The following is a 258,097-nucleotide window of genomic DNA, read 5'->3' as shown; positions in this document are numbered from 1 at the left end:
TTTCACATCCCAGTGCATCAAGGGAAGTGAAGGCAGGAACTGAAGCGGGAACCACAGAGGAATACTGCCTTCTTATGTAACTTAAGACAACCAACAACCTACACAGGGTTGACACGTTATTACCCCATCTTACCCCCAGAGGACTGGCCCACCTACATCAACCCTTAATCAAGAAAACACGCTCTAGACTTGCCTACAGGCAGTCTGAAAGAGGCATTTCCTCAGTTGATTTTCTTCTTCCCAGCTTGTGTCATTAACAAAATCAACCAGCACTTTCTGTGTCCTGTTTAGATAAATAAGTAGTTTTTGTTTTTTTGCTAAACTATTGAAAGGTAAGCTTCAGATAGAACATTATATTTCATCCCTAATATATTTGCATGAAGTTACCTTTAAAAAAGCTTTCCATATCACCACTTATCATCATATGAGAAAAGTAATAGAAATCTCCAGTATTTTTGAAAACATTTAATTTTTTCCATGTATATTTAAGTTATAATATTTTATCAAGGTCTGTCCATGACGTTAGGTTGTCCCTTTAGTGTCTTTCCAGTGCCTTAGCTCTTACTTCCCATAACACTGTTTCAATGACAAGAACATGGAAATACTTTTGAAGTGTGTCCTGCATTCTAGATTTGTATGCTTGATTTTGTATACTATATTGTCCCTCTAGTCCCAGTACTTACTGTGAATTGGCTCTAAAGACTTGATTAGACTCTGACAACACAGAAGTGTTTCATGGTTTATGCTGTGCTTTTAAATTATCAGAAGACACCATATCCAGTTACCCCACTATATGATAATAAGGTCCAGTTGCTTGGTTAAGAGAAATGGCTCAACAGCTTAAGAGCAACTACTCTTGCAGAGGACCTACGTTTGGTTCCCAGCACTCACGCTGGACAACTCAGAACCACCTGGAACTCCACCTGCAGGTAATGTGGTGCTCTCTTCCCGCTTCTGCAGGCACCTGGACTCAAGTGCACAGACACATGCACAGAAACATAATTTTAAATAAATTTTTAAAAGAAATTTGGTTCGCCAGGAACTCTAAAAACTGGTAGGGAGGCTCGGTGGTTTCACTGAGGTCCATGGTGAGACAAATTATTACCAGATGGAAGAGACTGGAGGACCTGAACGACTTAGACTGGCATGCAAATTGAGTTTGTAAAGGGCTAACTCAATAAAGAAAAAAGGGGGGGGGGACGAGAGAGGGGCAAGAGCAACAAACAGATCTCTCAGAGTTACTCAGAAATCCGGTAATTTCCTGAGAAAATGGTGGACTACAGAGTGCTTTTGCGGTAGCTGGGTAATAATAATGATAATAGTCTCCAAGTGAGAAACAGGAAAGGATGCAGAATATATGGAGCAGGAAAAGGCTTTAGATCAGCAGGTTGACTGCCACTGCATCTGAGTAGGTTTTTTTGTTAGGGGACAGGACCCAGAAGCTGCTACCCAAAAGGTAAACCATCTGAAGGCCAGGCAATCCTTCCTTCCTCACAAGCCCCAGGTCCTCAACCTTAGATCCACTTGTGGGTGTTAGTGGGCAGAAGAGAGATCCCATCTTGTCACGCTGTGTGGCTAAGAGGACAGTGGCAAAGCACACCTTAAAAGTATTGTATACAATGACCTGCCAGGGTGAGGAGCCTTTATCTGGCTGATCACAGCTCCTAGGTGCAGGAGGAGACCCAGATGGGCAGTTTTAAACTGTAGGAATCCAAAGGATGCAGACAGCAGAAAGCTGGCTCAGGCTAAGAGCAGAAGGAGCTCTCACTGTCCTTGGTATCACTGAGTAGATAAACTGCAATTACCATGAAAATTGACAATTCTGATCCTGAAGCCAGCAAGCAGTTGGGTCAAACCCTGGAGCCATCTATTCTGTCACTTGCTGCTATACAGCCTGAGAACCCTTGAAATTTCATGGCTATACATAACTTAAGACAGTTGAATAAAATTGCATATTTTGTACTAAGTTAAAATCAAAGAACACCAGAAACTCAGCCTTGAGGCCTTTGTACATTCTATACTTTGTGCCTAGTACACATTCTCCCAATAGTTGCTCACTCTTCTTTTCCTTCCCTCATGTCTGTTCTCAAGTGGCTTGTTATTGTTGAGGCCTTTGACCATCCTATATGAAATAGCAATATTGTATCATTACTACCTTGCTTCTGTGTCCTGGCTTACCATCTCCATAGTAACTATTTGACAGACTATGTATTTCCGTATTTTCTACCCCATTCCATACGATGCATGTTCTGAAAGTAACTGAATTTTCATTCCTGATATAGTCCCAATGACTAAAACATGATTTGGCATATAATAAGTGATGGATAAATGAGGCAAATACTGATTTTGTTTTGTTATTCTATACAAGGATTCCATTGGATTGCTGTCTGCAGCAACAGCCCAGAATGGATTTGGGACAGAGTTAAGTAGGACCAAGATACTGTTTCTCTTTCCTTGCCATTTTGAGTCTGTGTGCTTCCCACAACCAGAGTACATTCCTATCATTCCTGGGTAGTGTACTGCGAGGTATAGATTTCCTTAGCTGGGACCATCCCAACGCCTTATCTGAAGTTAGAGCCAAGCTCTAACTGTTATTAATCGTTGTTGTAAAATAAATGCACAAGATAAGAGATAAGCTTCCAAGGGAGAGAAAAGAAACCTGAGATTCCAAGAGGTTAATTTTCTTCAAAGTATTAAATACTTTTACCAAAAGCCTTTGCCTAGAATGCTATCTTCCTCCTGTCTTTACTCTTCCTACTCCAAAAATTGCTTCAAAGTGTTAAAATGAAGGTTAAATGGGCGTCAATAAACTGTAGATCTTAAGCTCCAACAGTAAACAGTATAGCTCAAAGTAAGAAAGACTGTCTCTCTTTGCTTATTTTTATCTAAATATGAAAATACAACTATTCTCTGGAAGCTTGAATATATGCTAAGTGTGAAAATAGAGAATACCTTGTATTATTAACAAGGTTTCTTGAAACTAATAAAAGCGAGATTTCAGTTCCTGAAACGGGCTACAGCTCTTGAATTACTCGGTTGTAAACATCTGGCAAAAGCACACCATGTAACTGTTATTGTAATATAGATCCTGAGACTGGATTTGTCTGGAGATATGTAGATAGAGGTCAGGTATTGTCTGCAGCTACCAGAAACAATAAAGTCTAATATGATAATTATCCTCAAAGTACTTTATAGTGATTTTCCAATTTATGAAATACTTTTTTGGAACATTGCTTTGGCCACATGTGACACATAATGATTTTAACGTGGATAGTTAGGGGATAAGCTATATTTATATGTTTCTCATAGTGACCATTATTGATGTATTTATGAATGAACATTTTAGGATTTATGCAGGTTTTCAATGCATCCTATTTTGCTAATGGGAAAAACATTGTGTGAGGTAGAGTAACTTTCTAAAGCCATTTGATGGAAACCGTGATTGGGGATGTGTTAGGATTTAGGCTGTGAAGAGACACTTTGACCACAGCAACACTTAGAAAGGAAAACATTTAATTGGGGTGACTCACAATTCAGAGGTTTAGTCCATTATCATGACAGGAAGCAAAACATGCAGGCCAACATGGTGCTGGAAAGGGAGCTCAGAGTTCTACATCTTTAAGACAACAGGAAGTGATCTATCTCACTGAATGGCTTAAGCGTATAAGAGACCTCAAAGCCCACTTCTACAATGACATGCTCCCTCCAACAAGGCCACACCTCCTAATAGTGTCATTCCCAATGAGCTCATGAGGGCCAAGGCCAATTACATTGAAACTAACTGGAGTTAAGGATAGAAAAAAGGGCCTATGGAATTTGTCTCTGCACCTACGGAAAGCCCCTGAGGCCAGGTAAGTGTCCATTCAGGGACACCCTAGAGAGGCCTCTCCCTGGCCCCCATAAGTTTGTAACCATATCCTAATTCAAAGTGCATTTAGTCCAACTCCAAAAGTCCCTACAGTCTTATCAGTCTCAACAATGTTTAAGAGTTCAAAGTATGTTCTGAGATTCTCGCACTCTCTTAACTGCAATCCCCTATAAACCAAAAAAAAAAAAAAATAGATCACATACTTGCAACATATAATGGCACAGGATATATATTACCATTCCAAAAGGGAGCATAGTGAGGAAATGCTGGACCAAAGCAAGACTGAAGCTGGATGAACTGCAAAGTCAGTATCTCCATGCCTGTCAAAACGCTCTTCAGATCTCCGTCTCCTTCCGTCTTTGTTGACAGCAGCACACTTCTTTCTCTTGGGCTGGTTCCACCGTCAGCAGCCCTGCTCAGCAGGTGTCCCACAGCTCTGGCACCTCCAGCATCTTGGGGTCTCCAAGGCAGTCCAGGCTTCAACTTCATAGCTTCACACAATGGCCTCTCTACTAGGCCTCCGTTCAGGGACACCCCTGACACATACCTAGGATGCAAATTCCATAACCCCTTTCTTCTACCTTTAACTCCAGAGCCACGTGGCCAAAGCTCCTGAGTTCTTCTGATTACTGGGGCTGTAACATAGCCTTTCATTCAAACATATCTTCACCAGCTTTCTGTTTCCCATGGTTTCCTTCACTGCCTAAGCTTGGCTATTTTGAAATTTGCTCTGTAGTCTGCCCCAGCCATACAATTGTCACCCACGTTCAGAGGGACTAGTTTGGACCTATGCTGTTTCTTTCCCTGTCTGGCTGGAGTTTGTGAGCTCCCATTAGCTCAGGTAGACTGTTTCAGTGGGTGAACCCATCATGGTCTTGACCTCTTTGCTCATATTCTCATCCTTCCCACTCTTCAGCTAGACTTTGGGAGCTCAGTCCAGTGCTCAAGTGTAGGTCTCTGCCTCTGTTTCCATCGGTTGCTAGATGAAGGTTCTATGGTGATATTTAAGATATTCATCAGTCTGACTACAGGACAAGGCCACTTCAGGCACCCTCTTCTCTATTGCTTAGTGTCTTAGCTGGGATCTTCCTTGTGGATTTCTGGGAATTTCTCTAGTGCCAGGTTTCTTGCTAGCCCCATAATGGCTCCCTCAATCAAAATATCTTTCCTTGCTCTCATCTCTGTCCTTCCTCCATCTCGACTATCCCATTCCCTCAAGTTCTCCTCCCCCTTCCCCTTCTCCCCTCACCTTCCCCTTCTGTCCTCCCTACTCCCCCTACCCTCATGCTCCCAATTTTGTCAAGCGATCTTATCTATTTCCCCTTTCCAGGTGGATCTATATTTTTTCCCTTAGGGTTCACCTTGTTATTTAGCTTCTCTAGGATCATGAACTATAGGCTCAATATCCGTTGCTTTACAGCTAGTATCCACTTATGAGTGCGTACATACCATGGCAGTGGCACCAGGATTTATCTGTACTGCTTGTACTGGCTTTTTTTGGACCTGTTCTTTTTGGATGGATACCTTGCTCAGCTAGAAATAGTAGGAATGGCCTTGCCCTCTCTAAGGAGTGGATGTGGGGGGGAGTAGGTGAAGGGAGTGGAACTAGGATTGGTATGTAAAACGAAAAAAGATTGTTTTTTTTAAAATAAAATAAATGAAAGAAAGAAATTTGCTCTGTAGAACAAGCTGGCCTCAAATTCAGCGCTACACCAGCCTCTGCCTTCTAAGTGCCGAGATTAAAGGTGTGCACCAGCACACCCAACTCTAAGCTTTTCTTTAATTCCTTTACACAGTTGGAGACTTAGCTAGGTGGGATCTTGAGGACCACTACCTTCATTCCAGTTCTTAATCTGTTTATCTCCTTGAAAACGGGATTAGCTCTATTCCACTTTCTGATGCTTCTTTTCTCCTTGCACTTTTTCCCTCGCGCAGCTCGCTCCTTTTCACTGATCTTCATAGGGTTTAATTCTAGTAACCACACAAGTAGTAGATTCTGTCAAGGGAACTGATCCAAAACTCTGAACTTTAGCCTCAGTTAAACTTTGTACAAGGACAAAAAGCAGCCACACTCTTCACTAAAATATCACAAGAATGATCTCTAGGCAACATACTAACATCCTTCTCTAAGACCTCTTGAGCCAGCCTCCCACTGGTGTGTCCCATTAAGCAATGCTTAATGTTGTGGGATATCAGTTTAAGATGTGTTATATTCTTTTATGCTGTGGAATATTTGTTTAATGATGCAAAGATGTGCTGCATACTCTTATGTTGCATTTGTTTAACTCTGTAAAACTGTGTTACTTTGCCTGCCTAAAACACCCGATTGGTCTAATAAAGAGCTGAGTGGCTAAGAGCTAGGCAGGAGAGAGAAATAGGCAGAGCTACCAGTCAGACAAAATAAATAGGAAGAGAAATCTAGGCTTGAGAGAAGAGAGAAGAGTGAGAAAATAAGGAGAGAGGATGCCAGGGGCCAGCCACCCAGCCAGCCACAAAGTAAGAAGGAAAGAAAGGTATATAGCATAGAGAAAAGTAAAAGCCCAGAAGCAAAAGGTAGATGGGATAATTTAAGTTAGGAAAAGCTGGCTAGAAATAAGCCAAGCTAAGGCCGGGTATTCATAAGTAAGAATAAGTCTCTGCGCATTGTGAGCTGGGGTGGTAAAAATTAATTAATCAACTAATAAACTACAGCATAAAACATTCCACTGCTCCCTCTAACCCAAACTCCCTAAGTTCACATTCCTTCAAACAAAAGCATGGCCAGGCCTTTTAGAGTAATTGCCCAGTTCCTGGTACCAACTTCTGTCTTAGTTGGGGTCTCTGTTGCTGTGAAGAGACACCATGACCACAGCAACTCTTATAAAGGAAAGCATTGAATTGGGGTGGCTCTCTTACAGCTCAGAAGTTTAGAGCATTATTGTTAGGCAGCATGCAGGCAAACATGGTGCTGGAGAAGGAGCTGAGAATTCTACATCTTTAGGCAACAGGAAGTGGACTGTCTCACTGGATGTGGCTTGAACATATATGAGACCTCAAAGCCTGCCCCAAAGTGGCACACTTCCTCTAACAAGACCACACCTCCTAATAGTGCTACTCCCAATGAGCTTATGGGGAACAATTACCTTCAAACTACCACACTGGGTCAGTGATTTTCCTTTGGCTAGTGGTAATTGCGAAACAGTACCTGCTGCTTAGTACTAGATAATACTAGAATCATATGAAATTGCCAACATATGACTAGTTTTGACATGTAATAACAGCAATCTTATGTGATTCAACTATTAAGAGAGTAGTTAGACCCATAGCATGGGTAAAGTCCGAGCAGAAATTTCGGCAAACACTTCCCTTGTACACTCTAAGCATGTACTCTACTACAAAGGCATAGTCCTTGACGCTTTTTTTAAGTGCTAAATAACAAAATTAAGAGCCTCAGATAAACTTCAGAGCTAGTGTCATTGCATAATAACAAAGTGATAATTTAATTTTGTCAGCCTCAATAATAAATAGATGCTTCATGGTGACATTTGACACAGTTACAGGTTACCTGTTGTCCAGTTAACTGAAGAACGAACAATATACCAGAGACCTGAGGTTTATAGACTTGATCCCTCTATCATCCTATTAATTCTACCATGCTCCTTGACCTACTCTACTCTTAAAAACACATGCCAGATGTGCACATAATGAAGTTTTTTTTTAATTCTAAATATGCTTTTTTATTATGTATTTGAATATATACATGTTATATACTTGTGACATCATACTGCAGAAAATACATGTTGCGAACTTCCATTCCTCTCCTCCCCCCAGTGCAGCTGCATCCGATACAAGGGTTCTACATAGATTGTTGAGTTGGATTATGACATATGGAGCTGCTATTTTGTACTCACTGCCGTTTTACTTTTCCTGTAATTAGTCACTGTCAGATTTATTTTATTTCCTTGGGTTTTTACATCCCTATTACCAGATGCCCTGCCCCAAAACTTCTCACCAGAATCCCTTACACTCTTCGGTTGCCATACCACCTTCCCCACAGCCTTTTTCCTCTGCTGTTTGTTTGTTGTGGCTCCCCGAGGTTGCTCCGGGGACAACCCAGGGTGCTCCAACAGTGCCTCCTATGGGTCACAGGTGTGTATTACATATCCAGCCACATGCACATCTCCGAGTCGGGCACAAGAGCACGGGTAGGCTTAGCACAGAGTCCAGCCGAGTAATCTTGGACTCTTGGAAGAAAGGTACTCAGCAATTGGAGTAGTCCACAAAGTCTAGGGTTGGGAAAGAGTGGATAACCGTCTGAGCTAGTTCCTGTTTACTTTGTTCCTGTGGGTTTATAATATGACTGTTAGTTCTTTATTATACATGGAAGGAACAGAGATGATATACCAGTTTGTAAACAACCGTCTTCAAATGGCTTTAAGTATGAAAACCATAGTTCTGGCTTCCTAAAAGACTTCTTTTCCGTGGGTAAGTGTAAAGGTTTTGAGAGTTTCCATAATGAGAAAACTCAGTTGTTCATAGTTCACATTGCTTCCTCAAGGAGTCAGACGTTGCCCATGAGAAAGGGGCAGGCCCATTTTTTTCAAGTCCAGTGTGATAGTCATTTGCATAATGGGATAACTCAGAGGACATGGCTTCTTTTTGTTTTGTCTTATCAAGACAGGGTCTCACTATGTAGCTCTGGCTGTTTTGGAACTCACTTTGTAGACCAGGTTGGCCTCAAACTCACAGAGATCTGCCTGCCTCTGCCTCCCTGCTGGGATGAAATCTCCTAAATGCAGGATTAAAGGCGCGTACCACTACACTTATGTGACCAAACTCAAAAGACTAAGATAGGACTTTAGACCAGGTGTTGTTGGTGCGTGCCTCTAATCCCAGCACTAGGGAGCCAGAGGCAGGCAGATCTCATTTTCAGTGAAACTTATACAAATCACATATTAATTAGAGCAATTGAATCTCTTCTAATAGTAAAACTTGGGCTGGCAAAATGGCCCAGTGGATGCCTACCACCAAACCTGAGTTTGTTTCCTAGGGACTTACTTGGTGGAAGGGGAAAACCAACTTCCACAGATTCTCTCCAGAAAGTCACTGGAGCATGACTGCACCACACACATACACACACGCGCGCACACACACACACACACACACACACACACACACACACACACACACGTTCTTCCCCCGAGGAAGATGTTCGGACCCAGCAACAGACACATGTAGATTTTTAAGTTCAGTCTTGCAGAAGTGTGAGTATATGTTCAGAATGATGGTTGAGTAGAACACAAGGAAGGCTGGCTTAGCCAGGGAGACAGGTCATACATACCATGCTCTCCGCCATTGCTTCCAAATTTGAGACACCACCTAAGTGCCCCAAATCCCTAGCCTCTGTTGCAGAGAACGCAGAATCCTAAATGAGTGGATTGCTAACATGGGCGTGGCTGTGCGTCTCAGCCCCATAGAGATTGGCTAAACCTGTCTCCTTGTTCCGCTGTGTGTAATAACCCCACCTTCCTGTTCACCTGTGCATAATAAGCACGTGGCTACTCCATTGGAGAGTCCCGTCCACCTGGATCCCAGCTTTTCTGTGTCTGTCTTGTCTTTCCTTGCCACCCAGGTCAGGTTTCCAGGACCTAGCTGCACAGAGCAAAGCCCTGTTTCTGGATGGATTCTGTAGGTTTTCCCATGAGTCAGCTTGCCCAGGAGATGCAGCGTGCTATTTGTCTTGCCTGCATCTTACGGGTAGTGCCAAGTGGCTGCTCTGCATTCACTACCCTGCAAACAGCGCTGTGCACATGACTGTACGCCAGTCAGTGCCTTCGAAGACATCGCTGACGCCTCTACTCTGAGAGCTGCCAAAGAATGGTGCTTTGAACTCTTCCTAAAAAGAAAAATGTCTCGCGCATTTATAATATTTTATCCAACTGAAGCATGCTTGTAAGCTGTAGATGGATGAGCTGCAAAGATGTGGGAATCAGATATTTTGGCCTGTGCTCTGTTCTTAATTATATCTTGGGAAAACAAGGTTGTCTCTTAACTCCTTGCGTGTTGACTGCTTGGGTGGGAGGTGATAGCCGTCTGTTAAGGTCACGAGAACCATCTGACTTTGTGCTCGTAACGACTACAATTAAGCATAATGAATAATTTATTTTAAATCACTTCCAGATGCTTGAAAACACTCTCCTTTTAAATAGAACTTCTCTTGTGCTTAAAGCTCATATTCCTAGCCCTGCCCATGCATCTGCCAGTGAATACAGACGTATGGTTGCTTCATCAGCAGGCAGAAAGGGACTCAAGGCCAGCGTCACCGTAGGACCGTGTTCTCTGGGACGCATTCATCCACATCACCCGTCCTGCCATTTGTATTTCAGTATCTAAGCCTATAAACACGGGTCTACGGAAAACAACAGCCTTCTGGGCACATGTGTTTGTCTTCTGGCACCTTGCCAGCACTTGAGTTTCATGGTCATCTTGGTGGGAAAGAGAAGGCCCTCCTCAACCTAGGAACCATGACCACAGGTCCCCAAATTGACTCTTTGGGGAACAGTGGTTGGTTAATGGACCAAGCACTCGGCTTAATAGCATGCAGTCAGAATCCAGAACATTTGAGTTTTTCAGCTTCTGTGTGCAAAATAGTGAAAGATGCCCTCTCCTTGGAATCCCGGGCTCTTGGGGTCCTTGACTGCAGCTGATGGCACGGGTATTGCCATATTCCATCCCTTCCATTCTGCACACCTTATAATTATGCCCTAGCTCATCTTCCAGTTTGCATACCCACGGGGATGTATTAATATGATCAATATTTGGAAGGCGCTTATTTTTTTCTGGTGATGCTGTAGGATAACAGAGTCCTGGGCTCAAGGTGTGTTCATGAGGCACAGAGTTCTGCCTTTTCCTGTCTTCTCTGCAGCGGTCTGGTTTGTTCTTCTGTAATAGCCTTTCGGTCCTTGAAATCTGGGGTTAGCAGGGTGAGGAGGCATGTCTTCTGGAACATATTTGCATACAGGTCACACCCCAGGAGAGATCTTAACCTGCGTCCATCTCGGAGAGGAGAAGCATGGAGACTCACTATGGCGACTGCCTGAAGCCCACATAATGAAGTTTTATCACATACCCCCATGTATCTAGATGGTGTGTATTATACATACAATAACCCTTCTTCCACCTTTATTTCTCCCCACACAATTTGAAATCTTTAGTAGTGATCACTAACTTACTTTCATGGCAACTTCTAATATTTTTTAAATTTACATTACATGAGAACAAACATGAAATATTATGTCTTTTTATATTTGGCTATTTCATGTGATAATATACAAGCTACTATCATTTGGCTACAAGTGATACTCTTCTTGTTATCTGGCTAAAACTTTTTTTTATTTCCTTTATTAAAAATTTCCGCCTCCTCCCCGCCTCCCATTTACCTCCCCCTCCTCCTTCCACTCCCCGTCCCTCTCCTGCCCGAAGATCAATAAGGGTTCCCTGGACAGTGAGGGCTGCTGAGAAACCAAGGACAATGGCGCTGGATTTGGCTAAAACTTTTTAAAAATTATTTTTATTGAGCTATATTTTTCTTCATTCCCGCACTTCCTCCCCTCTCCCCTTTTGTCCTTTCTTATTATCCTCGTGCTCCCAATTTACTCAGGAGATTTCGTCCTTTTCACTTTCCTATATAGACCCGTATGTGTCCATCTTAGGGTCCTCTTTGTTGTCTAGTTTCTCTGGGGTTGTGGACTGTAGGCTGGTTTTTCTTCACTTTATGTCTAAAAGCCACTTATGAGTGAATACATATTATGTTTGTCTTTCTGGGTCTGGGTTACCTCACTCAATATATTTTTTTTCTAGATCCATTCATTTGCCTGCAAATTTCAAGATGTCATTATTTTTTCTGCTGGGTAGTACTTCGTTGTGTAAATGTACCACATTTTCTTAATCTGTTCTTCAGTTGAGGGGCATTTAGGTTGTTTCCAGGTGCTTGCTTTTACAAATAATGCTGCTATGAACATAGTTGAGCACATCTGACTGAAAGTTATATATAAATATATATATATGACCCAATTGCTAGTCAATATTTTATATATAACTATATTATCATAATATAACTTATATTATAAGTTATATTTTATAATAATTGTATATAAAATATTGACTAGCAATTGGGTTCATTCTATACTTGGGCATTATGAATAATGCTGCAATATACATGGGCATAGAGTTTTATATAATGACTATATTTTCATATATATCTTCCCCAAATAGATAGAGCATAGATAGATACATAGATACATAGATAAGATAATATAGATGGATAGATAGATAGATGATAGATAGATAAATAGATAGATAGATAGATAGATAGATAGATAGATAGATAGATAGATAGATGGACACAGAGAGAGATTGAATAGCTTCAAATATATACGATGATCAAGGCAATTTATAAAAGGAAGAATTTAAATGGGGACTATCTTACAGTTACAGTTTTAGAGAATAGTCCGTGATCATCATGGCAACAGGCGGGCAGGCACCGTGCTGGAGCAGTAGCTGAGGGTTTACATATGAGGGGGAAAATTGAGGTAGAGAGAATGAGATGAAGCTTGGTGTGGGCTTTTGGAACTTTAAAACCCACCGCCAGTGACACACCTCTAATCCTGCTAAATACTCCACCAACTGGGAATAAAGTATTCGAACCTATGAACCTCTGGGGGCCATTCTCATTCCAACCACCACAGTAGCCATTAGCATTTCTTCCGTTGAGATGTGTCCATTCAAATCATTTGCTCTCTTTTTTATATTTTTATGCAACCTTTAGAGTAACCTGTGTTGAATCAGCCCCATTCTGTGGTTTGTCTCTTCGCTCTGTAGACTGTTTCCTTTGCTGGGTACAGCTCTTCATGCGAGGTAATTCCACTTGCCAGTTCTTTCTTTTGCTTGTACTTTGAAGATTCTAGTCATGTTATCATGGCCTATACCAATGTCTTGGAGTTTTCCCCATATCTTTTCCTTTAGTATTAATATTTTCAGGGTCTGGGGTCTTATGGTTAGATCTTTAATTCCTTTGAAGATGATTTTGCACAGAGAAGTAGGGGGTGAGTTGTCTGTCCTCTAGATTCGGATGTGCAGTCCCAACACCATTAACTGAAGAAACTGTCCTTTCTCTGGTGCATGTTTCTCACAACTTTGTTGAGAATAAGTTGAATACAGATGAGTTAACTCATTTGTGAAATCTCTCTTCTATTCCATTGGTCTAGTTTTACATCAATCTGTGCTATTTTAGTTACTATGGCTCTGGAGTATATTTTGAGATCAGCTATGTAGTACATATAGATCACTATATGTCAGCTATATAGTGATATCTTCAGCTTTGGTCATTGTTATTAGGATTATTTCAAGTGTTTAGGGTCTTTGAGTTTTTGAATTTTTGGATCTCCCCCAACCTCGAGTTTGGTGAAGAGTATCATTGGTATTTAATGGGAATTGCATTGGTCACTTTGGGTAGCATACACACTTTGACAATATTCTTTCAAACTGTGGACCCAGGAGGTCTCTGTATCCTTTAATCTGGATTTATCAGGGAACAATATTTTACTTTCTTAGTTCATTTCAGTTCTGGAGTTTTTCTTTTGGTGTGGGCTGGGGGAGCATTGTAAATAGGGTTGCTTTCACAATTTCTTTTGTAACAAATTGATGTATGTATAGGAAAACTCCTGTTTTTTATTCTGATTTTGCATTCTGTTTTTATATACCACTCACCTCCTCTGATTGTCTTTTCGGAGTCTTTAGAGTTTCCTATGGATAGAATCATGTCACATAAGAGCAGCAATAATTTGATTCCCTCTTATCCTATTTGCAGGACTTTGGTTTTTCCTCTTGCTGAAGTGCTATGGCTAAAACTTCGAGTACTTCAGTGTATAAGTTGTCCTGTTAACTTTTTATCAACTTGACAGAGCTTGAGTAATCTAGGAAGAAAGAACTCAATTGAGAAAATTTTTCCATCGATCGAACCTCAGACAAGTCCTTGATTAATGACTGATGTAGGAGGGCCCAGCCCACTGTGAACAGTACTACCCCTGGGTAGGTAATCGTGGTGTGTGTAAGAAAGCAGACTGAGCAAGTTATGGGGAAATAAGGTAGTAAGCAGTGTTTCCTTCGTGGCCTCTGCTTCAGTTCCTGCCTCCAGGTCCCTGCCCTGAGTTCCTGGACTGACCACCCTTCACGATGCACTACAACTGGAGGCTGAAATAAACCCTTTCCTCCCCAAGGCTGCTGGTTTGTTTCTTCAGAATGTTGATCACAGCAATAGAAAGCATACTAGGATAAGGATTAAAAATAGACACCATCATCTTTTCTTTCTTCTTTTTCCATTCTCTCTCTCCTCCCTCTCTCTTTACATCCTGACTGCAGTTTCCCTCCCTCCCTACCCTCCTCCTTGTCCCTCCTCCACCCTTCCCCTCTAATCTCACCACCCCAGTCCACACGATTTCAGAGCTGAGGACAGAACCCAGGGCCTTGAGCTTGCTAGACAAGCACTCTACCACCTAGCTAAATACCCAACCCCACCATTGGGCTTTTTTATTTGAAATCTTGTTTTTTAATGTAGGTACCCATTGCTATAAAGTACTTTCTTAGTAATGGTTTTGGTATGTCCTATTAAGTTTTGGTATGTTGAGTGGTCATGAATCTTTCTTTCACTGTAATTTTTGAGGGGTCTTGCTTAAGGTTTCTATTGCTGTTAAAAAAAAAAAAAAAAAAAAAAAAAAAAAAAAAACACCATGACCACAACAACTCTTATAAAGAAAAAGATTTAATTGGGGCTGGCTCACAGTTTCAGATGTTTAGTCCATTATTACCAGAGTGGGACACGGTACTATGCAGGCAGACATGGTGCTGGTGAAGAAGCTGTGTGTTCTACATCTTGATCTACAGGCAACAGGAAGTGAACTGTGTGTCACACTGAGCATGGTTTGAGCACAGGCGACCTCAAAGCTCACCCCCACAGTGACACACTTCCTTCAACAAAGCCACACCTTCTAATAGTGCCACTCCCTATGGGGGCCATTTTCTTTCAAACCACCAGCTTTGCTGGCTATGATAACTTTAGATAGCTGTTCCTTTCTTTGGGACTTGTAGCCTATCATCCTGTTGCCCTCTTGTCTGGTGGAAGTTTCTGCTGAAATATCAGCTAGCCTCTGTTGGAGTTGCCCTTAAGTGTGACCTGGGACTTTTCTCTTGCAGATTTTAAATGTCAACCTGTGATTTGACAAGTTTGATAACAGCGTACTGTGGAGAAGATCATTTCTGGCTGTTTGTTCCTGGGGTTACATTTACATAAGCCTCCTGATTTTGGGTGCCTGCGTCATTCTCAAGAATAGAGAATTTTCTGCTAATATTTCATTAAATATGGTTCCTGTTTAACTTTGTTTTGTTTCTTGAGACAGGTCTGTTATGTAAACCAGTCTGGCCTCAAACTCACGGTCTTCAGGTTTTCTAGTACAGGGATTACAGGTGTGTACACCACACCCACCATCATTTATAGGTTTCCTATGTGCTTAATCTCTTCTCTCAAGTATCCTGACAAAATAGGGGTTTAACGTTTAACCATGAGCCAAAGACCATGAATTCTCTCTTCATTCTTTGTTTGCACTTTTTTCTTCTTTTGAAGCAGGCTCTCACTATGGAGCCCGAGCTGATATGGAATCCACTTATGTAGACCATGCTGACCTCAAACTCAGAGCTCCATCTGTCTTTGGCTTGTGAGGGCTAGGATTAAAGCATGTGCCACTATGACCAGCTGTTTCTACTATTTTTAATTAGTTTTTCAAATGAGCAAACAAAGCATTGGTTTTCAATCTAGTATTTTTATATTTACCTTTTTTGTTTTGGCTGGTGGTGGATTTTGATGTTGTTGTTATTGTTGTTGTGTTTTGTTTTGTGTGAGACGGGGTCTCTCTATGTGCCCTTGACTGTCCTGAAACTATGTAGACCAGGCTGGCCTTGAACTCACAGAGATCCACCTGCCTCTGCTTCCCAAATATTGTAATTAAAGGCCTACATCATTTTGCCTGCCTTTAGTTTGTTCTTACCTATACTTTTATTATCTTTTTTTTCTGAATGGAATATTTAAAAACACCTGTTTTCCATGTAGATCTTTGGTTTGCTTCATTCAGTATTTTCTGAGGCTTTCAATTGAATCTTTCATTTGTCCAGTTGAGGTTTTTCCTTCCAAAGTTAATGTTTGGTTCTTTTACAAAATTTCTTTGCAGAATCTCTCATTCATATGCAATATGTTTTCCTAATTCCATCTAACCTTTTCTGAATAATCTTGGATCACACTTTTTATAAAGCATTCTCCTGAATTATCTGCCAGACCTTTCATCTATTTCAGTTTCTTTGGAATCTGTTACTAGAGAATTTTTTTCTAGAAAATCTTTACTATGTTTGGGTTTCTGCATTTAGATTTATACATCTCATGGTTCTTTTAGCTGCTTTGACAGTATAGCCATAGTACATGGCCGTCTCCTAAAGATATGGACATCAGTTTGTTTTAAACTGTTAGCTTTATTCCCAGTTGGACAGGCACCAAAGTATAGTCTCCTGTAATTTCTTTTTAAAAGGAGACTTATTTTAATACTTATATTTACTTTATATATATGAGCGTTCTGCCTACATTCATATATGCGCACCATGTGTATGCCTGGTGCCAGAGTAAATCATTTTGGTGTCGAATCCTCTGGAACTGAACTTGCAGGCTGCTGTGAGCCTCCTTTTGAGAGCCAGGAATGGACTCCAGCTCCCCTGCAAGAGCAACAAATGCTCTTAACTGCTGAGCCACCTCTCCAGCCTTCCATGTAGTTTCTCTAGGTGAGATTAGTGGATATGAACACAATGTATACTGTTTGGGCTCTGTGGTCCTCACAAACACACCAGCAGTCAGGGAGAGTGATGTGGGATAAACTCCTAAGGTGGAAGTACATCAGGTGGCAGTGGCATCCTTTGGCGTTGTTGATGTTGGCTGTATCGATGATAAGGGTCTTTGGCACTACCTGCTCCAAGTAGTGAGAGGCCTAAAGTACTTGTGGCGGTCACACCCAGTCCTGAGAGCAGTCCACAATCATAGAGGATCCAGGGCCGGAAGAGGTAAGTATTATAAAGCAGCAGGAATTGTACTGCTCTTTGCTGGCGATGTAGAAGTGTCAGGAGCTGTACCCTTGCCCCCACCCCTGCCATGCCATGAACTAGGATACGAACCATTGACTAGGACTTTTCTCCTTAAGAATCTTTGAGCTGGGAAGTAGTTCCAGAAAATGACGTTCCCTCTCCCAGCAAAGTTTGTCCTCAGGACTAGGGACATTATTAGGGGTTGGTTATGACTGGCATAGGATTGGGAGTGGAAATAAAGTAGGCTCAGGGATCTCTCTTGAAAAAAAAAAGGGAATGGATGGGACGGGATAATAAGTAGATTAGTGTGAGCTTACTCACACTAATAACAATAATGGGTAATAGTGGGAATATTTGAGAGCTATTATTAAAGACAATTTACATTGGTTTAGATTCTTGTATATTGATACAAATTCAAATTATATTTCTTATTTATTGGATATGCTCCTATTCCTGTTTACAATATTTGTGCACCTATGCACAAATATTTTGTCATACTGTATGCATGCATGTTTCTACCTCTGCTTAAGATATTTTTTGTATACTGATACAATTTTAGGATATGTTTATCATATTGCACTATACATTTCTACCTCAGATCAAGATACTTATATATTATTTACATTTTGATGTCATTGTCGTCATTTGCTGTACATTTGTTCAAACACTGTTTTTTAATATGAAGCCTTAGTCTTTAAGCTATATAGGTATTAAGAATTACAAGCCAATAGTCATCCATGTTTGTCATACTTATAGTTAGACTAATCAGGTATTCTAGATGCATAGAGACTGTATTCTGCAGTGTTAATTTTTAAACACTTCAAAGAACTGTAGAATATAGCATTTAAAGAACTTGGGGTTCTGTTCACGTGAGACACGATTGCTCCTCGCAGCACCAATCTATTCCCCGAGAAAATGTTGAACACTGAAGACACTCCACTTGGAGCTTGTTTTTTCCTTGGCAAAACTGGTCTTTGGGCAGAGAACTGCTCCTGCCTCAACTAGTGACAAAATTCATGGTGTCCAGACTGGACAAGCAGGATATAAGCAAAGAAGACTTCCAAACCTTCCCAAGACAGGGTAAGATTTTTTTTAAATTTTCCTCCCTCTAAAAATGGTCTGTCAGATACTCTAGGCTTTAGCCAAAGTTGATTGCCTCAACTTTGCAAATGAGACTTTGGGTGACTGCCCAGGTAGCCAGTTGTCTCTGTCATTTCTTGTACCTTTTGGAAGTTGCTTGATTGTACTTCCTACTTACTCAAGTAATATTATTTCCCTTCTCAGGTCTTGATGGGGTTGAAGACTAGATATTCACAGTTATGTCATGACTTTGCCAAGACATTTTTAATATAAGACTTAGACTACTCCTTAGGATAGGGTGTAACTATTGAAACATTCAGCATATATTTCTTCTCTTATGCTATTCGTGCTGGTTGTAATTCTAATTTTTATGTATGTTTTTGCCTCATCTTTTCCCTGAACAATACTTGATATTTGTTCTTATTGTATATAGTTTTGTATTAGACTTAGTACTCTCTTATTTAGACAAAAGGGGCAGGTGCTGTGGGAACCAATAGCCTTTAAGTTACTGGCCCGCTTTGGGTGTGGTCTCATTATTAAAAATGCAGACAAAAAGCGTGTGCATCTCTCTTGGCTGCTGGATTTGATTCCAGTTCCCAACACATGCAGAGGACTTCAGATTGCTACTATTTCTGTGCGTTTATCCCCTAATAAATAAGCCTTTGTTATGCTCAAAAAAGTATCAGTAACTAACATGGATGATTTTCTCATCCTGAATATGACAGAGTCATCTCATTTAGTGTTATAACCTAAGGGAGCTTTAAAGTTGATTTATTACAGGCTCTTTCATAGAGGAGAAAAACACACAAAACATTCAGTGACTCTTCACAGATCTTCAGCTAGAGAATCAACACTTCGAGAACCTGGAGCCCCACATGCACGCCACTTCCCCTGTTATACTGAAGGACACAGCTGTACTTGAAGCTGATTTGGTTTTAACATATTGACATGGCATATAACCCTCCAACTGGGGGCAACAGGAAATGTTTATTTATGCACAAGTACATGGGAAATCAATCTCCATTCAGCTTTTAAAAAAGTCGTTACAAATAAAAAATGTTGTTAAATACATTCATCCTTTATGCACAAAATACATTCTTTACACTTTTGCTCTCATTATGAATTACTTCTTAATAAGAAAAACTTAAACTACAACAGTCAGTAAGTTTGGCAATTTGATCATCTTTTTTCCAAGAAGGAAAATCCAAATGTTGAGATGGTTGATAAATAAGAAACCATACGTTTCAAATGCTCCTTCATTGATTGATCCTACAAGGTTTAACGAATGCCCTCTCCAATATGATTGGCAGCTGTCTTTAAAGGAAAGCTGAGCACTTTGAAATTCTTAGTGATGACAATGTAATTTCTACAAAGTCTGAAGGAGTCCTCATGAAATTGATAACCATGTCAAAATGACACCCTCACAGAAAGATTCTTACAAATATACCTGACAGCTAGGCATTACTCAGGGATCCAGTTGACCAATTTGACCAAGATCGTAGGTTTCATCCTCCAAGCAGGACTTTAAGAGGTTCTATTTAAATAAATACAAATGGCTTAATTTGTTAGTCCAATTATTTATGAGATCTGTAAGAAACAATATGACCATGTACAAAAATTACATAAATGTTTTAGCAGAATTACTTACACTAACCAGAAAGTAGAAACAATCTAAATGTCCAAAATGTGATTAATTCACAATTAAAATAATAAACACACACACACATACACAAACATATATACACATACACACAATGGAATACTACTTAGCCATAAAAAGAATATATTGACTTATGCTACGACACAGATGAGCCTTGAAAACCTTCACAGAAGCCAGGCACAAGAGGCCACACATTGTATGGTTACATTATATGCAAGGCAAATCCATAGAGAAGGAAAGCAGATGGATTGTTGCCAGATGTTGGGGGAGGAGGAGGTTTGGCTGCTATGGGATACAGAACCTTTTGGGAAAGATGTATTCTGAAGTTAGATAGTAGTGACAATGTACATATAGTAAGCACACTGAGAACACTGAATTTTATACTTCACTGTGTGTGAAGTGTGTGAATTTTTAATAGGTAGAATTAAACTTTAAAATGTTTTGTTGGGTTCTGGTTCCTCTTTGTCCCCTTTTTGAAACTGGATTGGATTTTTTTTTACATAAACCTTCTTACTACACAATGTATTTAACTAATTATACTTGGGTTACAAGTGGCTTATATTTCTAATGGCCTTTTTGTTAAGTAAAAATGATACATGGACACAAAATATATATTGTACTATTAATATCTGCTTATTGACATTTAAAACCAAGAACTATGCTTATGTAAAGTAGAGTATTAGGATTTATATAGTGATATATTTATATATATGGAGTTTACTGAGATCCTATGCATAAAACCAGTAACCATATATTAGGAATCAAGTTCATAAAATTCACTGGTTAACCTGTTTGCTGAAACTATATATGTAAAATATCTGCATTTTAATGAAGAGATAAGAAAATGGAGAAAAATGAAGGATTTTCTAAGCCTTTACAAAGCAGTTCCTGTAACTATTTTAACTAGCTGCTGAGATCCTCAGAATTAAATATTTTGTGTTTTATTTCGCCCCTATGCTAAAAGTCATGCAATAAAGTGTGTGTGCAATAATATACAGGGCATTCTTTTTTATCAAATTCTTGACTTAGCTCTTTATTGAAATTTGTAGCAGAATTTTTTTCTTTTCTGAAAATAGCGATTTTACTCATGCACTAGTAAGACAGTTTTGTGTGTGTTTCACACACCGTCCAGGGAGCTCTAACCATCTGGGGTGTCTAGACAGACACTCCGATGAGGAGAAGTTAGAGACCAGCATTCCAATCATTTGAAATGTTTTATATCAGGAACCTGAAACTCCCAAGCAGTCCTTAAAGGATAAAATTACTTTAAAAAATTCATTTAGTAAATCAACTGACATTCATTGTCAAGTAGTCTAAAAGGAAGTTCCACTAATATTCTGTTATTGTATAGAACTTGAGAATATTTATTCCTAATGATTACATTCCAGAAGCAGTACGCTTAGCAGCTGTTTTTCAGAGGGCTTTATCAAGTTTATTATTATTTGATCCAGGCATAACTGTGTAATCTTAAACAAAAGCTATGTGCCATTCACTACCTAGTGAATTATTCTAACCAAACAGATTCTTTTCTTTCTCTGTATAAGAATTTTTTTCTCTTTTGGGAGATTAGTACCCCAATTTTTATTTCAAAATGTAGCACACACATAGAAAGGGGAAGAAAAGCATTTTGGAGTATTGGTAACACATTCATCAAGTAACATCATATATATGGAATCAAATTCTAAAAGCAGATCATGTAACTGGGATTTATGATTCCTTTTTTTTTGGTTTTGTTTTGTCTTTCAAGACAGGGTTTCTCTGTGTAACAGCCCTAGCTGTCCTGGAACTAGTTCTGTAGACCATGCTGGCCTCAGACTCACAGAGATCCACCTGCCTCTGCCTGACAAGTGCTGGGATTAAAGGTGTACACCACCATCGCCCGGCTATGATTCCAGTTTTACCTACAGATGGGAAGAAGAGCCGCACAGCCAGAATTACTCTTCCTATTTGGTCATCCATTATACATTACTAGTAAAAGGAGAACGACATGGATAACTGAAGAGCCAAGCAACGACATAGTCATCTAAATCTGAAACGAGTAAGAAACTAAGAGTTGATCAACAACTACCTGGATGTTCACCAAGATGATGACAATAACCACCTTTAACATGCTTTTATGACTTAGTTTTCAAAAACAAACAACGGGGAATAATTGACAGCGAATGTGACCCCTTAAAGATAACAACCAAGCCAGTTTCTTCCTGCGGAGAATGAGCTCAAGAAGAGGTTTGCATTGCACTGTGAGGTATTTCAGTTCTAAGAGAGATTTCCTGATAATAAGGAATTTACAACCCTGGAATCAGCTGTTGAGACAGAGTGTCTCTCAAGATGTACGTAAAGAAACAAAGTGAATCAGAGATTTCCTTGTAGAAATGGGATTCCTTGTTAACAGACTGCCCCAAACCATTTCTTAAAATCTTGCAGATGGAGTCTCCCTTTGTGGCCTTAGCTCCCACCTCAGCTTCCCAAGTACCTGGGACTAAGGTCACATGTCACTGCCCCTACTTACAAAGTCTAATCTAGGTACAGAAAAGACAAAATAGAACAAAACCCCCAATATTTGAGTTCTTCCTATTTGCTGAGCAACGTATTTTTAATGTCCCTAATCTAATTTCAGCGTATTTCTAACAGGTCCGTCTCATAAACGAGAAAACCCTGTTCAAGCTTTGCCTAAAGCCTCCACTTACCTTTCTACTGCAGGGCTGCGCACAGCTAACTAGTGCTCCGCTTCTGTACCTCTCCCTACATCGCCCTCTAGAGTTGCTGCTGACCAGGAACTTTGTTGGAACACGCCTCAGCATCTGCCATTCTGCTTTAAACCGGTGGGAAAGGTTAAAAAAATAAATAAATAACTCGTACACCTGATGAAGCCAAAGAAGAACTGGCAGCCAGTCTTTACCTTCGGATTTCCTATACAAGGAGTCAGAGAAAGTCCCACCCCAACTCAAATGTTTCTCCCCGTACTGATTCACGCACAGTGGTTTCCTTTTGCAAAGACTAAGGAGGAGACACCTGTCAGACTGCAAAAGGGCGCAAGCTATTTTACAAACGGGGCTTTATACATTTTAATCAGCAAAAGGTGCTTTTAGTTAATTTTCCAGTTAAAGCCCGGTTTTGTTAGTTTGCACGTGAAGCAAACTTAGCCTTCACCTTTCAACCTCACTCTTCCCAGAATCAAGGAAACCTCTCAGATGTCACTGGAGACTTCCTCGAGCGGATCTGAGGGGTGGATTTCTACCCGTGGCCTCCTGTCCGCCTCATGGAGCACTGGTCTACTGGAGGACTCTGGGACGGAAGATCCTCCTCTGCCAGAACACGTACAAAAATCCCGAGGAGAACGCACTGTTTATTAAGCCAAACGAGAAGGATAATTCCCATGACTTCACGTTCCTCCGGCCTAAATGATGACACCGTGTCCATTTTGAACTTGGAAGCCACTTTGTTCCAACAGTCACTGATAAGGCATTTTTGGTTTAGGCCTTAATGGCAGATCAGTCTCTCGGCCTAAGGACATGCAGCCAACTTGTTCCCTAGAGGACAGTGCATTTGTGACAGAAAAAAAAAAAAAAATCTTTTGCTTTTTTTTTTTTAATGTTGGCCAACATATATTTAATTGAGCATGAAAAAAGTTACTAAAATTTAGGTATTTGAGCTAATAAAGCATCTGGGTCAATCCTCAGTCAACAATGTTGGTCATCTCCACATTTTCTTTACACACTCTGTATCTACCCTTTGCTTGACAGAAAGGCAGCCACCACCAGAGGGTTCCAATTTTTTTTTTTTGAGAAATTCTCCCTGATACAGAGCCCAGTCTGTAGCTCTCTGGCTTCTGTGTGGTGGACTTCACTCTACCTCTTTGAACTGCGAAGCTATAAATTTATTCCTCTCTCTATGCCACAGCCTATAAAAATCCTTCAAATAACGTCAATTACCTTAAATGTTAAATTCGTTTAAACAGCTATCCCTCCATTTGTTTTTAATTTCAAAGATCACCAAGCTAGCCGCGGTGGGTCTCATCTATACTCCCGGTGAGACTGAGGGAAGACAGTGAGTGCTAAGCCAGCCTTGAACTACATTGTGATTTCTATGCCAGCCTGATTTCTGGAGCTGTAGACTGAGATCTGGTCTTTAAAAAAAAAAAAAAAAAAAAAAAAAAAAAAAAAAAAAAAAAAAAAAGGCAAAAGGTAAAAAGCAGTGCCTCCCAGGAGTAATTAGAACACGAACATCCTGAGATTTGGGAAGGAGATAAAACGCCAGCTCCATTATTCAATATTAATGACTGATTGCCTGTGTGTACAGTAAGGAAAGGCAACTGTTCCTTCCAAATAGAGACAGACTCGTTCCACAGGAACAGAAAGTCCAGAGAAGAAAATATATCTTTGTTTACTGTTTAACGAAAACTGCTGTGTGGAATACGTTTGTTGGAAGGATGAGATGTGAAACATACCTATAAAGACCATGGTTTAAGGAAGAAAGTAAAGCACAACATTTAAAAATTCTTAAAAACAAAAACATAAAACATCCAAACCTACTTCTTCCAGAAGCTAACAGGAAAGTGATCCTTACATTTGTACAGCCACGCGATGCACAGCACCCTGTAGGATTAAGACTTAGAAATTTTCCCCATCTTTAAGGCCACTGGTACGATACATGGTGTGTGTGTGGGGGGGGGGGGGTTGTGGACAATATCAAACTGACTTACAACTGATATTTTTTTTTTCAAAATTAGTCTAACTGAAAGTGGATGCTGCGGATAGCTCCAAGAGTAGACTGGCAAACCCTTGATCTAACACTGGAAGCCACTAGGGTCCTGCCAAGGTGTATTTCATGAACAGAAGATAAAGATTCTGCTTCCTCCCTCCGTGAAGCCTCACTGTCTTGACACATACTAGTCTCAGCATCCTGCCTTGGTCAGTCGTTTCTTAGTAATTGCACAACCAGAACTTGGCATACTGTCGGCATGCTGATACATTTATTTCATTTTTAGTTATTGCCCTTATCACTTAGGGAAAGATGCTGACATCAAAAATCACTAGAATATGGGGAAGAAATGAAAGCCAGAAAAAGCTAATGATGTAAACTTAGACGTCTCCAAAAAGACAATTGGTGCTATATAATTAAATATTAATGCCATCCAACAGATCTAACAAAGAACACAAAGGAACACAGCTTTGAGTACGGGAGAGAGAAATCACTAAGCTCTTTGAGAATACGGTATATGCAAAGCCGAGCCAGAAAACTGGATGACGCCATACATCTTTTCTAAGCTTGGCTCTAGATCCTGGACATGTGTTTTCATTGAAAGCTACGAAATATTGCTGTGTATTTAGTAACTCCATTAAAAGAAGAAAAAAGATCATATCACAAACGGAAATAAGAGACGGTCTTGTTGGGATAAGCCAAACTACATGACAATAAGCCAAACCTTGTTTTTTTCCACTATTAAATAATTTTGTGTAAAAGGGGCTTATCCAAGCAGATATTGCCCTGCAAATAAGAGTTATTAGGCAAAATTATATTTATGTCCTGTCCTAGATTAAGATGATTCTTTTTCAATTCCCACTTTAAGGACCTTCATTTAAACAAACAACAACAACAACAAAAAACCCTTGGCAATGAATCATTTATTCAACTGGTATTTATTGCACCTATAATGTTCTCAAGGATTGTTCTCAAATTTGAGATACATCACTAGACGAATATCCAAAAGGCCTGACCTGAAATTCACAGAACTGTGGACCGTAAGGGCCCAGCTTTTCAGGTGTCCACACTAATGGGCCAAGGATTGAGGACTGTGATCTGCTGAAAGCCTGCTTAACCGGGAGGGTCAGAAGGGGGCGCTGTTAGTCTAAGGAATAAAGGAATGAGACTACCAGAACGCTCAAGCGTGACCCCAGAAGCTGTTCTCCGGAACTAAATTAGTCCACTCTAACAAAGCCCTTAAAGTTCACAAAGCATCGTTATTTTTAACACTGCTGTGAACCAAGGCTGAGCTATCACATGCTGAGGAGATCAGCGGTAAAGAAAAGTAAATCTAAATTTAGGGACATTCTCTCACAGAAGAAAGAAATAATTCTTCTGTAAGCTTGATTAGTTTATCTTTTGATGCCTTTGGTTGCTGGCTTCATGGAGAAGTAAAGGTAATTATAAATGATTTTGATTTTTCAGTTGAAGTGATTTTTTTCTCCCCTTCTTGTATCAAGGACAGGCAGTTAGAACTTTTTAGGAAGCTTTTCTCTTTCTTCTAGAATCAGGAAAAGCATAGTGAGCCAATCACGATACCAAGGACGGGAGGTAACACACACAGTTCCAGGTGAAGGAGACTGGACATGGTGGAGTCGCAAGAGAGACGCCAGAAACGTGTTACCGATATCCTCCTGCGCTGACTCACTGCTTTCTAAGTCAGCTTCCCAAGAGCGACGCCTCGGGTCCAAGACTGTCACCATCAACGCCAAGAGCGGAACTACACGTCATATCCTCCCTCAGTGATTCATCCCTCAGCTATGCTATACAGCAAGCCACAGAAACACCTGCCGGCACACAGATTTAATTACCGTCGCAATCCACATCAACTCGGAAGGTACAGAACCATGGCACTGGAGAAACAGGGCCTCATTCAGCGAGAGACCTGTCTTGAAGTTGGCTAAGTAAAGGCGTAGAGACCTCCACCTGAACTAGAGATCTGCAGTAACACGCTGCGTACCAGGATGGGAAGGAAGGCGAGGAGGAGGGAGGGGGAAAAGGAGAGTGATAAGTACAAAGGTCTATAAAATCCCAGGCCTTGGGCTCTCCAAGGATAGTTCCAGAAAGGATAAGGTGTGACTTGTTATCCAGGACTGTGCTCTGTCTGGAAGCCTGCTCTGCAGTCAGTCCATATTCCACAGTATTTTGGTCACGTCTGCTCTGTTTTCTCATGCTGCTCAGAATGTCTCATAACTCATCTTTTTTTTTATTACAATGTCAGCACCCGTTATGGTTTTCCCCATTTTTTTTTTCAGATTCTGTTTTCCTTTAAGGGCAGGAAAGGTGTGACAGAACAGAACAAAGTCAAGAAATTTCCAGGAGAATACGGAAAAAAAAAAAAGAGAGAGAGTCTCATGTCCAAACCCATCCTAGCAAACACGGTAATGAGGCTTTGAGAAAGACTGCTGATTCGTGGGTTTTCCCCGTTTTCTTTTTATTTGTAGGCAATACATCTAAGGGTATCGATATAGTAAAACGTTTGGTCTGTGAAATACCATAATGATTAGCACCAAAAGGAGTCATGGAGCTTGTATGTTATTAAACAATTTTTACTGTTGGTCATGAGAAGAAGTTTTCGTTTTTACATCCCAAAGGTTTTGAAAGTGCTTGTGGACAGAAGAAACAACACTTTTCAAAATCTCCATGGGGTTATCCGTAAGGACCACAGAGACAGTGCTTGGCCTTTCCAGTTTTGGTTTCCCTGGTAGATGAGAGAACCATGGGCACCAGATTACCACTGAAGTCTAAAGAACAGCCCCACGTGTACCCGCTGACACACAGGCGGGATTCCCACAGTACGTGATCCCCTACACTGTGCTCAGGAATGCATTTTTACTTGCTTTTTTAAAAAATAAAAGCAACATGCTCTGCAGATCATGGAGCGCTTAGTGCAATTTTCTCCTTGCTCCAATGCCAGACTGCAAAAGGCTGGGACCGTTATGTGTTCTGCTGACGCTGGCCTGCAGTCGAGGCCCTTGGCCTGCATGCTTTGTAAGCTCTGGAGCCTACAGGAGTCAGAAGGTCCAAGAGCAGGCGCCACAGTCATTGCCAGACTCCCTAGCAACATACGGCCCACCAAGGCAACTACTGATTCCCTTTGATTCTCTTTGCCTCAGCCTTTAGTTGAAATTACAACAAGTCAAATAGCTGATGCTTTTCCCCTCGCCGGGTAAGGGTGAAGATACATTGTTCACCAGTGTGTTCTGTCTCGCTTCACTGATAAGCCGGCATGCTAAGTCAAGGAAGAGTTTCTCCACGTTATCAGATTCCTTGGCTGAAGTCTCCAGGTAATACATGTCCTGAGCCTCTGAGAATTCCTCTGCCCTCTGCTGGGAGACCTCTCTCCTTTCAGCCAGGTCAATCTTGTTGCCTAGAACAATGGTAAATTAGAGAAAGAATCGTCACTGGACTGTGTAGGCGGAGAAGCATCATGATTCAATTCCAGACTTGAAGTCAATGGGCAGATTACACAGATGGGCAGGCAAAGAAAAGCAAATGTGTCCCTGATTGCAGGAATGTCCATTCCAACATACCAGTGCCATCTGTAAGGACGAAGACTGGAAACAACCTACATCACTTGTATGAAGTACAACGTATGCACACAAGTATTCAACCCAGTAAAGAAAAGAAGCCGAAGAGAAATATTCTATACAATGTCATGAATCAAGTATACAAGTAAAGAAAGCAAAGCAGAGGAAAAGCATCATCGGCAACTGCCTAAATGGTACGATTTAAAAATTCCAACTCTTTGCTTATTTTTTAAGAAAATAATAAACCAAGATTGTGATTTAAAAGACAATGGCTGAGCCGGTCGGTGGTGGCGCACGCCTTTAATCCCAGCACTCAGGAGGCAGAAGCAGACGGATCTCTGTGAGTTTGAGGCCAGCCTGGTCTACAAGAGCTAGTTCCAGGACAGGCTCCAAAGCCACAGAGAAACCCTGTCTCGAAAAACCAAAAAAAAAAAAAAAAAAAAAAAAAGACAATGGCTGCAGCCCGGGGTGGAGGGAGTGGCGCATGCCTTTAACCCCAGCACTCCAGAAACAGGCAGAAGAGGAGCTCTGTGAGTTCAAGACCAGCCTGGTCTACAAAGTGAGCTCCAAAACAGCCAAAGCTGTTACACAGAGAAACTCTGTCTTGAAAAACCAAAACAAAAAAGACAATGGTTGCCCAAAAAGAGAAAGGTAGAGAGCATGGGGCAGAAACCAGACCTCTCTGAACATGTTCTGCCTTACAGATTTGACTTTAGAAGCTTACATTTTACATAATTAAACAATAGAATTATGTAATTAGCACAAAATTAAAATTTTAAATCAATTTGTAAGTATTAAACATATTTGTCATATAGAGGCATAGGTATAAACAATTTCAAGTAAATTGAAAACATGATTTCACCCTGCATCCTTAGGTGTTTAAGGACAAAAAGGATTTGAAGAACAAAGTCTTGGGCTCATTCAGTCATCATCTTGTAAAGGCAGAGCTGGTATTGGGATGAGGAGGCTGTTGTATATGTATTAAGGGGTAAAACGAGTCATTAATTATGCTGATGTCACTTGGAACTGGTATTTTTGACATGAGAAAGATGAAATACGGGTACGAGATTAATGATGCTAAGTAAAAAATTTGCAGTTTTAAATTATAGATCTAAGTAGCTGTATGAATAATTCATGGTATATTTTATCTTTTAAAAGTTTCCTAGACCTTTTTCTAGGCAGGCTGTCATGAGTCAACTACGCTACCTGGTAACACTGCTTAAAAGAGCCAATTGATAAGTTCCTCTGTGCGTGGATTAAAAACACCTAATAGAATGCCATAACACTGGAGGTTCCTGACTGTTGATTTCCCACTGAAAAAAACTCCCATAAGTTATGTTCTTGGAGCTGTTCCTATGGGACACAGAGGCCAGTGCATCTCTTGTACTTGTGACAGATGGACTTTGTCTCCTCATTCCTGGGTTGTCCAGGTCTGCCAAGAGGACTGTGACACCTAATGCCAACCTGCCACTGGGTCAGGTGAACAGTCCTGGATCTCCCTAAGTGAACATGATTTCATATGTGGCTTAAGATTGTCCTGTGAGTCAGAACACAACTTGCTGAACCTAATAAGACAACACAGTTCACCATATCCATGCATACATGTCGCTTCCAATGCCAAGAAGTTTAGAAATGGTGACCTACAAGCAAGGAGACCCCACCACTGAGGCTGGGGCTTCTAATTATAAACTCTCCATTAGACAGACATACCACCTCTTAAAGACACGGTCACTTCTAGGTCTGGGGCATGAAATGATATGGGCTGAGAATTTGCCTTATGTCACATTAGAGAGCAGGGAAATTATCTCAGACTCCCGGAGTTACGTCAAAAGGATTTGGGAGCTTATCTGAAGAAGCTCCCGTGTCAATGAGGGAACAAAGGGAAGCTGGGTGGTAATTTTTTTACTTTTACACCAGCAGTATCCACCATCCGGTAACACTTTCACCTACACTGATAGGAAAATCAGCAATATTTTTGTTTGTTTTTCTAAATTATCACTATGGAATAGAACTTACTTCATGTCCTCCCCGGTTATACAACTGAATGATGATTATATCACTCGGGTAACCGTATAGCATGTTCTTGGAAGCTACCGGCACATAAGAGTTACACGAGCATACATTTTATGATGCACTCAAATAAATCCCCTTCCCGATTAGCCTTTACTTACCCACTAGCACAGTGATAACCTTATTGCTAGCATACTGTTCTATCTCTCGCAACCACTCAGGAAGGCAACGGAAGGATTCCTCACAGGTGATGTCATAGGTAAGGATCAAGGCATTGGCGCTTCGGTAATAACTTTGGGTAATTGAACGAAATCTCTCTTGACCTGCAGTGTCCCAGATCTGTAACTGAAGAGGCATAAGACAGGGATCAGCTTGGCAGAGCAGAAAGCCAAAGAGCTTTAGCATTGGGTTGCTATAGCGAGTTGTTATAGCTCAGAAATGGGAACATCACCCAAATAATTTCATCCTTGTATTCTGCCCTGAAAACATTTATTCTTTTTGCAGTGAAGTGTTTCTGGTCTGGGGAAAGGGCATATTCTCTTTCCTGTTTTTGTTTGTTTAATTTAATGTTGACAGAGGTTTTTGTCCCGCCCAATCCTGCAGTCATTCAGTCCCAAAGAAACACACAGAGGCCTACATTAATTATAAACTGATTGGCCTATTAGCTCAGGCTTTCTTATTAACTAATCCTTACATCTTACAGTAACCCATAATTCTTGTCTGTGTTAGCCACGTGACTTGGTACCTTTTATTAGCAAGGCATTCTCATCTTGCTTCCTCTGTGTTGGGGTGACAACTGCAGACTGAGCCTTTCCTCTTCCCAGAATTTTCCTATTCTGGTGGCCCTGCCTCTACTTCCTGCCTGGCTACTGGCCAATCAGCATTTTATTAAACCAGTACAACTGACAAACCTTTACAGGGTACATGACCATTGTCCCACAGCACACTTGTGTTATAATAAGGCATGATAAGTCATCTACTATTTCTAAACGTAGCAAACCGGTGGTTAATAAGAAAGGAAGGAAATATTTCCCAAATCTTTTCCCTCAACCTCCCCACATAGATCACACAACAAATGATTCCTGTTTTCCAGACACAGCTCTAGATATAGGGCAGAGTGTTTATGGAGATAAAATATCACCATCAGCTTCCCTCCTAACTAAAAATCCCACAGGTAAATTAACCTTTTTACTATTTCCTCAGGTAAGGCCTTCTGGAACCTTCTGCCACCATCACATCCCTTGCTTCATATCATTTTTTTCATAGCAACTGACGTATCTTCAACAAGTATTTGAAATAGTTTGTTTAATGCCTGTCTGGCCCACTTGATTTACAGCTTCATAATAGGAGGAGGCAGGACCTTTACTCATCAAATATAGTATGCCTAAGACAGAAGGCAGATGCTGACGTTCTGAACTGATGATCTCAGGTGTTCCTCATTTAAATGTACATCCGCATCCCTTGGTGTCCCCCTGGCCCCATAGCAATTTTGTCGAAGACACTGAGTAGTGACCTGTAGCCCCTGCCGCAAGCGAGTGCACACATTATCCTTCGACTGGAAGTTGCGACAGCTCTTTGATGATATAAACCAAAGTCTGTGTGTGCTAAATGCAAACGTACACATGACTGTTTGTGCTGGAACAAAAGCTATTTCTCTTCTCTGCCTCAGAGTAGGGTCATGGTCCCCTTCTACCAAGATGTGCCGTAGCATAGCAGACTATTGTTAAAGCCCGGTTCAGCCTCTAAAACACTTTTGACTGGATTTAGATACTGTAGATCATTAGAAAACACTGTGTTCATGACTGGAACATCTTGGAAACTGATTTAAGCATCATAATAGTTACCAAAATAGGGATTACATGGCCTTGCCAAGATACATGCCACCTTCCCATAGAAGACGGCCTGCGTCTCGCCTGACTGCTGATGATTAAGGATGTTTATCTTCCATCGTCTATCGCTCAAATTAGTTTCACCACATTTCTCTGTAACCCACTGTCTCTTTTCATCCTTTGCAGAGCACTGCATATAACATTGACTAAAACACAATCCCGAGATCACGGTCCACAAAGAACCCAAATCCACCACTGATTAGCAGCGTCCTCTCAAAGAGGAACCGGAGTGTCTCCAAATGTCGGTCTACCACCTGTCAGGGTGTCACCCACATGGCACTCACGGACTTCCTCGCCACGCTCACCTACACAGCGCAGGGCTACGACACTGCTCACCTGTTCTCCCACTGTACTGCTACCACCTGCCCATGACAGCAGCGTCCTGTCATGGGGTTGCTAGGCTGTCCTCTTAAGTAGATTATGTTCTTGGAGGATCAACGTTATCTCTTTGCCTTCACATCTTAGTTTCCTTCCTAACGTAGTACATCGTGGGCACAGTCGAATGATGGTTAACGAGATGAACACAGGATTGCAGAATCACAAAGGGGGAATCGCTTAGCTATTCTTTGACGATTAGTGGGGTTTGAAAGAGCTGAGACAAAATGTTATCGGAGCTGGATATCAGTAAGTCCCAAAAGTCAGTGATGCTTCTCCTACCACGCTGCTCTGCACAATGCATCTACTATAACACGAGATGGGCAGACAGATCCTCAAAAGAATTAACATTTATACCTACGTTCATGAATCTCCTATCTGTGTAAGGTTCAAGTTAAAACCACCTCTTATGTCAGGCGGTGGTGCTGCAGTGCAGGCCTTTAGTGCCAGCACTCGAGAGGCAGAGGCAGGTAACTCTCTGTGAACTCAAGGACAGCCTGTCCTATAGAGCTAGCCAGGGCTACACAAAGAATTCCTATCTTGGGGGTTGAGGGAGGCTGACCTCTTTTAATCAGTCTAAGGTCAAAAAGTAGACTGACCTTACATTTTTATTATTGCTCGTTAACTTGCGATAGGCTGAAAAAAATCAAAGGGTAAGATTGAATATCACCGTTCTACAGCTTTTTCCTTCCGCATAGTTTTTATATATATATATATATATATATATATATATATATATATATATATATCTTTTTCTACATGTTGGGTTACAAATAAATCACAGGCAGCTTGAACTGGATCGGCCAGCTCCCTTTTCCTATGAAATGCTGGAAGTCTAAAGAGGTCTTAATGGCAGCAACTGAGCTGTGAATATGAAGATGAGTAAGTTGAAAACCCCTGCTCTTGGGGAATCTGTGGTCTTGTGGTGGAATCCAATGCCAAAAAAATGGAACTTTAGCCATGTAATAAGCACTGAAAAATGAGGTCAGGGTTAGCAAAATGATTCAGTGGGGAAGGGCCAAGTCTGATGCCCACACTCCACACGGTAGAAAGAGAGAACCCTTACGAGTTGTTCTTTGGCCTTCACAAGCGACCTGTGCTCATGTACACACACATATACATACACACAGAGAAATAAAAATAAATATTTAAAAATTAAATTCATTGTTTCCAAAAACAGAATAAATTGAAACTAAGAAGTTTCAATAACTGAATGGCAGTAGTAAACATCAGCAAACTTACCTCCTTTTGTGTGTGTGCATGCGTACGTGTGTGTGTGTGTGTGTGTGTGTGTGTGTGCGCGTGCGTGTGTGGGCACATGTGCAAGTGAGTACAGGTGACTGTTAAGTGTCAGCTAGAAGAAAGTATCAGTCGTGGGTAGCCCTACATGCTGGAGACCAAACTCAGGTCATATACGAAAGCAGTATGCACTCAATCTCTAAGCCTGCTCTGGGACCTTCACTCCATCTTTCTTCCATCACCCCCTTTCCTTGCTGCAAGGTGAGAGCCTACTGCGCCTCCATTCCTCTCTTAGCTTGCAGGAGACCCCATGGAGCTAGAAGGGTGATAGCAAGCGTGGTTTAGAGCCTGCTTGTCTCCCATCCAGGCTACAGCCATGATTAAGTAAATTAATTAAGTAACCCCTGAAGCTTGTATAATAAGGACAATACCACCCACTTCCCAGAGATCATACTAAGAACTAAAGTGACAATGGCAACATATGTAAAGGCATCTGTCAGAGACGCAGACTCAGGATACATACTCAAAGCACATACTACCCCCTGTTTCTGGACAACTGTATTTCTTCTAAGTACCAAGCCATCTAGAAGCCACCAAGTGAAGACCGAGTAGAGGTCAAAAGTCCTCTCTTGAACCTCTAGAGATTGAAAGCAAAGACAGAGTGGGAGGAAAGATGACTTTCATAAGCAAGTCATGTGACTGAATCACCTACACTGCCTGCAAGGAAATGTGGGCATCAGGAGGCAAAGAGAAGAGAACAATATTGATCCAGCTTTGAAATCCAAAGAGAAATTCCTACTCGGTCTTCACATCACTTCTGACATGACAGGAAAACGTGCTTTCCCCACCACCTTCTCTGGATAAACACATCCTCCCTAAACTGCTTCAGGGTATTTTCTTTCTTTTCTTTTGAGACAGGTCCTCGGGTAACCTAGGCTTGCCTACATTAAGGATGACCTTGAATTTGCAGTCGCTGCACCCGACCCCCAGGTGGGCCACAGGTGCTGGTGGTTGGCTCCAGTACCCTGCCAGCTGAGCTCTGCCCCGTGGATCATTTGCAATGTGGGGTTGAATGAAGCTGTTTAATAAATGTTATGAAAACTGCCTGTGCTTCCTCCCCTAAACTCTCAGAGAACACACCAAAAGTTTATTAAAAATTTAGCTTCTTACCTTTACTTTCTCACCATTAATCTCCACTGTCTTAATCATAAAATCGACTCCAATTGTGGCCCCTTGACCTGGGGGGAAAAGACCCTGAGGAAGAAATAACGGCAGTCAGATTTAAGCACAGCTTCCAACTCAGTGGACTCTCCTCACCGCCCACCCGTCCTCCGACTGACGTGACTGGTATTAGAGTACTCTGCTTGGTGTCCTGTTTGGAGGGGAAGGGAGGAGGGGACAGGAGGATGCCGGGAGAAATGTTGGCAGGAGCAAACACAGAAAAGATGCCAAAGCAAGAGGCTGACGGCACAGAACACCTTGAAGGGGCAGTGAGCAGGGCTGGTCTTAACAAAGAAGACTCGCCACAAGGCTTAAGAGTGGGGAGGACTGCGTCACCAGAAGGACATCGGGACTGCACGGATGGGGAAAGTAAAGGTGAGCCTGGATAAAACAGAGGGAGCGTGGAGAGCTCTGCTAAAGAAGAAGAATGACAGAAAGGCACAAAGTTTCTGGGTTCTTCTGGGCCCTCAGGACAGTCACCATCCTGAGGTCCATTGGACCACCCACACAAGTACACACAATCCGGACAGACACACGCACACATTTATACACAGCCCTGATGGGCATGCACACAATTATGTAATTCACACAGACACACACAATTACACAGTTCAGACACACACACACACAAGTACACAGTTTAGATACACACACAAGTACAGAGTCCAGATAGACACACACACAAGTACACATAGCTCAGATGGATACACACACACAAGTACGCAGTCCAGACAGACATACACAATCACACCCAGTCCAGATAGACAGGCACAGAATTACACAATCCAGATGGACACACACACACAGTTACAGAGTCCCAATGAATGACTCTGAGAAATGAAGTCCTTATAAAGACAGCAGAGTAGAGGCAGAAGAGGCAGCAGGTGACCCCAGACAAACCACTCCCCCATCTAGACCTCAAACATCAATGTGTTTGAAGTTGCTGTAACCATGAAATAGGAGAAAACTACTTTACCTTAAACTGGAAACATAACACTTTCAAGAGAATAGGCACTTTAGCCAAACAGCACATACAATGCAGTTGACTTTTTCATATTTCCTGTAAGCTTAGGGAGATGGCTGGGGTAGCAAGGACTTCCACCAAGAAAAAAAGTCTTTACCTAGTCTCTTCCCTCTTCAGACTGCAGAATTCCAAGAATAAAGCAAAATGGACTTTATTAGCTCTTGCAGCTAAGACTGGGACATCTTTAATTAAATCCATTCCCTAACAAGAGAGTTCCTTAGTTAAGTTTGAACTCAGAACCCTGAGCTTCAAAGCAAAAGCAGAAGCGTCACTGCATGTCTGCAGGTGATGTAAACATAAACCTTCATAGATTTGTTGACAAATATCGCATCGATTTTCCTTTTTTGGCTTGGCTCAGACAGAAGGCTGCCAAGCTTCAGCTTTATGGCTCCAGCTCTTTGCAAATGCCAAATTAAATAAATAAATAGAACAAATCTTTCCCAAGGCCCCCACCCCACTGTGTTCCCCAAGCCTTCCTATGTAAAATCCAGCTGAATCCAATTCATTTTAACTGCTTACTAAATAATAAAAACACACATAATCCTTCCTGTCTGTGAAATATGAACTTTAGATAAAATGGAAGGGACAGAGAGAGGAAAAGTGGTCAGAAAAGAAAAATAAGAAAAGCCTGCTTGTTGGCAGAATTACTGATCAAAAATAAAAACACTGCCATTTTTATTTATTTATTTCTCTTTATGATTTTAAAGAGAGCGGTCCCAGAGGTTAGACAACTTGAAGATCACTGGTCCAAAAAGCAGGAGACCAGGGCCCAGGCTTTGCCCAGCTATACGTCTCATGATCATAAGCACGTCACTGGGTCCCTTTGCATCTGTAGGAGAGGGCTGAATAATTTCTAAGGGACCTTTCAGGAAAATGACACCATCAAGCAAACTCTAAAAAAAAAAACCCTAAGAAACAAACCTTTCGCTATGGAAAATCTGTGGGCGTGTCCTCCTTACAGAAGCAAGACAGACTGCTAAAGTTAGGTGGATGTAAAACCAGCTGGAGTTTCCAGTGTCTCTGCGTGACAGCTGTCTGAACTCCAGATGTTGCTTGGCTTTTGACTTTTGATTTCATCAGACCAAGACTTAATGAACACATGGGCTCCTGCCTGTGGTCACGCCACATGGGAAAAACCTTGACATTTCCAGCAGCCGTGAGCCCTGAAGCTGTTTGGGTTGCCCCATCTGTCACTCCAGTTTTCCACAGACAGACAGACGGCAGTGAAGGGGGCGGGGTGGGGGAAGGCCTGGTTAGTGAAGGCAGGCGCCTCAAGACTAGCACCTGGCCACTGCTCTTTCCACGAGGTCACCTTAAGCCCCAGAAGAGCTCAACTGGAGGTTCCCAAGGCCCCGTCACAAAAACATGCCATTTACATGATGATCCAGAAAGGGGCATCGTTTGGATTTTTCAGTGGGGAAGAAAATCAACTTCAGAATGATTTTTTTATACTAATTTCTATATAAAAACAAACTTGTAAACCTTGACCAGTGATTCTCAAGAGGCCAACCCTGGGGGGGGGGGGGGGGGACTCGCATTTGGGTCCTACGAGAGAGAATCAAATCAGAAGGCATATTCAGTTAGGTTCAGGTTCGTCTCTGCCCTCAGCTCATCCCTGCTTAAGAGACTTAAACAAGCGGGTCGTTTGGTTATAAACCCAAAGGGTTCACTGTGGTGTCTGCATGAGAATGGACACACGCAGGGGAGTTGAGGTTTAATCCCTATTGGCCTCGGTTTAATGTCCAGATTAATTTGTTTCCACCTTCAGATGATTATCAACTATAGACCTATTTCTCAAGCCAAGTCTATTTTTGATACCGCACACTGAAAACAAAACCACCTGTCCCTTTTGTATGAGGAAGCAAGATGAGGTGAGGGAGAAGCCCTCATCACCATGCTCTGTCGGCCGATTTAGAAAACCTTCGGCTACAAACTTGATGGAGCTTTCGAAGGTGCCGTGAGAACCTGCAGCCCAGAGGTCAGCACTGGGCCCAGTCACCCATCCAGAGAGGCTCACTGGGAGATAAGTGAGACCAACAAACCCAACCCCGGATTCCAGACTCCCTTACCTGAGTGAATCGTCGGACTAGGCACGTCTTCCCCACTCCGGCGTTGCCAATTAAAACAATCTTGAAGAGGAAATCATAATCTTCCATACTCATTTACACGGCTGCAAGCAAACACAGGAAACAGTGAGCAGGGCCCGGCAGACGTCCCTGGGAACTTGGGCTGCACCAGCCCCTGCTCCGCAGAAGCGAGCGCTCTGACTCATGTGAAGAGCAGCTGAAGGCTCCCCTCTGGTGACGCTGCCAGCGAAAGAGGAACATAGGTGTTTGGTCCCAGGCGGACTTCATTCTCCTGAGGTACCTCCAGCTGCAGGAGGCAGATGACACACATCGCCCTTCCACCTGGTAACCTTTAACCCTCCAAGCTGTCGGGTTATCGGTCTTCAAGCAATAAACAGTGTGTTTTCTTTTTGTGTGGAAAGCCAGGCTAGCCGGGAGGACAGACAAGCCGGGAGAGAGGAGAACCGTCCAGAGAGAGATTAAGACAGCTAGTAGTAGGCTGTGTATGAAGGAAATGAGAGCTGCCAGGAGAGCAAATGAAAGGGAGGAATTATAAAAGGCCCCTCACTCTCATGCAAGTCCTAGGTTCTTGGGGCTCAAACCCTTCCCCGGCTCTCCATTTCTGTCTCCTACCACCCACACCGGTGCTAAATGACCTCCAATGGCGCCTGTCTTCCAATTGCAACAAGCTGTGCTAAATCCTCTCCGCCTTCTGAATTTTTCTCCAAGATCCGAGTCCCCCAAAGCGCACACCTCTCGTTTTCTCTGAATCTCACCGGTCTCCCTCAACAGGCTGGTAAAAACGAAGTGAGGGCTGCTTACCATTCCTCCGTGCCAGAACTTCACTTACCATGCGTATTTATTTCGTCAAATGTCCGCCTTATCCTTGCGGGAAGAGACAATGCTTTTGGGCTCTATTTCCTAACCCTAGAACAGAGTCTCACTTAGTAAATGTCTACTCTGTAGACAGAAAGACTTATTAATGGGCATATCGCTTAGCTGCGGGCATCTTCTTCTCTGATTGTGCTAAGAATATTACCATTGTGTAACTTAGAGGATCACCAAGATTAAAAACAAGCAAACACAAAGCTAAAGTCTCGCAGACCTTGGTACCCACCAAGCCCCGTTCTTATGGAGCCAATCAATCTCAGAGTCTCCTGAGTTGTTTCGCTAGCACCTGGACACATCTGCCCCAAGGCCAACAAGAGAAGTGTAAATACCAACTAGGAAGTAGAGGAACAATCTCACACTCAGGAGGCCAGGCTAGAGGAGGTCTAAGTTTGAAGCCAAACTGGGCTATGTAAGGAGACTGGATCTCAAGCAACAAACAAACAAACAAGAGAGTCAAGGAATAACTCTAGCTAACTGCTGAGGATCATTGTGTCTTAGGCAGAACAGGACGAACTGTAGTGGTATTTCACTTGTATTTTAATAAATAAAACCTGCGTGAAAGCCATAAAAGCATAAAAGCCCCAGTGCGATTAAAGGCAGGCATCTCCCAGTTTCTATGGCAACTAGTGTGGCTCCTGGGATTAAAGGTGTGTGTTACCACTGCCCGGTCTGTAAGGCTGACCAGTGGGGCTGTTTTACTCTCTGAACTTCAGGCAAGCTTTACTTATTAAAATAAAGTTGAAACGCCACCACAACGAATAGTCTCTGGGGGGGAGAAGAGAAGGGCAGCGAATGGTGGAGAGAGGGGTTCTTAGCAGCTTGAGGGGAGGAAGCATCAGGCTTACTCGTACCAGGAGACCTAAATCTCAGCGACAAAGGATGGCAGGTGGATGAACCTGCCAAGTAGGGGGATTTGTATGTGGATTTCAACAGTCCTTGGAAGATGCCTGACAAACAACAGGCAGACAGACTCACAGGGTTCTGTCTCATATCCCTGGAACTGTGGAGGAAAGCCACGTCTCTGTGCAAGAATCCGAGCCCGGGAACAGTGACCCCACCGCCTATACGCCTTGCACTATACTTAACCTTGTTATCTATTTCCTCATTTTCAATAGTCCATGAGGCCGGGCGATGGTGGTGCATGCCTTTAATCCCAGCACTCGGGAGGCAGAGGCAGGCGGATCTCTGTGAGTTCGAGGCTAGCTTGGTCTACAAGAGCTAGTTCCAGGACAGGCTCCAAAGCTACAGAGAAACTCTGTCTCGAAAACACACACACACACACACACACACACACACACACACAAAAAGAAAAAAAAAAAAACCCAACATCAATAGTCCATGAGGCTGATGTCGATTAATGCTGAATGTAACTTGAGCAAGCTGAGGTTGAGAGATTAGCTCCAAATCCTAACAGCCAGATTTTAAACTCAAAAGACACTAGTAATCAAAGAAATTCTAACTGTAAAAAGCAAAGAGACCAGGGTTCAAATCCTGGCTGTTGAATTTTCTCAGTCTGTGCCTTTGGGCAAATGATTTGTCTTGTCCACTAACAAAATGGAGCTCATCACACCTATATCACTGAATTACGATGGCTGACAAGATCAGAAGTCTTGAGGACAGTATCCGGTCTTAGTAAAGCCCACTCCTTAAGATGGTTCACAAGTTTCCCACTGTCTACTTTCCGTCTCTGTGGCGAGAGTCACATCTCACCACCTCCTCACAGCCCTCACAAGGTGCACTGGTTTTCCCCAGCTCCCAAACACCACAGCTCGGCTTTGCGCCTCACCCCTTTCTGCAGAGAGACCTCCCCCGGCCCAGCTAGCTTTCACTTCTGCTTTAGAGCTCAGCTAAGCATCGCACGCTTTAGAGCGTTTCTCTGACCTGAAAGGAGGCCTGCCCCGCCCCCCATTTCCACTCCCACAATGCCTCCTTCCTCTTAGACCGCATCAGGCACCATGATTTCCTTAACCACGTGTATCTGTCCTCCACCGTCCCTCAGCATCACGGTGCGGCTTAAACACAAGAACTCACAACGCGTGCGCGCTGTGTCTGGCTGAACCACGGCCCTGAAATCAGCACCATCAGCACCATCTTCTCCATCATGGTCGTCATCATGTCACCATATTGATTACTGAACCTCACAACGGTCCTGCGAGGCACTGCTGACATTTTTAACTTGACAGTTAGAAGGTGTGGAGGCACAAGAAAAGTTAAGTAAGAAAAATATCATGACGTATCCCTAGATTTCGTTTTCTATTCAACTGAAACTTGATAATTATATTGTCAGGGCCTTAAAAATATTCCTTTATTGGGGTAGAGGATGGGAGGGAAGGAGGGAGGGGAAACTGGCTGAGATGTAAAATAAGTAAATAAATTTTAAAAAATATTCTTTTATCTCCAGCTGCTGTTCCTCGTGAGACCTGTGCTGATATGAATTTTTAAAGACAAATATAGTATTTCTTTATGAATACTCTTTTCTCTGAAAACATTTAAGAATGTCATTTTTCCCTTGATGGCCCGTAGTACAGCAATTTCATGTATTCTTAGTTTGGAAATATTGTAATAAAATAGGTTTCCAACTCATAAAAAGAAAGCACTGAGCTCCTACAGTTTATAACTGGAGGACCTGAGAGTCTAATTCCATCTCGGCTCCGTTGTCAACAGTGACTTTCACCAGGCTGGTGCACGGGAAGGGCTCCAGGGAGAAGTGACGGACTGAACAAAGCGGTGTGTGCCCTTTCGACGCGGGCCCTCCCTTTCCTATCCCCTCTCTTGTTTCAGGTTCAAACCTTTCCTTATCACATCATGCTACCTAAAGCAGACTCACGGCTAAGCTCTTGATAAATCCGTGGGAGAAGGTACGCCAGTTCAAAACCTGCTGTGAAGACTGAGAAGAAGGAACCGCATCGGTAATCCCAGAACGCGGGAGGTGAAGGCAGGAAGACTAGCAAACTCAAGGCCAACCTGGTCTACACTAGGAATCCCAGGCTAGCTAGCCAGAGCGACACACTCTGCTCGGAAACAGACTTGGAAAAGTGAAAAGAAACCTCAGTTCTGAGCACAAGAATCCGTGTGGACCAGGACTCGTGCCTTTCGTGAGTCAGACGCTGGAGTCGTGGGACTGGGCTGCAGCCTTTTCCTGTGCATAGACACCCTGACACACTTTTATTTCTAATATATGACAGATGTCAAAGAAACAAAACAAGAAACTGAGGGGGAAAAATGTCCAAAGGAAGGTTATCAATGCCCGAATTACACCTTTGATACGAAGGAAAGGGAGAGGACCAATTACAGCCAGCCTGGGTTCGCATGATTACCACCTGGACCAAATTACAAAACAAAAGATAAGATATTCTTTCTATAAGAAAGTAACTGTAACGCTTTGTTGAATATTTCTGTGTATCTGTCTTTGGGTCTAGAGAGTCTCACATGCGAACTACACATTCTTCCACTGAGCTACGCTCCAACCCTGAACGTTTTTTTAAAGGAACTCGGGGGCAAACATGGTTGGTCTCAGTACAGCCACAGGCTTTGCGTAGTTAAGCCAGGACTGTGCACTCCAGGTTACAGGCCGAGGTGACGGCTCCACTTCCAAGAACACATTACATCTCTAGGGAAGTCCTTCTGTTTGCGCCATAAAGTAACCAGCCCAGGGGTTGCCAGTCACTGTGATGAGGAGTATCCCAGGAGGGGGACCTCAGAAACTGATTAGTCCCACTCCAGAGTGACGGTAACAATCGTACTATGTCTGCAGAGCAAGTGTGTTGCAGGATGTGCTACCGACCTAGCATATTATACGAATTCCCATTCTGCTAACAACAGTAATAATAGCTGGCCCTTGAGGCTTCTTGTGCCCTGGGCCTTCTCCTCCATGTATTGACCCACAGGAGCCCCACGACAACGCTATGATGCAGGCACTCTGATCACCTAAGAGCCGCTGTGACTCACAACAGAGTACTGCCACCTCCAGTCTTGTGATTGACAGAGTGGCTGTCTGAAGTTCAGCTGAACGGTCGCTATGCCCTTTGAACACAGTGATCTAGAAAGTCCTTGCCGCTAAAGCATGAAACCAGGACTGATGGTCTGCACGCGGACTCCAGGACTTCCGCTGCTCTTCACCACGGTCCCCTCCCCCAGCACTTAGATCCCCTCAAATACCACTCCCGTAACTCATTTGCCATCCACCTGAATAACTAAGTACCAGGCACGGTGGGGGCGGGGGGTTGGGAATAAACAGGAACACCGAGATGAACAAGTAAAATCCCAAATACTGTGATTAGCACACTAGTTCTAAGCAAACGGGTACGCCTGTGGGATCCGAAAAGGACAAGAAAATAGAAGAAGAAAAAGAGGAAGGAACTGTTGAAAGGTATACAGGAAATGAAATTAAGTATGTTTTTAAAGGCTTTAAAAAAATCATCTAGAGTAACAGACTTGGCAACATGTGCCTTTTTAAAGCATACTTAGAACCCTATGTTCACCGTTATATCCATATAGTTTCCCCTGGCCCTTTAGGGCTCAGTACAACAGATAGGCTCAGAAGCCATGTCCCCTTCTCTCTGTTCTGAACCCCAGCTGTCCCCAGTACTACGGAGAGGACTTGACTTTGCTCAAAAACTGTGTTCTTAAGACTACCATGGTAGATCTATGTGACCCAGCACTTGAGGTGCTGAGGCAGGAGGTACACCCAGAGTTCCAGGCCAGCATAGGCTACACAGTGAGACTCTGTCTCCAAACAACTGGAAGAGGGAGAGGAAAGAATGGAGGGAGAGGGGTTAGGAAAAAGAGGGAAGGAGAGGAAGGGAAGAAGGCAAGAATGTGGGTCATACCTACTAGAAGCTAGCACTGGGGGGCGGGTATCAAGAGCCATCCTGGGCTCCATAGCTTAGGGGGTACCTTGAGCTTCAGAGTGAGCTTCTGTCTCGAAGAAAAGGAAAAGGAAGGGAAAAGAGGAAGAGGAAAGAAGAGAGGAAAGGAGGGAGGGAAAAAGAAAAAGGAAACTGTGTCTCAGGCTATTTTCTCTTCCCAGGGCCTCCCCTTAGTCTGTAAATGCAGCAGGCTGGTGAATAAGCACCAAATCCATTTCCAAAAAGCATGCCTCATCCAGGTAATGAAGTTGAGAGCCGTATAAAGTTTTCTAACCCAGAAAATTGAGATGATACTAAATTCCCTATCGTCGAGTTGCAGAGCAGTAAATAAAATATGGCCATGTGTCCCTTTGAATACATGATAATCAAATGTGTTTGTGTCAATTCTGATGAGTGCAGATACTACAGACACAAAGGGGAAGGAACTTATCTATAATCTCTTCTGGGCACAGCTCGTTTTCATTTTTATACACACTTTTCAAATCTTTTAACTTGCACAGCCTTATGTGTGTGTTTTATTGTCAAATTGTGGATTTTTTTAATTTTTTTAATTTTTTTAATGATTCATTTAATTTTATGTACATTGGTGCGAAGGTGTCAGATCTCGTGGAACTGCATTTTCAGACAGTTGTGAGCTGCCATGTGGGTTCTGGGAATTGAACCTGGGTCCTCTGGAAGAGCAGTCAGTGCTCTTAACCGCTGAGCCATCTCTCCAGCCCTCAAATTGTGGATTTAAAAACCAAGGGTTGCACAGCGTTACAGACGGGCTCTGGGGCTGCTGGTATTTTCTATCCGAACTCATGGTCTGCATGGAAATGGCCACCAGACACACTCCACACCGGCTCAGTGTCACGGCTACTCAGGACAAGAGACAAGTGTGTGCTAAGGTGGCCTCAGTGACACCATCAAGAAATATTCAGTGGTGTCACCCAACCCAGGAGCTTCAGATATTCTGACATAAATAAAAAAATAACAATAAACAACCAACACTCTTTAACCCTGGGAATTCTTTCCTCACATAAACCTGTAAATGTCTCCTGGCACTGTGGTACCATGAAGCATTAGGATGGTTGGTGTTGTTCTATAGAATTTGAAATCAGGACTTCCAGGTAGGATTGGCAGATAGGAGAAAAGAAAATGCAGCAGAGAGCCAGGATAGAACTTAAATTTCAATTTCAGATACTAATAAGTATGTTTTATTCACACACATAATCGTATGTACGCCTCCCAACAAATACTGTGTGAGACACACACAAAAACTTCCTTGTATGTGTGGTGACAGGAATGGGCCCAGCACATACCAACCTGAGCTACTTATGCATATGAGTAATGTTTCGAATATAAGTATGGCCCGGACGTTATATGGGACATACTTACACCAAAAATGTTGTTTATCTGAAACTCAAAAGTGACTGAGTATCCTTTATTTTACTACCCAAAAAAGTGTGAACAGTCAGGTCATGCTAGAAACAAGCCTGTAGGTACAACACTCCCACCCAGAAGCTGTGGAAGATAAGAACAGGGCATGACAGACAAGAAATCTCTGGCAGATCCAAAAGGACCAAATACTGAATAATGAAGGCAACCAATAGAATTTCAAACTAGTATTACTAGGTTGGAGTTCTTCAGGATCAGGATGAGATTCTAGCAGAGATCAAACTGGTTACCCAGCTTGGCAGGTAAGGCCACCTCTCCTCAACAGCCCCTGAGCTTGAGCAGTGAGGATGCTCCTCCAACCCCAGCCCTCCAGTGTCGGTCTGGTGAAGGCTGTGCAGGTTCATCACCCTGCTGCCCTTAGGGACAAGGGCGGACAGTGCTTCAACAACTCCCTCTTCTTTGCTGAACCTGCTACTGTGCCCAATGAGTATATATTAAACTGAAAGCTTTTGATCCATCTTTCCCTCCAACAAGGGTCTGTCCCAGGGAGCTCATTATTGCTTAATTACAAGGATGCGATTACTAACCATTACTAGAATCAGTGCTGCAATCTCGCTTGCTTTACATCGGATGCTAATTTCGTATTATTGCAAGTTAATGATTCTCCTCGGCCATCGATGTCACACGCCCACCTGGGCTGGGTTACTCCTCTTGCATCAGGATATAAACCCCAACATTTTGTTACGTAGCCCTTTACAGGGCTATAAATATCTTAACATGTGATCTAATAGGGCCCTCTGGCAACTTCATGATCTAGACTGCATCGTTCATCAGGTTAGGAAACGAGAGGTTAGATAATGGTGTGACTCACTTTGAGTCACACCAGTGAGTCAGTCACAAGGTAACTACTTCAGCCCTGGAGACCTTGTTTTGCCAAATACAATATGTTTTCTCGGGTTTCTGGGAATTTAGATCATGATCTTCAGGCACTGTGTCAGGAGCGGGGCTAAATTTTTCCACGCAGAACTCTATTTAATCTTTTCAGCAGCCCGTTAGATAGGTATCGCTATTCCCAATACGAACATAGGAAACTGAGGCTTCTAGAGGTTAATCTGTTAAAAAAAAAAATCAAAGAGCTGGGAGACGGCCCAGCGGTTAAGATTACTTTCTGCTCTTCAAGAGAACAAAGGTAGGTTCTCAGAATCTACCTGCTAGGGTGGCAGGTCAGGGGGAACCTGGACACAGAGACACAGAACACACACCTATAATTGCAGCTCCAGGGATCCAATGCCCATTTCCGGTCTCTGCAGGCACCTTCACACACACACACACACACACACACACACACACACACACACACACACACTTTTTAGCACCTTAAAATCATACAGTTAATGAGTAAAAGGGCACCTACATTCATTCAATCCAGATCTTAACCGTGCGCGGTGGTGCCCTTCTGGTTCCAGCACTCTAGAGGCTAGCCCAGGCAGACAGTTACAAGTCCAGGGCCAGGCTGGTTACATATTATATTTGTGACGGTGGTTATGTGAACAAACTAAAAGTCCATTTGCACAGAAATGGTTATACCGTGCACAGCAACCAGACATTAATGAACCACACAGCTTCACACAGCTTTCTGCAAAATTTATTAAATAAAGCAAAAGGAAGAAGGGGGAATAGTAATGAAAAGGGGGAAGGGGATATAGTTTTACATCTGTAAATGTCATAAAATATTTCTGGAATGGCACGAAACAAACTGGCAACGCAGTTGGCCCCGGAGAGGCTGTGAGAGTTAGCTTTCTCTAGACAAGAACATAACCGCCAACTCTCAAATTATATCCTCTTCTCTTCTATGAAGGCTCCAGAGACACATGGAAAGCGAGACAGCTTTTCTCATACATTGAGAGATGATCCTTTAAAGTATCTGCTTGGAGGCTGGAGCTTTAGCTCAGTTGGTGAAGTGCTTGCCTACATTCGGAAAGTCCTGGGTTCAATTCCTGGATAATCTTGGTTGTCAACCTGACTGCATGAAATCAACTAAAATACAAGGTGCTGGACACTCCTGTGAAGGATTTTCTTGAGGAGGTTATTAGAAGCAGGAAGACTCACGCTAATATCGACAGCACCTTCTGGTGGCAGCTGAGTTAAGAGGATATGAGAGAATCTTGCTTTGTGCCTGCTTACCCTCATTCTCACTGGCAAGTTCACCTATCCTGCCTGCAAGACACTTCACTGTTATTAGAACCTACTGCTTCAGACTCCAACATCACTGGAAATAAACAGTTCTCCAGGAATCTCCCAGGCCTTCAGTGCCAGACTGGTACTGCTGATACATCCAGCTAATGAATTAAGCAACTACCAGACTCTTGGGAGTCTACCAGTTCAGCCATTGTTGGACTATCTGGATCACATCCTGTCAGCCAATCTAATAAGTCCCTTTTTGATACATATTGATAAGGCTAGAGAGGTGTCTCAGTGGTTAAAAGCACTGAATGCTCTTCCAGAGGACCCTAGTTTAACTCCCAGCATCCACATGGTGTCTCACAACCATCCATAACTCCAGGAAAGCCAACACCATGTTTTAGCTTCCAAGAGCACTGGGCACACATATGTACTGCTCCTTTGCAGAACCTTGGCTAATATAGTCCCCAGAACTGCATAAAACTTGTAATCACAACACTTAAGAAGTGGAAGCAGGAGTATCAGAAGTTTAAGATCATGCTCAGCTGGGGAGAGAGTCAGTTGGAGACACATAACTTTCTCCAAAAGTGGGGCAGGAGTATCAAGGTGACTCAGCTTGTCACCACGTCAGACGTCTAGAGTTGACCCATGTGGTAAAAGGAGAAAACAAACCTACAAGCAGTCCTCTGGTATCCACAAGCATGCCACAGCATGCACACATATACAAACGCATGCCAACAATTTGAAAAACAACCTGAGAAATAGTTTGGTAAGAATACTTCTTGTACAAGCATGAGGACCCGAGTTCAAACACCAACATGTGTATAAAAAGGCAGACCTGCCACACGTGCCTGAAACCATGGCACTGTGGTGGGAGAGACAGGAGGCTTACTGGCCACCAGACTAGCTACCAGTACAGTGGGAGACTGTCTCGAAGGAAAGGGCTTGTGGCCCCATGTCTCTCTCTAACATCCACACATGCAAACATGGGCATGAGAACATGCACACCACAAACACACAACTCCTTTCTTTGTTTGTCCTGTGACCAGGCTGCACGGAGAAAATAGATGTCCACCTCACCTCTGGAGCTGCCCTTTCCAGCATGTGGGGCACATCACAGCTGTCTCTGATAAACCTTGCTGAAGGACAGCAGCCTCTAAAAGATTCAGGTGGTTTTATTTTTTTTTAGACTAACATCTCTCGAAAGCAAGCCTCTTGCTATCTGAAAGCCAAAGCCAGGATCAAACACGATTTTTGACACTAATACAAGCAAAGCTCTTACTCATTTGTATAGTTTAGGAATTAATCTGACTGCACTCAGCCAAGGCATCTTCACCAAGAAGCAGGAGAAACCAGTCATTTCTCTCCACTTTCTAAAGGCAGCACTGGGAAGCAAGGAGTGACTCTCCTCGGGCCAGGCGACACCTAAGGGATGTTACAATGGTCCCCTAACTCTAAACCGGAGCTGCTGCCCTACCAATAAAGTCTCCAAATATAAGTCCCTACCAGGCAAGGCCAGGGCAGCTGGCTACTGTGGATCCGTGCTTTGGATCTGAATTGGAATGAGTTCTAATGTAGACCTCAGAATACAGGGCTGGGGATGTAGCTCAGAAGACAGAGTGCTTACCTAACACATACCAAAGAAAACCTGGGTTCGATACCCAATATAGCACATTAAACCGGGGCATGGTGGTAATCACATCTGTAAACCCAGGACTTAAGAGATGAAGGCAGAAGAATCAGAAGTTCAAAAGCAATCTCTCATATATAGCAAGTTTGAGGTCGGCATAGCTTATATGGAGATCCTGTCTTTAAAAAAAGAAAAAAAAACCTAAAGCCTAATAAAAATGAAAATAAAGCAGGCCTAAGGTCTCCACAACCAATTTTCAAAAATCCAGACAAAATATCTTCTTCACATGCTGTATTTTATACTCTTATTTCTCAGAAACAGGAAGTAGATTTGAAATCAAACAGGCAAGAAAGGTAAAAATTACTCCACAAAATTGCATTTGATCAGCATTAAAGCCAGCAAACCTCTGACTGTCTCTAAGTGCGCCTTCCCCTGAGCTGTGATGGACTGGAGGGGCACCACACTGGGACTCCATTTTCCACCAAGAGGTGAAGCGGGAGCACTGGGCAGAGCCAGAGTCCTTGAGCCCCCAAGTGGCTAGCTCAGACAGAACTCTTTTGTTTGGTACCATCTGGGGGCAGGTGCTTGAGGAGGTTTTTCACACACCTGCAAATCCTGGCATTTTGTTTCCCGGGGAAGAGAGAGAAACAGCCCTCCTGTTCATTAATCCTCGCTGAGACGGGAGCTTCTGTCTGCAAAACATGTTTGCTGAACAGCTCTAAAAAAGGTCCTTCCAGCCCCAACTTGCTGCTTCCGGCATCTGCACAGGCAGGCTCCCTCCTGTCCTCCATTTTCAAACATAACACTATTACCAAAGTCTGGGGTTGGCCTGCAGGCCTCTGGTTTGTGCTCTCTAAAGCGAGGCCTGCGTCTAATCTTTTCCCTGAAGAAGCCTTCGTGGGCCCAGCTGGACAGGAAGGGCATCCTTATCTACCTCTTCAGTCTCCTACCTCACCCCCCATCTCCCACTGCCACACCCTCTCCTCCCACCCACATCCACCCCCACCTCTGCACAGCTAATGTACAGTGCAGCCGGTGGGTCAGCCTTAGGTCAGAGCTGGTCTCCAGAATGGGTTCTAGCACTTCCCTTGGTGTTCCTACATCCCAGAGGCCAGAGACCCACCAAAGACAGATGTGTCTCTTTCCTGCTGGAAGACTGCATGTCAGGCTGAGCCCTGCTCTCAGCTATTTAGATCCCCTTTCCACTGGATGCAGGAGCAGCATTAAAAAAGAAGCGCCTCCGATGCTCCGGGAGACAAACGGATGAGGGCAAACACGGGGATTCCAAGTCTGTCTCCCAATCACAACTATGTGCCCAGCGCCTCGATGCTTTTATACACTGGCCCATTCCATCTGTAGAACAGTCCTCTGGGGAAGGATTTAGTAAACACCGTCACTACCAATAAATTTAATAGCTGGAGCGATAAAGAAAATACAACGTATGCACAAGGCATAAGTTTTAGTCCACACCATGAAGAAGAATAAAAGTATGATATTTGCAGGAAAAATGAAGAGAACTGGGGGTGACCGGTCATGTTAGGCAAAAGAAGTCAGACAAATACTGCATGCTTCCTCTCATGCGCAGAACCTGCATTACACATGTATACACACGTATGTACACACATGTGACATGTGAGCATGAGGGGGGACTGTTTGGGATGCAGAAGATGGGAGGGGACAGAAGAAGATAACAGGAGTGAACATGATCCAATAAATGAAGTGTTCAATAAAATGTCATTGTCAAACCCACCACTTCATACAATAAACATATACTAACATTTTTTCTATTGTTTTATGTAAGAGAGAGAGAGAGAGAGAGAGAGAGAGAGAGAGAGAGAGAAAGAGCGCTTGCCCCAAGCCATATGTCACCTGCAGATTTTCTGTCAGAAATCTATCTTGAACACCCCCTCTGCTCCACCCTTGTCCCTCCTACACCATTGTGGCTCAGGCCTTCGATAGCTCGCCTGCAGCAGTCTACAATAGACTTCTAGCCCGGCTCTCTGCTGTCTGTCTACCAAGTATTTTTGCTTCAAGAACCTACTAATTTTCAACCTCACAGACAGGTTGAGTTTAAATTCCTTAGGTGAATATAAGGAGACTCTTAAGACTCACCCACACGTCCATCTCTCCAACCCCCACAGAACTCAAGCCACCATCACACAGGTTTATCTCGAAGACCTGCTGCCCTTTGCCATTCATCCTCGCATGCGTCTTTCCCCGGCTTAGCCCAACCTTCCTCTTGCTGAAGAGCTCCTTCATCTTCCCAGATGAAGCTCCCAAGTCCTGAGGATGCCACATCTCTTTCTCCCTCCCCTAGCCATTATAAGACAGAGCCCAGTCATCCAGCACACTGTAAATAGCATTCATTGTCCTTAAACTCCCAATTTCTCAAACTAGAATTCAGGGAGGGAAATAAGCTCAACTCGGAAGTACCTTTCCAGGAATTCTAGACTTCAAGACATCAGGTTAATCAAGAAGGCCAGGAAAGAGCTGCAGGACACAGTCACAGGTCTGTGTGAAAGACGGTGACAGATAAAGGTCACCAAGAGATGAAATCTGAGGAAAATCCCGAGTAAAACAAATAAATCAATTCTGGGAATCTTACCCCAGGAACAAGATGTCTAGGAACCAAAGGCAAAAGTTCAAACCTCATTTAAGATAAATAGATAAATAACTGACCACTGGCATTTAACCTAGAGATGACAAGGCTAACATCCAAGCATCAACAAATGAGAAACAAGGAAAAAGGCTCCCCCATACCACACTGTTGATATTCATCAAAGGCCTTAGCAAGGTCCCCGCTTCTCTGACCCTGCAATTCTGCTTCTAGGAATGTTCCCAGGGAATGATTCTAAGATATGCACAAGGAACCATTGCTAAGACAGTTCATTCCAGTATCCCTGGGCCTAGGTCCTTACGACGGAGGGGCGAATAAACTTATCTCCTACGTTACATAAGCAGGTACACTTTCAGAGAGCCCACGACAGGATGTGTGATGCTTAATACTGACAGGGCCTAGAAGCCAAGCCTCTGGCCAGGACTGGGAGGGAGTATCTAGAGTCCTTGATTGAGGTGGGAAGACCCACATCAACTACTTAACTAAACCAAAAAGAAAGCTGAGTTCTAGCACTCAGGGCCCCCTGCTTCCACTGCAGAGACGTGACTGTGGTCTCAAGTGCCTGTCGTTGCGACTCCCCCACTGTGATGGACTGTACCCTCAAACTGTGAGCCAAAACAGACCCTCTGTGAGCTTTACAACACTTCTGTCAAGTATTGCATCAGAACAAGAAGACAAGTAGCAATACGTTAAGAAATGCATCTTTGGGAAAAACCACATTTTTAAAACGTTTACCTCAGAGTGGAAGTAATAGGGAGCTAAGCAGACATTATCAGCTTGGAGGCCATTGAAGAGAGACTTCCCCTTCACTGTGGGCTTTGGACCCCTTCCCCACCTTCCCGGGTAACTCTAAAAAAGGAACTATCACATCTTTCCCAGCTTAAGATTTAAATTATGATACGAACGGGTAAAGGTTTCAGGGCTTTGGTAAAGTCCACTAAGGGAAAGTCCTGGTCAAAAGAACAGAATGTTAAGTTCTGCCCTGGCCCTTGATTTTAAAATGGGAGTCTGATCTGCTCTAGAGACGAAAACATTACATACTACTGTCTCCTCCCTTAAGAGTTAACCTAGCCAGGCTTGTCAATCGCCTGCTCAGGAAAGCACTCCCTCGGAAAGAGGAAAGCAGATTCATCTGAGGTCGAGCTTAGGAGAGGGGAGGAATAATTATCCTCCTAGTGAGGTAATGCACTTCTCCTGCCCACAGCACCGCCCTCTGAGCAGCCACTTGCAGTCTCCCTGGCAGCACTGTGTGAGCCTGTCTGCCTTCTGAGTTCTGACTTCTTTCTGTTCTTCCTGCTTCTTTTTCTTCTGGATACTGGCCAGAGCCTTTTGTGGTTTCCCTGACACTCTGGGCTTTTCCCGCTGTTTCTGAAGTCCCCTCCCTGATTCTGTCATGTAGCTGTTTACCACGACCTCCACAGCTGAACAACTACCATTCTCAAACCCAGACTCAAATTTCTCTCATCTTCTTCTCCATCTCCCTCCTCCTGGCGGCTGCCAAGATTGACAGTTTGCCTACCCTGATTTTTCCCTCTTTTCAAACTTTAATAAAATTGTTCTTGAGCTTTTCTTCAGTCATTTTTTTTTCCAAGACAAGGGTTCTCTATGTAGCCTTGGCTGTCCTAGAACTCGCTCTGTAGACCAGGCTGGTCTCAAACTCACAGAGATCTACCTGCCTCTGCCTCTCAAATGAATGCTGAGATTAAAGGTGTGCGCCATCACTGCCTGCCCTGAGTCCATTTCTAAACTGCTTCATTACCAATAAATATTAGGAAACCCAGAAGGGAACCCCGAATTTCCTGGTAACAGTAAGATTAGGAATAACTTACTTTTTTGTTTATGCATTTACATATTCCCCCTGTTTTCTTCAATAGATGATTCCTTGAATAAACAGGACTTATTTAGAAAGGGTGGGCTTTATCAAACTATCATGGGACTCAGTGGTGGTAAAAGAAATGCAGGTGGGTTCACAAGTACAAAGCTAGTGGCCATTCATTCATTCACATTCAGATGGCTCTCTAGGACACTAGCTGACCAAAGCCAGAGAAGGCAGGGGGGACCGCGCTGGGAGTTCACTTCAAGGGAAGAACTGAACAAATGGAAAATGTTAACAGAACAAAACAACGCTCTTTCAAGTAAAAAACTGGCAGCAACACACACGTCCACGGAGGGGGACTTCATACAGAACACACCATGCTACGCACGGAGCCATTAGCAATGCCAATTATGAAAACTACGCAGAAACATGAAACAATATGAGCACGGGGAAACAAACGCACAGAGCTGCATTGTCAGGGCCGCAGTTATGTATGTGAGCAAGGGCATTCTGAAACAAACAGCCTCTGTATTAGAATTAGGGGATTCCAGGCATGCTGTGGTTTAAACTTCATCCTTTTATAAACACCAACGCACGCGTTTCCAATGTTAAGAAACAGGAAAATAAATTGACAATAGGTGCACCATCACTGCCGGCATACAGCATGTCCCTCCGTCTCTTTTTTCCTCTCTGGTGGCAATCACCTTTAGTACCATCACTTGGGAGGCAAGGGCTGATGAAGTGCTTGCTCTGTGAGTTCGAGGCCAGCCTACTCTACACTAAGAGTTCCAGCCAGCCAGGGCTACTTAGTGAGGCTGTCTGGGAAATGAATAAATCACAGCAGGGAGCTGGAGAGAGCTCAGCAGTTAAAAGCACACTCTGCTCTTGCAGAGGGCCTGACTGGAACTTGACTTGGCTCCGATTACCCACATCAAGTGGCTGACAACTGCCTGTAACTCCGGCTCCCGGAGATATGACACCCTCTTCTGGCCTCCAAGGGCACACATATAGTGTACACATCCATACATATAAATAAAAATAAAAAATCTTTCAAAATACATATATATGAATCATCCGAAATAATGTCAATTTCTAAAAGATATTACATAAAATTATTTCGATTTTTAAAAAATAGGGAACTTAACACACGGTCCTAAATGAAAACATTCTGGTGATTTGTTTCAAGGTCTATAAAGAGACATCAGCTAATGTCCGTTTTTAAGCAAAGAACAGTAAGCATGCCATTGTGACAGAACAGAGAGATGGCTCAGTGTGTCTAGCACGGCAGACGACCCCTCGTCGATACTGGTAAAGTCAGAGCAAAGTAGTACTGGAACTAAAGGTGGAGTAGCTGGAGAGCAGAAGGCATTTTACAAGACTCCGAAAGCAGAAAGAGTGACATACTATGTTCAGATCAGAAAGGGCTCGGAGGGAACAGATCCAATCTGTTGTTTGTCCAGAGCATTTAACCTCCTGGATATGGCTCGGGCCCTTCTTCTGTTCTTCCCCTGCTCCGACCTTCGCCGAGGCCAAACTCCTGTGCAGGCAGCAGCTGCAGAGGCTTCTCCTCCCCTGCCTCCCCCACCTTTCCTCGGCATACAGTCCATGCTCTGCTCTGGGTCCTAGTGAGAGGGTGCTGGGTGCAGATGCCACAGAGCGGATCTATTTCTGCAGAAGTGTGAACCTTTTGTGCTTCCAAACAATGGGTGCCCACAAGGGAAACCTACCATTCATCAACGGTATATGCCTGTCTGCCTCTGACACTGCCCTCTGCTCCTAAGGAGGAAAGCTGTTCCGCTGGACTGGTTGAGATGTAGAACGCCACAAACAGAGCAGCGTCCCTTGTGGTCAAGAAAGCAAGGGACGTGGCATTGTTGCCTGTGACGCTGCCTGCCTTTAGAAATCAGCCCCTATGTGAGAAGCAATGTGACTCCACCACAACCTGCTAATGAACCAAGCCAATCCGTCACTACAACCTGCAAAACTTCCCCAGGGCTCCCTGCTGCCCTCACCAAGTCATCTGGACAGGGAGATGCAGAGCCCTGATTGAGAGAGAGGACATCAAATTCAAACTGCTTAAGTCATGAGCCCATCTCTGTCATGAGCTGGGTGGCCTTGGGCAAATTTCCTATCCTCTTGGTGTCTATTCTTCTATTATCCCCCCACTCCCGTGTGTGTGTGTGTGTGTGTGTGTGTGTGTACACTTTTGTGTGTACTTCTGTTTATATGCATGTGTGGGCGGGTGCACTCACCTATGCATGCATATGTGGAGGTCAGAGGTTGAGTTCTGATGTCTTCCTCTGTCGTTTCCCACCTTATTTTTTGGGACAAAGACTCTAACTATACCTGGAGCTTGGCATTTGTCCAGGCTCACTGGCCAACAGGGCCCCAAGAACTGCCTGTTTGCCTGCAACCCTACCCCAAGGATGGAGTTAAAGGAGCACACCATCATGCCTGGCCTTGATGGGGGACGTCCTTCTGTACACTGCGAATATGCATTGCTTTTACTGGTTGATGGGTAAAGCTGCTTTGGCCTACGGCAGGGCGGAATATAGCTAGAGGGAAAAAGAAGGCAGAGATGGGGAAAATGTTAGCCAGCTGCCGAGAATGCAAAACATGTAGAAAATGAAGTTATGCCACGGCCACATGGCAATACATAGATCAACAGAAATGGGTCCATTTAAATGTAAGAGCTAGCTAGCAGTAGGCCTGAGCCATCAGCCAAACAATTATAATTAATATTAAGCCTCAGAGTGGTTATTTGGGAACTGGCGGGTGGAAGAGAAACATCCAGTTGCACAACCTCTTCAGCTGGAGATTCAAACTTAGGCCCCCATTTTTGCACAACAAACACTTCATTCACGGAGCTGTCTCCCCACCCTGGTACCTGTGTTCCTTTATTTGCAAATAAGAATTATAATGACACCTACGTGTAACTATGCCTACCGAAGAGCCTGGCCTTCCAGAAATGTTCGGGAAATGTGCAGAGCTCTGCCGGTATTATTACTGTTAGGTGTCCTCGCATGTGCCAGAGTCCTAGCAGGGCATATGGGGACCAGCACTGCACAGCCCTCTTGTTCTGTTTCTTGCAATGTTAATGCCACAGCTGTGACTGGGATCACGCGTTGGAGGAAGCTCCTAGAGTGTGGGCCATGGTGAGCTCATCCTGCCACACATTTAGTCCTGGCGACATCTTTCGCTTGTTGAGTGCTAAGAAGACTCTCCGATGTCCCCTCCTCGTGAGAATCAGCCCCTCCCTCTTTTGTGCCTCCTCCAATATTCAACAGTAACATTTTTGTATGTTTCTTGGTTTACTACCTGCTCCCTCCACTAGGCCTTAGGACAGACGCCCCTATGAATTTCTAGTTGTCTCTTCATAACCTGGCACTCCAATAGACTCTAAGCAAATATCTATTCAAGTAGATAGAAAAGAAAAATAGGCCAGTACTCACAAAAGCCAAGGATGCTATTCAGAGAAAGTAAACACCAGAATGAGAATGTCAAACCCTCAAACACCTTGATCCAAACGCAAGTTAATTGGCCAAGAGCATATAACCAAAAAAGAAAGTACAAATTCCCTGGGAGAGAGCCACTTCTTGTTATGATGCAGTGTCTGTGTACCGGGGGAGGAGACAGAAGTGACAGAAACTGGCGCTAACTAGCTGCTGCCAACCACTTAGGGAACAGTGCTTTTTAAAACCTTTCTCCAGAAAAATAAAAACAAATAAATAACAACACCACACAATTTCTTCAAGGAAAAAAACAGTCTACAGCAACAATAAACACACATACACTCTCTGAGTACAATGGGAAGCCATCTGAGGCAATGGTTAAGATAACATGTGGCCGGTGGTGGTGGTGCACACCTTTAATCCCAGCAGCTGGGAGGCAGAGCAAGGCAGATCTTTGAGTTCAAGGCCAGCCTGCTCTACAAAGAGAGTTCTAGGATAACCAGGGCTACATAGAGAAACCCTGTTTCTGATGGGGGGCAGGGAAAAAGGAAGGAAGGAAGGAAGGAAGGGAGGGAGGGAGGAAGGAAGGAAGGAAGGAAGGAAGGAAGGAAGGAAGGAAGGAAGGAAGGAGATGACAGAGGGGTCTGGAGAGATAAGTAGCTAAGAGTACTTGCTGCTCTTGCAGAGGGCCCAGGTTCAGCTCACAGTACCTATATGACAGTTCACAAATGTCTGTAACTCCAGTTTCAAGGGATCCAATGCCCTCATCTGGCCTCTGCAGGCATCAGACACACACGTGGTCCACATACATACAAATACAGGTAAACACTCATACACATAGGGTAAAATTGCTTTTAAAAAACACAGGACATAAACTGATCAACATCAAAAAATTTATTATTTACTTATATGTGTTATGTGTACATGATTATGTACCTGCACGTATGTTTCTGCAAATGTGTGCACGTGCCTGCAGAACGCAGTAGACAACATCCAACTCCCTGTAACTGGAGTTACTGGTGGCTGTGAACCATTCAATGTGGGTGCTAGGAACAGAATTCCAGTCATCTGAAAGAGCAGCCATCTCTTGCTCGGAGAGATGCTGAGCCATCTCTCCAAAACCCCGATTAACACTTTAAAAAGATTTCCTGGGTCCCTAGAAGAGAGGGTGTTGTGGTAATATGTACAAGTACAAACAATAAGAAAAAAATTAAGGAAGCTACTCATATAGCCTAACAGAAAGATAATGTGGTCTGGAGGAGGGGAGGGGCTAAGCTGGCGGTTTTAAAGACAAGACGATAGGATTTGCTGGAAGACTGGGTGAGGATGGAAAAGAAAGAAAAACCTTGAAAAGTCAGGCCAGATATTTAGGCTTGAGCGTGTGGAAGGAGTTAAGTGCGGCCACTTACTGACTGATGGGGAGGCAAGTCTCAAGTTCCTGCTAGACTGTGCGGCAGGGTCATTAGCAAAGGGTACTCGTTTGTTATTTAGGGTTACTGGATTAGGAGGGGATAACCATGAAATGAGGAAGTAGAGAAGACGGGTTATTTCGGAACAGAAGAGGGTGGGGCGGGCTCAGGATGCACTCTGACAGATTCTCAGAGAGGCGGAATGGCGCTCAGAAAAGTAGAGTGCCAAAAGCCACGGTGACTGAGTCTTTTCAAACGCTGGGAAGAGCTCAATCAGTGAAATGCTTGCCGCGGAACAGCAGGGCCTGGCTCTGATTCTCAAGAAGCCAGACATGGCGACCACCCGTGCTTACAATCCTAGCACCGGAGAAGCAGAGAGAGGCAGATTCTCAGAGGCTGATGACCGGACCATCGACTTCGTGGGCTCCAAGCCAGTAAGAGACTCTCTCACAAACTAAGGAGAAGGGGCTGGAGAGATGGCTCAGCAGTTAAAGGTACTTGCTGTTCTTGCAGAGAGAGACCCAGCTTCGATTCCCAACACCCACATGAAGTCATGTAGGCAAACACACATACAAATAAGAAGATAAAAATAAGATGTGACTGAGGAAGACACAGATGTTGACCTCAGACCTTTAAAGACATGCATTCGTATCTACAGAGACACATGTGCACTCATCCACAAAAGGGGCACAAAAATCAATCAATCAATATGTTCTTGCATCCAAACATGCATACATACCTAAAAGAAGCAGCCTTAGATAAGACATGAATGCTACTGGGTAATAGAGACGAGGACGGCTCTGGAGGAAAAGTGGTAGGTGATTAGGACGAGGGCAATGAGTGACGCCAAACCTATGGGCAATTTAGAAGTCGATATTAGAAATGAGACAGAGAACGTTAAAGCTGTGGTAGGGCTAGCATATCAACATGTTTTTCATTAAGGAAGGAATTTACTTTGGAAGAGTTTAAGAGATAAAATTAGGCCCAGTGGTGATGGTGCATGCCTTTAATCCTAGAACTCAGGAGGCAGAGGCAGGGAGATAATCAAGTTCCAGGATAGCCAGGGGTACACACAGAAAAAACCCTGTGAGGGAAAAAAAAAAAAAAAAATATATATATATATATATATATATATATATATATATATATATAGAGAGAGAGAGAGAGAGAGAGAGAGAGAGAGAGAGAGAATCAGAAAAGTGGAAACATTCTTAGGGACTCCCAGGAATTGGCTTATTCCTAGCTGAGAAAAACAAGTGCGTAGTTACTTAGTACTGAGAATTCTCTGCATCAGAGTAGATTTAATGAGTGGAAAGGAGGGACCTGACATAGCTCTAAACAGTCAGTAATGTCCCCCAAGGTTAAAAATAAATGAAACTAAACCGGTCTGCAGAGGAGGCAGGTTTATCCTGACCCCCAGGGCATCCTCTTGAGACCACACCCTCACCATCATCTCCTGAGACCACACCCTCACCATCATCTCCTGAGGCCACACCCTCACCATCATCTCCTGAGGCCACACCCTCACCATCATCTCTACTACACACAGCGGGTTGGTTCTCTGGGAAGATGCCAAGCCCAGGCTCTGAAGAGAACCTCAACAAAGCTGAAAGAATCTTCAGCAAAGCTGAGCAGGCCAACGAAACACACAACCCCTTCTTGCATCTCTGCGAGCAAGCTCTGTTCTTCATTACAGACGGAACTTGCTTCCAGATGTCATTGATGCTTGCAATATAGTATGTCAGTGGCTTCACTAACTGGGGGACCCTCGGTGGTTGTTGCCTTTTTTATGTTCAGGGTACGGTTGTTAAGGCAATGGAAACACAGAAAAATTACGTTTCAGTGTCAGTGGGAAAGCCAAGGAATTAACTCTCCAGTGCTTAAGAAAGCATCAGGTTTACCTTCCACAAGACTAAGAAGGAAATTAAAGCACACAATAGCTGGGGATTGTTCTTTGCTAGTTTTCTTAGGTTACAAGTGGCTGCATGTCCTATGAAGTGGCTCTTTTCAGACATGACCAGCTTGTCACACGGTAGCACGATGCCACTCTGCTTAGCTGCACCATTCTATAGCTTACCATTGCCTGTTCCAGTCTATTCCTGATTTCAGGGCAATGAAAAGCCATCCCCCACAAAGTCCTCCTGGTCTCTCCTTCTCTGAAGTTTCATGAGACCGGGTTATATGAACCACACATCTATAGCTCTCGATCATATCAAATCTTAAAACTATTCTCTGATTCAAGCATCAGAGTGGGCAGAAGAGTGTTTTAGGAAATCTAAGACACGTATTACTGGCCACTGTTAACAGGAGCAGCGGCCTAGCAGTAGATCCAGATGGATTGGGTGGAATTGTAGCTCTGTCCCTCTTAGTAGCTGAAGAGTCCTGAGCCAGTCACTCTCCAAGGCTTGGCTCCTCCATCTAGAAAGTGGAAATAGTTACCTATCTCAAGGCCTGTTGTGAAAGTTCAATGGGATGCTGGTAAAACACCCACCATGGTACCTGGCGCATAGCAAGTGCTCCATAATCATTAACTCTCTTGGCCCCAGTGACTTGGTAAATGCCAGTTTTTCCTATAAGTTCAGGAAGGGCCGGGTGGTGGTGGCGCACGCCTTTAATCCCAGCACTTGGGAGGCAGAAGCAGGTGGATCTCTGTGAGTTCGAGGACAGCCTGATCTACAAGAGCTAGTTCCAGGACAGGCTCCAAAGCTACAAAGAAACCCTGTCTCAAAAAAACTGAAAAAAAAAAAAAAAAAAAGAAGTTCAGGAAGATGGCTCATACTCTTTGTATTGTATTAGGCTGTCCATAGTCCCAAGCACATAGCTCAACACATTTGTAGGAACTCAACTAAACATTTCTTAGTTTGATCTCAAATAAGAATGAGGGTTGTAGGGGCTGGAGAGATGGCTCAGCGGTTAGGAGCACTGACTGCTTTTCCCGAAGACCGGGGTTCAATTCCCAGCACCCACATGGCAGCTCACAACTATCTGAAGATCCAGTTCCAGAGGATCTGACACCTTCACACCAATGCATATAAAATAAAGTTAAATAAACCATAAAAATTAAAAAAAAGAACAAGGGTTGTAGATTTGCCTTATATCAAACCAGGTAATGCCGGTATCAGGTAAGACAATATAAAACAAACCTGCTACAGTCTTATCCAAGGACTCTGATTAAAAGTCTGCTTCACTAGCTTCCTGTATTGGGGGAGGAGGGGTATGCAACTTTAATCCTAGCACTGGGAAAGGCAGAGGCTTCTTCCAACCTGTAAACTTTCCAGCCCGTTCACAAGACCCTCTCAAGTTCTCCGGCCTTGCCTCTAACTCACACTTAATGGCCAGTGACCCAGAGGCGTCATGGTGATTCTCATTCTTAAGCTTAATTTTTCTTAAGCTTAATTTTCAGTCCCTTCAGTCACTGTACTCTTGGTCCTACTTGCTCAGCCACCGCTCCCTCCCTCCTTCCCTCCCTCCCTCCCTCCCTCCCTCCCTCCCTCCCTCCCTCCCACTTTCCATCCCCCACGCATACCTTAGCCTCTCCTAGCTGCTTCTCCCATAATGACCAACTACTCCTAGTATTTATTTATGTATGTACATATGTATTTATTTATGGGGCTTTCTATATCATAAAACTTAGCACTCCTCTGAGGAAAGTGTTAGTAGACAGATACATGCACACATAGACTCACAGATGACCTAATACTTTGACTGTGCCTGACACTCTATTTAATAGTCTGTGAAATGGTAAAAACACAATCTACTTGAAGATTGGGATTAAGCTGACACACTCAGGGTTTACACAGACCTCGAACATGTTCAGTTTATATTCTCTCAGTATCTCCTGTTGAGGATTAGTCTCCTACATTGATCCCACATCCTCACTGGGATCTGCCTGCTGCCTATCTATCTGCCCCAGAAATGAGGGTCTTGAGCTCCCAAGCTCCCTTGGGCTCTACTCCAAGATCATCCCTCTCAGCGTCCTCTGGGCTTTGGCTCTCAGCAGCATCCAGTGCAGTGGGAGGATGGTGATGCAACATGACTCAGGGATACATGACTTCCCAGAAAGGTGGGGGGGAGACGAGACCACTAGGCAACCAAGGCAGTGCAATTCAAAGAGCAAAGGGCTAGACATCTCTGGGGTGCCAGTGGCATTGAACTGAACCACAAAGAACTGACTGGAGTAGAGAAGCTGTTTTCCCGGTTGTGCTCCTCCAGAGCCGCAAAGTAAAGCCAGCTGTCTACTATTCTCCCTCCAGGAAGTCTGAGTAAGGAACACCTTGTGACTGTTTAACCCAGCACCCCAAGTTTGCTCCACTAGTACGTCGCTGTACCTCTCCTCCTGAGAGTTATTTCTAACATCTGTGGGAACATACATTATGAAACAACACGCTGCTATCATTTCATGACGACGTGTTCTCATTTTGAACAGGGCCTCACACAGATAATACCCTAACATCCAACTTTTTTCAAGAATGTGTTTGGCAATTTCCAGAAGTCTTCTGATGTTTCTCCAAAGGGAAAAAGCAGAGGAACACGTCACATGTCTATCTGTCAATGCAGAATGGATTACGTCCTTCTCCAGTGGAAAGCAGAGTACAGAGCCTAGCCTTTCTACCCAGAAAAAAGACAGTGCCTGTCTGAGTCAGTTCAGCATGTCCCGCTAAGATGTTTACATGCATGAAGCCTTCCCTCCGCCTTCTTTTCCAACTTGCTGACTGGGTTAAATAAAATAAGACGTGAACACAGAGGATGGCATTTTATAACAAGCCCAACAAGGCACACTGTGCTGTTTAACATCTACCACACCGGAGCACCTTTAGAAGATAGTAAGAGAAAGGCTCATTGTACACTGGCCTGTCCCACCCCTGGGAGCACAATGCTGAGTTCTCCAGTCTGTGAGTTAAGAAATGTGTACAGAGGATGAAGCACCGTAATCACAATGCAGAGAAGAATAGAACCAAGCCCTGCTCCGCAGGCCAACGGAGCAGATAGGCAGGCAAGCAAGCTACTGTGCAGCAAGCAAAGTGTAGGCAGCTGGTTTTAAAAACGGGAGGTGAGCAGAAAAGGCCAAAGAGGCAAAAAAAAAAAAAAAAAAAAAAAAAAATTAGGGACTCAGGGACTCCTCATCTGTGCCTCAGAAGAGAGGTATGTGAAGCTAAGACTCCCCAGTGACCTGAAAATACTTGAAAGCATCCCAGACAAATAAATGCATAGATAGATAGACCGACAGACAGACAGACAGACAGATAAAAATAGGGTTGGAGCCGGGCGGTGGTGGCGCACGCCTTTAATCCCAGCATTCGGGAGGCAGAGGCAGACGGATCTCTGTGAGTTCGAGGCCAGCCTGGTCTACAAGAGCTAGTTCCAGGACAGGCTCCAAAGCCACAGAGAAACCCTGTCTCGAAAAACCAATTAAAAAAAGGGTTGGAGAGTCAAATAGTCTATGTTGAGGCAAGACTGAAAAAGTAACAGAACTGCATCTAACTTTACATATTCCCAAAACTGTATAAAAACCCAGGAAAGTATTCTCATTCTCCCCTCCACTAACAAACCTTGCACGCACAGACCCAGAGGACAGAAGAGAACAGGGTCAAAGCCGGGAAGGCTGGGAGGAGATGAACAAGGAGCGCTGAGCAGAGAAATCTGAATCGCGGGACATCTGCAGAGAAAGCCAAGCTCAGCTGTTTTAAGGCCAGAATCCTCTGGAAGGACAGGACACAGGCCCTTCTTCTCCTAGACAGGGGACAGGATGCCAAGAGAAGGACACAAGGGAACGCTGCTCAAGGCTTCCATCTCCAGCTTCCTCCTCACTGACCAAACGCTGTAGTCCTAGTCACTCGGTAGCATCTGTACAAAGGTCTAGCATTTGCTCCAAGTGACTCTGGGGAAGAGGAGTCAAGGCTAGAGAGGCAACAAAAATGCCCATAACTGACGGTGGGAGCGCCCAAGCAAAGAGAACACGGTGCCAGCTCTCTACTGCTACTCGTCAGGATTTCCCACGGTGGGAAGGCAGTCATGTCTCAGCCTGGAAGTACCCAGAGAGGCGGGGTAGGAAACACAACACTGTGGCTACTGAAGATGGAATGCACAAGCTCTCCTACTCTTCCTCTTGTGCACGAGCACACTGCCAGGTAGAATCTCAGTCTGCAAAGAGAGTGGCAGCAGCCACGGAAAATCTGAAGACACTGGCATCAGGGGGTCCTCACATAAAACCCACAGCAATCTCTCTATAGTTAGACCCTGAGCTAGTAATTTGTACCCGACATTAAGACTTTCCTGGCCACATTTTTAAATAGCTTTATTGAGACAGAATTCATGTACCACACAATTGATCCTCCGAAGCATACAATTCAACATTTTAAAAGTATATTACAGTCAATCTTAGGACACTTTCCTCTCTCTCAAAGAAACTCATAGACATCTGTAGCCACTTTGCATTCCCCATTCTCCATCCTGGCAGTTACTAATCTATTTTCATTCTCATCAGTTTGTCTAGTCCACATATTCTGTAGAAATGAAATCATATTCTATGTGGTCTTTACTTTGTTCACTTACTATAATGTCAAGATCTTGACAGGCTTTCTGCCAACCCCTTTTCCCACCCTGTTAACAGAGGTTTCAGACAGAAAATGCCTGGTCCCACAGCCATTCAGTCTCAAAGAAACACACAGAGGCTTACATTAATTATAAACTAACTGGTTGGCCTTTTAGCTCAGGCTTCTTATTAACTCTTATATCTTACATTAAACCACAGTTTTTGTCTGTGTTAGTTATGTGGCTTGGTACCTTTTATCAGTGAGGCATTCTCATCTTGCTTCCTCCGCGTCTGAGTGACAACTGCAGACTCAGCCTTTTCTCTTCCCAGAATTCTCCTGTTTTGGTCACTCCACCTATACTTCCTCCCCGGCTACTGGCCAATCAGCATTTTATTAAACCAATGCAATTGGCAAATCTTTACAGGGTACAAGACCATTGTCCCACAGCACTATCCCACCACACACAGTTATTAATCCAGAGCAACACAGCTAAGGAATCAGATTCAGAGTGACAACCTGAGAAAAGTAACCTGAAAAAAAAAATCTATAGATAGATACTACATGGAAAGCAAGGAAGAATACCACTAATGTCCTTATTAAAATAATTGAACAAAATGGCTTAGAGATGGCTGGAGGGATGGCTTAGGAGTTAAGAGTGCTTGCTGCTCTTGCAGAGGACCTGGGTTTGGTTCCCAGTACCCATACAGTGGCTCACAATCATGCACAACTTTAGTTCTGAGGGATCTAACGCCCTCTTGTGGCCTCTGTTGGCACCAACCACACACAGGTGCACATACATACATGCAGGCAAACACTCATACACATTAAAAGCTTAAAAACCCTGTATCCATAAAACAAAAACAGGACAGCTTAAAAAAAAAACTGAGGGCAAAGAGAGTTCATAGAAATTGACAACATAGTAGCAGAATTTTCCAAAACTTAATAAAAGTACTAAAAGATAAACATGAGAAAATCCACAAAGCAAACATCAAAAGCTACAGCTGTGGAAGACAGAAGAGGGGAGTTATGAACACTCTGGCAGACTGGTATAACGGGCATACAGTTGAATAAAATAAACTCTCAAGAAAGAGAGAAGAGGAAAATGAAAGAAACATCATAACAATGTCATTCAATAAAATGGCAAAGAACTAGAGGATTCAGATTGCCACGTTGAAATGTTTCAGCTCACCAACCGCTGTGACGACTTTAGGAAATTTCAGAAAACGTCAGACAAAGCAAGGATCCCTTCCGTCAGCTGTCATCCGGGGGGAAAAAGCAAACAAGCTCTCTACAAAGAATGAGAAATCAGAACCTTCACGCTATTTTCTCCGTAGCAGCAAGAAGACCAAGCAGTACCTTTAAAAGGCAAAGAAAAATGACTTCCAACACACACTGCAACATCTAGGTGTAATGGCTCATCCTCAGTGTCAGTGTGGCTGGCTTTCGAATCACCATGGAAACACACCCCTGGGATGTCTATAAGGGTATTTCCAGAAAGGTTGAACTGAAGATGGAAGACCCACCCTGAATGTGGGCACCACCATCAACTGAGCTGTGATTCCAGGCTGACTACAAAGAAAGCTGGCTGGGCATTTGTTTCCCTCTGCTATCTGACCGCTGGCTCCATGCCTTCCCCCATAATGAGAAATTGTACCCTCACATCGTAAGCCACAATAAATCCTCTCTATCTTAGGTAGCCTTTGTTGGGCTTGTCCCCACAGCGGCTAGAGAAGCAGCTAACGCACAAGGCAAAGCGTAGGTCCAGCCTAGGAGCAGAGCACAAGCAAGGTCAAGCACACAGAACTGTAGACGGTCCCATTCCATTCGCTCCTTGAAAGACGCCCCAAGGAGGTCCTCCACCAAGTGACATACAAGTTTCAGCACGGGAGGGCCACAGGATGACTACCACACACAGACGTCATCCAGATGGGAAAACATTCATGGTCCAGACATGTTGAAGACGTCATGACCAACTACTCCACTACCCGTAAGTATTTTTTGTGTCATGGTTCTGTTTTATATGGATGATTATTAAATTTCAAACACAAAAGGAGGTCCCTCCTATTCCCATTATCCAGATTCAACAACCGCCAAGAATTCGGCACACTGACTACATCTATCACATTTATTTTTGTTTAACCTTTCTTTAATCCCACCACACAGCACTTCATCTTTATGTATTTCAAAGTCCATTTTACATCCCCTCTCCTTCAAAATATTATATCACTCCTAAAGCTATCAGTAACTCATTCATATTCATCGCCTAACAATCCTTGATAAAATTTCCCCAACATCTTTTAAAAATAATTAAAAATGCCTTTCTACATGTTGTGAGGTGGAACTGTGTCCCACCTCCCAAAACTCATACTGAAGGAGTAACCAAATCCTAAACCCTCAGAATATAACTATAATTGGGTCAGAGATTTTTGTTTGTTTGTTTGTTCGTTTTTCAAGACACAGTTTCTCTGTGTCCTGGCTGTTCTGGAACTCACTGTATAGACCAGGCTGGCTCAAGCTCACAGAGATCCGCCTGTCTCGGCCTCCCGAGTGCTGGGATTAAAGGCTTGTGCCACCACCTAGCTTGTTCTACCATACCCAGCGGGGTCACGGATTTTAAAGAAGTAATAGTTAAAGTGGCCCCAATCTGATTGGTATCGGTACAAAAGAGGTGGCTAGGACACAGAAACAGGTATTTGCAGAAGGATAGGGCAAGGAGAAAGGTTTCTGAGGAAGTTAACCTACCAGCGCCTTCACCTTGGTCACCCTACTGTCAGAACTGAGGGGAAAGCCACCCGAGCCTGTGGTATTTTGTGTGACAGTCCCGGCAAATGAATACATAGTCTATTCCAAACCAAAGCAAGATTCCCATCTTCCGTCAGTTACATTTCTTCTTTTAGATGGGGCCTCACTAGGCCACCATTGAATTCCTCAGCTCAAGTAATCTTTCTGCCTCAGCCTCCCAAGTACCTGGAGTTACAGATGGGAACTACTGGGTCCAGCCCTGGCTATAATTCCTAAGTCACTGCTGTCTATTTATTAATGATGTTATTAACTTGTCTCAGAAGTCCATAGGATGTCCTACAAGACATCCAGTAGAATGTCCTACAATAGAACGTCCTACAAGACACCCAGCAGAAGGTCATCTATTCTGAACTTACGTCTTTGCTTGCTTAGTGTATCATGCAACCTGTCATCTTTCCCCTGTTTCCAGTAAATCTAAGCCCCAGTGCTTGGCTGGCTTTAGGAGTCAACTGTTAGGTCAGGACAGTCCCTAGGCGCTCCTGCATAGTTTTCTTAACCTAACAAAGACTGCACAGGGGAACCTGGTCCGGTTGCTCTCTGCTCTTTACCCTACTTCCTAGGAGCTGGAGGAAGGCCAGGGAGACTGGAAAAAACAGAACCAGCCCCTCTGTGGTGACATGATCACCCTCTGATACCCAACAGCAGAGAACCTTATATCTGTCTCACAGGCTCTCAGTGCCTCCCCCTTTCTTCCTCCTAGGAACCTTTTGTAACCCTGGGCGAGATAAAAGACAGACTGACCCAGGGTTTACATCCACTAGGTCTGTGCTTGCTTCTGTTTCAAAAAAAAAAAAAAAAAAAAAAAAAAAACCAAAACCTCAGGGCTGGAGAGATGGCTCAGCGATTAAGAGCACTGGCGGTTCTTCCGGAGGATCTGGGTTCAATTCCCAGCACCCACATGGCAGCTCGCAACTGCCTGTAACTCCAGCTCCAGAGGATCTGTCACCTTCGCACAGACACATGCAGACAAAATACCAATGCACATAAAGTAAAAATAAATAAATCATTAATACAACAGCATAGATTTAAGCAATACAAAAATGACTAGTTAGAGCACAAAATGATCTGGTTAAAGCACAAAGATAAGTAAGGGAACGATGAACACAAAAGTCAGCAGAATCACTGGAGTTTTCTTTGGGGGGTGAACAGCTGTTTCTAGGGAATCAACAACTTCAATTTAATTAACTGTATGAAGGCTGTGTCATTTTAATCTTAGAGCTTAAAGCACTCCTTAGTTTGTGCCACGTTTCAGGTTAATTTGTTTTGTCCGCGAGCAGTCAGTCCGCTGCAGCTAGGACACGGGGTTTCCAGACAGAGTTACAATGAGAAAGGCTAGAAATGGAGTTTACGCGAAGGCGGATGAGCACCTCAGGGATGCTCTTTGGGGGGGTTCACGGGGGGGGGGGGATTTATTCCCAAAATCAGCTAGGATGGCTTTCTCACAATCTATCCATCAAGAATGATTAAAGAAAAATCTTTCCTTCTGCTAAGATACCTAGGGATGAAATATCTGACATCTTAAGCGTCTCCCTGGGAAACCCAATAATACAGCTTGATATATTTTCCCCATAAGAAGACTTCCAGCTTGCCCCAGGGAATTCGTTTGCCTCAGATTCGTAAATGACATAAAGCTGGAAGGGAGGCAGAACAAATGCGTCAGATGACAGAACCGGGATACAGCTCGGGGAGTGGAGTGACAGGTCAAATCTAGCCCAATTATAACAACATCTACCGTTTGCTGAGAATATAGGATTTGCCAAGAGCTTTATATAATTCGTCCCTTTTAATCCTCAGAAGCACACTGCAAAGTCCAGGCCGGGATTGTAACTGGTACAAGGTCACAGCGCAAGTTAACCACAGAATTGCAAGTCACCCGGCTTCTCGGGGTTCAGGTTTTACTCTCAAGTGAGATTCCCTCAGCAACCAGAAACTACTATTTTAAAAAGACTGTCACCCTCAAAAGAATGGGCGCCAAGCTGGCCCAGACCCCATCGGGCACACAAAGGTACTGGCACCTTCAAAGAGTGAGCAGGTCAAGCTGATTCTGTTAATGGGACCTCCATTTGCCCTCAAGAGCTGGCTGTAAGCCACCCTTCCCCATGTCTGCCTTCTTGTGCCTATTTGGAATTCGGCAGATTCAAGCTTGGCAGTTTACTGGTCCTCCTAAACAATGAACCCTGAGCAAAACACTTCAGCCAGGCTGTTTTCCACCTTCTACTGTCTCTCCTCCTGGGGCCACTGGTATTTGACGGGTGTGGAGCTAAGAGAACAGCACATGCAGCCACAGCCCAGCCATAGCCAGTGGAGCAATCTCGAAAGACAGCCCAAGAATTTTAATGAAAACCAGAAAACCCCTGGCTGCCAAGCAGGACTGCAGTCCAAGCCCAAACGCCCCTCCCTCTGCAGCTAAGAATCCCTGAGCCAGCTTCCTCCCCAAGTGGAGAGAGAGAGAGAAAAAAAAAATCCATCCTGCATTCAGTACTGTCCTTCACAGCAGCTGCTTGCTGGGGTTATTTAGGTTAGAGAAGGGCGCACGCTGAAGGAAACAGGACCCAGGGCCCTGAGACGCACAGGGTGTGGCTGCAGCAGGTCTGTGTGCCAACAGATTATAAAACACTCGTTTGTTTTTTTTTTTAAAGGGCTCCTCTTTCCTTCTGCCAAAGCTGCCTGCCTACCCACAGCTGCATACAGAGCTAGTAGAGAATCTTAACAAGCTTAAAGGGAAGGGACCGGATTTTCATCAACTTGAAAACCAGAGGGGAAAGAAACGCGCTTCCGGAGCACGTAGGGTTGTCAGGGGCGCCGATCACCGCTTTGTGTTCTCTAGGAGGCGGGAACTGTAAATTGCATGTGATGGAAAGGAAGTGGCTGGGTAACTTCTTCAAGGTACCAGGTAGGGACCACGATTGAAGTTCAGTACGAGTAAAACGCACCACAAATACAAACTACAGGGCTTGCTATGCAGCTTGCTTAGTAGACTGTTTGCCTTGGATGCATTAAATCCTGGGGAGGAGCCTTAATACAACATAAACCAGGCATGGTGGCACATGCCTGTAATCCTGTCACTTGGGTAGAGGCCAGCCTACATAAGGAGGTGGGGGGAGGAAGGGAGGGAGGGAGGGAGGGAGAATACAAATTAAAGCCTGGCGTGCTGGTTCACACCTGTAATGCCAACGCTGGAAAGCTGAGGTAGGAAGACTGCTGTGACCTTGAGACCAGCCTGAATCCCAGACCTGGCAGAGCTACAGGGTGAGCCCCTGTCTCAAAACAAAACCATAGTGTATGTGAAGCCATGGGTTTGATCCTCAGCAGTGAGAAGAATCGAACTCAACACCCTGAGCCGCCTCCTAATAGACAGTAGGGGTGGGGAATGTTCACGAGCTGCACACTGGCTATGTGCATGGCACTGAGCTACCACGTAATCCTCGGAACAATTAGAAGAGATCGAAGTCCCTTCTATCCCTCATTTTACCATGAAGAGACTAAGGCTTTGATGTTAACTGGCACCAGGATTTTAACCCTAGGCTATCTAGTTCCCATCTTAAATACTCTAGCAGCCTACAGAAGGAAAGAGCTTGGGCCAGCATGCCAAGCAAGCAAGTCTCACAGAGACTGCTCCTTCCCGATAGTAAATCCATATTCTAGGCTTGCCTTTAGTACTCGCTGGTACCCTTTAGCCGAATCACAGAGCAACTGGCTCTGGAACGGCTGATCACTAAACCCCTACCTTCTCAAGTACACAGGCTCTGCTGACTGCGTGTGCAGAAGAGGAGGCTGGCACCATTAGTCAAAGACCCCCATGCATGAGAAACAGACAGCTCCCTCCTGCACACTGCTCCACCGACCCACACAACCTTACAGCAGCCTCTACCCAACCACACACAGGCTCATTTTGTATTCTTACCAGGAGACCATGTGCCTCTACCTAGAGCAATGTGATTTCCCAAGAGAAAGGACTGTCTAGACAGCGCATCCCAATCCATCTTGATGCGTCGCCCAGTTTGCTCACACAGATCTCAGGGTCTGTGTTCCGCACTCCAGCCAAAGCTCTGTACTTGACAGTTCTGGGTGGTCACACCAAGCATCACCTAGTCCGTCAGTTCTGAACTAGAACTGTCTTCCAAGCCAGGCAAACGTCTCTTGAGGAGGGGTATCACGGGAATACGACAAACTCGCTTACAGGCGATGCACACACAGGCACACCACACACGGTTCCATAAAGCAGGCTGACACTTGAAAGAACTCTTCAAAGAACAGAGAATAAGGCTTCATGATGGCTTTGAGGTAGAGTAAGCACACCTATGCCAAGCAGCTGGTGTCTTAACCTTGTGAATATTCTGTGAGACGGACGGGATTGCTATTAGGCAGAGGCAGCAACTGAAGCCCAGAGAGGTAATATACCTTACCTAAAGCCACCCAGAAAGACTTAAAGCTCAAATCTGATTTTTAGTTTTAGTTTGTTTGTTTCATTGGGTTTTGTTACTGTTGTTTGGCTCAGTTTTTTGTTTGTTTGTTTTTTGTTTTTATTTGGTTTGGTTTTGCTTTACTTTGGTTTAGTTTTTTTGTTGTTGTTGTTTTTTGTTTTGTTTTGTTTTTGTGACAGGATCTTGTGAAGTCTATGCTGTCCTAGAACTTATTACGTAACCAAGACCAGACCTGAACTCCTGATCATCCTGACTTTACCTCCCCAAAGTTGGGATTATAGGAATGCCACACCTCCACCCTACCCCTCCACACCCTCACCCACACTCAGTTGTCTTCTATGATTCGAGCTGGCCTTGAACTGGAATTACTGGCATGCACTACCACACCTAGCTTTGTGTGTGATGAGGAGTCAACCACTTAGGTGGAGGTGGACAGAGGGCTAGGAAATGCATGGACTAAGAGGCTGAGGACTGCTGGGGACCCGGAAGAGGCTGAGCACAGAGAAGGTCGACGGGTCAGAGGAGGCGGGGCATATTAACATGACAAGTAGTTTGTGTTCTACTGGCGACAGGAAATAAAAGACAAGCTTCCTGGGGGAAATGACGTGGCTTGATTCCTGCTCTGAAGAGACAATGCTGAGCTGAGGCGCTCAGTTAGTAAAACACTTGCTTTGCAAGCGTGAGAACCTGAATTTGATCCCTAGAATCCGGGGGGGGGGGGGGGGACACCCTGATGATCGCGTCATTATAAAATCATTATTCTGTATGCTGACTTTAAAAATAAATTGAAAGACTATCAGGGCAGGGGAACTGGCTCAGCAGGTAAAGGCATTTGCCACTAAGCCTGACAACCTGTGTTCTATCCCCAGAGAGCACGGACTTGACCTCCAAACCCATCCAAACATACACACACACACACACACACACAAAATGTAATGAAAAAAGTAAAATATTTATTTTAAAAGAATATTAAAATGAGAACAATAAAATGCAAAATAACAATTCTGGCTACTGTATGAAGGAGAGACTATATAAAATAGGCAAGCGTTGGAATGAGGGGAGAAGGGAGTAGGGGATTTGGGCCACGGTGATGGTAGTAGAGATGGATTTTATATTTGCAGATCGGCGGGACTGAAAACACTGCCGGTAGATCGTATGAGAACAGTGATGGATACAAACTCATAGGTCGAGCTTGAACAACTGGGTAAATTTGGTGACATCCCTGTCACAGGACAAATGCAGGTGAGCCGCTGGGCATGGTGGTACATACCTTAAATCCCAATACTCTAGAGGCTGAGGCAGACAGATCTCTACAAGTTCGAAGCCAGTCTGTGCTACATAGAGAGTTCCAGGCCAGGCCAAGGCTACACACTGAGGCCCTGTCTCAAAAAACAAACGCACACAAAGCAGAGGTATGGAGAGGGCTCAATGGATAACATATTTGCCACATAAGTATGAAAACCTTAGTTCAGATTTCCAGAACCCATGTAAAGTCAGACACAGTACCATACACCTGTAATCCCAGGGTTCCTGTGGTGGGATGGAAAGTGGAGACAGGAGAATGCCAAGAAGCTCGTGGGCCACTGGGGGGGGGGGGGGGGGAGGGGGAGACAGACAGACAGACAGACAGACAGACAGACAGAGAGATTTAAAAAGAGAATCAGCTAGATGAACCCTCACCTGGATGCTTAGAGAGAAGGAGTTAAGAATTTAGGTCAAATCAATCCCAACCTCAGATTTCTGAAGTTTTAAGATAACATTAGTCTAGCTTTTACACCTGGAGATTCCCCCTAACAGTTTCGTGTTACATCTTGCTTCTCGGAGGACATGTGAGGCTATTAGCTAGTTTCCATCATTACAGAAAGAACCTGGTCATGTCTACATGTCATTAAGGCTGGTGAAAAGTTCTCTGCTTCAGGCAGAGGCACAGTTAGGGAGCTGGACGGCTCTCTAGCCTCTGGCTAGTCACTAAGACTCATTTCTAGCTCCATTTTTCTCCTTGAAATTTGGAGAAGATGGGGCTGGGGAGATGGCTCAGAGGGTAAGAGCACTGGCTGTTCTTCCAGAGGTCCCGAGTTCAATTCCCAGCAACCACATGGTGGCTCACAACCATCTGTAATGAGATCTGGTGCCCCCTCTGGTGTGCAGACAGATCACTGTATGCATAACAAATAAATCTTTATTTTTTTATTTTTTTTTTTTTTTTTATTTTTCGAGACAGGGTTTCTCTGTGGCTTTGGAGCCTGTCCTGAAACTAGCTCTTGTAGACCAGGCTGGCCTCGAACTCACAGAGATCCACCTGCCTCTGCCTCCCGAGTGCTGGGATTAAAGGCGTGCACCACCACCACCCGGCTACAAATAAATCTAGAATGAGAGAGAGAGAGAGAGAGAGAGAGAGAGGGAGGGAGGGAGGGAGGGAGGGAGGGAGGGAGGGAGGGAGGGAGGGAGGGAAGGAGGAAGGGAGGGAGGGAAGAAGAAAAGAAGGTTGGAAGGTTGGAGAAGAGCTGGGCATGGTACCTCACACCTGTAATCCCTGTATTTGGGAGGCTGGCGGTCAGAGGAGTGTTACGAGGACCACACCAGCCTGAGCTACAGGCAAAGACCCTAAACGAAATCAGCAGTGGAGAGAACACAGTTCGGGATGCTAGATCAAAGCTTGGTTCTGATACATTCTAGTGAGAACCATGGCAGCTAACACCTGTCATATGGACACCATGCTCATGCTAGATGCGTGCTGTATGAACGGTAACTAAATTCTTTCCGTCACCAAAGAGTATCCACTGTTGTAATCCCTGTTTTAAAAGTAATGAGTTGAGAGGCCACATAACTAGTGATTGTGCAAATCATGAAAAAAGCCAATTTTAAAATGTCAACAGAGCCTGAAAAGATAACAAAAAGCTCTATGTAGATAATTGGCGGTGGGGGAAAGCAACCAACTACTGAATTCAATATCTCAATTCACTGGCTAAACATTTAGTTAATATTTCTTGAACACACAAGTCAATAGTTGACTGAATGATTCTCAACAAATAAATTGAATTCCTGTCAGGCCGAGCATCAAGAAACTAGCATTAAAGAGGATTCGTGGCCCAGTGAGATGGCTTAAGGAATAAATTCACCTGCCTCACAAGCTTGGCGACCTTGGTTTCATCCCCAGAACTGACTCCTGAAAGTTGTCAACATGTGCACCATGACACACACAAGCCCCCGTGTATAGCGCGTTTCAAAAAGTTTTTAAATAAGGTTTTTGTGTGTGCTGGGGATTATCTACCACTAAAAGGGGGGGGGGAGGATATGTCACATATATATGAGAGCCTCTGGAGGCCAGAAGAGGGTGTCAGATTCCTTGAAGCTGAAGGTATAGATTATGAGGTATAGGTTGTTTGTGAGCTACATCATCTGGGTGCTGGCAATCAAACTCTGACCAAGGTCCTCAAAAAGAACAACAAGTATTCTTAACATCTCTCCTGCCACTCAACACAAAGTTTTAATAGGCCTGCAAAATGGTTCAGCAGGCAAAGGTGCTTGCTGGTGTGGTAAGTCCTTCCGTATATGTGTTGATTTTATTGGTTAATGAATAAATAAACTGTCGTAGGTCTGCACAGGACAGAATAGAGGTAGGCAGGGAAAACTAAAATGAACGCTGGGAGAAAGGAGGCAGAGTCAAGGGATGCCACGTAGCCGCCAGAGGGGAAAGACATGAGCTGCCAGGTGGAACCTTGGCAAAATATAAAATAATGGAAATGGGGGTTAATTCTAGATGTAAGAGCTAGCCAATAAGAAGCTAGAGCTAACAGGCCAAGCGGTGATTTAATTAGTACAGTTTCTATGTGGTTATTTCGGGAGTCTGGGTAGCCAGGAAACAAACAAGAGGCTTCTTATTACAGCTTGCCACAAGCCTGACAGCCTGGTTTTGATCCCAGAACCCTTATGGTGAAAGGAAGAGATTCAACACCCATAACTTGTCCTCTGTGCACCCTGGCATACACATGTGCACATACACTCATACATACATGGAATCAATAAATGTAAAAAAGATTATTTAAAAATTTTAAGAAATACTCACCAGGTATCTGCTGTGTTTTTCAGGATTTGAAAGAATAATTCAAGGACGGGAGATGTAGCTAAGTTGGTAAAGTGTGTGTGTGGCTTGCAAGAAGCCCTGGGTTCAATCTCGAGGATTTTTTTAAACTGGGCATTGTGGTGCACACTGTAATCCCAGCGCTGGGCAGGTTGAGACAGGAGGATCTAGAGTTCCTGGTAATCCTGAGCTACACCGCAAATTGGAGGTTAACTTGTGTATATCAGGCCATCTCTTGTGTTAAATAAATAACTCAAAAAAAAAAAAAACTATATATTCCTTCAGTCAGGCAACAGTCTTCTAGGTCATCATTAAACTAAGCTAGACTTGCTAGATGCAAATCTATGTTCACGTAATTGGAAGAACATTAACCCTAAATGCTCAAACATATCTGCCTTAGAGTTACTATTGCTGTGATGAAACACCTCGACTAAAAGCAACTTGGCAAGGAAAGGGTTACACTGCCATATAACAGTCCATCATCAAAAGCAATGAGGGCAGGAACCTGGAGGCAGGAGCTGATGCAAAGGCCATAGACAAGTGCTGCTTATTGGCTTGCTCCTCATGGCTTGCTCAGCCTACTTTCTTATAGGACACAGGACCACCAGTTCAAGGGTGGCCCCACCCACAGTGGGCTGGGCCCTCCCCCATCAATTGCTAGTTAAGAAAACGCCCTATAGGCTTGCCTACAGTTTGAGCTTATGAAGGAATTTCCTCAAATGGGGTTCCCTCCTCTCAGGTGACTCTACCCTATGTCAAGTTGACATAAAATTAGCCAGTACAATCTACAGGACGTGGTACCCCATGACTGCAAAACCTGGTAGACTCCCACTTCAGCCAAATGACACTTAGGATCATCGATAGTCTAGACAAATTACTACCACAAGCTTTGCCTTGTGATGCCATGGCAAGAGCAGCTATTCAGAACACCCGCCCAAAGTGTTTCGTCTGCCAATAATCATAAAGAAATCATTACGCATATTCTGACTGTGATGCAACAGGGTTGAAAACTTAAAAACTCCACATACCAAAACAAACGTCCTTTTTGATAGTTACAGATTTAAAGACATTCAAGAAACATAACAATTAAACTTAGTGCAATTCTAGTTACACACTAGCCATCAAAATCGAGGCCAACTAAGAACAACCCAACCCTACAGGATCCAACAGCTGACTACAGACCCATGAGGGACCCTAGCCTATCAAGAGATCCTCCTCTACTTTAGAAGAGTCAGCCAACTAACCCCTCTGACTATGATTGTAATAAATAGCTGTTTCACCCAAATGTAAAACAAACAAACTTTTGAATGCAAGCAAGCCCCATGAGTTTCTCCTATGAGTTGCCGTGGGCATGGTGTCTCTTCACAGCAATAGAACACTGACTAAGAAAGACAGTCAGATTTCTCGAAGACTGTAGCCACTGGTAAGACAACCATGTTCCAAGAGTATTTGGGTAGCACAAATCAGTCTGGTTGAAGCTTTTTCAAAGGACACATGAAGTCGAGTGTGTGGGGAAGTAGGAATGGGTCTAGGAAGAGCTGGAGGATGAAGAGGAACAAAAGACATTGGAAGAAATTCTCAAAGCACTAATAAAATATTGTAACTATATGTTACCATTGTCAGGTGAGTAACCCATTCCAATTACATAAGAAGTGGGAGGAAAAAGAAAGACACTGCAGGACCCTGTGCATTTAATGAGCTGGCTGCAATTATCTGTCAGAACTAAAGAAATTATGCTGTCAGAGTATTTGTTTTAGGCATTAGTTGGCATGGGGAAAAAAATCCATATCTGAATTTTCTTGCAGAATTCCTTAGTTCTCTGGCACACAGACCCCAGGATGCCTCAGAATAGTCTGAAACCACAGCTTGAAAATGACTATGCAAAAGGTAAATCCTCCACCACATGCAGAGAGAACTTCGGCTGCCCACACAAACTTCATCGGGTTCAGAGGCACCAGCCGGGCTGTCGTGCCTTCAGGGAACTTTTGATGCTCAATAGAGTTCTACGGCTCACACTCGCTTTTCTAAGCATTCAGAGGGCACAGGGCACAGTGGTGCAGGCCTGTCATCCGAGCGGGACGCCTGCAAGTTTAAAACCAGTCTAGTCTATGGAGTGAGATCTCATCAAAATAAATAAATATCAGACACACAGTAAAGACAACGGCAGAGCTTTCCAGGCCCGTGTCTACACGCTAACCCTTTTTGTCTTCATGAAAAGATTAGTCAGCAGAAGACTTGGACATGGGTCTGGCATAGCCACTGAGTTCCTATTTCCTTGTCATCAGGAGTATCAATCATTGGAAGAAATATAAACGTGTTGGCCCGCTTATATACATACAGCTACTAAGTAAGCTCTTACATGTGAAGGGCAGTAGGTGACATGGTCTCTGCCCACAGGGGGGTACAAAGCAACAGAAACAGAAACAGAAACAGAGCGCATACAAGTACTTAGCGAAACTGGAGTAAATTTTAGTTTCTAAGCCCAGGCGTCACTTGGACCTGAGCCCGAATCCCGACTCTACCACAAACCAGGTGCATTATCTTTGGCAATTTTGACTTAATCTCTTCCGGTTTAACTTCCTCAATCCAGGAATGGAAAACCACACCAATCACATTGAGATAATGCTGGAATTATTTAAATAGATAATGTGTATCACTCTGCAAGCCACAGTGAACGTTAGATAAATCTTGGCTATGGTTATCAATTATACATGATTCTCACCCTGGAGCTCTACACACCATGCCTAAGCCTCACGCTCTTCATCTGTCACATGAATGGTGGTCGCTTAGTGATCCTAAGATTCCATCCATGTCTACGATATCCGCAGACCCCGCAGTCTCGCTCGCGTGGCTTCAGATATCTCCACGTCACTGCTCAAATAAGCTGGGACTAAAAAACCACCGTCAAGCCACAGTTCTCCAGCAACGGCCTTGATCTCTTTTCATTTTGATTCCTTTAACCTCATTATGTACACGTGCTTGTAGGAGACGTCTCGTCAAAGAAAGGAACAAGCAGCTGCTGGAGAAGCTAAGAGCCTGTCCCATTCCTTTGGGTTGAGGAGTGACCTCTCCAACTTAAGTGTGGGGAGGAAAGAGTCACCACTGACCCACAGCTGAGATTTTCTTGTACTTAATTTTGCATCCTCGATCCTAAACAGAGTACCCGGACATGGGGTACACACACAATAATATACCAGCTAAGAGTCACAGTCTCTCTGGCTATATTTGCAAAGTAACTCAGCACAGGCTTCCTTTACAGTAAATCCACAATCCCACTCTGTTAGGAACTAGCTCTGTGACCTTGGGGAAGGAATGGAGGCAGGGACATTCTTCTCACTCTTTGGTAAAATAGAGAGAGAGAGAGAGAGAGAGAGAGAGAGAGAGAGAGAGAGAGAGAGAGAGAGAGAGAGAGAGAGAGAGAGAGAGAGAGAGAGAGAGAGAAATCTATTTGATCAGGGCTCAAACTACAGCTTGTGGGTGGGCCATAAATCTCAGCCTCCACACCTAGCTTGGAATGACATTTTACATTTGCAAAAAATTATAAAGACACCATAGACTTTGGGCCACCATATGTGCCCCCCCCCCCCCGTGCCCATTATATTTACTTTCTGGCCTTTTACAGAAAAAGCTTGCTAAGCCCTGGATTCAATCATCTGAGTCCCCTTAAAACCCTGACATATCAGCACGGTGAATTCTACCATGTTTCCTTACACACAGTCTGATTCTGACCTTCCACACAGACTGTTGCCAAGTCAGAATGATACTGGAGACACAACAGAAGTCCAGCTGCTATTTGTTTAATTAGCTAACCGGTCCCTGAGGCAACAACCCCAAGAATTAAATCCCCCTCAAGACAGTAAGGTGGGTTAATGTGAACCAAAAGATTCCCGATAAAAGCCTGCAGGGACGCCAAATGAGAGGGACAAACCCACAGAGCCACTGACGTCACAGAAAACAAAGGCAATGGGAGGACCCAGAGTTCAGACAACCAGGATCAAGGCTCAACCTTGTTCCATCAAATAAGAAACATACACAGGCATCCAGGAACAGCCTGCTTCAGGCAAATAACAAAGCTTGCAGGAACACCGATCATGTGAACAAACCATCCTAGCAGGCACGGAACAGAGGGAATAAATCCTATCTACAACAAAGCACACAAAATAATGGAGCCTACAACACTGCTTCCATCTCCCCCGCCCCCATTGTTGTTAAGAATATATAATGCCAAAGCAAAGAATTCAGCCATTTACGTCAGGGCAGCAAGCCAAGGAAAGCCTAGGATATATGATCCCATTAACACTAATGGAAGTGTGAGCAAGGTAAAAGAGGAAATAAAGCTCCCTGCCCCGACTCGAACTGCATGCCGTTTTCCAGAATAAACAGCCGGCAATTATTCTTTTAATGTGCTGCTCTGCACACTGATAAATTACCGCACAGCATAAAATTTTGCTGATTTCAAAAAGCGGCTTATTCTCCTTCTCCTCCTCTGTTTGTAGACTTATAAGTTCTGAAGAAGGTGAGGGGTGCTCCTCCCACCTCCCCCAATCAAGCTTCTCGTTCTCCAAGTACATTACACTACCACCACTATCAAACTGCTTTCTAGTAATCACGGAGTTGGTGATTAGAACACCCTCCTCCATTTCCGCTTTCCTCTACAGAAGCTCCATGTGTGGCTCAGCGGTTCAAATCCCTAACTGCTCTTGCAAAGGACCAGGGGTTCAATTCTCAACTCTAACATGGTGGTTCACAACCACCCGTAACTCCCGTTCTAGGGGATCCAAGGCCTTCTTCTGGCTTCTGCAAGCATAGGCATGCATGTAGTATACACACACACACACACACACACACACACACACACACACACACACACACAATTAAAGTATTCTTTAAAAAGAAACTCCTTGAGGGGCTCCTGTCCCAGAGGAGCAGAGAAGTCTCATCTCCCTCTAGGGCCCCTGTGCCCAAAGACAAAGCAGATCCATATGCCTTAACCCTGCCCCCTCTCTTCTAATCACCATGGCTGCCAAGTATCCTATTCTGGACATTGCTGGGTGAAATTTTTAAAAACAAATTCCTGGCTATCTCAGTGATCCTGTTCAGTCTCTTCCTAAGCCAGAAGAGAGATAGTTGAAATTTACTTTTTGTTTCTGACTCATGAGGTAAGCATGTTCTAATAGCCAGAACACAAAGGTCGGACACTGGCCCTCTCTGGGGACTTCCTTCTGACCCTCCATCAAACATCTTTATCTCCCAAAATTTTATTTTTATTTTCTTTGTGGTTTTTGTCAAATGGGTCCAACCTCAGCTGACATCCTTGCTTAGGGAATGAGGATCCCACACTCTGAGCCCTGGAGTTCCTGGCTTTGTGAGGAGCTGTTGCTGATCCCTGATCTCATTCCAAATACCGTCACTATGAAGGGCATTCCCTACGGCCGCGACACAGCACAGGTGAGTTCTGCACATGGCCCTTCCTGGATGCTCACTCATCCCTTCTGCCTGCTGGAGCATGTGATGTATAGAACTCACTGGGGCCAGAAAAAAAAAAAACAGTTAAAAAACAATCTTGTATGTGTATGTTTATGTCCATGCATGTGTGTACATGAAAATATGTACATGTTTGTGGACATGTGTGCCAGAGGCTGTTGGGAGCTGTGAACCCCCCAGATCCTGAATTTCTGCTAAACAACTTGTAATGCTTGCAGCTGCTCTGAGCACGAGGCCCTCAGGCGTTCCTGATGGCAGGAGAGTGGTTTCTGGTGGGTTTGGCTGGGGCGTAGCTATCAGTTAAGGATCCCTATATAAGCTGCCCCTGGACACAATAAAGGGGGCATTCCTGTTTCAAGGATGACCCGTGTCTCTGTCTGTGTGTCTTTGTGTGTTTCAATCTCCAGCCCCTTGCCCGGTTCACGAACAGTATAGTATCACATAGAGCACAGACGGGCGTGGTGTGCTACAAGAGGCTATTGAGTGTGCATTCTTTAACTGTTTTCCATCTTATTGTTTGAGAAAGTTTGTGCTCGGTAGTCTTATGTCGACTTGAAACAAGTGAAAGTCGTCTGAGAAGAGAGACTCCCAATAATGGAAACGCCTTCATAAGATCCATAAGGAAAGCCTGTATAGGATTTTCTTAATTAGTGATTGATATAGAAGGGCCCAGCCCATTGTGGGTGGTGCTATCCCTTAACTGGAGGTTCTGGGTTTTGTAAGAAACCAGGTTGAGCTGGGGGTTCAAACCTTTAACCCCAGCACTTGGGAGGCAGAGGCGGGTGGATCTCTGAATTCGAGGCCAGAGTGAGTTCCAGGGCAGCCATGACTACACAGAGAAACCCCTGTCTCAAAATGAATGAATGAATGAGTGAATGAATATAAAAAAATTAAAGAAAGCAGCAGGCTGAGCAAGGCAGAAGGAGCAAGACAAAAAAAACAGCACTCCTCCATGGTCTCTGCATCAGCTCCTGACTCCTGTTCTTGCCCTGTTTGAGTTCCATCCCAGCTTCCTTCATGGTGGACTAAAATGTGGAAACATAAGTCAAATCAACATTTTCTCCCAACCTGCTTTTTGTCATCACAGCAATAGAAACTCTAACTAGGAGACCAAACTTGGATCACACCAATTAAGCTAGACTGGCAGGCCATGAAGACCCAGGGATCCTCTTGCTTCTGTCTCCCCGGTACTCAGATAACCTACACACAGCCAAGTCTGCCTTCTTACGTGGGTACTGCGGATACGGATTCAGGGGCTTATGCCTGTTTGGCAAACACTTAACCTTCTAAGTCATCTCCTCAGACCCACAAAATCCTTTCAACGGAATTAAATGTTCTTTTTCTATTAAAATGCAGACTGCCTCCACAATAAGATAAATCTGATTCTTTGCTAACTTTATCTCTATAAAAGAGTCACTAATATTTGTACAAAGAAAGGAGACATGTGTGCCTCTTGAACATGGACATCAATAGGAAGTTTGAGGGGATTCAAACAGGCTTTGGAGAACACTGCAACCTCCTTAGCAGTATCTCTGGAAATAATTTCATAGTAACACTCAGAGCAGGCTTCCTCATCTCATCTTCATGAGGCACAATCATGCTAACAGTAAACATCATGCAACCATGCTCCCTCTTCCATCCCTAACTGGCCCGTCCCTGCTTGGAAGGCTCTGACTCTCTGTAGACAAACAGTAGGAACTATCACCTTCTTCAGCTCATTTCTTTACGGAATGGTCCCCGCACATGCAACCTGATTACCCCATGACTGTCCCTGGGGGATAAGGACCCATCTTATTCCTTCTGGAGTCCTTAATGACCAACAGACAGCCTGACACATGGCTGGAGCTTCGAATAGTCAGGTGAAAGTGGGGGAGAGGAGATTAGTGAATGTTACAACTTTGAATGAATGAATGAATGAATGAAATTTATGCCTTGGCAATGCTGAAGCATGCATGGGCAGCCCGTATATGGCGGTTCTGTTGAACTTGTCCATATCAGGTTTCATGGTCTAAGTTGATGAGGACGACTGACCAGGTCCCTTACTCAAGAGGGCACCAGATCTCGTTACAGATGGTTGTGAGCCACCATGCAGTTGCTGGAAATTGAACTCACAGCCTTTGGAAGAGCACACAGTGCTCTTAGCCACGAAGCCATCTCTCCAGCTCTATAGTTTAGATGCTGTCACTCTAAAGTCCACATATTAGATCCTTAGTCCCAAGCTAAGAGGGGACCACACAGCCAGATGCAAATTTCTGTGAGTTCAAGCCCAGCCTGGTCTGCATAGTGACTTCCAGGACAGCCAGAGCTACATCGTGAGACCCTGTCATGAAAAAAACAAAAACAAAAAAGCTTGACCCTGATGCCAGTGTCTCCTTTGCCCTCTGCTCACCATGTGCTGCCTTCCTGCTCTCTCACGACTGTCATCGGCCCTGGGACCCTAGGAAGAGCCCAGGCCCTACTTTAGGGCTTTCACTCTCTAGACACCAAACCACATGAAGCTTTTCCTTTATCATTCACCCAGCACACCAAGTTTTTGTTAACCAGGAACAAACAAACAAGAAACTAACACTGTCAGGCTAAGAAGAGGAGAAACACCGGGACGGGAGAGATGACTCAGTGGTTAAAAGCACTGGCTGTTCTTCCAGATGACTCGGGAAGGGATTTCTTGCACTCAGTGCCTCACAACTTTGTGTAACTCCAGTTCCAGAGGACCTGACACCGCCTTCCAGCCTCCACAGCCTCCATCCCATATGATGCGTGCACACAAACATGCAGGCCAAACACCCACGCACATAACATTTTTTTTAAAAAAGTTTATTTGAAAGATGAGAACGAGTAGGAGTGGGGCTAGGCAGCTGGACGGTAATAGACTGTTCCTGATGCACAAACGCTGTGTGCAGGCAGATGAATGGGAAAACATGAAATGAGCAGTGGTACCAAGGGCCGAGAGTATAGAGCTCTGTTGTAGGGTAAATGCCATCTTCTACCACCTTCTTACATTACGACAACTTGGAAATGATACATTCCACAACCGATGGCATCTTCACTTGGTGCCACCCTGCATTCAAACCTGCTTTTGTCTTTCTTTCTCAGGTAAATATAAAACAGGAGTGCATGTCAGAAGCCATGATGTCCACAGACTCGGTGAAAGTAAACTCCCTTGGCGCGGCTTCGGTAAGGGAGGTTGGAAAGGTGACTGAAACGTTGCACTGATTTTTTTTTTTTTTTTCATGAGAGTAGATGTACAGGGAGAAGCCAGACCTCATTCATAGTTTGCTTACTTGATCTTTTCTCATGATGATTCTCTCTAAGAGCAAAGTGGGGCTCCCGCCCGATAAATGGATGCTAAATTGCTTTGTCTTTCTGGGGGCCAAGAATTGGCCAATCGATGATCACATGATCCAAACTAGACCAATCATTACTCTTTGAGATATTCTACCAGATATTCACAATCAGAGTATAGATCAGTTCTTTTCTCATAACAGTAAGATTTAAAGGAACTGGGAAGGCAACTTAAATTGCACCCAATTTTCTCCAGGTCCAAACATAAAGAAGGGAAATCAGTGACGGTGACTCCTGCCACACAAGAGAGAAACAAAGGCAAGGGACAGAATCTTGACAATTTGGAGAGCCCAGTGTAGCTTAGGGGCACAACCAACTAATTTTTTTCCCTTCCTAGACAAAGAAAACATGTGTTTGAGCATTCTTTACTGTCCACTGGGACCACATACTGATTACAGTTGATGAAAACACAAGAATGATAGCTCTCCCACCCCATGGCTCATTTCCACAAGGGATCGTCCCAAATCTGCATTCAAAGTAAAAAAAAAAAAAAAAACTCAGAATTTGGAGAGGACACAAGAAAGAAGGAGCTGGCCTACTGGAACTTCTAAGACAGACTAATCAGAACAACTGGGTTGACCTAGTTAGGATGAACCACTAAATTTGAAGGCCGTCCAGCAGCTGACTGCTCTAATACCTCCTGGTCTCAGCTGATGTCTGACAGTTATGTAATGCCTCAGTGTTCCTCCTAAAGGTTCCCTCTTTGCTCAAGTGAGAGTTGGGTTTCTTTTGCTTACAACTTAAGAGTTCTAACAGTCGGGAAGAATATAGAGCAACCATCTGAAATGCCAGGAAGATAGAAATATATGACAACCCCCAGGTATCTAGGTAACATCTAAACATTTCATCAGAACAAAGATTTCCCCAGAATGTTCTCAAATGCTTAAAAGGGCTCAAAATCACTTCTTCACTTATGATGTAACTTTTCCCAGTAAAAACAATCATGAAACAGCAGCTGATTTCTGCACACATCATAAGAAAGGCATTAAATAGGTTAAGTATTTGGAGTGACATTTCCAACAAACTGAAAACAAGATACAAAGACCCTTTTTCCTACTTCCTAAGGCTAATAGATTTAAGATCACACACCATAGCAAACTGTTCTTTTCTTTATCCTCTTCATCCTAGAAATGCATATGAAGTTGTAACAGCCCTGACCTGGGATTTCCCTATTGCTATGCCCTCAAAAACTACCATCTAGAATTCTAGCAAGCATGGCAACACTCACTAACCATATGTGACTTCTACTGCTGTTCCAGAACTTACTAGGAGAGAGAGCAAGACACAACTCCAAGAATTTGACTCATGAGGCTGGGATAAACAATATAGTTTGGATGAGTCTAGGAGCCCAAGCAGTGCTTGCAAAGATGAGTATTCAAGAGTCACCAAAGCATTTATAAACCAGTAAATGAGAAGGTGACAAATATGCAGGACAGAGATGCTAGAAAGCCACCGTTGGCCAACGACAGTTGTCAGGACTTGGGCCAGTGATGATGAAATTAAGTATGATGCTATGCAGGGTCCAGAACTGTCTCTCAAGGGGACAAATTCGGTCTGCAACAACAAGCATGGTAACAGTGTAATGCATTCTTTAGGCTTGTTATTAAGCCCTTTAATACTACACGGTGATTTTTTTTTTTTTGACTTCTAGAACAACCAGATGAGGCTGGGGCTGTCATCAGCCCTCATTTACAGCTTGGAAAACTGGTGCCGACAGGTTGATGACCAAAGCCCTAGAGTTTGTGACTTAAGCCAAGTCTTGGCTCCAACCTCCTGAACTTTGATCCTCTCTCCAGCTCACTGCAGCCCACACGATAGAATACTAGGGCATGGGAAATCCTAAAGGAGAGACTTTCCAACATGCCATCCATCATTAACATGCTAGCAGTTGGCTTTCCTGTTTCATAAAGCTACATGTCAGAACATTCTTTTCTTTTCTTTTCCTTTCCTTTCATTTCCTTTCTCTCTCTCTTTCTTTCTTTCTTTCTTTCTTTCTTTCTTTCTTTCTTTCTTTCTTTCTTTCTTTCTTTCTTTCTTTCTTTCTTTCTTTCTTTGAGACAAAGTTTCTCTGTAGCTTTGGTGCCTGTCCCGGAACTAGCTCTTGTTGCCCAGGCTGGCCTCGAACTCACAAAGATCTGCCTGCCTCTGCCTCCCGAGTGCTGCACCACCACAACCCAGCCTGTCAGAACTTTCTAGAGGGTTTAAGAGGTCTACGATAGATGTGTGACTTGCCTCCAAAACCAGCTGGGAAAACATTCTCTGATTAGACACCAAGCCCACCCAAGATTTTGAAAGGGAAGAATCAAAGGATTGAAAGAATCAAGACTTCCATGTAGTCCATCCAGAATCTTGATCAGTCTCTGAGGACAAGGATACAGGGTATCTTAAGAACTAAAAGATAAAATCTGGAGAGTACATGGAAATTACCCTGATTTAGAGAAAGAGTTAGGATCAAATCGTTACATCTACCTGACCTTCAGTGAGCATTATTTCAGATGACTTTTATGAGCCAATTCTAAGACACTAATTCTCAAATACTAATTAGGAAAGACAAAAAAAGAGAATGATTTAGAAGAAGAATTTACCTCAGTGATCAACCACCTCGGAAGATAGCACAGGACAGTGGAGGCACAATCCCTTCCCTTCACTGACTTAGAAAACTGCAAGAGTTGAGACCACGTGACTATCATTGCTCTCCTAAGCTCTGTGGGTAAAAGGGGGCTCATGTGTCAGCACACTTCCTTGAGAAACATAACGTTTAAGACCCTGAAGAACCACAGAGTGGAAGACAAAGTCTGGCAATTCAGCCTCGAACTGCTGCACAGTCTCTTGGTAGCTGTGGCCTTGATCAAGCCATAACCTCTGTGAAACTCAGTTTCTCCATCTGTAAAGTGAAAGGATCAACACCTACCTTACAGGACTATGGGGAAAAGAAAATAAAGCTGTGAATATGAAGGAAGAGTATAACACGGGGGCTGGAGAGCTGGCTCAGCTGGTAAGAGCACTTGCTGCTCTTGCCGAGGACCCAGCTTCAGTTCCTAGCACCCACATCAAGCAGCTCAAAACTATTTTTAACTCAAGTCCCAAGGGATCCAATACTCTCTTCTGGCCTTTATTGGCTCCAGTACAAATTTACTTACACAAACTTATACACACACACACATAAAATAAATAGGGCCATAGAGATGACTCAGTGATTAAGAGCACTTGCTGCTCTTTCAGAGGACCTGAGGTTTGGTTCCCAGCATCCACATGAGAGCTTACAACTGTCTGGTTACTCCGATCCAGGGAATCTAGCACCCTCTTCTGGCCTCCATGAGCACAAGACACACATGTAACATGCATTCAGGCAAAGCACTCATACACATAAAATAAAAATAAACTTTGGCGCTGAAGAGATGGCTCAGCAGATAAGAGCACTGGCTGCTCTTGCAGAGGTTCTGAGTTCAATTCCCAGCAACCCCATGGGGGTTCATAACCATCTACAGTGAGATCTGATGCCCTCTTCTGGCATAAAATCATACATGCAGATAGAGCACTCATAAACATAATAAATAAATAAACCTGTAAAAATAGTAATAAACCTCTTTAAAAAATAAGTAAGTAACTCTTTTAAAAAAAAATAGTACAACACAGTACCTGGCTTAGAAGTTAACTAATAAATGTTAGCTATCGACTATACCCCCAGCCACCAATATTCAGTCATTCTTAGAGCTTTACCAGTCCACAGTATGAGAGGCTTGTTCATTCACCCAGTGTCTTGGCCATCTCATTAACTTGTATGGAACACAACCACCTGTGACTTTAGCTGTCAACATCTCAAACAACTCTGGGCCCTTGGGCCTCTTACCCTTCTGCTCCATGCTTCCCAATTCCTTTTAAAACAGTTTAACCACCAGGTCGCTCTTCAGTCACGTAGTCCTTCTCCAATGCAAGAGGAACACTTTGTGTGTGTCTGTGTGGGCTGTGATACATGTGTACTTGTGTCTCTATGTCAATGCATACACATTTGCTTAGGGGAAGATGGCGGCTGCCCACACACACATCACCCTCCTGGTCTGTGGGGTTATTTCTTCGAAACATCCTCCTATCCAAAAATGGCTCTAGTGTCCCTCCTGTGTTCCCAGGTCCTGCATATGCACCATTGTTGGCACTTTGACCAAACTGTACGATGTGTCTCTTTTGCTAGCCTAAAACTGCCTTCCAGTAAAAGTTCTGCCAAATCTCCACTGTTAATATCTATAGTAGCTGGTAGGATAGTTGATATTAGTGTTTGCTTAAGGAATTGGTGCTGGGGTACAAACATAGCATCCTTCACCATCCATCAGTGATACCAAGAGGAACTATAAACACTCTGGTCTAATACAGATCATCTGCTCACTGATGTGGGACCCAAGTCTCAAAGATGTCAATGAACTCATCCAAGGTACCCTCAAAAGTATCAAGAAGATGACAGGTGATGGCAGTGACCTACTGTTGTGACTGAGTTCAAAGTCAACCATCACCTCACATTTAGCTCAGAGAGGGGCCGTGTGGTTTACAGGATCCATGGGCTCCAGGTATCATTTCATTTCTGCCATCGACCAGTCATATGATTTCCAGCAGGTTCCTTCATCTGAGTCATAACTTCTGCATCGTTATCTGGGCTATTAATAACTCACAAGTTGTTGGGGTTATTAAATCTGCCAACATACATAGAATGCCTAGCAAAGCACAGCACTATGTTCTAAACAAGCGTTGACTGAATAAATCATGAGTCCCTGCTCAGCACAACACAACTTCACAAGCCTAGTTCAGGCTTTGCTTTTAAGTCTCTGCCAACATGGCAGGTGGCGGGTTACCTGTAATTATAGAGTCATATTAACTGGAGACTGGGTCCTTGGTAGAATTAGATCTTAAAGCTGCTCTTTAACTTCACCTCTTGCAACCCTACTCATGGTTCCCTTCATCCGAGCTGCCCTCCCCACTGTCCTCACGTCACACAAAAATTACCCATCCTCTATTGCCTAGCCAGACTTACCCTGCCATAGAGTATAATGGCTTGAATGAGAAATGTCCCCCAGAGGCTCAGATATTTGACCACATGGTCCTCAGATGGAGGTATTGTTTGGGAACGTTTAGGGGGTACAGCCTTGCAGAAGGAACAACATCACGGGGGGAGGGGGGGCCTTGAGAGTTTAAAACCTCACTCCTCTTCTAGTTCACTCTCTGCTTCCAGCTGGTAGTAAGGAATGTGTGCTTCCAGCTTTTGGTTCCGGCTTCCTACTGATATCTTGTCCCTGCCATTGGGACTCTAACCTTCTGGCACTGTAAGCCAAATGAAACTCTTTCTTCTGTAAGCTGCCTTGGTTATGGTGTCCTGGCACAGAAGCAGAAAAATAACTAATACATAAGGAGTAGGGAGGCATCTCCAATGCATGCGACCTCATCAGTCCCTCCTTGTCTCAAGGGTCACTCTCCACTAAAGTAAAGAGTCCTCCAGTCTGAACCTCTATGCCCCCTCCAAAATTCACATGGAAACTGCAGGGTAAATACAGACAGTGTTAAGAGTCTTAATGACTGATTAGACCATGCGTCCTGTGCTCTCATAAATGCATTACTGACCTAGAAAAGTACTTACACAGTCTGGAGAGACAGCGCGGTAATTAGGAGCTCTTAACTGCTCTTGCTGGGGACCTGAATTCGGTCTCCAGCACCTATGCCAGGCAGCTCACTATCTCCTGTGACTTCAGCTCTAGGGGATCTGACACTGTCTTCTGGCATCTTTGAAATACTGAACTGACACATAGATGCACAACAGGCAAACATGCGTACACACGTGTGTGTGCACACACACAACTTAAAAAATGACAAGTAAATTCTTTTAGAGCACCCAAAGAGCAAGTTCACCCTCCTGGCATATGACGACACAGAAATATGTATCATCTGGGGGACAGAAGAAGCAGACGTCTGCCAGCACCCTACCTTGCTCCCAACCTGAAGCACCCTTAGAAATAAACTTGTATTGGCAGGGTGTGGTGACACACATGTGTAATCCCAGTACTTGGAGGCTGAGAGGGAAGGAATGCCACAACTTCGTGAGCAATTTGGGCGTTCTAGGCCAGCCTGAGCAAGACCCTGTCCCAAAAAGCAAATAATAATGATAACATTTTTTTCTTAGACAGGGTTTTGGCATCTCCTCCTGGCTGTCCTGGAACTTTTCTATAATTTAGGCTGGCCTCCAATTTAGAGATCCACCTGCCTCTGCCTCCCAAGTGCTGGGATTAAAGACATGCACCAACAGTGCCCAGCAATAGTATTATTTTTTTAAAGGAAATTCCTAGTCTCAGTCAATTCGCTACAGCAGGTCAAATTTACTAAGACAAGGAGTGTTATCTGTTACTTTTTAATCATAGTAAGATACATTCAATCTCAATGTATCATATTAACAACAATCAATTATTTGACTAGCACAAGGTAGGTCTAGGATTAGAAATCCTAGCTCTCGGACATAAAGCTCATTCTTAAGATCTTTGTTATAGTTAAATGATATCATTTATGTAGTTGGTACAGTGCTTAGACTATCATAAAAATTTCAAATGTGTTCAATATTATAAAGTTATAATAAAAATGGCTTATTGCACATTCAACCATTTCTTAGCCATAATTATAAAAGCCCCCCAAAAAGCAGACAAACTTCTTATAGGTAACATTCCAAACAGAATTAAGTGCAACAGAAATAACACTGGATCCAGATTGACGCCACTGAATGTGGAATCTTCAGCCACACCGTTGCAGCTCCAGCCAAGATCAGTAAATGCAGAAGCAAAGGGATTTCTGAGTTCAAAAACAAACAAACAAACAAAAGAAAAATTTTTTGAGACAGAATTTCTCTGTGTTGTCCTGGAACTAGCTCTTGTAGACCAGGCTGGTCTCGAACTCACACAGATCCTCCTGCCTCTGCCTCCCGAGTGCTGGGATTAAAGGTGTGTACCACCACCATCCGACGAGTAGCCAGTACTCCTAACTTTGGAGTCATCTCTCCATCCCCTTCATAAATATCTTAATCAGGATTATTTGAGGGTCTTTGTTTTTGTTTGGGTGCATGAACCAAATCTGTTTTAAATTTATTATGTGTGTTTATTAAATATAATTGTTTGTCTGTATGGTGTGTGTGTCTGTGTGCGTGCGCGCACGTGCCTTACATACATATATGCCATGGTGCACATTTAGAGATTAGAGGGCAATTTGTGGGAGTAGATTCTCTTCTACCACATAGGTCCCGGGGATGAGTGGCTGATCAGCAGCACGTACACTTACCCTCTGAGTCATTTCACCAAAATGTAATCATTCATATATTGAGACTTGAAGAAGAAAGACGAAAATGAAACAATTATTTCAGATAGACATATTTCTTTCAGGCTTTCTCGAAAGCTTTGTTCCCTACCCCACACACAATTCCTCTAGGAAAGAGGAATTTCTTCTGAGCTTTACTACCTGAATTTTCTGGACTAGTGGCATTCTTCCCAAAGTTAACTCTTAGAAAGCAAAATTATTGAATCTTGACCAGAAAACCTTATTCAGCTCTCTTTAGCCTGCCAAAACAATTAAAATTTGGCATAGCTAATTAAAATTGCTCTCTAAGACATAATCAGAAACCCATGTGTGGCTGGGAAAGAGAAAAGGAAGGGAGAAGATTCGGAAATGCTAGGGCTGGCCCCAAAGCGGCCCAAATGGCGAAGGGGACATTACCCACAACTCTCCTGGGACAACCAGAGTTCCACATAAACGAACACTAGTCTAGGACGACTTCTGCTTACAGTGGCCACTAATGTGACTTGGTGTGTGTGCTTTCCTAAGACTTCAAGTCCATGGATTTATTAAATAAGGGCGGATTTCTGTCAGACCGTGAGTCCAAATTTATTTATTTATTTTTAATGAGTGAGTGAATGGATTTTATTTTGACACTGAATCTCACTATATAGCCCTAGGTAGCCTGGACCTTGATATGTAGACCAGACTGGCCTCAAATTCAGAGCCCAGGCGGCCTCTGCCTCCCGAGTGCTAGGATTAAAGGTGTGTATCACTATTCTTGACCTGAGTGCCAACTTTGGTTCAAAACAATACTGTTACCATATACCATAGGTAAACTTTTTTAAAGATTTATTTTTTAATTGTGTGTGTGTGTGTGTGTGTGTGTGTGTGTGTGTGTGTGAAGAATGCACATGCATGCAGAGGTCAGAGGCATTAGAGCCTCTTGGAGCCAGAGTTACTGTTGTCTATCACATGTCCTGGGACCAAACATGGATCCTTCTCTCTTAACTGCTGACCCATCATCCCTCTGGTCCCAAACTCAGGTTCACTTCCATTTGACTCCCAAATCAAGTCAAGTCTAAGAGCTACCACCAGCCTTGCTCACTGGAGGAGATGCCCAAACCTACCTGGTCCCAGGCGCCATCCTGAGACTTGAGCCCGGTTTAGTCCTTGCAACCACAGTAAGCTCTAAGGAGTTATGGCATATCCCCTCCCTCCAATTTTATCCTTTTATCGCAAATTAATTACAATCTTACCAAAAAACTTAAAGTCAGCTTCTAAGAATTTATACATAGCCTTCACCAAAATTACTCAAATACTAATAAATGTTTTACCACCTTTTCCTTATCATTCTCTCTGCTATAGATACCACTTTATCTCTAGATGTGCAGTATTTCATATTCCCGTGGTATAATTATCAAAATCAGGAAATTAATATTGACCCTAAATCTAATCCAGTGCTATTTGTATAGTGATTTTACTCACTGTACAAATAGCACTCATTACTCATTATGGCGATATGAATTATATCAATAGACAAAAGAGAAAATTTTTCTTTGATGCAAGAACTAATCCAGGACCATGTGTGGATTTGGTTTCTATCTGTCCCTCGGTATCTTTTAATGTAGATGCATCCCTGCCTTCCACGCTCCGCCTCATTCTGTGAGGCGCGCCTTTCACTGAACCCGAAGCCTATTTGATAATAAAGACTGCTGCATCACGGATGCAGGCTGTGACCTATGAACTCCGAAAATGCTATGGCAATGAAACAGTTGTTCATACAAGACCACACATGGTATAATTCCATGCATATTAAATGACTGAAATAGGCAAACTTATAGAGACAGAAAGTAGAATAGAGGTTGCCTTAAGCTGGGCAGGCAGGGTGTGAAAAACAGCAAGTGACTGCTAAGAGGCATGAAGCATCTTTTGGAGGCGACTAAAAAAAAAATCCTAAAGTTGACTGTGGTAAAGATGAAACAACTTGATCAACATACTAAGAAACATTAAGTTGTAATGGTAAATGGACAATGTATTTGCTATATGTGAACGACATATCGATAGAGCTACTTTTAAAATCAATACGGTATACCTGGTATGGTAGCACCAGCCTGTAAAATCCCAGCTCTCAAAACACTAGGCAGAAGAACCGCTTTAAGTTTGAGGCCACCCTGGGCTACAGAATGAGTTCCAGGCCAGCCTGGACTACAGAGTAAGACCCTGTCACAAACAAACGTAGTACATGTATATCAAGAAATCTCAAAAATAAACCAGGGTGGTGGCCACGCCTTTAATCCCAGCACTTGGGGTGGGGGGAGCAGAGGCAGGCAAATCTCTGTAAAATCTAGACCAGCCTGGTCTATAGAGCAAGTTCCAAGCCAGCAAGAGCTATGTAGAGAACCTGTCTTATAAAGAGTTTGCGTGTGTGTGTGTGTGCGTGCACGCGCGCGCACACTCCCACACACAGAGAAATCTCAGTACACATGTATACACGTGCATTATCCAGAATCTATTCCCTACTTTCTATCAGTAACCATAGTATTTTTCATAGTCTTCCAGAGTTTCTTTGTGCAAATTCAAAATATCCTTATACCTCACAAAATATATTTCACACTTCCTCCTGCCACTTACTATATATTCCTGGAGAACACCCTAACTCTCCTTTGTTAGCTTTTCCCTTGTGTAAACATGTCCAGTCCCCTGCTGTTGCACACTTCCCAGCATTTTCTGCCACCGAGATGCTGCAATGATTGCACTCTATTCTTTCCGTTGGTTTCAACACGCGACATTCTCATCCTAGCCAGGACGGGTGGAGTGCTAGGAACCACGGTGGAGTCAGAAGAGTTTACAACCCGACTCTCCTGGTAACTGGCTCTGACCAGGATCACACAGCGAGTTGCTTGTGGCTTCTCAGACTTAGTTTCCCTGCTTTTACGAGAACCTTGCCTACTTTACCACAAGCTTTCAGGAATAAATAAGATAGGCTCTCACAAGTTACGTCTGAGACAATTTCAGTATCAGAAAGCACAGGACTGGGGAAGGAGACTGATAATGGATTATAATACATTGGAGGGAAAGAAGCTGAGTATGAGTGGTGGTTTTTCTTTTGAAATGGCAGGGAGGGGGCTGCAAGCTAACTGAACATATGATAAATATGGAATGAGGGAATTCAGAAAATATTAGATGAAAGTTATTGAGAAACAGGATATCCACACACCCGCAAGATATCCACCACCTACAGGTCACCTAAATATGATGTCCTTTCAGTGAGAAGGCCTGACCTTTCCTCAACCACAGGCTCAAACCTCGCATTACCAGTGATCTGGACAAACTGACCTGCACGTCCCCAAGATGCAAGGGGGGTGGGAATGCAGTGTCACCGATGGAAAATTCCAACCACAAATCCTTAGCCCGAGTTTAATAATGAAAAACATGATCAGGAGATCCCAATGCCAGCCAACAGAATAACAAACTTAAGACTTTCAAAGATAACACCAGGACAAGAAGACATATTATGCTACACTAAAAATAAACAGCCAAAGGACAGGATTATCTTGTATGAATCATACCTGATTCAATTTCGGCTCAAACTTTTTTTTTTTTTTTTTTAAGAAAAAGACTTTTATTGGGAATGGCTCTGTTGATAAAGCAGCTGCTGCGCAAGCGTGAGGACACGAGTTCAAATCCCCAGCACCCACGTGTTGAAAAGCTGGGCTTCGCCAGGTGTAGCGGTGCACGCCTTTAATCCTAGCTGTTGGTTGGCAGAAGCAGGTGGATCTCTGAGTTTGAGGCCAGCCTGATCAACAGAGCAAATTCCAGGACAGCCAAGGCCACACAAAGAAACCCTGTCTCGATAAATAGATAAGTAGATAGACTAAATAAATAAATGAAAAGAGAAAAGGTGGGTCAGAGACTCATGCAGGAATCCTAGCACCAATGAGGGAGAAAAAGGATCCCTGGACCTCATGGGCCAGACAGTCTGGATAAGCTACACATTTATTAAAAGACCGACTCTCAAAAAATGAAGAGGGGAGAGAAGATTAAGACATCAGACATTAACCTCCAGCCTCCACACACAAACACACACATGCAAACACATACTTCACATGGACATATACAAGAAGTTAATAAGCGTCACTAGAATGGCAGAGGAAATTGGAAAAGCAGTGTTACAGTGTAACAGTCTATAGCAATCTGGAAGAAAGTTCTTGAAGATTACATGCTTAAATGCTTCAGACAAACCTTTCAGATAGCAACAGATCTCAAACAGATGTTTGTTTAGTTTTTGGCTTGGGTTTTTTTGGTGGTGTTCTTGCTGTTTGTTTTTGTTTTGTTTTGTTTTGTTTTTAAAGACAGGGTCTTACAAGGTAGCTCTGCCTGTCCTGGAACTCACTATGTAGACCAGGCTGGCCTCGAACTCAGAGAGATGCACCTACCTCTGCCTCCCAAATGCTGGGATTGGTAGCCTTTAAGTGTAGGTGGGGCACACCTTTAATCTCAGCACTCTTGAGGCAGCAGTGTCTCTGTGAGTTCAAGGCCAGCCTGGTCTACAGAAGGAGACTGTCTCTCAAAGAAAAAAAAAGCAAAACCAAAAGAAAAGGTATGGGAATATTTATAGATAAAGCAAATGAATTCTAATAAAAAGAGTACAGAAGACTATAACATTTTAAAAATAACTTGGAAAGGAAGAATCAAATAAAACATATCAACCTCCTGTCATCCGGCTAATGTTACCACAGTGTGACCCTTCTACGTCTGCAGGGCACGTGAACACAGTCACCAGGAAGGCCTGCCTTCGGGAAGCCTAGACTTCCAGTCAGAAATCCAGGCAAACAGGAAGCACCTGAGGAAGCAGGAGACTTCGGGCTCCAGAACACCTACAGAGAACCTGCATCATCCTCATCTTCTTAGCTAGGTTAGTTCCAAACAGCAGAGCAGCTTACTCCTCCCTTGGACGCCCTCCAGCTCACTGTCCTTATTCAATCTACATTTGCTCTGGAAAAAAAAAAGTTACTTAACCTCACAGGCATGCGTTCCCTTATTTACATACAAAAAACGGAGCTAAAATCTGCTCCATATGGGCCATTGAGATGGATCAGGAGAAAGTACTTGCTAACTTGAGTGAGTATGATCCCCAAGTCACACACACACAAATACACACACACACACATACAAAAAAAAAAAAAATCAAACAATCAATCAAATAACATAATTTAAACTTCTTTTTTTTTTTTTTTTTTTTAGACAGGATTTCTCTGTGTAGCCCTGGCTGTCCTAGAACTCACTCTATAGACCAGGCTGGCTTTGAACTCACAAGAGATCTACTTGCCTCTGTCTCCCAAGAGCTGGGATTAAAGGCGTGCACCACCACACCCGGGAAAGTTTATAAACATCTTTAATCTGCACAGGATTGAAAGAATGGAATAGAACAGCGTGCGGAATGCGCCGTCGTAGTGCAGCTCCTTTCACAGACCTGAGTCTCACAGAGCAGAGTGCGGCGGGAGAAAAGCTCCACCTGTGTTTCCCTGTCAGAACACCCAGCACAGGACCTTGTATTTAACTTATGCACATTAAGGTCTGGGTTGACAGGGGGGAAAAAAAGAGTATGAGAACAAGAAAAACCTTCTGCCCAAAAACGTCCTCAGAGTCACAGCAAAGGTCAATACGAACCAGCTTAGCGGTGCCAGCACCTCACAGTCAGCGCATATTTATGTACTTGCGTGCATGCAAATTAGGCAGAGCTATTTTACACACAGGTCCTTGGAGATTTCTGCTGCTGTGAAACATTGACCAAGGGCAGTGGTGACGCTCGCTTTTAATCCCAGCACTCGGGAGGCAGAGGCAGGCGGAGGATCTCTGTGAGTTCGAGGCCAGCCTGGTCTACAGATCCAGTTCCAGGACAGCCAAGGTGAAACTCTGTCTTGGGGAAGAAAAAGTTATCATGAACACCATTTGTATAAGGCTTAGTACTAGAAACTTAAAATATATTCTCTGGGCCAGAGAGCTGGCCCAGTGGTCAAGAGTATTGTTATTCTCACAGAAGATCCAGGTTAAGTTCCTGGAATCTACATGGTGGTTCATAACCATCTGTAACTTGTTACAGGAGATCGGATGTTCTCTGCCGGACTCTGAGGGCACTACACACACACACACACACACACACACACACACACACACACACTTATACACATAAAATAAAATAAATCAATAAAACACTCTCATTTAACTCTCATAACAATCTTCAAAGAGGTGAAGATATCATAAAAGAAAACACACACAATAAGAGAACATGCAGAGATGTACATATGAACTCACATGAACACACACACTGACATGTGACCTCACAAGTCCTGTCTTCCTGATGACCTCCAAGGGACCCTGGTGTTATAAGCTTACTCCCCAGCACTGAAAAAAATTATCCCAAGGAACTTTCTGATAGAATAATCTTGAGGAAGCCTCTAGTTTTCAAAGCCTTTAGTTTCAAAGATTTCCATGGGAAAGAACCCGAAAACAAGTCACCTGTGGGTCACATAAAAATCCCTCTTCACAGCTCAGTGGCGGTGGCACATGCCTTTAATCCCAGCACTTGGGAGGCAGAGACAAGCAGATCTCAGTGAGTTCGAAACCAGCCTGGTCTACAAGAACTAGCTCCAGAACAGGCTCCAAAGCTACAGAGAAAACCTGTCTCAAAACCAAGTTTTAAAAAAAAAAAATCCGTCTTCATTTGGCAATGTTCATTTGGAGAGCAGTCACATTTCTACCACCGCCAAGAAGATACAGAAATTATTTCCTAGGTAATTATAACATTGTGGTGTTTATTTGTCTTTTCCCCTCCTGTGCAATAAAAGGGGGGAGATACATTACAGAATTTTTCATGCAGTTAAATACAGAAAAATATTGTCAATAGTTCACTCAATTGTATTCATTTTGTGCATATGTAACTTTGCTTATCTGTAAAATTCAAAAGCCCATTGATTTAGGGACTCTTATGGCCATTAGAATGATTTTTGAGAAACTAACTTGAATTTGGGAAGCTGAGTCCTGAAAGAAACCAAAACTGAAATACTTTTGAATTTCCCTAAAACTTAGTCACGAAACATCTTAAGGGCTATATAGGTCTCAGAAAATGGTCTGCTAACAGCATTTTATTTGACATTTCATTATTACATCTTTCAATATGCTGAAATCTTTCTTTATTTAGAAAGCATCCTTAGAGACCTAGTTTGGTCCGTTGCAGAGCCCCTACTTTGTGCAAGACCTGGGAACCTACTCCCTAGAGCTGTTCCTTGTCTTCATCTCTAGAGCCAAAGGCTGTGGGCCACACTGTTATTTCCCCACTGTCCAAGAATGAATGCCTCCTGGTGGTGGTGCGGGGGTGGGAGGACTGTGCTGTCCTAGCAGGACTATACAGCCCTACAGATGTCCCTGTGTCTTTTCCTCTTTTTTTGTTTTGTTTTGTTTTCGAGACAGGGTTACTCTGTAGCTTTGGAACCTGTCCTGGAACTAGTTCTTGTAGACCAGGCTGGCCTCAAACTCACAGAGATCCACCTGCCTCTGCCTCCCGAGTACAGGGATTAAAGGTGTGCACCACCACTGCCCGGCAAGAAATTTTGTGAAAGCAAATATCCTCTCATTTGATGATGCATTCCTAGCACGGTGGATATACATCTGAACATCAGTATCCTGTAGTGAGATAAACCCATTTTATAAATGAGAAAACAAAACCTCAAAAGTGAAGATGCCTTTCCCAACATCATACATTAATAAATAAGTAGTATGCCAGCCTAGCCTCATCAGAGCTCTCTTCCCTACTAGACTACCGTGCCATACCCCTCCACAAATGAGAGGAGGACTAAAACAAAGATCTTAGATGTGTCCCAGGAACCTGAACTTCAACAAAACCCGCAGCCCCCCCCCCCCCGACCTTCTTGAACAAACACACCCATACAGCTGTCTCTTTCTCTGTAAAAGTCATCTGGGTTGCTTAAAAAGGAAAAACGCAAGCCATGTTCTACTTTTTCTTCCTGTTTCTTCCTGACATCTAGTCAATCAGCTCATTTATGCGATTATAATGTTCAAACGTCTGTGTCTCTCCAGTCTCCACCAGGAGTCAAGCATCAGCATCCATCGCCAAGACTTCAGAGGTACCAGCTACTCACTCTCCAGATTCAAACTGGCCAAGCTTTCCTCCAATTTCTTCTCTGTCTTTTAAAAATGTCCAATAAATAAATAAATTAAAATGTCCATCATTCATTATTAATGTGTGTGTGCACGCAGCCTCGAGCATCTTCCCACACATCAGCACACGTGAACAACAGAGGACATATTTCAGGAGTCAGTCATCTCTTTCCTCCATGGGTTCAAGGGAATAACTCAGGTCCTCAGGCATATATGGCAAGTGCTTTTTGCCCACGGAGCCATCCTCCTAACCCTATGATGTATTAAATATAATTCTATACATGGTATTCATCTAGCTAATCCTAAATTACCATTACCCTGAGGATGAAGACCAAAATCACCTTGTCATTCAAAACAGCCCAGGCTCCAGCCTCTCCCATCTCTTCCAGCTCCTTCATTCTATACCCCTCCGCATCCACCCCCCTTTCTTACTCTTCTCTTTGTATGTTGAATGTGCTGTTCCTCTGCCAAAAACCCTATTTGCTCTACTCTAAGCAACTCCCATTGCTACCCCAAATTACTTCCTGACCACTCAGGTCCCCTTTTAAATGCCACTTCCTACAGGAAACTAGCCCTGGTTGTTCCAGAAAAGCAACAATCATATTGGGTACTCCCATTCCATCTTCAATTCAGTCACCAGGAAGACTAGTACATCTCTCTTGGAACAGTTCAGGTCAGGGATAACATGTCTCTTCACTGATGGACCACGGTGCTTATCACACAATACCTGCTCATTTGATCTTTGCTGTCAGAGTAAGTTCCGGGCTTTATCGTGGACAGTTTTAACAACAGGCCAAGCAAAGCAAGAAGCAAGTGCTGGTGTCCCTTTGCAGATCTACATCCTGAGGCAGAAAGAAATTTCCAGCTCTTGAAAGTCATAGGACAGCAGGGATAGAGCCAAATCAAATCCTCCATTCATCTCCTGTCTGGCCCCTACGTCACTAAAAACCCCCAGTGAGTGAGGGGGCGTGGCAGGAGAAGGGAATTAGTAATGCAAGGTGGCACAAAAGAAGTCCCATCCACCTGTCACAAAGGCTGACTTCAAATGGACGTGGGACTTCGCACGCCTGAAGAAACGCCACCGTTAAGAAAAGAGACACAGCTGCCACCACACCCAGCTCCCGGGTAGAGCAGCAGGAAACAACAAACTTCTTTCCTCCACAAAGAAGACAAAATGGCAGGAACTGCAACTACCTTCGGAAACCCAAATGCAGGTTTGCTACGCACACTGTCACTAGCAGCGTGCTAAGGGACAGGCTCTTTCCCCACTGTTCACTGGAACAGGGATAAGAAACAAAAAGGCTACATGAATCAGAAACTACTTAAGACTACTTCCTTTGGGCATTATGTATGAATTATCTGTGTAAAGCCTTAAAAGAAATTGTTAAGCCATGGGCACTTCTTAGCAGGTGCCACGGAAAGGGGAGATACAAGAGCTCCACAGCTGCCTTCCATTGTCCATGTGCTCCTGGGCTCGGGTTATGTCCGTCAGGAAAACCCCAACCCCAGCCCGGGATCAGGCTCATCGCTGCCATCCTTCCAAGCAAAGACTCCAAGAAAAAGAAGCATCAGGACCTCTTCAAAGAGGACTCTGAATAGCAAGACACAGAGCCTATATCCTCTGACTCCAGGGTTCCTTGGGGGTGGTGTGAAGGTATGGGGAGTGGAAAGAGAGTTAGAAAAAAGAGATGTGATACTCTCCTGGCCCAGGGGAGATCCTGAAACAGAAAGGGAAAACCAGCATGTATTGCAAACAGACTAGGAAAGAAATGGAATTTGAAGAGATGTGAGCGGGGTAGGGAGAGAAAGAAAGGTGCAGAAGGGAAGGGCAGGATGTCACCACAAAGATGTAGGAAGAGGCAACAGACTGGTGATCTTTTCCCAAATCCAAAAGCTGCCTTCAGAAACCCAAATTCGATGCATGCCAATAAACCACTCTACTTAGAAAGCCCGTACAATGGACGGTCCTTCACATTCAGTAACACGCAGCATTTTACAAGTCACCCAGCTGCAACTTTGGAGACCTGAGCATCTAAATTAAAAACGAATAAAAGTGGTTCAAAGAAGCTAAAGGAAATGACCCCCCCACACACCCCACCCCAAAGCCTGACTCAGCTATGGAAAGCTTTAGCGTTTTTTTGGAGTTAAGCAAATACTCTGGCTTTTCTCCTTCTTTTGACATTCCTAAAGGGGGTGTGGTTGACCCTAAGCCCATTCATTTCCAAGGTTGTATATCTCTCAGCCAAGACTGGCCCCATCTGTTCTGGTGCCAGCCAGCTGTTTATCTCAAAGGAACATATTTATTGCAGTGTTCAAGCCTGTAACTCTTAGAAGAGAAGAGGAGAGCCAGCATCATACAAACCAGGATGTTGCCTGCCTTATTAAATGTGTCAGTTCGCTGAAAAACAAAATTCAAACAAAAAGCACACTTGCATGGTCCCTGGTTGCCCTGGTCAGGCTCACTGTTCTTGGATACCTTTCAAGGATGACCAGTAAAGGGTGACAGTACGTCTAACTTTTCCTTTCCCTAAAGTGTTAAAAAGGGGGGGGGGGAAGTACCCAGGTTCCCCAATCAGTTCCGTCTACAAACCGTTAAGTGTGAGTGTCGACTGAGCCTCAGAAATCGGCAGCTCGCTACAGTACCATCGTTAGTGACTAGAGTCTATTGCGATGTAATTTAAAACACTCACACAAGCACAAATCTACCAGCTCCAGTTCCAAACAATCATAAATCCCGCAGTCGAGAAAACGGGAGGAAAAAAATTAACAAAAATGCTGCTTCTGGCAGCCTGAGAAAAACCTTCCCTAGACACGTGAAATATTTCTGACTGGCACGGAGTGCACCATTAGAGGACACTGTCACCTCAAATCAGCAGGAAAAAAGCGAGACAAACGACACAGACATGCAAACATAAAATAAAGCCCGACGAAACTTAAGCGACTCAAGAGAAGCGTGCTCATCTTTTAAAAAAGTGTGTGCTAGTCCAAGACACACAAATGTCCTAAAGAAGTATGACCACCTTAAATCACTGTCTCCATTTCTCCCCACACATCACCCTTTCCCACTCAGACCTCAGCACTGGGGCCGGGGAATGACAGGACTGCAGTCCACCACCTTTGCACTCCTCATGTTTTCCAAGCGCACTTCCCAACATCCTTGCCAGCCCAGCCCCCTCTCCCAGCCTCAAAAAGGTTAAAGGGAGGCGAGGAAATTGGCAGGCACCAGTCCTCTGGCGGGGGCAGGTTGCTGGAGTTGTTCTTTGCAGTGACCCAAATTGCACAGAGCGATTTAGCTCTTCGCAGCGTCAGTGAGAACCTCCCGAATCCATACCCCCATTCCCGGCCCCGTCTTCCAAAAGAAAGCCTGGAGCACTAAGCGGGAGGAATAACTTGGGAGAACGATTTGAATAAATCACTTCAACTCACCTGGTTTGGGATTTTTCTCCCCACCCCAGGCATAAACAGAATTGATACGCGACTGAGTCACGCACGTAAGGGAAGGTGCTGCGGTGTCCTAAGTCCAAGGACTGGAGTCAGTCCCTGCCCTGGTCCTGCTGCTACTCAGGGCTCAGCTGGAGCGAGCGGCAATAGCGAGCCTAGCAGCAGCAGCAGCAGCAGCAGCAGCAGCAGCAGCAGCAGCAGCAGCAGCAGGGGGGTGGGAGGTGGATAGACCGTAGCACAATGAATGCAGTGGGGTTTTGCAATGACATCATCCCTCTGTCCGAGCGGCCCCAATAGCCATGCTCCAGAGCTGTGCATTCTGGGACCTGTAGTCCTCTGAAGTCAGTGACGGACACAGAGGCTACAACCGGAACTACAATGCCCAGGATGCCTCGGTCGGAGCGCCCTGAGAGAGAGAGAATGAGAGAGAGCGGACCGGCCGCCATGTTGAAGCTCGGGAGATGCTGAGGGCCGAGGCTTTGGGGCTCGTGGAGCTGAGAGGCGGCGTGGTGAGAACGGGGAGGCCGAGGACGTGGGGGTTGATAGCCTAGAGCGCTGGCTGGGGCTGGACGGAGACTCCGCTGGGGATGGGCAGGGCCGTCGGACCGGAGATGGCCTCGCGAGTCGGCGTGAGCCTCCCCGAGCCGGGCTTGCACAGGGCCTCACGCCTTTCCCTCGGCTTTCTTACCGGGGGACCCAGGGAGCCGCTTCACTTCCGGGCGTGGAGGACCCCTTAGACCTCGTAGCGGGACGATCTGGGCAGAAGGGGTCCACGTTGTGCTACGGGGACGGGACGGCGGGCCTCGCGCCTCTGAGACGAGACGCCCTCTTGCACCCGACGAGTGGAGCTAAGCCTAGGTCGATTCTTTTTTTCTTTTTTTCTTTTTTTTGTCGTCTTGCCTTTTTCCCCCCCTCATTCCTCCATGCCCTCTTCCTCAGATGTGTTCCCCCCCACCCACCCAAACACACACCGAATCGTCATCCCGTAATGATTTTCAAAGGGCTTTAGAGAAATCGTTGGCAGACAACCGAGCGGGAAGGATCTTATCTTTGGCCCTAAAGAGAAGAAAGACAAGGAGCTACCAAAAGAAGTTATCGTCTAATCTATCTTAACCCCCTTCGCCCCCCGCGAAAGTGCAAGACATTGAAAAAGTGCTGCAAGTGAGCAATCTTCCTCAGGACTAATGCTGACTGAACTATGCCAGAATAGTTGGGATATTCGGTGTTGGTAACCATGGGTCACTAACTTGTCCTTTCTTCTTTTTTTTTTTTTTTTTTTTTTAGCTTATAGTAACAAAATTATGCAAAATAATGTATTTCGTTGTGACATACTCATGCAGATAACGTTAGTTAACGCATTAACCATCCCCTTCCCTTAGCAACTTGGTACCCACCGTGCATTCAGTCTTAGCCACTTGATACCCGCCGTGCATTCAGTGTCTTCTCTGGTGTATTCTGAAGATTACTTCAAGAACTTTTGAGGCCTTTTGCACAGGCTCCCAAATTATCTCTTTTCCCAGTTGCATAACTAAAGCAGTCCTGTGTGCTTGTTTTTCAGATTCTGAAGTTGACTGTGGAAAGATGGCAAAGTTTACTTCGTATATTCAGAGAGTCTCTGAAAGGTTAAAAATGCAGATAAACATAATTTGTGTTGCTTTTTCTCCCTCTTTTGCATTTACTTTGAAAACCGAGTTTTGTGCAGGAGATGTTAACACAGTGATGAGAATTCACCTAGCATACTCAAGGCCCTGGATTGGATCCCCAGCCCTGGTTTGTTTATATCAGTGAAAATACACAGTGTCCCTCTGTAAGAAGTTAATAAAGTTCAACTGATCGATAGATCTTCCTTTCAAAAAACCAAGCAGACTGATTTTTTTAAATTGACAAAACACAATAGGAGTCAAAGGCATCTGCAGATGGTGGCCGTTAAAAACGGCTTGCAAGGATCCAGCTTATGTTCTGTTGTGAGAAGAAGCCAGGGGAGTGGCAAAAGCCTCAAATACTGCTGTTCTGCCTGTAATGATGGTAAGTACTAGAAAGGAAACGGTGTTTACGATTTTTTCTGTTCCTATATTCAACTGTAGGGTTTAGGCAAATGAATCTTCGTTTTAAAAGGCATTTATATGAGCAGTATAATCTTAGTTTGGGTTACTGTCGAAGACTGATGTAGTGAAAGAAAAATAACAGATTGTTTGGAAATACTGTGAAAATGGGACCAATATAATGTAGTGGATTCTATAATTTGTCATGTGATTGTTTTAGCCTTATATATAATGGATATTTAACCATAAGCGTGTGGGAAAAAAATAATGGTGTATTTTAGAAAGGCTCTACAAGTTAAGTCTTAACGGTCATGGGGGGAAAACATTCTACATTCTTTAGAAACTTAAGGAAAACATTTTACCAGGGGAAGAAAATCTCTCAGATCTCCTCTTTGATTAAGGTAAACATTTGCCACAGTGTATATCTCCATAAGTGGACACGGATGGGCACACCATTTGGATTTAGTTACCATGGGCTTGAATTTTTTTGTTTGTTTGCTTGTTTGGAAAAATCTTTTAGTTCATTTCAGATAATAAGAAAGCTTAAATTTGCCAGGCGGTGGTGGCCCACGCCTTTAATCCCAACACTTGGGAGGCAGGGGTAGGAGTATCTCTGAGTTTGAGGCCAGCCTGATCTATAAGAGCTAGTTCCAGGACAGGCTCCAAGGCTATAGAGAAACCCTGTGGGGGGTGGAGGGAGGAAAACTTAAATTTTTCATTCTTTAGACATTCTTACTTTGCATTGACAACCATTAGGAAACAAGTCTCAGGTTAGTAGTACCATAGCTGTTGTGTTTATAACTGATTGACATAGGTTTTGCTGCTGGTTTTCCATTTGGCTTAAGGTAAATGCAAAAAATGTCTCAGGCTCAAAATTTAAAGTCTAGCTGGGCAGTGATGGTGTATGCCTCTGATCCCAACATTACAGAGGCAGAGGCAGGTGGTGAGTTCAAGGCCAGCCTGGTCTACTGAGTGAGTTCCAGGACGGCCAGGGCTACACAAGGCCTACCTTGTCTCTAAAAAAAAAAGTATAACTGACATCAAGTTAATTTTAATTAATGACTGCCTGTCTTATCTTATTTCTCAGATTTTAACAGGTTTGGACAATTGGAGGGGCACTATAGGACATGTGTTTGCAAAACTATATGCTGAAAAACTGTGTTGATGAACATAGCCATTTCAGGAAATTTAGGTATGCAGAGATGTTCAGCTGTAACCAGTTATGTAAGTAGGTATGTGTTCATAGGTCTTCATTTGAGTTGCTCTCTGTGTGAACTTGCTGTAAAGAGGAATCCTCTAAATTGTATCTCTTTTATAAACAGCTTTATTGAAATGAAATTCACATACACAGTTCACCTATTTAAAGGGTGTAGTCCATTGGGTTTTAGTTTGCTCAGAGTTCCAACCATCAACACACTTATACAAGAAAACTGTACAAACCATGCACTTATGAGGAAATCGGTGTGGAAGGATTTGGGCTATACAAAACTTACTATTGTAAGTAAAGTTGGCATACAGAACTTAAATTACAGTTGCACTACTGTAAGTAAATAGCATGTTCCTTGTGTGTACCAAGTGGGCTTTACTAGACTTGTGGAGTGCAATGCTGTCGCAGTTGTGAGTCGTTAAGTGATGCACTGACTACACTGATGCTGCTTTTCCTGTGTGCTTATCACACTGGGCATTACTTGAGTCCCATGTGTAGTGTTGAGCTTTGGGCAGGCCTGCTTTTCATCCCGCCCGGCTCTTGGCCGCCTGACTAGCTTAAAACCTGCAATAACAACACACAAATTGTATTCTTTTAAACACTGTCTGGCCCATTAGTTTCAGCCTCTTACTCACATCTTGACTAACCCATATCTAATAATCTATGTAACACCACGAGTGGTGTCTTACCGGGAAATATTCAGCACGTCTGACCTGGCGGCTGGCTTCATCGCATCTGTCTCCCTGAGGAGAGGCACGGCGGTCTACTAACTTAGAAGAGGCGTGGCATCTGACTGAGCCATCTACCTCACTTCCTTCTTCCTGTTCTGTCTACTCCACCTATCTAAATCTTTCCCTATCAAAATGCCATGAGGCTTCCATTTTCAGTGTCCATGTTTGTGTTACCTGTTTTGTTTTTTGATTTTTGTTGTTTGTTTTTTGTGGGTTTTTTGTTTGTTTTTGTTTTTGCTTTTCAAGACATGGCCTGACAGCTCTGGCTGTCCTAGAACTTGCTTTGTAGACCAGGCTGGCCTCGAACTCACAGACATCTACCTGCCTCTGCTTCCTGAGTGCTGGAATTAAAGGCATGTGCCACCACCGCCCAGCACTTGTGTGTCTTTCTAAAATTCTGCTTTCTTTGTATCTGTTTCTTGCTGCTTTTGTGATAATTTCTAAGCATTTTTATTTTCAGGTGGCATTGTTTCCCCATGAAGGCTTACTGAATTTTGTTATTTTTCATATAAACTGAATTAACAGTGTAGTGAAAAGTCATCAAATTTTAGGGTTTAAGGAATGAAATGTGGAGTAGAAAAAAGTAGGTGCCAAATAAAGATAAGAGGTTTGAATCTGAAAAAAAAATAATGGTAGGGACAGGCAGAATTAAAAGGGTTTCTTTAAGATGTTAGAAGCAACAACTGTATTTTTAAAAGGTTTATACGTATGTGTGTTTTGCCTTCCTGTATGTGCTTAGTATCCATGGAGGTCAGAAGAAGGCGTCAGATTCCCCTTGGAACTAGAGTTATAGGTGGTTTTGAGCCACCATGTGAGTGGTTGGGAACTGAAACTGATCCTCTGCAAAAGCAGCAAGTGCTCTTAACTACTGAGCTTTATCTCACAGCTTATTTAACCCCCGTCTTAGAAGCCAAAGTCCCCTCCTAATCGTTGCACAGTGGCCACTTCCTGAAGGAATTTGAGGACATTTAACTTCCACTCTTCTGAGAGACCCAGCCAAGAAGACAAAGGAGAGGATATCTGAAATACTTTTGCAATAATTTTCCTGGTAATACTCGACGTTTGCTATGGTACCTCATGGCACTAGCCTCTAATCCCAGCAACTTGGAGGTAGAAACAGGGAAATTAACTTGGACCCCAGCCTGAACTGAATAGGGAATTCCAAGCCACCTTGAGTTACATGGTGAATCGCTGTCAAATCACAGAAAAGATTTTCATTGAATTCTTTTTCTTTTCATAATTGCCATTTTCAGGTCTTGACTGCTTATGTAATTATTGTGCACGGGGGGGATGGGTGTTTTGTTTTTCCAAACAGGGTTTCTCTGTGTAGCTTTGGGGCTTGTCCTGGAACTAGCTCTTATAGGCCAGGCTGACCTTGAACTCATATAGAGATCTGCCTGTCTCTGCCTCCCAAGTGCTGGGATTACAGGTATGTGCCACCACTGCCTGGCAACTTTTGTGCATTTTTTAATGATGCTACACAAAAACAAAACAAGATGCAAGCAGTGACCGTGAACCTTACTATTGAGTACTTTCATCCTAAAGGATAGTGTTTGCTCTTCACGGGTGTATCATTAATGTACACCGGCCCCAACTGGGATCCCTAAAACCACTATTGAAGAAAGCACTACATGCATGGTGAATGGGACTGTTCTCTGCCTGCCTGTCAATGTCTTTTAGCAACAGGAGAAATCCATGATTGGATACTTGACGTAGGAAATGTGTGACTGTGCAGATACGAAAGATACAAAAGGAGAAGAAAAACTGACAGGCAGCATAGGCCTCTGTAGATGTCTTAAATCCAAGTTTCACATTGCCTGTTACATTGCTTAGCCTTTTTTTCCCTAGAAATTTAACTGAAAGGATAAATGAAAACCAAGAAAAAATACTAATTAAGTTTTATATAATGAAAAACTTTTAAAAGCATCAAAGGAGGTTATTCACTACAAAGTCCTAACACAGTAGTCCATCCACTATGTCAAAATGTAGGTCCATTTGTCCTCAGGAGTTCTGTACCTTCTAGTCTGGGTGTAAGTTGTGTTGTTTCTGAGGAAAGACAATATGGCTGCAGGTTAAATTGCTGTGCTGTAAAATAACACATTTTGAACTACAGAAAAGTTGCAAAGTCATCTAGGATGACTCTCCAAATCTGAATTTTATATTCAGACTACTATCTGTTCCTGGCAGTTTTAAGACTGAATCTACCAATCTAATACTTCAGCTATTGGGAGTGAGGAAGACATTAATAAATGTGACTTGCTTTGAATCTGGAAACCTATGTTCAGAGAACCACTTGATAGCCCACCACCACCTCTTTCATTTTTCACAGACCTGAATCTCTGTGTAGCTCTGGTTGTCCTGGAGCAGTCTATGTAAACTAGGCTGGCCCCAAACTCACAGAGATCGATCTTAGCACCATTTTTTTCTCCTAAGCTAACTATTGTAACTAATTCAGACCTGTGCACTGGTCTAGAATACATTTCAAATAACTTAAGTAAAAATAAGTTCTTTTGACTGGGTGGGTGGCAAACACCAGAGGCAGGTGGATATCTGGGAGTTTGAGGACAGCCTGGTCTACAGAGTTCCAGAACAGGCTCCAAAGCTACGGAAAAACCCTGTCTTGAAAAACTTAAACACACATACACTGAGAAAATTGTTTTAATATTTTGAGGCATGGTCTTTCTACACCTCTGACTGTTCTGGAACTTATCAAACTCAGAGATCTTGTCTCTGCTTCCCTAGTGCTAGAGCTAAGGGCATGTACCACCAAGCCTAGACCTCCTGGTGGCTGTATAGTTGAGGGAAGTAAATTTTTAGAGGATACTTAAGAGCTATGACAGGATTGGCTTAAAATACATTTGACAGATGGGAAACACTGGAGATATTAAAATATATGCTCTTTGAGGTCAAACAACAGTTTGTCAGATCATTTCTACTGCTGTACATCATGGCGGGTAAGCCTATGAGCACCATTTGTCAGCAGAAAGCGGCTTTTGTCATTTGGTGGAATTTTACTATAGACAAATCCTAATTCCATACGGTGTTGGTTTATTCATGCTGGGCTTTGAGTTGTACAAAAATTATATGCCTACTTCATTGAATTTTCTACTGGGGAATATAGTCCAACCACATAGGCAAGTATAGCTTAGATTCGAAGAGTATATAATTTTAGGAAATTATAAATTATGTTTAATTCTTGTATTACTAAAACAGGTTGTGTTGAGTAAGAAGCAGCCCTGTAATATTATTAATACTTAAAAGTATCAGTTTTTGGTGGACAAGGTTGAACCATTTGTAAATTTTGGAATGTAACAATTGATTACTGAGCCCAAGGACGTGGAGGTAAAAGGGTAACCTATGTCCCTTTAAGTCATGAGATAGCCTGTTTCTGTGTCGTGGATCCCCTTTTAAATCTGCAGACAATAGATCTCTTCAAAACCAAAACCTTTTAAATGCATAAAGTACAGTGCATTGAATTAGGAAGAAAGTAATTAAAAATCTTCAGATTTTAATTTTTACAGAGACACGTTTTATCAACTCCATGATACTTAGCAATGATTCAACCAATGTCCAGCAGACATATTTCAGGCCTTAGGCAGTATTATAAGAAAGTATTATTTTAATTGGAATAGTCATGATACTGCTAGTACTGTAATTTGCTTTCATTAAGATTTTTTTATATAATAAAAAGTACAAATAAGGTTATAGTGGCTCATGCCTTTAATACCAGCAGTCAGGAGGCAGAGGCAGGAAAATATCCTAGAGGCCAGCCTAGTCTATAAAGTGAGTTCTAGGACAGCCAGGGCTGTTACACAGAGAGATCCTGTCTTGAAAAAAAAAAAAAAAAAGAATATACCAAACTATATATGTGAGAACTTAGTATGTTTTTTATTCTTTCCTACCAGATTGCATTCAGATTTTAATAGAAGTTACTAAAAGAAGTAACATATATGGCTGGAGAGATAGTTTAGTGGTTAAGCATTGACTGCTCTTCCAGAGGACCCGGGTTCAATTCCCAGCACCCATATGGCAGCTCACAGCTGTCTGTAATCCCAATTCCAGGGGCCTGACAGCCGTGGGGGGAAAAAAAGTAACTTATAACAAGTTTTTTGGTTTTTCGAGGCAGGGTTTCTCTGCAGCTTTGGAGCCTGTCCTGGAACTAGCTCTTGTAGACCAGGCTGGCCTCGAACTCACAGAGATCCGCCTGCCTCTGCCTCCCGAGTGCTGGGATTAAAGGCGTGTGCCACCACCGCCCGGCTCCTAATAGCTATTTTTATTACTGTTTCCAGGGCTGGAGTAGTAGGATAGACATGAGCCTGAGCTATATAGGCCTTATCTGAAATAGATTATAAGATCTCATCACTGAAAATTTGTGCCTTACCCCATATAATTCAGAATGGTGATAAAATTAATCAAGGGGGCTGGAGAGATGACTCAGAGAAAAACAATGACTGCTGATCCAGAGAACTCAAATTCACTTCCCTGTAACCACAGGGGCCTCGCTGTGGGCTGTTTGTCTTACTCTAGGGCATCTTGATTCCCTCTTTTGGACATAATGTACAGATACATATGCACATATTTAAAAAATCTTTTAAAAATGCATGAATTTAAGAAATCTTTGATGAAGCTTTGATGTTAGAATAATCCATTTGTTTCTTACAGATCAAGTGCAAGTGTCTGGAAAATGTATGCTTGGCTGTATCTAGTGCCCCTGGTACATGCATGCGAAGAGCTTAGTAACACAAGTGAATAGAAGAGCAATATTAGAGAATGTTAAATCCAAGAGCATTATGGAAACCATGCGTAGGATTAGTCTGCTCAGTAAGTAAGCACTGGAGTTGTTCCTAATGTATCCTAAGGTAACATTCTCGACAGAAATCAAGTACTGACATCATACATATTTATGTTACAGGAATTAACCATAGTTTTAAGTTTTAAGCTCACATCCAGGCCATCCAGGTGACTGAGCAGGTAAACCTAACCTGAGTTTGAACCCCAAAACCCAATGGGGAGCTCCTGAAATCTGCCCTCTGACCTTGTGTCTGCCAGCCTGAACTCTCGCACATACACATTATACACTTAACAATTTTTTTTAGAAGTCTACAGAGTTCCAGGACAGGCTCCAACGCTATCTAAAAAATGAAGCATAAAAGAACAGGTCTGCCTGGCCATAGAGGAAGTGAGACTACAGCTGGTTGGTTCAACCAAAGGTCCACTGCATAGGAACTCCTACTCAAGAGAAGCAAAAAGAAAATTACATTCTTGAGTTTTTCAACTCTGCACATATCACCAGTAACAGACCTGGTGAAAAAGTTCTGTTTAAAGCACACCACCTGTGCATGGTTTCAAAAACGTACCAGGCCTTGGGAAATTTGAGTTCAGAGCTGTTTTGTAGATGCCAAGCTCGTATCTCAGAAAAAAACATCCTGGTTGCTGGGATTAAAGGTATGTACTATTTCTAGCTTAGAACTGCATACATTTGTAAAAAGTTTAAATGCATTTAATTACTTTGCTGCAATAATTTTCTCTATTTTTGCCCTCACAGTGTAATCATCCTTCAGCTACAAGAAAAGTAGTTCCAAGATGTTGGAAATTTGTACTTATGAGTCACATCAACAGTTCTTAATTCCTCCACACAACTGTTTTCACATGCTTGTCCAGAAGGAAATGCAGTTTAGGCAGAAACATTCTTTAGACAAAGGAAATAATAATAATAATAAAGGCAAAGAATGATTCCCCACCCCTTGGTCCACATAGGGAGCCCTAGGCCAGTGTCAAATTGGTATTTGAAGAAGATAGAATATCATTCAACAAGAAAATTGAGCAACTGACAGTGAAACCTGACCCCGTCAGTACTGATATTACTTACTGTAAGTGATCCTTAGTAACAAGCACTGATTGCTGTGATGCCCAGTGCCGAGGTGGGTGGGCACATTATAATACATACATGGACACTTCCTTTCTGACCTCAAAGATCTTGAGTGCTGCATTGTTACTGATCCTAACTACGTACAACAAAGGACTTCTATTTCCCTTTCAGAACATATGGTACTAAAAATACAGAAGATGTGTTAACATTTTCAGAATAACTATTTTGACTTCTGGAGCCAAAGTCTTACATTGTAGTCCACGTTAGCCTCAAACTTGGTCATCCATTTGCATTTGCCTCCTGAGTGCTAGTATTTTTTTAAATAGTTTACTTTTCATGTGTTTGAAGGAGATTATATATATTATATATATAATATATATATAATGTCTTGATGCTGGAGGAGGCCAGAGTTCTCCCCAGAACTAAGTATCCAGCTTGTGTACTGAGACCCAAACTCCAGCCCTCTGCTAGAACAGCATCCACTCTTACCCACTGGACCATCTCACCATCTCCTAGAGATCTACTTTTATTTTTTACTTTTAGTTCATTCAGTCTACATGGTACTACTTCCTTTTTTTATTATTATTTATTCTTCAACCCACTCCACAGTCTTTGTTACAGGTCTCAATTTGTCCAGGTTATGATTTAGAATCCTCATGTTTCAGCCTTGCAGGAGATGGAATTACAGGCTGCCATACCGTTTTAAAAACACATAGGTGGCAGGTGTGGTGCGTGCCTTTATTCTAGCACCTGGGAGGAAGAAGCAGTGGATCTCTAAATTCAAGACCATCTTCCTCTATGTAGAGTCCCACAACAGCCAAAGCTGCATAGCCTTAACCAATTTTTTAAAAATCTAGGAACAAATTACTTTTACCTCTTTGCCAGGAAATTGTAGTCTGTTTCTTGGGAACTAATAGGAGTAGAAATAATACCTTGAAGGTGTATAAAACCCTCTACAAAAGCTGATTGCGATAGCAAAGCAGTTCGAATTTCTAGCCCCCTTTTTCACTGTAGCATGACTTGTTCACACATTGGCAAGCTGCATGTAGCAGCCAGATAGTGTTGGGACATGAATGTGCCCTTCTGCAAGGCAAGTACACACTTGTGTCATTGTTTAATGCTCATGTTCAATTACAGTACTGATAAGTTGCTTAGTTCTTTTAATATTAGGTTTATCACATTTTGTGCTAGAGCTTTTTGAGACCAGGAAATAAGTAGATTTCCATTCTTTGGGCTGGATGGGAGACTCAATCCCTGATTCCCAGTGTGACAACTAGCTTGCAACAAGGACAAGTAGAACAGCCCAATGTATTTAGGATTTATGAGGTACTGAGATCAATTAAGAGCATATGCTCTTGCAGAGATCCCAGTGCCTATATCCAGTGTCTCACAACTGTGTGTAATTACAGTTCCAGAAGACCTAACACCCTCTTGCTTCCATGGGCCTGTGCATGAATGTGATACGCATGCGCTCAGGTGTAAAAACTTTTTTAGGTGTTAAGTTTGTCATCTACTGAGTGCCATGACTCTAAAATTAATGCAGTAACAAGTATATCTTATTAAGATATGCCTGCAAAATATCTCTAGAACAAGTAAGTGGAAAGGAGTTCTGCCCTCAATTGGTATTTATGTTTTTAAAGCTGAATGCCTGTGTTCCCATTGCCCACAGAGGTCAGAAGAGGTTGGTAGATTCCCCGGAACTGGAGTTCTGAATGGTTGTAAGCACCCAGATGAGTACTGGGAACTGAGCCCAGGTCGTCTCTGAGAGTAGCATGTGCTCTTAACCTCCTGTCCCCCAATTTCAATTTTTTTTTTCTTCCAGTTTCTCTCTGTAGCCCTAGCTGTCCTGGAACTCTTTTTGTAGACCAGTCTGCCCTTGAACTCACAGAGATCTGCCTGCCTCTACCTCCTAAGTTCTGGGATTAAGAAAGTGTACCACCACCGCTTGCTAGTTTTAATTTTGTTTTTATGGTAGGGATTTTCTGTAGCTTTGGAGCCTGCCCTGGAACTAGCTCTTGTAGACCATTCTGGCCTCGAACTCATAGAGATCTGCCTGCTCCTGCCTCCCGAGTGCTGGGGTTAAAGGCATGCACCACCACCACCCAGCTCCGGCCTTAAAATTTTTTTAATGAGAGCTGGGGGAATAGTGTAATGATACTATGCATGTATGCAAGGCTCTACATTTGATCAGAAGGTTACATCCCTTGGCTGGCCTTTAACTCAAATCTGCCTGCTTCTGTTGAGTGCTGGAATTAAAGCATATGCCACCCAGTCTAATAAGGTTTGCCATTATAGCCCAGCAATATGAAAGAATATTGAAGGATCTGCATTCCTTAATTCTAGCATTAAAGCTCAACTAATTGTGTAAGTAGTGGGTTCTATGATCAAATTCCACATAACCTTTCCCTCTGCCCTCTTGTCCACTTACATTTGGGAATTAATTGCATTGGGAACTTGGGACTGTAGCTGGTAGTTGGTTGTGTTTGCCTCATATGCACAAAGCCCTGTATTTTTTGTCTCACCACTGCAATAAATCATACATGTAACTCTAACAGGAGGTAAAGAAGTTCAAGGTCTTCCTGACCTATATAGTGAGCTCAGAAGCCAGCATGAAATCCTGGTTTGTTTGTTTTTTTTTTTTTTAAAGAAAAAAAAAAAAGCTTTGCAGTGGAATGTATCTGGAAACTAAACCATTTTACATTCCCTTCAGAGCTCAAAATATGTTTTTTGTGCTGAGCGGTTGTGTCGTATGCCTTTAATCCCAGCACTTGGGAGGCAGGGCAGGCGGATCTCTGGGAGTTCTAGGTCAGCCTGGTTTACAAGAGCTAGTTCGAGGATAGGCTCCAGAGCCACAGAGAACCCCTGTCTCAAAAAAACAAAAGTTTCTTCAGGAAATATTTCATTGGGTATCCACTAGGTGTCAGATAATACAAAGGTAGAGAGTCTGGAGACGCCAAGATAAACAGGTATCCGCTAAGAACCTAAGAGCCTCACAAAGATAAAAATAGATATGCAGGTCAAAAGAAAGTTGTATAAGTGCTATACTGTCAGAGGTAGAACTATTTTATGCTGTGATCAATATCAAACCAAATGCATGCTGGGCTAAGTTATATAAAAAGGCTTAAAGACAAGTCAGCCAGGTGCATCTCTTTTTTTTAGGTTTTGCTGCTAATTTATCCATTCCCTTGTTGATACCAACTTTAACCTTGAGTAGATTTTCTGCTTCCAGAGAAGTACAAAGGAAAATTTTCAAAGATATCTCCCCAGTAAGCTCCCATGAGTGATGAAATCTCTACCTCTGCAAAGTCTCACAGAGCAGAGCAATGCTGCACGGTGGCTGTGCCTGGACAAACTGAGGAGCACCGATGGACGATGGAGCTCCCTTTTCTGTTTTGTTTCGTTGACATAAGTTTCACCGTCCTGTTATATGGTTCTGTAAATTTTCACAACTTAGAGCACCACCACACCGAAGGTCTGGAGCAGCTTCATTACCCCCACAAAAGTCTCATGTGTCAGCCCATAATTTCTGTGGTTAAAATCACTTTTTCAAAAAGTCATATTTGAACATTCCATGTATGTTTATCCATTTTTATTTTTTTAACCTAGCATTTCATTACACCAGTTTCCTTCCCATCAACTATTAGATCAATGATCATATTGACTATTCCCACTGGTTGACAAAAGGCTCTTCCACTAATATCTCCCATGGCTCCCACTGCAACAATTTTTTTTTTTTGACAGATTTAGTTCATTTCAGCCTAAGAATCACCTCTTCTGCTTGACCACCCTGAAGCATATCTTCTAATTTTTTAACATCTGATTCTACTTTGTACCCAGCTTCTCTTTGCTATTCTGTGTTTCCCATAAGCTGCATTTTTAAGGACCTGCTTAAGAACATCAGGAATCTTGGTGTGTAATATTGTTAGCCTCTTGTGTAGAATATCCTACACAACAAATCCACTAGGACAGCAGTCTTCAGCAAACTCACCATGACAGTGTCCAGAGACCACAGAGCCTCAGCCCTCTGAGTATTTTGGAGTTAAAACAATAGCTTCTATGGGCATACAGGACACTGTCCTGTGTATGTATGTATGTATGTGTGTGTGTATACATACATATATATACACACACACAAATGAGCACACTGTATTATTCCTACTTATCAGCAACTTTATAATTTAAGCTTTGGGGAAACACAGGATTCAAGAGAGGCAAAAATATATGTGTTGGGTTAGAATCTGTAAGGTACAGAATGGCAGTCAAGGGATTTGGGAAGATGAGGCCTGGCCATAGGACAGTGTGCATAGAAATAAATACGTTTTTGCATTGTTTTGAGTAATATTAGATACCCAGATTCTCAGAGGAGGAACAAAAAGAGACGAGTCCTGAAGATTAGTGTCCAAATCTGTACAGACCCATGTTCCAGTAGTGACTCTGGCAGTAATTTCTTTTTTTGTGTTTGTTTGATTTTGAGACCATACTCCTCTTGTCTCGGTTTTCAAATGTCTTTAAAAGGATCAGTTTGGCCAGGCAGTGGTAGCGCACATCTTTAATCCCAACACTCAGGAGGCAGAGGCAGGCAGATCTCTGAGTTCGAGGCCAGCCTGCTCTAAAAGAGCTAGTTCCAGAACAGGCTCCGAAAGCCACAGAGAAACCCTGTTTCAAAAACAAAACAAAGCAAAACAAAAAGATTAGTTTGACTTAGCAGTAGTGGTGCATGACTCTAATCCCAGCATTTAGGAAGCAGAGGCAGTTGAATCTCTGTGAGTTTGAGGTCAGTCTGGTCTTCAGAGTGATTTCCAGGATAGCCAGGACTACCCAGAGGAACTATCTCAAAAACATAATGTTTGGTTTGTTTAGGTTTTGATACAAGGTCTTACTGATGTTGATTTCAAGATCATGATCCTTCTGCCTCTGTTTCCAAATGTGCTGTTATTGGCATATGCCACCAGGCCTGACTTGTTAGAAACATCTATATATAAGATCAAGGAAATTCTACCATAATCTCTTCAAATTGCATGTAGTTAGATCTTAACAACTGACTTAAGTTGAATTTAAGTAGGTGCAGTTCTCTGACCCCTCAGTCTCATTTCCAGAGTCTATGAATTCTGTGGGACCTACGGTTTGTCAGTGTTCCTCCTGTTTGAAGGCACTTTTTCTGATTTGATTTTTTTATTTTTTAGTCCTTATTTATTTAGTACTTTTTTGTATTAGAACATTGAGCTTTTAACCTACATTGTTTAAGGATTTTTATAGTTTGTCATAGTTTATGGGTGTACAAACATGGAGATTGCACCAAGCCTCCTCTCCCATCCTGAATAACATAGTCTGACAGTAAAGACTTATTTCAATGATTATTACAAGAAGCCCTTAAAGAAGGGAAGGAGATGAAAGAATGCATATGACATTAAGTTGGTATATGGAAATAACATTTGAGGTCTAACCATGTACCAAGTACTTCCTACATGGTGTGCTTGTATGTTATTGTTTGAGATACGCTCTCTTTATGTAACCCTGGCTGGCCTGGACTTGCTACATAGATCAGGCTGGCCTTGAATTTAAGGGATCAGCTTGCCTTTGCTGGAAGTAAAGGCCGTTATGCCTCAGCGTTTGTTGCATACTCTTTCTGTCATTGAGATAAACAGATTTAACAAAAGTAGCCTGCATTATATAGAAAACAAAATTTAAAACAAACATAAATCACTTGAATGTCTTTCCTGGTACTAAAATTTGAAACTAGACATTTTTGTTTTCACTTTGTATCGTTAGACAAAAACCTCACTCAGTTGGCCACAGGTCACAAGACTCCTGAGACAGACCTTGAACTTGTAGCCCTACTGCTTCAGACTCTTGAGAGGCTAAAATTGCTGACCTACGTCACCAGGTCCAGCTCAGTCACTAGAATTGTTCAGAATGTTTGTTTCTGTTGACCTACCCTTTAAGTGTGGTGCCTCTGCATGGTATTGGAAAAGTCAGGATTTTTCTAGGGTTCTGAGATAGTAGTACTTTTTTTAAAAAAAAATATTATGTATACAATATTCTGTCTGTGTGTATGCCTGCAGGCCAGAAGAGGACATCAGACCCCATTACAGATGGTTGTGAACCACCATGTGGTTGATGGGAAATGAACTCAGGACCTTTGGAAGAGCAGGCAATGCTCTTAACCACTGAGCCATCTCTCCAGTCCCAGTAGTACTTTTTATAGAAGTTTAAACATATGAAGTAATAGGGTTCACTACAATGTGTGTGTGATTGTTTTTTGTTCTAGTTTACCCCTGTCCCTCACTGCCCTTCAGGCTGGTTTCCTCCCTTCAAAAATATCTCCGCCTTCTGCTTTTATATCTCATACAGTCTATAGCACGCCACGATATTGTTACTCCCCCACTTAAGATCTGTGCACCCTCCATGGTCTCTTAAGCATTTCCTTTTGTTTAAGACATGATCTCATGTAGCCCAGGCTGGCCTCAAGCTCACTATGTAGCTGAGGTAGTTTTTGAACTCCTGATTCTTCTGCCCCTGCCTCACAAGTATTGATAGTACTCGTACCATGGCGACAGGCTGATTTTTTTTCTCCCAGTATTTTAAAATGTTATGTGTAAAAGTGTTTTGCCTTGGTGTATGGATGTATATTATATGCATGCCTGGTGCCCATGGAAGTCAGATGAGGACATCAGATCCTCTGGAATGAAGTTACAGATGGTTATTAGCCTCTCTGTGTTGGTGTTGTGAAACAACCAAAGTCCTCTGAAGAGAACAAGTGTTTTCAACTACTGGGCTACCTTCCTAACTCCTCAGGCTGTAGTTCTCAATGATCTGGGTGCATGAAGCTCTTAAGGATTTTATGAAAGTTTTTGATCCATCCAAGATGTTACTCCTGCCCTCATACATATATAGAAAGGGAATTGGCCAAGTCCCAGACACTGCATCTATGTACAAATGCTTGTAGCTCTTCTGGGATGCAGTAAGGTGCATGACTCAGGTTAAAACTCAGCCCTGGAAGTGTATGGGTATCCACATAGCCTGGAGGGAGTTCCATTCATCTGCATGATACTGTTAAATGCTGCCACACCTTAGTGGTACTCTGTGAACTTGAGAAGACTTACACCCAGGCATCCTGATGGTTCACTGAAAGGCATGCTGTGTTTTTCTCCTGTAAATAGAAAATTTATCCATTTTGTATTTAGATTCATGAATGTGTGCTATAACCAAATGGTATTACTTTCTTTTAACCTTTGCAGTACACGCTGTGCAGTCTTATAGATAAAGAAATGAGGATTGCCCACATAGACAGCATATTTTGGATTTTGTAATAAGTGGTTACTCTCGTTTACTACCACTCTCCCCTCTGAAATTCACTTGGAATCCTTTAGGTCAGCCCCTCTGAAATTTTCTTGGATAAACAATGATGACAAAAAAATTGTCTTGCATCATAGTGGATAACAGTGACATGCAGAACAAGTAGTCTCCTTGGAATACGGCATAGCCCACTAAGTGGTGGCATGGGTCAGTCTAGTTAAAGGAGAACAATGACACACATACGCCATGTCTTCTCATCCCTGTTTGATGATCCTCTTGTCAAGGAATCTTCAAGAAATACCTGCTGTCATTTAACCAGAGCAGCTGTCTTATCTGCTTACTGAAGCTCCAGAAGCATTCACCTTCTACCTGAGAGCAAGCCTGCCAGTCAAGTAGGTTTATGATGGAAGGAATGCAAAGTATTTACTGTGCTCAAAGTATAGAACAGGGAGTGATTCGTGTTCTGAGCACTTGATAATTTTCATATCAGCTCTTGGAGACGAACAATAGGCTTTCATTCACACTTACTAGGCTGCACAGTGTAGCTAACGTCTGAATGCTTACTGTGCATAGTGTCACTGTACCAAGGGGCCTTTCATTCATTTCCCATTTGTTTCTCTCATCTGATCTTTCTAAACAGCCCACAAGAGTCTTAATATTGTCACCCCAACTTGTTAATAAGAAAACTAAAATGTAAAGCTATTAGACAATTTACAAAACAGTATTGCAAAGCTGGGACTTTGACCCCTGACTGATTTTAATCCACTTCACCTTCCTCCTCAAAACCTCCGCCATTGCCATCAATCATTTGTAAGTGCGTCTGGCAATTTTGGTAGTCAGTTAGGGAAGCATCCAGGAGAATCACTGCTGTGAGACATGATGCCTTCTGTGTTGGGAGAACTCTTGTAAGATCAGGCTGGAAGGATATGACAGGCTGAGGGAGGCGGAGGTGGTGTAGTCAGACCTGTTTAGGAGCTGATTACATCTGAGCCTCTGGCCCTTTTTGCCTGCCAGCTGACTCAGAGCTGGCAGATGGGCCAGTGCCTGGGCAGATTGATTTCATAGCTGTATACTTCAAAGGATCTGACTCCTGGCACTCCTGTACACTGCTTTCCAAAGAGCACAGCCTTGTGGGGGAGGTAACGCTAGAGTCTCCTGGTACAAAAGCCCTAGGCACTGTTTGCTCAGAGTTCAAATGTATGTGGCTTATTTGGGGTTAGTCAATAAAAACTACAGAGCCAGCTCTAAACAGGCTGAATGCTGGTCACTTGAACCTTTAATGTGGTGCAGGCAACAAGTTTGTGAGTCCCAGAGTCAAAATGTCCTGGGTCCCAAGTGTCTTCAACATCCAATTATAGGTAAATTACTAGGACTCAGTTTTCTTCGGTGTGATATTTACATTTTTGTTTATTTATTTGGGCAGGATCTTGCTATACAGTTGGCTGGCATGAATGCACTATGTGGAACAAGCCGGCCTTAAAGTTGGAATGACCCTCCTGTGTCCGTGCTAAGATTATAGGCATGTACCACCTTGCCTGACTGAAATAGAATTTTTGTCAGTCCTTCATATGATTGTGGTGAGTATTAGAGAAAAATGAGTGGCAAGTACTTACTACAGTACCTGACATAGTAAACAGTCTTTATCAATGAGGAGTCATACTTGGCAGGAGAATCAGAGCTTAAACAGTAAGTCAGCATTCTTTTCCTCAACAAGCATCCAAAGAGGGTCTGGTGTTTCAGGTGAGAGAATGAAGAAAATAACCTCTATTGAACATGTAAAATGAACTACGTTTTCACGGTCTGTTATCTCATGTAGTGTTTGCAACAGCCCTATGAAGTGTTTTTCCACTTTGTAAGTGACATGGTAGCCGAAGAGAGGTTTCATAGCACAGCTAATGTCAGAGTCCGCACTATAGAACCTATGACCTAAGTAGGTTTCATCTCCACCGGATCATGCACATGCCCTTAGCAGGCAGCAGACACGGTCAAGTAGCTGCCTTGAGTCACTGCTTTATGCTGTGCTCTCGGCACAGAACGGAAAAAGGAAGCCCTAGGGTAGAGTGACACTAGCACAGGAACTAGTGTTCTCAGTAGGACGTTAGGTGGATTACTATACTGTTAAAAAATACAGCTGGGCGGTGGTGGAGCACACCTTTAATCCCAGCACATGGGAGGCAGAGGCAGGTGAATCTCTGGTTTGGTTTTTTGTTTGTTTGTTTGTTTGTTTTTGGTTGGGGGTGTTCCATTGCACATATGTGGTAACAGAAGACTACTTACAGGAATCAGTTCTGTATGTGTTCTACTATGTGGGGCCCAGTAATCAAACTTAGGTTGTCAGGCTTAGAGAAAGAACCTTTGCCTGCAGGACCTTCTCACTGGTCTGCCCACAGGGGTGTTTGCAGGGAGAAGTCAGGAAGATCTTCCCAGTTTTCCCTGGCACAGTGAAAGGAGAAGATCAGAGGGAGGCCTTTCTAGGCATTCTCACAGGGACACTTAGATCCAGCCTTATGATAACTGCAGCAAACTTTATAGTTCCCGACCAAGGAACTGTCTCCAAGGAGATCAGTTTATGGTGGAACTAATATATATATACATCATGAATCTGCATCAGAGTCATCTGTACTTCCTTGGGCTTAAAAACTAACCCTGATGTTGGTATAGCGACCGACTCTTATTGCATGGTTACTCGGTACCGAGTCCTACTGTGTTCACAGACTAGAATGCTCAGCTGGTGAATGGTAGAGTTTTATCTAAGTCAATAATTTCAAATTAATTTTAATATACACCCACAATGTGTGTAAGGTACACTTCAAGTTATAGACACTATTGTAGGTAATACGTTATGAAATGAAGGCAACCCTTTAAATGGGTAGAATGAAACTGAAATTATTTTATTTCAGGGAAAATGTCTGCTTACACTGGGCAAAGGGGAGAGCTTCGCTGGGAAAGTGCTTGCTCTGCAGCATGAGGACCCGAGTTTCAGTCACCAGAAACCATGGTAAAGAGTCAACACATCTGTAGGGAGCGGAGGCAGTCCTGAGTAAATGTGTATTGTTAACATAGGCCCCACCTTGTCAAGGATCCCATAGCCTCGGACTCAGGGAAATGGCAAAGCCTTCCTCTGCTCAATGTGTGCATGTTGATAGTGTGTGCAGAGAATGTTCACTATGGCTTTCTTGTCCCCACCCCAACTCTTGGATATTTACAGCCTGAGGACTGCTTCCCCACAGAGACGGCCCCACTGAAATTAGCTGAACTGGTCCCTTAATCCAGCTGTGTTCCGCAACCCTGCGTCCTTGTTCGTCTGCAGGCAGCAGCCCTTCCTCTCCACTCAGCTTCATCAGTGAAATCTCTCCATCCTAGAGCCCAGTCCACCTGATCCCAGCTTTTTGTTCATGTGTCCATCTGTCTGTCTCTTCATTTTCTCTCCCACTCCCAGTCAGATTGAATCCCTGGGAACTGTGCATAGATGTGACACACAGTGCAGGGGGAGACAGAGCTAGCCAGCCAGCTTTGTCTGTTGGTGAGCCCCAGGCCACTGAAAGATTCCCCAACAAAAAGGTGAATGGCACCTGCACCTGTGCTCAGATGCACCCTAGAGGGGAGGCTCACTGTTCAAGGCCAGCCTGGGATACATAAAACCAGATCACCCAGGACTACATAACTGTGTCAAAAGTGACAAATAGGAAAAACAATATGCCAGACAGTGGTGGCGCATGCTTTTAGTCCCAGCACTCGGGAGAGGCAGGTAGATCTGTGAGTTCAAAGCCAGCCTGGTTTACAGAGTGAGTTGTATACAGCCAGGGCTACACAGAGAAACCCTGTCTCAGAAAAACAAAACAAACAAACAAACAAAAAACCCACAAATGACAAATAGGGATGAAGTGATAGCTTAGTGGCTAAGAGTACTTGTTGCTCTTCTAAAGGATCTGCACCGGGTGCCTAGCTCCCACAATGAGCAGGTACTGTACTCTAGCTCCAGGAAATCTGATACCTTGTTCTGGCCTCTGGGCACACATACACATAGACACATACATATTTAAAAAAGAAGGGCTGAAGAGATGGCTCAGAGGTTAAGAGAACTGACTGCTGTTCCAGAGGTCCTGAGTTCAATTCCCAGCAACCACATGATGACACACACCCATCTATAATGCGATCTGGTGCCCAGAACACTATATACATAATAAATAAATTTAAAAAAGAATAAATTCTCAGTTCTGATATTTCTGGTTCTACATACCATCTTTATACAGTTTTTTGAGGAAAGCAATCATTCAAAAATGATTAATTTTATGAGATTTAATTTGTTAAAATCTAGTTGGTTTTTTTAAGTCTAAATCTCTTACAAGACTGAGATATATTATCAGATGCTAAAGATGAAAAAACTCCATTTATAATTTTTTACATCTCTTTATATGTCTCTCTGTCTCTTCGAGTGTGTGTGTGTGTGTATGTGTGTGTGTGTGTGTGTGTAGGTCATAGGACAACCTTCATGAGTTAGTTCTTTCTACCATGTGGGTTGCTCATATCACTAAGCTTCTAAACCTCCATTTATGTTGACATCAAATTTAAGGATCTAGGGAAGATTCTAGTAAGATGGTCAAACATATCTGTAATGAGGTAGGAGGCTAGAAAGTTCCAGGCCAGTCTGAGCGACTGTGCAAGACCATCTCAAAAAAGAAATCTTTTAAGCACACTGGTAATGTAGCTGGGTGGCAGAGTGCTTGCTTGGCATGCATAAGATTCTAGGCTCACCTGCCCAGCACAGCAGAAGAACGGACAAGCAAAGCTGCTACAGAGGATGCCAATCAATCCAAGGGAAGCTCATTACTTGTTGCTTAAATAACAGACATAAGTGGAAGTTACATTTTTTTTGAGACAGGGTTTCTCTGTGTAGCTTTGGAACCTGTCCTAGAACTGACTCTTGTGCCTCCCAAGTGCTGGGATTAAAGGTGTGCGCCACCTCTGCCCGGCTCTACAATTCTTACCATAACTCACTGGCTTGTCTTGTGCACTCCTCGTAGAGATCAGTGGTTTAAGCCTCAGGACCTGCAGCTATGCAGTAGGAATGATATCTTTCACAATGACAGGTCCAGATTCTTTTTATTGATGGCAAATGACAAGAGTGTAGTATGATTTATTAGGAAATCAAATGTGACTCTCCTTATAAAAGCAAAATCTGTTTTTTGTCAGGTACTTAAAAATATAGACCCTTAGACTTATGCCCATTCTGCTATTTACTAGCCATGCAAATTTGGGGAAATAACCTCTTGGAATGTGATTTTTGTGTCTGAAATGGAAATAATTGGTATTATAACTAGCTCACTGAGGGGCATAACATGATAAAAATTGAACCCTTGTTCCAAGTGCAAGGATGTTGAGTTAAACTCTTGAAAGTATCCATTTGATTTCCAATTTACTGCAGGTGCACATCACTCCCTCCCCCTTTCCCAGGTGTTGCTCCTGCCTCCTGTCTACCCTTTTCTCATAAGGAGTAGCTGCTTCCTGAAGTCTATCTTTTATAGATTAACTCTACACTAAAGTTAGCTAGAAATACATAAGCCCTCCCTTCCTGAGCATGCCCTAGTCTCAAGTTATAGGAGAAGGTCACACCTGGAAGGGCACTCACTAGAATCCCTAACCACAGCAAAAGCCAAACACAAGTCACTTTAATGAACAGAAACTTTGATCATTTACTTATGTCATCTTTAAATACAGTGGAGAGCCCCCTCTCTCCACCTTCTGTGAAGTAGATAAGAAGTCCACAGCCCAGAAGCAGCTCCTTTTTAAAACACTGGAGAACTAAGGCACCCACCTGTCTGGAACACACGTATCTCCCCTTGGAAAGTTGTCAAAGATTCTCCCTGGAGGCAAGGATGGTTGTTGGAAGGCAAGCGCCTGCCCTCTCTGCCTTGTAGCCTTTGTTGCTAATAAAGCCCGTTCTCTGCACTCGGCCTCTCCTCATTTGATAATACTGGGTGGCAGCCAACCAAACCTTCTGTGGTTATAATGCTAGTGCACAGAGGCTGAGTAGTTAGTCAAAGCATTTTCCCTTCCTCCTGACCACACAGAAGGGCTGCTTACCTGGCTTCTCCTGCAGGTAGGCCAGCAGCATTGCTGATTCTATCCCTTAGCGTGAAAGAAGACATGGTCAACAGAACTGGCCCATGCACGAACTGTTCTCTGTTCTCCGTGCTCACACTTCCTTCTATAATGGGACTCAGCAGAGCCCTTGGGTGTATGCCCTCTCCTCTGCTAACCTCCAGCCCAGCATGGACTTGGTGTGACTTTTTTTTTTCAGACAGTTACTCACTTTGTGACTCACCTGGACCCAGACTCAAATGTTCCTGTCTCCAGCTTCAAAATGTTGGGACTACAGGCATGTGCAGCTCACAGAAGTTAAAGCCTAGCACATACTAGGTGCTGGGCTGAAGGCTTTCTGTGTTTTATTCATTTAGTCTTCCAAGATGGGAGAAAAGTGCATTATTTCAGTTTCACAGGTAAATGAGGAGAGGTTTCGTTTGGTGGGATGTTTATTTTTTCAATTAACAAATTATAGACAAGGTCTTACTATGTAGAGCTACCTACCCTAGAACTTGAACTCATGGAAGTCTGTCTGTCTCTCCCTCCTGAATGAACGGTTGAGCTGACTTGTCCTGAAGCTACTTCCCATTTAAAATCGACACCGCCATGAACATTGCGGGCCTCCAGTGACATGAGTGACTCCAACCCCAGCCCTCGGCTAGTGACAGCTTGCTCTGCTCGTCATGTGCTTAGGGTCTGGGAATTTCGTGGATCTGCAGTTTGATTTCCGTCACTGCCTCAGGGCATGTGCTTGACTGTCCTCTCTCCAGACAAAGGCTTTTTCTCTGGCTCTTCTTGACCCCTCCATGTTGGAGTGGTGTTTGAGGTTCCGTTCCTGAGCAACTCAAAATTTTACTTAAATGTATTTTTTTTTCAGTCTGGCAGTCATGGCACACTTTTAATTCCAGCACTTGGGAGGCAGAGGCAAGCAGATCTCTGTGAGTTCAAGGCCAGCCTGCTCTACAGAGTGAGTTCCATTTAGGACAGCCAGAGCTACACAGAAACCCTGTCTCAAAAAAAAAAAATTTTTTTTTCAGTAAGGCTTTATCTGACTACCTTTTTCCCCCTAAATTTTAAATTGTGTGTGTGTGTGTGTGTGTTATGTTCATGTTTCTATGGATGCCTGAAGACCAGAAACATCAGATCTACTAGAGCTGGAGTTAAAAGCACCTGTGAGCCACAGTATGGGTGCTGGGAACTGTAGGTGGGTCCTCCGTAAAAACAGTACGTACTCTTAACTGCCCAGCCATCTCTTCAGCCCCTGACGACTCTTACACTACCCTAAGCTTCTTAATTCGTTTTCATTGTCTTTAACATTGTGATGGTTATTCTTGGTCGTCAACTTGACTACATCTGGAACTAACTAGAAACCAAGCAGCTGGATATACCTGTGAAGAGTTTTTCTTCATGGAGTCATTTGAAGTGGGGAGACCATACTAAATTCAGATCTTTTGAGTAAGAAGATCCACCTTAAATCTGGGCCATACCTTCTGATGTCAGCTTGTATAAAGAACATGGAAGAAGGAAGTTTTTGCTTTTGTCCTACTTGCTTTTGATGGCAAGTTAATTCCTTCACTGTTATTAGAGCCTGCTTCTTCAGAAAGACAAGTTGACCAGTTGAGACATCCAGCCTTGAGGACTGAACAACTACTGGATAGTGGTCTTGAACTTGTGACCTTCTGACTCCATGTCCTGAATGCTAGGGTTATGGGCATGCACCACTACACCCAAATTACCTCCTAAGTGAATCTTGAGATTTCCATGTGTGTCTACACGTCTGCTTCCCTTTCCTAATTGTCATTTTTCTGCACTGCCATTTGAATGGGTGTGCAGTAAAGCCTCCTTATGGTCTCAGTGTTTCCCAGAGGCCTCTGTTCATTGATCATTTAAATATCTTCCTTTGTAAGGTGCCTATCCCAGACTTTAGCCCTTTTGTAAAATGACATTTTTCTGCTTTCTCATTGGCTTGTTTCTGTTTTTCTTGTATCTGTAGGAGTCTTAGCAGACTCTGTGTGCTGCCTGTATATCTAATTCCACTCTCTGGGTTGCTTCCTCATTTTTACTGCTTTCTGTAGATGAGTAGAAGGTTTTTCTTTGTTTCTTGGGTGTGTGTGTGTGTGTGTGTGTGTGTGTGTGTGTGTGTGTGTGTGTAGTAAGATTCCCAAGTTTTTTCTAATGCTTTGCTTTTCTGGGTCAGGCTTAGGAACTTTTCACCTGCTTCACTGTGGATATTCACATCTGGAATATCTTAAAACATGTCTTTCCACCTTCCATAGTTACGAATATAATATACTGATAATTGAATTTTATTATTGTCTTTTTTAGCATGTGAAAATTAATATTCATATACCATTGATTGAGAACTTACTGTTCTAAAGCACCATGTTTGGTATAAATCAGAAGTTCAACACAGCAGCTCATCTCTGGGCACATTATTTTCTAGTCCATTGCCCTATTTGTTTTTTGCCCTGTGACCAGACTGCTTTAATCACTGTGTTTTATAGTGCTTTATAGTAAACCACAGGATCTGGTAGACCAGCCTGCTCCCTTCTTTCTCAAGTGTCCTCAGTACTCCTAGTCATCTCTGTAAGTTTAAACCCAGCTTATAAAGTCTCATACACAAAACAAAATTTTCTGATTTGGACTTGAATTACAATGAATTTACAGATAAGTTTGGGTGAACTGACAGCCCTAAGATAACTGAGTCTTCTGCTCAGAGATATGGTAGAGACCTTTCCTGTATTTAATTTTTATTAAATTTATCCCTCAAAAAGTGTTTATGCTAAACTTTTGGTGCTATCCTTCCGTTCATCCTCTTTTCATTCCTTCCTTCCTTTAAGACGGGGTTTCACTATGTAGCACCTGCTTTATTGTTCTGGAACTCAACAGGTAGACCAGGCTGCCCTTGATCTGACAGATGTCAGATAGCCTTTGCCTCTTGAGTACTGGGATTACAGGTGTGGGAGAGTTGGCCTCGATGGCCTAAGAGAGCTGGCTCTGCCCCTCCCCTGAGGTCATGATCCCAGTGGCTCAGACTGACCAGCTCAGCTCCCACCCAGACCCACACCCTGGGCCTTGGGTTGGCCCACTCTAAAACACTGCCCCACACACGACCTGCTTGAATGCGAGAAGGGACGGGTCCTGCAGAATAATAACCGCAGGATCTCTGTGGCTTGGGGCAACAACAGGATATCCGAAAGGAGTTTTGATGAGGGCCCAGTGATGATGGTGTACCAGAAACCAGAGGCCTTGAACCAGGCCAATGACTTATTGTAATGAACATTTTGTGGGTAGCACTGATTGGACAAAAGGAGTATACTTCATGACATACCACAGCACCCGTTGCCACTAGGATGAATGACAAGGTGTTGGAGAAATGGAGGATTGAGGTGGCTTTTTTGTGTGTTTGTTTGCTTACTTGCTTTGTTTTGTTTTTAATTTGGGGTGTCATACTGCAGGGGTGAGGGGCAGATATGAAGGGACTGGGAGGTGAGTGGAACTGGGGTGCGTGATGTGAAATTTCTAAAGAATCAATAAAGAAATTTTTTAAGTCATGTATTGTCACACAGGGTAGGACCTTTATCTCTAACTGTTGTTGGTATATGGAAGTACAAATGATTTTTATATTCATTCTTTTACCTACCAACCTCATTAATTAGAGACCTTGTGCTCCTAGGGACTTAGCCTAGGACCCTCACACATGCTAGGCAAGTATTCTACCCCAGAGATACTAACCTTAGCACCTCCTCCTCAAAAGGGAGAGGCTGCCTGCCCTGGAACTAGGGACTTAACCTAGGATTCTTACACATGCTAGGCATTCTACCTCAGAGATACCTAACCTTAGCATCCCCTCCTCCTTGAGAGGGAGAGGCTGCCTGCCCTGGAACTGACCTTGAACTCACAGAGATCCACCTGCCCCCGCCTTCCGAACGCTAGGAAGATATAGACCTTCATTCTATATCTGGCCTGATTCTTTTTGCTAACATTAAAAAACAAACAAGGTGTGAACCACCATGCCCAGTCCACTATCAAAATGTCTTAAGCTTACTTTTAAGCCCACTAACTGTGGATTCTTTTGTCTTTTCTGCCTTAAACTATATTATCTACAAATAACAACCCATTTCTTCCTCTTTTTCATTCTGAATGATAAAACTCCTACCTCTTTTGTTGATTTCTGAAGTGCTGGAGATCAAACCCAAAGTTCACTTGTGCTAGGCAAGTACTCTGCCCTGAACCAGATGTCCAACCCCTGCTTTTCTAGACAAGGTCTCACTACATGACTCACTTTGGTCTCCAACTAATAATCTGGTCCTCAATCTAGGATTGCAGACTTTCATTCTATATCTGGCCTGATTCTTTTTGCTAACATTAAAAAACAAACAAGCAAACAAAATGAAAAGATCTCTTCTTATCTGGAATTTATTTTTGGCACAGTATAAGGATGTCTTCAAACCAAACTTTTCTCCAGATAAATCTGATTTAGATGAAACCGTTACTTGTTTCCTAAGGTTGATTTTTTTTTATTTCGTGTGGGTCTGTGTGTGTGTGCATGTGAGTATATGGATGCATAAACACTTTGTTCATGTAGGTACTTTCAAAGTCTAGAAGATGGTGTTGGATCCTCTGGAACTGGACTTTGAGCCAGTTGTAAGCCACCTAACATGAGTGCTGGACCTAAAGCTGGGTCGTTTTTATTATTATTATTGATTTTTATTGAACTCTACATTTTTCTCTGCTTCTCTCCCTGCCTCTCCCCTCCCCTTCAACCCTCTCCCAAGGTCCCCATGCTCCCAATATACTCAGGAGATCCTGTCTTTTTCTATTTCCCATGTAGATTAGATCTATGTATGTCTCTCTTAGGGTCCTCATTGTTGTCTAGGTTCTCTGGGATTGTGATTTGTAGGCTGGTTTTCTTTGTAAAGCCAGGTCTTATGCAAGAGCAGCTAGTGATCTTAACTGACGAGCCATATTTCCAGCGCTGGATATTACAGTTACTGAACATTGTTAATAACAGTTATTTCTAGCTTCACTTTTGTTTACTGAATTTCAGACTCAATTGATCTAATTCTAAACTAAGATTCAGTTAGAATTGTTATCAGTAGAGATCTAACCTATTGATTCTATTTCTAAGGTCTCTGTGCTGAGACCTCCTACCCATGAGCAATGTCCATCTTCCCAACTGCTTTCATGTCTTTGTTTTTGTTTGTCGAGACAGGCTTTCTTCATGTAGCCCTGGCTGTCCTGGAACTCGCTCTGTAGACCAGGCTGGCCTCAAACTCGGGGATCTACCTACCTCTGACCCTCCTGTGCACCACTGCTCGGCTGTTTCAATCTTTTGTATTCCTTAATATTTTCAAATAATTCTTGTGCATTTCAGAATAATGTATTTGCATACAATTATCCATTTCTTGCTATTTTTTAACATTTTTGTTTCTTCATTTCTATATTCATTATTATTACTTATTTGCTAGAGGGTTGAACATTAACTTTTCTGTGAGTTGATTTTGGATCACAACCACCAAATCAATTCTCTTTTTGTCTGTGATAGATATTCTGTTAGTTCTCATATTGTTCCCCAGAAAGGCAATGATATCTGTAAACAAAATATGACTTGTATCTTCTTTCCTGGTGTGTGTGTGTGTGTGTGTGTGTGTGTGTGTGTGTACAGATGTGGGTGCATATGGATGTTGCAGGTTATTAATGGTTTTATTGTTGTTGTTTTGTTTTTTGAGACTGGGTTTCTTTGTGTAACAGCGATGGCTGTCCTGAAATTCATCTATAGACCAGGCTGGCCTCGAGCTCACAGAGATCTGCCTGCTTCTGCCTCTCAGTGCCGTGATTAAAGGTGTGCGCCACCATCGCCTGGCATCAGTGGGGTTCATGATAACTCTTCACCTTATATTTTTAAGTATATTTTCTCTTGAATCCAGAGCTCACCAATTTGGTCTAGCTAGCAAACTTGCCCTAGGGGCCCCCTATTTCTGTGCTGGAGTGCTATGATTCTAGGCAGGGTGCCACTCCTGTCTAAGATTTGTGTGGGTGCTGGGGATCTGAACTCCAGGGCTCACAATCGCTCAATAAGTGCTTTATCCATTGAGTCAGCTCCCTAGCCCTCCTTTTGTTCCTTTTGTTTCTTTCCACCAAGAAGCTTTAAGCAGGAGGGATAACTGAGCTAATTACACTATTAAACCACTACATTGACTGCAAAGTAGAATGAAGACACCTTTTAGAAGATCAGTCATAATCCAGTTCACTTCAAGATCCAGTTCACTTGGGCTAGGAGAATAGCAGCAGATGGGAGGAAAAGGGCAGACTGGAGCTATGTTCTGTGGGGGAATGTGGTAAGACATGATCAGATACTATGCTGAAGATTCGCAGATGTTTCAGGCAGGTCTCTCTATAATCATGTGTCTCCTCCAACTGTGTCTGTTCTCGGGTTTGCTCCAACCCTAGCCACTTCCAGTAGCAGAGAATGCCTGCCTCCCAGGAGAGCCTGTTTGATTTATCCAGCCCATTGCCAAAACCTTGCTCTTAGTCAGTAGCTGTGAGAGACCTTAAGAAAGAAATGTGGCTGACCAAGACGCACTCCCTTCTCTGGAGAAGCTGAGAGAAAGGGACAGCTATAGAGTCTCTTCCCGGAGACTCTGTCCTCTAGTCTTTGAGTTCTCTTACAGAGCAAGGCTGCTCTTCTCGGGTATTTGCAGATGTGAGCAGAGTCTTGGGGGCATCCCCTCTTCTGCTTTGCTCTTTGGATCTAGCAGCGAATTCTTTCTCTCCCTTAGCTAATCTGGCATAAAATTCTCTCTCTTTGTCTCCCTCCCTCGCTCCTGTTCTTGCCCCACTTCTCTTTTTAAACTCAAGGGCTCCTAGTAGTTCAAGCTCCTCTCAAACTCGTGTTCCTCCTGGCTTCACCTCCACAATGCCAGCATCACTACACTGGGCTCAGTTTCCTTCTTTATTAGGGTCCATATTTGACAAACGTGAAAAGTGTGTGTGTTTGTTGACAGAGTCTCGTTGTAGCCCAGGCTGGCCTCAAACTTGTTATGTAGCAAAGGCAGACTTTCAACTCCTGATCCAAATACTCAGTTTATGGTTGTGAGCTACTACACCCAGTTTATTTTTCTAAAGAGTTATTATGTCATTTCCACACTTTTACTTTGAAAGCCAACACCTGGGGAATACGTGCTTGTTTATTTATAGTTAGCTATTCTTGCTAATATTTACATTTGGCCCTAGTGATTTTTTTTTTAAAACTGTCTTCTTTAGGGATTTTGGTATATCAAGTGTCTAATTAGCTTTGGGAACAAAATACTAAGCAGCCATGCAACCAATTACCTTGCTGGGATCAGCAAACACTAAGTGGTTACAACGAAGGTATTTATTTAGTCACAGAAAATGCTAAGGGTGAAAAATAAGAACACATATGGAGAGAAACTGTCAAGTCGATGACTGTTAAGAGTGAAATATAAACAGACAGAATTTCCTCGAGACAGATGACGAGACAGAGTCACGCATACAACTGTAACATCAGTCGTGAATAATCAGGCTGCTTTCTTTCAACAGCCCAGGACTCTGTCAGTCATTTAATTATGTGTTCCCAGTCCCCATCCTATTTAACTGTCAATATGTTTAATGAAGATGCTAGATTCTCAGAGAGGCATTTTGGAGTAGCATTTGAATATATCTATTTTTACAGTGTCCAAAGTCTTAATGCAATTTGGCACATTTCCCCAAATGAGCTGCAGGTATCAACAGGAGAAAAGAGAAGAGCGTGGGGGTTGCTTTGTGTCCATAAAGAGAGTGACTCCAGTCAGTCCCGGATGGGGACAGCTGTGAGTTATACTGGGTCCTCCTGAGAGTGATCAGACTCACACTAACCTGACGACACAGGGAGGGGTCCCTGGTGCCCTGCATGTGCTGTGAGCCATTTGCTTCCAAAGCTGTGTGATGCAAGACAGTTTTTTTTCCTCCTTAAATGCCTTAAGCTCAGATAGCTTAAACCAGGGCAAAGAACATTCATTTTGCTGTCGCATAAGTCAAACTTTGAATTCTGATATGAATGATTCTGAGAAATCAATACTTTTCTTATTTTGTCATCTTCTTAATAGGTTTTTCCACATTAAAAATGGATTATAATGGTTTTCTAGTAAGACTGCTGTGAAATTAAGTACACTGTGCATGTATTTATATTTGTTCATTAGTTCAATGTCCACATATATATATATATGTAAATGTATATATAATTAACATAAAATCCTTCCTAATAGATGCTTAGTAGCATCAGATACCAAATTCCCTGCCTGCATAAGATGTCTTTCTCTTTTTCAATCTGACATTTATTGGGTCATTATCAAGTTAGTTCAGACTAGTCTTGAACTGGCCCCACATGTACTATTTTTCAAAGTAACAGAACAATGATTAGGCAGAATCTAGCAGATCTCCTTCATGGCATCTCAGTCTGGCATCTGAAAACAGTCCTACAGGATGACAGACTCCTGCAGAAGCAGAATGATGATGGATGAAATCAAGTACCTGGCCAAGATTTTTATATCACATCTTTAGAAGCCATAGAGAAATAAGCCCAAGCAGCTGGCCTTGAAAGTAATTTGGTAGTAAAGACGAGATGTGGTTTGGCAACAATAGAGCATTTGTCCAGCCTGTATGCTGTGAAACATACTTTGTGATCAGTGTTTCGTTGTGTTGGTGCCGTTTCCCCACCATCCAGAAAAAGTCTTTTTCTGTGGTTGTTAAGACAGGATTGGTGGCACACGCCTTTAATCCCCAGCACTCGGGAGGTGGAGGCAGGCGGATCTCTGTGAGTTCGAGGCCAGCCTGGTCTACAGAGTGAGTTCCAGGACACCCAGGGCTACACAGAGAAACCCTGTCTTAAAAACAAAATGAAACAAAAAGACAGGGTCTCCCTGCTGTCCCTGGGTGGAACTTGTTATCTAGACCAGGCTGGCCTGGAAATCATGGAGATCTGCCAGCCTCTGCCTCCTGAGTCCTGGGATTATAGGGCACACCACCATGCACAGCTTTCTTGCTTGCTTAAATCTCTAACTTTATTTATTTTATTTTACATATGTGTTTTACTTTTGTATATGTATGTGTACCATGTTCCCGGTGTGTGGCGAAGTCAGAAGAAGGCACAGGGTTCCCTGGAACTGTAGCTACCAATGGTTGTGAGTCGCTGTGTAGGTGCTAGTAACCAAACCTGAGGCCTCCGCAAGAGCTGCAAGTGTCCTTAACTGCTCGTCCAATCCCTCCAGCCTTCTATAGAACACTTCTTGAAGGTGGCCACTCTTCACCCTTCTGTCACCTTTCTTCATGACTGGCACATGGTAAATCCATGGGGAAAGTTTATTTTCACTAAAGAAAAGAACGTAGTGTGTTTTACAGCTGTTGAGTCATCTAAGTGAGCACATTAGCAAACTTTCCCCAGATTTCATGAAATGACTTCACTGGTAAAGGGCCCTGCTGCCAGTCCTAAGAATCTGAGTTTGATCCCCAGGAACGAGAGAACTGAGTCCAACCAGTTGACTTTTGACCTCCACTCGTAGGCCATGGCACACCTGTGCTGTCTCCTTCCCCAGACATGTAAATCAGCACAATTAATTAAAAAACTACTCGACATGATGAAATCTGATGGCCTTTCCCTCGTTCTCTTGTATCGAAGGGAACATTTAAATATGAAGACAGGTGACAGAGCACTAAGGTTGTAGGAAAACTGGCTAAGGAACTCACCCTTTGTTTAGGCCAGCCAGGAAGCAAAGTTGGTTGAGTATCCCGCAAAAGGGCAAGAGACTGGGTAGGAACAAGAAGACTGCCTGGAACTTACATTATTTTCTTTAAGAAATCATACATTTGAAATGTAAATGCTACAACTGCCATCTTTTCTAAGGCATAGACCATCTGATTATATGAAGCCAAGTAATTTTTTAATTTAAATTTTAATTAGCATAAAATAACAGGTTTCCTATGGCATTTTCATACATTCTCAGTTTTGTTGATTCTCCCACAACCTGTTCCTCTCCTGTTTCCCTGTACACCCATCCCCCATTCCATGTCTTTCCTTATACCCCTCTTCCCTAGTATTCTCTCTTATCCCACGTATTCCATTGCTCTCCCCACCTCTCTACCCTTAAAGCATCTTTCCCTCCTCTCCAGGTCCTCTTTCCACCTCCCTGACCTCTGCTCCCCCATAAAGAGTACATGAAAGTTGGGAGCTAGGATCTGCATATGAGAGAGAACACGCCAAGCAACCTAAGAAGCAAAAATCAGGGCGGCAGTGATTTCCATAGAATCAAGTTCAGTTTCTGGTGTTGTCTGTTTTACAGTGCACAAGAGAACAATCCCAAGCATTTTACAAACACCTGCTCCTGATACAGCTAGCACGGGCGAGTGTGGGACTGCTGTATAGCCCACCCAGCGAGCACAGGTGGGTGTGGAACTGACTGTACAGCCCACCCTGTGAAACTCTTCCTGCTTATTCCATTCGGATTGCTCAGAGTGGAAGTTGCTCAGCCTCCAACCTCTCAGCCATGTTGCTTCTGGAAGACTCCCACAATGCATCAGAAAAGCACCTGTCCCCAGGTTCTCGTGAGACATGTAAACATTGCACTCACAAACCCTCTAGCATTCCAGAAAACTGGAATTTAGCCCTCTCTAGAACAACCAGCAACTCCTAAGAGGCATTTGTTTGCTTAGTTTTTTTTCTTCCTTCCTTCCTTCCTTCCTTCCTTCCTTCCTTCCTTCCTTCCTTCCTTCTTCCCTCTTTCTTTCTTTCTTTCTTTCTTTCTTTCTTTCTTTCTTTCTTTCTTTCTTCCTCTCTTCCTTCCTTCCTTCCTTCCTTCCTTCCTTCCTTCCTTCCTTCCTTTCTTTCTTTTGTTCTTTTTTGGAGCCTGTCCTGGAACTAGTTAGCTCTTGTAGACCAGGCTGGCCTTGAACTCACAGAGATCTGCCTGCCTCTGCCGAGTGCTGGGATTAAAGGTGTGCTACCACTGCCCGGATAGTTTTTGGTTTTTTCTTGAATGAAGGCTGGTTTCCAACTCCTTATGTAATTAAGGATGACTTTGAATTTCTGGTTTTCTTGCCTCCACGTCCCGCCACATAGCCTTAAAAGGCATTTTAAAAATTATGTATTATTGGGTAATTTCATATATGAATACAATGTATTTAGATCCTATCCTCCCTGACTCTACCCTCTTCTGCCTTCTGTACCACATCCATCTTTCTCCCCACTTTGTGTCTTTATACTTTTTTTTAAAATCTCACTGAGTGCAATTAGTATCGCCTATATGTTCATTGGTGTGGGACATCCACCAATGAGCCACTTCTATGGGCCATATGCTGAACAAAACGAACTCTCTTTCCCTCAACAGTCACCTGTAAAATCTCCGCACTCTTAGACATGCGATCTCACGAGGCCCTTTCCTACACGAGTTGGAATATTGGCTGGCTTGACTGTTGGCAGGTCCTGGGAAGACAGCTCCAGCCGCTGTGAGTTCATAAGTGCACCTACGGTGCCGTATCCAAATAATGCGTCTTTTGACGTGGTCCCCTTTGACTCTGACTTCCTGTCTGTCCTCTTCTGCGTTATCCCCTGAGTCTTGGAGGGGGGTGTGTGATACAGGTATCACCTGTTCTCTGAACTTTAAAAGGTATTTTTTTGAAGCTAATAAGAGGTTTCCAAAAAAGCCCTTAAAACAATATTTAAGTCTCAATCTTTTGTACAGGTTGGCCTGGAACTCATTATAAGTCTCATGCTAGTCTCAAACTCAGGATCCTCCTGCCTCTGCCTCTAAGTTTTAGGATTAGAGTTGTGCATCATGACAGGTGGCTATTTTCTTGAATCTATTTTTTTAAAAAATCCACTGCTAGGCACACCTTCAATCCTAGCATTTAGGAGGCAGCCACAGGTAGATCCCTTTGAGGCTAGCCTGGACTACTTAGCAAGTTCCAGGAAGTTAGAGCTACTCAAGGAGACTTTGTCTCCAAAGAAAAGGAAAGATACCCAAGGTTGAAACAGCTCACTGGGTAAAGTTCTTGTCTAACATGCGCAAAGCACAAGCAAGCTTCCCTGCCTGGCGTGGTGCCACAAATCAGGCACAGTGATCATCACAGCATTCTGGAGGCGGAGGCAAGAGGATCAGAAGTTCAAGGTCATTCTCAGTCCACAATGGGTGTGCCGATAGCCTACTATACAAGAAACATTGTCTTTAAAAGAAAAGTGGGAGGAGGGAAGGAGGGAAGGAGGAAAGAAAAAGGGAAAGAGGAATCTATGAGTTTCCTTAATTTCTCCAAACACAAGAACAAGGGAAAGGCGAGGTCTGAGAACTGGGATGTAAACCCTGGACTCAGCTACTGACTTAGCATCATCCCTTCCTCAGCATCACTGAGCCGAGTGGAAAGACGCTACCTGAAAGCTGCAGATTGGAAAGCAGACAGACAGGAGCTTGAAACCAGGCTGTGCCAACAATACTGGTCATGTGACCTGGCGGAAATTGCTTAACTTCTTTAAGGCTCCTTGTCCTCATTTTGCAACGCTGTGGTGAGTATCTGAGAAGCAGCAGCTGTGGCAGCCACGTTCTGGGAGGCCAGCAGGCGCAAACGAATGCTGTCCATGCTGACTGCTCCACAGAGGGAGTTGACGGATATTCGCTCCTTTCCTCCCTCCACCCTCCTCACTTTCAGATCCAGCCAAAGTTTGCCTCCCTTTTCTCTCCCTCAGTGTTGTTCCCAAAGGTGACCAAGGTCTATTTTTAGCCATAAAAAATAAAAACAAAAATGAGTGAAAAGCCAAGAGGGAATATGCAGTGAAAAATGAATTGAAATTTCAATTTCCTTCAAGGGAAAGCTTAATTGTTCTGTTAGATCAAATGTCCCGTGTTGCTCAGTGAACAAAATTTCACGCTTTAACATTGGAAAGGGTTTACTTAAGAGTATTGTGAAATGGTCTTAAGACAAAGCAATAAAGGCCGAGAGAAATGGTGCAGTGGGTAAGGTTGCTTGCCACCAAACCTGTCAGCCTGAGTTTGGTCTTGGGAGTTCATATGGTAGAAGAGAATCAATTTTTGCAGGTTATCTTTTGATTTTTGTGTATGTGTGGAGAATGAATACATACAAATTTGTTTTTTTGTTGTTGTTGTTGTTTCTGTTTTTTTTTTTTTTTTTTTTTTTTTTTTTGTTGTTCAATGTAGTCCTGGCTGTCCTGGAACTCACTCTGTAGACCAGACTGGCCTCAGACTCAGAAATCTTCGTGCCTCATCCTCTCAAATGCTGGGATTAAAGGCTTGCTCCACCATGCCTGGCTACATAAATGTTTTTAAAATTTAAAAAGAAAAGCAGTTATTATCAAACTGCTTCTCTAAATATTTTTATATATTCTTTATGAAGACACTACAGATCAGTAGTTGAGCACGCAGATTTAACCCAGACCAACTAAGATTAAAGTCCAAACTGTCACTTCTTTTCGCTGTGGGCTTGAACAATTTGCTAATCAATCTATGCTGTAGCATACTCCTCCGTATCACGTTTTATAATCTCATAAGGCTGCTATTATTGCTATCAATTCACAGACAAGGAAAGAAGTCATAGATGACAAAGGTAAGACTATTTAACACATTCCCAGGAACATATTAAAAGATGAATATACTGAGCTTAAAGAAATTAGTAGCCCCCTGTTTGCAGAGCAAGAGTACTGACTGTCGCACAATGCAGTAGATATTTGTCAATCAAATGAGTAGAGATTACGAAGAACAGACAGAAATCCTGTTCTGGATCTTCCCAGTCAGAAGCAGAGGTAGTTCCCATGCCTACTTGGTCTCTCTAAATTCCTTGGTACTTTCTTCTTCATCTGAAAGCTTCAGGAAAGTCATTGCAGGGTCCGCCTTACTGAAAGGTGAGGAAAAAACAAAACCCTCTCCACATCGCTTAAGCTGTCCTCCCTGCAAATTTCAACATTCAAAAAACTAGGTCACATCTAGTTGGAAAATGGTGGTAGACTGTTTATGAAAAGTGTCAGTCACCGACACTGCTGGGGATGAGTGGTCTCACCGTGACATTAGAAGAGAACATGAAGTCGGAATGAATTAATAACTAAACTTGGGGAAATACCGTATTATCTTCTTTTTTTCTTTTGATTTATTTGTTTGTTTGTTTTGGTTTTTCGAGACATGGTTTCTCTGTAGCTTTGGAGCCTATCCTGGAACTAGCTCTTGTAGACCAGGATGGGCCTCGAACTATCTGCCTGCCTCTGCCTCCTCGAGTGCTGGGATTAAAGGTATGCGCCACCACTGCCCGGCTGAAAATATCATATTTTCAACAGTCATGTTTTTATCTTAAGCAGAAATGGGAACTTGAGTTTAAAAGTTAATTTTCAGAGTCTGGAGAGATGGCTCAGCAGTTAAGAGGTAGTTCTTTCAGAGGACTTGGGTTTGATTTTCAGCACCCACATGGTGGCTCACAACCATCTGTAACTTTAGTTCCAGGGGCTCTAACACCCTCATCTGGCCTCTGAGGGCACCAGACATAAAAATGGTACATAATCATACATACAAGCAAAACATTCATACACAGAATAATAAAGTATATATGTATCTTTTTTTGTAAAGGTTAATTTATATTGTTCGTGGTCAAGAAGTAAAATCAATCCCAAATGTCAGAGTTGTTTAGAGAGTCATAATACTGCTTCTCCCATTTAAAGCATTCAAATAATCAATGGGGAGAAAGGAGGAGAAACAGCAAAAACAAATTTTACTTGTAATATGCTATAATGGGCCAGGTGGTGATGGCACACCCTTTTAGTCCCAGCACTTAGGAGGCAGAGGCAGGTGTATCTCTGAGTTTAAGGCCAGCCTGCTCTACAGAGTGAATTCCAGGACTGCCAGGCTACACAGAGAAACCTTACATCAAGAAAACAAACAAGACGCCAGGCTGTGGTGGTGTACACCTTTAATCCCAGCACTCAGGTGGCCAAGCAGGAGGTTCTCTGTGAGTTTGAGGCCAGCGTGGTCTACAAGAGATAGTTCCAGGACAGGCTCCAAAACTACAGAGAAACCCTGTCTTGAAAAACAAACAAACAAGCTGGATGGTGGTGGCACACCTTTAATCCCAGCACTTGGGAGGCAGAGGCAGGCAGATCTCTGTGAGTTCGAGGCCAGCCTGGTCTACAAAAGCTAGTTCCAGGACAGGTTCCAATGCCACAGAGACAGCTTGTCTGGAAACCACACACACACACACACACACACCAAGATAAAAGAAAAGAAAAAAACAAACAAAAAGCAAAAAGAAAGAAAGAAGGAAAAAGAGAGAGAGAGAGAGAGAGAGAGAGAGAGAGAGAGAGAGAGAGAGAGAAAGAGAGGCTACAATGTAACTTAACACTTGTATGCCAGTAATGAATAAATTTATTTTAGGTGAGAGTATGCTTTGAATTCACTGTGACTCTTGCGACAAGAGCAAATCACCTGAAAAGAGGAAACTGAAGATTTAGGATTTGGTTTAGAGACAGATAATTCAAGGCTAGAATGCCAGCATTAAAACATATGTAATAGTTTATGTGTATGTGTGTTTTACTTGCACGTATATCTGTTCACCATGTGCATGCTTGGTGTGTGCATGCTTGGTGCCTGAAGAGGGCTTCAGATTTCCTAGAACTAGAATTACAGTCCGTGGTGAGGGGCCATATGGGTGCTGGGAATCCAACCTAGGTCTTCTGCAAGAACAGCCAATGTTCTTAACCAATGAGCTAACTCTTCAGCCTTGAGAATGCTAACACTCTAATCTCTTCCATTACTGGTATATGAGACTGAGCAGGTGACACACAAAACTGTGTATTGACACATACTCACATACCTATGGTTCTAGGGCTGATTAGATCATTGCTATAAATTACTTACCACAATGACGCATGTGTTCAGTGAATAATTTTTATGACCAGAAAAAGATGGCAGAACTTAGAGGCCACACCTCTTCACAATAGTTTCTTGAATCCAAGAGTTCCCAGATGATCCAATAAAAGCCAAATTTTATTGGTATGTTTTATTGTATGTTTACAACAAATTGTTTAAAAGGCAAATAGTATTGAATTGGAGAACGAATAATTTAGGATTAGGAAACATAGGCCCCAAGTCCTGGTCTGAACACTTTAATGTAATGTGAACTTGAACTAGTAGTGATTTATCATGTTTGAGATTGGGTTCCCTGTCTGAAAATAATTTCTGAGATTTTCTTTTAACAGTGCTTATGAATTATTGGCATGCTCTTAAAAACAATAGTGGGTCCCTTAGTTTCCGGCCTTGTAACAATCCTGCACTGGTAAAAGAGCTCTAAGGTGCCCGACTTCCCACCAGGTAGGTTGCAGAGGTCCCAACACCTCACCAGCACACACGCCGGATGCCCGCTGCTGTGCACTGGGAGGTTCTCTCCAGGGCCCACCAGCAGGAACCTTCTACCATCTTCCATCCTGATCCCCCATCTCACTTGTGCTCTCTTGACTGGCAGATTTCCCTCGAATACGGAGTTTAGGAACTTGAAGAAGAGAGGGCTAAAGAAAGCACGATCCTGCTCAGCATTTTGTTGTTGGAAGATACTGCGCTTCTACCTCACCTCACGCAGATAAGACTTGTTTTATGACAGCTGCAGACAGCAGCTCTGAGGTAGGTATCCAGAGAGAACTTTGGAGTGACTCGAAGCTTGGCCCAACCCCCTGGTATTTAATTAATGTGTGGTCTTCCATTAATTGCTACTTCCCTTGAACTATGGATGTTCCTTGAAGCGGAACAAAGTCATTTATACAGAAACGCCTTTTCTTTTACTTCTCCCTTTTCTTTTCCTCCCCCCCAAGCCTGAGTCCTTAATTTATTTCATTTTGTAATCTCAAGAGAAAAATGAATTAATATTGTGAGGGTGGAGGAAAAAAGGTGTTTGGTGAAAAGTGAAGTTTTGAAAACCTATAAAGATGGAAATGTAAACCCACAAGGAATGGGCAGTTCACATACCAATTCACAAAGCAACACGGGCTGCGCTCAAGTTGGCTTCCACCCTTGTTGGGCAGGCTGTATTTGGCATCACGTATGCTGTTGGTAGAAGCTTCATAATTATCCATAAGACATCATGTAAGAAGGCCATTTTACTTCCCCCATAGAAAGCTCTATATGGAAGAGAAATGACCTTCAGTATACTTTCAAGAATCTGCCAAGACCAGTCAGTAATGCCGCAATGCCCTGAGGTGCCCCACAGTGCTAAGCAGTCTGTGGTATTTGAGAGCCCTGGGTATCCTGTGATGACTTGCCTTTCTTTGAAACTCAGAGATGCAAACAGCCATGGGTCAGCTGAGGCTGGGTCTCTCTCCAGCCATTGCATTCCTAACTTGGAGTGATGACATCATTCTACAGGGTTTCCTTATTCCTCTTGTGATTTTTCTCTTGTACTTGAGGTTCCCATGGTCCAGTAAGTGACCAAAGAGTTGTAAGGAGATGTACAGGATTGTCATGCTATTGCTGCTGCTGGGAGGACCAGCTTATGGTGACAGCAGTAGCAATCACCTCTCCACACCCAGTAGGAATGCTCCATCAGGGCCTTCGTGGGCTGGGTGACATTCTGACTGTTCCAGAGGTTCACCTTGGATTTATCTTTGTAGCTGAGTGATGCCTGAAATACTGCTGTCTGGCTTTGAAGTCAAGGTTGCGCACGACTGCCTGTGGGCAGTCTCTCTGGGCTGTGTCTGGCAGACTGTGCTGTCTTGGACCACACTATAAACATGGTACAACAAACAGCTGCAGTGGCTGTGTGGTGTTGGTTTAGTTTTCAGGAGACTCTGGCTACTGGGCTCTAATTCCTCGGGTACACGCCACACCCCCACATACCCTAGGTCTAAACAGTCTAAAGTATTGAAGTAATATTTGCCAATACAACATTAGCCAATCCCAACCAAGAAATGAATGGTATCTGTGTCTGCACAGTGTCAGGGAGCCTGGAATTCCAGCCCGTGGTTCACCTGTGCATCATCTTCCCTGCTGTGAAAGGTGGCCTGCCTCGTCATGTGACTTTTCCTGGAGAGATGTTCATCCATTGAAAAGAGACCACAGGGTATTTCACCCAAGTCTCGCTTGGTGAACCCGTGAGTTTATGGGCTTCTTTACAGGGCCACGGCTGACTCACAGACAGCTACATCCCTGAAAAGCGTCTTCCGGGGATGGGTGATGAACACTCGAGTCTTGGAGCCTCCTCCCTAACTGGCAGACAGCTCAGCTGACCTGAGAGTCTGCACTGCCCAGTGATTGTTTACCACTAATATATAGCCTCAGGGGAGGGGCCTTGTGAGGCCTGTAACTCTCTGAGCTTCCTGAGTCTTCGAAGTTTGGGGAGTCCTGTGGGCCTCCTTTGTCCTTCCAGGAAGGAAGCTTTCAACCTGAAGGAAATCACTGCACAGTGGTGCTAACGTGTGCTCATGTGAGAGTTGACGCATCCACTCGGAGCCTCTTTTCAAAGTGCCTGCTTATCTCCCCAGCTGTGGACAACATCTGCAGATGCTCCTTCTGAGCTTCAGAGCCACACTTGCAGCTTTCATTTGGGTTCCATGGCCTGAGTCATGCTGCTCCCCCCAACCCAGAGGTCATCTAGTCCTCCTCTTCTTGTGATTTCCAACTTCGCCTTCTTCATGGGGGCACTTAGTACCAAGGCCTGAGTCCAGCACACAGTGGCTCCCATACCACGCTTAACAGCTGGCTTAGAGGAATTATGTTCAGACTCATTATAAGTTCCTGGTAGGGCATCCCCAAAGTATCTTGTTGGGGCCAGATGTTGTAACATTGACCATTGATCCTAGTGCCCCTGCAGATCTATGAGTTTGAGGCCAGCCTGGTCTACATATTGAGTACCAGGCCAACATGATGAGCCCCTGTCTGGAAAAACAAAACAAACAACCAAGTTGATTAATCCATTTATACTGTGTTTCTCATCTCTTCTTGCTTTATTGGTAGCTTCTCTTCTTTGGGAAGTTGACATTTCCTGCTGCTTTTCCCTTCCCAACTATTGGCAGTTTCTAGCACAAACTGCATTAGTCTGGGGAACTTCAGAAAACCTCCTCTATAAGGGCAAACTAATATTGAATATCAGAGAAACAACCCTTTGGTCCTATAGAACATTTTGGTCTTTTGGAGTTTTTGTGTTTGTTTGTGTTATGGTTTTGGTCCCTGTCCCTTCAAGAGACAAGCCACGCCCACTCCCTCCCCCATCCGCTGAGACAGGCTGATCTTCAGCTTCCGGCCTGAGCTCGCTCTCTTTTCCATCTTCCTCTCGGAGAGGCAGCTTCGCTTCTGCCTCTCTCCCCACTTCTCTGCTTCCCTCTTCCTCTCCCTCTCCCTCTCCCTCTCCCTCTCCCTCTCCCTCTCTCTCTCTCCTTTAATAAAGCTTTATGTCTGTTTTCTGTGTCTGTGCCGTTAACCCACTGCCGCACCGTCTGTTCACCCGCCGCCCTGGTCACATGTGTTCCGCGAGTCTCCGCGCAGCTACACCAGCCCACTGGGCTGGCAGCTACGCACAGCAGCTACTATCTTTTTAAGAACAAAAGTTTGTTTGTTTGGAGACAAAATATCGCTAGTGGCCCTGGTAGACCTGAAACTGATTCTATAGACCAGACTGGCGTTGACTTAACAGAGATCCTCTTCCCTCTGCCTTCTGAGTCCTAGGATTGTGAATCAATCCTAGGTGTGGGTTATACTGTGTTACTGAGACTAGAAAGACAGGAAGATGAAGGGGACGGGAGAAGAGAGAGGAGCCCCTCATCCTGGAGTCTAGGCTCTTAACAAGAATGACCAAGATGGAGAGATGATCCAGCAGTTAAGAGCACTTACTGCTCTTTACAGAGGACCTGAATTCAGTGCCAAGAACCACATCAGACAGCTCACAACCACCTGTAACTCCACCCTCACGGGATCTGACATCACGTGTAACATGTACACACACACATGTAGGTATACACACATATATACACACACAATAAATAATATTTATGTAAAAAGAATCCTAACATAATTAAGATTTTCTTTGAACTTTGCCTATACAGAAACAATATGACTTTTATGTAGAGCTGTTTCTAATAATAATTTAGAGTATCAACAGAGGCCTAATCATCCCTCTGATGCTTTTCCCAGTTGTAAATCTGTAATTTTCTAGGAATCTCAGAAGAAATACCATTTACAGTAAAAAAAAAAAAAATTTCACCCCCTTGTGAAGCCTTTGTGACACCATGTTTACCTCATCTGACTGAAATCCTGTCAGAGGCACTGCCACAGCCATCCCATAATCCATTGCTCCATAGCCATCCCATAATCCATTGCTTTTAAAGATGAGGAAAACAGCCAGGTGGTGGTGGCTCAGGCCTTTAATCCCAGCACTCAGGAGGCAGAGGCAGGAGGATCTCTGTGAGTTTCAAGGCCAGCCTGGTCTACAAAGAAAGTTCCAGGATAGACAGAGTCATTACACAAAGAAATCTTTCCTCAAAACAAAACAAAAAGATGGGGAAAGAGGAGAAGTGTTTCTTATCTTTCATATATAATTTGAAAGCCACTAAAATTTTATCTGTGGATAACGCTAAGATACTCAAGCATGACTGTCTTTGAGAAGCCCGCATCCTCTCTCTTTCTAATAATCTCCACGCTTAAATAGGTATTTCAAAATCTCTTTTCAGTAAACTTTAACTGTCCTCCACACTGGCTTACCCTGAAATCCTTCTCATGGCAGAGATGATCCTTGGTCTGGGGCTTCAGAGACGGCTCAGTGAGTAAGAGCTGGCACCGCCCTGGCAGGGAACCCAAGTTTAACACCCAGCACCCACATTGGGAAGCTCACAGTTGCTCCAGGGATCTGATGCTTCTGATCTCCTTGGGCACACAGACACGGGGACAGCTCACACGTGCACATGCTTGCGTGCACTTGCGTGTGCACACACGCACACACACAACTACTACTATTACTACTAATAATAATAGTAATAAATCTGAGAGAGGAGAGAGAGCGAGTGAGCATGTGAGCACGAATCTTGGTTTTCAGTAACTGAAGGTCACTGAATAACATTCCTTAGGCCACTACCAGCCGTTGCCCAGGGCAGCAGTTCCGCACCAAAGCTTTTTCATTGTTTATATGAAATTCAAATGCAGCTGAGCGTCTGTGTTTGTTTTGGCAACTCCAGTCACAGGGTCTCACCCTAAGTACTAACTTGGACACGGAGCTGAGAGGTCATCATTTACCAGAATTATGCCTTTTAAGGCTCTGTGTTCATTAATTGATTCATCCCCAAACATTCCTGAGGAGAAAGAAGTCTTTTCTCCCGTCTGACACAAGCTTTGGCTCGGAGTCCCATACTAGAGAAGAAGCACCACAGCCCCGGGGTTCCGGCTTGATGTTGAATGTCCTTCATCTGCCCAGGTGCAGGGCGTCGCTCTCTCCTCTTAACTCAGGGATAGACACCAGCGCATCAGACGCTATCCTAGGTTTCCTCATTCCTGTCATGTCCTTCTTAATATCAGTCTGTCCTTGGAAGGCCCCCCCCCCCCAGCTGCTACAGAAACAGAAACCTTACATTCTCTGCAAGCAGCCTCTTTCTTTGGTCTGCCTCTTAGTGCAGAAGGCTGTAAAGCCTGGATTTGTTCTTGTGGCAGTTCTTCCGTATTTTCCTTACAGGAACATCTCTTAGACCTGTCTCCTTCCATCCATTTCTCCAGCCAGCTGTGCCAATTAAATCTGTCATCATCTGGGGCCTGGATTGCAGCATCCTGGTTCCTTCAGGTCCTTGCATTTGTGCAATGCCTAGCAAACCTATCGTTATGCAGCGTTTTTTTCCCAACTGAGAATTTTCTGTGAACCAGTTGCAATGAAGCTGCATTTCCTGTAGGAGAAACCAATGCCAGCTCCACAGCCCCACTCTGAAGGCCCATCTTCTTTCTCCTGCCCGACTGCCTATCATAAACCTGTGTTCTCAAATTTCCATGGAAGTCTCTGAACCTCCTCGCTGCTTCTATCTGCATAGGCCTGTCATCACATCTGCCTTGAATACCCCAACCCCTTCCCTCTTCTGAGAACCCCCAGCGTTCCTCAAAATCCAGTCAGTAGATGAGGTATTCACCAATCTTGGGATGGAGCAGCTTTGTCCAAGGAAAGATCTCAAAAGAAAAACGAAGGAAAATTCCAGGACGTTGGCTTACGTAAGAGTGAAAAGCTTTGTATCAAACTACAATATAAACAAAACAAACGGATGAAGAAAAGTACAGCATGCAATAGGTAAAGTTAATATTCTTTTAAAAATGTATTATGTTTGCTTTGTGTGTGTGTGTGAGAGAGAGAGAGAGTATGTATGTATGTATGTGTGTGAGAGAGAGACAGAGAGACAGAGAGACTCTGTGTGTGTGTGTGTGTGTGTGTGTGTGTGTGTGTGTGTGTGTAGGTCAGAAGACAGCTGTCAGGGTGGCTGTCTCCTTTCACTGTGTACGTTCCAGGAATTGAACTCAAGTCCCCAAGTGTGGTTGCAAGCTTCCTTACCTGCTGAGCCATCTCTCTGGCACCAAACTTAAAATTCTTATTAATATAATTTGTAAATTAATTTAAAAAATCTCAAAAGAAAATGATGATCAGAGATATTTCTTAGAGGAGACCACACTCATGCTCTGGGCTGCATCTTTCTTTATCTTACTCCATATATGTAAAGTGTGTATTAAAGTATCTTGGATGGTGGCTAGAGAGAAGGCTCCGTGGCTAAGAACAATCACTGCTCATGCAGGGCATCCAGGTTTGGTGCCCAGACCCACACGAGACAACTCGGAGTCTCTGGTAACTCCAGTTCTAGGGTATCTGACACCCTCCGGCCTCTGTAGGCACCTATACAAACATGATGTGCATAAACTCATGCAGGAACACACACACGTACATAAAAATAATAAGAAAAATAAAGTAAGAATAAAATAATAAGAAACCCTTTGAAAAGTCCCAAGCATGTATCTTTAATAAAGCTTCAGTTCTGTTTCATACTGACTAGTCCTAAAATTTTCTGAAAGAAGGAGGGAGGGAGGTTGGTAGACATCACCCTGTGATACAAAGTAGAAAGGGCCTAGATCATAGCAAACACTAAAGCCTTCATAGTGGAGCAGTGTAAATTTAAACAATGCTTTTACCTTTCCTTTGAGTGAATGGGGATTCTCTAGAAGGAAGATGGTAGTATGAGCACAGGAGTTTTTAGGCATGGGCTTTAGCTTGTACTTCTTTTTTGTTTGTTTTTGTTTTTCGAGACAGGGTTTCCCTATGGTTTTGGAGCCTGTCTTGGAACTAGCTCTTGTAGACCAGGCTGATCTCAGACTCACAGAGATCCACCTGCGTCTGCCTCCCAAGTGCTAGGATTAAAGGCGTGCGCCACCACTGCCCAGCTAGCTTGTACTTCTTTAACTGTGGACTAGGAGATGGTTCAGTAGACAAAGCGCCTGCCCAGAAAATGTAAAGTCAGGTAGGCATCTGTAATCCCAGCAGAGACGGGATCCCCGGGCAAGCTGGCTGCAGGACTAGCTGAGCCGGGAGCTTCTGGTTCAGTGAGAGAGCTGGGCTCAGTAAGTAAAGTGGAGGGAGGATACCACAGTGTCAACTTCAGGCTTCCCCAAGCATGTGCACACATGAGCTGACATGCATGGGAACATGAAGGCACATATATGCACAGGGAAATTAAAACTAACAAAATAACATATGCTTATTTTATTTATTTATTTATTTATTTATTTTTGAGACAAGGTTTCTCTGTAGCTTTGGTGCCTGTCCTGGAACTAGCTTTCTTTTTTCTTTTTTTTTTTTTTTTTGAACTAGCTCTTGTAGACCAGGCTAGTTTCAAACTCACAGAGATCTGCTTGCCTCTGCCTCTGTAGTGCTGGGATTAAAAAGGCATGTGCCACAACCGCCCAACTCAAAATAACATATGCTTACAAGTCTTACTATTTTCCTGTAAGTTACCAATTTTCTATAATAAGTATGTACTCTTTTCTGGAATTGCAAGGATATGTACATACATTTTAAAATCATACAACAATGAATGGAAATGTGGAGGGAACAAAAATGCATTGTATTCATTTACCTAATTATATGAGCGTTTTGAGACAGAGCCTCACTATGTAGCTCGGGCTGGCCTGGAACTCACTATACACACTGGACCTTAGCCGCCTGAGTACTGGGACTGTATGTGCCACTGGGCCCAGCTGCAAAGTGAGTTTTATTATTCCGGTAGATCAGGCTTACGGCTCTCTAGCCGCCCCTAACTAAGCCATGATTAACTTCTCGAGTGTGGACTCCTCCCCTCAGGAAGTTAAGACTAAAAAAGGAAAAAAAAGCGTACAGTGCGCTGCTACAGTACTCGACACTTTGTAAACACTCAAAAGATGGCTTGTTGTTATTCTACTTTAGCCTCGGACGACATACGGCTTTGTTTTTCTGCCGTAGTAGGTAAAATTTCTGATAGACAGTTTGACTTTTACAAAATCTATGCATCAAATGTTCTTCACTCCTTCCTCCCCGTTCCTGCCGTTTCCCATCTGCCCGACCTACCTGTTTGCTCCTGAGTTTACCCTGTTTCTTATGGGCCAGCCATTCCTGCATACTCCAGATAGAAGGTTTCTCCAAATCCATCTTAGCAGCCTCCCTAAGGGTCACCAGCAGATGGTGCCTCCTGCCTTCTCACGCTTGCATCCTGCTGGCTCAGCATCAGGAATGGGCCTATCCTTGGGTCTAGCCTGTGCTCCTCCAGGCAGAGGCTCATTCTGTTTCTCAGATCGCTTCCTGCATGCCTGTACTCATCAGTTAGACTAAGTTTATGGTATTTTCTAGTCAGCAAATACCTTCTCTTCACTTCCTTCCCCTGCTCCCTCCTTTACCTTTCCATCCCTTTACCTCCCCCTGAAAAAGAGTTCTTTTTCTTTTTCTCTGATATAATTTGTGTTTGCTTGGAAAAAGTAGACTCAGTGGCTCTTGTATACATGATCCAAAGGCACAATACTGAATATACGTCCTTTATCATCATGGAAACATACACTGAACACGTTATGATAGCTAAGAGGATAATAAAACAATAGCATGATGTAACTGTGAAACTATCAGCCCTTCCCCCCCAGATCCCCATGGTTACTAAGATACAGTGTTAGGGCAGGTTTGAACTCTGTCTCTAACACTATGCAGCTTCAGTAATGTCCTTAGCTGGGCCTTAGCACCAATGTCTGCATTAAGATCACATCTGTATCACGTGGTGGCAATAAGATGCCTGTGGAGTCTATAGGATGTAGAATGGGTACATGGACGTTCTCTCACATAAAAGAAAGCATTATTTTCCCCTCTTCCTTTTCCAAGGTACGTATGCTTCTTAGAAGACTTATAATCCACTGTGCAAACCCCCACTATACTTATAAAACAGTAAAGAATAAAAATTTATCAAATGTGTAGCACTTTTTTTTTTCAAGACAAGGTATCTCTGTAGCTTTAGTGCCCGTCCTGGAACTACCTCTTGTAGACCAGGCTGGCCTTGAACTCACAGAGATCTGCCTGCCTCTGCCTTCCAAGTGCTGGGATTAAAGGCGTGCACCACCACTGCCCAGCTCATGTGTAGCACTTATATGGCATGTTCTGTGCTAGTAGAACTTATTGGAGATCATCTTATTTAACTTTTATGAGACACCACTGTGACCTCAACAATGTAGACTCTCACGGTTATCTAGACCCCAGGCTGTCTAGCACCAGCCTCTACGCTCACACCTCTGTATTGCGTTATTCTCGTTCATGCCTTTCGTAGAGTGGGAACTCAACTTCCAGTCACACCTTAGACTACAGAGCAACATCACACATTCCCTCCAAACTCCCTGTTCTGCTCTTCTGTAGGAGGAGGGGGCTGCTTGTTGGTTCTCAGCTGCTCAGTCGTGAAATAATCACACAGAAACTGTATTAATTAAATCACTGTTTGGCCCATTAGCTCTAGTTTTTTTATTGGCTAACTCTTACATCTTAATTTAACCCATTTCTATTAATCTGTGTATTGCCACGTGGCAGTGGCTCTCCAGCATGTTCCGGCATGTCTGACTCTGGCAGTGGCTCCATAGTCTCTGTCTCTCTCTCTCTGCCTTTCTTCTCCATTCAGTCTAGTTCCCGCCCCCCGCCGGCTGCGTACCTAAGTTCTGCCCTATCAACAGGCCAAGGCAGTTTCTCTATTCATTAATGGTAATCACAACACACAGAGGGGACTCCCGCATCACTCCTCCATCAGAACAGCTGGGTGCTTTCCACAGTCTGAACCCGGGGTCATCTAGTGTAAAAACAGACAGTGGAGAATTGAGGTGCTTCTTAGGGTGTCCCGAAGGCCAGTGACTAGAGTAATAAACACCTCAGGGTGTGACGGGAAAGACTTTCATAAGAAGCCTGTTCTACACTGCGCAGCTCACTTGTAGAGAACTTGTCAAGTCCATTAATATCTGTTTGTCATTGAATTTTTATTATGTACAGGCCTTGTGATATTATTCCCAGGCCTAATTTATGATAGAGCTTCTGGGACTCCTGAGCGCTCGATTTCCCAAGATTACACCGGAAGTGACTTAGGATTTGAGCTTTGGGATGTTCAGCCTTGACAGCGTTTCTATTGTCCTAGCCTAGCAGCGGCAGTTTCTGTGGGGCTGTGCTAGAAGCCTTCCCTTCGCCGCTGAGGACAAGCTCCTCACCTGAACTCATGGCTGCTGTGTGGACCAGGTGTGCCGTAAGGGATTCTGAACTATCTTTAGAAGCATGCAGGAGCTCTGTGTTCCTAATAATGAGGAACAACGAGTTGGGCAACCAGTTTCTCCTAGCACACTTAGAGGGTGTCCTCAGAACACCAGGCGAGGAGCTGGGACTCAAAGTCGAGCAAGCTAAGAGGCAGAGAACAGTTGGTTTTAGCCGGTCTTTGGCTCTAGCTGTCAAAATTCGTGATGTCCAAGATATTTCAAAACTTGTCATGCCCAGGGCTTTAGTTAACTTTCAGTTCCAGTTATTAAGATGAAGGGAGCATAGGCCAGAGAGTGAAGACAGATGAGAAGAGACGTCAGGATATTTCTTCTCTCCCTGCCTCTCCCTGTGGGGCTGCATCCTAATGGTCTATGCAGTTCTTCAACCCAAGTCAGAGTCAGAGTCCTAGTATTGCAGCCAGTCCCTCTCACCTTGATTCTGAACCCCTTAATCCCTGTGTTCCTCTAGACCTTAGCTTTTTGGCAACATGATGGCCACGAGTCTTAAGTTATTGCCCTGCACCTGTGTAAGACTAGCTCATTTGAGCCAGGTGGTGGCGGCCCACGCCTTTACTCCCAGCGAGCATTTGAGGGGCAGAGGCAGATGAATCTCTTGAGTTTACAGAGAGAATTCTAGATCAGCCAGGACTACACAGAGAAACCCCATCTTGACCGCCCTCCCCCCTAAGCGCCTGTGTAGACCCTTTCCTTTGTTTCCCATGGGACTTTCACTGTTACAGTTTCTAACAATCACTCTCCTTCCTTGAGAACAGTATGCTAATTATTCTCTGGGCTCCTTGCTGCCCACTTTGAAAAGAAACCAAGCAATCCTCCCCACACCTGACAAAAACCTTATTTCCACATCGCCTGATATGGAGGCACGGCCCAGACAACTAAAGCTAGTACTTGCTTTTTCTTCTATCTGCTTAGCTTCATTTAATTTAATTCTATGGAGACCAGGTTTCTCAGGGCAGGAAAACTGGTTTTAAACCTGTGGTCCCCCTGCTCCAGTCTCGAAGCGTTGGGGTTGCCAGCATGTTGCCATCATACCTGTGTCACCTTCTGAAGGGCCTCGATCTCCATCCAGTTATGTAGATGACAACTCCCTAGGAGCAGGAGGACGAAGGCCTCTGCCCAACAAGGGTGATGGAGAGGAAAGTTAGAAGGGGCTTGGGTCTAGACTTGCCACAGTTGCGTTAGAAGGGGCTTGGGTCAGGACTTGCCACAGTTGCCTCCTCAAGACTTCTCTTTTGTTTGGTTTTGTTTTTATTTTTTGAGACAGGGTTTCTCTGTGTAACAGCCCTGGCTGTCCTAGAACTCTCTTTGAAGACCAGGCAGCCCTGAACTCAGAGATCCACCTGCCTCTGCCTCCTGAGTTCTGGGATTAAAGTTGTGTGTAACCAAGTCCGGCTAAGACTTCTTTAACATGGAAAATACACTCTGTGCTATAAATTTCTCTGTTACAGTAGATTCTTCTCTTACTGATCCCAAATAAAGTATTTTCAGAATTGATTTTTTTTTTAATGTGGCACTAGGTATCGACTTACACAATTCTTATCACCCTCTAATGTTTATGGCCTATTTCCTTCTGCTAGGCTCCTTCAGGGCAGGGATTTGCTAGTTTTATTGTATCTCCATCCCCTGGAACAGAGGTCACCCCATATAATACAGCTCACTAATTCCTTGATAAATGAAGGGTTTCTGACCTCCACACTGTGCAAGTGGAATTTGATTACTGAAGGAGCTACCCCAGGAAGTATAATTCTCATGTTCATCGCTGTGTGCACTGATCACACTGAAGCTGTCTTGAGCGTCCCACTTCATGCCTCCGCATGAGCTCTCCGTTCCACGGAGCGTAGTTTTCTTAGGCTAGGGAGAAGGTTCGGTTGTCACAGGCTTGCTGGGGAAGCAGAGGACCTGAGCTCAGACTTCCTGAACCTACATTTCAGAAGTTGGGCTGCGGTGAATTTTGGTAATCCTAGTGATGATGAGATGTCTCGGAGCAGCAGGGGGTCCCTCCAGCTTGCTGGCCATGTAACGGCCTTTGCAAAATTGGGGAAGCTTTGAAAGTTTATGCTCGCTTGTCTGGACTCAGTCTGCCCTGTGATGCCGCTTCTAAAAGGGACCTGCCTATTAAAGTTGATACTTGTGACAAGGTCTTTTCTTATGCCCTGAAAAGTTAACACTAAGTTGCAATCCAAGTCTGAGGTTTTCCTAGACTAGAAACCTGGGCTAAATGGTAACAACATATAAAAATCTTGTTTAAACCTGATGGTGGTGGCGCATGCCTTTAATCCCAGCACTCAAGAGGCAGAGGTAGGCGGATCTCTGTGAGTTTGAAACCAGCCTGGGCTACAAGAGCTAGTTTTAGCCTTTCAAACTTGAGCCTTTAGTGTACGGGAGTGTGTGACAGTCAGTCACTTGGTTTTCCTCAGCTCCTTTACGTCTTGTGCTAATTTACTCCAGTAAACTAGAGAATGCAGCATCTCAGCTGATGAAGAGAGCCACAGTTTCGTGAGAAAGTTGGAGAAAGGAATCGGGGGAGACGGCAATGACTGGATGCTCAGCAGTCTGAGTGTTTTCTTGGGCCTTGCCTGAAGTTATACTTAGGATCAAACCTGGTGGTATGTCAAGTCAGCCCTAGAATGTGCTCAAGCAGGCCTGCTGAGGTGGCATTCAGTCTGGTTCTTCAGGGATGGCTACACATACAGTCCACACTGGTGTTGGGTAATGATAACAAATTTCCCATGGTTCTCCTGTGTTCCTTTTACTACTTCAGGTTTGTAATGTCTGTAACTGCCTTTCTTTAATTCCCTAGGTGCCTATCAGCTCCAGGTAGGGTTCTGGATGGCAAAGGCTTCCTTTCCAGCTCAAAGGTGCGCATATCAACACTGGGCTGAACAGCCAGCTCATTCAGACACTTCCTCCACACCTACTGCCTTCAGTCTTACTTCCTCATCTTCGCCTCTTCTATTGCAGTCACCCAGAAATGCTTTTCTCTTGTTAACCTTGAATCAGGTCTCAAAAGCCATCCCAATTTAGTTCAGCTTCCCATACAACTACGGGTATATAGTAGGGATTATGTTAGATTTGGGGACAGACGGGTTCATGGTATGCAAACACGGTTCCTCATTTTCTGGAGTTCACGATTTGGAGAGAAGGAAGGGAAGAGAATGAAACAGAATGTGATCAGACACACCACAGAGCATTGTGGGAAATCCTGACTGGGAACTTAAAGATAGTTTATACACTTACTCTGAAGATGCCTTGGATGATGCAGACCGACACTATGTATGTTTCCTAGGAACTCTTGTTACATACGGAGTTACAACATAGTTTTTTCATTTTTGTGGAACAAAATGTAAGTCTTTTTAAAAATTGTTTATTTTTATGTGCATTTTGTTTTGCCTGCAGGTGTGTTTGCGTAAGGGTGTTGGTTACTTTGGAATGGGAGTTGTGAGTTGCCATGTGGGTGCTGGGAACTGAACCCAGGTCCTCTGGAAGAACAGTGACTTTCTTAACTTCTGAACCATCTCTTCAGCCACCGACCCCCACCCCTCCCCCGGCAAATTTGAGTCTGAAAGGTTGAGAACCCCATTCTTTTATATCTCACGCCTAGAACAAAGCAATAGTGCTTGCTTGCATTGATGATTTGTTGATTTAGAGTAAAGCAGAGGACAGGAAGAGAGCTTCGATGAACCGAGGAATCAGGAGACATGCTTCTAATTTTAGCCATTTCATGGAACTTGTTAGTAGTTGAATTTGGCAAGGTGAATAACCTCTGTGAATCTCTGCTCTTAGAGAATAAGGAACTGGAGATGCAGTTCAGAGGCAGAGTGCCTGCCTAGCATCTCTAAAGATCCTGAGTTTGGACACACACACACACACACACACACACACACACACACACAATTCTCACATGTTGTTATAATTTAATTAGTAATTTTTAGGTATCTGGCTTGGAAGTAAAATTGCTGGAGAGAAGGCTCAGGGATTAAGAGCACGTACGGTCTTGAGGAAGCCCCACGTGGTGCTCACGACTCTCCATAATTCAGTTTCAGGTCATCCAATGCCCTTATCTGACCTCCACAAGCACGCAAAGGTTTATATACATACACACAGGTGAAACTCTCATACACGTTAAACAAAAATAAATAAATCTTTTAAAGTAAAATCCCTGTTTTCTTTTTCATTCCCTGTGTGTGTTTGTAAGTGTGTACCTCTCCCCTACCTTTGTGTACGTGTGTGTTCTCTTTTCTCTTAGAGCTCTGTCACCCTAGCAACCCATACTGTCCTGGAATCCAGTATTAAACTCAGGCTGGCCCTGAACTCAAGGACCTTCTGCTTCAGCCTCCCAAATGCCGAGATTAAATGCCTATGCTACCACAGGCTGGGTGAATTTAAATTTTTTTTAGACATGAAAAGGGATACTTTTAAAGCCAAGTATACACCTGTAATCCCAGAAGCCAGTGGACAAAGGCAGAAAATTCACTGCAAATTCAAGCCCAGCCTGGTCCACTAAAAGGACCAGGTTTGCTGACAAATGTTTTTACACTGTGCCACCTTAGTGACCCCTTAGGGACCTTTAATCAAAGCAAAACCCCAACAAGACAGAATAAAAAAGAGAACAACGCTTTGAGATATTAACTACTTATCTGGCTCAATAAGAGCTTAAACCTAGCTTTACCCACTACTAAACTCTTGTTCTCTTAAGTTACTAAAATGTGCTAGTGAACAAGCTGTCTAACGGTTGTTTGCCGCTGGAAACATGGCTCAAGTTCCATAAGAAAGAAAATAGGAAGTTGGGCTTGTGGGTGTTGATGAACTAAAGGGGGCCAATCACAAGTTTAAGGACTACTTGAGCTACAGAATGAGGCTGAGGGCTGCTCAGGCAATTTAGTGAGACTGTCTCAAAATAAAAATAAAAAATAAAAAAAAGGAATGGGAAAAGGCTGGGGATGTGTCTTAGTTGGGGTTGTTATTGCTGTGATGAAATACCATGACCAAAGGGAGGAAAGGGTCTGTTTGGCTTACACTTCTACATCATAATCCATCACTGAAGAGCATCAGGACAGGCACCCAAGCAGGGCCAGGACTTGGAGGCAGGCGCTCATGCTAAGGTCATGGAGAAGACTTGCTTACTGGCTTGTTCGCCATGGCTTGCTCAACCTGCTTTGTTATAGAACCCAAGACCACCAGCCCAAGGGTGGTCCCTCCCCTATCAATCACTAATTAAGCAAATTTCCTCCCTACAGGCTAACCTACAGCCCTATCTTTTGGAGGCAATTTTATTTTAGTTGACTTTCTCTCCTCTCCAATGACTCTACCTTAAGTTGTTAAGTTGACAGAAAACTAGCCAGCATAAGATGTGTGTGTGCACATGTGTGTGTGTACTGTTGAAGGAGGGCTGCTTGTTGGTTCCGGCCACCCGGCTAACTTAGATCCGAAATAATAACACAGAAACCATATTATTTAAATCACTGCTTGGCCCATTAGCTCTAGTTTCTTATTGGCTAACTCTTACGTATTAATTTAACCCATTTCTATGAATCTGTATATCTGAATTTTACCTGTGGCTTACCGGGTAAAATTCCCAGCGTTTGTCTCCGCAGCTCCATGGCTTCTCTCTAACTCTGCCCTTCTTTCTCCCAGCATTCAGCCTAGCTTTCCCTGCCTACCTAAGCTCTGCCTTGTTATAGGTACAAAGCAATTTTTTTATTCATTAATGGTAATCACAGCACACAGAGGGGACTCCCACACTAAGTGGCAGCATACTTGTCTAGCATGCACTAGACCTTAACACCAATTCCTAGCACTATAAAACAAATTTTTAAAAAGTAAATAAATAAGTAGGAACTGGAGAGATGGCTTAGCCATTTAGGAGTGCTGACTTCCCTTGCAGAGGACCCCAGTGAGTTTGGTACCCAGCACCCAAGTCAGGAAGCACAGGGCTGCCAGCAGCTACACTCCAGAGTGCTCAGCCACTTTCCCGAGGGCACCTGCACTCAACAGGCACATCCTTCATCCCAGACCTGGACATAACTGATGATGTGGGCGTTGGGACACCAATAAGGTGAAAGTAACTGTCGGGCAGCTGAACACCATGCCATGCATCCTGTTTTTTTTTTTTTTAATATATAGATTTATTTACGCATTATATATACAATGTTCTGTCTGCATGTATCCCTGCAGGCCAGAAGAGGACAGCACCAAACCTTATTACAGATGGTTGTGAGCCACCATGGGGTTGCTGAGAATTGAACGCAGGACCTCTGGAAGAGCTCTTAACCACTGAGCGCTTCAGCCCTGCACCTTGGGTTTTTGAGACAGGGTTTCTCTGTCAAACAGTTTTGGAACTCACTCTATAGAGCAGGCTGGCCTTGAACTCATAGAGATCCACCTGCCTCTGTGAGTTAGAGGCCAGCCTGGTCTACAGAGTAAGGTCCAGGAAAGCTAGAGCTGTTACCCAGACAAACCCTGTCTCGAAATAAAAAAATCCTTGTATATTAATTTAATTTCTAAATTAATATCTTTATATGTTCATTTAACTTCTATCTACTATAATTGATTTTGTTTTTCCAATTTTGGGTCACATTGCCTCCTTATGTCTTTTTTTCTTTCTTTTTCTTTTTGTTGTTGATTTGTTTTTTGTTTTTTGTTTTTTTTTGAGACAGGAACTCTCTGCAACTGCTCTGGCTGTCCTGGAATTTGCTTCGTAGACCAGACTGGCCTCAAACTCACAGAGATTCACCTGCCTCTGCCTCCTGAGTGCTGGGATTAAAGGTGTGCACCCCCCCATATGTCTCCTTTTTTAAGATTTTTTTTTTGTGTGTGTGTATCATGTGTCTATCTCTGTATGTATATGTGCACTGTGTGTTGGTCCTGGAGGAGGGCAGAAGAGGGTTTTGGATCCTCTCTAGCTGGAGTTATAGACAGTTGTAAGCTGCCTGACATGTGTCCTGGGAACCAAACTTGGGTCTTCCAGTTTAGCAGCAAGTGCTCTTAACTGCTGGGCCATCTCTCTAGTCTCTCATCATGTCTTTTAATATTGAATTGATGGCATCTAGACCTTTCTTAAACAGCCATTAAGACTGGCAACTTCCAGCCTCACATGGTCTGTCCAGTGACGGAACTTACCATTTAATTCAATTCGTGAACTTAAGTTGTCAAAGACAAGTGAATCTTAACGTTTGTTTCACCTGTGAACTCAAATGTTTTGAAGGATAGTTTCTGTGTTTAACAGGGGTCTCTTCTGTCATCATGTTGAGGGATAGGTACCTAAGATGCTGGCTTTGCCGAATCTTCAGTATTATGCTCTGCTAAGGCAAAAACACTACTGGTTGGGGCTGGAGCTGCGGCTCAGCTAGGAGAGCAATTGCTTAGCATTCATGAGGCCCTGAGTTCCATCCCCAGCACCCCAGAAAAACAGAACCAGCCCTGCAAGTGAATCTTTCCATCTCCCATGATGACTGGATGTGTGCTGGCAAGGCACCTTGTGCTGTCACACTCAACAGGCTGATGCAGCCTGGAGTCAGGGACAAGGCCTAGCTCACCCTGTCACCAACCCCTTGCTGCTGCTAGTGTCTTGTGCCTTTCTCCTTCAAATACTGCCTTAAAGGCCAAATATATACGTGTTTATCCAATATGAGGCTGATTTGTGACAATCTCTCTATTTTTACCAGTCCCAGGAGACCACAGCTAATTCTCACTCCCATCGCCTTCAGCTGAATGCTTTTGGGCAAGAGTTTATTTAGTGGGATACAAATACCCAGGAGCCTCACTGTGAGAACGTCTAGATCTGTGATAGATTAAATCACAAGTGCTTCATGAACGTTAGTGGAATTCTGTATTTTGTCCTTATCATATAATCGCCTAGTTACAGGATCCTTCTCCCCTCTTCCCAAATATTGACATGTTTGGCCTTGGAATACATGGGTCAAAGTGACACAAATGTCAGGGCAAGACCTGGAAGGCCATCGGACGTTTCCACTTCCTTTTTGAACTCCCCTGACTCTTCATGAGTAAAACAAGTCCCACATAGCCGCTGGTCCGAGGAGAATGAGGAAACGTCTGGAGTACACCTGAACCTAATCAGCAGCCTGGAGTCGAGCCCATCTGATTCTAGCCCAGCCCAGCAGAACCACTGCAACCCACAAACCCAGAGAAGAAGAAACGTTGGTTATAAAGCCCTGAGAGTTTGAAGTTTATTGATAAGCAGCAAAACCCGTGTCAAGCCCATGGCTACCATGAAACTTCCTTTAAAAAGCTTATGCTGACTTGGCTCTGTGGGTTCTGTAATTCTTCAGTGGACTGACTAGGTAGCTTGTCTCCCTTCTGCCTGGTTGAAGTGGACGCGTTCGAAGATTTACATTTGCTTAGCTCCACAATTACCATCGTTCCAATAAAAGGATCTAAAGTGGCACACACCTTTAATCCCTGTACAGGGGAGACTGAGGCAGGAAAATCTGACCTCAAGCCCAGCCTGGTCTACAGAGCTAATTCCAGGATAGCCAGGGCTTACAGAGAAACCCTGTCTCGAAAAACAAAACAAATACTTACGTCTTCTGTACTTAACCCTAAGACAGTTTAATAAGAATAAAAGATTTTCCTTTGTCTTACAATTTTCTGATTGTTAAAATTGCTTTTAAAATAGTGATTTTTATCTCAGTGTAGAAAGGACTTATGTAATTTTTTTATTGATATTTATTGAGCTCCCCTTCCTGCCTCTCCCCTCCCCCTTTAATCCTCCCCCAAGGTCCCCATGCTTGCAATTTACTCAGGAGATCTTGTCTTTTTCTTCTTTCTACTTCCCATGTAGATTAGATCTATGTAAGTCTCTCTTAGTGTCCGCATTGTTGCCTAAGTTCTCTGGGATTGTGGTTTGCAGGCTGGCTTTCTTTGCTTTAAGTTTAAAAACCACCTATGAGTGAGTACATGTTGTAGTGATGAGCTGTGGGTTGTGTCCCACCACCCAGCTCCCGCACGGCTAGCTTTACACGCGAAATAACAACACACAAACTGTATTCATTTAAACACTGCCTGGCCCATTAGTTTCAGCCTCTTACTCACATCTTGATTAACCCATATCTAATAATCTGTGTAGCACCACAAAGTGGTGCCTTACCGGGAAGATTCTACGTTGTCTGTTCTTATGCCAATACCAGGCTGTTTTCAGTATTGTGACGCTGTAGTAGAGTTTGAAGTCAGGGATTGTGATGCCTCCAGAAGTTCTTTTATTGTACAGGATTGTTTTGGCTATCCTGGGTTTTTATACTTTTCCATATGAAGTTGAGTACTGTTCTTTTTTTTAAAAATTGATATTTATTGAGGTCTACATTTTTCTCTGCTCCCCTCCCTGCCTCTCCCCCCCCTTAATTCTCTCCCAAGGTCCCCATGTTCCCAATTTAATCAGGAGATCTTGTCTTTTTCTGCTTTCTACTTCTCATGTAGAGTAAGTCTCGCTTAGTGTCCACATTGTTGTCTAAGTTGAGTACCGTTCTTTTGAGGTCTTTGAAGAATTTTTCTGGGATTTTGATGGGAATTGCATTGAATCTGTAGATTGCTTTTGGTAAGATTGCCATTTTTACTATGTTAATTCTGCCTACCCAAGAGCATGGATATTTTTCCACTTTCTGGTGTCTTCTTCAATTTCTTTCTTCAAAGATTTAACGTTCTTGTCATATAAGCTTTCCAATTGTTTGGTTGGAGTTACTTCGAGATATTTTATGCTATTTGTAGCTATTGTGAAGGGTGTTGATTCTCTGATTTCTTCCCCAGCCCTTTTATCGTCTGTGTATAGGAGGGCTACTATTTTTTTTTAGTTAATCTTGTATCCTGCTACAAGCTGAAAGTGTTTATGAGTTGTAGACATTCCTTGGTAGAATTTTTGGGATCACTTATGTAAACATCATTAGCAGACAGTGAGAGTTTGACTTCTTTTCCAATTTGTATCCCCTTGGTGGTCTTTTTGTGTCTTATTGCTCTAGCTAGGACCTCAAGAACTATATTGAACAGATATGGAGAGAGTGGACAACCTTGTCTTGTTCCTGATTTCAGTGGAATGAAGTTTCTCTCCATTTAGTTTGATGTTGGCTGTTGGCTTGTTGTATATTGCCTTAATTATGTTTAGACATGTTCCTTGTATCCCTGCTCTCTCCAAGACCTTTATCATGAAGGGATGTTGTATTTTGTCAAAAGCTTTTTCGTCATCTAATGAGATGATTATGTGGTTTTTATTTTTCAGCTTGTTTATATGGTGGATTACATTGACAGATTTTCATATGTTGAGCCATCCCTGCATCTGTGGGATTAAGCCGAGTTGATCATGGTGGATGATGGTTCTAATGTGTTCTTGGATTGGATTTGCCAGTATTTTATTTAGTACTTGTACATCAGTGTTCATGAGTGAGACTGGTCTGTAATTCTCTTTCTTAATAATGTCTTTCTGTGGTTTGTTTGGGTATCAGGGTAATTGTAGCCTCATAAAAAGGGTTTGGCAAGCCGGGCGGTGGTGGCACACGCCTTTAATCCCAGCACTCGGGAGGCAGAGGCAGGCGGATCTCTGTGAGTTCGAGACCAGCCTGGTCTACAAGAGCTAGTTCCAGGACAGGCTCCAAAGCTTCAGAGAAACCCTGTCTCGAAAAAAAAAAAAAAAGAGTTTGGCAATGTTCCTTCTGTTTCTATTGTGTGGAATAATTTGAGGAGTATTGGTATTAGTTCTTCTTTGAAAGTCTTGTAGAATTCTGAGCTGAAACCATCTATCTGGTCCTGGGCTTTTTTTGGTTGGGAGACTTTCGATGACTCCTATGTGACTATTTTTATTGAACAGCTGCCATATATATGGAAAGTGTGTGTGTGTGCGCGCACATGTAGGTGTGTATGTGTACATACAAGCACATGTGTTTATTCTGTCTTTAAAAACAAATTTAATTTTTGATCAGTTAATACTTCTATAATGTAGATCTTTCAAAGGCAAACAACAACATCAACAGCAACAAGGAAAAACAGGATTTTTTTCTCATGCCTGGTCTAGAGGTAATTGTTACTAGTTGTGCTTTTTTTTTAACTTTCTTAAAATATTTTTTGATTAATTTAATGTGTCTGGGTACTCTACCTGCATGTATGTTTGAGCACCATGTATGTACCTGGTATCCTCAGAGGTCAGGAGAGGATGCTGAATTTCCTGGGGCTGGAGTGAAAAAACTCGTGGCTGATAAGAATCAAATCCGGTCCCCTAGAAGAGCAGCCAGTGCTCTTTACAGCTGAGTCATTTCTCCAGTTCCTAGTGACTTTTTTTTGTTGGCTTGCTTGCTTTCTAAATATACTCTTACAATAATGTTACAACACATATTTATTAACCAGTTTTTGCATATTATTTTAATAATATTATATGGATATTTTAAAATATTATTATTTATATGTCCTTTCTTTTTTTTGTTGTTTTTTTGAGACAGGTTTTCTTTACATAGCTCTAGCTGTCTTGGAAGTCACTACATAGATTAGGCCGGCCTCATACTCACAGAGAGCCATGCTTCTTCTGCTCACTGAGGGCTGGAACTGTCCCACTGTGCCCAACTCCTCCCCTGATTTTTGTAAGTGTTCCTAGGACTGTATCCAACACATGGGGTGTATGCCCTTTCCCCCAGTTAGCAATAAGTCTTAGAAATTCTTCTAGAATAGCACACAAAGCACTTCTTTTTATTTTATGATTATTTTGTTTGTTTGTTTTCAAGACAGGGTTTCTCTCATATCCTTGACTGTTCTGGAACTCACTTTGTAGAGCAGGCTGGCCTTAAACTCAGAAATCTGCCCACGTCTGCCTCCTGAGTGCTGGGATTGAAGACATGCACCACCACTGGCTGGCCAAGAACTTCTTAAAGTTTAGGAAAAAAAAAGCCGGGCAGTGGTGGTGCACGCCTTTAATCCTAGCACTCAGGAGGCAGAGGCAGGCAGATCTCTGTGAGTTCGAAGCCAGCCTGGTCTACAGAGCTAGTTCCAGGACAGGCCCCAAAGCTACTGAGAAACCCTGTCTCGAAAAACCAAAAAAAAAAAATAATAAAATAAAATAAAAGTAAAATAAAAAACAGCAACAAGAACAACCACAACAAAAAACCCAAACCCATAGCATTTCAATGTACTAGTTCTCAGAATGACAGGAGACCTGTAAGTCAGAATTATTTTCACAAGAACTCTAAGTTATTTAACCTTTCTCTCCCCTTCACCACTGTGCACAGCTTGGTGTGTTAACTGCAGTACAGTAAAAGCAGAAGTGGCTCTGGGAACTCAGCTGGCTTTTATTAAGCTAGACATGGAAGAGATTTGCAAAAAAACAAAACTTGGGCAGCGGTGGTGTGCATGCCTAAGAGGCAGGCAGATCTCAGGTCCAGGATAACTAGTGCTGTGCTGAGAAACCCTGTCCTAGTAATCCGGGGCAAATAGGAAACAGACAAAACTACAAGATGTTTCTTATTGATTTTTCTTGATCTTTTTGTTTTGCTTTGGTTTTTTGGGACAGGGTCACCCTATGTATTCTAGGGGCTTGCCTCCAACTCAGAGTTCTGCCTGCTTGAGTCTCACAAGTGCTGGGCCAAGTACAGTTTTTAATATCAATATTTTTATATTAACATTCTAAATATTTATTACTTTTGTTTATTTTATTTTACATAAAGAGTGTTTTGCCAAAATTTATGTCCATGTACTTGCATGCCTGGTACCCATGGAGGTCAAAAGAGAGAGCTGGATCTCATGAAACTGGAGTTATGAATGTTTGTGAGCTACCTGTGGAGTTATGGTGCTGGGGACGAAATCCATGTCCTTTGTATGAGCGACAAGTGCTTTTAACTGCTGAGCCATCTCTCCAGCCCTATAGTTTTAAGTTAACAAACATTTTCTAATGTTTCATTTTCAAAATGGAGAGTACTAACAAAAGCAATCTATATAACCCAAAGCTATTTGGAGCTCTTAATAATGTTTAAGTGTAGGGCTGGAGAGATGGCTCAGAGGTTAAGAGCATTGCCTGCTCTTCCAAAGGTCCTGAGTTCAATTCCCAGCAACCACATGGTGGCTCACAACCATCTGTGATGAGGTCTGGTGCCCTCTTCTGGCCTGCAGGCATACAGACAGAATATTGTATACATAATAAATAAATAAATATTTAAAAAAAAATGTTTAAGTGTAACACTGTCCTGAAACCACAGGGCTCGACGGCTACTGTTCAGTTGCACACGTGTAGCATAACTTAAGTTGTCCTTTACCAGCTGATGGTTACCTGATTTCAACTTGCTTTTACTTTACATCATACCGAATGAATAGGCTTATGTGCATTTTATTTCCCATGTGTTTAATTAATCTTTTAAAAGCTTGAGGACCAATTTATTGAAGTGCGAGGGGAAAACTACCGAGATGGCAAGATGTAAATCCTGCAGCACCTAGGAGGAGGCGGGAGATGGACAGGAGAAGCAGCGTCACCTGTGAATTAGGGTCCGAGAAAGCAAGCAAAACCAGCCGTGGAAGTCTTCAAGCGGCTGAGGAAAAGTAGGGATAGAAAACAGAGAGAGCCCGCAGTGTCAGGAAAGCAAGCTCAGGGCTTCAACTGGTAGTCGAAGAAGAGGTGGAGCGGGAAAAATACATGTTAGCTTTTGGAGTTAAAACTGGAAAACCAGGCAAGCTTAGTAACATGCTAACAATGGCCACAGTCTGTGTTGCGTTGCTGGAAGTGGAGTTGTGGGTTCAAATACACCACTTCATCCCATCTTTGTAACACGTTATGAAAGTTATCATTTTCTTTTCACATACTAGAAAGCAAACCTGACAGAAGTCAAACCACGCTTAGTGATGAAGCTGGGAAGCTATGCCGTAGAAACTCTGTGCTTTGATGGACAGTTCTGAGCTAAGTATTCTCCATGCATTCATTTCATCAGTAGTTTAATTCACTTACCTAAGGGGCTTTATTTTTGCCTGGGTCTAGGTTATTTCTTGGGACGTCCAGGAAGGGGGCTAGTGAACTCAACCCCTCAAGCTAAGACTCGGTACTAGAAATAACAAGAGTGCTAACAAAGTTGTTTTATTCTGACTCATAATAATTTTAACCCTCCAAACAAATTGAGAAGTAAATTTTACTTTTTAAAATTGATGATGTGTATGGGTATTTTTCCTGCTCATATACACACGCCATGGCACGTTTGGTGCCCTCAGAGGTCAAAAGAGGACATCAGATCCCTCGGAACTGGAGTTGTACACTTGTATGTTGCCTGGTGGGTATAAGGTGTCTGGCAAGTGTTGGAAACTAAACTCTGATTCTCTGGAAGAGCAGCCAGGGCTCTTAACCACTGAGCCATCTCACCAGCCCCTGAATTTTAGAATCCACTAGACTTAAAACCCAGTCACAACATTTCTGGAATAAACTGTCAGAACTGTCGTGTAACAGTTTCCTGTGGGACGGAAACATTCCATCTTGCAGGGAAGCTCCTGAAGCAAAAAAGGTAAACAACTGAAAACAGCTTCAGGAAGTCCCTGAAACTGACCAGATCCACTAAATCCTTCCCTGACAGAGTAAATAAAATCTGCACAAATTCTCCCATGAGCCAGGTTGCGAAGAAGACCAACCACTTGGAAGAAGCAGAAACCAGCTGAGCTGTCTGGAGGAGGTTTATAACGACTGAGGCATCTGGAAACGACACTCTCCAACCTGTTGAGCTGTCTGCAGGCTGTGCACGGTGCTCCAGGTGCCCAGCTTTTGAGTTTCCCACCTACACATCCTAGGGTGGGTGTTTGGTAATGTAGCTGTCTTAGAATTATTTCTGCTCCTTTAAGTAACCACCAAAACTCACTGGTTCACCAAGTTGGACTTTGGTGGTATCTGTTCTTTGGTCTGTTGTGGGTTTCCTTACTGGGGTGAGTAGATTCGTGTACTGAGCCTCCCCAGGAAAAGTTCTGTCATACAACACTAATCAAATCATGTTGAAATATATTTGACAAAGAGATCAAAAGACAGCACAAACGACATTAACCATTTAAAGCCACATATAAATATGTTTTGATATGTCACCTGCCTCTGTCTCCTGGGTGCTGGGATTAAAAGCATACACCAACACTGCCCAGCCATATCGACCTTTTTGTTAACTCTTGAAGCTTACACTGAACTGCTGCTGCTTGTGATTTTTGCACACAAAAGAGATAACCCTAAGAATGTGTCAAAAATATAACCTGGACTTATTAAAGATGTAGCTTGGCAGTGCCATATTTGCTTAGCATGTTGGAAACCCTGGATTTGATGCCCAGCACTGGCGAGATTGAGAGAAGAATGTAGGAGCGGAGGAGGAAGGCAAGAGGGAAAGGGAATGGAGGAAGAGAGAGAATATATTTATCTTTTTCTTTTCGTTTTTCTTTCTTTTCTTTTTCTTTTTTTTGGTTTTTCAAGACAAGATTTCTCTGTGTAGTTGTCCTGGAACTAGCTCTTGTAGACCAGGCTGGCCTCAAACTCACAGAGATCTGCCTGCCTCTCCCTCCTTAGTGCTGGGATTAAAGGCGTGTGCCACCACCACCAGGCCTGGAATTATTTTTTATATTTATTATTATTTATTTATTTATTATGTATACAACATTCTCTCTGTGTGTGTATGCCCGCAGGCCAGAGAGGGGACCAGACCCCATTACAGATGGTTGTGAGCCACCATGTGGTTGCTGGGAATTGAACTCAGGACCTTTGGAAGACCAGGCAATGCTCTTAACCTCTGAGCCATCTCTCCAGCCCCCTGGAATTATTTTTAAAAATAAAATCCAAAGGTAGTGCAAAACATGGTGTCACATGCCTTTAATCTCAGCAGAGCATGCAAAGCTTTGTGAGTTGGAGTATAGCCTGGTCTACCTGGTCTACATAGAATGTTCTAGGTTAGCCCAGAATACAGTGAAACCCTGTCTCAAACAAACAAATCAAAATAAAACAAAATACACAAAACACTCCAAACTGTCAAAGGAAACCCCAGCTCCTCAATCTCCAAAATGCAGTGCAAATATCCAGAAATGGGCTCAATCTGGTCCAAAGAAGGATTTCTGGCGTTAGATAAAAGCCATCATCCCTTAGGAACTTGTGAAGCCAGTTCCTCTCTACCGAAAGGAGTTATTTCCCTTGTCACTGGCAGAAGGGACCGGTGGCTACCTGAGGCACCTATCAGCATATCAAAGTGCAGGCTAAGTACCTCAAGTACCTGCTACACATTTCAAAGTCTGCGCTAGCATCCTGCCCTTCTCCCCTCCTCCCAATACTCATTCTTGCTACTCTTGCCTTGTTTTCTCTCTTCTCCCTCTAGGCTCTGTCTGCTTCTGCTTCTCTCTGTTTTCTCTATGTCTATTCCCTACTCTTTCCTCTTTCTCGCAGATACTCCTGGCCATGTCTTGTCTGCTGGTCATTTTCCATCTTCTTTCTTTGGACTCTTTTACAATAAAAACATTTCCCTTACCATATCATAGGGTGGTCATGTCATCAGTTTATGCAGAAAGAACTCTGTGTGTGTGTGTGTGTGTGTGTGTGTGTGTGTGTGCGCGCGCGCGTGTGTGTGTGTGAGAGAGAGAGAGAGAGAGAGAGAGAGGAGAGAGAGAGAGAGAGAGAGAGAGAGAGAGAGAGAGAGAGAGAGAGAGAGAGAGAGAGAATTTTTCCACAGTGCCTCGTAGCCCACTAGGGTCCTGACAAAGTAAATTGTTTGCTTTGTGTATTTTTTTTTGTTTTGTTTTGTTTTTTTTTTCGAGACAGGGTTTCCCTGTAGTTTCTAGAGCCTGTCCTGGAACTAGCTCCTGTAGACCAGGCTGGCCTCGAACTCAGAGATCCGCCTGCCTCTGCCTCCCTAGTGCTGGGATTAAAGGCGTGTGCCACCACCGCCCGGCGCTTTGTGTATTTTGAAAAGATTAGAGAAACCTAAGATATTTTCCCATATTTCTCAGAATCTGTATTTGTTATTATTATTTTTGATTTTTCAAGACTGGGTTTCTCTGTGTAACCTTGACTGTCCTGGAACGATCTCTGTAGACCAGGCTGGCCTCGAATTCACAGACCCACCTGCCTCTGCCTCTCAAGAGCTGGCATTAAAGTGTGTGCTACTACCGCTCCGTCAGATACTGTATTTTTTGTTTTCTTCTTTTGTTGTTGTTTTGAGGCAGGGTCTCTGCATCAAATTAGTTGTCCTGGAATTTACACTATAGGCTAGTCTGACTTCAAACAACCATCAGACTGTTTCTACTTCCTGAGTGCGGGCATTAAACGTACGCTTGGTTTTTGAGGCTGGAACTTGGCTGGCCGCGAATTTATAGTGTTCCACTTTGCTCTGCCTCCTGAGTGCAGGGATTAAACGATCAAGCCACCAAGAAAGGCTCATGACACTGTATTCTAAGGCCATTTAGAAGTGCAGCCGATTAAGAGATGAGAGTTATTAGGCTCAGGGCTGGGTGTTGTTGCTATCCCTTCCAGAAACGTGAGCCGACTTCGTGAAAAGATTTCCAACTCCTTGGCGAGCGCGTTGCTCACACAGCACCTCTTAATCAAAGCATTTTCCTGGGAGACTCAACTCCTGCAAGGCTTCCTAGGTGTTTTTACGAGTGAAGCTGCGTGCAGGAGTTCCTCCCTCCGGTCTGGGTTCCGGGTAGGCCAGGCACCTCCTCCATCGCCTCGGAGCCGGAGGGACAGCTGGTCGGGCGAGCCCCGCCCAGGCTCCCGGGAGCTCCTGAGACTGGTGCGACGGACCGGCCGGGGACGGGAGGCCGGGGCTCCAGCAGCTCACTCCAGCCCCGCCCGGCGGCAGGATGACTGACGGGGCCGCCCAAGGGTGGGAGGAGTGCAGAGGCGGGACGGAAGGGGCCCGGTGGAGCTTGGAGCAACCGGTTGGGCCGGTCGTGGGGAAGAGCCGTCCTCTATTGGCTTGCCTGGGCGGGTTGTTATGGTAACACATGACCGAACAGTCGCTTACGAACTGGCCAATGACAGCCGGCCGTCCTCGGCGCCACGCCTCCGAGCGGGAGGGGCGGCGACAGCCCGGTCGGGGCCGAGGAAGAAGGAGGCTCCTAGACGTCCTGCGGAAGAGCCGGGGGCGGGGCCCGTGACGCGCGCGCGGGCCAGCCAATCGCGCCGGGTGTTCCCAACGGCCCCGCCCCTTGACCGCATCTTCTCCCCGCCCCTAGCTCATTTCGCACGACGCAGCGGTTGGGCCCCCAGACATTTTCGGAGCTGGAGCCGCCGCCGCCGCCGCCATCTTGTGTGCGTGGAGAAAGAAGCCCCGGCGGCGGCTGGACGCGGACGGAGGTTCCCCCCCCGTGAGGCGGCGGCGGCGTTTCTTCCCCGAGGTTCCCCCTGGGTCGTCCCCCATCCCCCCTCCCTCCGCGGTCAGCATGTGGTGAAGCCGCAGCCGCCCGCCGGAGACCCGGGGAGCGAGGCCGAGGCGTCGCAGGAGAGCGAGCGAGCGAGCGAGGAAGGAAGGAAGCCAGGCAGGGAGGCGGGGTGTCGAGCGGCTGCGGCGGCGGCGGACCTCGGAGGGGGGCCGCGGCGCAATGTCAGAGCCGACGCCGGCCGAGGCCGGGGCTGCGGGGGCCCGGGAGGACGCCTGTCGGGATTATCAGTCGTCGCTGGAAGACCTGACCTTCAATAGCAAACCGCACATCAATATGCTGACCATTCTAGCCGAGGAGAACCTGCCCTTCGCCAAGGAGATCGTCTCTCTCATCGAGGCCCAAACCGCCAAGGTTTTTATACACCCCGCAGCCTCCTATTCTTCTCATACTCCTTGATTTTTAGGGTCAGCCTCATCCCAGGTCTCGCTTCCATCCGAAGGGGACGGACGGACGGACGGAGTTTCCTCCTCTCCGACCTCCCCCCCCCACCCCACCCCACCCCCGGACTCGGCTCGGTCTTTGGCCCCGGGCTGGGGAGCGTGGGCCTCTTTTTTTCGGGGAGGGAGCGGGGAGGATGCAGGGTGGAGCCCCGTTTCCGCTCACCAACTCCCTATTTAGGCCACCTCGGAGGACGTCCCCACGCTCGCACGCTTCGGGGACAGCCCTTTCGGATGGGGGGGGGGAGACTTAGAGTCAGTTTTGTGGTCTTGGGAGCGTGAGAGTTAAAGCCAACCCTCTGAAGCCCCCGGGCAGGTGGGGAGGGGCCTCTCTCCCTCAGTGCCCTTTTCGGGAATTGTGCTCTGCGGGTTGGAAGGAGGTGAAGGGGGACCTGGGAGCGAGCTGTCTGGTGGGTTGGGTGTAGGGAATTGGCCCCGAGTGGAGCAGCGGCCTGTTAGCTCAACATGGCGCCTGCAAAGCACATGATGCGAAAGGGAAGAGCGGAGAATCCATTCCCTGCCAGCCAGGCAGCTGCTCACACCCGTCAGCCCCATTTTGGGGTGGGGGATGTTAGATCAAACTTTTATTCTCCTTTCGGAGGGTCTGATTCGCCCCAGTGGTAGGGAAATTGGGCCGAGGGTGGGGTTTGGGTGTGGGGGGAAAAATCTTATCCAACCTGTAGGTTGAGAATTGTCCCAGTGGGTAACAAATACTTGGAGTTTTTTGTTTTGTTTTGTTGTTTTTTAATTTCAGCCCCTCCTTGTTCTTCGCTCTTTTTCCTCCCTTCCCTGCTAGTGAAAGGCTTTCTTTTCTTCACCCCTGACCGAAGTGGTCTTTGGCCACCTTCTGTTGCCCTCTTGTCTTCTTCTGTGGATTCATGTGGGAGCGATGTCATTTAAGCAAAGTTACTGTTAAACTTAGTTATGAGTCTTAGCCACTTCCCAATTAATACGTTTTAAGTTACTTTTCAAACTTGTACTTAAGGTTTAGTTTTTTTTTCTAGTTGTTAGTAATTGCAGTTCTCAGGATGAGCCTCCTCTTAGCAGAGTGAACCCCTTTTAAAAGGCCACTTTAACAACAACCACCAATATACATTGTTTAGAGACGGTTTCTGTCTAGTGTAAAACTCAGTGGTCTGACTCTAATAAATGGTTTTGAAATGTGTGACTGGTATTATAAAATTTGTGAATAAAACATATAAAATATGTATTTGTCTTTTTTATTTACCTTTGTAAGGTGTAGAATCTGTTTCCAAGAATTTTTACTTACGTGGTTGTGTGTTTTAAACAAAAGTCTTTAAGTGACTTGGGTTCATTCTTTAGGTCCATCCACTCTTTTGGGTAAATCAGTTCACAAGATGCACGGTTTCACGTGGTCCTTTCATACCTTAATTTAAAGAGGGGGAAAAGAGGTTTTTGTTTTTTAAGGGCTCAGCAGGTTTATCATGCGCATTTTGACAGCTAAACAACTCTCCATTCACCTTTCCCCGCTGAGGCTGTGAAGCAGCTGCTCTTAAAGGGAGGGCTGTAAGAAGGATGCTCAGCTCTCTGTTGACAACCACACGTGTTGTCGGAGGAGACATAGCTTTGCCTTGTTGAAGACTTAAATACCTTTTTAAAGAGAACGGCACTTGGACTTCTGAGAACCAAAGTTTTCAAGCTATGTTTTGGGTATTGGTATTCACAGCACCTAATATTTAGCAGCTCAGATTGCCACTCAAAGGAGACAGCTTCCTTGCTGGTTTTTAATGGATCTACAAGACCTTGGAGAACTGAACTTTATGCAGAATATATTGACCACATAAAACTTGTATTTGTGTATTTGGTTACACAAAGTGGTGAAGATAGATGGAGTATTTGCTGGTAAAAGACAGATCAAAGTTTTGGGCACATGCTTCCTGGTTATTTTTGTAAAGCCAGACTAGAAGTCACTTTGGGGAAAGAACCTTAACCTGGGTTGGGGGTGAGGGGAGGGTTTGCTGTCATTTGGTAGCAACTGGCTTGGTTTTTGTATTTCTGGAAGTGTATGCTTGTGTCCTTATCCTTTAGCAATACTAAACTAATGGACTCACAGTTTCACTCTTCCCATAAGATAGCAGTAGCAAAGAAGAGTCTTACATAGAATGACTTACCTTGTACAACAAAACTCTAGCCTATGGACAGATTGTGGTGGTAAAAGAGCCCATTTATCTTCCTAAGGAACAATAATTACTTAAATGGTATAAAACAAGACGTGATAAGGTGAAGACACAACAATATAAAGCCTTTGACGAGTTGGTACTAGTTTGCCCACACACAGTGGCCATGTGACCCTTTTTAGTAGCACCTGAGTTTTTCATAGAGTTATCCAACATTTCTTTAGTCAACTTTGGTTGTAAAGGTGTTATCAGAAGCAAGAGAATTTCCACACACTTGTCAGGGCAGTTGGTTTTGTGAAGCATGGCATTGCATACCCCAGGAGTATGAGCCTGCTCTAGCTACAGGTAGCTGTGGGTAAGTGTCCAGTTAGGTTAATGTACACATGGGGTGGGTAGTTGGGAATTCACTTAATCAGTTTTGTTTTCTGAAGTCGTGGGTACTCGTGTAGAGTCAGTTAACAGCTTATGGCATGTCTTAGTGCTCCTCAACAAGTCTGAACCTGCTGATGCTTTCTGGAAGCTTGCTGTGCCTTCTAAAAGCCAGTGGTGGGTAGGCTCTGCAGTTCACCTGGGGCGACTTTGCCTTGGAAGGGCTGCTACCTTTATCAGCGGCAGCGCACTGGCTCGGCACAAACTTAGAATCCCTGGTTTGTGCATGTAAGAGGAGACATATTTCGGCGACAGTCCCATGCTGTGAAGAAAATCTTCAGGACATCCAGGTTTCCAGTCAAGTTGAACCTGACTCACATGACTCAGCGGCTCCTCTATCCAGTTTTCCTTGTATCAGTAACAGGCTTGCACGTCTGCGTGATCATGTGCAAGTTCTAAGTATCTTGCCATTGACTTCGTATGTGGAGTGTGTTTAATTTCATTCTTCATTTGGATTATAGGAAAGTAACCAATGATTTTCTAGGTAACAGAGCTTCAAAGACTTGAACGTATAAAATTACCCAGGGAAACCAGAGAGAGTACTTCGAGCCGAGGCACAACATAAGCACAGATCTCAAAGCTGACCCTTGGATTACAGAAACTATTTTCCCTCCCCTTTATTGTCACTTTGAACACAGGCCTTTAAAAGTACATGCACCTGAAATTAGGCTGAGTATTAAGTACTAGAGGTTACGGTTTTTCTTGATGACAGCTTTTTTTTTTTTTTAAGTGCACAACTTAAAACGTAAGAAGCAAGTACTTGATCGAACACTTAGTTAACATAATCAAAAGCATTTTGTAGCAACAAAGCTGGAGGTCTGTATTGTAGGTTTAAAAACACTTTTTAAACTAATTTCTTGGTGGCAATTCCCTATACTAAACTTCTCAGTTTCTTTTCATACTTTAGGCTCCTTCCTCAGAGAAGCTTCCTGTTATGTACCTTATGGATTCTATCGTGAAAAACGTTGGAAGAGAGTATCTCACTGCCTTTACTAAAAATCTAGTTGCAACATTTATTTGTGTGTTTGAAAAGGTACATATATATATATATATATATATATACACATATATATTTAGAAACATTGAATTTTTATGATGTGTACCAGATGAAATAAATACTTGTCTTGTGTTGGGTTTTCTTGGGTGGTGGAATGTTTCATTTTCCTGGACATTGATTGTCAAGTGCCTTTTCAAGGAAAGTGGCAAATGCTAGGTTTTTCTATTAGAGCCTTAAAACAGATGCTGCTTAATCACTCAAGATGCAAATATACTTTGATTAGCTTTTAGAATTGTGTATTTTTAAAATGTGAGTATGGGTCTCGTGAAGTTTGTAATGTGGGCAAAAAAGTTGCAGCTTGCAGAACATTGATTTAGGTTTTCTGTTGTTTAAATGACCGGTGCTGGGGAGCGGGAGGCATACCCTCCAGTGCCTCAGTCTATGCCTCCTACTGTTCATTCCCCCAAATGCCCTTTGGACATTGGTACATTGTTGAAGTGGAAAGTCACCAGGGATGTGTGCTTGGTGGACCAGTTCATTGCTTTAGGTTCTTATGGAAATACTTTTATTCCTGTCTGGTGCTTGGGAGAAATGCTTGTTAGTGGTCATACCTAGAAATTGTATATACCGTTGTGACCATGTAATTGGTAGTTTGGTTAAAGAGGAGGGGTTTTCTGAGTTAATTCTATCACACTGAGCAGAAGGGCCCTTGAGGTATTTAGGTTTGAAGATTCTTTCTGACAATTGCTTGTAGTTTATGTTATGTTTTATTAGACACAGTTCTTATTGGACATACTTTAGCAGCTGTCTGAATGCTAGAATTAGGCAGCAGTTTTTCTTTTAATAAAAAAGCCATATTAGGTCTTGGGATAGAAATACATAGAGAGGAATAGTTTGGAGAGCTGTATTTTGGATATTACTAAAAAATATCCCACTGTGCAGTAAGTAATTTAGAGCAACTTAACCTTGTTTCAGTTTTGGTATGTTCCAATTATTTGGGGGTTTGGTATCATTTTTACTGAATCTAATTTTAGTTTTATTACACTTAGTAAAAATTACCTTGTAAATACATTCTCTAAAGACATAAATATAGGTAAGAAGACTGAAATTAAAAACTTGCCTTATCAAGTCCTAGGCTTTTCTGTTTTCTAAAAATAATTTTATCCATTACAATATGAGTAGGTAAGTTATATAATGCCCATCCTTGGCTAGGGTTTTGTGAATTAAAATTGTGAGGGTGTTTTCTGTCCCAAAGTAGCATTTCAGAGATAATAGTCATGGTATGTTGTGTTAGATTGGGTAGATAATTTTATCTTTTCTGACTATGTTACTAGCAAGTAACTTTAAAACATTGGCCATCAGGTAAACTATTTTCTGGCTTTATGTTTTTATCCAGTGAGTTTATTAGAAATACTATATTAAGCCCTACTATGTGGAGACTGTTTTTAAAAGTGCAAAAAGTTACTTGGGTTTCTTGCTTGAAGTCTGTTAAATAAGTACTTTACTGATTTTTTTTTTTGAGGAGTAGCTTTATCAACTTTAATAATCAAATGTCCTTTAATAAGTCTGATATTCATGTACAAATGGATACTATGTGAATTGGCAGGTAGCTTTCTACTTAGTATATGTAACATTCTATAGTAACTTAACAAGCCAGAGAATTGTTCTGTTGTTCTAGGTGGATGAAAATACTAGAAAAAGTTTATTTAAATTACGTTCCACATGGGATGAAATATTCCCTTTGAAGAAACTTTACGCCTTGGATGTCAGAGTCAATTCATTAGATCCTGCTTGGCCTATTAAACCTCTGCCCCCTAATGTGAATACATCTAGCATCCATGTGAATCCAAAATTTTTAAATAAATCGGTAAGTCTATATGAATGGTTTATATGCTAATACAATTTGACTATCAAGCGCTAATAAATGTCTTACTATGTAACATTTGCCATTTTAAATGCCTAAGCATTTGTGTGTGTGTGTGTGTGTGTGTACTTTTTAAGTGTGATTGAAGATTTGTGACTTTGAATAATAGTAAGGTAAAGTTGATAATTTTTACTTGACCTTTGGCAGTTTTAGCTATGATATGTTTTGCTTAAAAAGTATTTTTTTGTTATAGCCTGAGGAGTCTTCAACACCTGGCCCAGTGGTCAGCTCCCCCAGTATCTCCACTCCTCCGATTGTACCTGAAATACAAAAGAATCTTACCCAAGAACAACTAATAAGGCAGCAGTTACTTGCAAAACAAAAACAGTTATTAGAACTTCAGCAGAAAAAGCTGGAGCTTGAGTTAGAACAAGCTAAGGCACAGCTGGTAAGTAGGGGAGATGTGATGTTTAACTCTTTAAACATTCTAATAGGGAAGTAGTTATTTTGTATATAAATTTTTATTGATGTTTTTTCCTACTTATTTTAAAATTTATATTAAGCCAAAATGTTATAATCCTACTATAAAACACTTGATTATGAACTGTATTTTGTTTCTCAGTATTTTCTACTAGATTGCTATCTTAGGATACTATATATATATATATATATATATATATATATATATATATATATATATATCTTAGCTGGTATTGGGATCCCCCTTGTCACAGCCAACCAGGTTTGATGGCACAAGTCTCTAATCTGCACTTGGGAACAAGAGGCAGGAGAATCAGAAGTTCAAGGTCATCCTTAGTCACACAGCAAGTTTGAGGCCAGCCAGGTAGCACGTTTCAAAACACTAGGGAAACAAACATTTATTCTTATTGAGGTATTACTGTAGTTTGTTTCCCATTGTCTTCATGGGGATTTAATATTTTAGTCCTAAGATAGTAAGTATATTGTAGTGAATGTCTTTAACATTCATGAACAAATCATGTTTCTAAAAGTCTACAAAAGCTACAAATATAGAGGCCCAAGAGTGTATGCATCTGTACTCATCAAAGACTGTACTTTTTACTTATCTAAGTTTGAGACTGAGGTATAGAAAGACAGAGTTTTTATAAGTTCAGTAATGTTTTGAGAAACGCTTTTATGACGAAGTTTAATTAGAATCACTGTCTTTTGTACAGAGCAGTTGGACTTTAGTCATGTAATTGTTTTTGAGCAACAGTATGGTTTAAAATATTGGATAGTTTGAAGAATTATTGTAGTAGAAATTATATTATATTCTAAAATACAGGGTAAAGACCTGGTAAGAAACAAGATCGTTTAGGTGCTTGTACTCTCTCTCCTTGTATTTATTTTACTTTAGAAGTGTAGAGTGTGCTTGGTGATGCATGCCTTTAGTTCTAGCATTGGGAGCTAGAGATAGGCAAGCGTCTGTGTGACAAGTCCTGTCTGGTCTGGGTTATATAGTTAAGACCCTTACCCTCTTTCTTTTCCCTCCCAAAAAAGTGTGTAATGTTAATGTGCTATCGAGCAAATAGATTTAGTGAAAATGTTCTAATTTTGACTATAGTCTATATAATGACAAGGGAATAAAATAGTGTTCATTGGTTATGGTATTAATATGAACATTTTGTATTTCAGGCAGTATCTCTAAGCGTTCAGCAAGAGACAGCCAACTTGGGTCCTGGATCAGGATCATCTAAGTTACATGTTTCACAGATTCCCACTATGACTGTTAAAACTCCCCATCAGGTTCCGGTGCAATCTGACAAGAGCCGGCCAGGTTCATCCTTACAAATTCAAGACTTGAAAGGAACTAACCGGGATCCTCGTCTTAACAGGATGAGCCAACATTCATCCCATGGCAAAGAGCAGAGTCATAGGAAAGAATTTGTAATGAACACATTAAATCAGTCCGATATTAAAACAAGTAAAACTATACCCTCTGAAAAACTAAATTCCTCCAAGCAAGAAAAAAGTAAATCAAGTGAAAGAATAACCAAGAAGGAACTTGACCAGTTAGATTCTAAATCTAAATCAAAATCTAAATCACCTTCACCTTTGAAAAACAAATTATCACACCCGAAAGACTTGAAAAATCAAGACTCTGAAAGTATGAGGTTGTCTGATATGAACAAGAGAGATCCACGATTAAAAAAGCATCTTCAGGATAAAACTGAAGGCAAAGATGAGGATGTAAAAGAAAAGAGAAAAACTACAGAAAAGAAGGATAAAGATGAGCACATGAAATCATCTGAACACAGACTGATGGGAAGTAGAAATAAAATCATAAATGGCATTGTCCAAAAACAGGACATGGTTACAGAAGAACTGGATAAACAGGGGACAAAACCAGGGCGATCAAGTACTCGAAAGAGATCCAGATCAAGGTCACCTAAGTCTCGGTCACCAATTATACATTCCCCAAAGAGAAGAGATAGACGGTCACCCAAACGAAGGCAAAGAAGTATGTCTCCAACTTTGGGCCCCAAAGCTGGAAAGATGCGTCAGTCAGGACTTAAACAGTCACACATGGAAGAGTTCCCACCGTCTTCCCGAGAAGAAAGAAATATCAAGAGAAGTGCTAAGCAGGATGCTCGAGATCCCAGGCGACTGAAAAAGATGGATGAGGAGCGGCCACAAGAAACGGCAAGTCAGCATTCTATGAAGTCAGGTGCTGAGCCAAAGGAGAATATCGAGAATTGGCAAAGCTCCAAGTCTGCCAAAAGATGGAAATCTGGTTGGGAAGAAAATAAAAGGTATGTTGCTGATGTTTTTGGTAAAGTACAAAATGTATGATTTTTATTTTGACGTTTTTACTTTATTAAGGTGGGGTTCTGACACTTTCATTCAGACTAGCCTGAACTCACTGAGTAGCATAGGCTGGCCTCCATCTAATGGCAGTTTTCCTACCTTCGCCTCCTGAATGCTGAGATTATAGGTAGGATCCATTATTCCTGGCTTTAGAATATGCATTTTAAAGGTAGTTTAATTTAAACAACAGAAGATATTAATTGAATGTTGTAATTGTTTTTCTCGTTGTGAAAAACAACCTAGTGGGTTTAGATCCTTATTTCATAGAGACATGAAAGGTTTGCTAATCTACTTGGTTGTATGTTTATATGTAAGAAGGTTACTTGGTTTTATTTTTGTTTTTAATTGATTTTTCATAGGGTCTAGCTATGTAGTCCCACTTGGCCTGGAACATGCTAGCCAGCCCACTCTGTCCTGAATTCATCATTTTACCCCACCAGCCTCTTTTCCTGTTTGACAGGGCTAGGGTGAAGGTGGGATGGGCATGGTGCTGCTATTGCTGCTGCCAGGGCTCAAACCTGGGACTCTGCACATACCAAACTGCCAGCCATTTCCCCAGAATCAATTCCTCAGCCTTTAAAAATCAGAATTCTTACTCTATTTGACTTTTTCAAATTTTTCAAAAAAATTTTATGTACCTATTATTTTCTTTTTTAAATCAGATCTTTAAAGCATCTTTAAGTACAGCCTGGGAGTTTTGTTTTAAAAAAAATGCTTTGAAGTAACACTGCTTTTGTGGTTTCAGCTTACAGCAGGGTGATGAACATAGTAAACCTCCTCATCTAAGGCATAGGGAGAGCTGGTCAAGCACTAAAGGAATCTTGTCACCTCGAACCCCCAAGCAGCAACATCGATTAAGTGTTGATGCCAATCTTCAGATTCCTAAAGAGTTAACCCTTGCAAGCAAAAGAGAATTACTTCAAAAGGTAGTGACTATGTTTAATCTCATCTAGTCATTATTTTCTTTTGCCCATGTTTTTGTATTTTTTATATTTAAAATATTTCATTTCATTTTATCATCCCTATGCAGACGAGTGAACGTTTAGCTTCTGGTGAAATTACACAGGATGAGTTCCTTGTTGTTGTACATCAAATTCGACAGCTATTTCAGTATCAAGAAGGTAAACATAGATGCAATGTACGGGATAGTCCTACAGAAGAAAATAAAGGTGGATTAAAAAAGAAACCTCTCTTATCTGATGCTGAATTAACCTACTATGAACATAAAGCAAAACTGAAAAGGACACAGGTTCAGCATTCATTTCCAAGACTTGATCTCTTAGATCCTGATCTTTTTGACTACCCTTTGACTGATGCCTTGTTGTCTGGAATAGAATGTGAGCCATCCAAAAGTAAACATGCAAGTAGGAATAGTGGAGCACAGTTTGACAGAAAAGAACAATTTAGTGAAAGAACAAGACGTCTTTCTCCTGTATCTGGGAGTCGTACTTATGCTGAGAATCTTTCACCCCATGAGGGCCGGAGAAGACATGACGAGCAAGTCTCTGCTAAAGGTAGAAAAAGTTAAATGAGATTATGCCTATTGAATCACACAGCAGTGAAGGGAAAATGAACAAGCTAAGTGGGGCTGAATCTTATCACTGTTTAGACTTCCTTGTGTGTGTGTGTGTGTGTATCTGTTTTGTTGCCTTTCCTTCACCCTCCCACAGAAAGGGAAGGGATCTTTTATATATATATTTAATTTGATTAAACCCTCACAAAACCCAAGCGAATATGTATTATCCTAATTTTACGAATAGGAAACAAAACTAGAGATGTTTTTCAAAGCCATATGACAAGTACCTTGACAGGATGGGAATTTTTTTTAACCCTAGGTATATCTGAATCAGAAGGGCATCTTCTTAACCCACTGTTGCTGTTCGTCTCTTCCCTACCCACTAATGTAGTGAGATAATACATCTTTGGATAAGTTTTTAGATGATTTAAAAAGGAGTAATTTGATGTAAATTCAATTGTAGTGAAAGTGTATATTTTTCATTTTAAAAGGTGTGCGAGAGGAGCAGAGATCTCCATTCAATGATCGTTTTCCACTTAAACGACCTAGATACGAAGATTCAGATAAACCATTTGTAGATGGCCCAACATCAAGATTTGCTGGCCTTGATACAAATCAGCGACTTACAGCTTTAGCTGAAGACCGGCCATTATTTGATGGACCTGGTAGGCCATCTGTGACGAGAGATGGCCCGAGCAAGATGATTTTTGAAGGACCTAATAAATTAAGCCCTAGAATTGATGGACCTCCTGCACCAGGTTCTCTTCGGTTTGATGGGTCACCAGGACAAATGGGGGGAGGAGGTCCTATGAGGTTTGAAGGACCACAAGGTCAGTTAGGAGGTGGGTGCCCTTTGAGATTTGAAGGTCCTCCAGGACCAGTAGGAACACCTCTGCGGTTTGAAGGGCCAATTGGTCAAGGAGGAGGAGGTGGCTTTCGATTTGATGGTTCACCTAGTCTGAGGTTTGAGGGATCTGCAGGTGGTTTGCGATTTGAAGGACCAGGAGGTCAGCCTGTGGGTGGTCTCAGGTTTGAAGGACATCGTGGTCAACCTGTAGGTGGTCTGAGGTTTGAGGGACCTCATGGACAGCCTGTGGGCAGTCTTAGATTTGAAAATCCTCGAGGTCAGCCTGTAGGTGGACTCAGATTTGAGGGCGGTCATGGTCCATCAGGGGCTGCAATTAGATTTGATGGGCCTCATGGTCAGCCAGGTGGTGGTATCAGATTTGAGGGCCCTTTGCTGCAGCAAGGAGTTGGAATGAGGTTTGAGGGTCCCCATGGTCAGTCTGTAGCTGGTCTGAGATTTGAAGGACATAATCAACTTAGTGGGAACCTTAGGTTTGAGGGACCACATGGTCAGCCGGGGGTTGGCATCAGGTTTGAAGGACCTTTAGTTCAACAAGGAGGTGGAATGAGGTTTGAGGGTCCTGTACCAGGAGGTGGCATGAGAATTGAAGGGCCTCTGGGTCAAGGTGGTCCTAGATTCGAAGGTTGTCACTCTTTAAGGTTTGATGGACAGCCAGGTCAGCCATCCCTCTTACCAAGATTTGATGGATTACATGGCCAACCAGGTCCTAGATTTGAAAGAACTGGTCAGCCAGGTCCACAGAGATTTGATGGGCCACCTGGACAGCAGGTTCAACCAAGGTTTGATGGTGTACCTCAAAGATTTGATGGGCCACAACACCAGCAAGCATCAAGATTTGATATCCCTCTTGGTCTGCAAGGCAACCGATTTGACAATCATCCTTCACAAAGGCTTGAATCGGTATCTTTCAATCAGACTGGCCCATATAATGATCCACCTGGCAATGCTTTTAATGTTCCATCTCAAGGATTACAGTTCCAAAGACATGAGCAAATATTTGATACACCTCAAGGACCAAATTTTAATGGACCTCATGGCCCTGGAAACCAGAATTTCCCAAATCCTCTTAACAGAGCTTCGGGACACTATTTTGAGGAAAAGAATCTTCAGAGTTCTCAGTTTGGAAACTTTGGAAATTTACCTACTCAGATGTCATCAGGAAATATCCAGGCATCTCAACAGGTAAGCTATTTTAGTTATTCTAAAATTATGTGGTGATTATATGTAGGTAAATAAATTTACTTTTGAGACAGTTAACATAGTTCAGGCTACTCAAATTTTCTGTGTAATCAAGGTTGAATTAACTTTTTTCTCTTTAGTTGTTTCTAGTTTTTGGGAAAAGCTTTAAGAGTGTAATATATGGTGTACATTCTTAATGTACTTCCAACAACATGTACATAGGGAAGTGGGATGAGAGGCTTTTGGGGGTTGACATTTGCCACTCTTCAAGACACTGGGCCGTTGCGGTCTTCCTCTTTCTATCTTCCTTTCCTCTCAGTGTACATGTACACTTTTTGTTTTAAAAAGATTTTAATTTATGTGTATGTATGTGTGTATGCTTGCAAATGTTGTGGCTGCCTGCAAAGGCTAGGCACAGAACGTTGGGGCACTGTGGGCTGCTGGGAACTGAACTCAGGTCCTCTGGAAAAGCAGAGCAGGAAGTACTTCAAACCACTAAATCATCTCTCCAGGCCTTATTTTATTTTATTTTTTGTGACAAGGTCTCATTTATCCTTGGCTGGTGTTGAGCTCTATAGCAGGAGGAGACTTTGAACTTGCTTCTCCTGTCTCCACTTGTGGGGTGCTGGGGTTATAGGCATGTTCATTGTTTTCAGTGCTGGGGATTCACACACAAGGGCTTCGTGTGTGATAGGCAAGTGCTCTACCTGCTACTGAACTATGTTTTACTTTTTTTAAAAAATGCTCTTTTACTTTGTGTGTTTGTGTGTCTCTTGGTTTGCATGTGACATGACAAACTTGTGGAAGTCAGAGGAAAAGTTATGGGACTCACTTCTCTCCTACCGCTGTGGGCACCAGGTCATCAGGCTTCCTGGCAAGCACCATTACCATTGAGCCGTCTTGCTAGCCTTATTGCACTTTTGTGGATTTATTTTTTTGTTTTTTAATGCTAATAATGTTTTATAGACCTCTGTTACCTTGAACAGCATATTGAACCCTGATATGCTTTTAAGAACCCAGTAGAGCGGATTTCCTTAGACTGTTTTTTGACTGAAATTTTCCTTAGTGTGAGATAAGAAATAAAGTTCTCCATACTTTTATTATTTTCTGTTTTCAGCACTCTCTTTAGCTAACTGTGGTTACATACAATGAGTGGCTTGACATTAATGTAAACAGAGCCAGCTTGTTGCTTGCCTTCTAAACGTATTGTCGCGGCAGTGTCTCCAGTCAGCCCCCCCCTTGACTGCAGTCTTCTTGCTGCTCTGTGCAGCCTTCTTCGTAGGTCAGCCTAGCTGGGGCTTACTGTGGAGTAGCTCAGCTTTGCCTTGAATTCTGTCTTTTTTTTTTTTTTCTTCCCTATTTTGAGACAGGTTTCTCTGTATAGTCCTGGCTCTTCTGGAATTTGCTCTGTAGAGCAGGCTGGCTCCCCAGTGCTGTAGATTCTGTAAATTAAGTGTGTGCCAGTAGCGCCTAGTACTGCCCAGCACACGCTTTGTTTTCGAGACCTGCAGCTCAACAAGACTGAGCTCATCTCAGATCCGCTCGTCTCTGCCTCCCAGGAGCTGGGAGTCAGGAGCCGCTACACCCGGCTTCTGCACACATTTAAAAAAATGTATTAGTCTTAAAGTAGTGGATTCATGGGATATTGTTAGTCTGTTGATTTCTGACTACTTATATTTGCTTGTTGAACTTATCCTTGGTTAAATTTACTTTTCCAGTCGCTGATACTTTACTAGGATAGATTCATTTTATAGTAATTGGATTACATTGAAAAAGATGGAAAATAAGAATTTTTAAAGAATATTCCAAATTTTATTGCAAGTCTTCTGTTCATTTCCAATAATTTGGTTAAAAACATTTGTCCTGCCTGTTAAATTTGTACTTAAAAGAAATACTATTATTACCAGATTTTGTATAATTGCATGTTGTTTAATCTTTTTTCTGTGACGTTACTTTGTGTGCGTGTGTGTTGTCTACACCATTGAGAAGTCACATGGATAGCGAACAAGATTTAGTAATGAATAGTTATTGATGTAACTAAATCGCAAACACCAAGTTTGTATGTTAGTACTTATTTCATAACTTGATTGCAGTCTTTATCTTTTACGGTTCTGAAGCTTGAACTGAGGGCTCTCAGCAGATGATGCACCACTAAGCCACATTAGCCCGCAGTCTTCCTTATTTTTGTTTTATTAGGTGGGTCTGTGCGGGTCCAGGCTGCCCCAGAACTCAAACTTGTATGGTCAAGACAGCAGACCTCTCAGTGCTGGGATTACTGCTTGGAGCTCCCATTTCCAGATGTTGTTTTTCTTTGTTTTTTGGTTTTGTTTGCTTGTTTATAATTCTTTTTGACTTTTGTAATCTACTTTGAACTCACTATAACCTTACCCAAAAATGATGGCAAAGCAGGATAACTTCAAGTTCATGTTGCTACATAAAAGTTTTTCTTTGCTTTTTTTCAAGAGTCTTGTTGGCATAGTTTAGGATGACTTTAAATTTTCAGTCCTCTTGCCTCAGCCCCCAGGTTGCTAGTAGTGGGATTATAGTTGTGTGCCATCATACCTGTTTGAAACACTTCGGACTGGAAAAAGGCCAAGGTTAGAAATTCTGTCTTCAACCTTGCTAACTAGCCCCTGTGATTGTGTATTCTATTTGTAAAATAAGGAAAAGCACCCTTAGGGTCAAGTGATTTGTGTGTGTATATATATATATATGTCAGTCACACAGCTGGTTTGTGGGTCTTAAATTTGCATGGTTTCTTTATACTTTTAAGGAAGTCTCTTTCCTGTCCCCCACAGGGTTTCTCCATGTAGCTCTGACTGTCCTGGAATTCTCTTGTAGACCAGGCTGGCATTGAACTCAAGAGCCCTTGCTCTACCTCCCGAGTGCTGGGGGGACCATGCACTTTTGGTTTTTTTCGAGACAGGGTTTCCCTGTAGTTTCTAGAGCCTGTTCTGGAACTAGCTCTTGTAGACCAGGCTGGCCTCGAACTCAGAGATCCGCCTGCCTCTGCCTCCTTAGTGCTGGGATTAAAGGCGTGCACCACCATCGCCCGGCTAACCATGCACTTTTAAAGGAAGTTTTAACCCATTCTCTGATCCTTGTGACTCTGAAACAGATAGGAAAAGGCATTCTAGTTTGTGGAAGTAAACCAGTTGTTACTCTAAATCTTTATTATTACAGACCTTGGACTTGAAGACATTTGTGAAAATTTGTATGTGATTAGAATGTTAAAATTGTACTTACAGAAAGAATGTTCTTTACATTAACATTTTTATCTTAAAGGTTCTGACTGGTGTTGCTCAGCCAGTAGCGTTTGGCCAAGGACAACAATTTTTACCAGTTCATCCACAGAATCCTGGAGCTTTTATTCAAAATCCTTCAGGTATGTCCTTCTGAATTGTGATATTTTCAAAAAACATAAAACTTTTGTTCAGTAGGTGTTGGTGTAGAAAATGGCATTTTTTAGAGATTGTGTTCAAGTTGTAGAAATCTAATCTGGCTGAAGAGTTTTTATCTTCCTTGTTTATATTGTTTGGCAGATGGTTATACAAACCTCATTTTATGGCTAGAGACGATTAGGCTGGCCATCAGGGAAGGAAACCTATTGGAGGTTGGAAGTGGCTCGAGGAATGATAATTTTGTTCTGATAAGTTGTTTATCATTTAGGAAACGATAAATTTTGTAGGTTTTTTTTGTTTTGTTTTGTTTTTCTTTTTCACTCAAGAGTTTATTAGAGGAGACACATGAACAGTCCTGGGGAAGTCAGTGTGCAGAAAAAGCTTTTTTGTTTTTCAAGATCAGGCTGGCCTTGAACTCATAGAGATCCGCCTGCCTCTGCCTCCCTAGTGCTGGGATTAAAGGCATGCGCCACTACTGCCCCATGATATTTGTAGCTTTGTTGAGTATATGTATGTGTTATGATCTAGTACTGGGGGATACTACCTCATAAAATGATTGATTTACAAGTTTTTAGTGGGTTTACAAATAGAAAAAAAACTAATTTCTCAGCCAGGTCCCCTGAGAGGCATTTTTGTTAACTTCAGAGTGAATTGTAACTAACATGGCTTTAAAATTAGTTTTACTTTGTGGTCAATGGTATATATATATATATATATATTATATATATATATATATGTCATGGTATATAATCCTGTTGTGATACTTGTTTTAATTTCTAAATTATAAGGCCTAGGGATATAATTTAGCTCAGTGTTAGAGCGTATCAGTTACCTAGCATGAATGAAGCACTGGGTTTAAGTCTGAACAAAACAAAACAAAACAAACATTTCTAAGCTTCTTCAAATATGTACTTATGGAGCCTGAATGTGGTTTTGGTGATATAGCTCACTTGTGTGGCATGTACAAAGCCAAGAGTTCCGTCGCAAGTGCCCCTATCACACACAAAAACATCCCAAACTAAAACCACAACTCCCCCAGAACAAATGGTACTTTTAACATAGTTATTATTACTGACTTCACAGATTTTTAAAGAATTTTTCATAACTTACAAACTAGGGAGGTTTTAATGAAACTACATTTTATGAAGTTCTTAAAATTGTGTCAGTTTGAATTTACTATATATTCTTTTAATTTCTAGATGGACAATTAAGATTAGCTAGATGGTGTCATTCCCCCCACCCCCCACTGTATAGTTGTGGTTGGGCCAGGCATAAACAAGTGTTCTCCCGATTGCTCAGGTTATTTTCATCTATAAAAAAGAGATAGTATCAGTATTTCTTGGAATTTTTTCTTAAAAGAAAATAAAATGAGATGTGCAAAAGTAATTTGTAACTTTTAAATGTCATATGAATATATTTTTCTTTAGAAACTAGTTTTTCTTGTTGAATAAAGTATTTGTGTGAGCCAGGCAGTGGTGGTGCAGCCTTTAATCTCAGCACTCAAGGGTGGAGGCAGGCAGATCTCTATGAGTTCAAGACCAGCCTGGTCTACAAGAGCTAGTTCCAGGACAGGCTCCAAAGCTACAGAGAAACCCTATCTTGAAAAACAAAACAAAACAAAAAAAAAAAAAGAATTTTTTTGTGGATAGAAATTTATTGTGGATAGAAAGATGGCTTAGAATTTACAAATGCATTCTGCCTTTGCGGAAGACCCAGGTTCAGTTCCCAGTACCCACAGTTAGGCAGCTCACAACCACATGTAGTGTAACTTCAGTTCAGCGATATCCCGTGCCTCTGGCCTCTGTGGACATTTGCACTCAGGTATACACACACACACACACACACACACACTAAAATTCATTAGGAAAAGTTCGTTATATTGAGGTTAATGACATGTAAAAACTTCGGATTTTCTCCTGGCTTTCAGAGTGTTGGGGTGTGCATACAGTCAAGGGAGGACAGTGCTGCAGAGGAAATGACGCTTTGTTCCCCTGGGTTGGGAACACTGAATGAGGCATTATGTGTATTCTTCTTAAGTTGTTCTTGTTCTTTCAAGAAGCGTGAACTACTATTAGGAAGCTGCCTTTCAGGTTCCTTTAATGTTCTTTAATTGAAAGAAAGAGTACCCTCTCCCTTTAGTTCTCCTCTACGTGTTCACGCAGACAGGCGTTGTGTGTGCTAGGAGGAAGTTAGGAAGCTTCATCCTTGAAAGAACTTTTAAGTGTGGCAGATCTGCTGTATCCCTCACCCCTTGCCCCCACCACCTTGAATACTGTATACTGTGCCAAATAGTACCTCACTGCCTTACAAATAGTATTTAAACTTCATATCAACCTTTGGCAGGAACTATTCTTTTATAAGCAGTAGAAATTTAGGCAGCAGTAAGCTCATGTCTCACCAATCCCTGGAGTTGGTATCAGAATGTTCTTTATCACTGCTGACCTCGGATACATCCGACCAAGTCCATAGCTAATTCTCTCTCAGACATATAAATAGCTCCTTCTAATGGAATCCAAATGTTGAACTAGTATGTAAATGCTATTGTAGTTGATTATTGAGATGGACTTATTCCTGCATTCACATATTTGAGTAGACAGCTAAATACATATATATTTATAAAAGCATTGTGACGGGCATATATAACGGTTAAGGGTAGACTATATGCATTATGGATATGGATACAAATTGATTCCGCCATTAAGTAGAATGTAGTAGATGGGTAACAGTGGTAAACACTAAACATTTATTTATATAATTTTATTTTGAACTAGGGTCTCACTATAGCCGTGGCTGGCCTCAAACTAACAGATCTGCCTGCCTCTGAGTGCTGGGATTAAGGGGTGTGCCAATATGCCTGATAAATCTAGGCTGTCGAGCATGCTAGGCTCTGCTGCTGAGCTGCTGTCCTGGTTTTACAGTTGAGTTAAAGGATTAGTTTTTAAAATAGTGTTAGCAAAATAATGGGGGTGATTTTAAGGAGGATATTGCTGTCTTATTCAAATAACAATAAAGCCTTGGTAAAGTTGACAGTACTTAGCAGTGGTTTGAATTCCTTTTCAAGTTCAATTTAACAACTATCCGAGGGGCAGGTGTTTTCTGGCTGTAGGTCTCACACTCTTACATCACCCACCCCTGTGGTTTGTCGTGCTTGGAAACAGTGCACTCAGCAGCACTGCTTTCTTTTTCAAGACAGGGTTTCTCTGTGGAACAGTCCTGGCTCTCCAGGAACTCCCTTTGTAGACCAGGCTGGCCTCAAACTCACTGACTTCTGCCTGCCTCTGCCTCCCAAAAGCTGGTGTAAAGAGGTGTTTCACTACTACTGAATCCTTGGAGAGTTACTTTCTTGAGGTGGTTAGATCAGGACTAGCAGATTCGAAAGGTGGAAGTTGGAGTTAGGCATGATGCTGCATGCATAGAAGGGATCATAAGGCTTATTGTCCTCTGTAGCCTGCTTTTATCTGGAGCAAAAGTAACTAGACAAGTAATTAAGTGACAAGCAATATCCTCTTTAATGTAAATACATATAAATATTAAATATGCATATGTGTAAAATGCATATTATATATATAAATACTGTTTTTAGTATTTATTTTAGAAGTTTTTCAAGTAATGATTTGTTAAAAAGAAAACTTGAGCTTTTCAAATAATTAAGCCCATCATTAAAAAGATGTATTATTGGTGAAATATCTTGAAGAAAGCTTCAACTTTGAAAAAATGCTTAATATGAATCTTTATGGTCTCTTTAAAATTAAAGGTCTGCCTAAGGCATATCCTGATAATCATCTCAGTCAGGTGGATGTAAATGAATTGTTTTCAAAACTACTAAAAACAGGAATTCTCAAATTGTCACAGCCTGATTCAGCCACAACACGTGAGTATGGTCGTATATTTCATATATAACAAGCTTAATTTAGAGATACATTACGGGATATAATAAGTTATGGTAAATTTCCATACTTGAAATTTTAGGCATGTGGTATTGTTTGAAAACCAAATGTAATTTGAGTTATTTTTAACTCAAATTTTAACGATTTCTAAAGATTGGACTGTCTTCATGGCCCATGGTTGCAAATATTATGTGTACTGGTCCATCTTTATTACCTTGGGGTTTGAAAATAATTTGAATGTTGAAGAAACAAAATTTTAAGAAATTTTATTAAGTACCTTGGCCAATAAGCTTCATATCAAATGCACTACTTAATATCAGATCGATTTTCCTGTATGTGCTTGTAGCCAGTGTTTGCTATAGAGAGCATGGAATGTAGCATTGAGAAACTTGTCTTCTCTACTGCAGAGGTAAATGAGGCTGCGGCTCAACCTCCTCCTGAAGAAGAGGAGGATCAGAATGAAGATCAGGATGTTCCAGATCTTACTAATTTCACAATTGAGGAATTGAAACAGTATGTGATGTTTTTAAATTTTTATTATAAATGTGCGTGTGTTTGTATAGATATATAATGTGTGTGTAAGAGTGGAGGTACATGCATGCCACGGTGTTTGTGCAGGTTAGAAGGTGGCTTTTTGGGAGTTGGTTCTCCCTTCCACTGTGAGTTCTGGGGATTGAACTCAAACCATCTATCTTGCATGGTAAGTACCTCTTTATCTGTGAGCTGTCACACCAGTTTTTTAATCTAGTACTAGAGTCAGTTATTTGAATAACAGTTGCTTGAATCCCACCTATTAAATATATCTGCTGCTCAAGTTTAAATGTTAGGCACTAATAATTATTTATGTATTTATGTTTTTTTTTTTTTTTGGTTTTTCGAGACAGGGTTTCTCTGTGGCTTTGGAGCCTGTCCTGGAACTAGCTCTTGTAGACCAGGCTGGTCTCGAACTCACAGAGATCCGCCTGCCTCTGCCTCCCGAGTGCTGGGATTAAAGGCGTGCGCCACCACCGCCCGGCTGTATTTATGTTTTTAATCTTTATTTTCTGTTATCATTTTTGTCTTTTTTGAGATTTCTCTTTAGCTTAAGATGGCCTTGAACTCTTGAGTGTTGGGATTATGAGAGCCATTATGCACTACTTTCAGATAGCAAGGAAACAAATGTAAATAAATAGGAATGTAAACATTGGGGACTGGAGAGATGATTCTCAGTGGTTTAGAGCATATACTCCTTTTCCAAAGTTCCTGAGTTGATGCCAAGCACCCACATCAGGTGGTTCATAACCTGCATCTCCATGGGATCTGATATCCATGGGCACCTGTACCATGCAAATATGTGCACATCCACAGACATACATACACATTAAAAACAATAACTCTTTAAAAATATTTTCTACTTTTTATGCATATATTATTACTTAGGATTTTACACTAGTATTTGAACTAGAGTGGAACATTTGAATTATTCGGAACATTGAAATTGTAGGGAACTGAAATTTCTTGCCATAACACTACTTGTCATGCCTTCTCTATAGTGATAGTGACTCCACGCTAAGCAGATGAATAGCTATTGCCTTATTAGTTAGCCTATAGGGCTATTCCATTTTTACCAAAATAAGGGGCCATGTTTATAAGAAAGTAGTCTCTGTGTTTCTTCACACTTACCCAGAGTTAACGTAAAAAGGGTCAGGGACACACTAATCTCCACTTAAGTCTTTCTGGTTTGATTCCTGTTAAGATATGGGAAACTTAAGTATTTGTTATTTATTTTTAAAACATTGTCATGTTTCAAAATTGAAAGACTTTCTTTTTCAAAATAGACGTTATGACAGTGTTATAAACCGGCTATACACTGGAATTCAGTGTTACTCTTGTGGAATGAGGTTTACGACGTCCCAGACAGATGTTTATGCAGATCACTTGGACTGGCATTATCGGCAAAATAGAACTGAGAAAGATGTTAGCAGAAAAGTCACTCACAGACGTTGGTACTACAGTTTAACAGTAAGTAACCCATGCTTGAGTTACCTAGATGTCAGCTATATGCTGAAGTAGATCAGTTTAAATAATTGCTGGAAGTTAATATAAATTTTGAGTAAAGTTTGATCCATAGAATATTTTTTTAAGATTATTACTTTGTGTATGAGCTTCTTGCCTGAATCTCCAGCTCCATTGGATCTGACACCTAGCTTCCTTGGGTACTGCACCCATGTGCACATACACATTATTAAAAACAACAAATCTTTAAAAATGTATTTTTCTAATTTTTCCTTGTTAAGCATACTATTATTACTGAAAACTTTGAACTGTTTCTTAAACTGGAGTGGGACATGTTTACATGGTGAGTACTACTGCATGTAGTGCTTGAGAAGGCCAAAGGAGGCTGTTAGAACCCATGGAACTGGAGTTAACAGATGAACATAAGCTACCATGTTGGTGCTGAGAACTGAATCCTAGTCCTGCAAGAGCAACAAATGCTCTGAGTCATACCTTATACATGAAGTTTATCTTCAGTACTGGTGCCTATAGAGTTAATAGGACATTAACATAAAAATCTCAGTCATATCCTCGTTTGGTGGCATATGGCTGTAATCTTAGTACTTGGAGGCTAAAGCAGGAGGAGAATTGCCAGTAGGTTATTGCTATATGGTTGAAGGCCAGTTTAGGCTATACATTAAGAGCCTGTCGCAAAAAAAAAAAAAGTTACAGAGCTTATAAAAAGCACATTAAAATAACATTAGAGCATACTGTATGAAAGTGTACCCTTAACTTTTAGATGGATTACAGTGGTGACAAAGTAGTAAAAGCTTGAACATTAATGAGCATAATCTTTTATATTAATTACTCTTCAGGACTGGATAGAATTTGAAGAAATAGCTGATCTGGAAGAACGTGCAAAAAGCCAGTTTTTTGAAAAGGTTCATGAAGAGGTTGTTCTTAAAACTCAGGAGGCAGCTAAAGAAAAGGAGTTCCAGAGTGTACCTGCTGGACCAGCTGGAGCAGTTGAGGTAATAGAACGAATAGAGTGGCATCTAATTCCCTGGCAGTGTTCCTCACTTCCTTTACACATTTATTTGCCCATGGGAGCACAGAGCTACCATGGTAGCACAGAGGATCAGGTGTTCAAGGCCAGGCCCAACATAAGGAATTGGATGCCAGTCTGGGCTACATGAAACATTGTTGTTAACAAATATAAATTCTTGTAAATATTTGTTTAAAACAGAAATTTAAAGAAAAAAAGACAGAAAACCAAAAACAGTCATGACTGTTTTATGACCAATTTGGATTAGATGCCATCGGTGACTAACAATGGTTAAGATGTTAGTAACCTTTTATGTGGAAGGTTTACAATCCACAAAACTCCATTAGTTATTGAACATAGCTTAAAATTCTCTTCTTTTAAATCTTACTGAACTTAAAAGGTTTGTTTTTATTTTAATGGACAAATGTACATTTCATTTTATATTTTATTTTAGAGTTGTGAAATTTGTCAAGAACAGTTTGAACAATACTGGGATGAAGAGGAGGAAGAATGGCACTTAAAAAATGCTATTAGAGTAGACGGAAAGGTAATTATTTTATACGGAAAGGTTAAGTTCATGTTTTGTTAGAGTAAACTCACCAGTTTGAAGATGATTCATAATCCTTTCTGGGATTTGGTCAGTAAAAAATGATACTGGACTTTAAAGTTAGAATGTTTCTTTTGGAGGTATCCTAGCCACCATATGCTTTTATGCTTAAGCCCTTATATAGCAGGCTGTTAATCTGATGCTAGACTTAGAAGTAGATCTCTGCCTAACTACACTGCATTTCACCATTAAAACCATTATTCTCTTGAATACAAGGCTAGGCATTTTAAGTGCACAAAGCCAAGTTTAAAGAGAAATAATTTTTCATACTCAAGTTAGATAAGTTTAAAAGTTTGTTTTTATCTTTTGACCAAATGATTTTTATCATTCAATTTAAAATTTAAAGGAAAAATCACTTGAGAATAATGTATTAGAATTGAACATGCATGTGAACAGCTGTTTTTATTTTTCCTTTAGATTTACCATCCATCGTGTTATGAAGATTATCAAAATGTAAGTTCTTTTTGGATACTGTATATATTTATTTACATTGAGAAATTTTAATATATATCTTTAAGAACAGGGGTGTTCATTAACTATTGGCATTAGGCAGGTTCTGATGTACATTGGTTTATCATTAATATAAATACAAATAATTAAAATTTGTTTATTTGAATCTTCATAATCTTTATTGGCTCATCAGAGAATTGTTGAACTAGAGAAGGATCACAATGGCAATGTTTCTAGGGCTCTGGGAAGAATTTCCTTTTTTTTTTTAATGTATTGTCTAGTCACTTAATAGAGGAATGATACTTCAAAATTTATTGAGTTGTTTACTGTTATGCTAGGTGTGGTGGCACATGTTTTTAATCCTAGTACTTGAGAGACAAGTAGGAGAATCTTTTGAATCTGAGGCCAGCCTGGTCTACATAATGAGTTCCATGATAGCCAGGACCATATAGACACCACCTCAAAATTTAAAAAACAAAATCTGTTGTGTCTACACATTCATGTATTTGGATGCTAGTTGCACATGATATGGAGGTCCGAGGACAGCCTTGGGCGTTAGGTGTCTGGCCTTCCTTGAGTCTTGTCTTTTTGTGATTATATCAGGCTAGCTGGTCTACAGGTTCCCGGAAATTCTCTTGTGTCTCCAATTTTTTTGTGTTGTGGAGATTTGAACTCAGGTCCTTACACTTGAAGCTCCAGTTATCTAAATGATGACATATAAAATTGTAAACATAGCAGTCTAGTAGCCTTAGAAATTGAAATTGTTACATTTGTAACTTTTCTAAACCAGTGGGGCTTGTTGCCTACTGATACTTGGTTTGATAGAGTAAAACATGCATTTAAATCACTAGAAGATCAGTGTTTCCTAGGGTATATTTTTGGTGTGGGGATTCTAAGAAATTCTCAAGAGTATTTAAAGTTCACGTAGAAACACAAAATCACCAAGTTCAGGGTTGTCAGAGCTCTGTAGCAGTTCAATACTGAATGAAGCCTGTCTAACCTCTTTTATTATTATGTTAATGTACTTTGTTGTTGAGTGCATACTGATCAGTGTTATTTGCTTGGGGGAAGCAAGCATTGTAGTTGGATGTGGTATGTTTCTTTGTCTGAATAAAACAATATGATTTGAACCTTCATTAGTACTTATAGGGATTTTCATTTTGTAGACATCTTCTTTTGATTGTACACCATCTCCCAGCAAGACACCAGTTGAAAACCCTTTGAACATTATGTTGAACATTGTCAAAAATGAATTACAAGAACCCTGTGAAAGCCCCAAAGTTAAGGAAGAGCAAATTGATGCCCCACCAGCTTGCTCAGAAGAAAGTGTAGCAACACCCACTGAAATTAAAACAGAAAATGATACAGTTGAGTCAGTTTAAATAAAATGAGAAAGGTATGGTTTTCTTTTTTTAACACAAGCTGCTGTTGGATGTAGAAGGTGAAGTTTTTATGTATATAGAGACATATCTATATAAATTGTCCAGCTGAGGCAGGGCCTTCAGCTGCCATTGGTTAATGAATACATTTTAGTATTTGCATTTCCTACTGCCTGCACAGTTTCAGGTGCTTGTTGTGTGAGTTCTGTAGATGAGTGCAAACTGAACAAAATGAAATTGTATGTGTAAAAATGTACGATTTTTCACTTGTGAACTGTAAATTATAAATAAAAAATATTTTTGCTATCCATGGAGTGTAATATTTATGCACACCATCAAATAAAGACAGTGTTTCTATACTTTTATTGGGTAAGAATGGAACTGAACAGCAACCTTAATGTGAGATTTTTTTTTTCTAGTAGCTTCCCAGGACTTGAAACAAAGTTCAAACTTAAGTTTTTCTCAAATAGAAAAGCCAGATTTAAAAAAAAAAAAAGGACATGTGTTTACATATAGTTATGTATCTCCAACTAGAATCATCCACCTATCCATTTTTGGAAAGTACGGAACGAAACAGTAATACTTACTCTTGAACTCGGACACTGATGCCATCAAGCAGTTAACATATATTCAAAGTACTAAAAGTGATTTTTTTTTCTTTAAAAAAATATTTTTCGGATTGTCAATTTAATGCAGATGAACATATTTCTATTTTAAGTTACAGGGATTCTGTGTAAGAATGTTCATATGAAAAACATGGTTAACTTTTTCCTTTGTTGGTTTTGATTGAATTAGATGGATACCATGAGATGTTAATATTCATACATGTAATAAACTGAATGATGAAGAATCTTCGTTTGTATTTCTTGACTTTAGAATGTGACCCTTTCATGTGTTTTAAAACATGAGTGCAGTGCCACCTATAAGCCACACTCCTAGATACAATGTTTTACCATTTCTAGAGGATAGGGACATAGGGGACTGGAGAGATGTTTCAGTGGTTTGAAAGCACTGGCTGTTCTTGCAGAGGATCTGGGTTCAGTTCCTAGTACCCACATGGCAGCTCACAACTGCCTGTGACTACCTTCAGGGGATCCTATACCCTCACACTGACAAGCGTGCAGGAAAGATAACAATGCACATGAAATAACGTCAATGTTTAAAAAATGAAGACTTGTTTTGTGGTCGGAATTGGCAGGCGTTCTTCATGTGATTTCTTTAGTTATAGCACCAAAGGCTACTCTAATTAATGAATACAATTTAGATACTCCAAAAGTACATTGTGAAACCTGATTCTGTCTTGCTTTATAACCAAAGTAGATAAAACCACCAAACATTATTAAGGAATAGAACAGTCTATATAAAGTAGCCTTAGAGGACAGCTAAGAATGGAATGCACATAAATAGGGCTATCGCTGAGGGTTCCATTGGAAAATTACTTTTTCTTTTTAAATCTGTTTACTTGGTGCCCAAGGAGGCTAGACAAGTGCAGTAAATCCCATGGAACTGGAGTTGCAGCCAGGTGTAAGCTGCTGTATGGGGATATTGGGACCCACACTGGGTTTTCTGCAAGAGCAGCCTGTGCTCTTAAACTTTTGCACACTCTGTTCAGCCCCTATTTTTTTTTTCAAAATCTTTCTTTGAAAAATACAGCTAAACCACAGTAATTCTTTTGAGACTAAAAGGGCACAAATGGTGCATTTTCATGAAGGCAGACAAAATATCCATATACATTTAAAGAACAAAAAAAGGCACAAAACCTCAAGTCTCCAATCAGCAAAATATAAATGCATTCTAGGACAGCACAAATGATGCTATACATGAACACTGCCATGAAAGAATTGTACTGTCCAATAATGAAGGCCATATTTCCTGCTGCACATCCTTTTTTCTTGTAAGGCCGCTGACAGCTACTACCAAATATTTATAAATAGGTAAGGAAATACTGGTAGGTGGGAAGATGAGAAAGAATTACCAAAATGGAAAGATGTTGGTAAGTTAATCTACAAAAAGTATGATTAAGACAGTACATGAGCCAGACATCATGTACACCCCTAATCCCAGTACTTGGAGGTGCCTGGAGGATCTCTATGAATGCAAGGTCAGCCTGGTCTACAAAACAACTTCAAGGCCAGTAGGGACCACACAGTGAGACAATAGTGTGTGGACATAATAGCTAACGTGGGTGCACAGGCACAGCTGGTGGTGCGGGCAGGCGGTAATACTAAAGTGCTGCCACTGGAATCAAACTGAGCGGACAAACGGGTTTAAAACAGAATGAATGGTCAGAGACATTACTGCTGAGATGACGAATGGTATTCATATGTTAAACTGGCCAAATGTGACATAGTGGGTCTTATTCAAGGCCACCTAATAAAAACCTCCAAGTTGACTCTTTAACAGCTATACAACCTAGGAATGACCAGAATTAAAACTTCAGCTCCCAAAGATGGAAAATGTCTACCCACAGCTTTGGAGGAAAAAAACTATCAACTACACTGTAAACAACCACAATAAAACTAAAGCTTCAGAAGACTTTCTGAATTAAAAGTTAAAGTTTTGGGGGCTAGAAATGGTTTAGCCTTTAAGAGCACTGGGTGGTCCTGCAGAGAACCTGGGTTCATATCCCAGCACCTCAAGGAGTGGATGATAACTTCTGTAACCCAGTTCTTGGGGATGAGAGTCTTCTGGCCTCTGCAGACAGCAGGCAGACATGTGCACAGCCGTAATGGAGGCACTCACATAAGACTCTTAAAAAGTTTAAATTTTTGAGTTTATCTTCTAAAAGTGAGATTTCAGGTTGATTTTACAATGTTAATTTTTCGGCTGGGCTGTGGTGGCACACACCTTTAATCCCAGCACTTGGGAGGCAGAGGCAGGTGAATCCCGGTGAGTTTTAGGCCAGCCTGGTCTACAAGAGCTAATTCCAGGACAGCTAGAACTGTTACACAGGGAAACCCTGTCTCGAAAAACAAAAAAAAAAATTACAATGTTAATTTTTCTATGTAAAAATTTTGAATTTTTGATGGAAACTACAAAGCAATCACTAAATAAATACACACATACATATATAGTGAATGGCTTAAAGAGAATTCTACTTAATTTCTCATTGAGTAGCTGACATTATAGCTGTATCAAAAAAGTTCATTAAGAAGCTAGTAAAAATTACTGAGGAAATTCTAAGGAGGCTTCTAAGTATGCCTGCAAAGAGATAAACTGACCAGGTGTGCTGTAATCCCAGTCCTAAAACAGAGTCGGTTCAAAAGTTAAAGGCCAGTCTAGACTACATAAACTCTATATCAGATAGGGGCTGAGACTATACAGTGGTACATTTTTTATATGTGTAAGGGCCTGTGAGCTACAAAGAGAGAAAATGGGCAGGGAGAGGAATAGAAAATTTGCAGACTATTGTCAAGAATAGCTTTAATTTGTGAACCAGTGAGATGATCTGCAGGTAAAGGTGTTGACTGCCAAGTCTTATGAGCTAGGTTTAATACTAAAAAAAAAACCATGTAATGGAAGGACTCCCACAAGTCCTCTGACTTCCACATGAGCACCGCATGTGCTCCACCCACAGAAATACGGCAAAATTAAGAAAAAAATGGTTTCAATTCGGATGATGTTATCAGTTCTCCAATTCAAAACAGGGTCAGTTCCTTGAGGTAGAATGTTAATTCAGCAAACAAAGAGTAAACCAAGAGCCCAAAATTATCCATGGTATGTCCAAGCCAAGGACATGGTAGAGGGCATTAGGGAGAGGTGTGTCTAAGGGGGGAGTGCATAGGCAGAACAGGCTGCGATGGCGTGGTCCTAGCTACTTGGGAGACTGAGACAAGAAAACCACCTGTGCCCAGGGAGTTTGGGCAAAATAGTGAAACTTCCTTAATTTTAAAATAAGTTTATGGAATGCATGAGGACAAAGGTATAGAGATGGTTGTCAAAACCAAACCGCCCTAAGCTGGCCCCACTCTGGACGAATGCCTAGGGCCGACTTATGGGACAGTCGCTTGTCTCATTACCCACCAGGCACAGTGACACAGACAAAAACCCCACACAAAGAAAAAGTTTTAAAGAGAGACCAATTAAAAACAAACCAGGTGTGAACACCTAACGGTTATTAACTAGAACTATAGTTTTCTATCTGAAAACAATTTCTATTCTCTGGAATGTTCATATGTCCATTCTAGTAGAAATTTGCCTTGCTTCAATTGAGAAACTGATTTTACTGTCAACTTACCTTGAAATCCTATGCAATCCGATTTTATATCTTGATGGTTTTATTAAAACTGCTGGTACCAATGACTATGTCAAAACCAGTGTGCTTTTCCTTGGCTTAATTGTAAACCATTACCTTTAAAACTATCTTCCACTTTATATGTAGTGTGTGTTTTTATTTGCTTATTTTTATCCTAAAGATTTGAATAACAAGTATAAAGATATTCCCTTCCATGCCTCCTTTTTGTGGTCTATAATTAATCACTTGTTATAGGTTCTTTCCAAACTTAAAATTCCCTTAAGAGTGAGATTATGTGCATTTTCTCTATTTGTTCTCCATTGCATCATAACATGAATTAATGCCTGTAGACTATATGTTGCCACTTTTTAAAAATATTTTCTATCCCTTAAAAAAAAGCATTTTTTGAGTGTGTTTTTACATCGTGAGCGAATGCGTGTGCACATGCCATAGCATGTGTGCAGAGGGCAGAGGACAACTTGCAGTAAATCACTTCCCTCCCACCATTCTGTGGGTTTGCAGGGCCCCAACACAGGTCATCAAGCACTTTTTACATGCTGAGTCATCTTCTTGTCTCTGTATACTGTCTTATAAATGTAGTAAAATGTACTTAGTCATTCTTTTATGGACGTTCTTTACTCTAACTGTAGTGTAACAGTGACTATAGTTATCTACCCGAGCAGTGTATTTTGGAGACTTTACACAGTCACTGCTTCATAGGTAAATTATCTTTAAATTTTTGATTATGGTTATATTGGCTTCATATCTGCCAAGGACAGATTACTCTGAGATATTCTTTTATGATTATATAGTTCTTGAGTCAAGTTTTAGATATTGGTATTTTCCTAAATTATCCAAGTCAATTCACCAAATTATTAGTATAGGTTATGTAAAATAATTCCTTTGATTTTTTTTAAAAATAGACCTCTATATCTATAACATGCTCCCCTCGTTTCCAAGACAGTTTTTTCTTCTTTTCTTTCTCAGATTTGCAGTGCCCATTGTGTAGGCTTATCTATTCTATACAGCACAGCCCAGAAATTCAGCCTTTGCTATTTGAAGTAGCTACAAACACTGTGTTAGAGTTAGTCATAGTAGGTTCCAAATCCCAACTCCTACTAATGTCATCCTGATCATGTGACCTGTTTCTTCATCTGTAAGAAATAAACATAGTACAGGTTAGGGTTAAAACCATTTGCAACTAAGTTCTCACAGATGCTGGTTTCTCAGTAAATACCTGTCCCACAAAAGGTCGCAACTGCCCCTGTTCTAAAAGGAAAAAGAAAAAAAAAATTAGACTGGAACGAATAATTCCATATCCCCTCATAACAGTGAAAAGAATCTGTTTGCAGCCATCAGTTCGCTCATCCCACAATCAGATCACCCCACACCTTCACCAACACACGAGCGACCGCGCAGCCCTTCTCTTGAAGTAAATGTTCTAGGTACTGTTGCAGATAGAACGCTTACCTTCTAGAAGGTTCACCTCCTTGAGAGGGTGAAAGCCAAATGTTGAGGTGATTACAATGGTATCATCTAAGAAAGGTTTCAAAAAATCAGGTTTTGAGAGGAACGTGCAAAAACAAACCAAGGATGTGGGTAGGAATCTTAATGCAGGTATTTACTGCTTACTGTGTATCCTCAAGCAATTAACTTTGATGCTTCTTAAAATAAGTAGAATGAAGAAAAAAAAAAACGGTCAGGGTTTAGTAACGGAACTATGAATACAAAGTTAGACTGGTCATAAAAAACTCGAGAAATGCCAGTTATTGCTATTTAAAAAGCTATGTCAACGAAAATCAATTTACCTCAAGAGAGAAGGTACGTGGTTAGCAATTTTCCAAACATGTTCAGGGAACGTAACCATGGAGAGGACAGAATAGTTTCTGGAGGGCAAACAACATCTTCAGAGACAGAGAAATGGAAAAGTTTGCTTAGAGGGCATTCCTCTGGACATGTGAACACAAAAATCGAACTGAGACGTGCAAGCAAGTTGGATGAAGCTTACAGTTTCTAGTGTCTCGCTGACATTCCTAAAGCTGAAGTGGAAGAATACACGTGGAGCAACGTTGTTGGAAAGGTTTGGATCACTTCAACATGTCACAGTGAAAAGAAACGTTGCATTTAAAGTAGAAGGACCGGAGACGTCTTTTGAGCCACGACTGCTATTTTTAGAACTTACCCGCTGTTTGGCTTGAGGAAACTACCGGCATCTTGAGTGTCGACCTGTAAACTGGGGATGACACCTAACGAGCGAACATCAAAGAGCCCGACACCAAGCACGCACTCAAAAATGGCCGGGGCTGCCCCTGCCATCGCCCCCTGTAGGGATTTTTCTCTTTTTGCGAAGCCAGAGGGTAAAAATGGGTTTTCCTGCAAACTGAAGTAGGACAGCCGGCTTGCCAAGGACGAGGAGGCCCCGCAGGCGCGGCACGCAGGTCGGCTACGCGAACCGCAGTCCTGAGACCTCCACGTGGGGGCGAGATCCACAACAGGGAATTCCAGAGCCAGGTCCCGAAAAGCTCTTGGGAGACAGAGCAAACCAAACCAAACCAAAGAAAACGAAAAAAAAAAACCACCGAAAACGACTCGGTACTAGCGTCCCACGGCTTCCCGCAGGCGAAGCCTCGGAAAAAAAAAAAAAAAAAAAAAGGTGAAAGGAAGGAAGCAGGAAGTGACGCCAGCATAAAGGATACGGAAGTGACCGCACGCCGGAAGTGTACTTGTTTCCAAGGCGACGGCTCGGCCAGCGCTCCCTCCGGGCTGCAGGAACGGAGACGCTGGCCAACGACTCCGAGCCGAGCGTTCCCGCGGACGGCGGCCGCCGCCACAGCCACCCGCGTCTCCCTGAGACCGAAGACAGCGGCCTCCGCGCCGCCCGCCGCGTGTGTGCGACCCGCGTCCCGCACGGCTCTGGGGAGAGGGTGGTGGAAGAGCAGGCAGCCTGTCGCCTCCACCCCAGAGAAGGAAGCCTCGAAGAAGGTGACCGACGCTCCAGGACCTCCTCGGGAAGAGTCGGCGAGGACGGCGGCTTTTCCCGCAGGGACTCGAGAAGAGTCGGTGAAGACCTAGGCCAGCCCCGCAGTGTGTCTCAGGAGAGAGCCCGGGGACACGATGGCCCCCGGCCGAGCAGCCCGTGGCTGGCCGTGAGAGGCGACTCGAGGGGAGCTGTCCGCGAAGACGCTTGGGTGGGCGTCCCCGAAGCCCAAGGGCCCCGAACCAGCGACTCGGGGGACCGAGGCAGTGACGACCGCAGCGGTTCAAGCGGAGGAGCAAGCGTCGATGGCAGCCACTGCCCCAGTAGTTCTTGGGGAGGCGTAAGTGATGACCCGGGCTACGAGGCCAGCGACTCCTCCAGGGTGAGCATCAGCGGAGACGCCAGCCGTCGCCTCAGTGGCTTCTGGGAGAGAGAAAGCGAAGAAGATTCCCGCTTCAGGGGCTCTTGGCAGAGAAGGGAGGAATCCAGTTGCTGCAGCAGCAGTGACCCATGCGTGGGAGCAAGTGAAGACCGACGCAGCAGCAGGGGCTTGGGCTCCACCCCTCCCCAGAGCCCAAATCCGAGGGCGAAGGACCGTACCATGCCTGGTGTGGCCAATTCAGGCCCCTCCAAGTCCTCTAGGGAGGCTGCAGACTCATGTGAGTCTTTTGTTGTCATCCCTTGCCTTGGCCACATCACTTTTCCTACTTGAGGTACATCAGCCTCAGCCCTTGCTGGCATGTTCACACATCCTTTCCCCTTTATTTTCACCGATTGCCTCTATTCCCTTATTTGAGCTTTCCTTATATCTATGTCACGTGTCTGATGGACATCTTACGCAGATCAAACATTTGTGAAATATTACGGATTTTTGTAAGTTCTTTTCTGTGGCATTTGATACTGTGGAGATGACAAATTAGATCTACCTAGTTTTCTAATTTTCATTCTGTTGGAACTTCCTTTATGGCTTTTTCTTTTCCCTCCTCCTTTTTGAGAGGATGGGTGTGGTGTGGCAAAGCTTTTCCTGGGGATACACAACACAACGTCTACTCACCCCAGACACGGCTCCCACAACAGACCCAAGTGCTGGATAACACCAAACTCCAGCTTTGTGAACCAAGGCGTTTTATTGGGGTTACGCACAGGAGTATGGGTGAGAAGTTACAGGAGCAGAAAGGACTCAGAGGCAGCTGCATCACAAAGGCTCAGCCCAGCATGGGTGACTGTTCAGAAAAGCTGTGAAACTTGGAGAGCCCTGCACAGCCTGCAGGCAGCTCAGTAGGTTAGAGCGTGTGGCTTCCCAGGGACTCTGGTCTGAACCTCTTCCAGGCTGCTAGTACCTGAGTCTTTGCAGGTTTTTCCTCATAGAGTCTTTTTGCAGCTCAGATTGTCTGAGAATCTTCTTTGTGGCTCAGGGAGAAGCCCAGTGAGTTTGGTCAGTTTTAGGGACATCCTAAAATGATAAAAAATTAAAGCTGTTATGAATTGTGTACCTTCCTGCTTCAGGAGCTTCCCGTAGGATAGACCCTTTCAGCCTCTCACTCCTTCCTCCGCTTCTTACATTCTTTCCGTACCCTCTTTCCCAGTGATCCCTGAACCTTGGAAGGGGTGACTGTTAGATATCTACCTCTGATTAAGAAAAAGGTTACTCTGCTAGAGTAACAGTTGCCTGTTCAGGAGCTTTACCAGTGGTTATGAGGTGAGGCTGACAACCACAGCGATCTCCGGGCACAAACAGATGTTTAGAGGACAGTTTGTCAGGCATATCACATCCATCTAGAAAAACCAAAGAAGTTGCTTCTCCTTTTGCCAAGCCACAGGTTAAGTCCTGTCTTACAGTACCAGACACGAACTTCCTCTTGGGGAGTAGGCCTTAAATCCAGCAGGAAGGCTCTTGGTTTTGCCCATGATAGCTCAGCCACTATTTCACAAGCAGGCACACCCTGTCTTGTGTATCAGTATTTTAACATCCAGGATTCCTAGCCAAGCAGGAAGGTGGGTAGCAGGTCTCTGTCAGCTGCCTGCCTGGCTGCCTCTGGCCCTCCGAAAGCCAGCATCAGGGTGGGAGTTTTCAGTTCAGCCCAAGTTTCATTTCTCCGCGTCCGAGAGTCAAAGCATGCACATACAATACCTTCAGCAACTGGGTCTTTTCGTCTAGTTCTGGCAAACAGCCAATAGCAGTAGCAATAACCTTTATGGTTTATGGGGCCTCAGGGGCTTCCCTGGGCAACAACTCACTAGGAAGTTCCCCACCCCGGGCACTGGAGATTTTATTTAACTTACTGCTTCTGGGAATGCCCTTTCTCATCCATGTAGGGTACACCTTTTGGATTTAAACTCTGCAGCTGTTGTGCTAACAACCCATTTTTCCTTTAAATTCACTCAGCCCCGGCAGTGTGGTAAGGTGGGTGGAAGTACCACTGTACCACCTCCAGTGGCTTTCTGTAAAACGTGCAGAGTCAGCACTATGTCTGTATAACAAAACCTTTCCAGGGGATGGACAGGACAAGGCAACCTCTGCCGCATACCAAAGATGACCTTGGTGAAGCGCTCAGATAGTCTGTTGTCTGTTCTCAGCAGGGGTCATGTGAGCCCAGAAATTCGCAACTAAGAAGATGTGTAAGTCAAACGAAAACAAGGTCCAATACAGCATGGGAAGACCCCATCACTTGTACTGTTTTTTTTTTTTTTTTTTTTTTTTTTTTTTTTTTTTTTTTTTTTTTTTTTGGTTTTTCGAGACAGGGTTTCTCTGTGGCTTTGGAGCCTGTCCTGGAACTAGCTCTTGTAGACCAGGCTGGCCTCGAACTCACAGAGATCCGCCTGCCTCTGCCTCCCGAGTGCTGGGATTAAAGGCGTGCGCCACCACCGCCCGGCCACTTGTACTGTTAAACGATGTTCAGTTAAACAAAGTTTAGCACAACAGCATGGATAGGGAGAGCTACCTCACATAACTCTATAATTCTCTGGGAGCAAGCTGGCTTTTGTACAGGCCACACTGGTCTCTTGAAATGGCTTGACTAATTCTCTAATGATTTTTGTAACTTTATCATGACCCCTGGGCAGTCCCCCTGGGTGTTTGGCCTCCACCACCCTCAAGAGTGGGCAAATTTCCATATTGCTGTCTTGCCCGACTACACATGACTGGCCTTCACTGTGTGCACTCTTAGGCAATACTCCCCCAGAGTGTTATACCCGGCAATGCATCCACCCCCAGAATGTTCTCTTGCAGTGGAGAAATACACACTGTATACTCATGGGAGGAATAACTCCCTGCCCAAGAACTAGCCCAGCCCCTTTTCTCTGTACTGTCTTACTGCCATACCCATCTACTGTGCCCAATCCCCCTTATGCTTTTGGAGATTGCCGTGAATTAAGGTAAACTGAACTCTAGTAGCCACCAAATCTCCCAAGTTATTTGAACTTTAGTGGGGGACCAATAGATCCATAGCTCTACACGAGGAATCTGGTCATTACACATGGTCCTCAGTTGTAGGTAGCCTTGCCCTCTCCATCAGAAGAGTGGCTTGGTGGGGGGGGGCTCACACTCTGAGACACCTTCTTTTTCATCGTGGGGACCTTCTGTACTTCCCTGTCTTTTGTTTTTAACCCTTTGGGGGACTGCTAGTCAGGCTTTGTTTAAGGCAGTGGTTCTCAACCGTCCTAATGTTGTGCCCCTTTAATACAGTTCCTCATGTTGTAGTGTAGTGGTCCACAACCATAAATTATTTGTTTCTACTTCATAAGCATAATTATAATGTAAACACCTGCGCTTTCCAATGGTCTTAGGCGATCCCTGTGAAAGGGGCGTTAGGCCTCTAAAGGGGTTGCGACCTGTAGGTTGAGAATCACTGCTGTAAGGCCTTTCAAAGATGCACGAGTATAGCAAGTTGACTTGTTATCAGTATTTTCCCTATGAACTCGACATCTGTCTTTGGGTGATTCAGACAGGACCTTGCCTGTTTATTCTTCTCACCTCCCCCCATAAGTGGTCTAGATCACCAGGTGCCAAAGCCTCTCCTTCAGAAAGATTCTGTCCCACTATGGGGCTCAGCAAAGGCACTGCGTTCCATTAGGATAAACAGTTCTGTCTGGCCTAGAACTGATGTCCACGTGTGGCTTCTCTCATTACTACTTTCCTCAGTATTGCCTGTCTGGACATTTCTGAGGACTTCAACTGGAGATAACCAAATGTTCCTAGTGGCTCTGATAAGCCAGTCTGTCAGGAATGGTTTCCCTTGTACAGTCTCAGGTTATGCAGCTTTTACCTTAGGAGGGTTAGGGAGTTATAGCCTTTAGTTTTTCTGCCTCCACAGCGGTCAGACTGATGGGTTCACTCCCATGTCCCACAGCCTCACAATTCAGGCTGCGACAGACTCTTTCATTGCTTGTTTAAGCGTCTTCCCCAATTCCAGTGTCTCAGGCACAGAATAATTCCCCCATTACCATAGGTTCTTGTACTGGGCCATTATTAATGCCCCTATCTTCATGCTAGACGATAGATTTTCCCTTTTATTCTGTTAGAAATGGAACCCGTGGATTATCTTCTATTGCTTTCACCATCTTTTCCTCACTCTTGTAATCTTCGCATGGGTTCCAAGTTCATGGAGCCCAAGAAGGGCCTTTGAGCGGAGATCTAACTTGTACTCTTTTCCTTCCGACTGCCAAGCCTGAAGAGGCAAGCCAGTACCTATCGCACCCTCATGTTTATTTCTTTTACATGCCAAATCAGAGCCTAACATGGAGGGTGCTAGCTGCAGCCCCCTTTCTTGTGGCAATCGCTCCTTCACACAAACAAGTCCCTGCTTGGCCACCACCTCACAGAGGCCAGGCAACCTCTGCTGCTGCTGCTTGCTGGCAATCTTGACCCTTGTGCTTGTGCGCTAATCTCAAACATTGCAAAATTCCCTCTAAACCTTTAACTATTTTTTTATAGCATCTCCACATCCCTCATCAAGCAGGTTTGCTGCGCCATAGCACATAGACAAAGGCTGCACCCTAGGATTTCTCCCACAGACACTCTGATAGCTCAGCCTAACTACATGCATCATTACCTATTGCTAGAACCATGTAGCTGCTCTCACAGCATAAAGACAGACTAATACACACATACAGGAAAGGACAACTGTTGGAATTTCCTCCAAGATGCTGTCCCGCCCAGGCTTCTCAACCTTAGTTGCATTCCTTGGTGCCCATAGCCAGGATCATGCACTCTCTCTTCTCCAACTCATCTTTGGTTCTCTTGCTGGTTTCAGGTGCTGGTTCTTTGCAACTTGGCTTTTTTTTTTGTTGTTGTTGGAGAGGGACTTCCCTTCATGGTGGGTTGTGACTGGGATGTGTAAACTGAAATAAATCCTTTCCTTCCCTGTTGCTTTTGCTTACGGTATTTCATCACAGTTATGGGAACCCTAACTATGATACTGAGCCTGGGCAAGTCATCAGAATTATCATTTAAGTATAAACTGGGCTCAATTCTATTTCTCTGTATATGCTAGCTTCTCTAGATTTAGCATGCCAGTTTTTCCTGCGATTTTAGTTGTCTGTTAGGACCAAGAAAGGCTAATCCCTCCCTCCCTCTCCACCTCCCCCCTCTTTCCCTCTCCCCCTCCCTCCCTTCCTCCCTCCCTTCCTCCCTCCTTTCGAGACAGAGTCTTACTATGTAGCCTTGCTGGTTTGGAACTCACTTTATAGACCAAACTGACCTCAAACTTATAGAGATCTGCCTGCCTGTCTCCCAAGTGTTGGGATTTAAGGTACTCACCACCATGGCTGTGTTTAATTTTTGATATAGCCAATTCCTTTGTTGGAAGGATGGTGGGTCAGTGGTCATGCTGTATATCTCAGAACTAGCATCTAAAGTCTAATTAAGATATACTTAGTTGGTTTCAATTTTTAGTTTATATAAACAGTGCTTAGTAAATGTTTCATATAAGTCTTATTCTTGAGATGTATACCAGGGTAACTGGGATTTCTCATGTTTCAAGGTTGTATGCTTATATTGGCTATTGTCTTTCCCTAGTCACAAAACTGTCTGTCTTATGTAGCTCCAACACATATGCGTATAAACTTTTTTTTTGTGTGAACATGGCTGTTTGTATGATTTGTTTTTTCTTTAGAGTTCTCTAGTTTAGATTAATCTAAATTTTGTAGTAAATTATTCAGAGCGCTAAAGTGATACGCTCTCCTTTGGTTCTTTGCTGGAGTCTTTTTTCGCAGTTCTGTAAGATATAAGAAGAAACATGATTCTCCCGTAGGTTCCAGGAGGAAGGTGCATTTTGGTAGCATACACGATGCGGTGCGGGCTGGGGATGTTAAGCAGCTTTCAGACATGGTGGAACGCGGCGCCAGCCTCAATGAAGCAGACGTTCTCCATCAGTTTACCCCTCTACACTGGGCAGCACATTCTGGGAGTTTGGAGGTAAGAAACTATACTTTTAAAGTAAAATAATTAACAACGATAGTTTTATAAGTTTAGTAGACAGGGATAAGACTTCATGCTTGACACTCAGTCTTCTTTTCAGTTCCATCTGTTACTTGAGTGCTTTTTAGGAGGGCTTCCTAACAAGTTATTCCAAAATGTAGTGTTGTAAAGTAGCTGTTTTTAATGCTCGTGAGTGAACTAAGAAGCTGAATGGCAGTGGCAGCTTGTCTTTGCTCCATGATGTCTGGGGTTTTTGTTAGAAGACTTGAAGACTGCACCGGGGGATGTAGCTCAATGGTAGAGTCCCTGTCCCATGTTCGTGAGACCTTGGGTTCAGTCTCCAGTACTCAACTAGTGTGCCGAGGCTAGACTCCCCTGATATCTAGTGGTCGATGCTAGATGTAAACTGAGTGCCTTATTTCCAAGTGGATGTTTTTCTGACTTCTCTCTGCTGGGGCTAGTTTGTGCTAGTTTCTTTACAATATGGTGGCTAGGTTCTAAAGCCAAGCAGAGAGGCTAACTTGTAGAGTGTGACAATGACCCCATGCTCATGTTTTGCATAAAAATAGAAGTCCCCAGGCTGGAGAGGTGGCTCAGAGGTTAAAAGCATTAGCTGCGCTTTCAGAGGTCCTGAGTTCAATTCCCAGCACCCACATTGTGGCTCACAACCATCTGTAATGAGATCTGATGCCCTCTTCTGTCCTGCAGACATATATGCAGGCAGAACACTGTATACGTAATAAATAAATAAATCTTTAAAAAAAATTAAAGTCCCAAAGAACACTTCTTAGGCATCATTCCGCTCCAGAAAGTTAAATATTGTACAGGTTTGACATTTATTAAACTCATTCATGTTTCAAGGAGTTATTGTACATCGTTATGCATTTGTTTTGGCCGCTGTACAGATAGCACATTCTGTGTGTATCATCCCTCCATTTTGCTCCAGCAGTCCCCTAACCATGTGCTTTCATATTCATACACGTGTCCCAGCTCCAGCAGCCCCTAACCATGTGCTTTCATATTCATACACGTGTCCCAGCTCCAGCAGTCCCTAACCATGTGCTTTCATATTCACACATGTGGTGTCCCAGCTCCAGCAGTCCCTAACCATGTGCTTTCATATTCACACATGTGTCCCAGCTCCAGCAGCCCCTAACCATGTGCTTTCATATTCATACACGTGTCCCAGCTCCAGCAGTCCCTAACCATGTGCTTTCATATTCATACACGTGTCCCAGCTCCAGCAGTCCCCTAACCATGTGCTTTCATATTCATACACGTGTCCCAGCTCCAGCAGTCCCCTAACCATGTGCTTTCATATTCACACATGTGTCCCAGCTCCAGCAGTCCCTAACCATGTGCTTTCATATTCATACACGTGTCCCAGCTCCAGCAGTCCCTAACCATGTGCTTTCATATTCATACACGTGTCCCAGCTCCAGCAGTCCCTAACCATGTGCTTTCATATTCACACATGTGGTGTTCCAGCTCATTTGTTTCAGTCCTTATGGTAATGGCTCACTTTCCATAATTCTTAGTTGGTTTCAAGTTTTAGTTTGTACAAACAATGCTTAGTGAATATCTTCTACAGGTCTTATTCTTGGGATCTATTCAGGGGCAGCTGGAGTTTCTCGTGTTTCAAGGTTGTATGTTCACTTAGCTCTAGTCTTTCACTGTCTGTAGGCTCTAGTAGGTCCAGCCACAAGTCTCTTTGCCTTATCTATCCCTAACACTCGCACACTTTTTATATAACACATATAGACTTTTTTCTTTTGAATATAGCAATTTGTATGGTCCGTTCTTTGTTTTAGACTGCTCTGCTTCATATAAACAAATCTGAATCAAATAACCTCTCTGTGTCAGAGTGGGCCTCGGCTGAAGTGGCCAGGAGTTTCCCCTTTGGTGTGTCAGTGGATCCCTCTCAGGGGAGAGACATGCACCTTGATTATTCTCTGTGAACCTGTAACTGTAGGGGTCGGTGGTCTCTGTTCTTCCCTTCTGCATCTCAGTTTGATCTGCAGTCTGGCAGACTTTTCATCTGTTTTGTGTTTGAGTTATAGACAGTTCATTAAAAGTAGAATTTTATTTCCCTTCCTTCCTTTAATTTAATTTAATCATCTTTAAAGTTTAAAAAATAGTTTATTTACTTATGTTTTAAACAGGGTCTCACTGTGTAGCCTTGGCTTGCCTGGAACTTCCTATATAGACCAAGCAAGTCTCAGTCTCACAAAGATCTATCTGCCCCTGCATCCTGAGGGGCAGGATTAAGGGGTTAAAGTCGTGATGTCAGATGCTGCGGAAGGTGCTCCCGCAGCACAATGGACTCGTACTTCAGCGGCTTGGCTGAAGAAGCGGAAGGTCCTCCTGCAGTAGTCAAACTGTTTTTGACGTTGAATTTCCTGGGTTGTTGGCTACTGAGGCTGGAAGTTTCCTCTACAATGTGCCTGAGCCTAGTGTTCACCTTGCTCCTCTCCTAATAAAATGTCCCTCTGGCTGGAAAATGCAGCTATATAACCAAGTAGATCTGTCCTATGAAGCTAGGGGTAGGGAAGTTTACACCCCCAGGCCACAATTAAAAGCCATGTCCTTTTACTGAGATCCAGCAATTTCTCTTTCTGTTTCCTTTAAAACTATTTGTATTTATCTGTATGTATGCACGTGTGTCTGGAGTTGCAGACTAGGCAGTTGTGAGCCACCCGGCATGGGTACTGAGAACTGAGCTCAGGTCCCCTGAAAGAGCAGCCACTGCGCTTGGGTGCTGAGCTGTCTCACCAGCAACTCCTTTAAACATTTTATTGTACTTTTTTTTCTTTAAAGAGATAGATTGTATCATAGCCCAAGTTTATTTAAATAAACATTTACAAAATGACATTTTTGTTGGTCATTAATTTTGGTGGTAGACAAATGATACCTAAATGATAATAAGTCTTTTAGCAAATTACAGGTTATGTGTGGTGTGGAAGTGAGTCACAGACTGTTAAGAAGAAAGATGTTTCTTAGACATAAAGGTGCAAAGGTCAGTCTTTAAAGATTACACACCAGATGCAGCACAGGCCGGCCTCCGGGTGCAGGAGGAAAGCGAGATTTTGGTTAGTTTAAAAACACTCAGGTTTCATTTCACTGGCTGCCCTTCCTTTTTAAAAGTCCCTATCATCTGTATTTTAGAGATACTATCATAGTAACAGTGTTTGTTTCCATACAGAAGTTTCTGGATCTATTTAAAGATTTGTAGTAGAAGTTAGGCATAGTGTTAAGGGCTAGCCTGTCCTCCCAGCTCCTCAGAGGAACGAGGCAGGAAATCATTTGAATCCAGGAGTTCAAGGCCATCTTGGACAACATTGCAAGATAACAACTCTAAAAAAAAAGATTTATTTTAATTAGGTGTGTGTGTGTGTGTGTGTGTGTGTGTGTGTGTGTGTATGCACGTGCGTGCAAGAGCATGTGAATGCAGGTGCTGTCTGAGTCCAGAAGAGAATGCTGGAGTCTCCTGGAGATGCAGATAGAGGTGCTTGTGAGCTACCTGACATTGGTGGTGGGAACTGAACTTCTGTCTCTAGGAAGAGCAACAAGTACTCTTAACTGCTTAGCCATTTCTAGCTCTAGAAAAGAACAGAAAAGATAATAGCAATGGCAGCCCAGCGTTCTTGAGGAAACTCGGCTCACAGATCGGTTTTTCTTGGCATGTACAATATTAGCCAAGTGGTATATTTATTGGGCTAGCATTTATTTCACTCACAGCAAGAACTGCCTATAATTTAGTACTAAGTGTACTTTGCAGACGAGGAATGTGGCTCCCATTTTGCAATAGTTTCTATTACTTTCTTGTACTCGATAGTGAAGCCAGATGTTGGTTGCTATGCACTGTGTTTGTACTTTTGATTCTCCTCCTCTGGCCTTTGACTCAACTATGATGTTTTTCATGCTCCAGTGGGAGTCTCACGATAACAGACTAACTCTAGAAATTATAAAAACACTAAAAGTGTCTACTGTACTACCCATTAATGCTATTATCCTCTTAGTGCCTTCACTGGCTACTCTGGCATGGCGCTGATACCACACAGGGAACTCCAAGAGGATGGACTCCGGCTCACATAGCTGCAATCCGGGGCCAGGATGCCTGTATGCAGGTAATAGTTTTGGTTACTGTTTTTTTTCTTTTTAATTGAGTGAGTTCGGTTACTTTAACACAGTTCTGTTGGAGTCTTGCCATTATTCTGTCTGATCCAATATATGCGGTTATATGCTGTAAAGAAGGAATGTCAGATACCAGATACATGTGGCTGGAGACTGTCTCATCTCTGAAGTAGTTGGGTTGTCTTGAGTGAGGGCACAGTCGTGCCCAGAGTGTTTTCTTTGTGGTTTGCATTGTGGTGCAGATGTCTGTATTGGACTCATATAAGTCTTTTCAAATCTTAACTCTCAAAGTGATGGGCATTACCTTGAGAAAGTAGGCAATAAAAGGAAAGAGAATATACAGTAGTAATTTTGGGGAAGTTGGGTCAAGTGAAGCCTTACCCATGTGTTCCTTCCAACAAGCATTAGCTCAAGCAACTTGTTGCACCTTGATTCTCTTTTCTGCCCCACAGTGGTCTCTTCCTTTTTAAAGTTTTATGCTGCATATTTTGGTGCTATGCTGTGTGCTTGCTCTTCATCAAGGTCTTCTTTGTGTGGATGATTATCTGTCCCTACAAATGTCCTGATTCCCTAAGGTTGATAAGTTTTATTATTATTGTTATGATCCTTAAAGCACAGTAAGTACTCAGCATATCATTTATGACTGTTATTGACTGGCTAGATTAGACAAGGTCATGAAGCTTATTCTTTTTAAAGCCCTAGATAGGTATTATGACTGAGTAATCCTTTGGTAAGGTACTAATGAAGACTGGCCAATGCTGAGTGAGAAATAACAATTAAAAACATTGACTAGGAGGGAGTGGGGTGTAGCTGCATGACACAGTGCAGGGTTAACATGGCCAAGGTTCTGTCTGGGTCCAGTCCCCAGTGCCAAGAAAGAAAAAGGTACAAGTTCATTTGTAAAAATAGATTTTAACTTGTGGAACTGTTGTAGGTTCAGCAACATTGAGCAGAAGGTATACAGATTTCAAATTGTTATATTGTTTTCCCAGGCAGTGAATCTCTGGTGGTACAGCATAATCACCTGACACCCATGGATTGTACTGGGGTTCACTCTTGGTATTGTACAGACTGCATTTGAGCAGGTGTATAACCACACAGTGCTTGTCTTGTTTGCTTATTTTAGTGATAATGTCTTTATGTATAAGACAGGCTAGGCTTGAACTTGTGATCCTCCTGCCTCAGCCTCCTAAATTCTAGGATTATAGGCCCTAGCATACCTGAATATTACTATTTTTTTATTCTTCTCTCATGTATTACATCCTGACTGCATTTCTCCTCCCTCCCTACCCCAGTCTCTCCTGCTACCCCCACTCCAGACCACCATCTATTCTCACTGTTAGGAGCCCCACAAGAACACGGAGCTGCTTAGCCATGCTGTATATGCAGAGGACCTAGGTCAGCCCGCTAAGGCTCCCCGATCTCTTCGAGCCCCCATGAGGGCTGGTCCCTTGATTCTGGATCACTAATTTTCTTTAGCGCTCACTACCTCCTTGTCTGAATGTTTGTTAGTCTCTCCCCCTCAAGGGTGCTACTGTTTGCAGTCCTGGCAATGCGAGTGAAGCTGGTAAACGTTCACGGTTAGATTTTCATGGGACGTAAGTTTTCACTTTTGTTAGCTGTTTACCTAATACCAAGGAGTGTATGATTGTTGCAGTACGGTAAGATATGCTTTAGCCTCATAGGGGGCTCTGCCTCCTGTCTTCCGAAGTGCTCTGGCTCCTCCTCTTCGCCGGCTTTTGTGTGGTCAGTATTCTGGATTTTGGCTGTTCTAATAGGGAGACAGTAGCATTTTACTATGTTTAAATTTGCATTTTTTCTGGTGGCCTTTGATATAGAGTGGCTTTTCATATGGTTATCTTCTCTGGTCAGTGTCTGCTCTGAGCATGCTTTGGAAATAGAGGAGACTGATCTCAGAGTCTGCTGCAGGTTAAGAAATTTACCACCCAGTTAGATCTACAGCTCTGACCAATGTTAACACTGAATTTTTTCTTATTGTTTAGGGAATGTATCATATTTTGCCTGTAGGTTATACATAGTAGTTTTGTCATAGGTTAATTAATTGCTTACCTTTACTCTGTATCGGAACTCATCATTTAACACGTGTACTCATGCACACTTATTCCCATTTATCTTTCTAGGCTCTTATAATCAATGGAGCCAACCTGGCCGTTCAAGATGATCGTGGATGCACCCCTATACACCTCGCTGCCTCTCACGGACACTCTTTTACTTTACAGATAATGCTGCGAAGTGGAGTGGTGAGGGCTCCTCTTACCTAGTGGTAGTGTGTGACCATGTAGTAGTCTAGAATTTGGTAGTCTGCTTGTCTCATCCTGACTCTTAAAATCCTTCCTGTGACTTGGGGGAGTATTTTTTTTCCTTTAGCTTTTCCATTTTTAAACATGGATGCAGTAGTTGAGACTTATCTCCCAAATGAACAGTGGTACAAACTGTTTCAGAGGGTTTGTATTTGGCTGCTGCTTCAGAGCTTAACTGGAAAGACTCTGAAGCTTTTAAACAAATCTTCACCAGGTAACTATGTCTTTATGAATTTGTGTATATCTATAAAATGCTTTAAAAAACCTCTTTATTTCGTATATCAGTTTAGGAAATGGTTTATTTTTCCAGGTTTTAATTTGCTTATTATCTGGTTATCATTTTAAAAAAATATTTTTAAACTATGTGTATGTGCATATGATTATAGGAGCCAGCAGAGGCCAGAGACCTCAGATTCTCACAGACATCTCCCCGCCTATACTTCCTGCCTGGCTACTGACCAGTCAGCATGTTATTAAACCAATACAGCTGACAAGTCTTTGCAGGGTACAAGACCATTGTCCCACAGCAAGGTCCTCTCTGTGTTTAACTGCTGAGCTACCCCTCCCATTCCATAATGTTTATTTTTGATCGTGTGCACTGGTTGTATAACGTTGTAGCGAGCAGAGCTCCTGCCTGTAATCTCAGCACTGGGGAGGCTGAGACAAGGCCATGCCTGGGCTACAGTGTGAACTGTTTCAGCATCCCCAAAGAGAGAGGTAGGGGAAGAAACACACTGTCGAGAAGGAAGACATTATAGTAAGAATCTTTTCTAGGAAATAGAAACATGAGGCATTTTTTCTTTTGGTTAATTCTTTATGTGCTCAGTGATGAGACAATCATTTAAAGCTGTCTGCGTCCTGATTTCGTAGAGTGGGACTGTGAGACGGCTCCTCTAGTTTCTTTGAAAGCATTGTTTCATGAGGTTGCAGTTTTCTTTCTAAAACGCTGTTTTATCACAGATCACTGAAGCCTTCATTGCTTCTGTGTTTAGCTTAGTGGGTGCAGCCAAGGTTTTGTTAGATTGAATCTTTGATGTGGGAGGGTCTTCTGTTTTGTGTTGATTACATTGGTTAATAAAGAAACTGCCTTGGCCATTGATAGGCCAGCCCTTAGATGGGTGGAGTAGACAAAACAGAATGCTGGGAGGAAGAGGGAAGTGAGGCCATCGCCATGCCTCTCCTCTCTGGACAATTGCCCTGCCTCTCCTCTCTGGGTCAGTCGCCATGGAGCCAGCCACCAGGTCAGATATGCTGATTCTTTCCTGGTAAAAATGGGTTAAGCAAGATGTGAGAGTTAGCCAGTAAGAGGTTAGAGCTAATGGGACTGGCAGTGTTTAAATGAATACAATTTGTGTGTTGTTATTTCAGGTGTAAAGCTAGTCGTGTGGGAGCCGGGCGGGATCCTGCCTGCAGCTCCTACTACAAATGTTTGCTGTCTAGTTTTAAGAATAGCTTCTAATTTTCAGTTGCAGAATCAAGCTTCTAGACTTACCACTTTTCTTACAAAATGGTAAGAAACTGAGCTCTTGCGAATTTCACCTTTAGGATCCCAGTGTGACTGACAAGAGAGAGTGGAGACCCGTGCATTATGCAGCTTTTCATGGGCGCCTGGGCTGTCTGCAGCTTCTGGTCAAATGGGGGTGTGGCATAGAAGATGTGGACTACAATGGGAACCTTCCAGGTATTGAGCTAAAGTGAACATTCTAGTCTTTCAGTGATAAAATGTTTAGTATATTTAAACGCTTGATCATATTTAAGAAATTTAAACTGTAGCTTCCTCACGAAGTTGATAGTGATCAACTGATACTCTTTACTGCCATGCCTGTTTTATGCACCCATCGTGAGATTTCTTTTCTAGAGCCATCCCAGCACCAGAGAAACTGGCTCCTCCTCCTCTGTTGCCTCTCTCTCCCTTCCTTCTCAGTATTCACGTGCGGTCCAGCAGAGGCCCTTATGCAAGTTAAGCAGTGCCTGGTCACTGGGCTATACCCCCAGGGTTTATGCTTTCAACAGTTTTACTATTTAGGTAGCATAGAGGGCACACATATGCATGAGCTGGTTTGTTACGTGCAGTTTCAGTTTAATTTGGAACAAACTGGCCAGTTGACGCATAGATTCTAGACACCCTTTCTTCTTTATGAGGTGGTATTGAAATTCAGAGGACAGAGCATAGTGAATAGGAGTAAAAGTGAGTCTTGAAGGCTGGAGAGATGACTCAGCAGTTAAAGTCACGTTCTGCTCTTCCAGAGGACCTTAGTGTAATTCCCAGCATCCACATAGGGTGATTCACAACCGCCTGTACCTCCAGCTCCAGGGGATCTGATACCCTGGTCTCTGTGAGGTCACCTGCACTTACCTATGCATATAGCCACACATATACCTACAGGCATACACATGATTTTAAGTAAAGACCCTTGAATTATATCTTAAAAGAATCTTTTTTGTTTTTGTTTTTTCGAGACAGAGTTTCTCTGTAGCTTTGGAGCATATCCTGGAACTAACTCTTGTAGACCAGGCTGGCCTCAAACTCACAGAGATCCGCCTGCCTCTGCCTCCCGAGTGCTGGGATTAAAGGCATGCACCACCACCGCCCGGCTGACATCCACTATTTTAATGATCAAAAAGTGATAATGAAGGTTGTATGCGAATGTGGAAGAAAACATTTTAGTAGCTCACTTTGTCAACGCTGGCCATACCAGAGTTTTAATTTTAGTTATTCTCTTGGATTATTGGCTCTCTTGCGGGTTTTATGTTTTTCTTATGACTGCTGACAGTTCACATGATTTTCTATCTATGTTCAATGACTGCAGATTACATTCTGATGTGAAGTACCAGTCCAGACATCTTTCTATGTTCTGGTTCTTCTTGTTCTTCCTGAGATGCACGGGTTCTCTGTAGAGTCCAGATGGAAGCCTTTCTCAGCTTCCTACACTTCACATACCTGTTCCAGTCTCTGAACTGCCATTTTGCTCCTTTGAGACATTCTTTAGGGAGCAGACGTTTACTAGACGTATACTCTCACTGTCGTCTAGTTTAATAATATCTTCTCTTTGTAGTTTTTGTATTTGTGCTTTTTATATTTGATTCAAAAATGCTCAGCGTATTCTATATCATAGAGACATTCTTTACATTTGATAAATTTCATTATTTTACTTTTATGTTTTTTCTTTTTAATAATGACTTTTAGAAAGTCCTTTCCTGCTGGAATTTTTTAAAATTTTATTTAACTTTATGTGCATTGATGTGAAGGTGTTAGATCCCCTGGAACTGGAGTTACAGACAATTGTAAGCTGCCGTGTGGTTGCTGGGAATTGAACCCAGGTCCCCTGGAAGAACAGCCAGTGCTCTTAATCACTGAGCCACCTCTCCAGCCCCTATGTTTACCTTTCTTTTCTTTTCTCTTTTAAGGATGTATTTATTATGTATACAGTGTTCTGAGCACCAGATCTCATTACAGATGGGTGTGAGCCACCATGTGGTTGTTGGGAACTGAACTCAGGACTTCTGGAAGAGCAGTCAGGGCGTTTAACCTCTGAGCCATCCCTCCAGCTCCTATGTTTACGTTTCTACGTGCAGCACAGTGTAGGAGTCAGTTTCATTTCAAGTGTGTCTCATCATTCTATAGCGTCTAGAAATGACTTGTGTTGTTTTATTTTCAAGGATGTAGTGTGAAAACAGTGAATTTGCTAGTGTGTGCTTAGTATGCAGCCTTTTCTCTTTTTGCAACAGGGTCTTACTGTTTCAAAGTCATGCTGGCTTTGAATTTGGACTCCTGTAATCCCTCTCAATGCTGAGATTGCAGTCCTGTGCCTCCATGCCTGGCTAGTGTAGAGTTCTAACTTAAGTTTCTGAATTAATTATAAAGAATAATGAATTATCAGAAGGTGACAAATACAGCTCTTTTTTCTTTTTTTCCTTTTATTCTTCTTTCTTTCTTTCTTTGTCTTTTTGAGTCAGGGTCTCGGGTCTCATACAGAGACATGAGACTTGGGTCTTACATAGCTCTGGCTGTCCTATGTAGTCCAGGCTGGTCTCCAGCTTACAGAAATCCACCTGCCTCTGCTTCTCAATTTCTGGGATTAAAGGTGTGCAAAATTACCACTGACTAAAGTTATTTTCAAAATATTTTTAGACATGCTGGGCAGTGGTGGCGCATGCCTTTAGTCCCAGCACTCGGGAGGCAGAGGCAGGCAGATCTCTGAGTTCGAGGCCAGCCTGGTCTACAAGAGCTAGTTCCAGGACAGGCTCTAGAAACTACAGGGAAACCCTGTCTCAAAAAACCAAAAAAAAATATTTTTAGACAGTGTCTCTCTATGCAGTCACAGGCTGGTCTAGAACTCACTGTACAGCCCAAGATGGCCTGGAAATTAAAAACCCTTTTGCCCTTCCCATTAGAAGTTCTTGTGTTAGAACCAGGTGCCCCTACACCCGGCTTTTTGAGGTATTGTATTATGATTTTGGGTCTAATGCCACCCCTTCTGTCCTCTCTACAGTTCACTTAGCTGCCATGGAAGGCCACCTTCATTGTTTTAAATTCCTCCTGAGTCGAATGACCCGTGGAACACAAGCTTTAAAAGCCTTTAATGACAATGGAGAAAATGTATTGGACCTAGCGCAGCGCTTCTTGAAGCAGAACATTTTACAGTTTATCCAGGGGGCTGAGTATGAAGGAAGCAATCCAGAGGATCAGGACAGTAAGTAATTAACTCCACATTTTTAGCGGAGAATGATAGTATTAAATGGAACCCAAAGACAAAAAGAATTTGTATGCAAATGTTACATAAAAATCTATAGATTACTATTCAAATGCATCCAGATTCTTTATTATGAAATATTTTGGACAAATCATGTAGACAGTAGCATAAAGAACACTATGCGACTGTGCTGGCTAGTTTGATGTCATCTTGACACAGGCAGAAGTCATTAGACAGGAGGGACCCTCCACTGAGAAAATGCCTCCATAAAGTCTGACTGTAGGCAAGCCTGTAAGGCATTTTTTTAAATTAGTGATCACTGCCCAGCCATATTGCTTCCTGTTTATACAGACCTCCAGGCCTGTAGGAGAGAAAGTGTTAAGGCGGGAGGAGTCAGGAGCTCCCTCTCTTCGTGGCTGGGAAGGTGAGTAGGTAGGTGGCTGTGGTTTGCTCCTTCGTCTCTGGTCTCTCACCATTTTCTCCTATATTCGACCCTTGGCTTTTAGACCTATTAGAGCTCGTGCTACAAGTAACCCTCACGAAGACAGTGACATCGAACTTAAGAAGAAAATACTACAGAGCTGAAGCGTTTCTCTCTCTTTCCTCGGGGGTTTTCTTAGGGTCACTGTTGCTGTGATGAAACAGCACGACCAAAGCAGACTAGGAGGGAAGGGTTTTGGTTTACACTTCCAAAGTCAGTGCAGGAACATGAAGTCGAGCTAATGCTGAGGCTATGGAGGGGTAGTGCTTACAGACTTAAAGAACCCAGGGCCAGCAGCCTACGGATGGTCCCACCCACAGTGTGCTGGACTGTCCCCCATCAATCACTAGTAATTAAGAAAATGCTCTACAGGCTTGCCTACAGCCTGATCTTATGGGAGATTGTCTCAGTTGAGGTTCCCTCCTCTCAGATGACTTTAGTTTGTGTCAAGTTGACATATATAATAGCTAAGACAAGGGAATAATGCTACTTGGGATTTATCTGTCCATTCTATGGTTTTATATCTTAGTTACAATTTTGTTTATAAATATAATGCATTCACAACTATATTTCACATTTTTAATAGTAAGAAACTGAACTATTGCAGCATATAGTAATATGTCTGTCTTCCCTTGGCCTTTAAGTTGTCTGTGGTTTCATGCTAAAACTATGACTGTCTAATGAATATGTTTGTACGCGTCTCCCTGTGCACAAGGTTAGAGTTTCTCTAGAGAATCGTCTCCTTGTCTTTGTTGTACGTAACCCACTCTGAATGTGAACACTGTATTGCATTGTTGGATGAAGCTTAAGGTTTTGACTGTTCTGGGAAAACTCATAACTAGCAGGTTCTGCTTGTGGGGACATGGTGCTGCGTATATCTTATGTTCCTATGGATATGTACATATGTGACATATACCTATATTTTCCCTCTTTAAAATTGCATTTCATTTATTTTTCTAATTTGAGTTCACTGTATTCTTGGTATGAATCATCTATTTTGATCAGATATAATTTTCTTTCACAAGTGGGTTCTTTCTCTTTGATTATGATACCATTAAATATCAGTTTTTAATTTATTTCAGTTAGAGTGCATTCAAATATATGATTTTATGATTTTTTGATTTAAGTATGCACTCTAATCCCATCCTAACAATTAAGATACAGACCGTTCTATCACACCTGGGCTTTCCAGACTTCCTCCAGCCTGCCGCTTCTTTTACTCTGTCCCCATGCAGTTACTGATGTTAATGTTAATGCAGATTAGCTTTGTGTATTGAGACATTTTGAGAATCTGTACATGTTATGTGTATTTGTAGTTTATTTCTTTTTATTGCCATGTTGCATTCTATGATGAATTGAGTAGAGGTGAGCATTTGGATTGCTTTCAGTTTGGAATTTATCTATCAGTAAGAGTAGCTAATATGTTTACATAGACCATGATTCTCAACCTTTCTGATGCTGCAACCCTTTGTTACAGTTTCTCCTGTTATGACAAGGTGACCCCTAGTCATAAAATTATTTTTATTGCTTCTTTGTAACTGTAATTTTGCTACTGTTATTAATCATAATGTAAATATTGGATATGCAGGGTATCTAATATGCAACCTCGAAGGGATCAGAATCCACAGGTTGAGAACCACTGGCATAGCTATCTATTTCTATCCCTCTTTGGTAAGTACTTAGGAGTAAAACGTATGATGGGCACATATCTAACTTCAGATATTCTTTAAGGAGCTACTTTCATACCCTTGTCCAAAGTGCTCTACGTCCTTGTCAACACAGGTCATCAGCAGCCTGTTCTGTTGTAGCCATTTTAATGGTGTGTGATGTTTCTTTGAGCATCTTTTCCTGGATTGGCCATTTATATCACTCCTGTAGTGAAATGTCTTTTTAGTTTCTGACATCTTAATGATAAGGCTTTTCTAATTTTTGGATGCTTAAGATGTTTTGCATATTCTGGACATAACCTGTCGGGTGTGAATTGCACCCATTTTTTCCCATTCACAGGCATTTTGCTTTCAAAGAGCAAAAAAATTAAATTTTATTTAGTTATAATTTGTAATTTTCTGTTTTAGATAGTGTAGTATATTTTAGTAGTACTGTATTTTATAATTCTTTTTGTCAGTATGTCAGTTGAACTCACCAGAGTAGCGTCATACTTAAGATAATATTGAAATCTTAATTATATGACAGCTTGAGGTAGGGAAAAGAACAAATCCCTGTGTTTACTAAAATGCTGACTTCTTATTTAGATTTAGCATTTCCAGGTCATGTGGCTGCCTTTAAGGGTGATTTAGAAGTGCTTAAGAAATTGATCGGGGATGGAGTAATAAATTTGAATGAGCGTGATGATTATGGATCGACTCCTATGCACAAAGGTGAGCTTGCTCGTTTTTACAGTTTCTTGTGTAAAGGCAGTTATCGATCAGAATTCTTCCCTAGTGGATATTAGTGAGTGGTGTGTGAATATACACTGCCTGATTCCTAATCCAAGGCCAGATTGTATACCTGTGGGGGTGATGCCAGTCAGGTTTCTTGGTGACATTGCTCTTATGGTAACGCGTGAAATACACTGCTGAGGAAACTCCTTACAACAATATTCTTAAAAGATTTATATTATTTATTTATTTGTTTGTTTGTTTTTTCAAGACAGTTTCTTTGTGTAGGCCTGGCTGTCCTGGAGCTAGCTCTTGTAGACCAGGCTGGCCTTGAACTCACAGAGGTTCACCTGCCTCTGCTTCCCGAGTGCTGGGATTAAAAGGCGTGCACCACCATGCCCTGCTCTTTTTTTCTTTCTTTAAAAAATACTCATTTAATGTGTATGAGTGTTTGCCTGCATGTATGGATATGCACCAAGTGCATGCCTGGTACCTGAACGAACTGGAAGAGGGCATCAGATCCCGATACTGGAGTTATAGACAGTTGTGAGCTGCCGTGTGGTGCTGGGAACTGCACTCAGCTCCTCCTGCTAGAGCAAATGCTCTTAATGGCTGAGCTCTCCCTCTAGCTCAGAATATTTTTCTTATATTCTATTTTAGATAAATTATTTGTCCTTCCTCTTTCCTGTATATTGCCTGTGATAGAATTGTCAAGCTAAACTAATTATTTTCAACCATACCATTATTCATGATTAAAAATAATATTTTTGATCACATTTAAGAACAGAATATGTTACTGTTTTTGTGTAATGGGTATTTACTTATAGAGCTTTGGCCAATCCTGTAGCATTTTTTTGTCAGCTGGTTCTTGGTAGAAAGGAGGAAAGGGAGTAGGAATTGGGGGAACAGAACAAGTTGCTAACGACCAAAGTAATGCTGCGTTTATGGGCCTTAGTAGCTGTCACATATTTATGACACTTAACAGTACTTATCTCTCAGTACATTCATTGAGTATTGAAACCCTGTCTGTCTGTCTGTCTGTCTGTCTGTCTGTCTGTCTACCTATACTACAGTATGATTGTGGGTGTGGGTGTCAGTGATACTGTTCAGTGGGTAAAGGTGCTTGCCGCCAAACCTGCTGATGTGAGTTTGATCCCAGAATCTACATGATGGATGCACCTGGACGTTGTCCTTTGCCCTCCACTTTGACACTGTTCAGGCATAGCGTGTGCAGATACAGGCACAAAGTAAATGAAAAGATGTAAAATTTTTGAGAAAAGATTTGTGTGTGATTTTCATGTGCAGTAAGTAGGCATAGAACAAGATTTTGATGTTCCTGAGGCCCTTGTGTTGGAATGTACAATGTTGTTTGGTGTGTGGCATGAGACTTCTTAGGAGTTATGCAGTATGACACAGCACTTGGGTAGGGGTAGAAAGACTGGATCCTATTTTAAATCTGTGACTTGCTTGTTTGAACTTTGAGCTCCAATTTTTATGTCTGTACCCCAAATTATTTGGATAGGACCCGAACACAATGGATATTTATTGTCTAATAAATGTACAAGTGAAAAAAAAATATTTGCATAGCCTGCTTTTATTAGTTACTACAATATCAGAAAAATTCAGAAAGCTGTTTCCAATAACCACTTTCTCTATACGTGTTATGTGTTTTCTTGTTTTTCTTTTTAAAAAGCTGCTGGACAAGGCCACCTAGAGTGTTTGCAGTGGTTAATTGAGATGGGAGCCGACAGTAATATTACCAACAGGGCAGGAGAGAGACCCAGCGATGTGGCTAAGAGGTATCAACTCCTGTCTTCTGTGCTCCTGGCTTGTACCTTAAAGTTGTGCATTTGCTTTCCTGTGCTTCGAAATTTCTGATATTTTAATACAAGTTTGGGGGACTCACTAAGATGCTGTGCAATCACAGTTTTTAAGTTAATCTGTGTTCTTTAAAGCAATTATTATCAGCTGTATGGTCTTGTTAGTTCTCTTTCCTCTGGGGAAGGGACATTTAGAAATAAAAGTCATGAACATCTACCACATAAGGAGGTCAGGTTCAGGGATCCGAAGCGTTCTGCAGTGCTCTAATCGTGTGCGCAATGCATTCTTTCATCCAGATATTCTTGATACCTTGTTGAGAAACACTGGCCAAAAGCAAAAATCACAGTGATAATAGAAAAGTAATTCTAAGAGGTTAAAATTATATTTAGAAATTTATGTGGGAAATGAATGTAGCCTTACCATGAAACTCTGTGAGCTCCTTCAGGTCCGCCCTCGAGGAATAGTTTGTGCGTATCTGTGTTCTCATTTGGTTGTTTATTCAGTGGGTTCTGTCTAGTTGCTATGTCCAGGCACTGTGACCGGAAGTCAGACTGTAAATATAAGAATACACAGTGTCTGCCAACCAGAGCTTATGGTCATGGGAGCCCTAGAAGCTTGTACTACAAAGAAAACAAATATACAAACAAAAGTCCTTAATAATTATAATATTGTTCCACTCATATTATCTATATATCTATATCTATATTATCATGGTATCTATAAATAAGGAAAACTCCCAACTCTTTTGGGAATGGTACAATGATGGTAAAAGATATAAAAGAAATCTCAGCAGATAGAATTTAGATGGTTGTCAAGAACATTTTCTGAAGAAGCAGTATTTATATTGATACTTGGAGGAGACGCTGTAACATAACATCTTGTATTTTTGTTGTTCAGAACTGCTTGAATTTATATCATGAGTATGGGCTACAATGGCCCATGAGGCTTGATTTGATGTCTGGTTGGACCCAGTCACCCACTTAACTTCATATGTAGATCAGAATTCCCATCAACTTGCATTCCTGTCTTAACCTTCTTGGTGCTGGCATTAGAGGTTTACGCCACACTATCCTTAGTTTGGATTGTTTTCTTTTGTTGAGTTTAAAGGGCTCTTTATATATTCTACAATAGCTTTTTCTCAGAAAACATCCTTTGTAAGATTTTTCTCTCACTTGTGAGTTTTTTTTCATACCCTTAAAATATCTTTGGAAGTAAGTGTCAACAAAGTTTTCCTTTTTTTGAATTGTGCTTTTGGTGTTTGATCTTAAATTTTTTTTGGCTCTGTGTCCTGTATTTTCTTCTAGAAGTTGTATAGTTTTAGTCTGTGATGTCCATGGTTCGCTGTGAATCCCTTTTCTGTGTTATACTAGGTGTGCATCCAAGTTCATTCTTTTGCATATGGATATCAATTAAAGTATTATTTGTTTTAAATGTTATACTTTCTTCATTCTTTTGTGACTTTGTCAAAAACAACTTTATTTGCTTGTTTGAGACAGGGTCTTTCTCCATATTCCAGGCTGGCTTTAAATTGTCATATACCCCAAACTGGCCTGCAATCTGCCTGTATCAACTTCCTACGTGCTGGGATTGTGGGCACATTCCATCATATTCCTAAGCTAATACTTATATAGTAAAATACAAAACAGGAAATAAGAAATATATCCCCAAGAAGAATAAAAGGGATAAATAAAGTAATTTATAGGGTAAATTAGATATTAAAATTTAATTCAGGTAAAATGTTAATAAAATGAGGATAATGAATAGGGAAGAACAGCAAGATGGGCAAGAGAGGAAAGGTAATTAGGGTTTGGGAAATAACAGGGAAACGAAAATAAAGCAATTAAAAGAACAAAGATGGGCATGGTAGACATGCCCACTGTTCTGAAGGCAAGAATGGGAAACATCTGTAGAGTTTGAGGCCAGCTGTTCTGTTATATATAGTGAGCTCCAGGTCAGCCAGGGATGCACAGTGAGACCCTGTCTGACCACACAGCTCCCAGATAAACACACAGAGACTTTGGCTTGTTTCTAGCCAGCTTTTCTAACTTAAATGATCCTGTTTCTCTTCTGTGTTTTGCCTCTGGATTTTTCTTTATCCTGTATGTCTGTCTTTCCTTATTACTCCATGGCTGGTTGTGTGGCTGAGTGACTGGCCCCTGGTGTTTTCTCTTCTCCTTTTCTTGCTCCTCCTTCTCCTGTTCCCCAGAGTCTAGATTTCTCCTCCTCTTTATTTTCTCTGCCTGGCAGACTCACCGACCTATCTTTCTCTCTTGCCTTGCTATTCACTGTCTATTCGTTAGACCAGTCAGGTGTTTTCGACAGTTTTATGGAGTTTTAAAAATGCAACATAAAAGAATGAAACACATCTTTGCATCATTAAACAAATATTCCACAGTATAAATGAATATAATGTATCTTAAACTAATATTCCACAACGCCTGTCTCTAAACAAAAAGGAAGACAAAAAGAAACCAAACCAAACCCAAGTGGCCATCCTTAGTTCCTTCTTGTAAGCAGATGGGAGAAACTTGACGTTTTCCTGCCCTTCCCCCAAAACCGCATCTTTTTCCATGTACTGGGGTTGGGGAGGTGGGCAGCAAGTTGTTTTTCTCTCTATTCCAAACAGGTTGAACCTGAAAGAACTGTATGGAGCCCTTCTGAGCCCTTCTGAGCAGGGCACGAGCTAGGACGGTGACCACCATCGATAGTGTTTCCACCATCTGTCCCTGGGGCTCTGAGAGCAGAGACCAAGGGTGTGGTGTGTGGGCACCGAGTAAGCCTGGCTGCTCTGGCAGTACCAGGCTATGTTCCAGTCCCTGCTTACAGCCACCGACTGCCAGTTTCACTCCACTTCTCAGAGGTCGGGCCACCTTTTCCCAGTGGAAGTGCTGTTTCCCTCTGCGTGCATTTCCCAGCCTTAGAGATCTGTGTCAATAAATGTGCACCCAGGTCACAGCCAGTCTCTCGGGCCCACACTGTCTCCTGCAGTAAGCACTTGTGGAGTCAATAAAGAAGAGGAGGCTGTTGGCACTCAAAGTATGACGGTACAGGGCCTCTGGTTCTCCAAGCCTTAGCTTTGTTTTTGTGTTTGTTTTGTTTGGTCCTGGAACTTGCTCTGTAGACCAGGATGGCCTTGAACTCGAGAAACGCACCTGCCTCTGCTTCCCAAGTGCTGAGATCTAAGGCATGGACCGTCCCCACCTGATTTAAGCCTTAGGTGTGATGGTGGCACCTCTCTTAAGATGATTGCTCATAGCACACTAACAAATGTGGGGGCCCTCTGCTGTGCCTACCTGCACTGTATGGATCCAGATCTGCTGTCTTAAATTAGTTCTGCGCAGTGCCAGATTGTGCACCTGTGGAGCATGCCCAGGTTCTCCTCTTGCCTTTTCTTAAAGCCCCGAGGGGAATTTTCTTCCTTGTCCCAGCTGTGCTGCTGAGCAGTCAGCGCTACAGTCCTTATGTGTCTGGATCTGACTGGATCGTTAACTGTTGCACACAGCTGCAGCCACGCACCGCGTGCAGTCTTGTACAGATACAGGAGTGTTCTGGCTGTCTCCAATCTCCCATAGCCCTTTGCTCTCTCCTTTGGTCAGCCGCACAATTCTACATAAATTCATCACCTGGGTACTTGTACACACTAGGCGAGTGCTGTACCACTGAGCTGCAAACCCAACCATATTGATATAGTGTTAATAATGTGTTTGCTGTACCTGATAAGAAATAAAAATGTAATAGGCATGAATGTGTAGTTTAAAAATATGAATATATTATTACTATTATTTTGGGTTTTATTCATTGCTGTAACCAAAATACATAACCAACAACTTGAGAGGAGAAAAGTTTATTTGGCTCATGGTTTCAGAGAATTTCACCTGACCCCAGGAAGGCTTGGCAGCCAGGGCATGGTAATGAGAGTATGTGGTGCTTATGCACATGCTGGGAAGCCGGAAGCAGACAGTTCCGCCTCTCCAGGGTGGATATATCCACAAAGCCTTGTCCCCTAGCAGTCTGTTTCTGTCAGCCAAATTTCATCTCCTAAAGCCCTTCCACACAGCACCACAAGCTGGGGACCTGACCTGGTGTTCAAAAAACAAGTGTATGGAAATATTGCTCATTCGAACTATAACAATGTGGAAAATAGTGTTTGGTGTTTGGTGATTCTTCATGTCCTAGAAGAAACTGTTACATATTTCAGTTAACAGCATTGTGGAAAAGTATGCTTGTTTCATTTATTCACAACAGAAAAATCTCTAAGATAAACAGTTTATTAGTAGAGGCTTCATGAAATGTGAGAAAGAGCAAAGAGAATAGAAAACAGAAGGAAAGGTCATTAGTTGTTTCTTTAAATTTCAAAACCGAGCTCGGTGCTTTGGGTTGAAGGATGAAGAGTAAGCATGGTAAGAGCTGTAGTTAACTGTAAAACTGGAACCACAATCACTCCTGTCACCTGTCTCGGGCTAATAAAAGGCGATAGAATAGGGAATCAAGGAGGGTGCTTCTAGGCTCTGCGTTCAACAGAGTAGTTCTGTTTGGGGGCACAGTAAATACTCTTCTACTATGCGATCTCTTCTCCCAGTGTAGTTTGAGCAGCAACCCTTCCGGGATCACCTCTCGGTCTGAGTCCTTCATAGCAGTCAGTAACGGAGTTTCCCCCAGAGCTGAGTGCGTGTCAGGTTTCCCTGCCCTTCAGCGACAGGTTTGCATCCTTGCTTGCTGGCGGGTTACTAGAAGTGCATATACGGTGAAGTTTTCTAAATTCAGTATGAAACTACAGTTTAACTGTATGGAAGTTTGTGGATCCGGTTAATTATTAATTTCTTTTTACAGATTTGCCCATTTGGCAGCAGTGAAGCTGCTAGAGGGGCGGCAGACATACGAGATGGATGACGAGGCTGGAACTGATGACAGTCACTCACAGTTCTTCATAAGGCATGGTGTCGAGGGCAGCACCGATGCCAAGGGTGACTTGTGTCTTAGTGACGCAGACAAAGCAAACGCCAGAAGTGAGTATGCTGTCTGTCATGAACCAGCCATTCGGAAACGCTGTGTCCGTGGGTGGGGAGATGGGAGATGGCTCGGTGGGTGAGAGCATGCGCTGTGCACTGGTGAGGACCCGAGTTTAATCCCTTGAAGTCATATGAAGGTGGCATGGCGGCACGCTTCAGTAATCACAGTGCTCTCAATGCATGATAGGAGGAAAGTCAGGAGAAATCTTTGAAGCTCGAGGACCAGGTAACCTGGAGTGTGCATCCATGCACAACGAAGAGATCATGCCTCAAGTAAGGTGGAAAGCAAGGACCAGCCCCAGAGGTTGTCCTTTGAACTCCAAGACATGTGTCATAGCATATGCTTGCCTGAGTACCCATAAAAGATCATGCACACATATGATTGTGTGCACACAGACAACACATATCATATGCACAGACTGCCAAAAAAGAAAGAAAGGAAAGAAATCCACTGGGGCTGGTGAGATGGCTCAGGGTGGAGAGCTCTTGTTGCTCATTTAGAGGGTCATTTCCCAGCACCGCTTCTAGTGTAACCCCAGCTCCAGGGGACACCTCTCCCCACAGACACATAGATAAAAATGAACAGGAAGGCCTACGCTTTGCTGTAAGTTTGGAAATTATTCAGATGACAGTGTCTACAAAGAAAAGTAATTTGGTATTTTTGTCCTAAGAGTTATTGAAAATATAAACAAGTACATGATGCGGTCTTTAGAGTGGAAGAATGTAACATGGAAACTCAAGAAGTTAAGTGAGACAAACATACTTAAGAGGATCATAACCGTGGAAAAGGAAAACTCAGGAGTGCTAAGCCTAGTGCTTAGGGACTGGGTAGGAGGACGACAAGTTTGAGGCTAGTCCAGACTATAGAATGAGCTCAGAGCAAGCATGTACTACATAGAAAGGCTTCAACTCCCTCCTGCTCCAGCGTGAGCAAACACACACACACACACACACATACACCCCTCTCAGTGATTTCTAAGGTTTGTTGGTAATGATATTTTTGTAAAGATTTATTATTTTAATATGCATGGGAGTTTTGCTTGTATACAAGTCTGTGCACTGCATGCATGCCTGGTGCTCACAGAGTCCAGAAGGAGGCAGCAGATCCTCAGGAGCTACAGTTACAAATGGCTGTTAGGCACCACGTGGCACTGGGAATCAAACCTCAAGAACTACTCTTAACCACTGAGCCATCTCTCCAGCACCAGTAATTATTTTATTTTTGAGATTGTAATATAATTACATCATCTCTCCCTTCTTTTTCCTCCCTCTAAACCCTCCCATATACCCCTTCCCACTCTCTTTCAAATTCATGGCAGATTCTTCTGTCACTAATTGTTATTGCGTATATTCTCAAAGTTTGCTGATAATCTACTGTGCCGTCAGTTGTTATTGGAGAAAACAGATCAATTCAAAGGAACATCTGTTTGGTGATGGTAGTCAAGGGGAGGATAATAAACAATTGATAAGAAGATAGGAGTATAAAGAAGATGAAGTGGTGGTATAGGCAATGGTTAGGACTTTGTGGTGACACTCCACAGGAGACCTGAGTGATGAGAAGGAACTGTACCGAGATCTTAGGAGAAAATCCTGAACAGCGGGTGCAAAGGCTGAGAGGACTCACTAGGGAGAAGTTAACAGAGACAGTCAAGAGCTGAGTGGGCCCAGTAGGAATCATATGAAGAATTTAGCTTTAGGTTTTCTTCTAAGCCATTGGGGGAGCTTGGGGCAGAGGTGATGTCATTTGAGTTATGTGAAAGACTGTTATTCTAACTGCTGGGGATGTAACAGATTGGAGGCTGAGGAGAGTATGCCAGTTCAGGTGGGTTGTTAATTAGGAGAGGTGAGAACACCATTCGTCAGTATGGATGGTTTCTAATGTAAAAATTTGTCAAGGACACTCATGTAGAGTCATGCAAGATATAGTAGTGTCTGTGTAGTTCCCTGGCCTGCAGCCTGTGATGGAGGCCCGTGACTACCAGAGACGCATTCTTGTTTTGCTCCAGGTTCTTTGTACTAGAAATCTTCACTCCAGCAGAGCTTGCATTAGTACTATGCTTTTCCCCTTAAGATATTGCGCGCGCGCACACACACACACACACACACACACACACACACACACACGTTTTGATGTTTTAACCAGACAGCAGGAGTAAGGCTGTACAGTGTCTAGAGGTTGGCTGTGGAGAAAGCGCAGGATCCGACTGGTTCTGCTTGTTGTTGTGCGTCTAGGTTTCCAGAGAGTAAAAGACCATTTCCTTTCCCAGGGCGAGAATGAGAGTAGGAAGGTCAGTTAGGGGGGCGCGGCCTTAATTTAGAAGAGAGTTGGTGATAGCTTAGATGGGATGGAGATGTGAGAGTTGGATGTGCTTTGCCGATTGATCTGGGTGTGGGGAGTTCGAAGATGAAGCCAGGGAAGGCTGACTCTTTGGTACCTCCCTTACCTAGGTGAACAGTAATGAGCCTTACAGGATCTTTTACTCGGGAGAGAGTAGAAAGGAAACCTCTGTAGAAGTGGGATTTGTGCTTTGCCTTGGATGGCTAGGAATTAGGTGAAATGGTCAAGGAAGGCACGCCATTCGACCAACACTTGTGTGGTCTCTACTGTGTTCACAGCCTTGGCTAAGGACTATGGTCGTATACCATCCGGATATAGCTCCTCATTTTGGAACTTAGAAAATCCTCTGAAGTCAACATAGTACTACAAGATGTTCCTGAGACCACTTTCTCAGTTTCTCTTCTACCATCCAGCATGTGTTTCCTGAATAATTTTATGTGCCAGGCTGTGTCTGCGCTAGAGTTACACTGATGAGCATGTAAACCATTCTCCATGCACTGGAGCTGATTTTCCTACAACCCTGGAAGTGTTTGTCATTTTCTCTCAAGAATATTTCTTATTTTCTAAATTTAGTTGTGTGTGTATGTAGTGTGTGTGCGCACACACACATGTGTGTGTGCATTTGTGTGTCTGTGCACATGAGTACGGGTGCCCTTGGAAGCCTTTGGAGGTGGAGTTGCAGGTTGTGAGCCACTAAATGTGGGTGCTAGGATCCGAAATTGAATCCTCTGGAAGAGCATCAAGTACTCCTAACAGCTGAGACAATGTATTAATTACTTTTCTGTTGCTAAATTCCCGGACCAAACATTTCAGAGAAGGAATGGTGTCTATCCTGGTAGGGGTGTAGTTATAGTAGCAAGCTGCAAGCCACAAGCATGGCAGCCAGAGCAGGAAGCTGAGAGCACATGTCATCAAACCCAAGCATGAAGGAGAGTGAGCACACTCAACGTGATGGGAGGCTTTTTGCTCTCAAGAATCCAACTCAAGTGGCTTCCTCCAGCAAGGATACACAGCTGAATTTCTTCAAGCAATCAATTAGGGACCTTGTGTTCAAATACCAGAGCCTACTAGGGACACTGCCTTTCAAACCATAGCAACCATGTTAATTGGTTTGTGGTTAAAGACTGTCTTTCTCACTACTGGGGATATAGTAGACTGGAGGATGAGGAAGAATATAACATTTCTAGCCTCTCAGGTATTTTCATGATGACCACTTGGAGGATAATCTGATTCCATTTAATGATGTCTTAATGTGCTCAGGCTGTTGTAATTAAACACCAGAAAGTTAAACAACAGAAATTTATCTCTTACCACTGGGGACTGGAAGTCTAACATGACTGTTTTATGGAGAAGGGTCTGCTTTTGACTTTGATGTGACTATGTCCTCAAAATGGAGGGGTGAGGAGCATCTGGAGAGCATGGATGCGGGTGAAGCCTTAGAGTGCTTTCTTCTCGTGATGTCGATCTCGTGAGAGCAGCGCCCTTGCTGGAGTAGTGCTATCATGTTTTTGCTCTTTTAGGGTCTTTTGGGGACTACCACCCAGCTTCCAAATGAAACACACAGAGACTCATTCTTCCTTAGAAACACCTGGCCTTAGCCTGGCTTGTGTCCAGCCAGCTTTCTTACATTATCCCGCTCTGGGCTTTCCCCATTCTCTTCCTTCTGTAAATCCCACTCTGTGGATTGCTGTGTGGCTGGAGGGCTGGCGCCTGATGTCCTCCTCCTTTTCTCCCAGATTTTCCTTCTATATATTCTCTCTACCTGTCAGCCCGCCTCTCCTTTCTCCTGCCTTGCTATTGGCCGTTCACCTCTTTATTAGACCATCAGATGTTCTAGACAGGCAAAGAATCACAGCTTCACAGAGTTAAACAAATGCAGCATAAACAAACGCAACACACCGTAACATAATATTCCCTAACACTTGCTGTCATGGCCTTTAGCCCCAGTCACCTTCTAAAACTCCGTCTCCACAGAACATCACCCTGGAGTACAGAGCTTGAACGTGAGTTTGAGAGAGATCCAGTCTCTAGCAAATGATAACTACACAAACATTCTAAGTTAGTTAGGTTAGAGTGCTCCTCCCTCCCCCAGAATACATGTTGGTACAAATAGACATCCAGAAGCCAATGGGGCTGTGGTTTCTATTGGTGTTATACTTTTTTTTTTTTAAAAAAAAATTGAATTAAACCTAAGTCTGGTAATTAGAGTAAATTTTGTTTCTGTGGCATTTCTGCTGATGGTTTAGAACTCTTCTGCCAGAAATTTTACAAAAGTGAAAGGTTTGCATTTTTGTAGAACTTTACAGTTATTGATCACAGTAAGTGTATGGGAATGATAATATCTGTGTTCTCTCTTAAGAAATACCAATAGACTATTATATTATCTGATTTATAAAACGCCCTGGGTTTAGAGATGCTAAGTTACTTGTTACCATACCCATTGATTCCTGTAGACAGTATTTCATGCCATGTAACCTTGATGTCAGTGTTTGGTCAGGGAGCTGTCTTTTGTTCTAGTGAATGAGATGGAAGCTTGCTGTGGCTCTTTGAATGTGTTTGAGTTGAGACCAATCGAAGCACAAGCCGTGATGGAGTGCGTGAACAGTAGGTCTTAGGCAGGGAATTCAGACACCAGAGCTTCACCACTTTTAGCTCTCTCTGTTGCTCTCAGAACTTAGTTTCCTCATCTAGGAAAATCAACAATGTTGCTATTGCTACCCCGACAGAATTGTTATAAGGCTTAATTTCATACACTAAAGAATAGGAACTGCCTAGCTTGTGGCAGAGGCTCAGAAAAATGTCAGTTCCCCTTTCTTTTGATATTTGGAGGATGCTTTTGTTATTTTGGTTGGAATATATAATTGTGCTTAAACTATTTTCTAAGAAAAATTTGAAATTCCTGTCTAGATTTATTTTTTTCCTTTAAAAAGATTTAAAACCTTCCAGTACAGTCTTAGGCTTATTTTCCAGGGATCTGTGAGATCCTTCCATTGTGAATTCAACTAAGAGAGAGCCTGAAGATCCTGGCATTGGTTTTCTCTAATTTTCTAACATGCAGTAGATAATGCATGGTCTGGTACTTCTCATCTTGAAACACTGCTAAGCTCCTTTAAGCCATCTTGCCTATAGCGTCAGTATCATCGTCATCATCTGATGCATGTTCCAGTAGCAGAGAAAGAATCCTCCCACTGGGCTTCATGGCTTGCATCACGCATATTTACCCTTGTACATATATATTGCACTCCCATCAATTCCTTCCATAAACAGCAGAAGAAGTAAATAGGGCTGAAGAGATGGCTCAATGGTTAAGAGTACTTTTTGCTCTTGAAGAGGACCTGGGTTTGGTTCCTAGCATCCACATAGCGGCTCTCAGCCATCTGTTCTCCAGTAATGGGGGGTCCAGTACCCTCTTCTGACCTCCACAGGTGCCAGGCACAAATGTGGTCCATAGACATACATGCAGACAACACACTGATAAACATAAAAGAAAATTAATAAACATTTTAAAAGGCTGTTGCACACAAAAAAGGAAGCAGATATTGAGAGGGAGTCACCATCCTCTAAGCATATATGCTGTCATCTAAACTCAGTTCCTACTCAACTGTTTTTCAGTGAGAGCCTACAAGAAAATTGTGGAACTGAGACAACTTCTGGAAATCGCAGAGAGCAACTTCAAACACTTGGGTGGGATAACAGAGGAGGATCTAGAGCAGAAGAAAGAACAGCTGGAGTCTGAGAAGTAAGGTCCTTAAACCCGTGCTTTGTATTTCAGCACCTGTGAATTCCACGAGAGGCTTTCTTCCCAGAAATGTAACCTTCCATCCTGCCAGTGAGTTAGGTCCCATTCTTTCCCCTCCTCAATCCTCTGAGATGTTTGAAAGTAGTGGACTCATAGACTTCACATAGCATTAACCAGTTCGGCAGTGTTAGACACTCTCACGCGATTATGATTCCAGTCCTCCAGACTGTTTTTGTCTTGTAAAGTTGACATTATTTATGGAGTTTTTGAGGTCAGTCTGGTGGGAAGAATTTCTCACTTGGGACTTCCTCCTCCCACATGACTCTAGCTTGTGTCAAGTTGACAAAAACTAACCAGCACAGACGTGTTAATCATCTGCTTCACATTTTATATTACTATTTCCTGCTTTATTTTATTTCCGTCTTAGTACTTGTTACCTTCCTGCATACCATGTGTTTTGCTTATTTATTTGTTGGTCGCTATTTGTCCCCAGTACTAAATCACTGCTGATTCTTATAAGACCCTAAATACAGTTTACAAATGAATGATTTTATTTTCTTTAAAGTATAGATGCTTCCCACAGCTAACAAAAATAGTTCTTAGGTATATGGGGATTGACTGAAGAAACATTTTTGATAGGACCATCAAAGAGCTGCAGGACCAGCTGGCCTATGAGCGGCTCCGCAGAGAAAAGTTAGAGCTTCAGCTGGACGAACATCGAGCAGAGGTGGACCAACTCAAGGAGACACTGGAGAAAGTCCAGGTCCCCACTGTCGTGGTTACGGTTGGTATTCTTAATACATTTATTCTTGTTGATAGTGTTATTATTTATAAAGATATGGTGGGGGACCCATGTGTCACCTGGCGGGTGGTCTGAGGCCTCTGCGGGAGATGGACAGATACCCATGCAGAGGGAAAGTTTGGGTATAGAGTTTATTTAGTGGGTAATGGAGGGGAAAGGGAAGGAGAAGGAGAGAAGGAGAAAAAGGGGAAGGGAGAGAGGAGAGAGGCAGAAGTTGCCTCTCCAAAAGAAGGGGGGGGGGGAAGGACTGGAGAGAGATCTGCTTGCCTGGGGGTGGGAAAGGTGAGAAGGTTGGGAGTGGGCAGAGCTTGTTTATTAAAGGGACAGGGTACCCAGGTGACAGACCAGGCCAGGAGATTACAACAAATAGAATATAGACAAGGCTAAGATTGTCAGCTTCGAGTTGGGGCTGAATTTGAATCTTGTCTATAATCTTTTTTGATGTGGGTAAGCTTTTGGCCTATTAGAGCTTGCGTTGCAAACTAGAGGTAATAATACTTTCTAGCACTTCCATAAAGATTGTGAATTTAACATTCTTTGCCACTGTAAATAAGCATTTTTTTTACTTTCTGGAGCTGTATTTTGAGTTTCATATATATATATATTTTGTTATGAAAAAAGCCAAAATCAAAAGGACAAGAATTTAAATAGTGATTCCACCCAGTGTTAGTTTTTCTAGTAGAAGAAACAACCTCCCAACAAAACCCATATCAGCAACACAAGAAACATAGGATGAGGACAAAAAAGTTTCTCTGTAGCAGGGGACTTACAGCCATTCAGTCTCATTAGACTAGACTTGGACTGCCACACTTCCATAGGAAAAAGACGCTATGACCTGGGTGTGGTGGTGCATGTCTTTAATCCCAGCACTTGGGAGGCAGAGGCAGGCAGATCTATGGGTTTGAGGCCAAGCTGGTCTACAGAGTGAGCTCCAGAACAGCCAAGGCTACACAGAGAAACCCTGTCTCAAAAACCACTGTTATGTGGCCCTGGGGACAGCTTATCCTGACATCATGCGGACTGAGAAACATTAACATTTTCATCCTTTAGAGCTTCTGTCTTCGGTCATGGATAAATTGTTTCAGACTTCTGCTACCTTGTCTGATCTATAACAAAACTCCCTGACTTTTTATTTTATCCAGACTAATTGTTGGCCCCTTAATCACTTCAGATATCATGCCATAATAGATTTGCTTGCAAAATGTTGAAACCAGATAAATGTTCTCCAGACGAAGCCTACCAACATGAGCTAAACTACCAACAGTTTAGTTCATGAGCCGTAGAAACATTTCCAATTATCTATGAATACGTCTATATAGGTGTCTTCCTTCCTCTTCTCTCTTTATTCTTTCCTTTAGACAGGGTCTTACGAGATCACAAACCTGAAGTGTACTAGGTAGCCCAGGCTGGTGTCATTCACAATTTCCTGCCTCAGCCTTCCGTGTGTTGTGCCCGCAGGTCTGTGCCACCATGTCAGGCCAGGTTGGGTGGTGTGCTGGTCACACAGTGGAGTGGAGCGGGGACAAACTCAGACCCTGCCTTCTGGCTGCACCTCTAGTTCTGTAGACGAAGACTCTAACTGGTACTTTAGTACGATGCTTTCACTAATGCTCCCTTCCTTTGTTCTGAAATTTCCAGCAGTGTCTAACTTAAAACTGAATGAAACCAAAAATAACATCAAGACCAGACTTTCATCCCCAGATCTAGTTTCTTAACTGCCTAGTTTTGGGTTCTTTTTTTTTCTTTCTTTCTTTCTTTTTCTTCTTTTTTAACAGGGTCTCTCTGTAGCTATGGCAGGCCCAGGGCTCATTATGTAGATCAGACTGGTCCCTGCCTCCCAGGTGCTGGGATAAAGGTGTTTTACCTTATGCCCGGCCAGTTCTGGATTCTTGAGGCTTTCCCTACATTACTTTCCCTCCATCATGAACTATGGCTCACCAGCCATACCTTTTGCTGCTACCCTGAAACATGAACTCTTAGCACAGAATTTATGTGTCCAGTCCAGTCCATTTGAGTGACCAGTCAGCTTGGTTTCCTGTCATTTCTTCTTCTGAAAATCTTTGCCTGAATGAAGTGGATTCCTCAGTGTAGATTCAGCTCTAACTTTCCTACTAGCCCTGCATCTGTCAGTGCTTATGTAGGTGAGCCTTCTCAAACCTCGCGCACTTTCCCGCACCGAGCCTTTGTTCATTTCATTTATATCACAGGGTCCCCTTTCTAATCTGCCCTGACAAAAGCCCCTGGGAGTCACCTGTTCCTCCTGCTCCAGGGCATTAGGCCCTTGTACTGCTTTGAGGGAGTCTTACTCCCTTAGTGAGGTTGAGTGCTTTACCCACAGTACTGAAGTTTGAATTTCATGAGAGCATTTAACACACTTTGAGATCTTGGGCATCATCAATATTAGGTATTATTACTTAAATATTAGGCTTAATGTCAAGGCTTTTTGTTTAGCATACACTGTTTCATAAACAGTAACTGAGAAACACAGTGCCAGATAAAAGTTTATAGTTACAGCAGTTTGTGATTTTAATCTGCTCAGCTCCAAATCCACCACACATGCTTCCCATCGCTGTTATTGTCTTTAGAAGCCATTCGTTCTTATTTTATTGTACTTTGAAAAAGTCTGACAAACTTTACCTTTGAGAACTTGTATGATTCCAAGTTGAGTTTCAGAAACAGAGCAGAGGGAAGGGTGTGGGGCCATGGTTTTGTTTTTCCAGGCTGCATTAGATAGTAGCAGCTTCCATTTCACATGCTGGGTACAAGATTTAACTCTGGAGCACATGAGCAATGGCAGGGCAGGAAAGCCTTTGGAAGTAACTCTTGGCCACGAGCTCTCCCCAAGGACACGTGCCAGAAGACTGTTTTAAGAACACCTGTGTTCATATTTGTCTTGCCTAAATAAGGCATTTTCTTTTTTAAACTTCATTTAAAAAACTTTTGTGCATTTTGGTCATATTCCTCCCCACGCCCCAACTCTTTCCAGACCGCCCCCCACTTCATATGAACCAAACAAACTTCACACATATGCACACACCCCCAAAACCAAACAAACAAAAATAAGACAAAGAAAGAGACCAAACCAAAACATGGAGTCTGCTTAGCGCTGGCCAACTATTCCTGAGCATGCAGCCTGCCCGTAGGGTAAATGACACGAACAGCATTTATTTACTAGAATCACTCCTCAATGATTGACATCTAGTGAACACCTGCTGTGCTCTTGTCTCCTTTGCTCCTTCCTATCTCGCTTGTTGATCTTTTGTGTTAGGTCTTGTGAATGCCAAGATGATGAGAAAGTCAGGAACAGTGGAGAACAGGCAACGTGGAAAATGAAAAATGTAAAGAATATTGCACACAAAAAACTCAGGAATGGAGAAGTCAGCATAGAAATCCTAGCTCTGTGGGGCTCCCTAAAGATTACAAATGACGTCACATTAGCACATTCTACCCTGCAGTGATGTATGGAATGTTAGCCAAGGTAGAGGTTGTATTAAGCAGAGATGGCTCTGAATGACTTTCTAAGGTGTCACCCAGCCTTATGATCCGGCATAACACGAAGCACACATACTTTGGATCTGGGGATGTGGTTATACAAAACCCTAAAGGAATTTAATCAGAGAGGAAAGTACTTAGCATGGCTTGTTTGTCCTTCATGGACACTGTAGAAGAATGCTAGCAGGCTTTGACTCTTTTCCTCTGTGTTTATAGGAAGACGCCTGCTGTGAGTCCAGCAGAGAGCCGAGGAGAGCAAGGAAGAAAGGGTCTCCTGGGGGCGCGTTTGTGAGAAGGTGCTAGTCCTTGCAGGAAGGTCAGATAAACGTTTATTATCTCGTCACTTAAACATGATATAAATATAAATCTATAGAAATCCTTTCATTCTAAAGGTGAAAATGTTGTCTATCAAAGGGATTTTAAAAATTCCATGGACTCAGAATACTTTTTATATACATAAACATGCAAGCCAACATTTATTGAGTAATAATTTCACAACTTCATAATAAAGTTTATTCCCTCTCTCTCTCCCTCTCTCTCTCTCCCTCCCTCCCTCCCACCCCCTCTTTCCCCTCCCCTCCCCTCTCTCTGTTTTTCAAGACAGGGTTTCTCTACTTATTAGCCCCGGCTGTTCGAGACAGGGTTTCCCTGTAGTTTCTAGAGCCTGTCCTGGAACTAGCTCTTGTAGACCAGGCTGGCCTCGAACTCAGAGATCCGTCTGCCTCTGCCTCCTGAGTGCTGGGATTAAAGGCGTGCGCCACCACCGCCCGGTTCCAGGATCTCTCTTTGTAGAGCAGGCTGGCCACAAACTCAGAGAGCCCCCTGCCTCTGCCTCCCGATGCTGGGTTAAAGGCTGCGCCACCAAGCCCAGCTCCAGTTGTATTTCCCTCACTGTCTAGAAAGCGCTATTATCTACTACGAATGCGAATGTGCGTATGGTTTTCAGAGTTGTTCTTTGTCAGGTGTTACAGTGCACACCTCTAATCCCCAGCATTTAGGAGTCTGGGAAGGAGTATCATCAATCTGTGGGCAGTTGGGCTCACTAGTGACTGTCTCAAGATGCACAAGCATGCATACATGCACAGAAACTCACTTGCCCATCCTGACAGATTTTTTTTTTTTTTTATTCAAACGACTTAACTTCTACAAAGCATCTAGACTTGGAAGGAAACTTTTTATAAAGTAGTCAGTTTTTACCCGGAACAGCTTTATAACAACTCCCAGATGTCACCCAGCAGCTTGACATGACTGACAGCCTACTCTCACGAAAAAGCCCCGCTACACCTTTGCTAAGAAAGCGCCCCAAATACTCTTGTTCAGAATTCCATCTTTGCTCTGTGCTGCAAGCTTTATGGGAATATAGTTAAGAGGCACTCAGCAGGACAAAGCACATGGCCTGTTTTCTCCTTTCCCCCATAATCCCTTGAGTTTAGAGATTTTGTTTTTTGTTGATGAAAAAGCAGCTGTGGTTCTGATGCAGTTCCTAAGCATTTCCATTCTATCTCTCTTTCTTCCTGCGGTGAGCCAGCAGGATCGCCGAGATCAGCTCAGGCTAATCCAGGCTGTAAGCCAGTGTTAACAGCGCCATGGCTGGGGTGGGTGAGAGCAGCTGGAAGATGCTTGCCCAGCACGCATGGACTCTAGGTCCACTATCCAGCATATCACACTGGCCATGATGTGGGTGGTTCAAGGTCATTCTTGGGTATGTAGCTCCTCTGAGGCCAGCCAGGACTACTTGAGACCTCTTTCAAAGACACTGAGATACCTTTTATCTCCTGTATAGTTTGTGTCTTAAAAATTGGCAGGATTATTTTGAATTAAACTTGTTTTCCTTTTAAAAAGCTTCTGCCAAGGCATTATGAAATCTTGTGAAGTGCTTAGCGCTTTCAATCTGCATAGAGAACTAAGATGTTAGAAAAACAGAGTGGCTGGAGCACCTGAGCTTGCACGCACAGCAGCAGCCTTGTAAAACCTGGGCGCCCAGTTTGTCTGTAATCCTAGCACTGGGGGCAGGGACAGATGGATTCCTTCGGTTTGACACTTTAGCAGAAATGGAAAATCCCAAGTTTGGGGGTGAACGGGAGAGGGGAAGAGGATGAGAGGGGGAGTAAGAGTGGGGGAGGGGAGAGGAAGAGAGGGAAACGGGGGGGGGGTGAGGAAGGGAAGCAGGGGTGGGGTGGTGGGGAGATCCTGTTTCACAAAGAGTAAGATACAGAATGAATAAGGAAGATACTCATTGTTGTGGTCTTCACAAGCATACACATGTATTAACACACTTGTATACATGCATATACATGTAGTAACACACCTGCACACACACACACACCCCACACACCCAGAAATAACAACAAAAAACCCCAAAAATGAAACGTAAGAAAAATGTAGACGATTGGATGGATAACAACAAAAAGAAAACAATAAAATTTGAATTTCCTTTTTTCTTTTTTGGTTCAGGAAGTTAAGGTTCCAATCTTTAACTCTCTTTGAGATGGATATTCATATATCTACATATATGGTTATATCTATCCATTCATCTCTATCTATCTATCCATCCATCCATTCACCCCTATCTATCTATCTATCTATCTATCTATCTATCTATCTATCTATCTATCTATCTATCTATCTATCTATCTATGAATGAGATGTTTCATACAGTGAATCTGATAGGTGAGAGTAAGCGCTGGGGAACGGAGGTGGCAGGCAAACATCTGATCAGCCGGTTTGCATTAAGGCTTAGGCTCAGTCCCTGGGAGCAGCAAACAGAATTGCTGCGGACTATTCCTTTACACTGTGAAGAGGTGTCACTCTGCTTGGTTTAATACAGAGCTGAATGGCCATAAGCTGGACAGGAAGAGGGTAAGAGGGACTTCTGGGGTGAGAGAAGACGCGGAGAGGAAGACAGCAGGGTTGCCAGCCAGATGGAGAGGAAGCAGGGTGGGCAGTACAGAGTCAAGGTTAACCGAGCCACGCAAAGGAGTGTACATTCAAAGACAGGGCTTAATTTAAGTTATAAGAACTAGTTAGGGGGCTGGAGAGATGGCTCAGCGGTTAAGAGCACTGACTGCTCTTCCAGAGGACCCGGGTTCAATTCCCAGCACCCACATGACAGCTCACAACTGTCTGAAAATGCAGTTCCATGAGATCTGACACCTTCACACCAATGAACATAAAGTTAAATAAATCATTAAAAAAAATTTTAAAAAAAGAACTAGTTAGGGACAAGTGTAAGCTAAGGCCAAGCTTTCATAGTTAATAATAAGTCTGTGTCATTTTTTGTGAGCTGGAGGCCCAAAGAAAATTCTGTCTACACAAAACACAAAACCCACCCCTCAAACTGCTGTACATATTGAAAAATTATAAGGCACATACAATAAAAATCAGAGTATCTCTATGTATTTCATATTAAATATGACACATTTGCAATGGGATACACCTTTTAAAATTTATTATTCACTACAAAAAAAAACTCGACTTACATAGGAAGTTACTTAGAAAATCCAACCAACTTCATTGTAGTCTTTTATTTTATATAAAAAAATCTAACTGCAATAATCAGCAGGGACATAAAATCCAGTAAGAATGTAGAATATAGAATTGTTTTCAAGTATGCAATCTGATAACAAATCCTACTTCATTTGCAAAGCTACAAAGCTCAAATGTAAAAACTGTTTCTGTTGCTGTAGTTACCAAGAGGACAAAATGCTCTTCTATCTCAAACCAGGCTTTGGGAGACAGCTTTTCAATACAATAACATCATACAACACAAAAATAAAATACCGAAATACTGCTATTTAGTCCACAGGCACTTTGAAGAATTTGTAGTAGTACACTCTAAGGAGTGATGAGCAGCAACAGCAGGGGTGTCAGTTTTACTTCCAGAATCTATAAAACCCCAAAGCTATTGCCAAGCAAGTGAACACCGAGGCTGTGGAAGAAAAGAAGCTATGTTACAAGTTATAGTTTAATTAATTTCGGGTCATAAAATAATAATTAAATGAACAGAAACAAAGAAAATCAGATTTATAGCCCATGTTCTTTATTCCCTAGAAAACTAAGGATAAAAGGCATTTGTAAAGCAAGATTTATATCAATAGCTTCCTGTATTTCAGAGAGTAAAAATGAAAATAATTTAAAAATATTGGTATCATGTCAGAAAATGTGAGCAGTACTTCAAAGTTACTAGCATTGTGTCTTAGGGTTTCTATTGCTGTGATAAACACTGTAGCTAAAGCAGCCTGGGGAGGAAATGGTCTATTTTATCTTACACTCTGAGCTCACACTCCATCACTGAGGGAGGTCAGGACAGGACTCAATTCAACAACATGGAGGCAGGAACTGAAGCAGAAACCAGCTTGCTTACTGGCATACTCGGCCTGCTTTCAGCCTGCTCAGAGGTCAGTGGCACCACCCACAGTGGGCTGAGACCGCTCACATCAAACATCAAAATATGTAAACAGAGATTTATTGGCCAATTCTTAGCTCATCTTCATGAGTCTGATTTCATATTCAGGGTTTCTCTTAAAGTTCCATAGACTCCAACTCCAGAAGTGTACATGATGGGATTGTTCCACACAACGCATCTTAAGGAACTCACCCGATCTGTTGACAGCCTGCCCACGGCTTCCCTTCCAGGACTGGCACTTTAAGTTAAAGTTACATAGGGAAGGTGATGTCCTGGACCAGTCCTCACTCGGCCATCATGCCGGGGAGTCCCACGCCCACCACACGACAATTAATCTTTGTCATTATGGAATGCAGTTATAATAAAGTCTTTCTGAACACAGGCTTGGCTGACCTTAAGGAGACATTCTCTCAGTTGAGGTCTCTGGGCACAGATGGCATGTGCCCATACTTCCAGATACTTGGGAGGCTAAGCCTAGAAGTTTTGGGCAAATTGACAGCCAAATCCTAAAGTGTTTGTGACTCTTCAGTAAATGGGACCCTATTGTCTTATTAGCAACATCTCAGGTATTCTAGGAAAACTAGGTCCACTTATGCCATATCTTCCTGATGGAGGAGTGTCTATGTGTTACTTTTATTATTAATAAAGATACTGTCTTGGCCCTTTAAGAGAACAAAAAATTAGGTAGGCGGAGTAGACAGAACAGAATTTTGGGAAAGAGGGGGAGTCTTCCTACTTATTTAAAAATACGTTAATTGTGGCTTCCTAAAATGCTTGCCAGTAACAACAGTACTAAAACATATTTAAAGAAGGAAGGAGAAAATGCCTCAGTATTACTGATTCCAAATCCTCAGTGAATAAAACCAAAGAAGAATGACTCAGGACAGTCTTTATTTTTGTGTGTATGTGTATTTTACATGTATGGCTGTGAACCATGTGTGTGACTTGTGCCTACTGAGACCAGAAAAGAACACAGGATCCCCTGGGACTGGAGTTACAGAAGGTTGTGAGCTACCATGTGGGTATTGGGAATCAAATCCTGGTCCTTGAAAAGAACAACCAGTGCCCTTAACCACTGAGCCTTCTCTCTAGACCCAGGAAAATCTTTTTTAAAACAACTGCTAATTTGATTTTTTCTTTGCTACCACTAAGCCTATTAGATTTACCCTGGATATCTAAACTGCTGAATGAAAGCTTTTTGGAAGATGTCACCATCTTCAACTTGGAGGGTAAAAGGGGATTTGTTTTTAACCATGGTATTCTGTAAGTAAATATGCAAGAGGATATTAACAGCCTACATCTACTTCAGTGATATTTCTAATGCCATTCAAACTATAAATGATTTTTTTTTCCACTATGGAACTTACCCAGTTAGTTTTACCACTTTGTTCTTGGGTTTATTTTCTCAATAGCCAGACACCCTTCTCTCTAACTGAATTGCCCAGTTGCCTGATAAACTTCAATCTTGAAACCAAAACCTTCTTCAAGCAAAGCAGGGTATCAATCAGTAAAGAGTATTTTAGCTCCTCTCTCTCTCCTGTAATGGTTGTCCTGACACGCGGGGACCAACAGATCCAGAACCTGACTGTCGCCGCGGTTCCTTTCCCTGACAGACTTACCTGCCAGATAGCGAACGGTCTCGAGTTTGTTCGACTCCATCAGTGTTTTTAAGGAAGCAATTTCAGTGTCAATTTTGTTACTGGTCTCTGAAATAATACTTTTGATTTGGGTATCCTATAACAAATCAGAATGAACAGAATTATATTTCTGTCTCTATGTAATATGAACATTTAAATTAAAACCTTCAATTGTGTGCTAATAGTGCATCTCATAAAGTCTTAACAGTAAATGAATACTGCCAAGTGACAAAATATTCCTCTAATTTCATATCTGGAGGTAATTTCCTCTAATTATTCAATACTGGGCATAGTCTACCAAAAATCTCCTAAGATATTTGAGACCTAATTATATATGATAAACTAAGAAGTAAACATTTTAGTCACACCTATCATTTTATAGGTAAAGTCCTTGGAATATTATTAATACTTTAAAAATAAGGACATATTTTAAATACATTTTGCCAAAAAAATCCAAGTTTATAATGGAGATGTATATACAAGGAATTGGCATACACCTAGTGGGTAACTTTGCAGTACAGGGAACAGTGCTCAGAAATGAGTAGGGAGAATTTGCTCATTTTCTTAATTATCTACTTCTTCTGACTAAGAAGAGCAAAAAAACTGGATTCTTGAAAGAGCACAGGTGATCATTCTTTCTCCCAAGTTCCGAGCAAGAGAACTTTTAAAGAAAAGGATGAGGCTAAATCAGAAAGCTAGAGTTTACTTATTGTTTAATTAATACATTCAGGATTACTGAGAATGTAAACAGACCTCTAAGTACAGGGTTCATAGCCTGGATTCTTTGAGACAGAGTATCGCATAGAAATCCAGCCTGGCTTCAAACTCATGGCAGTCCTGAGTTCTGGGATTACATACCACACCTGGATTAGAATCTGAGTTCATTTTTTTTTTTTTTAAAAAAAATTGTATTTCATGTGCATTGGTGTTTTGCCTGCATGTGTCTGTGTGAGGGTGTCAGGTCCCCTGGAACTGGAGTTACAGACAGTTGTGAGCTGCCATGTGGGTGCTGGGAATTGAACTTGGGTTCTCTGGAAGAGAAGCCAGTGCTCTTAACTGCTGAGCCGTCTCTCCAGCCCCTAGAATCTATGTTCTTTTCTCAACTCTATCAACTACTGGTTGTGTGATTTTAACTTTTTCGTGCATCATTTTCCAAACTGTAAAGTAGAAATAATACTCATTATAGAGGCTGGCCTGAAGATTAAATGCATTAACAGACATAAGTATATGTATATGGTACATAATAAATAGTAAATATTTACTATGATTTAAAAATTTTACAGATATTTGTTTATTTAAATATAAACATTTACTTAATAGTGAATTTTTGTTTTTGTTTTTGTTTTTATAAAAGTAGCTATTGTCTATATAAAAATAAGTTAAAATTTGAAAAGTAAGTCATGAAAAAGTTAATTCTTTTGGGGGGACATTATTTTCAGGACAGAGTTGCATTGTGTAGCTCTGGTTGACCTGACTTGACTATGTAGAGATAGGCTAGCCTTGAACTCACAGAGATCCACCTCTGGCTTCCCAAGTGTTGAGATTAAAAGCAGTGTGCCACCATGCCCAATCCTTACTTCAGTTTTTTCGAAAGTTTTTTTTTTTTTTTGTTTTTTTTATTTATTTAGATATGTGCTGGACGTGGTCTCAGGCATGTGATCCCCTGGAACAGGAGGTACAGGTGGTGGTTCGTGGAGCCGCCCACGGGGACCGAACTCTAGTCCCTGCCGAGTGTTAGCATGCTGAGTGGCCTCTGCAGCCCTGTTAGGACTTTTCATGTCTTACTCCAGGAGGTGCAGGCTTCATTGCTAGCCCCCCCTTCCTAGGGCTGGAGCGTTCCCCCAGAGGGGCTGGCAGGCTGAACAGCTGCGAATTTTTATTAATGAAACCTATGATCCTGCAGTGCGACTCGGTATTTGTGAAGTCCAAGCTTTACCAACTGCCATGCACACGACCAGTTGTCACACAAGCAAGGAAACATGAGATAAGGGAGAGGGGAACTGTCTACATATTAACCTTACCCTTTTTGGTAAATTACTATTTGGTTGCTTCACATAAGTTGCTTTCTTGATCTGTGAAACTAAAGTGATTATTAGAGGCCAGAAGGTTACAAGAAAGAGGGGGCAGCAAGATGACGCAGTGGAGAGAGACACTCGCCCACACAGGCCCTGCAACCTGAGGGTCCCGGGAGCCCACAGGCGCGGTGGAAGGACAGACTGACTCAGTGACGTCATCTCTCACCTTTACATATGTCATAACGACAACAGAAAAAGGTTTATACATAATTTAAAAGGGAAATTAATAAAAGTTCATTTAAAAGCACATTGTTGAGGTGCTGGGAAGATGGCTCGGCCATCAAGAGTGCTTGCTGCTTTTCCTGAGGACTTCAGATTGATCTCTCGCACCCACATGTGTGCAGTTCACAGCAGCGTAACAGCAGCTCCGGGGGCCTGACACTTGTGGACACACAACATCCCTCACATCTACGCATAACTAAAAAAATATTTAAAAAAAGCAACATTACTGGGCTGGTGGCTCAGTAGCTAAAGACACCTGCCACCAAGCCGGACAACCTGAGTTCTATCCTTAGGATCCACATGGTGAAAGGAGAAACCTAACTCCCATAAGTCAGTCTTCTGACCTTCACCAGTGTGCCCACACAAACGCACATACACAAACATGAATAAAATGTAATTAACTTTTGTTCTTGTTTTTATGTTTTGTTTTTTGAGGGCAGGGTTTCATCTGTAGCTTGGATCCTGTCCTGGAACTCACTCTGTTAGAAACAGGCTGGCCTTGAACTCATAGAGATCCACCTGCCTCTGCCTCGCGAGTGCTGGAATTAAAGGCATGCGATCACCACCACCTGGCTATGTAATTAATTTTTTAAAAGTGTATTACCATGTCTGTTACTCTGCTCCTTTCCAGGTTGATGTCCAGCTTATTATCTGCTCTGATCCGAACTGGGGTTTCATGCTTTAAAGAGAATCAGGATTTTTAACTGTGATCTGGTAGTGAGTATTGTTATGAAATCAGTGAATAAATTTCACTTACAGTCAGCTGCTGCTTAACTTGATCTAATTCAATTTTCATTTTCTAGGTATAAAAGAGGTGGGTGACATTAGCATCAATCCAAAAGTCCCGAGTGTTACTTTAAAAGTTTGAAACACTAATATAAGAGAATACATTATTACATTTTGTATTTTGGGGTCTGAGTTACCTCACTTGGGATTATTTTTCTTAGGCTCCACCCATTTGCCTATGAATTTCCATGATTCCCTTTTATTTTTAAATGTTGAGAATACTCCATTGTGTAAATTTACCCAATTTTACTGTTTATTTGTCTATTGAAGGACCATCTAGGCTGTTTCAGTTTCTGGCTATATGAATAAAGCAGCAATAAACATGAAAAAAAAGTTTTGAAAACTTAGATTACCAGAATTTGTACCTCTATGGATTTTTAATACAGAATTATGAATAAAAGGAAGCACTAGAAGATGACTATAGTTGTTAAATAAACATGGGTAGAAAAGCATTTTAGTGTTGGTATTAGATCTACCTTAAACGATTTTGCTTTTTTAAACAAAAGATTATTTTTATGTGCATTAGTGTTTTTGCTTGCTTGTGGTGTTGTGGGGGGGGGTATGTGTTGCACATGTGCATGCACAGACACGCTGCCATGTGGCTGCAGGGAACTTGAACTAGGTCCTCTGGAAGAACAGCCAATGCTCTTAAACCTCTCAGCCATTTCTCCAACCCCATGATTTATTTTCAATTTTTTTTTTTGTTTGTTTTGTTTTCAAGACAGGGTTTCTCTGTAGCTTTGGAGCATGTCCTGGAACTAGCTCTTGTAGACCAGGCTGGTCTTGAACTCACAGAGATCTGCCTGCCTCTGCCTCCCGAGTGCTGGGATTAAAGGCCGTGAGCCACCACTGCCCAGTGATTTGTTTTCAATTTTAAAATATTTAAGCTAGGGCTGAAGACGTGGCTCAGTGGTTAAGACTGCGCACTCCTAGTTCAGAGGACTGAGTTTTAAAGTTCCCAACAACTGAGTCTGATGGGGACCAGTGACTGCTAACTCAGTTTCAGGGAATCTGATACCTTCTTCTGACCTTCTGTAGGTACCATAGGGTTTGTCTCTTCTCTACAGTCCCCTCTTCTTCCCTCCCCCTCCCCAAACTTTTGGCTAGTAAAGAACTTAATTTCTGACTTAACCACCAAATGATACATTTGGGGGTCTACAGAGATGAGCTAGTGGAAGTTTTGGCTTCTAGTAGTCATGTCCAGTGCTCACAACTGCCTGTAATCCAACTACACAGGATCTGATGCCCTCTTCTGGCGCCTGCACCCAATACACATATAACCGCACATATATAAACAGAATTTCAAAATAATACGTATTTTAAAACACATTTTCTCATGGCGCATGTCAAACAACCCCAGCATTAAGTAAAATGGAGAAATATCACAGTACTTTGAGTTTGAAGAACAATAATGATAAGCTATACTAGAAATTTATAGTGGAGCTCAAATTTTTCTCCTTTTACATAAACAACTTACAATATGTACTCAGTATGCAAGGAAATGGTTTACAGATAAAGATTAGCTAAGGTGAAAGAGTGAATTTTGTTTTTGGTTTTTTGTGACAGGATCTCACTTTGTAGCCCTAGCTGGCCTAGAATGTGCTATGTAGACCAGGTGGCCTAAACCACACGGAGATCTGCCTGCCTCTGCCTCCTAAGTGCTGGAATTAAAGGATGTGCTCACTATGCCCAGCTTTAAAGAGTGAATTTTAATCTAAAATCTTGTAGTACATAGTATTTTGGGGGTCTTACTATTTACTAAGTAGCATACTTGTGAGATCAGTTACTTTTTTATCACGAGTAATAAGTTAAATGTTCTATCACCTCATTCTCTGCTCTCAGATTTGCGAATTCACTTTTCTCTAGGATGGACAATGTCTTTCCTGATGGAATCCAAGTGGGCCATTAGCTGCTGGACTGTTATTTCCTAGAACATAAAATGGAAACAGTGCATGGGATGTCATGTATGGAGTGGCAGATCCTTCTATTCTGAACTGTGTTATGGAACTGTTGTTAAGAGTATGCCACATGCAAACAGTGCACTTGCTACACACGAAACGCACTGTCTGAAGTAGCAAAGGAAAAAATGAGGAAATTCAAGGACGGAAACTCTCACTTTCTCACAGTGAAGAGCAGTATCTAGGTCTTTTCATGAAGAGGATTCTAACAAAAGTGCTTATGTTCCTCAACAAATGGTGTTTCACGGATGTTTTAGGTTAACTTATGTGTTTATGTATATGAGCGCTCCGTCTTCATGCAGGCCTGAGGCGGAAATCAGATCCCATTACAGACGGTTGTGAGCCACCATGTGGGAGCTGGGAATTGAACTCAGGTCCTCTGGAAGAGCAGCCAGTGCTCTTAACTGCTGAGCCGTCTCTCTAGCCCCTCGGTTCTGTTTTTTTAATATTTGTTGTTTTGATTTTGAGAGACTTTTCTACCACATGAAAACACTAAGATACCAAATAGGAGTTGGAGGTATGGTTTTAAAAGAAAATAAGCTATATATGTCCCTTTATCAGGACAGCATATTTAGTTTTGTTTAAATTTCCTGGTCTCTTATATTTGACACTACAGAGAAAATATGAAAGGAAAGGTAACTCCTACGGGAAAGAATCATATGCATTTGCTTTATAAAGAACTTTAAATGTGATTTTTGGAGAAAAGGTCCTGCTCTACATAACTTTAAAAAATACTTAGAGAATACTTTATTAGTTTCTGTAATAAACTCTGTAGAAATAGGTAAAATTAAGTTTAATGTTGTCAAATTACAATAAAAAACCCCAAACATTAACATATCCTGACCACTTGCTTAAAATGGTGTCAGGCTGTTTTACTATTAAAAGGCTAGGTGACCACCTTCTGTGTGGTACAGGTGCAAATTGTGCCTTGTAGGTTGCTCACAATTCTGACTGCCAGACAATATAAAAATATGGGCTGTATAATTTGGCCCCTACAAGCTAGTTCCAGAAAGGCGCCAAAACTACACAGAGAAACCCTGTCTGGAAAAAAGAAATTCAACTTCATATCCACTCAGATTTAAACATTTTAGCCAGGTAATTTATAAAGTCTTTTTAGCAACGTTAGTCCCTTTTAGCTTTCAAAGCCTGTGAGGATTATCCATGCATACATAAAAACAGTAAATGTGTCATGTGGATAGGCTTGCTCTTCTAAGAATTTTGAAGGGTTTTCCAAGGGAAAAGGTGTTTCACCAAAGCCTACCACCATCTCCTGACTAAAATACTACATTTATCTCACACAGGGAAAATGGTCAGATTCCACACTTGGTACACCATAATCTTGTGAGGGACACCCCAATCCTGTTCTAGACAGACTGTGAAAGGCCTTTCCAGTTCCTCCTTTCCTCCTTCCCTGGAAAAGATTATCTAATGAAACAAAAGGAGCGATGAGAAAGAACGTAGTACCTGCTGGGCTTTAGTCACCATCTCCTTATAGATGGTGTCGAGGCTGACATTCGACAGAGTACTAAGGACCGACACGAATCGTCTGCGCCTGCGTCTTGTCAAACCCTGCATATAACAAGGAAACCTACAGTTTAAATGTCACGACTAGCAGAGGACACAGCTCACACCCTTTCAGCACCCCAACTGTTACACTTAAGACAGGTACAGTGGAAATATGACAGACGATGCATTCTAAGAGCACTCTAGTTCCCAACAGAACTAGATCGATGGCAAAATTCAGCATGTCTTTTGGTAGATATATAACTGGCGATACAGTGGTATGACATTTGTACTTGGCTGATGTGCGGCTAACATGTAACCTTCATGTACATTTTTAGTATTTTTCGGTGGTTGTGTTGGTTGTTTTTTGATTTTTTTGTTTGGTTTTTTTTTGTTACTGCTTTTTACATGGCCTTTGCCAGTTTCTATGAAATTACTAATCTTTTCTTTTGTGATTCTTAAGAAATCCTTACGCATTTAGGCTCATCTAGAAATTCAGTAAGCAGATATTTAATGGTTTTGAATACCATTCTGCAGTGTTTTAATCAGTTGTAATATATTACCATATTTGGAAATATTGTAGTCCTCAATTTTTTATTCTTCAACATTTATACTTCCATCCAGACTTTAGTATTAACTTAAAAAAGTTTTTTTCTGATTTTTTTTTACTTCAATGAACTTATTTTGTGCATTAATTTCATACAGTGCCTCTCGTCACAGTATGCTTTTTCCCAACATGTGATTTTAAGTGACTATAAAACACCGTGTGTACAGTGGGCACCCTCTCTTTAAAAATCTCCCTTTATGTTACTATTGGTGCCACTGTCTTGGGAATTTATTATATGAGTGTGGCTTTCTTTTTTCGAGCACTCATTTCTCACCATGAGTTTCCAAGTCCTGCACCAGCGCTGTGGGTATCAAAAGTTAATTTTCGTTGTTCTAGAGGAGTTATGTCCACTGGCCTCCTGTCATAACTGGCCTTAGTTTATGGGTCGTCAAGAAACCGAAAAGAGGAGGACAGTGTCATCCTGTAATAATTTATAGTGGTATCACACTTAGGTTTCTAAAGAGCTCTCTTCACTTACGTAAATACAGTTCTAGTTTCCTAATTAGGAGTCCTGTTAATTTCACCCAGATTAACTGGCTCTCTGTGGTATAAGACAATGGTCTTGTATTCTGTCAATTTTATTTTAAATAAACACTGATTGGCCAGTAGCCAGGCAGAAAGTATAGGTGGTACAACCAGACAGGAAGTAGAGGTCGGTCAATGAGAACAGGAGAATTCTGGGAAGACGGAAGTGTGCAGTCCTGACCTGGCCACAGAGCAAGCAAGATGTAACTGCCTTAGCGAAAAAGGTACCAAGTCACGTGGCTAACATAGACAAGGATAATGGGCTAATATAAGAGTTAGTAAGAAGCCTGAGCTAATGGGCCAATCAGTTTATAGTTAATATAGACCTCTGTGTAATTTCTTTGGGACTTAACTGCGGGAACCAGGCAGGACAGAAAACTCAGTCAACACTTCTGAACCCTTTTCATCTGAAGTCTCTGATGTGTTCTGTGTATAGCAAACATGTAATATGTTGAATTTTCTCCTTTCATCATTCAGAAGTGTTTTCAGAGTTGGTCTAGATCCTAACGTGACATATTCTAATTACCAGAAGTGCCCCACTTTCTGCAGTGCCTGCAACTTTCTTAGTGCTAGGAAACTTTTCTATGTGTATGTTCTCATCTAATATAACCTCTGTTCTCTTATGGACCCATATCACTTATTTCCTACGGTTGTTCAGCTCAGATACAGTTAGCATGTTGGCTGTTTTCTTTCTGACCTAGACTATGAGCCCTGTGCTGCTGTGGGCTGTACTTTTTGTTATTCAGTCTTTAGGACCCATAAGGATACTTGTGAAGTAGTTTCCTCTGAGACTGGAACATTCCATCTTGTAGAGAAGCTCCTTAAAAAGGAAGGTAAAATAACTCAAAATAGCTTCAGGAGTCCTGAAACTGACCCAGAGTCACTAGCCACGCCCCTCCCCCATCAACCTTCCTGCCAGAGGTAAATGATCCAAGCTAAGAGTCCCTCTGGAATGAAGGAAGTTGTATAGATGATCCTAGGAGAAGTCAAATTGCCAAGAAGGCTCAGACAAACGGAACTGAAAAGAGGAGAAAGCTCTAAAGACGATTGCAGGCCAGAACAGCTGCCCCAAAGAAGCAGAGACCAGCCGGGCTGTCTGGAGGAGGTTTAGACCAACCGAGGCACTGGGAAAGGACACTCTCCAAACTGCTGAGCTGCCTGCAGGCTGTGCAGTGTGCTCTAAGTCCCCAGCTTTGCCTGCTGGTCCACCCAGGATGTGGTTGGGACAGCTGTTGGTACAGTTGTCTGAGTCATTTCTGCTCCTATAAGCAAGCCCTCACCCATCCTGTAAGTAACCACAATAAAACCCATGGTTCACCAAGTTGGACTTCGGTATATCTGTACTTTGGTCTGTCATGGGCTCCCTAACTGGGTTGAGTACATGTGTGTATGGTGTCTCCCCAGGAAAAGTTCTGTCATACAACAGCACTTTGATACACAGGTGAGTCATGATCAATGAATATTGATTATAAGTCCTGGAACTTTACTGGTCAGTTCTTGAAGTCTTCTGGTCCTGCTCCATTCAATTCCCAAACTTCACCCAGACACAGTATAGTCTTTTTCTGTTACTGATTAATTTTATTATAAAGTATTTCCTCTGAAGATGAATTCTGCCACATATTAAAACTATTATGATACATTAAGATAATAACTGTCAGTGTAATAGTCAAATGCAAGGTATTTATACCAGATAACTTACATGCTGCCAAGGCAAGGTAGTATTATTCACATCTTTTAAATTAAAACCAAACACTTATTAGAGTTGGATATGGTTAGCTCATGCTGGATATGGTGATTCTAGCACACAGGAGACTGAGGATAAGAGGAAGTCAGGATGATGGATAGAGAGATGCACAGGAAGTAGAAGGGAGGGACACTGGGTTGTGAAGGTTTTGTTTGAGGAGGGGTAGGAGTGAGGAGAAGGCTTCTGGGACATCAGAGGAGGAAGAAGGCCATCTCTGCTCTCTGAGCTAGCAGGCTTTCACCCCAGCACTGGCTCCTGGGTCTTTACTGGTAAAATCGACCGGCTGAGATTTGTTAAAAACAACAGGTGGGCTCAGATGATCCCATTTCAGCCTCTGAGTTGATTGTAAGGTTGTTTTACTTCTGCTCTGGACTTTTAATTGTTTTTTATGATGTGATTTCAAAATATTCCCCACTGGGGAAGAGAGACATTTGATCCTTTGTGGGAATAAAGATTATCTGAAATAACAGGAGAGTTACAGAAAATCTTAAAGAGAAGGAAACCAGACTAAACCCTGTGGGCGGGGCCCGGAAGGGGGCGTGTCCTCTCGAGTACGCCACACCCGTCCCGCCGGAATCGTTTCCCTGAGCGATTCCTTCTCTCACCTCTCCGCAGGGCGGGCGACAGACGCCCATGGGGCGTTTGAAGTCCAGCCGCCTCGACTGCCGTCAGGGCGTAGGAGCCGCCAAAGCCAGCGGCTCCTTCATATTCCCGGAGATCCGCGGCAGCAAGCGGAAGCGGAATACAGATGAATCTCG

The 258,097-nt window shown here is 42.8% G+C and overlaps 3 protein-coding genes, 2 long non-coding RNA genes and 1 other non-coding gene across 14 annotated transcripts; 4 read left to right on the top strand and 2 right to left on the bottom strand.

The window, feature by feature from the left end:
* Positions 1 to 26,906: 26,906 nt before the first annotated feature.
* On the bottom strand, positions 26,907 to 103,872 carry Rab30 (RAB30, member RAS oncogene family). Of its 2 annotated transcripts, XM_038313549.2 has the most exons (5): positions 103,662 to 103,872; positions 37,861 to 37,961; positions 34,717 to 34,800; positions 30,205 to 30,388; positions 26,907 to 27,873 (listed from the first exon to the last, which is right to left on the bottom strand). In XM_038313549.2, exons 2-5 carry the CDS (start codon positions 37,951 to 37,953, stop codon positions 27,623 to 27,625), a joined length of 612 nt encoding a protein of 203 aa, XP_038169477.1. In that variant the 5' UTR covers positions 37,954 to 37,961; positions 103,662 to 103,872; the 3' UTR covers positions 26,907 to 27,622. The 2 variants fall into 2 exon arrangements, with proteins under 2 accessions (XP_038169477.1, XP_041911967.1); XM_042056033.1 differs by lacking the exon at positions 103,662 to 103,872 and having other exon boundaries at positions 37,861 to 38,218.
* Positions 103,873 to 104,098: 226 nt separating this feature from the next.
* LOC119802455 lies at positions 104,099 to 116,145 on the top strand. 6 transcript variants are annotated; one of them, XR_005283443.1, is made up of 5 exons: positions 104,105 to 104,828; positions 105,235 to 105,701; positions 106,806 to 106,950; positions 112,319 to 112,627; positions 112,753 to 116,145. It is a non-coding gene; the product is annotated as an uncharacterized LOC119802455 (long non-coding RNA). The 6 variants fall into 6 exon arrangements; XR_005283440.1 differs by having other exon boundaries at positions 112,319 to 113,101; positions 113,202 to 116,145; XR_005283441.1 differs by adding an exon at positions 108,543 to 108,704 and having other exon boundaries at positions 112,319 to 116,145.
* A 2,145-nt stretch (positions 116,146 to 118,290) lies between these two features.
* LOC119802457 lies at positions 118,291 to 146,147 on the top strand. 2 transcript variants are annotated; one of them, XR_005283445.1, is made up of 5 exons: positions 118,291 to 121,213; positions 122,245 to 122,398; positions 139,295 to 139,455; positions 143,406 to 143,560; positions 144,866 to 146,147. It is a non-coding gene; the product is annotated as an uncharacterized LOC119802457 (long non-coding RNA). The 2 variants fall into 2 exon arrangements; XR_005283444.1 differs by lacking the exons at positions 139,295 to 139,455; positions 143,406 to 143,560; positions 144,866 to 146,147 and adding exons at positions 123,722 to 123,819; positions 124,030 to 124,912.
* Positions 146,148 to 171,862: 25,715 nt separating this feature from the next.
* On the top strand, positions 171,863 to 197,345 carry Pcf11 (PCF11 cleavage and polyadenylation factor subunit). Of its 2 annotated transcripts, none has more exons than XM_038313507.2 (16): positions 171,863 to 172,393; positions 175,954 to 176,079; positions 177,722 to 177,910; positions 178,161 to 178,355; positions 179,561 to 180,678; positions 181,479 to 181,659; positions 181,764 to 181,854; positions 182,741 to 184,299; positions 187,582 to 187,681; positions 191,452 to 191,568; positions 191,992 to 192,097; positions 193,402 to 193,585; positions 194,434 to 194,589; positions 195,058 to 195,150; positions 195,628 to 195,663; positions 196,827 to 197,345. In XM_038313507.2, the coding sequence occupies exons 1-16, from the start codon at positions 172,202 to 172,204 to the stop codon at positions 197,040 to 197,042; spliced, it is 4,659 nt and encodes a 1,552-aa protein (XP_038169435.1). In that variant the 5' UTR covers positions 171,863 to 172,201; the 3' UTR covers positions 197,043 to 197,345. The 2 variants fall into 2 exon arrangements, with proteins under 2 accessions (XP_038169435.1, XP_038169434.1); XM_038313506.2 differs by having other exon boundaries at positions 181,764 to 182,247.
* A 1,654-nt stretch (positions 197,346 to 198,999) lies between these two features.
* Ankrd42 (ankyrin repeat domain 42) lies at positions 199,000 to 251,183 on the top strand. Its single transcript, XM_042054060.1, has 14 exons — positions 199,000 to 199,032; positions 199,649 to 199,764; positions 204,008 to 204,909; positions 210,502 to 210,665; positions 214,688 to 214,795; positions 216,944 to 217,063; positions 218,669 to 218,804; positions 221,617 to 221,817; positions 224,551 to 224,676; positions 226,370 to 226,475; positions 231,328 to 231,503; positions 237,457 to 237,583; positions 238,223 to 238,367; positions 250,848 to 251,183. The coding sequence occupies exons 1-14, from the start codon at positions 199,000 to 199,002 to the stop codon at positions 250,899 to 250,901; spliced, it is 2,514 nt and encodes an 837-aa protein (XP_041909994.1). The 3' UTR covers positions 250,902 to 251,183.
* Positions 245,365 to 249,268, bottom strand: LOC119802517. Its single transcript, XR_006020956.1, has 2 exons — positions 247,902 to 249,268; positions 245,365 to 245,805 (listed from the first exon to the last, which is right to left on the bottom strand). It is a non-coding gene; the product is annotated as an uncharacterized LOC119802517 (transcript).
* Positions 251,184 to 258,097: the final 6,914 nt, after the last annotated feature.

This window comes from Arvicola amphibius, chromosome 12 (assembly GCF_903992535.2).
Source record: "Arvicola amphibius chromosome 12, mArvAmp1.2, whole genome shotgun sequence".
In the NCBI taxonomy this organism is placed as follows: Eukaryota; Metazoa; Chordata; class Mammalia; order Rodentia; family Cricetidae; genus Arvicola; species Arvicola amphibius.
This window is presented reverse-complemented; position numbering and strand designations above follow the sequence as displayed.

Bases quoted from the DNA above. Each gene is read 5' to 3' on its own strand.
- Pcf11 (XM_038313506.2), top strand. From the start codon at position 172,202: ATGTCAGAGCCGACGCCGGCCGAGGCCGGGGCTGCGGGGGCCCGGGAG. The intron at 181,660-181,763 runs GTAGTGACTATG...ATCCCTATGCAG, and splicing joins AAAGAGAATTACTTCAAAAG to ACGAGTGAACGTTTAGCTTC. The intron at 195,151-195,627 runs GTAATTATTTTA...TTTTTCCTTTAG, and splicing joins CTATTAGAGTAGACGGAAAG to ATTTACCATCCATCGTGTTA.
- Ankrd42 (XM_042054060.1), top strand. From the start codon at position 199,000: ATGAGAAAGAATTACCAAAATGGAAAGATGTTG. The intron at 199,033-199,648 runs GTAAGTTAATCT...GTGGTCCTGCAG, and splicing joins ACCAAAATGGAAAGATGTTG to AGAACCTGGGTTCATATCCC. The intron at 231,504-237,456 runs GTGAGTATGCTG...ACTGTTTTTCAG, and splicing joins AGACAAAGCAAACGCCAGAA to TGAGAGCCTACAAGAAAATT.
- Rab30 (XM_038313549.2), bottom strand. From the start codon at position 37,953: ATGAGTATGGAAGATTATGATTTCCTCTTCAAGATTGTTTTAATTGGC. The intron at 34,801-37,860 runs GTAAGGGAGTCT...TTTCTTCCTCAG, and splicing joins TAGTCCGACGATTCACTCAG to GGTCTTTTCCCCCCAGGTCA. The intron at 30,389-34,716 runs GTAAGAAGCTAA...ATGCCTCTTCAG, and splicing joins TTAATGGTGAGAAAGTAAAG to TTACAGATCTGGGACACTGC.